Source organism: Chaetodon trifascialis, chromosome 22, assembly GCF_039877785.1.
Source record: "Chaetodon trifascialis isolate fChaTrf1 chromosome 22, fChaTrf1.hap1, whole genome shotgun sequence".
NCBI classification, from domain to species: Eukaryota; Metazoa; Chordata; class Actinopteri; order Chaetodontiformes; family Chaetodontidae; genus Chaetodon; species Chaetodon trifascialis.
This window is the reverse complement of record NC_092077.1, coordinates 8,233,187-8,521,544: the sequence shown is the minus strand read 5'-3', so window position 1 is coordinate 8,521,544 and position 288,358 is coordinate 8,233,187. Positions and strand designations below refer to the sequence as shown.

The 288,358-nt window shown below is 42.6% G+C and overlaps 2 protein-coding genes across 3 annotated transcripts; one reads left to right on the top strand and one right to left on the bottom strand.

Moving 5' to 3' along the window:
- Positions 1 to 106,918: 106,918 nt before the first annotated feature.
- On the bottom strand, positions 106,919 to 215,953 carry tbc1d22a (TBC1 domain family, member 22a). Of its 2 annotated transcripts, none has more exons than XM_070992450.1 (14): positions 215,742 to 215,953; positions 215,203 to 215,259; positions 213,144 to 213,327; positions 212,655 to 212,904; positions 208,898 to 209,080; positions 195,459 to 195,529; positions 187,780 to 187,908; positions 185,154 to 185,216; positions 180,390 to 180,504; positions 161,625 to 161,731; positions 148,200 to 148,275; positions 140,376 to 140,503; positions 129,103 to 129,198; positions 106,919 to 110,473 (listed from the first exon to the last, which is right to left on the bottom strand). In XM_070992450.1, exons 1-14 carry the CDS (start codon positions 215,801 to 215,803, stop codon positions 110,345 to 110,347), a joined length of 1,650 nt encoding a protein of 549 aa, XP_070848551.1. In that variant the 5' UTR covers positions 215,804 to 215,953; the 3' UTR covers positions 106,919 to 110,344. The 2 variants fall into 2 exon arrangements, with proteins under 2 accessions (XP_070848551.1, XP_070848550.1); XM_070992449.1 differs by lacking the exon at positions 185,154 to 185,216 and adding an exon at positions 184,616 to 184,681.
- A 2,433-nt stretch (positions 215,954 to 218,386) lies between these two features.
- On the top strand, positions 218,387 to 248,761 carry cerk (ceramide kinase). Its single transcript, XM_070992451.1, has 13 exons — positions 218,387 to 218,534; positions 228,784 to 228,921; positions 230,177 to 230,299; positions 233,150 to 233,275; positions 233,929 to 233,995; positions 234,820 to 234,965; positions 238,711 to 238,785; positions 238,990 to 239,142; positions 239,856 to 239,961; positions 240,483 to 240,565; positions 243,222 to 243,427; positions 246,100 to 246,314; positions 248,647 to 248,761. The coding sequence occupies exons 1-13, from the start codon at positions 218,387 to 218,389 to the stop codon at positions 248,759 to 248,761; spliced, it is 1,701 nt and encodes a 566-aa protein (XP_070848552.1).
- Positions 248,762 to 288,358: the final 39,597 nt, after the last annotated feature.

Genomic DNA, 288,358 nt, shown 5'->3' with positions numbered 1-288,358 from the left:
CCCGGCATAAATTTAAAAGGAGCACATGCTTTGAAATGAGTTTGAAGAAACCAGCGAAGCTGTTGTTCAGGATGGATTACACTTTAAGATCATCAGCTTTACTGATGTGCATGAGTGGTCTTCTACTATGTGTGCCTGTGACTTAGTTTGTATGCTAGGATTTGTCTATGCCTAGCATGGAAGCAGCTGCATCTGTGCCCTATGGCTTTCCAGGAAAACTAACCTACAAGGTGCATGTACAAGCACACAAACGCACACATATACACACCCACCTCTGTCAGTAATCCTTCCTACTGTTCAGTGCTTTTTCCTCCCACTATCCGACTGCCTTTTCTTGTCTTCCCTTAGGGATCCTCACATTCTTAATTCATGCCGTATGAAACATTTAGCAGCACAACTGCTCGGTGCAGTTTCCATCCTTAATCGATGGGAGGAAGTAAAGCAAACAAAGCACGTTTCATGAATCACTTCCTCCACCCATTCGGCCTATCATATCGGGAGACAGAGCCACGGTCATGACAACACTACTAATATGGAATAATGTGGAACTCCCTTGAAGCTAAGTAGCAGCTTTGCAGGTGTTTATTGAGATGAGAAATCAGCTTTCATACTTCTAATGCCTTCCAACCACTTTAAAATTGGAATGAGTAATAAGGCTGCTACATTTTATGATCGTATTCTCTTTTTTTTTTCTTTTTCTTTTTTAATTATAGATGCAATAAACAAAGGCTGGTGACAGATCTTGTGCGGGGTAATTTCTTATTATTGGGCTTTGAAGAAGGGCCGATGAATATCCAGTGTTTTCCAGCCACAGTATGGATGGCAGTGTCGATGTGTTTGACAGTCAGTCGGCCCACAACTTTGATTCAGACTGAAATATATCAACAACTACTGGATGGATTTATATGAAGTTCTTTACAGATATTCATTGTTCCCAAAGGATCACTGACTTTTGTGATATCTCAACATCTACTTAGTGGACTGCTTCAGGATAGATTGTAATCGCTTTGGTGACATCTTAAAGGGGAGCTCTGTCGTTTTTTCGCATCAGAGTCACCAGTCTTGGGGAGTGACTCCAGAGGGAGTTGCACAAAATCTGATAAATCATTTGAGTCAACATCTGATGGGCCGAAAGACTAAATCTGAAGAAGAAAAAAATCTGAAAAGAAGTGACCACTATAACCGCTGCTCATCTCTGCATGAGGCTAGCGGCTCGAGCTAACAGTCTCTACTAGCATGACACACTGTATCCTTTGTACGCTCAACCAAACTGTTGTTTTAAAAAGTCAATCAACTGCACTGTGAAAACGATGGAGTAGTCTTTAGACTTTGCATTTAGCACCATTATCAGATCAAAATTGTCCACTACTTATGACTAAATACCTGCGAAGCTAACGACATTCCCAGCAGCCTCTACACTTTGACTCAGGCTCTGGCAGCTATATGTCACATTCAGTGCTAATACATGCTAACACGTTAAACTAATGGTGATCATGCTAAACATTATACCTACCTGCTTAACATTAACATCAATCAATTGTGAGCATTTTGGCATGCTGACATTAGCATTTAGCATAAAGCACTGTTGTCCTAAAGTACAGCCTCACAGAGCCACAACCATGGCCGTAGAACCATAATGTTTCACTGTGTATAAGTGACACAAAGATGGAGGCAGCACCTGAACTAATCATTGTTATGTTTGAGTGAACTCGTGTTTAATTTAGTGGTAACAAATGAAACAAACAGCTCATACTATTATCACGCACGATGACAAAACTTTACAATATAATGCCAGTTTCTGACAGTCAGACATAATTGTACTTGCTCTGTTCTGGTTCTTATGATGATTTGCATTTCTAATGGTGCAGGCAGTTAAAAGCAAAGTGGTCATGCATTGTTATCAATTTTGAAAACATAAAACAATAAAACGCACGTAGGTATTGGCTGCATGATTGCAGATGCAAGGTAAAAATATTTGTGTTTACTCTATTCAACTACAATGTGTATGCTGGTGGTGTTCTTCTGTTTGACAATTTGATGACTGCAGTTATCTTAAATGGTCATATTTGGCTGATTCATGTGCATATAAAGTAAAGAGGAGCCACATTGGAGATGGAAAAGTGAAGGAATTTAGTTGATGCTGTCCCCCAGGATTCCTATCATAGCAGGTTGGTGTGATTGGTTCCAGCCCAGTGCTGCCTGGGCCCATTCAGATAATAAAATGGCCCGCAGTCTAGGGACTCATACATACAGATGCAAATGCAGTGTATGCACACATGCACACACGAATAGACACATGCAGATAGGAAGAAGGACAATATTTTCACATGCTCATGTGCACAGACACTGAAACACAGCCCAACAGGCATAAACCTGCCTCATCTGAACTCTACGGCTTGATGTGAAGAGATTGCACTGGAGGAAGGAAGGTACCGCCAGCTCCCTCTATCCAGCTTTAAAACTGCTACACATGGTGAATGCACTCTTCAGTAAGGTCTTTCTCAAGATTGACTTGCCATGCAATCAGGCCACTTCTTCAGCTTTGCAATAGTTTGGTGTTTGAAGAGTTTAGATATTTTTCTCTCTCTTCTTCTGCTGGGGAGGTGGGGGTAGAGGTATTCTCTGTAGGAGGGTGAAGAGCATCACGGTGGATTCATGAATCATATTTAATCTTGTTAGAAGCTGTATAGGATGACCTTTCTTGGTGCGTGTGTGTTTACCTGCCAGGCGCTAGGCCTATTGTGCAGTTTATAGGGCATGTGGCTCCTACACACTGTTAGTCGAGACTAAGGTCAGATTGAGTCATTTTCTGAACCACTGGGTGTGTGACTGGCCTCATGTGTGCACACATACTGTACAGCAGCATGAAGTCATGCTCACATACACCTAGTCGGTAAAGATGCAGGAGACTGGCTGGGGTTGCTGCACCAGTGTTTGTGCAGAGGCCCTTGCTGGGTGAAAACTGCAAACCCTGAGCAATAATCAGAAAGGGATAAAAATGAAAAAAAAAAAAAAAACAAAACATGAAACTGCATTAGAGCAGTTTCTCATGCAATGTTGAATTGCAGTTTGCAGTTTAAACAGTTCAGTGCACGATTTTCACAAATTGTAACAGTTAAAGTCATGAAAAATGTCCCTTTATGCTTCATAATCTGATCTTATGTTCTCCTATGTTTACAAGTCACGCTGCACACAGGTAGCTCGAGGGATGGGAATGTCAGTCTATGGTCTGACAGTCAATCCAGACTGAAATATGTCAACAACTATCAAGTGGGTGATCATGAAATTTTATACAGATTCTTGGTGCCCGGAGGATGGATCTTACTGACTTCTCCTCTGGCATCACAATAAGTTTTGTTTCTACAGAAATGTTGCCACAGCTATTAGTATCACAGCTTGTAAAGGCTTTTTGTAGTCTTTCAATTCTTTTTTGGGGAATTTTGGCTCATTCTTCCTGCAAAAGGCTTTGAGTTCTGTGAGATTCTTGGTTCGTCTTGCATGCACTGTTCTTTTAAGGTCTATCTGCAGATTTTCAATAAAGTTTAGGTCGGGGGACTGTGAGGGCCATGGCAGAACCTTCAGCTTGGTCTACTTGAGGAAATCCATTGTGGATGCTGGGGCAACCCAGTTGTAGAGGCCATCCTCTTTACACTGTCATCTTTTTTACAGCATCAATTTCTATCTGTTTTTTAAAAAATGGTCCAACAATGTTACAGGATTGAAATGCTAAATCAATCAGTCAAGCTAAACCCAGAGCTTTATCAGTTAGCTAAATTAAAATAAAGAGAGAAGGAAAAACAAAAGAGACCGGATGGGGAGGACAGAAAAGACTGAAGTGTGGTGAGTTCTGAAATCAGTCACAAATGCCATCAGGTGAAAATTGGTTTTGTGTGCTGCCTGAACACACCTTTAGTTTATTTACTTGTATATACACATTAACATTTGGTAATCCTAGTACATTTCTCTATATCTCAGTTGGCTATTGATGCTTTTATCCCAATAGTTGGCGTGCAGTTTTTGACACAGTAGGTCAACTGAACTGTGTAGAAACTCAAAGCAGCTTCAGAACTGAGTACAGGTTGACATTCAGAAAAAAACAGACCCGCAGGTAAACACACGACACCACCACTTGTTCAGATAACCACATATGTACATGCCCTCGAACGAAGAAAGCTGCATGTCAATTATATAGAGATCTGACATTTCGGTGCTGTCTACATGTTCCATGGCATTTTGTTAAAAGCCTCTATTTGTGTCCAGAAAAACTCAGTGTAAGTATGTTGTAATCAAACCACTTTAAGACAGCCCCTGCTCCTGAAAATGTGAGTAATCACTGGAACAAGGTGTTCTTCAAAGATTTAAGAATAGGCAATCATCTTGCTGTGTGGAGTTGGCTGTGAGGTGTGATTCTATAAATTTTATTGGACAATTTTAGTTAAATTGCCACATGTTTATTTTTAGTGTGGGTACCTGGAGTTATAATCAAACTACTCAGCCTGGCATTTGCGGCACAATTTTCCAGCCATTTGGCACCAAAGGATCTCTTGTTACCATCTTGACAGACAGTTTGAAGCATCTGTGACAAAGGCAACTGCTTGTGGTTGTTACGCAAGTGTTCTGAAGGCAAGCTGTCTCTCTTTTATCAACCTATAGCAGCATTTTTATTTATTTATTTATTTATTTTGGCGTGGGCCCAATGGAATTAACTGCGCACGCTGCACTTAATCCTCCTGAGACACATGAAACACATTTCTCCATCACACACACTTACAGAGTAACATTCATCCATGTACTTTACAGATGTCATAAATCCCATTACATCTACCTTAATTGCTCTTAATTTCTGCCTTGCAATTATACTAATTGACATGCAATGTCTTCAGATCCATGTCTAAACTAATGTCAATTGCCTCTGACCCATGCAAAGGTCCATATCCAGCCCCCACACTAAGGGTTGAGCCTTGCACATCTCATATAGTGAGATGTCAGCTCCAGATGCCTATTCACATCCTGAGAGCTATTCTACTGAATGCACAATAAAACAAGCTTTGGTTCAAACCAAGACATGACCCAGTTAATCCTGCAGCAGAGTTATCTTGTCTAAGACTATTATACCTCCTGCTGCCAAATATTCCCATTTGACCTTCTATACAAATGTTTTGTTTTCCATTTGGAAAAGCTGAGTTTCAGTCCATGAATATGTACAAGAAACCACATAACAGCCATCTCTTTGGAGACACCAGTATTACTGTTCATATGTTATGTTCACTGAATACTGTTAAGATTTAAAAATGTTGTAAGTTGTTAAGCTTCAAAGGCATTTAAAGGTACTATTTTTATGGAAAGAATTCAATCTGACCCATTGATTAAGTGATGGTATAGAGGGATATAATAGGTTTTGTCCACTGAATCTGATCTGAATCATTTGGCAATTTGGAAACATGTTTAAACTCTGAGAAAAGTACTCGGCTATTTAAGTTTTCAAGGGCTGATCAGTGTTTGCCTTTGGTTTGGTGCTGGAGGTAGCAGATGTAGGCGCTTAGAGCAGCCACCAGTCTGATGGATGCAACTGGGCCTGGTTCATGATTCAATACATCATACAGAGAGCAGCCATCTGTCCCACCTTGCTGTCAAATATAGATCTTGTCTATAGTAAAACAAAATCAAAGCCACAAAACAGCTACAGCTAGATGCTGGTAGCTTATCTGACAATTTCCTTGCCAAAAAAAGATTCAGTGGTGTTTTTTTGTTCATATTCATTCACATAACATTTCTGTGTTTGATGTGTTCATATATAACAACTAACCAATAACTGGGCAAACCCTAATTAATCAACATATATGTTCCTTTTCATGTCGTTTCAGACACCAGCAGTTCAATAAAACTGCCGAAAGTCATTGTCCGTGTCAATGATTTATACATGAGCCTGAATTCTGATCAAAGTAGATCAAAAATGTCTAGTATATGGCACCATGTGAGATTCTGAAACTGTTTCTGAAACACAGGTTTAAGCACTAAAACGACTTATTTAGGTTGAGGGAAGATCACGGTTTGGGTAGAAATAACTACTTCTACTCCACTACATTTCAGAGGGTAATGTACTTTTTACTCCACTCCACGACAAGTTACAGAACAGGGTTCAGCAGCCTGCAAGTGACACATGGTCAAACCAGGACTGACAGAGGCCCGTTTGACAACAGGAAACACAGTACAGATGTGATTTACAGCAGCTCCATCAGGACTACGGGGTGACAAAAACACTTGGCTGGCGGGAAACACAGGAGAGGTGTGATGCAAGAGAGGAGTGAGAGGAAGGTCAGACATCACCAGCGCACAGAGACAGAATATTTTCATATCAAATTCAGTGAAATAAGGGTTTGTTTCAACCTAACCAAAGTTAATGATTGTTGGATCGCTAAAAAGAGAAACCAAAATGGCTTTGGTTCACTCTGCCATACAATACATCAGAACAGTTTCTGTTGATAATTTTAGTCACTTTTTGAACTACATAATAAATACTGCACCTTTAGGGTTTTGAATGCTGGACTTGAACAACAGATTTTTGCTACTTTTGCCTCAGTGAAACATCTGGAGATCGGAAGTGTCTGCGAGACATGACAGAGAAATTACAAGGATTCGATTCGTAGAAACCCGAAGAAAAAATGCAAAGAGAAAGGAAGAAATCTGCGACACCTCCAGGCAGTTCTAAACCAAAGGAAAAGAAAAACACAAAAAAAGGGAACATAGTATGAATGAAAGACCTTTAGCTTAATGTACACAAGATGACATGAAATGACTGGCATTTCATCAGAAGGCCAGCTGATGTCTGATACAGCCAAGTGAAAGCATTTCAAACATGAGCTCTAAATGTATTCATTTCATATTACATTACAGCCGACAGTTTACTGCCCTTCATTTAGCCTTTCAAGAAGCTAAAAAAAAAAAAAAAAAAAAAAAACTCAAAGCAAAGACATGGATAAATTAAACAAATATTCAAGTCTTTGTGGAATCAATGCCTTGCTAAAAGCAACTGCACTGGAATTCGGTGAAAAAAAGAAGTGTTACTTATTTACTTTCCTTGCGCAGTTTTAACCAGTGAGGCATCTGGGAAATAAACTGAGCTGTTTTCCAGCCACACGCCTGCTGCTCTGAAGGCGACGACTGCTGACCGCAAAATTGTCCCCAAGTATACAACAATAACTGTGCACTTGAATTCACATAGCATGCTTTAAGTCAACATACACAGGCTAGATCATAAAAAGAATAAATGGCAAAAGCACTAGAACGGGGACACTTTGTCTTTCTGATTTTTTGAACTTTGCATTATGTGCAACTATGTATGATAAGAATGGTGTTCAACGCAAAAACATTCATTACCACAGCATGGAGCTCATCCGCAGCTGGATGTCATTAAATGGGTCAAAGATGTTGCACTAATAAATCATAAATGAGGACATAAATATAATCTTTTCTCAACAAAACTCTGACCTTTCCACTGTTTATTGTGCTAAATAACCGTGAGTTGGATGTGCCTTAAGGTGACGACTTCTGGTGCTCATTAAGTCTTACACTAGTGGAATTCATTATCATTAGCCATGTAGGCGCTGACACTGGTTGTTTAATTAGCTGATCAAGATAACATTGTACTCTAGGTGCTTACAGAATTGTGTGTGTTCCTGTGTGTGCTATGTTATGTGAATTTTACATGATCCATCAAGCCTAATGAAGACACTAGAAATGGAAATGAGCAATCACTAAGAGATATGAGCACATCATTAGCAGAACTGTTTATGATTTTATGGCGTTATTAAACACTGTTTTGCTTTTAAGCTGAAATTCCTCCTTCCTGTTTGTGTTGATGCTTTTTGGTAAATGAGCAATAACTCTGTTGACACGTATTTAGGATTATGTGTTGATTGTAGGGAAAAGAATATCCCATTAATGTTTTTGTCTATAAGCAGTCATCCATATTATACTAATCATCTGATTGTGTCAGATGCAATCTTCCCACCAGGTTAAGCCACATCAATCATTTCCCTGCCGTCATAAACTGCAGTCATATTGGTCCCATGGCTTTCTCCTGCTGTCATTTAACTTCCACATGTGCACCAAGCTACAGGACAAACATAAAATACAGCTAGAAGAAGCATTTTGAAAGTTCACCTAAAGGAACATATATATTACTGCTAATTATGTCAACATGCCTGCACGTACATACAACGTTTCTAACTTTATCAGCAGGCAAGAATGTCCATACTGGCTGATTCTCCAGACTGTAATAAACTCAGTTTTCTCAAAAGTATATAGCAAAGCCAAACTCTGCATCTCACTACATAAAGATCATATTACTTCCTGCACTATAACTAAGACTTTGGCACTGGATGTACAGTGTTTCTGTGCATCGAACATCCTACCTGTCGCCTGTGGATCTCGGCTTTTAGTGCTGGTCCTTGCTGGTGCTTCACAGCTATGTAGTGAAACTCTCACAAAGAAATCAAAGCGTGTGTTGCAACCATACTTCAATGATGATATATATTCCAGATTGCATATTCTCTCCCACCATCATTTAGCAAATTCTTAAAATGGACTTCAGGATTCCTTTTTTCCAGAGGTGAGGAAGGGGAGGTCTGTTGTATAAACCTGTGGCTGATTGACTTCTTTGGTCACATCTGTGCATCTTATGCAAATAAAATGACTGAACTAAACTGAATTAGAAATTGCCAATGCATGGTACAACTGTAGATGGGATAAGCTCCCATCCACCACTGCAAAGACATGGGATGCATTGCATTGTACATTCCAGTGAACACAGTTGGCCATGTTCACTAAACCCACAGGAGCTGTGATGGGCTGTGAGGCGATTTGGCCATAAAGACCACAATCTGTTTTGCAGGATCACATGACACTAGCCCAAAACATACTTTTCCCACTGCACAATCATTACAAAATGAGTAGTAAAACAATGAATAAATGTTCCTGAACATCAGCAATACCCTGAAATTTGCATTATCAGTTTTGATGCGTTAGGTCCATCCATATTAAATATTTCCATGCCTTTAACACAGGCCAGGATCCAGGAGGAAGTCAGCAGACTTAGCCAGAGAAAGTCTCAATTGCCTGAATTTTTTTCACCATAGTGAGCAACTTCATTTGAAATGACTTTGCGGTTTTCTCAATGCATTCATGTTGTTCGCACATGGGAAGTCAGACAAGGGTTCTTGTTGCTGCAGAAGCGACTTAAACGGGGGGATAAAATGAATCTTCACAGATTAACACTCTTGTGGTGAATCTCATCTCTTGCAGGTGAAGAGAAGCAGCTGGCCACACCATTCGTAGGTAGCTTATGTCATTCTACAGGCTTCCCCTGGGCAGCTCTGAACTCATGAATGTCAAAGACTAAGAGGCATAGGTAACTGGGCATTCCAAACAGAAGAAGAAGAAGAAAGTTTATTGAAATGTATGCTATGCAGCATTGTGGCTCAGTCTCCGTTAGAGCTGCTGGCCAGCAGAAACATGCATAAATATCACCAGTGGAGTCTACCTGTTGGCTCCTATCAGCTCTCTTTATTGTCCAGCTAGCTGCTCTGCCAGTGTCAGATGACCAGCAGCCAGGCAGCAGCACTATCAGCAGCAGCCCGAGATTCTAAAATAGGAGGTTATTCATAAAGTCCCTGTGGGAAGTTTTTTGAATTGAAACTCAAATTGCAAACTGAGCCATAGTGACACTGCCAGGCATGCAGAAAGGAAAAACAAAACGAATCTCAGCCAAAATCACCCATGAATGACTGAATACATCAGTGGAAGGTAGATGCAACAGCAGCTGGAAAGATTCAGGGAACATTGGTAAGCATTAGAAATTTCAATCATCAGTAGTGATCACAAGTGTTAAAAATTATAATCAGTCTGAAAACTGGCTCTGAAGAGTGCTTATTTAATGCCAACATTATTCATGTTACTGTTCTGTTTCACCATTGTGGATAAACAATCTTTAATCTGATTGTTTTTCTCTGGAGATGAGCAAAGCGCTATTACGTTTTATCAAACTTTAACTTGAGGTAATATAATTTTGGAAAACACAGCACTCGAATAAAGTAATATCACAGCAGTTATGTTTTTATACAAGTGCACAAGTTAAACTTTTAGAAATATTTGCTACAAAATTTATCCTTAAAGCAGAAAAGTGCATATAATTACAGCTATTTTTAAAATGTGGTATTTACATAGAGAGTAGCGACTGGCTCTCTTGTCATGCCACTGCAATATCCTCCATCGTTTCCTGTGAAACTGTCATGCATAATGATTAGTTTCAACCATGCATGAAACTACATTGAGGGGGACTGGGACAGTGGTCACGCTTGTCAGTGGTAGACAAAGGATGGGTCCCATTAAAGAGATGAACTTTTACACACATGCACACACATGTTCACTCAGTCATGGAGTCACGCAAATGCAATTTTTAAAAAGGAGACACACAAAGAAGCTGCACTGCATACACGGTGATGGCCAAAAAAATCTGCCATGTTCCAGAAAACCGGTCAGAAAAAATGTAATTTCTGCTGTTTCATGAAAAGGTTGTGTTTTTTTTTTGTTTTTTTTTTGCATGAGGGCATTTGTTTGCACACACAATACAACCCTGTCTTCTTAAAAATGGCAGGCACACAGAACAAAATCTCTGTGGCCCAACTGGTCCCCCCCCCCCCGCTCTTTATATTAAAACTTTTTGATAGCTATTGTTAAACAGCACAATGGTGATTTTTTTCCTACCAAATTCTGTGTCCTTGCCAGAGCATCCTTGGTTCAAACCCAGAGCCCTTTGCTGCATGTCATCCCCTCCCTCTCCACCCTTTCCTGTCCCTCTTCAGCTGCACTATCAAACACAAGCAAAAGAAAAAAAAAAAAAAAATCTTTAAAAATGACTTAGCCCTTTGAGGAATGAAGGGTCAGAGTAACCTTGGACAAAATCCTGTAAAAGGACTGTTTGTTTGGAGATGTGCTTTGAAGTGCAAGGCAAGAGGAAAAGCTGTGGAGTCAAGGTCCATACCCATCTGTTGATTTTAATGGTGCTCTCCCAGCCTGTGTGTCGGCACCAAGGCCATGTGCTAAACATATTGCAACAATGGAGGTAAAAATGCACTTTTTTTCTTTTTCTAGCTGGAAAGGTGATGCAAGGTGAAGTTCAAGTGAAAAAAATAAGCAGTATCTATGGTACTGAGGGAAGATTTCCATTACATATGTCGAAATCTGATGCAGATTTTGAATTAAAGTCACAGGTTATACAATCAAAATGTGTACTTTATATTTGTATTTAAATGGGATTATAAGGGTTTGTCTTTGATGCAGAGTAACTCCTCTTCAGAGAATAAATTTTAACTTAGCAGGAAAAGTAAACCTGTATTCTGAATAACATTGATTGCCTTCTCTTTCTGTAGCTGCTGTAAACAGCTTCAGAAGGAGAAAACCATCAGTCATGAAAAGTATCATCACTTCTACCCAGGAGAAGCCATCCCGTGCCTGCATTAGCTCACCAAGATTCACAAAGAAGGAGCCTCCCTCTCCCACTTAGTCAGCAACACTCTTCACCATATTCAAAACTCCATGCACTTTGGAAACAAGGTCAAAGATTGAAACTGGAACCACATGACACCATGGTGTCCTATGATGTGACCTTATCGCTTACGTGTATCCCAACTATGAAAGCCTTGGAAACTGTAAGGAAACAGCGAATACTTGATAACACCCTCATCAATAGAACCAACCTCAGAGCAGTCCAAACTGCTGCTGCTGCAAACTGCTGGACCTCTATCTGAACACCACCTATTTCCAGTACAATGAGGGGCTTTACAGACACAAGTATGGTGATGCTATGGGCTCACCAGTATCTTTCATTGTGGCCAACCTCTACATGGAAAAAGTAGAAGTCAGAGCTTTGAACTCCTTCCTGCAGGGAACTGCAAGCCATCACAGAAGACATTAACTCAGTGGAAAGTAACATCACGTTCACATGAGAGGACGCCACAAACAACAGCTTGGCCTTCTTGGACTGTGCTGTACAAATTGAATAGGACAGGAGCACACAAGAAACCCACACACCAAGACCAGTACTTACTCTTTGATTCTCACCATCCACCGGAGCAAAAGTCAATAATCATCGGAACCCTGCAACAACAAGCACCTGATAGTGTACCAATATGTACCCAAGTCCAAGAGTAGGAGCACAAACATCTGAAAGATATACTGAAAGCTGCTTATATCCTAACTGGACCTTTGTGCAAACAGCCATGAGATCCAGGAAAGAATACTAACACTGCAGGTGGTGAAGAAAAGAAGAATAACAAAACCACATTGTTATTCCATACATGTCTGGAGTATCTGAGAAACTCAGGAGGCTTTTCAATGAACACTGTATCTCCATGTTTTTCAAACCCAGCAACACAGTAAGACAGAAACTGTTCCACCCGAAAGACCGCATACCCAAACACAAGAAAAACTATCTAGTGTATGCAGTCCGATGCAGAGAGGAATGCACAGACTTGTATATCAGGGAATTTAAACAACCATTAAACAAACACATAGCTCAACGCAGCAGGACCAAACTCCTCAGGTCAAGACTCAGCAGTTTACCTCCACCTGAAAGATGAGGGACACTCATTCAAGGACAACAACATGTTTTGGAAAGGAAGGACAGATGGTTTGAAAAAGGAGTAAAGGAGGCTATTTGCATAAAAATAGAGAAACCATACCTCAACTGAGGAGGAGGTCTATGACACCACTTATTCCTCACCTACAACATTGTCCTTTCATCCCTTCCCAGGAGATTTAACAACAGTTCACATTTGACCTCATGTGATGACTTCAACAGCCATCATTCATACTTGGCCTCAAGTGACTCCAAGGACTGTACTGACAGCCGTGACACAGCCAGGAGCACTACGAACCAGGAGGTCTCAATGACTTTGATCACAACCCCACAGAGGTTTAATAGCTGGGACCCCCCTCACCAGCCAGTTAGAACTGAAGAAGCCCCTAAGATGAGAGGGAAAATGTTTGAAGTGCTTACAACCATGTCCAGCTGCCCCAGATTTAACCCTCCATGAGTATAACATTAGAGGGAAAGCTTGACATTTTTGGGAAATATGCATATTCACTATGTTGCTGAGAGTTACGTAAGAAAATCAATATTCCTTTCATTATCTGTGCACTAACCATGGAGCTGTAGCTAGCAGTCATTTAGCTTTAGCATAAAAACTGGAACTGGGGGAACCAGCTCCTGCAACTCTGTCCAAACTTCAGTTTATTAACGAAGTTTTAAAGCTGCCAATAGGCTGAATTTTTTAGCTTTGGGCCACACCTAGCTAGCTGTTTCCCTCTTGCAGTGTTTATGTGATTTCCAGCTACTTCACGTGTATATAAGAGTGGTACAGTATAGATCTATTCTTCTTCTAGAAAGCAAATGCATGTATTTCCCACAATGTTTTTTTTTTTTTTTTTTCATGTATTCTTGTGCAGTTTTGGGTACTTTTGTCTGCATTTCTGCAGTACAGACAATATGAATCTCTTTCTCAAGATATATTTTTATGCAACAGTTGCTACATATATTTGCTGTAGCTTGTACTCACCCTCACTTTCACAGAAGACAATCCATTCAATAACTACTGGCACATCAGATACAGGAATGGTTAATGCGAATGATGGATCAACTCATGCGAGCGCAACAACAGGCTTTTGAGAAGTTCAATAAGATGAAAGAAGAATATTTATTGATGAGTAAAACGAAAGAATAAACTCTAAAAGCACAGGTAGCAGGTAACTCCATATGGAGTGCCGTAAGGGTAAATTGTACAGTGTTTCATAATCCAATGACCAGCCTACCCATCATATTATTCCCAGAGGTGTGTTTTGTTCCCATATTCACCCTCCTCTTGCAACCCTAATTCTCATTTACATTAGACAACATATCTTGTAAATTAACAAGCAGAAGGTTGCAATCAAAGACATTATGCGGCATCTGTCCCTTAAGCTCCTAAAGCAGAAATGATTGGAATTTGGGCCAGTGTGCCAAGTGTTTTCTTCCAGGCTGCCTCCCATTTGAAGTTGCAACTTTGTAAATGGTGACAGGTGTTATGCTGATACTCTGTGTTCAAATTAAATGGCAGCTGGTGAATTGTGGTGGAACTATGCTGCTTTTTTTTTTTTTTTTTTTTACAAAGAAAGCAACTGGGTTACTTTTCCGGGGGAGTTTGGTAATACTTGAAGAGTTCACCAAGAGAAGTAGAACAGCAAAATCGTGTGTGTATATTTGCGAGTATGTCTGTGCGAGAGAGAGCAAGTGAGCAGGAGATCAGCTGTGTGGGAGAAAGAGTGAAGAAGAGAGAGAGAAGTACTGCAGATTGAGATGAAAAGAGAGTCAGAGTCAAAGAGGAGAGCAGGTGAACGTTTATTTAAGAGCGATAAATTGCAAAATCAAGCCTTTCTTTCCCCACTTGCATACAATGAGGATAAATCAGTGCAGTAGGTAAACATTTTAAAGCTGTAATAGCTAGCAAAACGAGCAAGAAATTACAATTATCTAAGCAATCACTTGCTAAGTTACTGACGTATTACATGTCTGCACTCCTAATGAGCATTGTTGTGCCGTGGAGGAAATGGCCTTCTTAATTTATATAAAGTTCATTTTTGGGTCCAAATGACAATGTTGGTACAGCTAATTTAATTGGTGTGATATCTTTGTGGGTGGGCATTGTTAAAAATTTGGCTCAGGCTTGTAACAACATGGGGAGATCGCACACACAAACACACACACACATAAGGAAAAGCTAGATTAGTTTATATAACTACGAAGAAAATATGATGAGTGTGAAGATAAGGATGGAGGTAGTAGTGTGAGGCATTTATGCATGAATGAATGTGTGTCTGAGAGTGTTTTAACAGATGCAGCCCTTTTGTACATTTGGCCCCTCTCTTCCACTCAGGTGCAAGCAGCTGCTCTGACGACCCAGCCAAGCTCCCACAAGAAGAAAATAGAGCAGAGCAGGAGGCCAGACAGGTGGGCCGTCACAACATTTAAAATAGTTTCTTATATCACAATTACAGTTAACCTGGAGGCGACCCAGCTCCTTCACACAGATCTTGTATGGGTAGAAAACAAACTCGGACTAGCTTAAGAATGCAGAATCTGTGCATACTGCATATGCATATAGTGCATGTTATCTCTCACAGAAGCTCTTTCAAAGACCCCACTCCAATCAGGCATGACCGTCCCCCAGTATCTGCATGCAAATTCCAGTTTTTATTCTGTCACAGTTTTTTTTCTTTGGGCTTAACTGGTACAGTATGAATAGCAGAATGACAGTATGGGTCAGTGGATTGCCCTCCTGGTGCCCCCATTTTTAAAGAAAAATGGCAAATGTGCTCCCCTTGTTGCCCCTACGGTGGTTCAATGTGTAAGAAAATATAATCAAGTGCCCTCTAGAGTGTCCTTCCACTGGAGAAAACATGATGCAGGGCCCTTTAGTGTGTCCTTCCAGTGGAGAAAACATGATGCAGGGCCCTCTACAGTGCTCTTCCAGTAGAGAAATTGTGATGCTGTGCTAAAAAATTGCAATGCATTGCCATATTTCTACATGCTGGTGCCCCACCACATGCAGCTGCTGCCCTCTTTATTTTTTTTGCCCTGCCCCTCAGACAGCCTGAGTCAGCCGCTGCGTATTAGGGTATAATGAGGACAGTAATGCATCTTGCCTGCCCCACAGAATGTCTGCATGCACAGTATATGACATTTGGATCAAGGTCTTCTGTTTAATATAACGTTTAATATCCTTGTTCATTAAATTTGGGAACCTTGGGAGCTAAAAGTTATGGTAATAAAAGGCAGAGCTATTTGCTGCGTCCCCACCACCTGGGGAAAAAAGTTACATTTACTTTGATCGTGATGTTGCCTAAAGTGTGAATTTATTGATAAAATTTGTCTCTCGTAAGCTGTCTCAATGTCCACAGGAAGAGCTAAAGTAAAAACAGTATTGCTTGAGTTTTAGTGCACATTTCTGGAGAAGTGCAGCATCATTTTCATTGTTTCATCGTTATTGTGTTGCTTTCACAAAGAGCTGTTTTTCTTTATTTCTGGATGTGTGCCATGCATATTCACAAAGAAACTACAAATAAAATCATTTTAACAACATCACAGCAAGAGCAAATGTGTATTGAAGTGGATGGAATCATTTTAACGAAGCTGAATTTGATCAAACTATTATGGTTGGCCATTCAGTACATTTTTATGGGCACTGCAGGTCTTGAAGCATTTTTATCAGTAGTTTTATTCTATGTTTGAACATGAAAGTAACATTTAGGGCAGTGAAACAGTCCTTAAACAAAGAATACAAGCTGTTTTAGATCCTCTAATAACCAAACAGTTTAAAGGTTTAAGATAATATAAACGACGCCGACTCTTTGAACACATCATACCACTGGACCTCCTCCTCTCTACACATGACAGAGAGCTATCAAACCAACAGGTCAAGAAGAACCTTGCAGACAAGATGCCAGTGACAACCACACCCTCTTTCATTAGATACAATGGTTTTCATTACATGATGTGTGTGTGTGTAAAAGGAGGACAAACAAAAGATGGCGAATGTTGTGGCTGTCTTAAGGGCTGTAAGTGGAGAGATATTCACCCTCAGTTCTAATAATCAAAGACAGGTTATAAAATTGCCATCACCTGTAGTTCGTTTCTGTGAATGGATCATTGACAAAAGAATACGTGCTCTCGGATTTTTAACCTGCAAACTGAATAGCAGCTGGAATTTGTTTTGTGCTCTTTTGCCCACAGTGTACTCCCACATTAAACAACCTGAAACGCAATCAATCATCAGCATGATACAGATCAAAACCAAGCTTAACGTAAAAAGTGTGGAAAATGTGTGTTTGTGTGTGTGTGCTTGTACTTGTTAGGACTGTGTGAAAGACTTGGTTTTATGCCACAGTTTTTATCAATCACTAACAATAATTGGAAAAGCAACAACAAAATGGGATCCAAGTAGAATTTTAGTGAAATAAAGGTCAGTTGTTTATTTCCCTACATAAATCATATTCATCACTCCATATGTTTCCTCGTCCGTGCCGCTCTTCCAGTGGCTCGATGCCACTATGGTGTAGGCCACTGGAGGGGAGTCAGTGATCGTTAAGGACGAGCTACAGTTGGTCAGAAAATAAATGCTACAGCTCCTCAAGAGCCAAGCATGGCTGAGAGTTGTGTTTACCAGCAGCTGAGTTTAGCGCTAGGGATTAGCTCTGAAGCTAGCTCCAGCTTGTCCTTGGCGCTCTAAAGCAGCCTCCCCTGTGCTCCTCTGGAGGAGGAGGCAGATCGTTTCAGACGCAGCAGTCTGTTATACAAGCTTGTAAAATAATGTCACCGTAATGCTCAAATACTGGAAGGCCATAAAACATCTGGCAGATGGAATAAGCTGGTAGAAGCCCATTTTACTTAGATTTTCTATTGGCGCTATTTGGCGTTTTATGTTCTCGAGGCGACTGCCAGAATCCTGCAGACCTGTGAGGCCTTCAGAAAATCACACTGGGAGTCAAGTAATTTAAGGAATAGGAAGAGATTTCTTCAAATGATACGAGGCCTTGACTGATATCTTTATTCCGCTCCACAGAGACTGAAGAGATACTTGTAAAAGTAGCCAGTGAAATATTTATGCAGTGCAGCTGAGATAAGCTTTACATCGCTCCATATCTTAACTGGAATATTGATGCGCTAATTATTTACATGACTGCATATTGAAGGCTGAAACGTTGGTGGTAGAATTTCTTTTTTCCCCCCCATCACCATTTCAGCCTCCAGATGCTCAGTCCTGTTTAGTATGCACTGTAGTAAGTTGCGTATGTGTTAAAGAGTAGTAGTAATTTAGGGGCACTGCTTGATTACCATTCCTCTGCAGCACAAAATTAACAGCCTCTATTAAACTGAACGTTTTAACTGCAGTAAAGGGTTAAAGTTGATGACACGAGCACTTTGACTGAAAAAGGATTCTTCCTTTGTTCCAATAGAGTCTTTGCTTGTAATTGGCGACCTGTCGCCGTTCCATTGTTAAATCTGACTTGCTGATGCAGCACTAAACTTGGCCAAATGGCAGTTAAATTTGATATATGGGCCTGACAGGGGTGTGAATGGGATACATGGAAGACCTGCTGTGAGGAGATGTTCTCTGAGGGAAGGCAGGTTTGTTGGTTTGTTGTCTGGAGAACTCATCGGGTAACAACACCATTTGAATTATTGTTTTTTTTTTCCATTGCCCCCGCTCGGAAATGGGAACCAAAAACATGATTCATCACCTTTCCAACCTCCTTTGGTAATGCAGAAAAATCATGCCAGAACGAGCCCTTCATAAACAGCGTAAATGAAAGGCTCCAGCTCTTCATTCCACATCAGTCCATCAATCTAACAGCATGACATACCACATAATAAACATGGTCCATTTGTTGAGTCGCAATGTGAAATTGTTCACAGAGCAATGCTTAGACTTCATTTTTAAAAAAAAAAAAATCAATTCAAATGAGTGCTGCTCTATTTATTTACTTGTGTTAATATACATCAGAAACTTGTTGCAGGGCCCAGTGTTAGCCCAAATGAACTCAAACAGCAGTGAAAAGAAAATGGTGTGAATTTCATTTTAAAATGTGCTGTGGCCATTTTATTCATTAACCTGCATTAATAATACATTTTAAGAATAAATAATGTATTTCCCCATTCTTCTATAGCACAAATTTGAGTTTAATTGAGATTTTTCTTTTGCTGTTGTATCATTTAGAAACCATCAAAGGACTCATTAGAGCTCCTTGACCTCACTGATCAGTATCTTTTTAGACATACTCATCTCTGATACAGGAAATATTGATCGCTGTATTTTAGTGCTTTGAAACTAAATGTGCATGTACGCTGTCAATGCCTGAGGCGCAAAGACATTTCCTGCCCTTTCTCATGATGCAGTGTCACATATTGTAGCTCTTTGATTGAGGGAATCTTGGTACAAATCGTCTATTTAGCAGCATGGATAATGAGATGGGGGCATGATGGGATGTTCTGTGTAGTGTATGAAGGCTTTTGATCACAGGTTGATTTTTCTGCAGGGTTAGACAAGGCATGCCTGTGAGAGATTCAGTTATCAGCTGCAGCTGGAAAATGTGTCAACCTGATTTCATGATATTTCATGTTACCCTGATGAACCTTTAGAATCAAAGGTAACATTGACATTAGGGCTGCTAATCACAAATATGTGTCAGTGACCTGCAAATAATAATTTAGATCAAGTTATTATTTAGTAGATAAATTGTTCTTCAAAATATTCAGTGTACAATGATATAAAACAGGAAAACAGCCAACCTGTACAATAGAGGAACAAGGGAATGTTTGCCATTTTAACTTAAAAATTTTAATCCATTTCCAAAATTACTGTGAAACAAACATCTGACAATTGGAAACAGCCAATTAAATGCTTGCACGCTAATTTAAATATTTACTCACTGTCTGTTAGGCTACATGAATCTATTATCATTGAATAAAGTTAGATAAAAACTGTTGTGGCTCCAGAGGGAGCATAGGATAAATTGCCTTGAGTGATGTCACTTGAGTCAGCGTGGATTGGACCGGTTGCATTATGAGTTTGGATTTTGATAGTTTTGACGGAAGTGCAACAATGTTATTAGGAGCACGATGCTAAATCAGTGGATTTACAATAATAAGATAAACTGTAACCTTTTAAAGCAATTGTTTCGCTGCAGATTTGCTACACACAATATCCTACACATACTTTATATGTTTAGTCATGTTTGTTTTTTCCTGTCAGAAATGATGACCATGCTATTGACAGCTTTTGGGAGAGGAATGAAGAGAATCAACTACAATGACCAAGAAATCACCCACTAAACGTATGGCTATGCCATATTGTGTTACGATAGACTTGAAAAACACTGAGCTCATCCTTTAAGGCATTCCAGTAGTAATGGTATGTGGGAGAGTTTTTTTGAGGAAGGTAATTAAGCTCTAATTGAGAAACATTATTTCTACATTAGTTGTGTTAGACTGACTTGTTTAAGAATTACAGTACTTTGTGATGGTTGTTAGATGCAGTTTAAAGTGGTTGGGCTTGTTCAAACTATAAATATTGAGACATAATGCGGCTGGAAGCCAAATAAGCAGCTACATATTCAATCACTAACAGACCATATGTATCATGAACAGTATATGTACACATGTATGCAGTAGGTGTATTACCACTAATATACACAGCGATGGTGCTGTGTTTCTATTAGCAGTAGAAACATGCTTCCACAGTCCAGAACCAAAGGATCAAACACTGGACATCAGTCTCATCACATCACTGTCACACTTGTGCACAGTCTCTCTCTCTCTCTCTCTCTCTCTCTCTCTCTCTCTCTCTCTCTCTCTCTCTCTCTCTCTCTCTCTCTCTCTCTCTCTCTCTCTCTCTCTCTCTCTCTCTCTCACACACACACACACACACACACACACACACACACACTGCCCTCTGTGCTCACTTCCCCTCTCTTGACTGAATGCTTAGTCTAGCTGTCTCCATGGGGACTGTTTCCTAGCTACACACACACACACACACACACACACACACACACACACACACATACACACACACACACACTTGTCCCATCCCATTTCTCCTCTGGCCGATCAAAAGCAAAGCACTGTCAATCATACGCACGCCCCTCCAATCTGGACTTTGTCCTTGGTTATAGAAAGCAGTCATCCTCTGTCTCTCTATTTCTTTTTGGTTCCCTCCATCCTTTCCTTCTTTCTCCCTCCTGTCTGTCTCAGCCTCCCCAGCCCTCTCATATCAAAGCCAGTGAGGACAGCTGTCGGGCTGTGGATCTAAACAGCGGGCGGCCGTCATGGCAGGAGGTGAATTAATCCGCCCTGGCATTTTAAACCCCCAGGTCCCTTCCAAACAGTTACATCTGTGTGGCCCCCTGTATCTTCACCAGTTAATGCATGCCAGGCACTGATGTGGACAATGACACAGTTAAAGTAATCTGTCATCGCTCCACAATTAATGATGGATGGTGACAATTTCAGCTTGCTCACTGCTGCTTGTTCCTGGTTATTTTTATGATTTAAAGGGCGAACAGAACGGTGAGTGCAAGAGAGGGATATTCACTGCGGTCTCTCTTTTTTTGGTGTTGGTGTGTATCGCTGCTATGGCTTAAGATTCTTGAGTGTACAAGACACATCGGACTATTAATTAGTTGAGTTTCAGTTAATTTTGCCTGACAAAAAAGCAACTGAGGAGTGAGAAGAGACGTTTAATAAAGTAAGTCTGCAGCAAATGATTAAAATTAAACAGACAGGAAAAGAAACTGCTCATTATAATTTCCTAGAGCTTAGATGAATGTCTTGTGATTGCAGAAGTTTTGTCTGGCCAACCGTACAAACTCCAAATATATTCAGTTTATTATCAAGAAAATCATCCAAAACTAATATTTGAGAGAGTGGAAAAAATGTGAATAATTTTTAGAACAAGATAATTAAAAATAGTGCCAATTAATTTTCTGATCATTGACTGATCAATTAATCTTCTAACTGTTCCAACTGTAGTACACACTTGTCTCATCCTTCGGATTTCCGTCCTGGATCCTTTGGTGAAACCTGTTGGTGGTTTTAAAACTACAGCAAACACTCCTTGACAAACAAACAGAAGGGTTTAACTTCATGAAAATCTTTAACTTTGGACAGTCAGTCGTGGGCAGACGCCTGTAAATGCATCAGAACTTTTTCAAACGTTCTCTCGTGTGAGAATTTGCGGAGTCTTTGTAATCAAGCCAGTTTGCAGCATCTAAACTGACACACTGACTGAAAACCCTCACAGCAGGTTGACTACATCGCAGTTAGAGCTGGTGTTTTCTGCCAGTCATGGAGCTTTGTTGTGACTGCCTATGAGGAGCTGGCTTCAAAGTCAGTTGAATTGAACTAATTTACTTGAACTAAATCAGATTTTTGCTGAACACTGCTGAGACCGTTGTCGCTCCGAGGCTAAACAGATTATTTTTATTTGAAACTGAATTTTATTGGATGTAAAACTTAAACCAGTCAAATAAATTGCATATGAATAATGTCTTCATAAAGAGAGTTTCTACACAAGAGCCTCTATTTACATGTGTTTGAGATATTGGTGAATTCATTTTTTGGAGTAATAAAATGTCTGAGTGAAAACGATCCGCACATTCATTTTAGCTTTTGCTTGGTTTTACATTTACATTTTAAACTTCAACAAACTCAGAGCTCGTTTGTGGGGGGGGTCATTAGATAATTATGGCCATATCAGTCCTGACAATAGTCCCTTAAAAGCTGGACTTAATAATAGAGATGCCTTGTGAGAGTGTTTCCTGCGAGTGGTGGCTGCAGAAAGATACACATTTTCCTTCTGGCTGCAGCTCAGTGACTGAGCAAACTGAGGTGTCTCATTTGGCTGGTCAGATAGATCCCTACACTGTGTTTCTGGCCAATCTTATCTGCATGGAGCTGTAGAGGACCATTATTCAAAGTCAGTTCCCTGGAGCAGCATCCCTGATTGTAGGCATGTTGCTCAGGACACTGACAGAACAGATTATGCTCCAAATGAATAGATTATATAGTCCAACAAGTGAGAAGCATGAAAATGTATATTCATATTTAAAGAACATTTCTTTTCCAGAAAGGAAATATCCAAACCAAATTAAAAGAGCTGTGCTTGTATTGCTCAGAGTATATTTAATTCAAAATATTCCAGCAGCACATCATCAGATCATGATGCCCTTTTCTATCAAACTTTCACATGCGGTAACTCAGTGTTTTGTTCACTCGGTGTTCCTGAAAGCAGCAACATTTCATTCGTTAGACAGAATAAATGGTCCATCGTGACTGGAAAGTCATTTATCATGTGTTGTACAAATAGAAGTGGTTTGTATCTGACAGGTTTTTCTGCTGTTTTGGGTCAAGTTATCTGACTCATGATCTAACTTTGCCGAGGTTATCTTAGTCGGCTTCAGACGCTCTGTGTATAGACACATCAATGAGGATTTGCAGGCCAAAATCTATAGGAGCAAGTGAAGGAGAGTGAATGGAAAGACAGATAAATCTTCCCAAGTGTGACTGCAGTTTCATGGAGAATCAAGCCATTAGCACTTTCATCGTGAGCCACTGCGTTTTCATGGCCGAGGCCTGATCGGACCTTACAGAGTTTCACTTCAAAGCATCACATTAAAATGGAAAATGACAGCTTAGTCTGCTGCTCTTTTGGTTTCATGCAATCTTTTGTAGCTCTGCCATGCATCAAGAACTTAATGTGCATATGGCTCGTTGCTGTTTTGGCACAGGGAGACAAGTGTGACTTTTTCTGGCTGAAATTGTTCAGCGGATAGAGAGCCCTATGGCTTTCTGGCTGGGGACGGTGATTGAGAAAGGCCAGCTGGCTTACTCCAGGTCTGGACATGAAGTGACAGGAGAAATATGGTCTTGGGGACTGCCAGAGGAGAAAGGGGTATGGGAGAAATATCTATTGGCCAAGGTTGGCCAACAACACTCAACCATTCATGGCTTAAATCTAGGGAAGGGTGAAAGCACCCAGCTACAGTTGGACTGTGTTTGACACAGCAGATGCCCAAAATAAATGACAAAGTCATAAAATATTCTGATGATACCTGTGCCCAGTTCTTAAATTTTATGTCATAATAAAGCAGACTTGAAGCTACTTGATTAAACTGAACAGTAACACTTTTATTTGCAGGTAGGAGCACCACAGCAGCACTACAAATCTCCGCCACTTTCTCCTCCAAGTGAGGAAATATTTGCAGTTCACATGAAATTGAAATTCATATATACTTTTTAAGTGCTTCAAGATCCTATAACATGTTGTTGTTGCCTAAACCTAATCACAGTCTGGATGCAAACCCTGGATTCTGGTGTCACAGTCCTGCACTTTGTATGCTGTCCACCCCGACCACCTCCATGTGACTACAGCATGTTACTTAAAATTTAGTGTTTCATTCACTTAAAGGAGCACTGACTCTGAACATCCAGGCAGCGTTAACGTTTGTCACCACAACATAATTATGAATTCAAATTAGTCGTATACAAACAGAATTTCAAAGAGACAGAGTTGACATTTAACGTGCGCTGATTGATTAACAACCGCAACTCGTGCATTGATTAATATGCAAGAAAACATTTCACCTTACAAACGGCCAGGAGCTGCCGGCAGCTTTCAGCATCATAGTGAGCTGAATTATTGATTCTTGAGTTTATAGCTAGCTAATTTAAACTCGTAAATATTTCATTTCAATTTATTTATCATTCACCGTTTCTCTATTTGTGATGCATTTGCAAGAAACATAACTGTTAAATCCGACCAGCCTGTGCTGCATCCACAATGCCTGCAGGAAATGAAAGCCTAAAATAGAAATAATAAATAAATAAATAAATAAATAAATAAATAAATAAATAAATAAATAATAAAAATAGATAGATAGATAGATAGATAGATAGATAGATAGATAGATAGATAGATAGATAGATAGATAGATAGATAGATAGATAGATAAAAACAATTATTTCAATGGAACTGTACATATTTGCTGTTTGATGTGGAACCAGCTGAAACATCTGACAACCTACATGTCCTCATTGAGCTGCATAGCAACAACCTACTACTTACTTTACAAAACTGACTTTTGCAAAACCTCAATTCTGTTCAAGACTGACTGAACCAAAACTGGAAAAACAGCTGCAAGTATCATGACTACCAACTGACATCAGACGCCTCGTCGAGGTTCGTCAGTCAATGCAAATGTTAGTGTGACACATCTGTTCAATAATTTAATCTGGCCACGGGCATATACATACACACCTTCTCGGGTGCTGCCCAATCACCTGTGACTTGACTATGGGAGTGATGAGTCACGACACATTAGGTGCAAAGATGAACTGTAACTATATTAAAGTATATGCAGCTAAAGCAACACATTTCTACATGTACCTTAGCAAAGGAGGAAACTTCATTAAAACATATTTTACACATCATAACCAATAGTGTGCATATGGATTACAGTACACTGTTCGTGACAATACACAGTAGCTGCTTTAGTGCTGCAATATTTGTTTGTTTCTGATTTCCCTGAGAGGCAATCTGTTGACGCATTGCACCACTCTTAGTCCTGTAATATTACGAATGTATATACAGGGAAACTGTCATATCTGCTCATGCTCAGGAAGCTAAAACCACAGAGGACTGGTACATTTTAAAGGGAAACATCAGTGAGTCGAGTACATTAGGTTCCGTCACACTGCAGGTGAATGGGCAGCTATTAAAACACATTTTGCAGCAGTGTCCGCTTTCCCAAATATAACTGCCATGATTGGCTGCACTCATGTTAAATTAAGGGCAACTAAGGATGATGAATTGGTTTTCCTTGATTAAAAAATAATGCTCCATCACTGCGCTCATCATTTGGGATGCACAAGTGGTTCTGACAAATGTGGTTGCCCAACATGTCTGCTACAGAGTTAGTCCATTTAGCACCATTTCAGACACATTTTAAATAAATGACTCTTCTTGCAGTGGTGATTCCAGACGGTCTGCAACACTGTACACAGTTACGCACACAGTATGATAATATGCACCATTGGGTTCTTAAGGAGAAGTAGATGCTGTCTTTAATCAAGTGGGGTGAAAATGTTCTATCAGCCAGAGGAGGCATGCAATATTGCTCAGCATCATACCATGTATAAAAAAAAACTACAAATAAAAAAAGAAGTAATGTCTTAACCCCCTGAGGCAACCTGATGAGCAGCACAAGCCTCAAAATGTGCCTTCATTCTAGATCCGAACCCTTGAGAAGCCATTGACTCGGTTTTAATTTCACTCAATATTTTAATTATTCATTTATTCAGTCCTCTTGCTGTAAATCAGGCTTGTTCACAAGCGGCCAATTTTCAGGTTAATTGCGATTTATAAGATGATAAGGACTCACACCTGCCACAATAGTAACTCCCTCTCACAACCTGAAGCAGAGAACTGCATCAAACGCCATGTAAACACTCAATGTTTTAGCAAAAGGCAGAAGATGTCGAGTCTTTTTTTTTTTTTTTTTGTCTCATTCTGTGTCAATGGCATGCTCAGATGCTAGATTGAAGGACAGGTTCACATGTCTGTCTTAGCACAATATTTCCATGCCCATATGTACGGTGAGACAGTTCTTGGATGGCGTTATTGTTCCTCCTGTCCACACTAAGGAGATACTGTGATTGCCATTGTAGAGCCATGGGGCGAAAAAAAAAAAAAAAAAAACAGCCTTCACTGGATGAAAAGAGAATTCATCTGATGCTAATATAAAGCCTCAGTATTGTGAATCAGACAAATCAGTCAGTATCTACCAAAGTTACCATCTTCTTGCTACATTTCCTCTTTGTGCTGCTATCCCTCCGTCGCAGCTCAGCCCGGAAACACTGTCTATGGAAACACAAAGAGAGGATTTTCTATTGAAAAGACTAACTCTGGAAGATATCCACTTGTCTGATGTAGATGGCTAAAGCCTCATATTAGCTTCAACTGAACTTTCAAAAGCATTTTTGCTCATAATGACGATTCTGGATTTTACACTGGAATCACATGAGGATGAATCGTTTCATTGAACATATTGGCTTGAAAATGTTGCAAGCATTAGCAGCTAACGCTACTTCAAAAGTATACCAGGGCAGGGATTAACTTAACTTGAATTAACTTTGTTTTTGATTGTTTTTGATCACTTGAGGGCAGCGGAAACAAGTTGTAAACACAGCACATCGTCACCTCACCTACAAAAGGGATAGACACAAACTCCTATCAAATACTTTCAAACTCAGCTGTAATGAGATTTTTTTTTTTTTTTAGCTTAATCTTCTTGTATGTGAGATGTTATTGCATCCTTTATGAATATGCACAGGGTCAATTTCTTGGCAGATGTGGAGCTTATAGAAAGAGATGTACATAATTTATAGAAATAGCATACCACAGTTTTCTACTTTGCTCTTCTGATCCTTGTTATTCACATCAGTAGCTGCCAAGATGTGTTATGTTTAGAGCCAACAAGCGCACACATCATTTCTTTGCCATAGTTTATATAATTCATATTTCACCCCTGATTTCCTGACAACTTGAGTGCTTGTCGGCCAGAATGATTTATTGATGGGAGGTTTGTGGGAATAGTTCACCTGTTGTGACCTCAATGCTAACTGGCAGTGGAAGCTATGCAAATTAAACGGTCCATACAGTGCACTTCAAAGGCGAGAGAATGTGATAATCAATATTTAAATATCAATCACACTGTGGCTACACTTGGCAGTGAATGGACTTTAATTTACATCCAATCTCATGCAGAGTGTTCAGAGCTCTGCATTGCTGTACAGACACTGCAATCAATGAATTTTTTACTCATTACAATACTGTACGTAGTCCTTTGATGTGGAATAATGTTCTCGCAGTGAAATTTACAGAGCAATGATCAAATGGAGCCACTTCAAGAATCTGTCTTTGTAAAACACACAAATGGTTGGCTGATCAGCATCCTTCAACCAGCCACGTTTTATGGTACAATAATTCACAGACTCATTGCCATGGATAAGAGGGTTTTACATAACGCCGCTTGCTATTCATTCCAAGAACAAAGTGGAGCCCCTCCTCATGTCTCACTCCCAAATCTGCGGGTGAGCTCGTGATTAATGTGTAATTGACTTGATGAATGGGTTTCCCATTCCGTGAATCCATCAAAATACTGCTTGATTAAGCGTCCTCTGCGCCTCTGATTAAAAACCAGCAAGATCAGCTTCATTTAAACACAAGCACAGACCCATCATGTTTCAAAATCTGGTCACGCCCACTGATTATCCTTTTGCAATGTGGGGTAATCAATGCACGGAGAGGCTGGGTATCAGGGGGTGACATAGCTGCGGTTGTAAGGGATGCTTTGCAGGCGGCGTGGCGGAGAATCGGCCCAGTTTCAGCAATCAGTCATGCCAACAGAAGTAGAATAGGATGGATGGGGGGGCGGTGGAGGAGATGGATAGTGGAGGGTAAGAGTTTGAGAGGTGAGAATGAGATGGAATGGGATTCAGACAGGGACGGAGAGATGGATACAGAAAGTAAGACAGTGTAGTGAAGAAAGTTTGATGTGAAGAGGAGGGAGTGAGAGACGGAGGGGGAGCAGAGATGAGGGGGTGCTGACAGAGGGGCTGATGAGCAGAATCATGGAGATATGTTATGAGGTATTATGAACAGCAGAGACTGCATATAACACTCCCCTCTTCACATCGTCCTTATGTCGGGATCTATAGCTCCCGATCCTCCATCTTTGTTCAAAGTGTCCAAATATAATTACACAATGATGATGACCTCACAGCTACCTGTGAAGAAAGATATAGACAGCCTTTACAATATATCACCTGTCTCTGGCTTCTGTGTGACATTCTGCAGCTCCTGAGATAAGATATCAGTCGAATGGAAAATTTCACCAAGCGACTGCAGCAAATGATCACGCATTTGTTTTCATTGTATGTGTATTATTCTGAATGAAACTTCGCAGACCATAGATCAGCCATATGGCAAGTGTATAAAGGCCTCGATTCACTGGCGGGCTCTGTACTGTGACTGTGTGTGCTTATGATGTGATGCCAAGACAGCACTGCCATACCCACAAGTATTCTAAATTACAACCTCCAGGGGTGTTTTTATACAACAGTATAATGGGAATATGATCCATTCTGTGTCATTACTGTCACTATACTGGCTGATAACAATCCTCCACCAAAAAGTTTAAAAACATATTTGGAGACCGGCATGGGATTGAGATTTGAATTTTTAATATTTTTTTTTTGTTTGTTTGTTTTTTGCTTTTGATTCATATTATCTCATCTCACATCATCAGTTTCTGTAATGGGAAAACTCAAATCAATTTTTAAAAGTTCCTCATAATGAGACAGATGTCCTGCTGGTTGACTCCACAGGAAGTGAAGCAGCTGCAGAACCAATGTTTCAAAGGTTATTTCTGTCAGTAACTTTAATGAAAACTTTAGCCAAAATATGAGACCTTTGTGTCCTGATATGTTTGTACTGAACCAAACTCAAAAGACTTTTCTTTGTTCAATCTGATCATCTCCCAGCCTTCACTGGGTTTGTTCCTGACATTTATTCGGCTGTATCTCTGCTGTGGAACCAGATGATTGAAGCAAGTGACATCTGCAGTTAAATGATAAAAATCCAAGTGGTAATCACATTGGAAAATAGTACAGTAAAAGCTACCAGGTAGAGTACCAGACAGATTTGCAAAATTTTGCAGCCTGCCCACACTGGCATCCCTTGATCTTCTGTGGACAATGGGTGCACTCCAAAACCTGACTGGCAGAATGCCGGTTCCAGGCAGGCGGGCATGGTTTTTACTTTCATTTCTATTTGGGATACAAATAAGCACATACCACTTATGCTGAATTGATTCCATGTCTCTGTCGACCTGTTTGTGTGACCCACACGGGATGTAATCACATTTTTTGTGCATCTATTTTATTTTGATTTTGAACTAACTTTATTTTTGGGATTAGCATTCTGTTTGTCTATTTCAAATGCATCAGCGGTGGATGCTGGCCAGGCCAGTTGGGGGCAGTAATGGAGCATTTGTAACTCAGACCACATTTAACCACAAATTGTTCGCCATTCTACAGAGGTTGGCATGTACTAACACTTATGTTACTTCATTTTTCCTGTTAAACAGGTTAATTTGCTGCACTGAATGTAATCAATATAGCTCGTTATGTTACGCAAATATTTTAAAGCCTAATTGATGTGCCTAGTTTTTGTGCTTATAAAAGGCTGTCCACTGTTGACTGGGGTTAGCATGTAGCATAACTGGTGACGAATAGGTATGCGCTGTTAGGCTATGAAGAGAAACTCCTGTTTTTGCTGCTATGTAAGTTGCAGAAGCCAAAATTTTTCCATTTGTCAATTAATTTTCATCTTACAGGACAATACCATGGAATATACTGTCAGGCAGTATTTAAATTTGTCCATTTTTTGACATTGTACCATACATGGCAACCAACGTTTTGACATTTCTGGGTTTATATGGCATTGTGGGCAATATTGTAAATCAATGACCACAACTTTTTATAGAAATATTCAAATTGTAAATGACTTTTACATCAATTTGATGAAGTACAGGTGCATTATTTACTGTAACAGCCAAAAACACACATTCTTGAACGGTCATTTAATCCATCAACTAATTGTCAATTACAGGTGCAAGAATCATTTTGGTAGGTGATTGTATATCAATACCATGTTATGATATCACATTTTCCATGATAGACGAGTTCATTATCACATAACCCGATGGCCATGTTTAAGTTAGTATGACAAGACTGTAAGTAAGTCTCATCTAAGAAATCAAATCTTTGATGAGGAAAATGTCCTTGTCTGGTCTGTCATTACCCAAAAGTGGTAATGATGGCCTCTATCCACACGAAGCTTATCTCTTGTCCACAATGAAATGAGACTATCACAGATCCTCTATCGCTCATTCCCTTTGTGGTCCACTCACCAAGTTTTGTTTCCAGAGTTTGTGAGATAATGAGACTTTAGTTTGTGTCTGCATACAAGAGTATTCATTAACAATGATGAGTGTTAGCAAGAGAAAAGCATTTCCCTCCTCTCTTCTCAAACCCCCTTCAGTTAGAGGTCTTATTTTTGCAGCAGCCATTACTCAAGCTCCTCCACTCATCTCAAAATGTTGATCTCCTTGTTTTCATCAACTGTTCAACCTTTAATCTTACAAACTTTTGCCGTGTTTCACCTTTTCTTTTCTCTTTCATTCAAGACCAGTCTCTTCTCTCTCTTTCTGCATACCCCAACTCTTTTACTCTCCCCCATTCTCCCCTCCCTGCCACCCACCATCAATCCCTCCTACTTCCACTGAACATCAAGCAGAATCCATTTCCCCTGGAGAGCAGGACCAGCCCCTGTGAGCGGCTCTTGATCTCTGTCCGAGCATCTCTGTTTGACAGCTTACAAATGAGCCTGAACTCCTTGTATACAGGACAGTCACACACTCAGACACACACAGATGCACACACAGATTCCCAATGCAACCACAAGTGTAGTGCGGTTGTAACCTCTGTCACAAGCCAAGACCTCTGCTGGCCTCTTTGCTTCCAGGGACATCGACACATTGCGCTGCCCTGCACACTGATGTCTGTCTGACTGCCTGACCTCTTACCCTGAATCGTGAAGTAGCAAAGAGGGGAGTCCATAAAACATGCACAAATTCTACAAACTGTTCTGTACACACACACACAAACACTTAACCATAGCAGCACATGTAGGTATTAGTTCAAGAGAGCATTCACCGCCTTCACTCTAACTCTACAATGTAGCCTTCTATGGAATTCAATCCTCCGACATGCATCTCTGGCCATAGCATTGCAGTATTAGTGGCCTATCAAGGAAGTTGTACTGACATTGTGACATCAGCCCACTGTCCCTCCTGACAGTGCACCATCTTTTGTGCACCTCCTTAGGTGCACAAAAGATGCCTGAAGAGCTCCCAACATACTTGTGCAGTTTTGCCTCGGATGAAAAATTCATAGCAAATATACCATGGCAAAAATCCAGCTGCAGCTTTATCCCATAAATATTTATCTGTCCGTTAATGATTGTGTTTGCCTCAGAGGAGGACAAGAGCACTAGAGGGGAAAAGAGGCCGCAACCCCCGTCAAATATGTCATATGTTTCTGTGTTATTTGTACAAGTGAAAGATTATACAGTGATCATCCACAATATTAAAACCAGCTGCCTGACACTGTGCAGGTCCTAATTGTGCCACCACAACAGATCTGACCCTTTGACATATGGACAAAAGCCCCACAAAGGCTTCCTGTGGTATCTGGAACATCAGCAGCAACCTCTAAGTCCTGCAAGCTGTGAAGGGGGGCCTCCAAGGATCAGACTTTGTCATGTTCCTCAAACCATTCCTGGACACTGCCATCAGGGAATACTGTTGCATTAATGGGTTGGTAACTTGGTCTGAAACAATGTTTAGGTGGGTGTACATGTCAAAATAACATCCACATGGACGCCAAGACCCAAGGTTTCCCAGCAGGACATGGTGATCAATGTACAAATTAAAGCTGAGGCCGAAAGGAATGTCATTGATTTTGCAGATTTTCAGTCAAAAAGCACAGTATTGGACAAAATCAATTTTGATCTGATGATGGCGCTAGATTAAGAAACAATGAATAAAGAATGTGTGTGTGTACTAAATTCCATGGTAATCCATCCAATAGTTGTTGAGACATTTTACTCAAAAGCACACATGTGAATGTAATGGTGGCGCTCAAGGAAACATCAAAGGAATCACCAAAAATATTAGGATACATCTGGAGAACACGAACATCTGTACAAAGTTTGTGCCAATCCATCTTGAGATATTTCACTAGGAACCAAGGGGTTCACCAAAGTCCATCCATCCATCCATTTTCTATACCGCGTATCCCTTTCAGGGTTGCGGGGGGTGCTGGAGTCTATCCCAGCCGTCAACGGGCGAGTGGCGGGGTACACCCTGGACCGGTCGCCAGTCAATCGCAGGGCATTCACCAAAGTCAGTTGGACTCATTCTGTGGAAACAATGAATGTCTGTACCAAATTTCATGGCAATTTAATCTTATAGATGTCGAGATATTTCTGGAACAAAGTGGAGGACAGACCAACATTCAACATGTCTATACAAGGTCCCACAGATCAAAAGCTGTCTTCTTACTTCCTCCAACTTCCTGCTTTATCAAGTAGAGTAATCAGGTGTGAAGGACCTCAGTCAGGAAGATGACCAAGGACCCAAAGCAGCAGGCCAAATGTTTGAAGAAAGAAATCATGTTAAAGCTCCAAGAGCATGACACAAAATATGTGGTCTGATGAAACAAAAATTGACCTTCAGCCTCTGTTACGTCTGACAGAACCCCGGCACGGCACAGCTCATCATTCATCTTACGCCATCCTACTGTGATGCATGCAGGTGGAAGAATCAGGCTGAGGTGGGGGGGGTTTTCAGTGGCAGGGACTCTGAGACAATTGAGGGAAGAAGAAACCGCGACAGAGACAGGCACATTCATAAAGCGAAGTAGATTATAGATTGTAAAGGAGATTTTGGTTCAGACGAGACACTATGTAAGCACACAACAAAATAAACAGTGGATGCTTTCAGAACAAGAATGTAAAGGTTCATAAGTTTTTCCGCCAAAACCCCAGACTTTAATTTTGTTGGGAGTCTGTGCAATGCATTAAAATAGCTGCTCTCAGATGCTCCCTAAATCTGTGAGGAATCATCAGGAAATATATGACAGAATGCTGATCTGCTTGGCGGATATACAGTTTGTTATCCCCTTGCCATCTTACGTTTTTGGATATCATTTTCAACAAGTCATTTGCAGCTTTTAGTGCTGATTGATGACACGAATCTCAAGTATGGTTGGGCAGTATCACGCTATTTACCATGAATGGATAGGGGTTTGGCAACCAGCAGAGTGCTGTATCATTTACATTGAAGAGCCTATTTCTGTAATATATCTGGCTTTAGTGGGCCATTGAAGGCAATTTTTCAAATCAATGAGCAGGTCTGCATTATAGCAATAACAGAATCACAAGAGGCATTGATTTGGTGAATTAGGTTGATTTTTCAGGTGTTGAATTCACTGGACTGGCCAAAACCAAACCGTTATATTATCTATGAATAGTTTAACAGGTCAGTTTTCAGTCAGGTCATGATGACACACTGTCTATGCCTAATGTGATGTGAAGTTGCATATGCTTTGGCTCAGACTGAAATATCTCAGAAACTATTGGATGGATTGCCATGAAATTTAGCACAAACATTCATGGTCCTGAGAGGATGAAGATTACTGACTTTGGTGATCCCCCTGAGTATTCCTCCGAGCACCACCATCAGGTTGACATTTGTGGTTTTCAGAGACTTGTCTGAAAAGCTACTGGATGGATTGCTATGAAATTTATGTCCCCTGTATGTATTGAATTGTAGTGTTTCTCTTCATCTAGTGGCAGCATAGATCATAATTTCACTTGGTATCAGCATTTTGTCATTGTCACTGTGAGCGTGTTAGCACGCTGATGTTAGTATTACACTCGACGCACAACTGTGCTTAAGTACAGCCTCACAGATTCGCAAGTATGGCTGTAAACTAGTCTCGTTAACACCCCATTTCTGTCAAGCTTGCAGTCTCACCTCATTATCTGATGTCATTTTGAAAGCACTTCAGTTTTTTTTTACCAGCACTTGGATTGTGCACATGTTGTGACTTTCATAGCATCGCTCTGAGAACACAGGAGAATTAATTACAGAAACTTTAAGTTCAATCAGCAGAAGTACTGACAACAGCAGTTACAAGAATTCCCCCCAGCAGCAGCTGTTGATCGGATCTGGTAGATACAAGGAATCTGTTTGCAGTCACCAACACACCAGTCTGTGGCATGGAGTTGATTTTAGGGCTTCATGCAGATAATGAATGGTGTTATTTACTGAAGGGAGGCCACTGTGGTGCAGCGAGAGAGAGGAGATGGCTGGGAGGCAGGCAGATGTGCGTGTGTGTGTGTCCGTGTGTGTGTGTTTAGCTCAGTGGCCCTGAGCTAATCTAGCCCGTCCACACACACACACACACACACACACACACACACACACACACACACACACAGAGTACTACTTGACACAACACCTTCCAGGCGCATACAATTGTATGCATGTGCACACACGCACACACACACACGCACGCACACGCACGCACACACAAAGAGAATCACACTCCTACGCAGCATCTGTCCTCTGCTGGCTGAAGCAGCCCATGAGGTGGTGTAGCGATGAGCAACTCCAGCAGCGATTTGGCTAAAATGACAGCAGCAACAAAGCAAAGTGATTATGTATGTGCATCACTATGAGTGTATATGTGTGCATTAAGTTTGCTGCTATGCATCAGCTGAGGAAGCGTCTTGAGATGCGGTGCACCAGTGTGGGTGTGTATGACCTGCACATATGGTTTTTGCACGTTTCCGTTACAAGTCTGTGTGTGTTGACATTACTGTTATGCATGTGAGTGTTTGCATTTGCATATGCTTGTGTGTGCATATCTACATATGCGTGTTGCAGCAGTCATTCATGTGTGTGTGTGTTCCAGCAGTTTGCTGGCTTAGAGCTGACAGTAGTGAAGAAGTGGAGCCCCTGAGCAGGTGTCGTCTAATATTACGACAGGAACGGAGCACAAGGAGCTGAACGGGAGTGCAGTTTAGCTCTGTTTACTGCTCTGCTCAAGCTGACAGATAGTAGACTGCCAGCTTGTCCATATGCACTCGAACACGCAGCATAGCAACAATAGTACAGCACCCTCACTCTCTCTTTTGATTCACTGGTTTGACTGGACGTGCAGGTTCATGTAATTGGAGACAGGGCACGTTGGGTTGTGCATGCAGGTTGCTGTAAACATGTGTGGGTGAGTACAGGGTCTTATTTGTAATAATAATAAAAAAAAAAAGTACCATGTCTGTGTGCCTTTTATTGCTCTCCTGCGAATGACAACATGATCCTTTATCTATTGAGTGGATGTCACGTACATCCTTGAATCAGTGACAGTGACCATTTAAAGGACATTTTTGTGAAAATGCACTAAATGCTTTCAGGGAGACATTTTTAACTACTGCACAGCACAGTGAAAATGATGACTAGATGTCTGAAAGGTTATCTTGCTTAGTATTTATATTTTGGTTAACTAGCAGCTGTTAATAACATTTAGTATAATTTCGTTTATTCACATTCAAGTTTTACTGAGAGGTAGAACACACTGATCACATTCACACCTGGAAGCTGCCTGCTCACACGAGATTTGCACTGGGTCACGTTTTGTTAATCATCTGGTTAAATGATTTCCCTGTTTGGCCATGATGAGCCACCATACCCTTTATGTGTGTCTACATGAACGCTGAAGAACACGTTCAGGTCTAATTAACAGTCATGTAAGAGGACTTAATAAATCAGCGGTTATTACAAGACAGCACGACCACTGACTCACACATAAAGGAAGTTATTTCTACAATTTTTATCCCATGGAAAGCCGTCAGATTATTTTTGGACTGCCCGCAGCAAAGTTTAAACCGAAACAGGATTTCGCTGGGTACAACAAGATCCCGATCCCAACGCAGTCTTTTACTGCCCAGTACAACCACAGTCTGATCTGCTGGTCACTGAGCAGCTCCACTGGAGCTGTTGGGGTTAGGGCCTTGCTCAAGGGCACCTCAGTGGTGGCAATGAAGGAGGAGCAAGCGCTACTCTCCCCACCCAGATTTTTCCTGCAGGCTTGACCTTATAGCAACAAGCTTGCTTCTCTAACCTCTCGGCCACACTGCCCGAAGGCAGTTTGTGCTATGACTTTTTATTTCTTTACATCATTTTTGTTTTGATGGTTAGAGCAAGTGGGGCAAAAGTGCACTTGATGATATTTTTTTATTATTTTTAAGTCACTGAAAAACACGTCAACATTCTGTAAAGGAGTAGGCTGACATTTTTGAGAATGCAGTGTGTCTACTTGCTTTGCTAGCTTAGCATTGTAACAAAATAACATTATGTTACATTTGGAGAGAGCTATGCTAAGCTAAGATAACTTCTGGCAGTAGCTTCATATTTAGCAGACGGACATAAGAGTGATATTAATCTTTTCATCTAACCTCTGGCAAGAAAGCAGATAATTGTATTTGCCAAAATGTCCTTAAATCTCAATTCAATCTTTTACTTAATGTCCATTTGATGACCTCCTGCTTCTGCAAAACAGCCGAGCTCCTTTACAGCACCAGATTCCTAATGCTTAAAAATCTTCTGCTCCCTCCTGGCTGGCTTTGTCCTTTACCTCCCATCTTAAATAATGTGTTTTAGAGTGCCGTCACAGCAGTATCACATTTAATGTATAAGTAGATTATGGGTAAGAGAACAGTGCGACTCTTGCCTGCTCATTCCCTCATTTTTGGTAACCTTGAGGTCTTTATGCGAAAGTGTCAAACAGGTACCACTCTACCACTGACCTTGTGATCTGTTCACGATAATTGTCATGTCTGTAGCAGTCGCTGATGTCAGACAGGCATAATGACTGTTCTCTGTCTCAGTCAAAAAATAGGAGGAAGTAATGACGAATGATATTTCTGACCAAGCACCCTGGATGTGAACAGCTCCCATGTAATGGCAGTGTGGACACATCAGGTACTCAGGTATTTTTAGAACCCTCATATGCCTCCCTTCGCTGGCAGGACCTGTCTGATTGCTGTAAAGCTGCCAATTTTCCTCTCAAAATTTCACTCTGTCCAAATTATCCATGATTTTTTTCTTTTTTTTTTTTTTTTTACCTCTGTCTTCTTCTTCTTCTTCTTCTGCTGTGGCTGTCTGTCCATTTGTATCTGACTTTTTCTGTCATTGTCATTCCCCACGTTTTCGTCTCCCTTTCCCTCTGTCATTTTTGCTTGAAATCATCACCTATGCCGTCCCTCCCTCCTGTATTTTTTTTTTTTTAAATCTCCCCTGGTGTACCCCTCCCTACCTGCTTCATCTCCCAAAGTCATCCTAATTAGTGTTTAAAGCTCCAGCTCCCCCACGGCGAGGTCGTCTGTGCCCGTAAGCCACCACAGCCTTGTCTTTGCCGTGCCAACTCTAATGAAAGAGCCCTATCTGCCGCCATCGATGCTTGTGTGTGTGTGTGTGTGTGTGTGTGTGTGTGTGTGTGTGTGTGTGTGTGTGTGTGTGTGTGTGTGTAAGAGAGAAAAGAGAGACCGCTCGCACATCATTAACAGCATTACCTCAATTACACAGCCTGACAATGAGAACTAGCTGAGAGAGATGGGGAGTGAGTGAAGGGAGGGAGGGATGGGGGGGGGGTGAGGTGAAGCAGTCCCATTCAGCAGAAATGAGGAAACTCAGCGGCAAAATTGTGACCGTTTTATTTACCTGTCAGGAAAATGTAAAACAGCGACTGTACACAAAACCAATTTCTTGACTGCTCTGAATTCAATCCTCCATTTCTGTTTAAAAAACACATTCATTCATATTCAACACATATCCAGGTTTGATTGAATCCACGCTGACACCTCACTATGACAGAGAGATAGCAGCGCATGGAAGTGGGTATTTCTGCAAGGGGCCCTGATGCAATCATAGCAACCTAATATTTTTTTTCTGTCGTCCTCCATCTCTTTGCATGACAGTGCTTTCCCCTGCCTCCGCAACAAAGGTAACTAGATTTGACTCTTGTCATGATTTTCCACCCCTCGTTCCTCCTCCACGGCTGCTTTCTTTCTTGAAAAAAAAAAGAGAGAGAGAGAAACAAAAAGAAGGACCGATGCCTGTCTTTTATTTATCACTGCATTTCCCCTGGGAACAAGAAACAAAACAACAAAGGTCGGACAAAAAAAAAAAGAAGGAGAGGCGAAAGGAGACATGATGGAGGTGGAGAAGACGCTGGCCGAGGGAGAAATGGTTCAAATCAATATCATGAATCTACAGGGATTTGAAATGGTGCCCAGGGACAGTTTAGGAGCAGCATATCCGCTGCCGATTGTGTGTCTCACCCAAGGGGCAAGGCGAGTCAGGGCTGCTCGACCACAGCGCTCAACAAAATCGATAGTCCTGCATTTCTTGTGTGTGTGTGTGTGTGTGTGTGTGTGTGTGTGTGTGTGTGTGTGTGTGTGTGTGTGTGTGTGTGTGTGCCCAGCATCCATTGACAGAGAGGGCCAGGTGAAGTGTTGGGTGAGAAAATTGTGCAAACAAGGAGGTTCTTATGGGTGGAGGTGGTCGCTGATTTACAGGGTGAGATTTTTTGGTATTTTCTCTTCATCCTGAAAAGCTGCTTTGTAATACGGTAATTCAGCAAAATCCAGTACATTAAAGCGGAAGCAGACGCCTTTTCCAACCACCCCTAGTGTTTCCAAGTGGTATTACTGCTGGCGCCACTGCAGCAAAGACAGCCTCAGAGCCCAACAACGCAGGATACATTGCATCTGTTTCCAAATGTCCATGAAGACATGATCAACACCACTTTGGAACTAAAAGAAAGAAGCACATTCACTAAAGAGGTGGACATATTTGAGGAAGAACCATGTCTCTGCAAAATTATCTTCAACATCTCATTAAAATACTGCCATTTCTTGTTCCAATCAGCTGCCATGTACGCAATAACTACATATCAGCAGGAAGCCAACAGTGGCCAATATCAGTCCAGTCAATTTATCAGTCCAGCCCTAAAAATAACCTGTTTCAATTTCATCCATTTGTTTTTTATTTCAAAGAAAATTAAGCAGATCGAAATCCCTCATTCTTCACTGTGCTCTGCTGTGGTTTGGCCACATCGGCCTGTTATTGTTGTAGTGCTGCTCTCCTTCCTGACAAGCCGGCCTCCAGGGTGCAAGCACTTAGCTCCATACGCGAGTGAAAATTAGAGTGTGTGAATGTGAAAAATGTTCAGGTTGCACCGGCGATCGGCTCGGTCCTGACACCGGGGCAGGCAAAACACACGGATTCGCTTACTCCGACAGTAACAAATGCCTTTTGTCCTCTTTTGTTAGCAAGGAGCAGTGCACCAGACGTGGGCTAGCAGCTTCCCATTGTTCCTAGCGCTGACTGTCACTTTTACAGAGTAAAATGACAAACGTTGGCAGTGGTAGGTCACATCAGATGTCACTAATTGACGTTAATGCCATAATTATGCGCATGATAACAGGCCAAAATGACTGGTTGAGGCTCCCTCTGCAAGCCACTGTCTGCACTGAGCCAAAAATTAGTTAGGAAGTAAAAGAAGCATCACTCTGTCAACACCACAGTCCAACCATGAGTGGACTGAGTCATTCCCGCAGTCTTCTCTCCAGCTGGTTGCATCGCTAACATTCTTGGTATAATTATTGCATGTGCTGCATGGTGAAACAAATGTGAATTAACAAGTGATTTTAAGAGATATCAAATACACTTAGTGCATAATATGTGAACTTAAATGGATATTATCCACTGTTCTGCGGAAAAAGAAAAGATCAAGAGCATGTTTGATTTTGCCTACCGTACTTCTGAACTTCTGTACATTTGGCGCAGAGCTGAAACTACAGAAGAGTTAAAGCATCAAAAGGAATAAAACATAAACTCTATATCTTAAGATGCACAGATTGCAATTCAGAGGGATGGGATCACCATCCTTCTGGGAAAAGGCGATGGAATATAAGCACGATTCAGTTGTGTTAAGGTTGAGACGTTTTGAGTCAACGCAGGTGTACTTTTGATGCCATAGTGTGTGACATAATTGTACTGGATAGGATTCTATTGTAAAGTTTTCATGTTATGGGCTCAGTGTCTTATTAATATTCAATATTACATTTTTGAGGCGAGCCACAAGGGAGCATGCAGCTTGACAAAGTCCTGTAACTGCTGCTTGTCAAAGACATGCTGCAGATTGTGAGGTGCTGGCATCAGAGAAGTGAAGTTACCGTATCTTAATGGTGGTTACACCAACAGTATCTGCACACAGTACAGATTTTGACATTTGCTGGTTGGTAGTTTGGATTTTAAGGAATCCAAACTGGTGCAGTATACACCTGCATACCAGTAATAATTGAAATTAACAAGTTGTTCAAACGAAATATGCAAGATGGCATAAAAAGACTACACTGCTAATGGACACAAGACCCAAGGAGATGTAGCAAGAATGATCATTTCAGCCTGGCTTTAAGTGATATCTACATGCACATTTTTGTACACGCTCCACGCTCCACACTCCGTCTTACAGACTGAGGCAATACTGTATGCTCTTATGCATATCTGTTTTCTCAAAACTCTGGTAATTAGCATACTGTACTGCAGGCAACAGCTGGCGCTCCATACTTGAGCGCATTATCTGCAAGCTAGGGAACAAACACGTGTACTCTGCTGTTGTTTCTCAAGTCAGAATCATTATTACTGCAATGCTAAAAAGGAACACAAAAGTCAGGCAAGACAGCCGAGGGTGCAACGAGAGGAACCGTTTGCATGTGCAGTTATTTCCATCAAGATTTTTCTATTATTCTATTATGTGAATTAGGAAGAATTCATCAGTTTCAACAATCAACAGTGTGGCAGAGGTCATTTTGTAAAGTGGGTAATTATACTGTTCTCGTTGTGTATGTCAGCAGATGATGAGCTTCTGTATGTGTGCAGGTGTTCATTGACTTCAATTGTAATGATCGCTATTTACTATGTATGTGCAATTCTATATTTCCCTTTCCTGTTTCGCTGGGTTGAGATAAACTAGGAGCGATGAGCACCTTGACTGGCACACTGCATGGTTATGGCACATATGGTTTCTTTCTCTTAATAAGTCCACTAGGGACTGTTTTATGAAGTGAGATTATCAATTAAATAGACCTACAGTACTTCAGCAAACCAGATTTCCTTTCAGAAAATTCAGTTTCATAAATGAGTCGTTTTCAGTGCACGCCAAATTTGTGGCATTTAGATGCTTAACAGTAATACCTGAGCTCATATCTGTGTCAGTCTTTATCTGCACAGCACATCAGTCAAAATATGTGCTTTTAAATGCACTGTAATTAGAATAAAGCTGATAACTTAAAGACAGACTCCCAGAAATCTATTCAAAGACAAGAGGGACGGACAGCTAACCTGAAGGTATTTAAATTGTATTTTTTCCGCATGGAGGCTGGTGTGTCACGTTTCCAAAATGGCAAATCCAACTGATACCTTTTGTTTCCAGAAAATAACGCTTTTACAACTTCAGTAATTTCCAGCATGAAGGATAAACAGACAAGTCACATTACTCACATGATTTTGTTTGGTTTAAGGTTAAAATCAGATTAATAATTAAAAACTTAATTATTAAATGATTAAGCCAACTCGTCATTATGTCATTATTTGCATTTCACAGGTCATGAGAACTTGTTTGTATGACGATAATTTAATCCTTTTTGAAAACTGTATCTTTTGTCACCCATAGAGCAATCACAGACAGATTTACAATGCAGTGACTGACATAAATTGCTGTAAGGTAGCCATAAAGTGCTCCGTTCAGCTGCTAGTTGGCTGAAGCAGTGGGAAAGAGGCACTTGCCTTGCCTGTTGAATTTCCCCTTTGGTTCATTTAGCTGAGTAGTACAAAATGGCTTCAGGCAAATTTGATGAGTCATCCATTCAAAATGATTTTTTGATGCTCGCACTCCCTCTTCCACTTAAAGATGTATCCTCTGTGATATTGACCTAAAACACTCACTTTCAGAGACAACTCCATCTGAATTTAATCTACATAATAAGTAATGTGGTGCAGTACACGAGAGCAAGTTGATCTAATTTATCTACACGAAGGCGTTACATCTTTGAACAGACTGTGACTTTTAGCAAAGCCCGGCTCCATTTATTTTTCTTCAGAGGGATATTACATAAGTGAAAACACAATTAAGCAATTTTAATGGCGGGGCCTCTCTTGTTTTTTTGCAGATGTCTGCACCTGGGGGAGGACACAAATTACTGACAATGAAGCTGATTTTGCTGCACCCAAACAGGCACAGAATAAAGCTGTGTCTCTCAATCTGCCTGTGTGCCATTACATTTTCACAGAGAGGTGGGATAATAGAGCTTTTACCTAACTTTAGACCTCCATTTCTGTCTGTTCTGCAATATGCATCAATTTATTTGTGTAGGTCTACCTCAGTCAGTCTTGCTTCTACCACTGCCTGGCACTTTGCTCTGCTGCCATCATGTATTAAGATATACATATACCAAATATATACACTATTTTATTATTAGTCATATTTCTATTTCTATATATTTCTCTCTCTCTCTCACCCCTCCCCACCGCTCGTTCTAAAAGAAACTGCTTCCTTTCTGCTGTCGCCAACTGCTTGCTCATAGGGGAATTGTTGGGTCTCTGTAAATTGAAGGGTATGGTCCACACCTGCACTATATGATTAGTGCCATCAGGTAACTCTTGTTGTTAACTCTTGAAGTCAAAGAAAAGCTCAGTCGCAAAGAAACAAGACTATGAGTGTACAGCCATGCATGCAGATCTGTCGGTTAAGACTGTGTACTTTGTCAAAGCGCCGTTTCAAACTAAACTCTGACTTCAGCTGCTAATATGTTCACAGGGATGATTCTAACATGAAGTACAGCTACCCAAGTTATTACGATTAATCCTGTGGAAGACATGGATGTTTGTACCGAATCTAATTGCAATCCATCCAATAGTTGGTGAAACGTTTCTCTCAAAATGTCAACTGTGATCCTCAGTCAAGTGTTCAGAAGCAGTGCCTCCAGGTGCAAATGGTCTACTTCCTAAAGCTGTTCTTAATGCCTTCTGGATCCATCTAAAACAATCAGGTGTTGGAAATCCAGTTAGTGTTTTCAAGACGGATATTACTTGGCTTGTTTTGTCTCTGTGGGGTTTGAGGCATGTTCTGCCTCTGGAGGGTCAGTATTGTGTCTGACATCATGCTTGTGGCGCTAGGCTTCAAACTTATATCTGGTAGTGTCCCTCTGTAATGAAACTACAAGACGTAGTTCAGCAGAACACAGGCTACTGTGGGCCTGTGTTACAGTGTGACCTCCGCATTAGCATCTCACTTCGGCTGTAGCTGATAGAATAACACATGCTGTCCACACTAACTCAAACAAATCACTGCCATAAGCAGCTGAGATGACTGCCGAGCTTCACAGGCTGCGAGCATTTAGCACATTCACTGACATCCTGGAAAACTCACTCACTTCATTTTTTACCTTAGCTGTAAAAAACACAATGCCACTACAACATAACAGTTAATACCAGCATGTCACCCAGCCCGTTAGAGTGGTTTCATAAAGACACTGAGGACAAAATCCACTCATCCTTTTCTCGTATCTCGTTCAACGATGCGCCTAAGAGGTCCATTTCCTTTTACTGTCGGTCAATGAGCAGCATCATTGGAATAGTGAGGAGGTTATATGTCTTGCTCAAGGGCAACTGAAATGTTGCAGAAACTCTTAAGCCCTGCTATTGGAAAAAAAGCAGGATTTTCTATTGATAACAGTTGACTGTGTTTTGTGTAAATTAGATGAAACCTCAGGGAAAACACTCAAGCCTGTGGGTTAAACAGACTGTCAGTCGCTGCTGTCTCTGACCATGTAATAGAAAAAGGAGCATGCGGAGACAGGTGTCCATGCCTGCATGAAACATCAACCCCAGCCCCTCCATGTACCTCCATATAATTACATTCTATGGGTCACCTGTGTCTGTAAATGCAGGAAATAACCCATAACTGCCATGATAATCACTCAATGTGCAATAACAGAATAGGGTCACTAAAAATGATGAGGATCATGGTGAAGGAATCACACACACACAGACAGAGAGAGAGAGCATTGTCACTGCTCTGGAGGCGATTAGTGACGAAGCAGCGAGGTCTTGACCTTTTCACCACACACTGATGCTTCAATTACTAGACCATAAGGCCTTAGGGTACACGTTCAGAGACGGTGTTTTTAACCCTGATTCATTCCCTTAATTCACAGCTCTATAGTGATGATCCGGGGTCAAATTAAGATGAAGGGTCAAACACAGTGCCCTGTAAGGAGAAGAGATAGCATGGAATAACTTACATGAAAGAAGGCAGAGAAGAGATAGCTGTGTCAAATCTACTGCCAAATCTTGTGTGCTGCGCGACGTCAAAGATAAGCTGTTTTACTGTTAAAATGTTCCATCTTAATCAGAGCCCTTTATGCTGTATTGTCAACCAATTTTGGGTATGCTTCGATGCTGGAGTTGATATAAGTCCTGACTGTATAAGCACATTCTTAGCCACACTGGATGTGTGGTTCTGGGGATGACAGTGTCATTCAGTTAGCTGCTCAATCCATCACTTTTGTCTAGACTGGAATTATCTCAACATATATATAATGGATTGTTTGCACAGACACACATGGTCCCCAGAGGATGAGTCATAACATCACTTGAAGTGGGCATTTTCACTTTGAGTAAAATATCTCAAAGCTACAGGATAGATTGCCATGAATTTTTGTAAAGATATTTTTGGTTCCCAGACGACAGATCTTAATAACTTAACCCCCTGATTTTTCCTCCTGCACCACCAGCAGGTCAAAGTTTTTTCTGATGGATTGGTGCAGACTTTCACGGTTCCCAGATGATGAATCCTAATGACTTTGAAATCCCATGACTTTTCCTTTAGGGCCACAAGCAGGTTGACAACACTTGGTGCAGATCATCGCAAACAATGGCAATCATTATACCTGCTAAATATCAACATATTAGCATTGAATTTGTGAGCATGCTAATGTTAACGTCTTGCTCAAAGCACCACTTTATCCAAGTGCAGCCTCACTGCGTCACAAGCTTGCCCGTAGACCCTCACTGGACTGGTTTTACATAAGGGGATATACTGAGTAGCTCATGTCACACATTGATACAGTAGCAACACCACAGTGCTACATGGACATACAGTTTCTTATGCAGCCATATCATGCTTTAAATTTGTAGACACAATAATGATTTATATTCTTTCAGTTACATTGTGATTCAAATGATGGTTTCTCATTACTAAAGAAGACACTGTTGGATCCAATCACTGCATTTACATTATTTCATTCACCAAGACAGATAGCGGTGATCATAGCAAGCCAAGGATTTGCAGTGCAGATGGCTCTGTTTTTGTTCTCCATTAAAGGAATTTCATTTATTCTCCGTCTTACTGTTTGTGAACTATGGCTGAAGTTGAAGTTGAAAAGGATTCAAAGCTCAGATCAAGAGAAGTAATCCCAGTTATCTCTGAAAGGAATGTTACATTACAATAAGTTTTTAATTTTCCATTGACGTTCTGTAACAGTAATTTCAGCCACCGTCACACAGAGATACAGCTATTACACACCGTTTTCTTTCACTTGAGCTCTTTTGTGTTTCTCTTTGAACTAAATTACCTGCTTTTAGAGAAGAACCCACACAATAATGGGCAGAGAGGGCCATAAAGGAGGCAAAGGATAACCAGGTAAAGCTGCATTCAATAGTGCTTAATCGTTTTTGGCATAATCTTGATGAAAATACACTTTTTAACATTGTTATTTCCTTTGTGTTGCTTTGTGTTCCTTTGAAATTCAAACCGCTTTGACAAATTATTGCTGAGTGAGGGAAATGCTTTGGCAGCCACGCATAGATAAACACAGTAGGTGGAAATACCTCAGCAGGAGTTTAAAATCTTAACAACGCAAGGAGAAATGTCAATCTCAAAAATGGCTCAGACTTGGAACAATGTATGAAGGAAAGTTGTGTGATGAGCGTGTAGGGAATACAGTCAGACTATTTGGTGTTTGAAGTGCATTCTTATGAAAGAATTGGTTTATTGCACTTGATATGTGCTGTTTACAGAGCAGGATTGGGGAAAACAAGGCAACATCCCACTGAATTGAGCCAAGAATGGCAAGCGTTTCAAGCAAAAGGTTCAAGGATACCGAGTGATGCTGGGTAACGGGTGTTTTGATGCGTGTGTGCGTGGCTGAAAGACAGGGGGTGGGGCTTCTGTACTGAAATTGAAATCCACTTGGAAAGTTTGACTGTTTGCCTTACCCTGCCTCACTTGCCAGATGGCCATGGTTTGAGGTCTGGGACTGCTGCGGCTCAGTCCATAAGGCAGCCGTCTCTCAAACCCATGTAAGAATCCCCGTGTGTGGAGTTGTTTTTTGTCTTCTGCAAATTCTCATTGTCTGTAACAGGCTCTGCTGTCTCACTGCCTGAATTATATATAAGAAGCATAATGAGGGCAGGATGCTTGTGGTGTGGTTGGGGTGATTCATTCTATTAATGAAGTTAATATTAGATGTTTACATCACTGCAGGGCAGCCAGGTGGAGGGGTGAGACAAACAAGGTCATTCGTGTAAAGTTTATATGTTGAACTGACTGTCCCTGAGCCCCTCAGTCTCTTTGCCTCAATAATCTAATCACAGCTGAGCAAGAAATCCCATCACTTTGAACAACCTTCATGGATTACGTACAAGCGCAGTGGCTCATGTGGCCACACCTGTGTGACAAACTTGATAAGATAAGTCAAAGATAAGATAAAGTCATTAAAGATGTGCATCTGATGGACAGTAGAACTCAATTTCAGCAGCATGACTTCAGTTCAAGCTAGCATGTTCTGTTAAATTGGTAAATATTTGTAGTTTCTAGGTAATATTTAAGTGAAATGCCAAACCAACCTCTTACCGACAGCAGGCAGTACCCACAAGCTGAATACTGAGCTTGTTGTTTTAAATTTGAGACAAGAAACATATAATCTACTTGCTGATTTATGCTTAATTAATACATATACAGCCCCTACTAACAGTGAGAGTCAGCAAGATAACGCCATGAGGGGGCCAGTGTGAGCGATTCACAAAACACCTGTTGAACAAGCATAATAGATTTTTCCATTTGTTTTACAGTCATCTGGAGCTCACCAGGCTAATAGTGAATTTTTTATGAACAGACTAAAAACAAACGCTGGATTGTAAACAACTGTTGCCTAATTAGCAACAAATCTCACTATATGGCAGATTCTTACAGATTTGCAGGATGAGACCAACCAGCCCCTCTTCCCTCCAGCATTACCTGCTAAGCAGTGAACCATTAACATTTATGTTAATTATGTTCTTTTTTTCTTCTTCTAATTAAAAGGAACTAATAAGCAGTATTGATGAAGTACCAGATCATTAAGCAGGATCAATAAGAGTAGTTGTATTGATAAAGGCCTCATGATACCAGAGAGGGAGAGCTTTATGCAAATTTTATTTTGCAAAACAGAAAAAAAGCCAAAGGTCAGCAACTTTAGAGAAAAAGAATGAAATAATTAAGCTGCAAAATGTTTCTAGAATAAGTATAATCAATATTGGTACAGTTCTGCAGTATTTCAGTGTGTCGCTGACTGATCCAGCTTCACTTGCAGGTTCATACATTCAGATCTTAATGATGGACAATTGCATTTAAAACCTTTGATAGACCACTGTTTTGGGAAAGGCTCTTTTTTCCCTTAGTCAATGTCTTAGAGATAAAATCAATCACCACTGAACTTTCATGCCAAAATAAAATTTTAAAAAATCACATCTGATTATTTATACTCTGCATCAGTTGTATGGAAAGTTGTGAGAAGCAGACCACCACCGCATGGAGCAGGGAAATAATTGTTATTGACTTCCTGGTTAGTCCTAGCTGCTGCTCATTTTACCTCTTCTACTCGGCTCTTTCCCTTTATTCATCTGTATTTACCTCCATTTTGTACTTTATGTTGACCCGTACCTTACTATTTATTTTTCATTTTCTCCCGTCTGTCTTTCCACATGGCTTTCTCCCCACCTACGACCATCCATCTCCTCCGCTGCCACATCCTCCCAGCCTCCCTCTACCCATCCATCCCTCCCTCGCTCCCAGTTGGACAGGCCACTCTGACCTGTATCTTTCTGGCATGGATGAGTCCCAGGTTTGGTTTAAATGCCCCAATTATTCTCCTGAATTATGATGTTCTGTTCTGGGCTACGTAGCTCTGTCTCTATGGCTCTCTTATGAGAGCTGGCACGGCGAACAGAACCATTTACAGAGGCCAGAGTAAGGGCACGTTCACATGAGCAGTTCTCCCCATGCACCAGGCCGTGGAGAGCTGACGGTTGGTGTTGAAAGCTAACCACATGGACTCACTCTGACTCTGGCTCTGATCTTGTCGGCTGTACCTCTTGCCTTCTATAACACTGTTTCTGTGGATATCAAAGTGAGAATTAACTCATCCATTTTGGCACAAATTGGGATGCAGTGAACAATGTCTCAACACGGAGAATTAATATGGAATGAAAACATGTTGTTCGGTGTGTTTGAAGATCTGGATCAGACACTGTGTAACATAATTAGGTTAAATGATTACAGGGAAAATGAAACACTACTATTTTCTATGTGCTCTAGCATTTGCTGTTTCAAAAGTGTGATATGCATCACTAAAAAACATTAAAAATATGATGGCATGCAGTGTGAACGGCGGGTAATTGTTAGTTTTAGCTCAAGCAACAACACTTAAGAGCTGCCAACTGTACCTTTAAGGGTTGTCAGTACAATTTCAAAACATCATCAGACATGACTTAACATTCATTTGTTATTATGAACAAATACGCAGTGATCAGTACCCAAAGGAACACATTAATGTCTGGTACATTTTCAGGACTTCAATCTGAAATCTGTGTGAAGACAGTTATGATAATGGGATTAACAATATAACTGAGGATATTTTAACCTTGGATATTTTGGGAAATTAACACTTTCTTCTGTGTTTTTGGCTTCGTAATCACATGCAAACTGCGCAACATGGTTTAAAACACCTGCTAAAGAAAAAAAAGGTATATACAGGCTTAACATTTGATTGCCACGTCCTTTGTGGTGTTTTATTCAGCCTGTTATGGATGATCGTGTTTCAGACACTGGACAATTGTATTTATCTCCTCACAAGATGGAGAAAGGAAAGAAAGAAATTTTCAGTTATTTTGTGCACCACTAACTTGCTATGACCAGGTATGTTGAGCAGCTTCTCTAAAATTTTTATCTGAGGTGACGGCACACAGTCATGTCAGGATAGGTGGGTAGGAAAACATCTATGTTTATCCTTCAAAATTAGCATTTCTTCCACAACAGAACAAGTCATCCACAAGCACTTAAACAGAAACTGTTTTTAAAATCTCTTTTTTAATCGATTATTGAAGGTGAAACAGTTCCACTGTGTTTCACTGGCCAGAAGGGCTGCAGCACCCCCCTATACCCACACTACTGGTCAAGATTATGTAACATCATATTATATGTGGGCTAAATTGATCCCATTTTCTACAGAAAGCTAGTGAGGCTTAGTTGGACGTTGGCTTTTCTCCGACTGACTGGCTTGAACCCTGAACTAATTCATCAGTTTCACTTCATGCAGAAGCAAGTTTGTGATGATCTTTAGTACAAACTTGTCCTGTTAAATAAAATGTAGCCCACAAACACAGCCTGTAGTTGAATGTATCTGTTGGTTTGGGCTATTCCCACCCACTCTGTTCAGTCGTATCCATCTAACAGAGGCCCCTCTTTGTCAGTCAATTGTATGCCCAAAGGAAATTTGTAGTTTAATGTAAAATATTTGGTATTGGAATAAAAAAGCAAGGCAGGACCACACTCCACACTGAAGGGAACCTGATACAATACCTTCGGCGTGCTCACATGCGGTGCACCCATACTGCTCTCCCTACTGGAAAGTAGGGAACACATTCAGCTCACACTTGGATGAGCCCAATATAGCCTAACCCTCCCATCTTTTCAAAGTAACTGTGTAATGCAGCCTCCATGGTTATATTCCTCATTTTTACCACCAGTTGTAATCCTATATTACAACTGAACCCACTAAACCTCCAGTGACATATGTTCCACACTCTGAAAGGTAATCATCCAGCTCTTTTTCTTCACCATATAATTGATCATATTGCATGTGGCCTTGATTAAACACCCACTCACACTTCAGAATTAATCATGCATTGCATGAACTTAGCATTAATCACGGTATAACCCCCGCTCCATCTCCATTCCTCAGTCGGACTGTAATGGGATATTCATCTCTTCAACAATTAATAACATCGGCATGGGGGCTCCTGCACACTAGCCCCATTCTCTCTGTTCCCACAGTGTTATTTTAAGCTGGTCGCGGGCGATGATTGAGGGGTCGCAACGAGAGCTTAAATGGGATTTATTAGCGTATATGCCAGAGGTGAAGAGAGAAGAAGAAGTGAAGAAGCAGTGCAGAGACTGTGAGATTGGAAGAAGTGGAAATAGACAGCTGGGAGAGCAAGACAGAGAGAGGACCTAAAGGTGATAGAGTCATTGGCATGTTTTCACACGTGCCCGGTGGAGAGGCATCAATCTTCTTTATCTCTTTTAGATTTTTTTTTATATCCCTGTGTTTTTCTCTCTGTAATAACCCCGTGCCACCTACCAGGTGATTCATCTGAAACACTCAGCGGCAGAGCTCCTCTGGGGTTCATAGAATACCTGCCACTACGTTCCTCAACCCTTCAGATTGAAACACGCGCACAAAGGAATAAGAGAGCTGGAAAATAGATTATTATGCTCTTCTCAAAGATTCACTTGACCGTAACAAAATGAGAGGAGCCTATCACACAGTTTCGTTATCAAACAGCTGTCGAGCAAAAAAAGCACCAAAGAAATGACGAACACAGCCGCCGCCATCCAAAACTCATTCTTCACTGAGGTCACATGCATCTAATGAGGTAATCGATCACTCTTTAACTTTTTACCTTTGTCTTTTCACAGACTCAAATGAAATATTCATGTACTCATCCTATGGCAAGAAGACATGTCTGGTCATGCAAATGAACACAACAGAAGCAATAAAGTGACCATAACTGGCCAGAAAAGACCACTGTTTGTTCCAGAAAAAAGTCCCTTTTTAAAGTAAATTAAACAGATTGTGGGACATTTTGGGAAAAATAGCCTATCTAGTTTTTGTTGTTGTTGTTGTTGTTTTGTTTTTGCAGATGGTTAAAGGAGATTGATAACATTCATTCCTGTATGGAAAGACTGGAAACAGTCAACCCTGGTTTTACCAGGGTTATGTTCTGGACGATTTCTTGACTGGGCTGAAGTGACAATGACACTCCAGGAAGTAACTACACCCAGTCAGGAAACAGTCCAGCATAACCCCAAGTAAAACCACAAGTTCCATACTGAGGTACTAAGTATACTTCTTACACTAAGGTGGCTTTGCCCTGCTGCTTCAAGTCTGCATGCTAAGCTAAGCTAGCCAGCTGTTAGCTGGTTGGCTGTAGCTTCATATTTACTGCACATATGTACTCTGAGCAAGAACAACCAAAAGTATATTTCCCAAAATGTTGAGTTACATCTTTAAGTTTTAAGTGTCACCTTTGAACCATGACATGGACCATTCTCAAATCAATGAAAAGTTCCTCCTCAGTTCAGCTCTGCTGCTGCAGTTTCACATGGTCAACAAGTGGCTAATGTAAGCTAATGCTACCTAGATAATGCTGTGTATGGGATGTTACTGACACAGTTCACTGCTGAGGAGTCTGCTTGTGGTACTATTGTTCTACAATTTAACATGCCAGCAATTAATAGTTCAACAGTCTTTGGACAATAATTCAAGCCATGAGCGCACTGTACCTTGTTGGAAGACATGTTGTTTCCTGTTGCAGCCATAGTCATCAGGTGTTCTTCCTCCTGTTTCTCCAGCATTAAGGTGTCTCTGCAGGACTTCCAATATCAGAGATTTCCATTTTCCAGCCCAGTTTCTCTAAAATTACCAAAGAAATAGCTCCCTGACTCAAAATTACACACATTTCAATTTCCAGTCTCTTTTAGGCTATGCTTCCTGAATTTTCATCAGGTCACCTGATGATGACATCTTTAAAGGGACCATGTGGTGAGAATCTTGGGAAATGTAGGAAAATCCAATTTGCCTGTAATTACCACTTGTGGTCACAGTGGCCACTGTTCAAAAACTGCACCAGACAGAGCTGAAAGTATACAACTTTCATCTGCAAAACATGAATATTACCATCAGAATGAAGTGGACACACTAGTTTATAACTAGAGAATATAATGAATATGAGAAATTCATTACTCCAAGAATTTTCCAGTCAAGCAGCATTAATGCTGGTTCCTTCAACCATTTTTCAAGCTTGTATTGTATCTGCAGACAGCAGGGGCCAAATTCCTATTTAAAATGTGTCACGCAGTGTGACTCATTTTCCTGTGGGCTTTACATCCATTTACATTTTTGAGGCAAGTTTGTATTCATTTCCCAAATATCATTAATCTAAACACACACATCCATCAGTAAACATATTTCCATGAAATAATTCTGGGATGATGTGAGACAAATCTACAACCAAGGCATTCATCAGCTGAAACCACTCCAAATGCAACTAGGTCAGTCTCTCACATTTCAACTAGCCCAGTTTTCAAATGGAAGTGTTTCAAAGAAATACTTTTTACAAAGGACAGTTTGTTGAAATAAAATTAAGAGTGTCGAAAGTGGGGGACTGTCTCACCTTACTTTTACACTAACATCTGTAGTCAGAAATGTGAACACATTTAATACTGTCAAGTAACAAGGACAATGGCATCCTCCTCTCGCTTTTGGGACCACCTCTCACATGTCCCCAGCTGTGAAAGCAATGTCTTGGCGATTCTGCTGTGACCAACCTGATGCCAAAAACAGAATGTTTCCTGGCGGGCACAGACAATATGATAAAGCATCAAAGGATGCCAGGTTCTTTGAAGCTTCTTGGCACTGGTCAACCACTCCAGATGCGTTGCACAGTGCCCCCAGTGGACATTTGAGACTGTGGGGACAGGCGTTTTGCCTCCTGCTACGGTGTAAGGGTATAATCTAAAAGCTAGAAGACAAGGTTTTAGTTAGATATTCTTATTAGTATTATTATTATTACTGGAAAAGACAATGGCTAGCAACCTACTGAACTGAATTCATACAAATCATGCCATGATAATATTTCTCTTCTCTTTTATTGATCCCTGTAATTCACAGAAAACAGCACTCTTGTAACTAGTGAGGACTCAGCATTTTACTCAAGGCTGGCTCAGTAAGGTGAATACTTGCTGAATACATATTGAACTCGGGCCATTCTCTTGACTCTGTTTGTCTCCTGTGCTTCACTCCCTACAATAACGATAGATTGCACACGTGAGCTTTGAACTGTCCCAGTTGTTACAAAACGAATCCACCATGACACACACTGCAGTACAAAAGCTACAATTCTGAACCAGACAAAGCCGAACCTAACAGAGGCAGAAATACACACTTAAATAATTACAGACTTGGGAAGAGATGTTGCAAAACTACATTATTGTACACTTGAGAATGAGGCAGAAGGAAAGTGAGAAGTTGTACACAGTAAATTGAACAAATCTACAATGTCTGCCCACCAGGTGAGAGCATTGTGAGAAACATTTTTCTGGTCCTTGTAGTTGAAAGCATTAAGAATTTCTTTAAAGTTTGTTCCAGTCAATACCGCTTCACATTATTCCTGCATACAGTCATTTTCTGCTATTCGTCTTTTTAGAAAATGAAAAACAACTTGTTTGCTTAGAGGTTGTTGGAGCTTAATAACAGATGACATTAAATATAAATCCATAATTTGTCAGTATTAGAGTTTGTTGTATTGTGGTTTAATTTGGCTTGTGTTTACTGCTTTTATGTCATTCATGGCTTACTGTCAGTAGTCTCCCAGGAAGACTTCTTCTTGCCCACAAGGACTTTAAACTTTAAAGTATGGTAAAATATTGTCCAACACCTGTGTAAGTATGACTGTTTGTCACTCTCTCTATCGCAGTGTCCCAATTCAGGGGACAATATTCAGTGTAAGCTTTAATTTATAGACTTTGGATGGCATACAAGGTTGAAAAGGCTGTTTCATTTTATAACAGCCAGGAAATTTAATCTGTTTTATCCAAGATTTGAGATATGTCAGGTGCCAAGGACATGGTACATGCACGAGTACATGCATACTGTTTGTGAGGGTGGACAGATGGACTTAACACTGGACTCTCACACAGGAGACCAGCATTTGTTTTCTGTGTGAAACAAAGTTATTCTAGCTCAAACCATGATTTCTTTCTCTTTGCCGCCATTCTTAAATATCCCACAGTTGTCAAAGGAAACGGACAGACGAATCTACTGCGTGTACATTGCAATCCTTTGCATACTAATGTTGTAGAGTTAGCATGTTCTGGCACTGGCCACAACCATAGATCCCAGGTTTGGAGGACACGCCATGTGCATCCTTTGAAGCCATCTGTGTTCCATAATCCATTGTGCACTTGTTGATGACCACTTGAATGCAAAAACCTTGAAAATCCATCCATCCATTATCTTCCGCTTATCCGGGGCCGGGTTGCGGGGGTAGCAGTCTGAGCAGGGACGCCCAGACTTCCCTCTCCCCGGACACTTCCTCCAACTCTTCCGGGGGGATCCCGAGGCGTTCCCAGGCCAGCCGAGTGACGTAGTCACCCCAGCGTGTCCTGGGTCTTCCCCGGGCCTCCTCCCGGTGGGACATGCCTGGAACACCTCCCTAGGGAGGCGTCCAGGGGGCATCCGATAGAGATGCCCGAGCCACCTCAGCTGACTCCTCTCGATGCGGAGGAGCAGCGACTCTACTCTGAGCTCCTCCCGGGTGACAGAGCTCCTCACCCTATCTCTAAGGGAGCGCTCCGCCACCCTGCGGAGGAAACTCATTTCAGCCGCTTGTATTCGGGACCTCGTTCTTTCGGTCATGACCCAAAGTTCATGACCATAGGTGAGGGTAGGAACGTAGATTGACCGGTAAATCGAGAGCTTCGCCTTTCGGCTCAGCTCCTTCTTTACCACGACAGACCGATACAGCGACCGCATTACTGCAGCCGCTGCACCGATCCGCCTGTCAATCTCACGTTCCATCCTTCCCTCACTCGTGAACAGGATCCCAAGATACTTAAACTCCTCCACTTGAGGCAGGAACCCTCCTCCAACCTGAAGGGAGCAAGCCACCTTTTTCCGGTCGAGAACCATGGCCTCGGACTTGGAGGTGCTAACTCTCATCCCAGCTGCTTCACACTCGGCTGCGAACCGCCCCAGCGCATGCTGAAGGTCCTGGCTCGAGGAAGCCAACAAGACAACATCATCCGCGAAAAGCAGAGACGAAATCTGCCGGCCCCCGAACCGAACCCCCTCCGGCCCCTGGCTGCGCCTAGAAATCCTGTCCATAAAAATGATGAACAGAACCGGTGACATAGGGCAGCCCTGCCGGAGTCCAACATGCACTGGGAACAGGTCCGACTTACTGCCAGCAATGCGGACCAAGCTCCTGCTCCGGTTGTACAGGGACTGTACAGCCCTCAACAGAGGGCCTCCAACCCCATACTCCTGGAGCACCTCCCACAGAATGACGCGAGGGACACGGTCGAATGCCTTCTCCAAGTCCACGAAGCACATGTGGACTGTTTGGGCAAACTCCCATGAACCCTCAAGCACCCTGTGGAGGGTATAGAGCTGGTCCAGTGTTCCACGGCCAGGACGAAAACCGCATTGTTCCTCTTGAATCCGGGGTTCGACTATCGGCCGGATTCTCCTCTCCAGTACCCTGGAATAGACTTTACCAGGGAGGCTGAGGAGTGTGATCCCCCGATAGTTGGAACACACCCTCCGGTCCCCCTTTTTAAAAAGAGGGACCACCACCCCAGTCTGCCAGTCCAGAGGCACTGTCCCCGTCTGCCACGCGATGCTGCAGAGGCGTGTCAACCAAGACAGTCCTACAACATCCAGAGACTTGAGGTACTCAGGGCGGATCTCATCCACCCCTGGCGCTTTGCCACCGAGGAGCTTGCGAACTGCCTCAGTGACTTCAGCCACGGTGATGAATGAATCGACCTCCAAGTCCCCAGTCTCTGCTTCCTCTACGGAAGACATGACAGAGGGATTGAGGAGATCCTCGAAGTATTCCTTCCACCGCCCGACAATATCCCCAGTCGAGGTCAACAGCTCCCCACCTCCACTGTAAACAGTGTTGACAGAAAGCTGCTTCCCCCTCCTGAGGCACCGAACGGTTTGCCAGAATTTCCTCGAGGCCAACCGGTAGTCCTCCTCCATGGCCTCCCCGAACTCCTCCCAGACCCGAGTTTTTGCTTCTACAACCGCCCGAGCTGCCGCACGCTTGGTCTGCCGGTACCCATCAGCTGCCTCAGGAGTCCTATGAGCCAACCAGGCCCGATAGGACTCCTTCTTCAGCTTGACGGCATCCCTTACTTCCGGTGTCCACCACCGGGTTCGGGGGTTGCCGCCACGACAGGCACCGCCGACTTTACAGCCACAGCTATGGACGGCTGCATCAACAATGGAAGTGGAGAACATGGTCCATTCGGACTCAATGTCTCCAACCTCCCTCGGGATCTGGTTGAAGCTCTCCCGGAGGTGGGAGTTGAAAACTTCCCTGACAGCGGGTTCCGCCAGACGTTCCCAACAGACCCTCACGGTACGTTTGGGTCTGCCAAGTCTGTCCCGCTTCTTCCCCAGCCAGCGAATCCAACTCACCACCAGGTGGTGATCAGTTGACAGCTCAGCCCCTCTCCTTACCCGAGTGTCCAAGACATACCGCCGAAGGTCAGATGATACGACTACAAAGTCGATCATTGACCTCCGGCCTAGGGTGTCCTGGTGCCACGTGCACTGATGGACACCCTTATGTTTGAACATGGTGTTCGTTATGGACAAACTGTGACTAGCACAGAAATCCAATAACAGAACACCACTCGGGTTCAGATCGGGGAGGCCGTTCCTCCCAATCACTCCCCTCCAGGTGTCACTGTCGCTGCCCACGTGAGCATTGAAGTCTCCCAGCAGAACAATGGAGTCCCCGGTTGGAGCACTTTCCAGTACCCCTCCCAGGGACTCCAAGAAGGCCGGGTACTCTACGCTACTGTTCGGCCCGTAGGCCGAAACAATAGTGAGAGACCTATCCCCAACCCGAAGGCGCAGGGAAGTGACCCTCTCGCTCAGCGGGGAGAACTCCAACACATGGCGGCTGAGCTGGGGGGCTATAAGCAAGCCCACACCAGCTCGCCGCCTCTCACCGCGGGCAACTCCAGAGTAGAAGAGAGTCCAGCTTCTCTCAAGGAGTTGGGTTCCCGAGCCCAGACTGTGCGTGGAGGTGAGCCCGACTATCTCTAGCCGGTACCGCTCAACCTCCCGCACTAGCTCAGGCTCTTTCCCCCACAGTGAGGTGACATTCCATGTCCCCATAGCCAGAGTCGTTGTCCAGGATTTGGGTCGTCGGGGCCCCCGCCCACGACTGCTACCCATTCCACATAGCACCGGCCCCTTCTGATCCTTCCTGCGGGTGGTGGGCCTACGGGAAGGCGGGCCCACGTCGCTCCTTCGGGCTGTGCCCGGCCGGGTCCCGTGGGCAAAGACCCGGCCACCAGGCGCTCGCCTGCGAGCCCCAACCCCAGGCCTGGCTCCAGGGCGGGGCCCCGGTGACGCCAATCCGGGCGACGTACGCTTCCTTGCTTTAATTTCTTTCATAGGGGCTTCTTGAACTGCTCTTAGTCTGACCCGTCACCTAGAACCTGTTTGCCTTGGGAGACCCTACCAGGGGCATTAAGCCCCGGACAACATAGCCTCTAGGATCATTCGGGTACTCAAACTCCTCCACCACGATAAGGTGGCAGTTCAAGGAGGAGAACCTTGAAAATATGTGTAATAATAGTTTTGCATTTACACTTTGTTGAGGGCACCGCTTGGATGGTCTCCAGTCAACAACATGCTGAAGCCGAACAGAAAATGAATTGAATGCTACCTGAACACACAATGGAGACTTTATTAAATAATTCACTGCGGGGTCAGTGGCACAGCAACAATCACCAGCATTCAGTGCAAGTTTGTTTTTTTTGCTATATGCATTATATATGATCCACCGAGGCCTTCCTTTGACAGCGCTTCTTGCGCCGCTTCTTGGGTCTCCATGAGTGGGAAATGAGACAGGAAAAACAGGTGAGTCACAGCCAGGTATGATAAACCCACAAGTGCCTTCAGTGTTCTCTGTTGGAGGTTTGGTTGAGTCTGAGACAAAAACTCCATTGCTGAACAGCAGCCTCCAGTGATAGCACTCTGCACTCCTTTTCATGCTAGCGCCTGTGCCACAGGGGGAAAAGACATTCGGTTTCCACTGTATTCAATTCAGCAGTGAATTAAACGGCTTGAGGTATTCCAGTTTAACTACTATGCCTGAAAAAAAAATCAATGCGGCAGCCGGCTTTCTCTGTGCCGTGAATCCACACTGCTTTTGACTATGATAGCAGCCTTTTAGCATATCTACTGAGCAGGCATTCCTGAGCTTCTGAATTCTTTGAGTGTCAGTATTATACCACTTGACAATAGAGTATTATAGCAATAATAGAAGACAAGATGTACTTTGCTTTGATTATAGGCCCAGCAGTGATATAGCAGCGTGGTGTACTGTATACGTCCTTGTGCAGAGAGCTGATTAAATAAGGAACAGTCATGAGAGCGCTGTAGAGGTCTTATACTTATGGCGGCTTAAAAGACTCTAATGTCAGGAGAGCACCAATTACATAGTTCACTTTCTTCTACAGTGCACATCATGATCATACTGTTTTCTTGCTGATTAAACAACCAGTCCATTACTGATTTATGGGTCTAAATTATTGAAGTTTTCAGGATTCATCTGTACTTTGAACAATATCTCTAACCTACATGAGAGCTTACTGTTACTTTTCTTTTCAGACATTACATCTGTTGCACATACCGTCTTTCTCAGCAAAACCTTTTTTAACATACATGCATTTTGACTGGAGGTGTGTACCTACAGTATAGCCTCCCCTCAAGTAATTCAGCATCCATGCAACCCATGAAGAGATTAAAACATGCTCAGGAGAATACAATACACTGCAATTCAACACGTGATTTGGGGCAACTGACTAACCCTCATTAAAGGCCACATAAAATCTCAACTGACCATTAGCTTGAGGGTTGTAGCAGCTGATAATAGGTTATTTTTTTACATGGCCACGTTTCACACATTTGAATATGGACGCTGCCCAGTTGCTGACCTCCAAGCAGTTCTACTGTAGCAGTAGCTGGGTTAAGTGGCATGTTCAAAGGTAACATAATTTTTGGTTATCAGATCACACATACTGTTATGAGATTGCAGCAATGTTTTATTCCCTCTACCCTTCAAATTACTGGCCGTGTTCCCCATCAGTTCTGGCTGTAGTGCCGCTCCCGGTGTCAGCTCTGTTGTCAGCCAGCTCTCTCAGTAAGTAGGTCTGATAATGTCTGCTGCAGATAACAATGAAGGGATTCCCTGAGCTTGTGTCTCTCATGCCTTCCCAGTCCATTAGCCAGCCATGCTGGCTGTGTGGCTGACAAATGACAGGATTAGATCTGAGTGTCATTCGATGTGGGAAAATATCTTTTCTCTCTCCTTGTAGATTCTTGACACATGCTCTCTTCCTCTGTTGTGTCTGAGTTACACTCTTTCCTTGAGATGCTTCTCTGTCTGTGAAAACTACTTCTTTCTTACATCATTGCCTCTCTCGCCATTTCTCATCCGAGCCTGTCCTCATTTCACGACACCGGACCAGTCCACTTTCCTTCTCTCTGTGTGATTGCATCTCCAATTACTCTAATTTTGCTTCAGTACAAACTTGTTTTTAGTGTGATGTTGGGCTCATGGTGAAAGATCTCCATGTTGAATTTTTAAGAATCAGTAATTTTCCTTTTCTTATCCTAGAGACATTAGCTGCTGATGCCAAAGCTAGTTCTATTGATTATTATCACATGAGGTTCAGCATTTTAAAGTCTCATAAGTTGCTAACTACTGTACATTTGCATATTTTTTTATTGAATGTAGAAGCTGCAAATTCATTTTCATCAAGTAATTTTATTAAGCAAACCACACTCAGTGACTGTTTCCATGCCATGCATCAACACAACACAGGGGAGGCTATAATTACAGTTCTGACACTAGAAGAACCCAAACACAACTGCACATTCAGCAGAAAGAGTTTGCCATGCTATGCAGCAATTTATGCAAAAAAGGGAAAATTTGCTGATTTTGGATGTCCGGACTAACTATGGCACTACTGTAGCCCATCTGTGACCTCAGCACTGTGTATGTCACTCTGATCCGTGCACATTGCATTTACTATGCTAACACTAGTGTTGGATCATGAAATTAGTCATTGAAGATGCTGTCCACTCCTGGCTAACTAGTACAAAATAACTATGGAGTTTGCTAAGAGAATGCGTGCTGGGGTCACAAATGGGCTCTAGCTCTGCACTAACATGATGAAGTACATTTCTGGTGGCACGGTGGGACAGGTGGTAACACTGGTTACACTGTCGCCTCACAGCTGGAAGGTCCCGGGTTCGATTCTCGCTGTGGGCTTCGGTGCCAGCTGCTCGAGGAAAGGGGCCTTTCTGTGTGGAGGTGGCATGTTCTCCCTGTGTTCACCTGGGGTATCCTCCATAAAATATACCCCCACTAAAAGCATGCAAGAAGATCACCACCTGACCAGTGGTGACGAAGAGAGTTGGGCCCCCGGGCGCCGCTGTCGGCTGGCAGCCCACTGCTCCTGCTCTGCTGCGCTGCGGAGAAAGGACTGACCAAGGATGGGTTTAACGCAGAGAGAATAACTTCACGGGAAGCATGGCGTGTGCATGTAGTGTGCAACCAACTGTGTGATGTGATAATAAAAGTACATTTCTACATATCGCAGTTTGCTCGCCATTTCAGCCATGTTTACTTTTATCATTACAATATTTCTCAGGCTTGCACACGTGTCAGGGGCCTGCTTCCAATTCTACGCATCAAACATTTAAGATATTGTGACAAACATTTTCAGCACACAGTTTTGTGGAGGTTTTAACCACACCTTGCAGGATTCATTGGCAGATGCAGTTTACATTTCAGTCATCTGGAGGAGATCAATAAAAACATTCAAGCCCTCTACAAGAAGGGTCAGAGCTGTCTGTACTTTTGAAGGAGGCAGAGGTCCCTCAGTATCTGACGGACAAAGCTGAGGAAGTTTTCTGAATACATGGTGGCCTGGGCTATTGTGTTTGCTGCTGTGTCCTGGGGCAGCGGAACCCACAAATTAATCCGCAAGGCCTGTGACGTTGTGGGGGTGGAGCTGGACTCTCTGGCGGCAGTGTCAGAGAGGACAATGCCGTCCAAGTTACATATCTTCTTGGACAGTGTCTACCACCCACTCCATGACGTGCTGGTCAGTACATTCAGTGCAAGACTGACTCCGATGGGATGCACCGCAGAGCGCCAGAGGAAGTCGTTCCTGCCTGTGGCCATCAAACTTTCCAATGTTTCCCTTACAGTGTCAAAAACTGGACTGGCCCTTGGACTTATTCCACCCCGCTCAACAGCTATAAGCACATCACTTGTTTCTACTTCTTCAACATCTTCAAATGTGCAATACTGACTGAACAGTACAACAATGTTGTGAAATTATTTAACTGTTCAATACTCTGGATTAATACTGTACATTTTCATTAATATTTCTTACTTATTTAGACTATTCTTGCATTTGAACTCATTTTCAGATCCCATTCCTCAGCATTAGTATTTACACACTATATATTGTTAATCTCTATTTTATTTCACATATACTGTATATATTTCTCTTTTAGAATGAGAGCAGCTATAATGCGGCTTCATTTCCCCCAGGGATCAATGAGGTATTTCTGATTCTGATTCCACTGAGCAAACTCCATCTGCTGATGAAGGCCAACAGATGTGGCTGGAAAAAATCCCGATGCTGTGAGTGACCTTGTGCTAACAACGTATTGTCGAGCTGCTTTTTCCAAGGTTAATAATGAACCTTCGAGCTCAATGTTAAAACTGATACGAGCGATTGCCTCAACAGACTCATCCAGCATCGGATCGGTCATCACACCCAGCTCTGTCATGTGGTCCGGGCTTCAGGTGCTCCTCTTTTAATACAGACGAAGGTATTCACAAAGCCACCTCTGCTGTCTAAACTCTTACTGCTGCCACTCTGTATATCCCAAACTTTTAATTATATTTGATGAGCTGCCATAAAAATCCAATTTCCCTCAGTGTCTGCAGGCCCTTTCTTATTGCTCTGTTACAGCAGACCTTGCATCGCATGTCAACTACAAAGTTCCACCTGGCAGAGCAGTATGGACTCACTCAGCTCTTTCTTCCAAGTCCTTTTTCCTCTTGTACCTCTCTTCACCTCTTTGATACACTGTTTTTTAAACTTTCTCCCAGTCCTTGCATTCCCTCTCACTCCTCTATCAAGCGCTCTTATCTTCTGCATTTCCGCACGCCTCTCTTTCTCCGTCCTTTGCACCGGTCTCTCACTCTCTCGCTGGCCCAGAAGCAAATATGGTTTGTTACATTTTTAATGTTGTTTGTAATTGCTTGGCACTCTCAACATGTCAAGAGCAAATCATGTTTCAGAGCGTCGGTTTACATTTGGTGTGCAGGGATTTCAATCAGCCCTCTGCAAGTGGGACTAAACATCATTTGAGTGGAAGGGGCTCTTAATGTAAGATGTTTGATTACATCAAGAGATTTCTGTTCTGTGGAAAATAATACAGAAACTGCATTCTATTTGTGGATCCATTTCATATCATTGAAATATGCTATATGTGTTGTGCGTTATGCTTTGTGTATAGTTGAGGCATGCATAGAACATTTTATGCTCTAGGCTTTATTTATAAGCATTCAGTGAGTGACACTATAGCTGTTTTATTCTTGCCTACAGTTTTCATCACATCTCTATTGATTTCTTCTTCCTCTGCCCCCACAGCTCATCAGGGTCAGTATTACACTGTATATTATCTCAATATGACTTTGCCTCACAGACATGGCTTGTTAACAGACACATGAAGGGGAAATGAAAGTTTGGTAGATTTGTGCACATGTGTGTGTGTGTGTTTATGATCAGCGAGCGATTTTATTCTATACACTGCATTAAATTTGCAAAGATGGATAATATTGGAAAATACAGCTTGGTGAAATCTAGTTATGCTTCACTTGTCATTTGCGAACTCTCATATTTGAAAAATGAGTTCATTTGCCCAGCTTTATGTCTTAGATCTTCACTCCAGATATATTTCTTTGACACCACTGTCATGTCTGGACAGTAAATAATAAGCTACACCCATGGGAGACAGTTAGCTTAGCTTAGCTTAGCTTAGCTTAGCATAAAATCTGCAAAAAGGGGAAAGGAGCTAGCCAGGCTCTGTGAAAAGCAACACGCCTACCTGACCAACATTTCTATAACTAATTGACATGTTAAATCAAATTTGTACAATCTGTAGAAAGTGTTTTTTAAAAAAGACTCTGGGGGTTACACTCTGAACTATTTCTTGGGTGGCCACAAGGGAGAGACCAGGAAATGACTGCACCCAACATAACATGCTAACTGTTTCCCTGGGTTTTCAGTCTTTATGCTAAGCTAACGGTCTCATGAAGCTAACTGACAGATACTGTATGAGTGTTACTGATCTTCATATATAACTGTCAGCAAGAAAGCAAGTAACACCATTCTCACAATGTCAAACTATTCCTCTAATAAGGCCTGACAACAGTGATTTTTTTTCTGCTGATAATCTGAAACTCAAACAGTAGATATTTTAAACTTTTTAAAAAGGGGCAGTACTCCCCTCCATTGCCATTGTGAAAGAAATGCAATGAATAGTTATATTTTCAATATTAGCTTTCAGAAAAAGGCTGAGTCCAAAAGATCCCTGCATGAAACTGATGTCAAAACAAAACAAACTGTTCCCCGTGTCTCTCCTATCTAGCGGCCTGCCCAGGCTGAGCGCCTCAGTAAAGCACAGCTCCTCCTACCTGTCAAAACACAAAGCTGCTCAGTAAGCCCACAAGATTTCATACAGGAGCAGGGCTCATGCTGCTTTGTAGTGGGCAAAATCTGCCTTTCTTCTCACTTCAACAAGCACTTTGAAACACCCAGCCCCAAACAAACAGATGAGATAGAGACAGAGGAGGAAGAAAACTGGAACACAAAGGAGGAAGTAAGGAGGAAAAACGGTAGAAGACAAATACAAAAAAAAAAAAAATTATAAACATGAAATAGAAATAGAACAGAGTGAAATTTAAGTCAAAAGCGGTGAGTTGGACTGGACATTAAACAGACTTTACCCTGCCAGCTATCATTCTATCAGTATGGCTTGCTTATTTTCTGCTTTTATGGCCCTTTCTTTCATTTATAATGTGGATATTGTACATCCAAATACATGCAGTATCAACACAGCACAAACAGTCGTGTGGCTGGCATGAAATTCAGAAGAGGCAGGGTGAATTCGGGTAATCTGGGACATTGGGTAATGTGGGACACCTAAGCTCCAGTGTGTTTATTTCCTGTTCAAACAAAATCTGGTCAACAGGGCTTTCAGGGCTCCTCTTGTTTCTCTATTTTGTTCCTTCTTGGGCTCCGCTCTCGTCCGTCCTCCTGTCTGCGTCCTGGAAATCAATCTCAGTGCGCCATCTTGAAGGATGTCGCAATTCCTAAAATTCACCTGGAGGAGAGAGGAGCGAGGAGAGACAAGGCTTGCCAGAGGAGCTATGAGCGAGGATGCACAGTTGTATCCATGATGTACGTCTAGGGCCGCACGGTGGAGCAGCAGGTAGTGCGTGTGCTTCACATCAAGAAGGTCGCCGGTTCGATCCCTGGGATCCCTTTCTGTGTGAAGTTTGCATGTTCTTCCTGTGCACAGACCAAAAACATGCTCATTAGGTTAATTGGTGACTCTAAATTGTCCTTAGGTGTGAGGGTGAGCGTGATTGGTTGTACTGTATGTCTGTATATGTTGCCCTGAGATCAACTGGCGACCGGTTCAGGGTGTACCCCGCCTCTCTAAAAGAGGCGTGACAAAGCTAGAATATACACAACATGGCAGGAGAAGGCCTGTACACATGTTAGTTTTCCTGAAATTTCACCCTAAATGTTTTTATCATTCTATCTACATGCCACATTCAATTCAATTGCTATAATCATGACATTAAACACTAATTTGCTGTATTTCATGTTGTGATGTAGAAGCCACTTGTGCATTATGTCATCTGACTGACAATGAAACACTCACCCACATTACAAAGATGTCCTGGATTACCAGAATTAGCTCAATATGTTTAAAACCCCAATTGCAAGAAAGTTGGGACGCTGTGTATTTTGCTAATTAAATACAATATATTAAATATTTTACCACATCAACTGCATTGATTTTTATAAATATATGCTTATTCTGAATTTCACAGCTAAACAAGGTTCATTGGTAACAGGTGATAGTATCATGATTGGGTATGAAAGGCTCACAAGCAAGGATGGAGTGAGGTTCACCACTTTGTGAACACATGATTGTGTAAAGGACATTATGACATGAGGAACTCCCTTGGAATCAGGGTGGTCCAAAAATCAATGAAGGTGATGAGGTAACAGTAAATATATTGCCTTTCTGGTGTTTTCAATTAAGTATATGCCATGAAGAATTAGCAAACTACCTCATTCTGTGTTATTTATGTTTTGCATAGCATCCCAACTTTACTGGAATCGCAGTGGTGTGAGAAAAGAGCTTCTGTGACTCTCCACCCACGCACACCTATATGCATCAACACAATGTTGATACAAATGTCCCCACTCAAGATGTAAAACTCTAATTGGTCCTCCCAAAGACAGAAATACAAGTTCACACACACCTTGCCTGTGCAGCCACTGAATTATGTAAAAGCTTGCCAATTAAATATTGAAATGAACACGCAGGGATGAGGGGAATCATGAAGAGGGAAGACACAAAGAAAGGGGAAAGATAGATAAAAAAGAACGACAAGATGAGAAACACCATCAAGTGGGTGTGTTGAACTGCAAATGATTTTCAGTTTTTGTGTGTGTTGCAATTACATGAGCAGTTTTTTTTTCCCCCACATATCCCCTCCATACATATTTAATGTGCCAACACAGAGTCAAAACTGATCTTTTTTCCCTCTGAATGGGACATTTTTGCATTGATAACTGTCAGCAACCCTGGAGTAAACATCTTCTATCCCACAAATGCAGCCCTGCTTCTCTTAGTGACGGTAACATCTCTATTGACATAAGTCTTCAAACCTCACAAAGGCAGCCAAGTCTTTGCTTTCACTCACTTAGGTCTGGAAAGTCTCAGTAGACTTGGGACAGACATCATTTCAAGACGCCGGCTCAATAGATGATTGACAAGTGATATGAGACATCTGACTGAGACATCAACATGAACTCTTCATACTTCTGGATAAATGTGGCACCCACATGGCTTTCTTTAGTGCACTCCCACAGAAATGATCCTCCAAAATCTATTATACCTACAGCACTCGACATTTTGGAGAATACATCAAAACATTTTCTTGAGAGTTAGATGAAGTTTGTTATCGCTCATGTCTGTGAATATGAAGCTGCAGGCAGTAGTTGGTTAGCTTAGCTTAGCATTAAGACCATAAATGGGGGAAACAGCTAGCCTGGCTCTGTCTAAAGTAACTAAATCCCACCTATAAGCACCATGCTAACTGCTTCCCCTGTTTTCCAGTCTATATGCTAAGCTAAGATAACCCCAAACTCAATATATAATGTATTATATCTTGAGTGTTTAATCTGTACAAAAACTAGTGTACGTCCTGGAGCCTTGTTGTCAGTGTTTTCCCGTGTTTGCAGGCTTTATTGAGCTAAACTAACCATCTCTTAGCCTTCTATTGAGCAGATATGCGATTGATCTTCTCATCTAACTCTTGACTAGAAAGCAAATAATCGTACTACCCAAATTGTCGAATGATTCCTTTAATTTTAACAGTGGTTCATGAGGTCTGGGGGTGTTTAAGAAGTTTCATTTCTTCATCTAAACCACCCCCATAGTCCTCCAGGTTTCTTTCTGCTGGACACAGCACAAAACTCTTGGTGTTATAAGGTGAGTGGTCACTCGAACCTGGGGGTCTTCTTTCCAAGACTAAACCATTCCACATACAAATCCTAACTGCCCACATGCAGTGCCCACACACAGGCCCACACACACACCAGAAAAGCCAGAAGAAAGTAACCTTGCCTGGTTTTATTGGCATTATTAGGGACATGCGAACCTTGTGCAGATGTTCACCTGACAGTGCAGCAGCTGACGTACCAAACGCTTCATCCAGATCTTGTGAAATTGGCACTCACTCGAATTAAATTAATATCAAGTTTTTTGACTGATGCGGACATGAAGTGGAGCATGAAGTGATGCTTTGACAATAAATCAAGCACAACAATGACTATAACCGTACCCTCACATTAGCCAAAACAATTTAACGCAACATTAATTTCAAAAAAACAAAGCTGAAGTAAGTGGATTTTCTGTACCACCAAGACAAAAATACAAATAAGTATGACAAATACCGCCATCACTTTTCACCTTCGATGATCTGAAAAACCAGGATTCTCAGCAGTTACTGTACATACAAACTGGAGTTATGCCTAAAAGAATATGCAGAGGCTAGAAATCTTGCTGCAGGACTTACCCATTCAATTAAAAGTGGCCACATCAGATAAAAAATACATTCAAATGTACCTGGCCTCTTCCAAACCCTCCTTATCTCAAGTGTACGAGCATAGGTCATGTCCCTTCCGCTGCGTTACACATGCACACGTCCTCAGCATGACACGGTAACAGACGGCCCAGTGGGAGTGTGGACACTAGTGCAGGGAATAATCTGGATGAATCGTCTAGCACAGAGCTTATGTCCATGCAAAATGAGGTTAATGGTTCGGCAGAAGAGTTTTACATTATGTTTCGGGTTATTTCCAGTTTTGCTCACCCTTGAACTGGGAAAAACCTGATCATATATATAATATAACATTTATTTTTCCCATATGCTATGTGCTTTCTTGTTCGGGCACAATGCAGTAATATTGCACAGTCCCGCAAGTGTGTTTCTGTCTGTCAATCACTTTGACGAGGTATGACAGCTTTTGACCCAGTCTACCATTGAAGCTCATATAGCAAGCTTACTAACAGGGAGATAATAACAGTGAGGCACAAAGTCTATCTTCTATGTGTTAGTGTGCCTCAATGTCTGAGTGACTCAGTGACTAAGAGGCAGAGAAAGAAGGGTGAGATTGGAGGGTGGGGTCACAAGGCCCCAAATATCCACTTAAGACTCGTGAAAATGAGGATTGTTCAAAGCACTCAAAGAAAGCACCTCATGCATCCTTCATTGTTCTGAGTTTCAGCGCTGGCAGTGACTCAGACCTGGATTGCCTGTCTTTTTTTTTTCTCCTCCTCAGCCGAATAGAATTCCAGACTTCAGAGGCAGTCGCTTGATGATCACTGACATTGAGAGAGCTCTGCTCAGTGACCCCTGCGACCCAGAGCCTTAAATCTCCAAACGAGAAACAGGGAAAAAAAAAAAAAAAAAAAAAAAAGAGAGAGGAGGAGCAGTTTATGATATCGCACTTCAGTGAGCACCGGAGAAGAGAAAAATAAGTATCAATTTTACGAGGGGCTCTAAATCAGGATGGGTTTGCAGAGACGACTTTATCGTTCAATCTGGCCGCCTGCTCTGGAGGTGTTAGCGAGGTTAGACAAGCGAGCGACGAGCACGCCCGCCTCGCCGTAACAATAATCATCTAGCTAAGCCTGCAGCTCACGACCTGCAAATTGATTAAGGAGAGGATGGTGACGGAGAGATTCTCCGCGAGGTTCTACGAGGCCCCGCGCAATGAATTTGCAGGCCTTCATTAGGTGGACTGTCTGTCCGAGTGGGCTGAATCCAGAGTGGAGATGATGAGAGGGTGTGAGGGGGTAATGGGAAAACTCCAAACTCATTGGCGGTGTTTATACGAGCTGTCTACCATGAAGAAAAGGGCCACGGCCTGCTTTGCCCTGAGATGAATAAAAAAATCATCTTCTCTGTCTGTTTCATTACGGAGAATCATTTCTCCTAAATCAGAGCAGATAAATCATTTAGAGAGAAACGAGCGAGGGAGGGTGTGTGTGTGTGTGTGTGTGTGTGTGTGTGTGTGTGTGTGTGTGTGTGTGTGGCGCCACAAGGCCTGTGTGTACGTCTGCCTTTGTGTCTGTCCACCCATGTGCGCGTTTTTGTGTGTAGGTGTGTTACAACAACCATGTTTGTGCATGTGTCTGTTTGTGTGACTGTCAACTTGAGAGTCAACAGAAGGAATGAGGAAGCGGATGGTTATTTCGGTATCGGGGGGTCTTGCCCGAGGAAGCATGATTAAGACGCTGAATCAGACTCCCTGTTCAAACATCACAGCAGAATCATGCAACTTTAACTTCTTCCGACCCGTTGACACAAACAAGTTAGACATGACTCTATCCAACATTAATCAGCCCCTCCAGGAAACTCCAAGATGCCACAGAGGACTGGTTTATGCAAGATTAGCAGTTTCCTTGCTAATGCTGCGAAGTCTGCAAGGTGCAATTTTTGCATCCTTTGCAGCATCAGTTCAAGAATGACTGCAAATAATGAATGATTTCTAAAAATGCCACAGGTACCTATTTTTAGAAACATACAGCTACAAAACAAGAAAGATGCTAATTTTGGCTAAAAACACAGAAGCCATGAAATCACCTTGTATGAGGCCTTGTTCACACTTCCAGTCCATATCTGTTTTTTGGCATATCCAGATTGATTCTGGAAAATCTGGACAGCAAAAGCCACATGAAATCAGATCCAAGCCACCTTTGCAGGCGGTCTGAAAAGTGATTCCGATCAAATTTTTACAGTCTCAGTATGGACAGTCTGACTGTCTTTTGCATCATTTGAAATACAATGCACAACAACATCGTATGCACACTGACGGAAGTGCATTAGAGCGGCTGAGCGTAATCTATGCTGCAGCTGCTAGAAGAGCCGAAGAGAACAACAGTCTTCTGCGTGACAACATGACAGCATGATTGTTTGAGATGCTAGATCTCCTTTTCTCTAGGGGACGTTTTTGATGCTATCAAGAAAGTGGCATACAGGACAGTAGCCAATCACTTGTCAGTGTTCCGATGCTAACCTCATCTGCACCTGTGCACACTGCGTCATCAGCCAGACCATTACATCCACACACATGATTTTATTCAATCTGGCTACATTTGTGAGCGAAGATGCTAAGATCCCCTCATATCCGCTGTACTCATGTTCCACTGTATTAACAATTCTCTTTTCATTCCATACATATTAACCTACTCTCCATCAACACGTAACCCTTTCAAAGCTGTGTTAACGGAGGCCATGGATGACATTTTAGAAAACAAAAGCCGTGGCATTTTTTAAGAATATCTCCAGAGGCTTCTATACCCTCAGGCAGGAAACTGAAAATCCCTAATTTAATCTTTTACCTACAGCCATGTTTTCTTTGATTCGTTGTCCTCCCTGCACACCACACAAAAAGAAAAAGAAACAACAGGCATGGCTCCGTTTCTACAGGTTTTTCTTTTTTTTAATATCCCTGGGGATGTCGTGTTGCACTGCTACAGTTGATTCCTAGTGACACCGAGCCACAGGAGCAGAAGAAGCGAGGAGGGTGGCTGAAGAGGAGCGTGATACCATGTTTCATGAGGAATAATTCACTCCAAATTCAAGCATATATCTAGACCAATATCAGGGGAATTTCCAAGAAAATGTATAATACTATCATCAAACATAGCAACTTAACCCCTGCAGTCTCACATCAGCCTCCTCCAATATTAAAATTTAGTTTTTACAAACATCAAGCTAGGCCCACAGCCCACACATTTTAGCCAAAAAACATTAAAATGTACGTCACATTTCAGGTTGAGCAGCACAATCCCACTGCTCCAAACCCACACAGCAGCAGTTTTACTTATTAAACTCTCCAAGTTGGTTTGAAAAATTAGCATTTGACATTTAATACTGTGAAAAAGAGGTCCCTGATAACTTCATTAGTTTGGGAAATGCCTGCGATGAAACTACAGGGAATCCCTCACACGTTGGTGATCTTACAACTCGGATTTCAGTGCAGATATCAATGACAGCAGGCTACAAGCTGTATAAATCAGTGGTGGTTAACAAGATCCTTTAATTCAGTAAAAGCAGCAACGTCAAATTAAGTGCAGCAATGGAATATATTTTAAGTAAATGTCTGACATTCCTAATTTTATCTGAGCAGAAGTACGAAAGTATTAGCATAAGTATACAAAGCAAACATACTATGCAGCCCCTTCGCTCCTGCATTTTAAAGTTTTAGCTGTCAAGGTGGAGCTAATTTTAGGTTTAGGCAACAAAAGCACTCTGGTTAAGATTAGGGAAAGATCGTGGTTTCAGTTAAACATTGATAAAGAGTTTGGGTGTCCAACAAGCAGCTTTAACAAGACCACATTCTGACAGAAACAGACAAGTTTTGTGGTTAGCATGCTAATAGCTGAGAAGCTGAAACTTCATTCAGAAGGAGAATTTGTGAAGGATTGTCTTGTTGCTGTTGTGGAGCAAAGTAAGACTGTTCCACACTGTTTGTTTGGAATAATTCACAGATATGACAGAAAACCTGCCATGGAAACTCAGTGATAGCAAGTGTGTGTGTGCGTGATTTGGCCTTAATGGTGGACTTTACCAAGTAACTGAAATCAAGCCTCAAGACTGACTGACCTCAACCTGAAAACCACCTGTGAGTAGCATCATCTCCATCACTACCATGTGACATCACACGCCTCGCCAAAGAGAGGCAGTTCCAGCCATCACAGAGGTTAGAGTGATCTATGTGCTCAATGATTTAGCATGGCCTGGGGCACTGCCAAAGGGGGCCTGGGGGGGCAAGGCCAGCCTCAGATCTGCCTGACCACATCTGGAGGTAGCCTGGCTTGCACTGTGTTTCAGTCTTAGGTAGGTGTAAGCACAATCTGTGTATGACATCCCGATACAAATCCTATTTTAATAGCAGTTGTAAATATGGTGTATGTGTCAGCGAGCAGCACGTAAAAAAATCTAGAAACCCAATAACGCCAAAATACCACCTTTTTTTTTTTTTTTAACACGCATGACTTGGAGAAGTGAGCAGGGATGTGGCACATGTCAATATGCGATTGAAGTGCATTGATAAAGGGCACTTTAATCACATGTTCCAGGTCTGAATCTCTGATTAAGTGATTGATGAATAGGAGCATGCAAGGTCAATCCAGTATTTTCTGCGGTAGTAAAATTCAATATATTCTTCTCCAAATCGTCTCCCTTCATCTCATTATACTCACAAATTCCCACATCCATTTCTTTTGCGCTTTATTTTTATTTAATTTTCTTAACTTCCCACTCGTTGCCACCCCTATTCTTCCTTACCGAGCTTAGAATCTGTTATCCAATTAAGCTGCACTGTTGCTTGTTATCTGTTTTTCTACTTTCTTCCTTTGAGGTGTGCTCCTTTTTCAATCTCACCTACACAGTTAGAACTCCTCTTTTCATGCTTCATTATTTTTAGATGTGGAAATGGAAAACTGCCCCCTGCAAGCACACACACACACAAATATATCAGATGCTGCCACACAGCATAAATGCACAGACATACAAACAAGCACAAGGAGGCATGAATAAAACTGGGCCTGCACATGCCCCTCTTTACACCTTTCACACCACAAGGACCTATGGAAAGCAAAGAAATCCAGAGCAGCTGGGCATCTCCTCCACTTAAGGACTGTATTAACCTTTCCACAGATGTCAGTATATAATAGGTGGTACTGTGTGCCGCACACTGGCATTTGTCTTGGATAAGGTGCAGAGGTCCTCCTGCTAAATGCCACCAGTAATGAAGCAGCTCTGTCTGTGCCTGTGCTTTCTCTAATCTGCAGTTAATGTCCCTCTAGAGTATATGTATGAAAATGCGTGCGGCTGCCTGTACCGTGTGTGTGTCCCCACAACAGCGTGTGAATTTTGTGTCTATGCAGAAGGAAAGAGGATGCATGCTTTAATGTGAGTCCTCCAATGCAACTGCTGAGTGGATTTCAGTAAAATCTGGTGCAGTTAACATTAGTGTGCAGAGGAAGACTCCTACTGACTTTGGTGATCCCCACTAGCACCACCAGCAGGTAAACATTTTCCCTTATCTCAACATCTACTGGATGGATTGGTACAAAATATTGTCCAAACATTTGTAGTCCCAAATAAATATATTCCAGTGACTCTAGTGATCCCCTGACCTTTCCTCTAGCACCACCAACACGGTGGTTTCGAGCGAAATACCTCCACAACTATTAAGCGCATTGCCATGGAATTTGGAGCAGATATTCACAGTCCCTTCGAGATGAAAGGTAGTAGCTTTGGTGATCCTCTGACTTGTGTGCACAACTACTTTGAGGTCTGTTTAATTTAGCTTCCCCGTCTGCCATATCAACAGACTTTGGAAGGAGGTGAATCGATTTGGTTCTCAGCCCTCGCCTCTCATCACTGGAAATCACTGGATCATTATTGATTCTTCAGAGCTCTGAATAAAGAATGTATAGTCTCTGGTCATGTGCTCAAACACTTCTGAAACTGGTTTGCTTCAGCTGGCTGAGTGGGTGGTTGATTGGGAATGGTCTGACAGGGGATCAAGTATAGACTCCAGAAAAAACATGGTGATTTTTAAAAAAGCATGTAAGACGCACATTCAAAAAAGCGGACCATGACTTCTTGTAGAACAAGAAAGACAAGAATAATTGATTCTTTGCACAGACTTTAGTACCACAGAGTTTTCTCAGAGCCATCATTTAGTGGCCATTAGATGAAGTGCATCTTGAGGCATTCACTCCTGCATTGCCATCACCACTCAGCCATGGTAGTAGCCGCTCAGGATGAACATACACTGCATGCATTTTTTATGATTCCAGCTGTGTCAAACATGCAGAACAACCCGGGCGGTTGGAGGGTTTCAGCACAAAATCAAAGGCATGCGATTCTGGGGTAATTCTGAAATGGTAATCGCAGATGTTTTTACATGATATGAAACAGAAAAGAAATACTGATTAGAACTTTTACAAGTCAAGCTTCATTTGACTTCTAACATGGAAGATAACATATGTATCTGACATTATATGGATAATCTAACATGCACTCTAGAGACCCACAAAAGAACAGTGAGAATATCTGCTGAAGGTCTTTTCATTATAAACCACTCTCTCCTCTAGCTGTCCCTGGTGGAGTTCCATCGACCAGCCAAAGTGGAGGAAAGGACTCTGTGGGCCTGACCATGCACCGCGTAGACACTAAATAGGCCAATACTGCTTGATACAGGGAAGATCTGCCCCAGAAATACTCCATGAAAGCAAAACAGGTTGTTCATATTTACAGTATGGTGTCATAAGATCTCAAAAAGGCTTCAAAAGGCATGACACAAGCTGGAAATGTAGCAGTGGTGTCATGAAGAACCTTAATCGGCAAACAACAGACAATGAGTTATCCACAAGAGACCATCAATAGAAAAAAAGATTTAAAAGTGCAGTACATTATAAAGATAGTGAACATGCTCATCAGAATTGAACAGACATCAGTGCCACCCCTTTATGATAATATCACTTTGAATAAGATACACAGCATCTTCAATGGCCAAGCTCACAAGAAATGAGATGTTTGCCGCAGGGCCTGAACACTGCAACGTAACATCAAAACTACAAGACTCAAGTAATACTGCCTTTCTGCTGCAAGCACAGCAACTGCAGCCATCTGTTCAGCCTCCAACAGCAACATTTCACTGAAAACCACAAACGTCAGCCTGCTGGTGGCACTAGCTGAAAAGTTAGAGGATCCGCAAAGTCATTAGGATGCATCATTTGAGAACCGCGAGTGCCTGAGAGAAATTTCATGCCATTGCATCGAGTAGATGTTGAGACATGTCACGAAAACCCTGAAAGTGATAACGTCAGGATGGGGATATGTGCTGGTGACCTGAGATGAAAGGTCAGAGAATCTTTAAAGTCTGTCTGATTCATCCTCTGGCCACCATGAATATCAGCACTAAATTGAATAGCAGTTGTCAAGATACGTCATTAAAAGGCCAAAAATGACAACCTCATGATGACACTCGAGGACAAGTGATGGGCTTACCAAAGCCATTAGGACTCATCCTTTGACCGCCGTGAATGTCTGAACAGAATTTCATAGTAATCCATCCAATTCATGTTGAGATATTACACTCTGAACCAAAGTGGTGGGCTGACCGTTAAACCAAGATCGTCATCTCCAGAGCTAATTAGAATAGCCAGATAACTTAATAAAAGAACTTTGGAATCCATTTAATAGAACAGCAGTATTTTTGTTACGATTAAGGCAGCTGTCAAGACGTAAAATTGAAGGTGTAAAAGTGGCATATGACACACGAAACAAGACAACACAGTCTCCTGTTCGATTTTCCAATTGGGCAAGCAACAAGAGGAGTCCAGAACGGAACAGCACTGTGCAATTAGCGATTGCACCTCCAACATCTCCTGCTCCTCTCAATATGCAATGCCGTGAGAAAGAAGAGGCCGAGAAATAATGAGACACATTGAGATGAGCAAGAGAGAACATCCTCCTTCAGTGTCAAATATACAATTAAAGACTGCAGGATCATGTTATATTACAGGACAGTGAGAGTATGTAAGTAGAGAAATGTGGCAGATGCATGAGTTCACTGGCGGGGCAGCAGAAACTGTCAGTTCAGGAGCACAAGAAGCATGAGGAGGCCGCAGTCTGGCGCACATGGACTCAAGTGTTTTCCTCCTGGCTTCTCCAAGGTTAAAGTTTCTCAGTTCAGTTGGTCAGAGCTGCATACTCAGTCCTCATCGCCTTTTGTTTGCAGGAACAGTTTTATTTTTCACTACATAGTGCACTTCACGTGATACCAAAACATCGCTTTCTTATTCACCGGGCTCTCTGTTGTGATATTTTTCATTTTCAAATACGTCCCCCCAGCGACTGTTCCATGGTCACGCTGGTAATGATGTGGTTAAATCAATCCATCGAGGAATTAATTAAATAAAAACAGAATTTCAAATGACAACACATTTTGAAGTTCGATGAATTACAACCCTGATTCCAAAAAAGTGTCAAAAACACCGTACATCATCAGCTGATGCACTAAAATCTTGACTCGGTTGTGTCTCAGTGTCATGACATTTTCTGTAAATTGATAATAATAAATACATTTTGAGTGATAGTCTCATTTGTCAGGTGTTAGTCTTACAGTCGAGTATCACCGACTCGCTCTAGCTTCATATTGAACATAAAGTGCACGGTTTCAAACAAAGCTTTGATGTTAATGGTATATTAATAGAACATTTCATTGATAGTCTTGTGAAGAGTATGCCTATGTGACATGACATGCAAATATTCCACATTTATTCTTGTGCACATGAATGAAAATAGAAAGCAGCCTTTATAATTAGACTCCAACTGCGGAAACAGATATCATTTGCCTGTCCAATTAATTTCCTCAAGTGCCTGCATGTGGACAAGAAACTGCTGAGAGCTATCAGACTTTAATGGTATTGAATGATCTCTCGGGCCATGAGGCAACGCCGGCCAACCAACAAGCTTGCCCTTTGGTGCACGGCGTGGGGAACAGCCCGAGAGGAAAAGACCCGGCAGCTTGAATGCAGTGAGATCTTGACAGGCCAAGACATGAACAGCATCCTCTTTCCAGTCTCTCAGCAGCTTCTATCAAGGTGAGAAAGGCAACAAACTCCCTCAGCAGCATCAGCAGAACGGCACTCTGGCCAGCAGCACTACACTGCTGCCGCATGGGGCAGCTCGCGGCCGTGAGTGCGTGTAACAGCATTTAGCATGGTGCTGCTGAAAAAGAGAAATTGTGCTCAAACAAACCAATATTAGGGGGGTGAAAAGCACAAGAAAGAGTAGTTGATTTTCTCCCAACTGCCAGGCTGTCCATTATTCCTGTCCTGTGGCAATGGAGGGGAAGCCAGCTGGCTAGAGGCCTCAACAATAAACAAACACAACATTGTCTGGCTTCAACAAACAACCTGCAGTTTCCCCAGAGCCAACCTTTCCTCCCCAGCGATGATGAATATTCTGTCTCCCGCACGCAGTCATATTTTTCTGTTGGCTGTGGTGGGTTTTTTTTGGCTGCGGGGCCGGATATTGATAAAGCTGGAACAGGATTTTCTGCACTGTATAATGTGGCTATCGCTCAGTGGTGTGTGAGGAATGCTCTGCGCTGCTGTGGATATAGATATCCAACCTCCGGCTTTGACACACAGGGTGACTGGGGTTTATGTGTAAACAGTCAAGCAAGGGGACTGTCTGTGTGTGTGTGTGTGTGTGTGTCACTGTAATCACCAATCTCATGCTGTCTCTGACCTCTTAGTCGTCGTGTAAAGACACATGCCACAAGTGCATGCCGTTCACTTTCACACACAAACACTAGCTCACACGGTTTCATTTGAGCTATTTAGCCATTTAATCCCAATGTGTGTGCTGAGCTCCATTTCAACCGGCTGTAATGAGCTGTAGCTGGAGCCCGCTGTGTGTGTGTGTGTGTGTGTGTGTGCGCGCACGTCTAAATGCATCCTGCAATGAGGTCTATACCGCAAACCGTGTCGAGTCACCCAGCACAGCTCAGCATAGTGGCGCCTAACTGCGGTGTGTGTTTGTGTAAGAAGAGGTCCACTTTTTAGCACTCCTCCTGAGCCTCACAGAGTCTGTAAGAAATCACATGCACAACTACACCAATGCACACACACACATACACTGCCTGTACATGCACACAATGTTCCGCCTGTATTTGAGGAACACGGCGTAACCCCTACCGCGGAAAGAACATCCCTTTCACTGCTGGAGGTTATGTAGCAGCAAATAAGTATAATTACTGTATAAAGCAACATTTTCACCCATAGCACAAGGACTATAAGTACCACAGAGCTAATGTTCTGTATTAGTGCTTCCCTTCTTGTTAAGTTTCTAACTATAAATGCTGCAGGCAACAGGTGTCAAAATAAAACATGATGCAAAACAGGCACACACTTACAAAAGTAATATACAAAAAAACAACTATTCAAAATTCACTATGCATGAGTGTTAAGCTTCGGAGGAATGCTCTTCATAGATTTGAGTTGGGATGTATAATACGTAGAGCTAAAAGTGAATGGAAAATCATGCAAAGAGGGCCGGACAGCCGGTAAGACAGAGGGAACGTGCAGCAGTAACAGAGCACGTTTTAGTGCTTTGACGCACATATTGTTTAATTCTGACAGCCGTTAGTGAACAGCATGGGATTGCACCTCAGTGCTGCAGTTGTTAAATGTTGAAGGCATGGCCGGCGCAGCAAACTTTATCAATACATTGCTCTGAAATGCCAGCAGTAAGCTGCCAACTTCTACAAAGTCCTATGGGGGTAATTGGTTTGCAGGGAAACTTGTTCAGAAGCTAACATTAATCCGTTATCAGAAAATAATGAGTGTGGTGGCAGAAAGTCTGTGTGGACCAGGCAGAAAAAGACAGCCTCGATAATGGTTCCACAAAATACATGAAGACAGGAAAACACATTGTGAATCTCCTGAGCTCTTTCAAGAGCAGAAGCGGGATGAAACTGGGCTCACCTGGGACTGTTAGCACTCCAAAACAGGAGCATGCACACTCTTAACATCCATCACTCATCCAGCTCGTACACCTCAACACGTTTACAATCCACTGTTTGAACCAGGACAGCTGACACCTCGTTTATACAAGTAAACCATAACTCACACACCCTACGTTTACACGTAGCGGGGTATTTTGGAAAACGGATATTTTAGCCCTTCCGTTTTCAAAAATAACATCGTGCACACAACATCGTTTTCAAAAATGTTGTCGTTTACATGAACCCGGATAACTTCGGCGTCTAGCGCATCATAACTATGCCAAACCTATGGGCGCGAGTGTAAACATAGGTCGCTCACATGACGTTAAGTATTCAGTTGCATGTTGTGACGTTTCGAAACCTAAAACGCCATTTAACCCAGTTTACACGCCGACAAATAGTCGACGTTTTCAGAAATCTCCACTTTGGCCGGAGTTTTTAAAAATGACCGTTTTCAGTGAAAAAAAACTCTGTTTCCGTGTAAATGAGAGGCCAAACCGCATGAAAACATATGCGTTTTCCCTGAGTGTAAACATGGTCACAGTCCAAACGACTGAAGGAAAAGGCATCCACACGAGGCCTGCCGGCTTCTGTATTCAGACACAGGTGAGCTGGCTTCCTGCACAGATTCAGGGGCTCCACCCACACAGGAAGCAGGCCAGACAGGTAGAGGACGGTTTGTGTGAAAGGACGAGGATGATAAACATCCCTTTGTTTCAGCCAGTAGCAACCAGTTTCATGTCACAGTTTGGCTAAATCAGTGTCTCTCAATTCCGGTCCTCGGGCCCCACTGCCCTGCATGTTTTAGATGTTTCCCTCCTCCACCACACCTGATTCAAAAGATCAGCTCTCATCAAGCTCTGCAGTGGCCTGATAACGAGCCACTCATTTGAATCAGGTGTGTTGGAGCAGGAAACATCTAAAACATGTAGGGCAGTGGGGCCCGAGGACCGGAATTGAGAAACACTGGGCTAAATCATGACATGAATGTTGATACAGCAAATAAAATCAATACAAAGAGTCCGGAGACATGCTAGCTGCTCTGTGAACGGCATGCTAATGCTAAGCAGACATTCACCATTTCAGTTCAGCATTTTAGCAAGTTAACCCATGCTAGTTAGCACTGAACACAAAATGCAGCTGATGCTGAGGGAAAATTAGTTGCAGGTATTTGGCCACAAAACAAGTTCATATAATTCATCCTAAATTTGGAGGCACGGGGAGACCAAAGTCAAGAGGATTCATCCTGAGGGAAGGATGAATGTCTGAATGAAATTCATGACAATCCACAACAAGCAGATAAGAAGTTTAAATCTGGAGTGGCTACAAAACTGTAGCATCTAACATGCAATAACAAGAGAAATCAGAGTAGAAACTAGCATAGATATATGCTAGACCTGAGGGTCAGCACTTTGTACTCACTCACTTCACCAGTCGTCGCCTCATCAGTCATCTTCCAGGATCACTGTTGTCAGGGTTTGTGCGTAAACCAGCAGCTGTTTGGGCTTCAGATGCCCGTTCTAACCTCCACTCTGACGTGCCCTTTGTGCTTCACAGTCATAATACAGCTGATGTCCTCTAATGACGAACATGTAGATCTAATGTAGCACAGCAGTGGCCTTGGACCAAATAAATATTTAATAACATATTACACTTAATGGCTGACTGGCTGCTCACTGATGAGCCACTGGAACGCGTGGCATAACGAGCTATTAGCCGAGATCTCCCCGCTCACTTCTTCTCTGCTCTGATCACCCCGACTAAAACCATTACATTATGCATGAAAGGGTGCGATGAGAAGCTGCAAATTGCTCCAAAACAGACATGTTGCTTTACTAATGGTTGGATTTATGACGCTTAATGGTGTCCACTCTTTGAATGGGTAATCCCGTATGTAAAAATAGAATTGTAGACATAATGAAAAATGTAGAGTAACACAAAAATATCTCAATTTTAGTTTTGTGTGTAAAATAGCCCTTCTGGAAAAAGACTCATCTGGAACTTTGATTCTACCGTTTGACAATTGGGTTGAGGAGCTGACTGGTGGAAGCAAGTGCAGACACAGGAATGATGTTTAAGGGCGAATGGGATGGGAATAAGAGCCCAGCAGGTTCACAGCAGAATCTGGAGAGTTGGGCTGAGCTGTGGTCCGATGCAGAGGAGCAGGGCAGAGGAGACGAATGGATGGGAGACAGGGCCAGAACAGACAGAACTGCAGGGGGAGAAGAAATAGGATTAGGCTAAAGATAACAGGCTCCAACAGGTTAACTAGATATATATATCTACTGGCAAATATGGCTCGAAGCGCAGACTGACTGGTGCAGAAGCTACGATCTGGCGAGCTGGATGTGGCAGAGCTGAGTGGGAGGCTTGATCAGAGGATGAGATGCAGCTGGTGGTGCTCCACTCTGGCTTCAGAACACCTGTCTGCATTCAGACAATCACACAGGCAGAGAGGGAGGAAGAGAGAGACAGACAGGAGACACATGGAGGGGGAAAACATCAGGAAACAGGAGACAAGGACAAAACTGGGACACGGCTGTAGCCTGGATAAATTGTCTCAGATAAGCAGCTAAACCCTAAATGAATGAATGTTTTTATTCAAACTGATAACATTTCGAGGACGATTCCTTTAAAAAATATGCAGCTATGAACATTAATGACTAAAAATGGTCTTCATTACTTTAGATTTTTGTCTTATGCTTTGCACACATTAGGAGATATCTGCCACTTTTTCCCACACAAATAAACCATATAATACAGATGAGCAGCATTAAGCTTCATTTTTCAAGTAAATAGTTGGACCACAGCTGGTTTTAACATCTTGGTTTGGTTTGGTTTGTTTGTTGGCTTAATTTGAGTCACACGCCTCGATACTGTTCCACAGAATGGTAACTAATTGGTTTCAGAGTGTTGTTGAGGAGAGCAAGCTGCAGAAGTTAGAGGAAACAGAAGAAGACACTGCCTCCTGTCTCGTGTTTGTTCTTGCAATGATGTGAGATGCATTTAAAGGTCCAGTTTGTGAGATTTAGGGGGATCTATAGGCAGAAATGGAATATGATACAAACTCAAGGCCCTCACAAAGCTGCTCACGTCTACACGCCACTTTTGACCAGGTTGAAATGTCCACTGTAATATGTTGTCGGTGTTCACCAAGACATGAGCTTGGAGTCACTCCAGCAGCTCTGCAGCACTGATTGAAGCAGAAATCGTGACGACTGGATCAAGGCCAGGAGCATCACACGGGCAACAGTACTCTTACTCATAGAGCAGGGAAACAGACATCCTGCTTCTGATCGCCATAGTGAGCTAAACCTCCCAGAGGAGCAACGACCAGCTGTCGAGCTCGTGCTGAGTGGCCTTGAGTGCACAGGCCTCTTTCTGTGGCGTTCACTCCTGTTGGATTCTTCCGGTTACATACGTTACTCACTCAGCAGAAATGATTCCCGCTTGAAATTAAGGAGTTGACAAAACAACATTTCTGGTCCAGTAAAGGATAAATAAATAAAAACCAAGAAGCATTCGAGGTGGCTTAAAATCCGGTTGCTCAAAATACCTCAGGAGGTGGTCGTCTCTTCACCACGCGCATGTAATCTTTGCTCCTCCCAAGTGGAGCTTTGTCAGTGAGCTGCTGGTGAAACAGGCTGCTCTGGGACTGTCCTGTGATTACGTCTCTGTAATTACATTTAAATCAGGCACCTCCTCCCTGCAAAGTGAGAGAAAAGCAGCTAATCCAGAGATTCAACACATGCGGTCTTACAGTACCGTGGTTGTCAGGGGTGGGACAGGCCTACTGGTGGAAGGGGGCCCTCATCCCCAGTCACTGAGTAATATAATCAATAAATGTTGTCCATTGGAAAGACATTGTTCAGTCCTGTGTACTTTAACTCAAAATATGATATTGTCCCAAACCTACAAAGTAGCATAACAAGTCAACACTGACGTTTCACACAGGAAACTCCGCTCTCCGAGTGGAAGTCCTGTACTTGTCCCATTCATCCACCACAGCCTGCTGCTTATGTTAGCTTCATCCCTCTTTATACAACATCACCTGACTTCCTTCCTGACAGACAGCCCTGAAGGCAAACTTCAAATGGGCTTACATGGTCGACAATCAGTGTCCATGTGCATCGGTGTGAGAACAAGTATTCACATTATTAATAAAGTGTGCACTCTGAGCTTGGGCTGAGAGGGTCTTGGACCTCGTCCTGCAAAAACCACGCCTATCTGGATGAAATACTAAATATCTGGTATTTATTGTAGCTAAACCCTGCACATATTTCTTCATCTGGCGTTTTTGGCTTTTACCAACTACCTTCAGGTGCTTTACCACCACACTCCGGACTGGATTAGGGCCAACCCTGATTAGTATGTAAGCCGGGTAAACAAAGCCAGATGCAATCAGATTTGTTGCCTGGCTAATGTACTGTATGCTGATAAGTGAAAATGAAAGTGTATTCAATCTGGAGTTTATCCACATATGAGCCACTTGGAATAACAAGTGTAAACGGGGCCTTTCAAGGATAATTAAGTGAAGAATTACATATTGGGAGAGTAGACCTTCATATTCCTCTTCTTGCATCATCGTTCCCAGTCGAGTCCAGTCGAAAATACACTTATAAAACGCTCCTGACCCAAGTCGAAGGAATACCAGAGAGGCTGTAAAAAAGCTCCCTGCTAGCAGTGAACAAACATCAACGACCGTAAGGGGCTTAACTCAATCCTTGAATGTTGCACGTAGGATCTGCAGGTTAAAACTGAAGCCGTACGTGAAGTTCTTGCCCTCCATGCGCTCGCACTGAAGGTGGGGCAGAGGCACTATCACCGACGAACAGGAGATTACGACTGGCTCACCCGTAAAGCAGCCTGAGCTACAAAGCAGCGAGCATCAAAGTTTCACCCGCTGACTGATACTGCGCTCTGTCGTAGACGTGGAGAGAGGGAGTCTCCATGGTTACTGTGGCTGCTGTCATCTTCAATCCTGTGACCTTTTACACACTGCAGATCAATAATAGCGAGGTATAGTCTCCCAGGTAAACAAGGGAATAGGAAGACGGCTGACAGGAATAATTGCTGACATTTCTCAGGCAGATTTCTTAGGCAGTCGGTAAAGCTCTTTGCTTCACAATACAGCAGAGACTTGTTCAGGAAAGTTGGAGCACATCTTTTTTTTTCTCTCTGTCTGCTCTGAAATCTCACACCGGACCAGTCAGCAAACTCTTTTTTTCCTTTTTTGCTCATTTGTGGTGCAGTACAAATTGAACGAAGGTGTAATAAAGTGACAAAACTTTAATCTGCTGTCAGTCGTGGCGCACCAGCTCAGAATTAGCTGTATTTTTCATGAAACTAAGTGCACTGTGTCTGAGAAGGCGATGAATCCATAGCCGAATGAAAAGGAGATTAGAAATGTAGCTATACTATCCTTCTTTATTACGCCAAAGACTTCAGATGGAGCTCCTGCTTATTAAAACTCCTCTCACGGGCTGTCTTAGAGCGAGCGAGGCAAACCCTTGGCAGAAGAGCAGGGGTTGCCTTGGTGAGGCTCCGTTTGAAGTTGTGAACTCCTAATTTGTTTTCCGTCCTAGGCTGCCAAGCCAAGCCTTTTCAAGATGCCTTTTCAAGTTCTCCGTGGATGAAGTCGGTTTGGTGCAGATGCTCGCTGGGAAAGAGGACAAAGCCGAGAGAGAGGCGGAAGGTGAGAGGCGGGGACAGAGGCGGTCTTAAAGGTGAGACGACCTCCATCCAGATGAGAGGATGTTCTTTGTTTTCTTCTAGAAAAGGGTCATGTGAGAATGAATCAGGGAAGGACACGTCCTGACTGATAAAACCCAATCAGGAAGCAGACAGGGGTGCCTGCATCATCGTTTTCAAAAATGTCCACGCAGACAGAGCTCTTCGTTGCTGAGAACTGATGCCAGCCTGCAGAGCTGAGAGCATCTGGTTTCCTGAACAGTGCTGAGACATGACCTCTCCTCTCTTCAGCTGTTTGGTATTATTTGGTCAGAGAGAGAAAAACTCCTGTAGGATGCTACATTTCAAGGTCTTAATGAGAACATAGATTTCCTCCATGTATGTGATCATTTTTTCCCACTCTGCTATCGATCATATTTTCATTTAACATGCGAATTTGGTTTCATTAAAATGACCCCACGCCGGCGTATGAATCGATTTTGCGGACGAGTTACAGGAAGAAAAATTTAAAAAAGTTGAACAAGAACGAAATCTGAAAACAAACAGACGCGCACGCAGGCCCGTGGCTTGTTCCTGTCCAGCTCGCACACTGTTGCTGCACGCACACGCCGGCAGAGGTTTAGTATTTCTTGACAGAACCTGCGTCCAGCTCACAGCAGACCTCTGACAGCAACAAAGCTTCAGCAAACAGCAAACCAACAGGAATCCATGACACCTTCTTTTTCTCAGGCCTGACACATCCACTTCTGTCTAACACTACATTACCGCCAATCTCCCAATCTCTATTATAATGGATTCAAAAAGTAAGAGCCAGCATGACTCTATTGCCATGGCAACTGGTATTACATCTTTGAGCTGCCTTCATTTCTTCAAATATCTTTTTTTTTTTCCCAGTGCTTTCACCATAAGCATCTTTTTCTTTGGCAATTTGCCTTAAATTGTTGTGCGCACACACTGACACACACACAAGCCGCTAGCACACCGTGAGTCCTCCCAGCCAGGAGCACAACAGAAAGAAAAGAGACTGAGAGCATGAAAGGTGGGTTTATTTTAGTAAGTGGAGTCCGTGGCCGGAATAGAGTTTAATGCCTAATTTCAATTTCAGCGGTGAGACGGGGACTCGGCGGGGAGCTGGAAACCTGGCGGAAAAAGAGGCCAATGGAGAAGCAGAGCGGCACGCTGAAGACAGAGGGTCAAGCTGCTGTTATGTTCGACTGGTGAGCCCTTCTCAGCGAGGGGGGAGAGCGGCGGCAGTCGCTCCGAAGGCCGACCAAAGAAAGGCTCACACAATTAGTGCTGGAGTTTAGAGAAAGGTCAAGTGACTGAAGGGCTGCTTTGATGAAAATAATTCCAGCTAAAGTAAATGTCATACTTCTTAACTAAGTATTCTGCAGGATAGGACAATGGCTCGAAAACCTTTGTTGGTACTGTAATTGATTGTTAGAGCTTAATTTACCTTTTACGACCCTGAAAGTAGCTTACAAGAAGCAAAGGTTTCCCACGTAAACACACATCTTTCTGCCAAAGCTACACCGGTTTTTGTTGTTTGTCGTGAGTGTGTGCTCTTCTCACTGGTGTAAAGTGGATGGGACTCCGCTGGCAAAGGGGGATGTTGTGTTTTTCAGTCCACCAGCCAGGATTTAGCAGTATTTGAGTAAGAATCTGATGGCAGTTGTGTGGGTATTTGGGAACGTTACGGGGCCGCTGTCTCTGAAATGTGATCAAACCACAGCCACGGTCCCGATGAAACGAATAAACCATAACTAAGAAAGCTTTTCTTTCAATCTAAAATTGAATTGCTGTATATTCTGTAATTAACATTGAATGGTGTAGAATAGTACTTACAGGTCAACACTGCCATAAGCAAATATGTGTGCTTTTTGAATTAAATTAACATTTATTATGTACTTTGCAACTGCAGGTGTATTTTTTTTTATTCGTTTTAAAGTGTAATACTAAACTTGTTTTGGCTTTAAACCACTTGACAGTTACTGCGTGGATTAAATGTTAGACCAAGGAAGGGAGATGAGGGGCTGCAACCTCTCCCATAGACACTACTAAATCCGACACCCTGGTCCTTTAAGGTACCTGACATTTTATCATTATAAAGAAGTATTTCCCAGTCTGGGGACCAATAAATCTAAGAGTTTGCAAGATGTTCAATGATATGGAAGACAACATGACAGCTTCAGCTGTTCATCTGTAATATTTGCTCTTCTTTTTTCTTATGCAGGGTCTGAAATGAAGTTTTTGTCCTCCCACCTTTGAAATCCATGCAGAAGGCTTTCGAGTTGGAAGCACTGAGAACCAGGGACGTAAGTATCATCGGTACCTGACAGTAAAAATCTGGGATAAATCGTGTCACCTTAAGAATTGCTCTTCAAAAATAATATTTATGAGAATAAGACAAACCTCCATGGTGGCAGGTGGCTTGGTTTTTTCTGATGTTGAGCCTGTATTTGGCAGGTGACAGGTGCTAATTTCATTCCTTGTTCTTGTGAATTCCAGAAATAATTTCATCTCTAAATCATACAGGTCTGAGAAAAAATAATCACTGACCTGTTCATTACCCTCTAACCACCAGATACAAATCTTACCTGAAGAGGATATATAATTAAAATTTGAAATATCCATTTCACATCTAGTTTCAATCTGAGTGTACTCCCTGGTCTGAATCATCCTCAGTACTACGATTAACTCCATGCAAATAAAAACACAAAGAGCATTTTCAGTCACTGCTTAACATCCATATACTGCAATCGTCCTCTCATGACTGGCCAAACATTTTTTGGCCCTTCTCTTACCCCTGCTTGCTCCCCCCTCCCGGAAAAAATCGAGCTCGGTGTGTTATTTGCTATGCCCTGTGAAGTGAAGTCAAGCGTACCTGGCTCATGTTTTTAATGCGGTGTATGTAAGCTCCATATAAACATGCCTCCAACACAGACTTACTGGATCGCCTCACTCAAAAGTGATCCTGGAGGGAAGCCTGCCCTCCTCAACACCCTCACACAATGGATGTAAAATTGAGAGGGAAACAGGGTTAAGACTGAAAACGGCTGCCTTATCTCTCAATTTAAGAAATAAAATGTTCATTTTTGAGGACGTGCTGGTGGACGGAGCCAGAGCTTTAATATGTGGAAATGGAGCCCAACAGGGCTCCTGAACCAATCGGGCCTCTGAAGTGTGGAAATCCACAGTACAAATGAATAGTGTTAATCTGGTGGGTTGAGTGCGGCACACTTGCGGAGACGACGCACTGTGAAATCTTGTTTGTTACCGTTTGCTCTCTCTGACTCCTGAACCAGCTCCCTCTTAACACCCCTCCTCCATGCATCTTGTTCTCCACTCCTTCCTTCCCCTCCCCATCACCCCTCTTCTTTCTCCCTCTCTCACTTCATCTGTCCCCTTTCTCTCCTCTCTCTGCTCGTTGCTCTCCAGCTCAAGTGCTCACAGCCTGAAACGAAACAGGCAGCGTCTCGGCAGGAGGCCGCCGGTAGCGTTGAATTCGGCCCAGCTTCCTCCCACGGTCTCCTCTCTGCTCCCACCTTCTCCTCCCTGCAGTCATCCACAATTTACACAGCATGCTGAAATGATAATCCTACGACATGATTCTGCATGCAACTTTCATGGGACCCCCTACCAGGAAAAAACGAGCCAGAGTTCGCTTTCACACGGCTTCAAGGTATACATTCAACTGTACTGTTGGATGTTAGATGCACTGGAGCAGATTGACTCCTTCTAATAACAATGCATGTCCATGTGTTCAGCCAGGTGGCCTCATTTGTAGTGATTTATATTACATGAGGTCTGCTTGCCTTACAAACAAACATCATGATCATTGCAGTTGTTTCAAATTTACAAGCAGACTCTTCTTTCATGCTTTTACCTTCTGTTTTATGAAGCCAAAGGTGGTGTAGATACAGTAGATGGATGGATCGATGGATGATCGACTACACACACTACGTCAAACGAGCTCCAGGTTCGATACTCAGCTACTCTCCGGTCACGGCGGTCCTGCAAGAGGTGCTGAAATGCTGTCATGTTCTTAAAGGAAACAGAAAGAAATGCGAGAGAATGTTTAGCTTTAGTGTTTTATGCTCAGTTGCAACGGGGTAGAGAATGTATGGCGTATAATGGTAAAATAAACTCCAATGCCTCAGAGTCAAGCTCTAAACTATCAAGAGAGGATGAGAGTAAAGGTTGTTTATTGTTCGTTCAAGTACTCTGGGAGAAAAACATCTATTCAGTTCCAACACTACAAACAGGAACGTTAACACAAGCTCTAAACCTGCTGTAGACTAACAATACGCTGACAGACTTTGTTGAGTATAAATGCAGTACAGTCAGTTATGGATTGAGTTAAGGGACTGCATGAGTGGGAAGGAAGGTTTCATTTTATTTTAAAAAGGAAAAATAAAAAGAGTATTAGCTAATGAGCTAAGATGAAAAGGTGCAATTACAAATCCGTCTGCTCATTCAGCACCATGGACAGCGCCGTGGATTTACCAACACACAGCACAGTTAGACTGCTGGTCCTTCACAGCCGCAGCCGGGGTCATAGACTCTAACCTGTACAAACCGCAGTCAGAAGGATCAATGAGTCAGGCAGACGAGACTAACATATTCAACTAAACTACTCCTCTGCCCCTGCGCTCTCATGCAGGGGGATGGCAGGTTAACAAGGGGGACGGTATCCCCCCCCCCAATCACCTACTGTCTTCACGATATTAATGATATAATTCCGTATGTGTGTGTGTCCACTGCCCCGCTCCCTGCTCATTGGATGCTGCTCTTTTCTACTAATAAGACCCAGACCCAGCTACAAGTGCATCCACTTTCTGGCTTCGAGAAAATCAAGCACGTTTGAAAGCTGCGGCAGCGTCTGGGACAGCTCGGGATGACACGTCTCTGAAGTGCCCGAACCAGAGGAGCCGTCCTGATGGGCCGGCGACTGGAGGGTTTTTTTGTGTCAGATCAAAGAAATGTCGGGGCAAAAGTCTTGTAATCTGCACTTGCCCTTAGTTTTTCCTACTGAGCTGCCAGATCATGAGGCTCTGATCCACTGAGCAGCCTGAATCAAACCTCCTGCATAAACCACTGGACATCCCTGTCACCTTTGTTTTGGTCGTTGAATATTTTTCTCGACCGGCAAAACCTGTGAACAAACCACTCCTGCAGCACATTTTGACGCTGATGTAACTTGTCATATGAACCCTCAATAGGCAAATCTGAAGCGTAGTCTCATGGCCTTTAAAAGATGGACATATCTTTTAAAGCACGGCGTATCCTCCTCTGCACTTGTCCATTCCTGTCCCGTTCTTACCTCCCCGCCTCACCAAGTGTCCTGACATGAAGAATCCCCTCTGTGCATTCCACCAGCAGGTCTCATCAAAGCCACACAGCCAGACTGCTGAGTCGCAATGCTTAGATAAAGAAATAAAAAAAGAAACACACTCATTCAAGAGCACAGGGTTTCATTAGTGCACCATATTTGCTGACATTTCTGAAGGAGAGATGAGGCGAGTAAGTGCAATTAAAGCAGGGACCACATAACGGACTTGGAAAGAAATTACGGGAATATAATTGTCCTTGTGCTCTGAAGACATTTGTGATATATTTTTTAAATTCTTTTAAATAGTCATGTGCTCAATGTCAGCGGGAGATGCTCTCCATTTGCACACCTTGGTCCTTGGCAGAGGTGGTTGCAGGGCTTTACTTAGTCTCCATAGACACCTTCAATCATGATCATTACTCCATCTTTCATAGGTTAAAAGCAATAAATGGCCTTGATTATTGGTAATGTTAGGTATTCAAGGCAGGTGGACTCATGCTGCATTAATGTCCCGAGTAAAAGCCACCGTTTGATTCATTGATAGCGTTTATGGAAAAATGTTTTTAACACTTCTTCGGAGACTTTAAGAAAAAATGCTGCATTTCTACGCCATCTTCATGCATGAATAGTAAGAAGTGCCTGAGTAGTAAGACGTGTACGTGACATAATGGCTGAAAGAACCTCATGGACATAAATCCCAGATTTTTTTCTTGAAGGCAAGTAATCCTAAACTTCTAACATCAGAGTTCATTGAAAAATTGCTACACTTTATTTGGTTGCATTTCAGTCACTGAGCTGTTGACAGAAGCAGCCTCTGTGCGGCTAAAAAAATCTAATTTTTATGTAACAGCAGTCTGAATGCATTTGAACAGGAATACAACAAAAGTAAAGAAGGTACTGCTTCCACCAGGTTTGAAGAAAATCCCATCAAAGTGCCCTCTTGGATGCATCTATGGCAGATAAAACATGATGAGGTGCCCTCGACAAACAGCGACTCAATCCACCTCCACAACAATTTCACTTTCATTACATGGCAGTTATGTGAGTGATGTGATGCATGTTTGTGTGAAGGAGCACAGTATATACCACATGGACAGACCAGCACATGCAGGCATCATGTGTTCCTGCATGTGCGTGTGTCTGGCCCTCGAATGTGCCTTGATTCCACCCGTCTCTATTATCAGACGTTCTTCGCAGGTTAATCTTATGTAACTCTAACAGCTGCTGCCCAGCATCTCCACCGACAGCCAGGTGGGAGCAAGATATAACCTCTCAAACTCCATTTTGTTTCCACTTAGAAGTGATGTGCCAAGCAGAGAAGCTTCAGGAGAAAGATGAAAAACACATTAGTCCTCTCTAATTAGCCAGACCTGACAGTATTCAAGCGCAAGGCTTTTACACTTCAGAAACGAATCAATTCAGTCTATAAACCCCTCATTCCATTTCATTTACAAAACAGCATACATCATTATTGAAACATAAAAGCACATATTTGAATTAGTGCTCCTTTGTCACAGCTAACTAAGCTCTTTATTTCTAAACAATACATGCACATTTGGCTGCTAACTTAAGCAGCTGCTTGTCAATTGTCGACCACAAGCTGGAAGAAGAGTGAATGTGTGAGAACAGAGGTCTTTTCAGGGCCACCAGTCCTCCTGATGGAGCATATCTGGTGTGTCCAAAGGTAAAGAGAAGGAGGAGAGCTGTGAAAGGCGAAAGAGCAAACATCAGAGAACAAGAGAAGAGCTGAGAAACAAGATCTTTCACTGAAGGAAAGTATCAATAGCACAGTGTAGAAATACTCTTACAAGTCCCGCATTTGGAGTACAACAATAATACAAGTTGCAGCAGGTGGAGTTAATTCCAATTGTTTTATATATTGCTGGGTAGCTTGTAAATTTCCCCCCAGGATCAATAGTTTTACCTATAATGCTTCATCATAATGTATTTGTTGATAAAATTTTGTATTATTAATCTGAATCTGCAAACTAACTCGTAACTGAAGTTATCAACTAAAAGTAGTGGAGTGAGAACAATGACTGTCTCAGCTGTATTGGAGTGGTATGAAGTAGTGCAAAATGGAAATTCTCAAGTAATCCACCACGTGACACGTCTGCAGCAGCGAGCCTGCAGCAGATTGTGTCCATTATAATCAATAAAAATGCTACGCTGCACATGAAAGCATTCACACCTGCACAGGCAACGTGCTGCTCGTCTCTATTTTTACATGGCTGATCTGTTTTTTTTTTCTTCATGCGCAGTTATGAAGCCCCCCAACAGGAGAAAAGTACATATGACTGCGTAAAAAAAAGCAGAATCTGTTTAAAATCAGAGCCAGCAGCAGAGCCACCTTGGGGGTGTTTTTCATTGCACAGCAAAATAAATCAATCAAATCAATGTGTATCCATGATCCTGTAGTTAAAATGATCTAGTTCATTAAGTCGGTACCTCTTAATATGGCCTACGCTTCAAAATCCTGCTTAACCAACTGCTTTACTGTCATTTGTCACGTCCGCTGAACAGGCTGATGACACAATGGTGCATTGAAAAATCACTTAATCAACAAAGTGATTGCAATTTACCAAATTTCACGGTACTCCAGGTATCACTGGAGCAACCTGAGAGCGCAAAGACAAGTGAGGATTAAAACACACTCACAATAATGTTTTCAAACGTAAACTATTTCAAAGCCCCAGCACGGCTGTCAGATGGCGAGATTAGCATTAGAAATAAATGCAATCTGTTGAGGAATCAAGTGTCAAGGCAAACGCATCGCTTCAATTAGCTCAAATCATTGCACAACGCGGCAGTCGAGAAGCTGCCGTGCACTCAGACAAATCTTCAGCTTCTCCTCTGCAGCCAGATTTCGTAATTTTGTAATAAAGCGGAAGAGACGCACTGTACCAAGGTATCACAAAGGATTTATTTTGACATTGCAGCCTCCTTCACAATCAAAATTAATGTGGCTGTATTTTGAAATGAATGCACTCCCCTCCACTCTATTTTATATGTGCAGTGATATATCTGTCAGTGCTTTGGAGGACAGATTTCCTTTTGCTTCTGGGTTTAATCCAAACTTGACAAGAGAGGGTTTAAAAAAAACAACACAGATTTTCATATCTTCATCAGAGCATGGAGGAAAATGGGAGGTTTTTCAGATATAAATTTGGGCTTAAGCGATTCAGATCTTTTAAAAGTCGAAGCATGGTTGCCTGTAATAGATTGAATTTACTTATATCTGAAGCATTTTGAGTTCTTCCAGAGGTGGTTTTCGATACATTCAGACAGAATTTGTTGTGTTGCTTGTAGCAAACAAGCAAATATTACACCATTGCCATCATTGTGCGGCTCCTCCCGACCATAGACATTTTTCCCGCCATTTTTCGGTCAGTTTTTTGCATTTTTCACCCTTCGGAACAAAAACTTTTGGTACTCGATAAAAGCTCCTTGTGTTTTCTCGGTTTGGTCAATCTGAGCAAGCATAAATAACACAAAACATCTGCATTTTGAGTGTGTGCTATAGTGCTCCCTATGCAGAAAATCACTTCCGGTCCTCCATTTGTAGAAACTTCATCGGGGGGTTGGCTCTCGGGGTCTCTTTGAGAGAGTGACGCTGCTTTCTGAAGTGAGTCTCACTCCGTTATTGAAATGGACAGTATAATTTTGTCAGTTTCAGTTTATGTGAGGCAGTGTCACAGAGCATTCCTGTATAGGCTACTATACAAATAACCGAGGTGGAACAAATTCAGCAAATCCAGCCGATTTTGAGAAATTTGGGGGAAAATTTGGCAAAAATTTGGCTTCAGTGTGCTGAACGCAGGGACAGACGGATTTCACTGGCACCTCCATCCTAAACCAAGCGGTCCATTAATCTTTTTAATTTGCTGAATTGATTGTCGTAGTTGATTGTGAGTTGACTTAACGCACGCCCTGACTTTGATGGAAGTGCGAGCTTTGCAGCCATTTTGCTGCAAACAGCTGAAGGGTTCCTCTTTTCACCAAAGGGAAGATACTGGAGCTGTCACTTTTGATCCCACTTTGAAGCTAATTTCTTCCCTCAATAGTCAGTGTTAAACTGAGCCCACAACACAACTGCTGCTCCCTAAGCTGTATCCTCTACACTGTGCTCCATCACTCGCTCTACAAAGATTTGCAATCACACATTATGTAGAAATCAGTGTGTTACTGCTGGTGTTGTCTTTTTAAAACTGGGTCTGTGGTTGATGTGTCACTGTACACCCACCAGGTTAACATTATCGGCTTTGGTTATTTACGTTATTAATGTTTAATACAATCAAAACAGGGACACCAGTATACTTGTCTGTGTCCATCTATAAATGAATGTGATATCTTACCTGTTGTCTGCTGATTCATACTGTATGAACCTTTAGTTCATTAAAACCCTGCAGCTGTCTGAAGGCAGCAGGGCAGCGGCCTCTGATTGGAGAAATACTGTGCAGTGCCATTACGCATAGACATCCACTGGGTTTACCTTCATTAAAACACATGCAAGCAACCCAGCTGGAGGAATGAAACGTTACTTTGAATTTGTTTACACTTTCATTTCTTAAAAACATGAAAGTGACACCAGATTTTTGCTAAAAATCCTGTGATGATTGGCTCCCCTCCTCTACCTTTTTCCTCCTGACGATCATCATGATGCACGTCATGATGCCTAACCCCTACATGCATGTTGCGTTCACCCTGATCGTGACCCAGACAGGGAACACCTGGAACTATGTATTGGTCTATTATTTTCTTTTATTGCAGAAAACAAGGGATTTGTATTTATGATTTGCCAGATGGCTGGATTAACAGTCTGAAGGCAAGACGGAGAGACAGAGAGAGAGAGAGAGAGAGAGAGAGAGAGAGAGAGAGAGAGAGAGAGAGAGAGAGAGAGAGAGAGAGAGCACAATAAGCTTGTTGGCTAACATTTGTTAATGATAACATGAAAGCTATATAGCAGCTATGGTCTTGATTGCCTTGAGTTTAAACTGACCTACAGCCTTTCTGTTTGCTACATGTCAAACAGGGCTACTGTCCCTTTTCCCTCTGCCTCTTTAGATGCCCAGTGGTCAAAAACGGTAAATGGCAATCAAATCAAATCACAACAGACTTCTAACATTAAACCCATGCTAATTTAATCATACTAAAAATCAGGCTTCACTCCCTATGTGTTCGACCAGAGAAACTGGAGCTCAAAGCCTTCAAATGAAAAGATGAATGTCAGCTGAATGGCTCTGTGGTTTGCAGCGAGGCTGCTCCACTTTGGCAAGCTCTGCAATTTCCAAACTTTTCAGGGAAGAGGAAAAATCTGAAACATGAAAGATTGGCCCTTTTTTTTTTTTGAGAGGACAATCCTCCTTGTTGTTAGCCTCTTAGAAGTACCTCAAGGTGAGCCTTCTTTTTATTTGTATTTTAATTTTTGACGGTCAGTGACCTTGGGCTTTAAACAAAGTTCAGTGTGTTGTCCACTGGACAAGAAGAGGAAGGACACACTTTAAATAGCTGACTCCGGCACAAGGACAAACACTCCATGAACCTGGGCCACTGGGCTAATATGTTCTGAGACACACTGATCATTTAGCTTCTTCTACTCGAGTCTGTTCTTGTCACATCTGGCCACTAAACTGAATTTAAGTCTTATCTAGTCAAGGCTATTTATTATCAGCATATTGGCAATCATTTAGATATCCCTTTTTTCTGTTGCGAACTATGATGGAACACTTTTGTCTATTGATAATCAACATACTCCAATACATATATATTATTTAGCCAGCAGCTGAGATTCAAATCACGATTAATCAGATCCATGAACAAGTCAGCTTGAGAAAGAAGCTCTCAGAAGGCTGTCTGATTCACAGGTCTACGACGGAGAGAGAGGAGGCAGGGGAAGAGAAGGGAGGTGAGAAGAGCATAAATAGATGGAGCAGAGATGCTGGCAGTACGCTTCGCAGCAAAACCGTTGAAACTGTAACGTCAAAGTGTTCTATCACAGGCAGAGCAGACGGTCTCACTGAGCCAGGCAGCAACACAAGAGCTACAGACTCAGAACAGCAACTCGCATTAGCTTTCCGGCTAAAGTCTCCTTCTTATTGAGCTTATAAACAGGTGGTAATCTAAAGAAAGGGATGACTAAGTGTGATTTAGGTGGAACTTTAGGTTCTGATGCCATGTCTGTACATGGCATTACAGCATTTTCTTTTACTCTCTAAAAATATTTTGTTATTTCCCATGGCCAAAGCCTGCCCTTCACCCAGTGCCTGTATCTTTGCCCTTTACTGCATTTGCCATCAGCTGGCACTGAACCTCATTTGATTGAGCAAACAGGGAAGGACGGGTCTGGAATCTATCTAGTGAGTTAGTTCTGGTACTGAATTGGGTTTTTCAAAATGGGATCAGTGCAGGACTCAGTTTAAGTGTGGATAGATTAAGCTACAGCAGCTCAACGGGACTTGTTTGAATGCATGGACTGGCACATGAAAGGAAAGGCGATGGCTCTATCCAAAGCCTAAAAAGCTGATAAGGTAGCAGACAATGCTGCCAGAGCGAGACTGAAAGCTTGCGCCACAGAGCCATCAGCGGAGACTGGAGAGAGACCTCAGCACCAACAAAACCAAAGATCTGTGGCAAGCGATCCACACCATCAAAGGCTCCAAAAGCAGGAGCGCCTCCATCATGTGGGAGGCCCCATTGCCAGATAAGCTGAACACACTCCATGCTCTCTTTGATCTCCTCAACAAGGAGGCAGCTGTGAAATCTACTCTGCCTCCAGAAGATGGGCTGCTGTCAGTATCTGCAGAAAAATCCTGCTGAGTCACAGTGAATTTTCCCATCTGCTTCCACACACACCTAACTGTTGTCCCTGCACCTAGAAAGTCTTCAGTGTCTCGTCTTAAGGACCAACCCCATGTGGCACTCACCCCCATACTAGAAGAAAATACCCACCCCACCTGATACAGACGTATTCGTTGCTGTACCACCAGACCACAGAGCAGCTTCTTTCCTCCAGCTGTGAGACTCCTCAGTTCAACAGTTTATTTCCATGACATATTATTTATTCCTCCATTTAGAGAATTTTTGTTTTGTGAGCGGCATAAAGGTCTACAACCAGCATTGTGTCACACAATCCTGTGTAGACTGATAAATAAACCTTGTACCTTGTAAGAGACCCAGACATACTGTTCTCCTGTGCTCCCATGAACCAAAACTCATGTAGTTATGAAACATGTCCTTACCTCACAATTAAGCCATAGACTAGAGAATCAGTGTCTCCAGTTTGTATTGGCTCTGCTGTCTGAAGGACTGGAGAAAGGTTACACTGTTTCGTAACTGTCGTATTACCCTGATTTCTGTCCAACTTCATCCAAGCACTTTCCTCTTCTGCCATTGTTACAGTTCATCAAACTGCTCATTTTAAGCCATATACTCTATATATGGCTGCTCGCGCACTTGCTTATCCCACTCACATTTCCTTCATGAAACCAGTTGAGGTGCACGCAACAGAGCTGTCTGGTGCTTCAGTCAGAGTAAATCCAGCCAGCAAGTCCTCCAAGAGTACCCAAATAACACTTGGCTCAGTCTTTTGAGGGCTGCTGTAGATTAGTGCTCTTTACTTCATCTTTTCTTCATAGCGGTCCAGAGGGAGTGGAAAATGTGAGGGGGGTGAAGGAAGCAGCTCGCTGCCCTCTAATAGCTCTACCAGGCCGGCAGAAAAGCAAACTGGCTGGTAAAACATCCAGAGTAAAATGCAAATACAGAGATCCGCAGTCAAACATCAGTTTGTGTATGTTTGTTTTCGACAGTTGTTGGATTTGTATTTCAGCTCGCCTGTTTGTCTCCGCGCACACGTTCCTGCTCTGCACAGGCCGCTCGAACCCCTGCGATGCATCCCCCCCTGTGGGAAAACTGAAGCAGCCAACCATCTAACGCAGTTCAGATCAAATAAGCACAGCACTAACCTCCTCACCTGCTGGCTGCTTTGGGCTGCTGTGGCCTGACTCGTCGGCAAAGTTTCAGCGCTGGCTGGAAGAGGCAGTCGGACCAGGTGAGGGGAAAAAATGCCATTAACTGACGATGCTTCTGAATATGCTGCAAATAGGAAGATGCTAATAGAAGCTCATTTAACTACTGCTTGTCTGTTTCACGCTTGCTCTGCAGCAACAGCAGGATTACCACACACTTTGAACTAAAAGGGATCAGAATAATAAACATTTTTAAAAGTGAAAAATGGTGTAACGTAGCACCCAACATGTACATTAACACACAAACACACATATTCTACACAAAAATACATCACAGGACAGCAAGCCTGAAGCTAAACCCCCTCCCCCTTTGTCTTTCTCTTTGCTTTTAACAAACACACACACATACACACACACACACACACACACACACACACACACACACACACAACAGCAACTTGCCAGGTGGCACATTGTCACAGCGTGAGGTTTTGTGGTGCTAAAGGCGATGCAGCATGGCACTCTGTAAACTGTTATTTGGCAGCAGAAATGTCAGGACAGGATCAAACCAAGGATGATCTTGCCCTCCCTCAAAAACACACACACACACACACACACACACACACACACACACACACACACACACACACACACACACACACACAGGCACGCATGCGTTTAGTCAAACACTCACATTTGAGCACATGCAGACACCAACATAAATAAGTACACAGATGCACATGCAGTGCATGGATGCATACAAATGCGTCTTAAGCCCTGGTTATCTTGGGTGCAGGAGCACAGTCATGAGGCTGAAAGAAATAATTCATCAGTTTAACCTGAAACTAATTCAACAAAGACCATTAAGAGTATTTCCCATTAGTGTGTGTGAATGAATCTGCTGTCCAGCTGGCAGGATTGAATTGGTTAAGCTGCCAAATGAAAAGCAGAAGTAACAGTAGCGCACACGCGCACACACACACACAGACACACCAGTTAATTACATATCCTGAGTGTGTCATTGCTAACCACTCTGTCTTTATCGCCACAGAGTCACTTAGGCTTAGGCCGGCGAGGTCGGCTGCTATTTTAGCTAACACAGCAGCTCGGTGGCCTAACTCTGATAGAGGGGGTGCACGCATCCACATAGACACACACGCGTACACCCCGATGTATGAGGGTTAAGACATTCGTATTGCAGTTTTTAAATTGATGTAGGCCCCAAATGCTACACTTTCCTGCTTGAAGCCGCTCTTACCCAATCACCTCGAAAAACCGCCACCGCAGCATCGAAGGGATGAGAGCAAGTGTTACTGTAGGTGCTGTAAATCTCAGTAGCTTATCTAGCTGAAGCGCTTCATTGCAAAAAAGCGGAGTCTATTTTGGGACGATTGCAAACTTGTGTTCATTTCTCACTAAAAGCAGGTAATTACACTCTAAAATACTGGTTCCTGACCATTTTGCCAGATGCGCCCCTGCAGCCTGAACTCAAAAGCTTTTTCAATTGGTTGTTATTTCACTCTGTAAATGACTTCAAAGCGGATATTGTTACATCAGTGTCAGTTTTTCGCATTTCTGCGACCACATGGAGTGTCGGGAGCTCCACATTCCAACTACCTGCAACTATCTCTACTTTTAGCTCTCAAATCTTACTTTTCGTGCCTCGCCATGGTTCCCATTTTTCAGATTCAGTGCTTTATTTTTATGACACATGTATTCTGCGAAGGCCCCGCCTCCACCGCCTCTGATTGGCTCGATATTTTTTTCAAACCCTAACCATCTAAGCAACCACGTGAGCCTGACTGACAACGAGCACGAGCCAATGGGACAATGGGCTGCTGTTTTCGGACATCTTTTGGACTATTCGGGTTTTGGAACAATGGGCTGTTGAAACGACTTTTATTGTCTATTTTAACCATTTATACAGTACTTTTAGCTTACAATTTCAACTATTTGTCCTTTATTTTTAGCTAAGTACGTCAACCACTGATTTGTAATATTATGCTGAGTATCTCAACTGTTTGTCCCTTTTAGCTAATTTACCATCTGTCCATTACTTTTAGCTATTTGAACTGTTAATTCATTATTTTTGCCAAAGTAACTGTTTATATTTCACTTTGCTTGCTAACTGATGTTAGTTTTCATGCTCTCTCAGCGGGAATCTGTACTGCTCAGGTGTTACACCTGGCTTCATATATATATGTGTGTATTTTTTTCTTACCACTTGAGCTACTCTACAGTCTTTTCACGTATCCCTCAAGACTATTCTGCTGTGGTACAAGTATGACTGTCTCTGCTAAAACACTGACACTGAAAAGACAACGGTGACGCAGCAGCTAATGACCAGTATTTAACAAATGAGACATGATGTTCAGTTTTGTCACAGTTCAGCCTCTCAGTCTTCTTCGCTGTCAGTCTACTCTGTGAAATACATGTGCAGCCTGTAAAATGCACATTAGCCAGAAACAGATTGTGAGACATGATGTGGCACGGTTCTGCATGTTGCAGTATGAGTTCCACTCATCTCTTAGCAACTTCCAGAGGTGTCAAGGTCTGACTCATCATCAGCCGGCTTACTGCTTGCTGAGTTTTCAGGAAGAAACTGAACATAACCATCGACCTGCAGCTGCTCAGAATACAGCTCTGGCTACGTCACCGCTGCACCACATAAATAATCCACAGAGGTGCTTGTGAACATGTGTAATTGTGTGAAACAGCAACAGCCTGTCACACTCTGTCATCTCTTGGATGGCACTCATGACCAACACTTGAGCAGGAGGTCTTCTTTTATTAAAAATAAAGTGTGCGTGCAGTGGACACAACCATGGCAAGAGGAAGTCCAGTGATATAAAGAAGACAAAGAAGAGTGGAATTAACTCAATTGTCCCTCTGAGTTCCTTTACACTCAAGGTGGCTGAGAAGTTGGAAAAAATGAAAATAAAAAAAGGATTTATTCATCTGGTGTTGTGTAACTTTGGTTGGATCATAGCTTATCGGGCATGAAATTAACCTGCAGATGCTCCAGTTGAAGATGAGACCAGACTTTTCCATAAAATATATTTTCCAATGATTGCGAATCACCACAACCATGGGAGGTCCTTGAGCATACAGTCATAAATGTGCACAGAAATGGAAATTAGCTACAGACACACACATGCGTGTACGCACACACGACCTGACATATGCAGTCAGAGTGATTCGGGGGGCAAATTAAGGTGACCTCTTACCATTTATATGAGTAAATCTTGAACAGGAGAAAAATAAGATGTTTGCAAATGCACCAGCTCTGTGCTGACTGAAAACACAACTGCATTAAAGAAGAGAAGAAGAAGAAAAAGGGCTGTGTTGGTGGAGGCGTCTAGCTTCAGGTAATGATGAGAAAATGAATAACAACACAGGCCGGTCAGAGTATTAGATCCGTGTGTGAAGGCACAAAACACTGGCCAGCTGGAGTTTTGGGGGAAATAAGTAATAATCTTTATAATAATAATAATCTTCCAAAATTCTTGTACATTGTTAATGCTGATATTTTGGCAGAGACACTGACACAGAGCAGCATCCAGACACTCTACAGCCTGCACACACGACAGTTACTTAACTTTAATTAAAGCATGCGTTTGACTGCATTCTGGACAGGCAAAGAGAGCAAACTAAAGCCAACTTTTAGGTATTTTTAAGGGACCAAAGACATGCATTTCCACTACAGCCTCACAGCAGGGGGTAGCTGCACTGCTGTGGCCCTGCTTGGTAGCAAGACCAACCACAGCCAGTCTGACAACTCCACCCTCTAACTGTGTTGTGGGCAGCTTAAGTGTCTTCAGTCCTGTGAAAAAGTTTCTTAAAGTTTAGCTTCAGTCCCAGTCTGCACTTACAGACATCAGGCTATTTGAACAGTGCTGCTGATGCAAACTGAACATTTCCTGTTTTTCATGAGCCAGAAGTTATCTGAGACGCAATGTGTTTGCCGATAAGCTAGCTGAGCTTCATTAGCGGTGCTATCCTTTGATAAAAACAGATTTAATCGAGCAGATATGCATGTATTCTGCTCTAATTGGTCAGCGTAGCTGTTTGAAATACTGCAGGGAGGAATAGCAGAACCCTGCTGTGCAGATACCTTGCTCTCATTGAAATGAACGAGGGGGCCGAGTTTTTCCAGGCAGCGCTAATGTCTGTCTGAACGCGGCCGAACCGCGGGGATGGATTCAGAGTGACACGCGTATAAAGTCTTGTCGATCTCGGTCACCATGACGCTGTCAGCGGCGATGAGAAGACGTACAGTAGATCTGATGGAAGCTCAGTCCTGCTGAAGTTTGGCTTGACGTGATGAGTAAGCAGTCACAGTTAATTTGGGGTGTTCAGCGCTCCCGTCTAAGAAATACATTCCTCACAAGTCTCCTGAGTGTCGAGTCATGCTGATTGTGTGAAGTCAAGTATAAATATTCCCTTCCTGTGTAAACCCTGGGTACTGACAGAGAGAAGCTCTCACCTGCCAAAGGTAAAATAGATGGCATGTCAAAGTTCATCGCTGCTCAGCTCCGTAACTGTCTGCACAAAGTTCTCCATTCAAGTCGTCAGACACCAAATATGACCGAGGAAATTAAAGGACAGATCAGTGCTTTGTTGCAAGAGTTCAGATGAAGTGCATTCTTTAAATAGCCCTTGAATTTAATCTCTGAAGAACACACTGCTCCACATCTTAGGAGCAGGGGAGTGAACTTTTTCAGTTGCTAAGTGTCAGCAGCTGATAAATCCCAGTGTTGCTAAGCTACTTTTCCTATTTCACCAACTGACGAAAATAAAACATGTTTCTTAAAGTATTAAAATGTTGTAAATCCAGTTATTATAGGTCTTATGTTCCACACTGCAATGACCGGTTGTGGTGCAGAACAGCAGCTCAGTGTCTCAAAGAACTTTCAGAAGTAAAAGCATCAATTCATCCCAATGGGCCCTGTTACTAACATGGAAACAGTGCTTGAATGTTACAGCTGGTTGAGGTGGAGCTAATCTAGTTTAATCTGTAACACAGCATCACATTTTAAGAACTGACCGCATATCTTTTTAGTGCTTGTTCCAAGTTTTGTAAAATCTTAAACTGTCAGATAAACATAGCGGAGCGCAAAGTACAATATTTGCCTACTCCGAGCAGACATCGGCGACGCTCTCAGCCTCAAAACAGACATTATGATGATGTGCTGCAGTTTTCTGTCAGATGTGGTTTGAATTATTAAGCAGCAGCCTGCAATAAAAAGCTCCAGCTTTATATGTGGACTTTGTGTGCATCAGTAAATATTTGAAGTGACCATCTAGGTTTTATATGCACAAATATGGCTCCCGAACTTAAAATCTCATATTTGGAAATAAGCCATTTGGCAGTATTGTGTGGCTAATATTCAGGCGGAAAACAAAAAGTTCTATTTCAGTGTTTCATTTCTGACAGTGAGTCTGACTGCTGGGGATAAAACTTCAGAGTGTTACATTTCAAAAGAGACCAAAACCATGCACGTCCTCCACATGGTTCAGGAAGAGCTATCGATTGACTTTCATTATGTCTCATTTTTACTGGAATGGTAAGTCAACAAAAACTCCACTATTAGTGATTTTACACAAGCAAATAAACAAATAAATAAGTGAAGGAATCCATGTTTTATCTGCTGAGCTGTGTAACGAATCAAAGTTTGATTTATTTCTACCAAAACCGACGTGCACCACAGTTGCCAGCGCCTCCAAAATCAAACATCCTCAATCTGCATGTGATCCGTCGCTGTGACAACGCCGTTGCTGCGCAGCTCCTCTCTAAAATAAATATAAATAAATAAATAAAGACCGGGGAAATTGATTTCAGACACAGGCTTAAAATCCCATGAAAGTGACGTGAAGTCTGCCTCGACGTTTCTGCATTTGTGATCGCAGAATGTGGCAACATTTGCCAGTGTGAGCCGGTGATGAAAAGGACTCACGCTGGCGACTGGTGGTTTATAGGCCTGTGAATTTGGGGGAGTTAGGAGGACGTGGGGAGGTAAACAGCAAAGGCTGAGGTTATGATAGCAATGTACTGTACAAATAGATAGCAAACATGAAATATGCAGGGAGGAAAAAGGCCTCTAGGAAAAAAATCTAAAAGCAAAAGTTGAAATTGTTTGCACTTTTTTTGACTTCACAATGTGCTGCTTCTTTGTTGGCACCTCTCACATCTTTCATCACACATTAGAGTAGATGCGTGTGTGTGTGTGTGTGCACAAACGTGCAGGCACCTTCCTGCGACCATTGTTGCTTTTAATGTATTTTTAATTTCCCATGAAGTGACTGGAGTCCTCAGTGACCGCCACTCCATAATTGGCTGCCTGTGTGAACATCAGTCAGCCTAACGAGAGCAAGGGAGCTTCTACTGCAGGCTGCTGCTGCATGTTATACACACACACACACACACACACACACACACACACACACACACACACACACACACACACACACACACACACACACACACACACACACACACACACACACAGGTATGTACAAGGGAATGCAACCTGGCTCCCGTTTCTGTCTTCTGTCTCCTCCTTTCCTTCCAATCCTCTGACACACACGCACACACACGTGTGTACACACACACACACACATACACACACACACACACACACACACACACACACACACACACACACACACACACACACACACACACACACACACACACACACACACACACACACACACACAACACAGAGGGAAAAAGTCTCATTAACCAAGCTTGTGCTGCCATTTCCTCCAGAGGGATCAGACAAGAAGTGTCTACCTGTTAGACTGTGTGTATGGGAACGGTGTGTGAATACAACCGATACAATTAGCTACAAGCTTCACATCAGCACAGCTGTTAGCCATGGCCGACTCATTACAACGGCTAATGCATGTGTAGGATACACATACATTCATTACACACACACACACACACACACACACACACACACACACACACACACACACACACACACACACACACACACACACACACACACACACACACACACAAGATGTTGTGAAATAGATCAGATATATAGTTTGACTTTGACTGCAATTGAACATCGAATATTTAGGGATTCAGCAATTTCTCTCTGCTCACACACACACAGAGCAGTACTCTGCACACTCTAAGAAAAGACACACACACACACAACATGACGCCTTGTTCAAAGCAAGTTTGTCATATATAGGATTTATTTACACTTTCTATTTACAGATTTTTGTTTCAAAATCTTCTCTGTACACATTTTTTAAATTCAAGAACCACTACTCCTGTCACCCATACACTCTAGTATTATTAGATTTTTCTGAGTACTCAAGAGGCAAAGGACATAGGGGAGGATTTTTTTTTTTTTTTTTTTTTCCAGTTTGGTTTTCATAAATATATTTTCATGTCTGGAGAAGTAGAGCAAGAAAAAAAAAAAAAAAAAAGAAAAAGAAAAGAAATGAAAGCAGCTGAAAATGTTTCTTAAGGATACCCTCGGCAAAATGTTTGAAGTGTGCCTGTGCGTGTGTGTGCGTGTGTGTGCGCTAATAGAAAAAGGGCTCCAGCCAGATACCACCTTGGCCTTCATCACCATGGAGACGTGTATGTGTATGTGTATGTGTTTGCTGAGGGACAGTGTGTTACAGGCAGGCTAACTTGATACTGGTAGCAAATGTGTGTTTTTTTATGAAACCAGTTCTGTCCAGTCTGAGGTTGCAGCTACTTCATGTTAAAGGGAAATGACTGCATATGGCGTCACAGCAAGGAGGAGGAGGAGGAGGAGGAGGAGGAGGAGGAGGAGGAGGAGGAGGAAAAGGGGGGTCAAGCCTACTCTGTTTGCCCATGACTCTTTCTCTCTCACACACACACATGCACGCGCGCGCACACACACACACACACACACACACACACACACACACACACACACACACACACACACACACACACACACACACACACACACACACACACAGAGAATACACTGTCAACCTCCAACATTATTTGTTGCCCCAGGCATCCCTGGTCGCCAGTGGCATCACTCCCCCCCCAGTGTTCAATATAAATGTGTGCAATAAGGCAACAGAACTTCTTGAAAAGTAGGGCTTTGGATAATAAATGGGGCAATAAATGACCATTCATGAATCCCCGCCTCCCTTTGGGTGCGGTTGCTACACCTGTCGAGCTTTCCATTCTGAGCAGTTCGCAATGACAGTGGGGCAGATTTCTCACTTTCAATCCTTAGTCATTTTTTACGCAGTGGGTGACTGATTTCAGACAAATGTAGACAAAAGCAGCTTCTCATTTCTAAACGATGACCCGTGAACTTGCTGTTGGTGGCAGATTTAACGTATAAGACGTGTAAGATATATAAGATCTAGCTAACGTTAGTCCAGGAATTGATTCAAAAGCAAACTTTTTGATGTTTCCAGCTGACTCTTAAATATGCATGTGATGGCTACGTAAATGAAACTGCGCTAAAAGATGGAGTTCAAAGTTAAATGTCACAAGCAAAAAGTTAGCATCCTCACCAGCTGATGATCCACGTAGCAGACTAGCTAGTTACTAGCTGGATACTGTTATCAGTATGCTAAAAAAAAAAAAAAAAAAACGCAAAATGAGGAAAGTGTTGCTGAGTAGTTTATGGAGATAACTGTTTGTATTTCTGAATATTATTTTTTTTTTTTAGAACTAAAAAAAAAAAGGAATTTTGAATGAGGACTAACAAATAAATGGAAACATGGCTAAGGCCAACATTAGCCTCGACTCTGATACATCCAGTACTGGCGCATAGTGAGGAGATTATAAACACTGGCACTAGATATATTAGTTCCGAATTTTTTTTTTTTTTTTTTTTTCACGTAATCTATAACCGCACAACCTAATGTGAGCTAATGCTCTGCTCTTTGGCCTTGAAAGTAACCCTAGGTTATAACTGTAGGTAGCCAATTATAACAGCTAACAAATGCAGCAAACATCAAGTTTAATCTGTTCTTTACACTTAAACTCTTGGGTTTTTTTGGGTTTTTGGTGGGCTACAAAAACAACACCACCCTCTAAACACTTCAGTATCACCCTTGTGGACAGCCCCATGTGCACTGCTTCAACATGTGGAGAAATCAAAAACTCGACAGGTCGCTGTGTCAAGTAAAGGTTGCTAAACCTTGACTGGACAATTGTTGTTTGAGGGAGTGGTATGGCGAATGATCAGATTGCCAAGCTTGAACTATTAAATGCTATTAACTGAATTATCAATGAGTATTTTGAAACAGCTCATGTTGGTGGCGAACACACCCAAAAGCTAGACGTGCACAGATATTTTGTCTTTTCACAGCAAATCCAAAATATCATACTATTGCTTGCAGAAATCTGAAACCTTTTCAAGTTCATTTGAGGTCAAAAACATAACTAGGCTGTTGTCTCATGTCTCCAGAGTCAGGCACAACTTAATAGGCTTGTCATGTAAACAGCTTTAAAAAAAAATAAAACCCAGAAAGAAAAAGACAAATCTTTAAAATGCTGATTGAAAGAATATATCTCATACAAGAACGAGAGAGAGAGAGAGAGAGAGAGAGAGAGAGAGAGAGAGAGAGAGAGAGAGAGAGAGAGAGGAATAAGAGGAAAAAAAGGCTGCAGACTTTCAAATTAAGTGCAGTTTTTCCTTGTCAGAGAGCATGGGAGATGAGGGGCCTGTGAAACTGGTGCAGATTGCGTTAAAAAAAAAAAGAAAAAAAAGAACAATTTCAACGCGTGATCAAAGACTGACAGCTCTCACAGAAAAAGCGTCGAAACTTCCAAAGAAACACAACCCCGTCCCTCTCTCCTTCCATCTCCCCTTCACACACCTACGCACACCATCTTTGCAGGCTGGGGTGACAATAATGGATCCTGGCGGAGTCGCGACAGGAGGCTCCAAACGCTAACAGCTTTGTGTTATGTCATGAATGTCTGATTACCCTCCATCCTACCCACATTACACCAATATGGTGCTACTGACTTTGCATGTGCTCTACCTGAACAGAGCAATGTATGCAACAAAGATGGGGGGCGACCAGTGTTAAGCAGGGGGTCATGTGCACAAGAATAATACAGTTGTGTCTAAATGCACCTGCTCTTCTGTGCAGCTCGTATTTAAGTGTCAGTTTAATAACTGTCATCTGTTCAGCCTGTCATTTTTCCGTCACATTAGAGGAGTTCACACCAGTCGCAGAATGATGCTTCTCTTCCTATTCCATCGTGTTTTTATTTACAGCAAAGGGTCTGTCCCAGTTAGAAGAAAAGGGGCGATGGTGCACGCAGCTTCACCCTGGTTATCTATTGTTTTTTTATGACAATGTGGAGGATATGGAGATTGACAGATCCCGAAGCTGAGCGAGGAGAGCGCTTTGTATTGTCAGTTTGTCTAATGCATCTCCAGGATGTCACAGTCTCCGATATCTCTGATGATCTGCGCTGGATAAACTGGCAATCTGTGCAGCATACAAAGTTAGAACAGAAAACTTTGAGGTGCACGCTAGCGTAGAAGTTATTCTGTTAATCTCGCAGCAGCCTGGTGCCGGTTACACATGATCCAATGAAGAGAATCAGGATCAAATGTGTAATTGCTTTTTAAAGCCGCAAGACTTCCTTTAAGGTAGAGGCTGTTTTCATGTTTACAGGCAATAAAATTAACTGTCAGGGAAGGCCTTGTTGATAACGTATTGATAGGAATCACTCAAAGGAATGCACAGAGTACGGAGACTGCTGCTACTGGTGCTTTTGCCAAGCATGTCACACTTTTCATTTGTGGATGTCAAGTTATTTTGCACCCAGGAGAGGAAGGGGTGTGAGAAAACAAAGAAAGAATCAAAGAACAGATGTTAATTAAGGCAAAACTGTTCATTTGGATGTTTACTTCAAACACAACCGCGTGAAGAAGCATGTTTACTCTGAAATTTAGCTTCTGTGATAGACTTATTTTGACCCCATGCTGATGTGCATCTTTGTAGGTGTGTTTTTTTTCTCACTCACTAGCAAATGTGTGTGTTAGCATAATCTGTTAGCATGCCTTATTGAGCGGATTTTTAGCTCTCACCACTCATGCGTTAACATGTGTTCTGATCTGAGGTAGTCCTGGGTTCAAAGGGGAGGAGGAGTGGTTAATAGATAAGACGAGTCCCTTCATAAGCGGGTCGAAGGTCAGCGTAACAAGCTTACTCCTAATGGCGCACAACCTTCTGCGATGTCGATCTGACTCCTGAACTACTGCCTCTTACCACTGTTTGCTTGACACTTGAACACGGCGATGTGTCGGTGCGAGTGGGAGGATGGGGAGGTTGAATTGGTGTGTGTGGTTTAAGGAAGGAGGGAGACATGCTTCCGTGCACAGACTGACAGTCTCTCTCCCTCTCCCTCTCTGCAAAATCCCAGTGTGTCTGACGGGAAACAAACTGTGTCTCTGCTGGCACACAGCAGGAGAGGAAAGACAAGCAGGAGATGTGGCGTTCCTTTAGGTTGAGTTGTGACCAGGAGAGAGGGGGCTCAGATATGTCAACCATCCCGCGCCGTGCCCTTCTGCCATCTTTCTTTTTGCAAATGTGTAAAAAAACAAAAACAAAAAAAAGGTCACATTTTTGCTTCCAGGAACAAAAAAGCAGTATATTGCCATGATATTGGAAAAAAACAATTAGGAGAAAAGAACATTTTTCTCAGCCAGACTGAGCCCCCCCACCCCCCCAGCGGTGCTGAGCAACAGCTCATGGCCCTGCATCAGCCTGAGGTCGTACTCTGAGGCGCTGGCTTGAGCGAATCCAACTCCAACAAAAAGTCTGAGCTGATCAGAGAAAAATAAGAATTAAAAAAAAGGCTCCACATCAACATGTTAGAATGCTACACGGCACATCCTCTCAGTCATTGGTTGATTCAAATCTCTTAATAGCTGAAAGGCCCATTGGGCGATATGGGAGAGGGGGGTTAAGAAAAGGGGAGGTCCTTCCACGGAGGAATAGAGGCCTCTAAGTTCAGTCAACGAATGCAGGGCAGGAAAGGAGGAATAAGAGCAGGAGGAGCAGGAGGAGGACGAGGAGGAGGAGGGAGGCGGCTACACAGAGCCACGCTTATCATCTCTTGTAGTGGTTGGGCGCGTCCGCAAAGGCAAACTTCAACCTGTAGGCTTCAGCCAGCAGTACGCTCACTTCCTCGTTGCCCCAGTGCATTGTGGGAAGGTTTTGCAGGAGGATCATCAAACCCTGTTGGGGGGAAAAAAGAAAGAACAGACGTTTTAGATAAAAGCACATGAGGGCTGGAGAATTTGTTCAAATGGCAAAATGTATCCAGAGAGAGAAAGCATGTTCATATCAGGTATGAATGGTAGTTTAAAAAAAAAAACAAAAAAAAAACAACTACATAACCCAGAGCTCTGCAAACATATCCAGATGCAAAATATTAACAAAAGCTGTCGTTGAGTTTGGGATCCCACAAAGTACAGCCTTCGGTGCCTGGTACGTACAAGTGTAATGCTAGCGTAGCGGACAGGCAAAGTTCCACTTGTTTTCTTCCTCTTCCTGTGTGTTTGAGCGTGACACAGATGTTATTAACTCAGTCAAAGTAGTTTAATGACAGCTGTGAGGGGGGAGGAGGAGGGAAAAAAAAAGATAAAGGAGGCGAGTGTGGGAGGGAGAAAAAAGAAAATCAGGAAGGAAAGAAAGAAGAAAGTGGGACTCAAGCCTCTCCCCAGATTCCTGTTCTGTACATTACTATGTAAGTAAGGAGACAAGCAGCAACACACACCCTCACACACACATACATGGGTTCAATCTCACAGACTAATGCCTCTCTCTCAAAGGAGAATGAGACTGGTTAGCAGTGAGACAGACTCTGTGTGTGTGTGTGTGTGTGTGTGTGTGTACATGCACACTATGGATCAGCGTCCCGGGAGCTTTCATCATCGAGGCTGAAATCATTGCCGTGACAACAGGGTTTACAACCAATCACGGTGTTGATAATCACATCGGAGGACAAATCACGTCGGGTCTTCTGGTGTCTACACTCATCTGACTCCAGAGCAGTTTGCCGCCGTCTGAGAGGATGTGACCGTGTTACAAAAAGTATTTTAACGCCGCTTTAAGTATTTGAATGTAATTGTGATGAACCGCGTGTCAGAGTGCTTCCCCATTTTTATGCACATCACACCGAAGCTTTCTACAAGTGCTGAGAAAGTCAAACTACACAAAAACTTTAAGTGGCTATACTCACAACAGCGGGCACTTTGTATTATTTTACCCTCCTACGTATTAAATTTAAGGTGTTTGGCTCCATTAATTTTTTTTTTTTCCCTTCCACGTTTTTAATGAGCCGGTGAGACGACCCTGATGACTTTTCAACAAAAAGCATTTGTATTCTGAGGGAGGGTGGAAAAGTACAAGTTTTCTTCAACTAATTAAGCTGGAAGCTGCCATCTTAGCCAGATTTCACCTCACCTCAGCCTTCTGAGTAACTTAAAGGTGAAAAAGTGCATTAACATAGTGCTTTTTTTAAAATCTTACCGACCACTTAAAGCGCTTTACAACACGAGCTGCAGTCACCTAATCACAGGCACACATTCATATCCTGGTGGCAGAGGCGACCGTGCAAGGTGCCACCTGCTCATCCGCAGCAATAACACTCACGCACCGATGGCGCAGCGTCCGTAAAAACAGCTGAATCTCCACTTGGACATATTTCTCATTTGTTGTTTCTCTTAGCTTAAATATAAGAGTAGACGGTGATTATTTTGTTGACTGACTTTCGTGAGCCTCGGGCTGCCGAAATGTGTCAAAAACCCTGCCGGCGTATTTCAAAAATTCACAGGCAGGGAGCGAGCAAAGCTAAAAATGCTAACAGATTTGGTCTCCAGTGTCATCAAACATAAAAACAGGAGTGCGTTCAAGAGCCTCCGAAATGCTGCTCCACATCACTCTCATCAAAATCTTACTTGTTAATTCAACCTTTTTTTTTTTTTTTTTTTTTTTTTTTACCCCCCTAGAAAAGATGCTCCTTTGACAAGAAGACCTGGACCTGGACTTTGAAAGGTTGACCTAATGACAACCCCCTTGCTTCAGAAAGACGCGCTTCTCTGAAGAATTTTCAGTCTGAGGGACGGAGAGCGGAAGAAAGAGCGGTGGCAGCCTGATCAGGATTCAGCATGCCTTTCTCTCATCTGTATTCGAAGAAGCACCGCTATCAGCTCTCCCCTCTCATCACTCACCCTCTCTCCCGTTCACATGCGCGTTCGCAATCCGACAATGTTGCTCACAGCTAAAGGACTGCATGCGAGCACGAGTGGGTTCGTGTGTTGCAAATGTGGGTTTACGTCGCATCTGCTCACGTGAAAACATGGAGATGGTGGGAAAAAAGAAGCGGGTTGTGTTTATGCGAATGTGTGTATATCGTAAGTATTCTGTGCATCACCGTCGAGCATCGAGTTCCTGGATGCCTGGGGCTAGACACCATGTACCTCCCTTACTGTACTTCACTGCCCCAGGCTCTTCAGGAGAGAGGAAAGCTTCTCTATGGAATAACAACACTGTATCCCGGCTACACATGACTTGCAGTGTTTTTTTAATGAATTTTGGATGCTTGACATCAGTGGATAGATTTGTTAATCGAAGCAGATGACTCAGAGGCTGCTGCTTGTTTTAAGTCAAGTTTTAGTTGACAAGAAATCTTAATATCTTAATCTTAATTAAATTGACTATTTCAGTCTAGTTTTAGTCAATGAACTGTTGACATTTTAGTCTTTTTAAGACATCAGATCATATTGAACATCTACATCATTTTTGCCATTTTCTCAAACTTATTTCAAGATCTTATATTATCCCTATCTGATGAAAAACAAAGGTTGACTGAGCGCAGCCTACATTATATAATACCGCCTCACTAGTTTGCTTAATAAAGTTTAAAAAAATAATAATACGACTCAAACTATCATGTCAGCAACCTGCCTCAGTATCTTTCTGGTGAAGCTCAATGTATCTCTTGCTTATTTGGAAACAGCTTAAATAACACAAGCTTCCATCCAGACTTCATATATATTATGTCCACTTTGTAGCATATTTTGGCCTCCACAGAGCTGGAGATGGATAAGTGGTAGGAGTGAAATTTACCATGTGCAACCGTATCTTTATAAATCAACAACAGGCACTAATTGCTATGCTACAGGAGAAGGACCAACCACCGTCTAATCAAGTGCTGCCTCGAGTGTTACAGCCGTTAGGCAACACACCCAAACAAACGACGTACACAGGAGCGCGCTCACGCATGCTCTGCCTTGCAAGTACACACACACACACACGCACAATGACTGAGGAGCTTCATTAAGAGCATATTTCTGTGTGGTAACCATCTGCTGGCTATCACTTCTGTTGGGCTAATGACTTTAATACGGTTTAATTGCATACATCTCGCTGTCAGGGTGGAACGCTGCACTCACTCCACTCCACACAGGTGGCAACACTCCACACTGAGAGGCCACAAGTGTCTGCGTGAATGAGTGTGTGTGTTTGCATGAGAAAGGGAAAAAAAAGGAATCTGTGCAATCCATGAAAATCAATGTATGTTTATGACGCGTTTGGGCGATGTGAGGCTGTGTATGCAATTAGGAAAGAGCATGAGGTGTAATTAAAGACTATGTGAGGTGGTGTATGCAGATGTATGCGTGTTTGTCACAGTGTGTCTCTCTGTTATGGCAGGAAATCAGCGAAAGAGATGATACAGTACATTGAAGGTACGGGCAAGACAGAAAAGGGAGACGAAGATGTGTGTTTGTGTGTGTATGGTATTTATGTAGCTAGCCTAGTTGCATGTGTGTGTTTGGGGGGGGGGGGTTTGCTTGTGGTTATTCAGGCATGAGTATCCATTTATCCCACAACACTAACAAACACATTGATCCACCATTACTATATACAGTACGCTCAAAAAAAAAAAAAAGGCATTTAGCTCTCCATCTCCTATGCTTGGCAAGGCTTAAAGTGGTTAATGGCTACTGATACTGAGGGGAAAGCAGATTGTCAATAGAGTCAGTGCAAAGGCTCTTTCTTCAAAGAGCGAATGGGATAACAAAGTGGCTACACACACACGGCCAACGCCGTAGAGCGGAATTTACTTGCATACAGTTATTGTTTTAACCTGCATCTGGCTGAGTTCAGCCGATTGAGCTGGATGACACCGCGTTATGCAAGCATGCGCGTTACGGATGGCTATTAGAAGAGCTGAAGCCTCAAATGGCATCAGAGAGGAACACCACTTCAGATGCTATTAACACAGTGACTGGAGCTATCTGCAATAATGGTGGCTTCTGCTGAACTCGTATACTTTTGCTAGCGCACAGACATAGATAAAACACACAATTAAAACCCTTCCTGTGACCTAAATAGTCTATTTGCTTGCAGAATGAGATGGTGGTAAGTGAAGGGAGTGCAATGAGTGTCCAAAGTCCTGCAAGGTGCCTTGCTGTCTTCCCTCCGGTGACAACTACAGCTCCCTGCAGCAAGCAGCGAAAGCCCTGGAGAAATTAACGGGGGAGGGATGACAGGTGTTGATGCACACAAACATGCCAACAGGCACGCGTTTGTGGCTAAATATGGCAATCATCTGTCGTAAGTGTTGTGTTTCTTTGACACGTATCATTCCAACTGCAGACTCCTTCAACGCGTCTTCATGAACTCACACATAAAGATGAGGTAGCGCGCACACACACAGTCACTGGCATGCACAAACACTCCAGGTTGCTGGTTGTGGTAATGGTGTTTTGCAGCACCCTGAGGTGCAATGGGCCTAGGCACTGCTCTGTCAGGGCCATTAGCTTTCTGTAGTTCGTATAATTATACAAAATGGGCACTCTGGCAAACAGTGGGTGCTAATGTAGGAGTGCGGCACCGTAGCATGTGAAGGTAAGAGCTGACATAGGATGGCACAGCCAAGCTGTCTTGTAAAAGGGTTAGCGCGTAAAAAAGCTCAGATTAAGACAGTGGCAGCACTTAAAAAAGCCCTGCAGTCGAGGATAACACACCTTTGCTGCAGCTGCACAGCATGTGTTACAGTGTAATGGCAGTAGGGGGTGCTCAGGTTACCCACAGCTTTATGCAGGTAAACCGGTGGGGTTGTAGCCTGTAGGGCTTGGGGTATGCGTCACGCTGTAACACTGCATTCTGGTTGTTCGGGACAGAATTCGCTGTGGTCATGGTTTGGCTTGGTTATATGCTTTGACATCACCAATCACTGCAGGTTTGGACGGACTTTATAAAGTGGCGTACATGTTCAGAAGCCTACAGCTTTAGCACCTGCATTACAAATACAAGTCTGGCTGTAACATGTACACTGTATGCTCCAGGAAAAAATGAAGAGTCATTCAAATTAAACCTACTGTATTTGTTCATTCATGAGAGAGATTAACAGCTGCCTGTAGGGAAAGTCTGAGGGGTCTGAGGAATGCAGAGCCTTCTGCATTTTCACAGCAGCTTTCCTTTCTGATTTAATCATTAATTCTATCGCTCCGAAATCATCTCATGCCAGTCAACATAAATAAAGGTTAATCACAACAGCTGTGCTGTGTCATCAGCTGTTTTCACTAATAGCGACTGTTCTCAGGCAGCTGGATTTATGATTTTGTTCTTATCATTTTATGTTTGTTTGTTGTCAGGCAGTGGATCAAGTATGAAAAAGACATGTAAATGTGGCTTAAAACTACCTAATGACAAGTAGTCATTTCCAAGCTGCTGCAATGTGAAAGAACAAAAAGGATCGGGTCACCGTCGCTGTCCAAGGTGCTGAACCTGGCATGAAGAGCTGCTGTGCTACTGTGAAGTCATTTCTGCCTTGGTTCAGCACCTTGGATAGAGACTCCAAAAGTGGGAATCTGCAACCCCAAGTTGGGGCTTCATGTATGGGACTCCATGGATGTAGGTGAGCTTCTTAAGTACTGCACTGTATTGTTTACACATTCATACATACTTCATCCAGCGGAGATGTATTCCATTGTTCTATGAGTGGGCCTTTGGTGCAATGTTCTCACATTTGGCCGGGAAGCTCAGCTATCACACGTCAGCTGTGCCCTGCTATGAATGACTGATCAGCATTTTGCAAAATATTCTGTCGAACTTTGCACAATTTTCATGGAAATAATGTTGGTTTACAGCCTAGCATGAACAAAAGAGTAAAAAAAAAAAAAATTCAAGTAACAGTGGCAGTGTAGAGATATGGGTCACCTGCAAAATGTTGCTGAAATAAAGAGTGTCTCAGCTCACACGGTGCACTCGCAGAGGGGAGGAGGAAGCATAGTTAGCGCTGAAATACGATGACACGTGCAATAAAAGACATGGTTTTAGGAAAATTAATATTTGAAGCTGGCAGTCTGTGCTTGCCTTCAGCATGTATTAATCCCCACTCTGCCATGTAAAACAGATCTATCGGTACAGTAGGAAACAATAATTCCAGCCTGTGCTTACAGTAACAGATTATGAGTACAAACAGTATAGAGTGCTTCCCCCGTAGGATATGAAATACAGGAAGAAATTCAGAATTGATGCTGTTTTGGGACTCCTCACTACATACACATCTAGTCACAAGTCATCATATTTGCCAATGAACAAAGAGGGAAACAGCTAGCTGGTTCTGTGCAAAGTTAATACAATGAAGGTACCTAAGCTAAGCTACCTAGCTGCTAGCTGTAGCTTCATATCTTGCATAGAGACATGAGCGTGGTGGTGATCCTCTCATCCAACTCTCTATAACTCTGTCCATAATGTAGTACCACTCCTTTACAAAATGCAAATCAAGCCAATTCAATAGTTTTTGCTGTCTGGATTTTTCATGCAGCCCTGAAAAGCACACAAAAAAAGAATGTCTAAATAAATCTGGTCAATTTTCTCAATTGACATTCATGTATTTCAAATGTGCTTAATGTGCAGCAGATCAGCGTCAGTCCAAGACTGCGTCAACCAAACAAATTCAGAGTCCTGCAACATCCTGTTATAAAAGGGAAATGATAAGGAGACATGTGGGATGTGGGCACAACCTTCGGTGATTTAAATACTGTGGAAGTGTGAATAAGATTAAAGCCTGGGAGAATAATGACAGACTGGTTGAGAGCTTTGAGTGTGCATGAAACCACAAGTGTGGGTGTTAGTGTTGAGGTTAACATTTGGATACTCCAACCCTGACTGACACCTCACAGAAATAAGTATTTGATTCCGAAACTAAGACATAAAAAGGGTAAATAGATATTCTGTGAGAAAAAACTTGGATTTCTTTGCTCACCACAGTTTGACGCTCACAGTCTGTGGACATTCGCTGGCACCCATTCTGTAGCAGCCAACGCCTGCTCAATGACAAGTTCATAACCTCGGGAAAAATGCAGCCAGAAGCAATCTAAGTACTAAAACAGTTGTCTGTGCTTCCTGTGTGCACCGAAGCATTTACAGTGAAATTTCACTCTGCATGAGTAGTTTCACTTTGCAGCACGTACTGTACAACTTCAAAGTTCAAGAGCGGTCGATACTCAACCATTCCTGCTTTGACCATTGCCGCCCAAAATCTGCCAAATGTTCTCGTTTTCACACTGTTTCAAACAAGTAAAAGTACTTAAGGAATGCATGAGCCAATCTACTGCAATGAATTTCTGTTGTCTATCCACGGTTGTTGAAAATCATGCAAAGTGCTCCTCAAAATTGCCAATATGAACAGTTCAATGGGCAGTTCACTACGAATGGGCTCTATGAACTCTAACATGCTAAATACTACAAAGGAAAATAGTGCCTTAGCAGTTAAGTCCAGCCGTCACCCACTGCCAAGTTCAGAAAGGTTAATGCCACCCTCATCAACAGTTCACGATCCCTGAAAAAACCCCAAAAAACCCCGGAGCAGAAATGCCTCAGTTCTCGCTATGACTACATATAAGAGCATTTAAATTTAAAATTCAATATTTATGTCTCAGTTCATGACCCAGCCCGCTCCAAAAAAATCTCCTTTCTTCTCTTTTTCAGAAAAATCTATTTCTCCCTCTCCTCCTTGCGCTGCTGTAGTCTGTTTATTCCTTACAAGCGGGTCGATATTGCTGTTTATTTGGCATTTCTGTGTCTTAACTGAGTTGGGGGGGGGGGCGGCCTTATGCGCTGACAGAGCAACTCCTGCTATTTCGTTATCTCAGGGCAAAAAAGCCCTAAAACCCTGACTCTTCCTATTTTTTTTTCTCTTTATTGTGGATAAACTTCAGCCAATGATTATGTGGGTAATGACACTCAGACAGCGAGCTAATCATCCCGCACGCGATTGTTTTAAGCTGATGAATGCTTTTCGAAGACTCCTAAACTGATCAACAGAGCAACAACAGCTAATATGCAAACACATACAGTGCTGTGAAAAAGTATTTGCCCCCTTCCAGAATTCTTATTTTTTTGCATATTTGTGTCCGATCATCACACAAATTTTAATATTAGACAAAAATAACCTGAGTAAATACAAAATGCAGTTTTTAAACCATAATTGTATTTATTAAAGAAAAAAGCTATCCAAACCTACATGACCCTATGTGAAAAAGTAATTGCCCCCTGAACCTAATAATCTCAATAATATCAAGCGTTTGCGATAACTGGCAATGAGTCTTTCACATTGCTGTGGAGGAATTTTGGCCCACTCCTCTTCACAGAATTGTTTTAACTCAGCCACATTGGAGGGTTTTCGGGCATGAACTGCCCATTTAAGGTCACACCACAGCATTTCAACTGTCTGAACTCCGCCATTCCAAAACCTTTATTTTACTTTTTTAAGCCATTCAGAGGTGGACTTGCTGGTGTGTTTCGGGTCATTGTCCTGCTGCATAACCCAAGTGTGCTTGAGCTTGAGGTCACGAACTGATGGCCGAACGTTCTCCTTCAAGACTTTCTGGTAGACAGCAGAATTCATGGTTCCATCAATCACAGCAAGTCGTCCAGGTCCTGAAGCATCAAACCAGCCCCAGACCATCACACTACCACCACCATGTTTGACTGTTGGTATGATGCTCTTTTTATCAAATGTTGTGTTCTTTTTACACCAGATGTAACAGGACGCACACCTTCTAAAAAGTTCAGCTTTTGTCTCGTCAGTCCACAGAATATTTTTCCAAAAGTCTTGGGGATCATCAAGATGTTTCTTGGCAAATGTGAGACGAGCCTTTGTGTTCTTTTCGGTCAGCAGTGGTTTTCGCCTTGGAACTCTCCCATGGATGCCATTTTTGCCCAGTCTCTTTCTTATTATTGAATCATGAACACTGACCTTAACAGAGGCAAGTGAGGCCTGCAGCTCTTTAGATGTTGTTCTGGGTTCTTTTGTGACCTCCTGGATGAGTCATCATTGCACTCTTGGAGTAATTTTGGTAGGCTGACCACTCCTGGGAAGGTTCACCACTGTTCCCAGTTTTCTCCATTTGTGGATAATGGCTCTGACCGTGGTTCGCTGGAGTCCAGAGGCCTTAGAAATGGCTTTGTAACAATTTCCAGACTGATAGTTCTCAATTACTTTGTATCTCATTTGTTCTTGAATTTCTTTAGATCACGGCATGATGTGTTTCTGTTCGAGATCTCGCATCCTACTTCACTTTCTCAGACAGGTTATATTTAAGTGATTTTTTACTTGAACAGGTCTGGCAGTAATCAGGCCTGGGTGTGGTCAGTGAAAATGAACTTAGCTTTCCAAAAAATGTGGTTAATCACAGTTGACTCGTGATTTAACAAGGGGGGCAATTACTTTTTCACATAGGGTCATATAGGTTTGGATAGCTTTTCTCCACAATAAATGAAATCATTAATTAAAAACTGCATTTTGTATTCATGTTTGTCTAATATTAAAATTTGTGTGATGATCTGAAACATTTAAGTGTAACAAATATGCAAAATAGTAAGAAATCAGGAAGGGGGCAAATACGTTTTCACAGCACTGTATTTCTATGCATCTACTCAATGGCGTGTCATGACTGATCACTACAGCCTTTACAAGCAGCTTTGGTCATCAAAATCATGCACCACAATAATTCAGCACACATGCAAGTTAGCTTGAAAGCAAACTTTAGCTGTCAGTGATGGAGAGCATGTGGGTGGAAGGAGAGCAGTGAAAGACGGATGTCACAGGAAAAGAGGCAGAATGGGGTGGAGGGCTCCATAATTACTTCCACCATATCAAGTCCGCTGCTTTCCTCTCATTTTTTTCTCCTCTCCTATTGTTTTTGCACAAATAGATTCATATGCCACATTGGGCACAGCACTCAATCAACGGGGTGATTATTAAAAGTTGTTTACCGGGGGGTGGCCTTGTCTCACTTTCTAAACTATTGACTACGGTGCCATCCATCAGAGAAGCTGCAAGCCCCTAAGAGGGTCTGCTCGATACACGCCAAGTTTGGGAGGAAAGTTAGAGGGGAGAAAATGAGGAGGTCTTGTCATGATAAATGGGTGAAAACGATAGAATTAATCAGAGGAGGGATCCAGCTCCTTTGTGGAAATTGCAAGGCAGTGATCTTAATGGGGACTTACTATTGCTCATGCACACATATGCAGTGAAGACTCTTATCGGGGCCTCAACATACCAGAACAAACATGCACATGATGGTAGACACACAAGCTCAAATTAGCAGCAATGAAACAATATTCAGAATGTTCAGATTTCATTGGTGAATACCTGAACACTAAAAGGCTTTTCCAAAGCATTGTTGGCTAGACTCTCTGCGGCGATTCATGTCTTTCAACATACAAAAGGACAGAAAGACAAATCTGAATGTAGAACGGATTGGAGTACAAACCAAAGTGTTTTTTCCAGTAGAGGGCCCTATGGACTACATGATTTACAATACTGTGCAGCATTTGTGTTGGCAGAATAAAACATTGAGAGTGACCAGATGTCCCGATTAAATCGTGAGAGTTCCAATTTTCAAGCATTTGTCCTGGCGTCCTGACAGAGGCACACTTTGTACTGATAATTAGACTGCATGAATTTTGTTTTTCCCTAAACAAACTTTTAAAAGACATCTTTGTGAAATGTGTCACAAGCAAAAACAATGACTTTATTAGGAGAATGGTTGAGGGAAAGTCGAAAACACAAAAACTAATCTCTCTCTTTTGTTAACATACAGAACAGCAGCAGGGAAAGCAGAAAGATGAGGCTGTGCCAAAGCCACAAACTAGTTAAATCACTGTTTTAGAAAAAGAAAGATAGAAAGAAACTCTTCATAGAGCTCATGAAGAAAGCTGGCAGTGGTTTGCAGCTACAGCCTCCCAAAGAACATAAAGATTTATCCATAGGCAGATGGGTAGAGTTCAGACCCTGACACGCAATTAAAAGGACCCTTACTCCACCATATGTGCATAACATGAGGATATTTTTCTATTAACATTATGTTGGAAAATAAGTTAACAGTGTGCAGTTGTTCCCCGTTATGTCTCGACAGAAAACAGATGGGCAAAACACAGCAGGGCAATTCACTGTATGTATTTTATGTTTGCATTGGTAGTTTGGTTTTATTCTCTAATAGCGCTTTCAGTTTTACAAATCTTTGTCGTTGCGCATGCAGATGCTGCAGTAACTAACTGATTTCCTCACACACACACACACACACACACACACACACACACACACACACACACACACACACACACACACAAGCAAAGTGTGTGCTTGTGTGTATTATTCCTGCGGCTTCATATAAAATATACATAATCACTGTCCCACCACTCAAGAAAAATATAACCACAAGAACAGAACAAAAACAAAATAGCCCTTTAATCAAACTCAGGCTAACTGGCAAACATTTGCCAGAAAGTAGAACTGAGAACTTTTCAAGCCAGAATTTGCGGTTTCCATCTTCCCTACAACATGAAAATGAATCCTAAACAAAGTTGTGCTCCCAGTCACGGTGATTGAAATAGTGCTGACATTTCCAGAACATGCTGGTTCCTCTGGAGTGCCCTCCTCTCCTTTATTGCCGAGGCAGCCTAACCCAAGGCGTTCTCCACACATAACTGATCTGAGGACAGACGCTGACATTTCCAAAGGTCCACAGTTTTTCACACACCATTAATTAAAGTGAAAACAAACCTTTGTCTCCCTCTTTCACTCTTCCACCTCTCACTTTCCTTCCTCACTACAGCTCTCATGCATGTCTTAGACAAAACTGTAGTGACAGTGAGATTCCATTTACACACAACTAATAGCTTTGTATTCACATAAACGCTTGGCCTCACTTTAACGATTACGATGGGGACTATTCACTTACTAATGAAATCTCAGGGATGTGCTACTAGATGGCCCGGATCAAGAGGTTCCACTGATTGCTGTGAAAACAACACTCCTGGTTTTGTTTGCGAGTGGACACACATGTGGGCATGCCCTTGCGAGTCTGCTGATTAACCTCAGTGCTGCTTGAGCTGAGACGTAACAAATAAAAAAAAAAACATAGAAAATATAATCCAATACCCATGAACATGCTCAACACATAGACATCTTACATGTTAGACTCACTGTTCCCAACTATCTGTAACTCTTTTTGGACATTTTATGTGAAAATGACCAATTTATTGAGAAAACAGTGTGCATGGGCAGGTGGAATGTTAGGTGTTACAGGTGAAAACAAACAGATTAATTATTGACATTTGTAGGGGAGATATCTAAGTGAGCACCCAGCTGTGTGAATCAACTTGTATTAAGGGGAGGAACTAATATACACAATCTGCATCTTAATTGTTATGATGCAAGAGCAGGCAACATGCACTATATGAAAATAGACTATGAAGCATGAGATGTGTGGTGAGCATAAAATATGTCAGTGCAGAGGGGGTCTTTCCTACGTAAGGGTCCTCCTCTGATAAAACATGGTGACATGGAGAGAATATGGCCTGTGCACAGCATATATGGGCCTTTCAAAGCTCTGCATGGATGTACTGACTGTCAAGAGAAACAGCATTTCTGCTGCACGCGCACAAACACTGCCGACGTCAAGGCATGAGAGCTGAAATGCATCATATACACTGAATAATATGTGAAAATTGTACAGGCCTTATTTGAACAAAATGAAATTCAAAGGCTAGTTTCAGGCAAAGACACAACTCTGCTCAAGCATGAGGACATATTGTAATTGTTACACATGAGTAAAATGAACTTAAGCTGTCATAACTGTCCATTCTCAGATTTCCAGGCTGAGGTACAGCTCCAGAATCAAGCAGCTCCACATATGCAGGCTTACAGACCAGAGTGCAGAGTGGCAGTTCTGCTTTGGCCCTGTTGGCTTCTGCATGTAGCACAGACTAATGGGAAATGGCGCTGACTGTGCTGGCCCTCCGAAAAACAGCACATACCCGCATAGTATCTCTCCGCTTGGCCATTACCGTGCGTTGTGGATGAGTGTCCAAAATAAATGTGTGACAGGCGAATATGAATGTGTGGATATTGTTTGTGTGCATGTTCAGGTTGTTGTTTCTCTGAGCATATGGCTTTGAGTGGCAGAGAAAATGCGTGAAAATGTGTGTGTATGTGTGTGTGTGTTGGTGCATATGCTAACTTATCCATGCAGTCCAGGCTTGCAGTTAGCAGTAGTGTGCTAGCTGAGGTGGAACGGTGGAAGGCAGATTGCTTGGGGAGTGCCACACTCCTCCTGCTTTTCATTTAGCAGCTTAACCAATCCAATCCCACAACCAGAAGAGGAGATTCACAGTTACTCTCCTTACTAGGTCTGATAACAATGCATGAATTATCCTTTTTAAATTACTTTCTGCATGCAATTTTTAATTAAAACTATTAAAGTGAATCAATCATTCGTGTTCCCTCTTTGGACCCAAAGCATGTATCTTGCCAGCAGTCTGTCATACATGGCTGCTCCTCGCATTCTACATTTTACATCAAAGACAATTAGCTCACACTTTTATACTGTGAGTGAAGACACTGCAGTCAAACTTAGAGAGTTATGTATGTCAAGTAAAGCAACCTTGTTTTTAAACATCGACACAGCTTTGAGAAGTGGTGAAATCTGTCACAATGTGTTATGGACAGAAGAAACAAATGCAGCAACAGCAAAGCAAAAAAAAAATCAATCAAAACAGTCATTTCCAGAAAACAATAAGCTGTTAATGTTATATTGTGGCTAACTAGCTGCTACAACTCTAGTTAGCCTCCAGGCCTGAGGAAATTGAACTAGCAATTCAGTGTAATAATGAGTAGATTGATGAGAACAGGTTGGGAACCTTTATTATACTGCTGGAAGCGTGTGTTGTTTGAGTGCATGCAAATTCGAGGCCGGACCGATTTCACATTTCGGATCGTGTTGCGAGCATGTAAAAATGTTTTCCTTTTCACTTTCAAATTTGATGTTTAGCAGACTATGTTTAGCATGTTTGCCATCTTACTAAAGCATGTTAGTATGTTAACATAACACACACTCCAAGTGCAGCTGAGGCTGGTGGACAAATTAAAGTGGACTAAATGACTGGGCTTGATGGAAAGTCAGGGCATCCCCAGCGGGTTTTAATTCATCCTGAGGGAACCATGAATGTCTGTACAACCTTTCCTGCCAATCCATTCAGATATCTCACTAAAAAACACTTCCTCATGGTGGGGAAACTTAGGATAACTATAGTTAGTAGGCTTCATTCTCTGGGGATCATGAATATTTGTAAGACATTTTAGAGCAATCCATCTCATGGTTGTTGAGATATTTCACTAAATGTCAACTTCCTGGTGGTGGTAGAGGACAAGTCAGGGGATCACCATGATCTTCATCTGTGAACCACGAATATCTGAGCAAATGTTGGGATATCAAACAGTGAGATCTGCAGACACCAAAGAAGTGAACCAAGTGACACACAGCTTGGAGAAGAAAGGGAGGAAGAAAGGGAAAGAAAGCGCAAGAAAAAGTGACAAAGAGATGAAAAGAAAGAGAGAAAAACAGTGAAATAAAACAAAAGATGAAACAGCAACAGAAATGTAGGGGTGGCTGAAAATCAGCGAGAGAGAGAAAGAAAGCGACCCGGCAATGCAGAGAAAGAATTTAGGAGAAAGAAAGGAAGGCATGAGAGGAAAGGGATGCCGTGAGGGTTGCTGGGTAAAGCATGTGGAGATAAGAGCTGTTCAACAGGCCCTTAAGAACCTGGCAGGCCTACGTTTGAACTCTGAGGCTCAGTGGATCAGAGGCAGAAATCTCTTGGAATTAAACCACTAAAGCTGAGAAGAAGAAATCTTTACTTTTTTCTCTTTCCTCACTGACACTAATCTGTTTCAAAGAAAGTACTTAGTAAATTGTATTATATTAGGTTGATCAATTTGTGAAAATGAACATTTTTCCTCTCGAAAGCACAAAACCGACAACACCAGCAAAATGTGCAAGAACATGCACATTCATTAAGAACTGCAGGCAAGTATGGGTTTTCTAAATTTAAATTCAGAGCAAAATGTACAACATTTGAACATAATTCCACATTTTTTACTAAAAATACATGAATATGAATCCAGTCTGCGACACTAACTGAGCCAGACATCATGCACACGCACACACAGTTGTTGTTCCATAATTTCTGGGAACACTAGACTTACATTAATTTCCTGGAGACTTACCCAAACCATAACCATAACCACTACTTGTCTACCCTAACCCTGACACTAACCTTAACCTAACCTGAACTCCTGGGTCTTGTGTTTTGTCCCCGTAAGGAAGGCGAGTCCCGATAATGTGACTGATATACAGTATGTCCCCACAACATGAGTAATACATGGCCCCACACACACACACACACACACACACACACACACACACACACACACACACACACACACACACACACACACACACAGAGGACATCTGTGTTCCATTAAACACAGACAACAGACTTGAGAAGACATAAACAAATAGGCGATGAGCTCATTTGCTGTATACTAGGCAGGGGAAAATGCCAGGATGACATTTGGCTGTGTCTGTTTATGTGTTGGTATGTGTTTTTGAGTGTGTGTGTGTGTGTGTGTGTGAGTGTGTGAGTGAGCGAATTAAAGGGTTTTTGGGGGGGCATGGAAGAGAATGCTCCAGAGGGTGAAAAAAGAAACTGCGGCATGACTGTTGTATTGATGGAATTAATGCCATTATCCTAAATTTATCAAGACAACAGGTAGAAGTCATTTCAACAGAGATGAAGTCTGGAGTTTAGGAAATCTCCTGCATTCTGTGAGAAGTATATACTATTCCTACTGTGTAAAATACTTCTTTATTTAAGAGTCTGGAGCCCTGCACAAAAGCTCGGACTGTCTGTGGGGTGTGTGTCTGAGTACATGTTGGAGAGAGCCACAGAGGACCTGGGTTCAATCTTTTGAACTTAGTCCAACAGTGAAGAAACATACCAAAACAAGACCAAAAGTCTTCAGCCATGCCGGTACGCTCACAGTGACAGTGTTCACATGCTGATGCTAAGCACGTAAAGTTCACCATATTAGTTTTACATGTTAGCGTGCATCCATTTGCTAATTGGCACTACAGTCGTTAATATTCATCAACTGGGGACCATGAATGTCTGAACAAAATAGATATTTTGAGATTCATTTTGCCTTGTGTATTCTTTTTTGTATATCTTTGTATGTTTTCACTCCGTTCTGTTTGTTACTGTGCTGTTATTTTGTTCCGACCTGCCGAGGGACTGCATGTGCGAATTAGCTTGACATAATAATCTGGTATGGTGCATAAAGTGATGTTTCTTTTCAGCTGTACGCGGCTCTTTTAAATAAATGAATAAATACATTTTAGTCTGGACTCGCAGATAGACTGACATTGCCAACTCAAGAACAGGCAGAGAGGAGGAAATTATACCTGCATAGATTAGAAGTGTTTCGCTTTGTTTTTCCAAATGATGAATATTTCCATTTTTTAACACGAAACACATTTTAGTGAGGCTGTTTTCAAACCATCTTAAGGTTCTTCTGACAGGGAATCCAACAGAAAGTGGCAATCTTGTTTGAGCACGAACTTGAGTGTGAGAAAAGGGGAAAGTGGAGAGAGGGTAAGAAGAGTATGAAGGAAGATGACTCAGTTGATGTCTCATCTTCAAACTCCAACAGCCCCCAGTGTCTCACTCGGTGTGTGAATCAGCTTTAATCAACTGGCCTCCATCTGAAGCACAGGTTCTTTAGAACTGGAACCCTCTGACTGCTAACGCTTCTGAAGACGTCTCCTGATTTATTGCATGGTGGGAGAGGCATAAAGATGGAGTGGCCCCCCTTGTATTAGGTGTAATTGTATTGGTTTTGTCCCTCTTTTCTTCAATGTAAGCACCAGAGGGGAGCATCAGCGAAGCTCAGATGTGCAGGACCTCTGAAGTGCGAAGAGCTATTTCTCATTAAAGTAAGGAATAATATAACTCGACTCGGCAGCGATTTTAATAAATAAAAACTAGCACAATGGCAAAAGTGACAAGGCTCGCTACTGTGATCCGAGGTGTCATTCAGAGCAATTGGGAAACTGCAATTTTGAGATTTATCGTGACATGTTTTGAGAATCTTATTAATTCTTACTAATCTCTCATTTTGAAAAAGCATTGTTAACAAATGGCAGTGGAAGGAAACCCAACTACATTTTCACTCGATACATTAAACACACTGTCAAGAAATCCTCACTGATCTGTGCCTCTGGGCATTTCTTATTGTTGTGTCCATTTCAAAGGGTAGTTTTGCCTTTCAGCCTCAAGCGAGTGCAAACTGCAGCCCAGTGCACACTCTGCTTTAATTAATCATCTGTAACATTGTTCAAAATAAAACTCTGTCTTCGGAATAATGACACAGGGGTATAATATTAAATAAAAGTGCGCCACAACATAAATGTTCTCTCAATAAAACAACTTTTTTTCCTTCCGTTGCTCTTAAATTTAATCTGTTCTTACTTCTTCTACCTCTCATCCTACTGTCTCATTACCTCCCTCTACGCCTCCTCTTTTCCTCAAATGTTCATGAGGATGGATACTTTGCCCTTGGCGCATAACTTGGTAGTCTGTACGGCAAGTCAGGAGAGAGTAAAACTATATGGAGCTGGGAGAAATGTGTGCTTGCATTCGTGTAAGGTAACAAGGATAATACAAACGGCCACGCAGTGCATGTTTTACACATTATGGTCGGTGTTGGTTAACTGAACTCAGTACAGCAGGTCTGTTTGGACAAATGACTAAAATCAGGTATTTTCCTTTCTTCTTCTATTTAAGCTTTTCTTTAAAAAAAAAATGTTCCTATTAGAGAGCAATGAAATGAAGAGAGACGTGAAAAAGAGCAGAGGAAACTGCACATGAGATGCAAAGTGAACCACCGATGAAGAAACTTAAGAAATAATACGGATAAAAGAGCAGAGGAAGAGGAAGAAATGTGAAACAACAAGAAAAGACAGACTTGAAAAGTGCAGAAAAAAAGTTGAATAAAGAAAGAGGAGCCAAAAAGCAGAGATGGTGTTTGCATGGGATGATATTAGCCTATGTTGCTACTGTTAAGAAGCCAGGTCCCCCAGTGAGCTGGCAACCAAAGTCACCTTCTGGCAGCTGTCTACTGTCATCTACTAATGCACTCACAACAACTTTTGAACCTCACAGCTAATGACCAGGGAGGTAATGGAGAGGGATGTAGGCCATGAACAGCTCTACACCAGCAGTCTGGTGGACTCTTTAGATGTTTTTTGCAAGCGGCCGGGACCATCTGAGCTAATTTACCTCGATATTAAGCAATGTACAGTCTATCATCCTCAGCGTCACCAGCTGGGTATGAAAACAGGGAGTGTGTATGTCTTTATGTATGCGTGCATGCCGGTCTGTGTGTCTTAGCAGAAAGTAGGAAGCTTTATGGCGCCCCCTGTGTCCTGCGAGCGCATTACCTGAAAATCCCTCTCCTCTAGAATTTCTTTCCTCCACCTCACCAGGAAGGCGGCACACACGTAGAGGTGGAAATGGGAGAAGCCCTCTGGTTCAGCCTGGTGAGAGAGAGATGACAGACGTTTAACATTTCACACTCATAAAACAAATGATCAGCTGTGGTATATTGTCGAAGGAGAAGCTTAAAGATGCAAGGCAAGCACGTCAGTACACCTAAAATAGCTCATAGCTTCATTTTAAGAAAGATTTAGAAGCGTGTTTACTTGATGCCGCATACACAAAAACAGGGAGAGGATGTAGGAAAGAGAAGAATATGCCACAATCCAGAAATTTACATTTGCAGGGCGACAGATGAAGAGAGCTACAAATCCCCTCTTTTTCTGTTTCAGCCCCTTGTTACGTTTGGCAGCTGACTTTTTTATGACTCTGCAATGAGCAGGGGAATTAAAGAAAGACAAAGGACGAGATGTTCCTTTTTCTATTCACGTTTTTTTTCCTCCAGAGGCCCATCACTGAAAGGATAATTACCAGGGCCTTTAAATGTGAGAGAAATGGGAGCATGCGCCATCACAAAGATAGGGTACAGTATCCAGAGTGCATGTCAGGGGGTTTACTTACCCACACACTTTACTTATCTTAAAATTCACAAATAACAAAGTGTGGAATTGCACTCCTGAATCAGTTCCTCTACCGTATGAGCACTCCCCAAAATGCAGATGTACTTGAGTGGAAGACACACATCTACACGCTCACATCTCTTAGTAAGAGCAGGAATTCATGAATAATTCTGTAAGTGTGCTCTCTGATGTGTCTACAGTGATAGTATGTGGTGGTAAAGAAGCAATGCGACGTTAATTGCACTACCCAGGCACTATTTGCAGTTTTGGGAAACTGACTCACACACAGCCTCTTTATTCTATATTGTGCTGGAAGTCTCTTTGGCACAGGTGAGTTCATAAAGAGTCCACAGCGACACACACGTTCCAGTCATTCAGCCATGCTTATTCCATTTTACCACTCATTTACAGGATTTCAATTAGATCGAGGGTGCAGCATTACTCATTTCCACTTTGTCTGAGTAACCGCTGCGAGTGTTGCTCTTTAACCACCATCCTCATTTGTGTACAGCGGTGAGCCATAACTCTGCAGGAATGAACAGCAATTGCCTTTTCTGCTGTGACAATTGAATTTCCCTCCAGGAAAGCAGGAAGGAATGAACAGATGAATGCCGGATGGACAGATTTGAGCAGAAACACAGTGTGTGTGATGCAAAGAAGGTCAAAAAACATACTCCTTTACTGCATTGTTGCTTGCTCTTTCTAAACAGATTGGTCCTCCCTTTGCCGTTTTCTATGTCTTCTGTTTGGGTTTCCTCTTACTTTACCTCCCACTTAGTTAAACCAATGTTCAGAGCTCTCACCTGAGTGTGTGTATGTTTGTGTATGACTGAGAGAGGAAAAATAGAGAAAGAGAGAGTATAGGGAGGAGTGTTTGTGAACAGCGAAGCATAGCGTGATGTGAGTTGTAAACTGGCAGGTGATTGGCTTGTTGGCCTCACCTTGCAGCTCCAATCCAAACAATTGAAGCAAGCAAACACCCACTCTGGCTCTCTCACACACGCACAAACACAGATGATGAGGGAGCGTACGAGCGGCACACGGGAGCACAATGTTTATCAGTCCCCAAAGATTCGCACGGTTTTAATTTTGTGTGTGTGAGAGTGTGTGTGAGTTCACTGAATGAACTCTTAGGGGCTGTGAAACTCTGAAATCATCAATCACCCCTCCATCTATCCTCAGCTCACCTCCTTCAGTCAGTCACCCACTCTTCTCTCTCTGTCGTTAATATGACTGCGAGGAATACTTAACAACTATATCAAAAACAGCTTCTGTTAACAAGGAATCTTGACATTTTGATTTGTCACCAATCACTCAATCGTCAGTTCATTGCCTCCATCGGCTACAGCACGAATGGCAGGACGGGAATGCATTTTTCCCCTTTTGAAATACACAAGATCATCAAAAAAAAGCAACCCAACAGATAAAGCTATAGCAGATACACCCCGATTTATTATGTCACACTGAATTACAGACACAAAAATTGACTTGCACAAAGGCAAAGCGTTCACATGCCCTCGAGGAACACTGCTGCCAGAAAATCAGCCTGAATTATTTCAAAGAACAGTTCTACATTTTCCTTGCAGAGAGTTAGATGAGCAAATCGATACCACTCTCACGTCTTCGAGTTATGCATGACCCTAGAGCCAGGAAACGGTTAGCTTAGCATAGCAAGCTCTAAATACTAATTGTGTATTTATGGATAATTAAACAAACGAGATACAACGTGTGAACTTGTGATCTTTAAAGGCTCCGGGAAGGTGTATTTTTTTTATCATTGTAGTAAGTCAGGCTAAGGGTGTCCTCCTCACTGCAGTGTTTATGCTAAACTTAGCTAATCGATTCCTCACTCTAGCACCATATTTAACAGTCAGACATGAGAGTATACAAAAGAAAACTTGAGGCACTTGTGTAAGAAAAATAGTTAATAGATTATGGTGATAGCAACAACTGTAATTGACAAAAAATAAATAAAATAAATGCTCCAACATGAAGCTCTTGTTCTCCATTTGTACCTCCCGTCTCTCTCCCAGACGCTCGATCCCCCCCCCCCTCCCGCCCGATCCAACCACCGCTGCTGCTTCAGCTCAAGGCTTTCTCATCATTATGATTTGTAAAATAAAGTTTGTCATGGAAGCCAAGGTGACTCCGTCAAACTTGTCTCTACCTCTTCTCCTCCTCCATTGTTATGCTTGGTCCTCCACCCCCCTTGTGTCAGGGCAGCCATATTGGCTGAGACAGGCGAGACTCTGACTGACAAGCACTGCTGATCAAAGAAGGGAGAAAGTGGGGGGTGGAAGGGAGCGGTGAAGGAGAAAGGGTGATAGGGGGTACGGGGAGAGGAGTCAACAGGAAGGGGGAGGGGGAACATGCATGAGAGATGGAGAGGCTGGGAGGCTAAAGGTAAACAGAGGAGGAACAGGGAACGTGGAAAACAGAGTGAGAGTGAGGAGCAGAACTGCAATGTCACAGTGTCTTTAAAGTGCTGCGCTGGCTGTCTGACTAGTCTCATCCCTCCAAAACAAACTGGCCTGACGTGGGACTAACTCGATACCCTGATGAACACACTCCTGACAAGGTGAAAAGGTGACGGCGCCGGGGAGTGATGCAAGATGATAAACAAGCAGATTTAAAGCGGCGTAACAATTACACAAACAGAATATAATGAGCTGCCGCTTTTCCTGTGGTGGTTTCAAAAGGCGTTTCATGTTATATGTGTATGAACATGACTGTGGGAGGGATTGGTGATCGTTGACATAGCTGCTACAAGTATTCCTTTGGGTAATTCATCACTAAGAGCGGGGATAATGTGCATGGTGGAGCGTGTGTGACTAGCAGGATACATTAGGCACCAGAAGACTGAAGACGGGGATGACAAGAGTCAGGTCATGATGAATCCATTAAAAAAAGGAAGACGGGAGGCTTGTGGAGAGGGGGAAATAACCAAGTTTACATTTTAAATTAACCTAAGCATAGTTTCTGTCCATGTGTGTGATTCTCCAATGTGATGTCTTGCTTTAGGCTACTTTTTAAATTGCCAAGCATTAAGGTTAATCAGAGGGTGGGAAAAAAAACAAACAAACAAATTCATACACTGGCGATTCCCACTTTGCCATGGATTTAATCAACCATCTACATTTAGCTGAGTGCTGAATGAAAAAAGGCACTCACAGGTGTCTGTAACGCATGGGTGAGTGCATACAGACGGTACATGAGGACAAGAATGGAAAAAAAAAAAAACAACAACTTTGTATTTCCTATCATTCATCTCTGGCATTAACACGGGAAAGAGTAATGGACCTTTTCGTAGATACTCAAGGCCACGCAGCATTTTAAGTTTACAATTCATGTGCATGTGATACTTGCAGGGTTTTCAAATATGTGAGAGAAGAGGCACCCGGGAGGACCACTTCACATTGCAAGAAGGATCACTTGCAGGTAGCCGGTGCGGTCAGGTTGACGGAAAATCTCTTAGAAACAGGCATGAAAATTCTGCTGCGGTACAAAGTCAGCTATGAATGTACAAAAAGCTGTCCTGCCAGGGACATTTATTCTTTTCTCAATATCCTAAAAAATAGGTATATTTTGATCTAATTTCACATTTCCTCCATTTCCTTTCACTTTATTGAAGCCACGCAGTTCACATTAAAAATATGAAAGCGCTGGAGTCTCTATGTACAGGTGTGAAAGATATGAAGGCAAACACAGCATACAAAAAAAAATGTGCTTCCTTAAGAAAACTGATCCCTCAGACAAGGTGAAGTTTAATGAAAGGAAAGTGACAGTTCTAAAAAAATAAACTGAGGCCAGATGAGAGCATATATTGAGATCAGCTGTGGCAAAAATGCTCAGGTGCTTTACTAGTGCAAAAGTATGGATGCATTACCAGCAAAATGTATTTTAAGTGTCAAGTGACTGACGGTCAAGTGCTATTCCAAGAGGTCACAAGCTTAAAAGATTGGTTTAATCTGAAAAAAGGCATTATATTCAATATGCCTATCATTTGTGTTTCAGTCTATTTTTCACTTAACAGGTCAAATTTGGCACCTCTGCTTGAAAAAAGATTATAAACAAGCTCATTTTCCATTGATTAACTCATTGCTCACTCATTTTAACTATGAAGGGTGCAACATTTGACAGTGAAATGTGAAATGCATGAAGCTAGAAGTTCAAAGCAGCACAAAATGGAAATACCTTAAAACTGTATAACACCTGAGTTAATGCACTTAGTTCCTTCCCACCACTGACTGAGACCATCGAGGCAACACAGCAGAGCCATGAAGCACACCATGTGTATTGATTCATTTCGTGTGTGCTCTTTAATCTCCATTTTAGCTAATCTTCTGACCCTTGTTGCAGCAAATTACCACACTTTTCCACCAGGATTTGACACATTTGATCACATCTTACACAGGGGTTTTAAACATGGCCACTAACAACACTAAACAGCTCCCTGCTTGGTAAATTCAACCTTCCATATAGAAAACGACCATATTTCACAGCCCGAAAATGTCACGGTATCCCTTTAACAGCCATGCTAATGCTGCCACACTGAGCTACTTGCTAATTTCATGCTCCACGCAACAGGGATAATTTGGTCCCTGTCTGTCTGTTCGTCTGCCTGCCTGTCTGCCTGGCGGGGAGGAGAGGTGTGTGTGTTTCACTCTATATCACTGCTCTTTGTGTCTTTCCCTTTGTTTCTCTCTCTCTTCCTCTTTTTAAGATCAATAGTGACAAATCGAGAAAAAAGTGAAAAAGAGAAAATAGGCAGAACTAGACTGGGGGCAAAACAGACCAAAAAAAGGGGGGGACAGAACAAAAGAAAGAGAAAAACAAAAGACAAATATCGGAAAGAGACTCCAGATAGAAAGGCAGAAAGAGAGGATGACAGAAATAGAGAGGAAGACAGAGCAAGTGCTGTCTTGTGCTGGCTCAGGCTACTGAACAGATGGCCACACCGCAGAGAGAAGACCACAGTGGAGACATTACAACACTCAGGTTAAAATCTCCCCTGGAACACACTTACACACACACTCACACACTCTCTCTCACACACGCACACACACACAAAGGCTTAGTGACAAAGGGCAAGGTCTTTCTGTTTATTATCGCCATTTGTGAGAGAGCTATACGCTAGGTCTTTTTGTCCAAACGAGGCCAACGTCTTTGGATTTTGTGGTGAATCATGGATGGGCTACAATACAGCCCACTGCCTCATTTTCTGGTCCTGCTGTCATTGAGACGTATGGTGTCCATAACCTACATGTCCCAGATTCATCCCGATTATGTTACCCTCACACTCACAGCCAAATCCATAGTAGACGGGACATGCTTTTTATTTTTATTTTTTTACCAAAAGCAGTGTAATCAAGGACAATTTCTGAATCATTTTCATCCTTGAGCACTGAGAAAGCTTCTGTGATTCAGAAGCACGGTCCCTTGAGCTTATGTTTGGAAAAACATCGACGTCTTCACAAGAACTCTGTGGAAAACATATGGTGGGAAATATTTTGTGGAGTATACCCAATGGATTTAAGAGCTCCAAATCACCACTTGGTTGTATGCTGTGGACTGTCTTTGCGGTGGAGAGGTTGGGGCGCAGAGGTAAAGGACAGCTAAGTGGGGAAATTTGGAAGAAGTTTAGAGGAAATATGATGAATTGAGAGGACTGCTGAAGAAAAAGTTTAAAAAAGGACAATAAAAGAGAGCAGATGACAACAGCACGGTGCTCGCTGTCAGCTCTACTGAAAGTTTCATGAGTGGAAATGGTCTAATATCCCTACCAGGGCAGGACTGGAGGTGAGGGACTGTGACAGAGCCTGCCAGAAAAGGTGTATGTGCGTGTCTGTGTGTTGTCTGAGAGGGTGTGTGGGGGCTGCCATGCAAACGACATTGTAAAACATCAAATATTTAGAGGATGGATTACAAGTACAATGTGTACTTGCGTCGCTGTCAAGTCACAGCAAAGCAACAACACCGTTAAATCATTCATTCCTTGTTTCTGTTTTTAGACTTGAAGTGGACGCCGCACGTTTGAGCGCTGTCTGTGTTGTGTGCTTGCAGGTATTTTGTCGAATAAAGAATTAAGGTAATCATGGACAATGCATCCTTTCATGGTGTAATGCTCAGCTAAGTTGCGATGAATCCAGCCCATTTCCTTCGAATCCTGCAGCACATGATAGCTCGTGACGGCAGCAGGCAAAGCAAGGTAGCTTAAACATCCTTCTGCCCAGCTATGTATTCCAGCTCATAATAGGGTTATCGTGTGGCGCATCCCAGATCGCGAGGTGTGAACACAGCCACCATGCAAAGGGAAGTCATTCTGGCCGCCTGTATCCATGACCTCATTCTGTCCGTCATTACCCAAAGTTCATTATCATAGGTGAGGGCTGGAATGAAGAACGACTGATGAATCCAGATGCCTGCCTTCAGGCTCAGCTCCATCTGCACCATGGCAGTCCTGTACAGCGTAGGTGGACCAATCCGACGGTGGATCTCATGCTCCATCCGACATGAACAAGGCCCAACAATCCTTGAACTCTTTCACTTGGGACAGTAACTTACTCCAAGCCCACTGCACCTCAGCTGCAGTGCTCTTCAAGAAACTGTGACAAGGCACAATCCTGTTGTTGCCTCACACCTGCTGAGAGCACATTTGACTTGTTGCAGAGAATATGGACACAACTCTTACTGTGGTGGTAACAGAGCCTAATGGCTCATATTAATGACCCCTGTAGCCTTTCCTCTTTTAGTGCCCCCACAAGATAATACTGGGAAGAAGGTTATAAGTCTTCTCAGAGCCATCAAGCCCAGCGTAATGAAAGGTACTGAGAGGGAACAGTGGATGTGTGTCACAGGTTTGTCTCTGACGGTTTGTGTCCTGTCTCGTAGCAATACAGGCTTTTTAAAAATCATTCAAGTGATTTTTCCTGAACCTTAATAAATGCTTTATTTGCATTATCATGTTTTATTTGCCTTAACTACATGGCCCCAGTCTGAACCAAGTATGTTCAGTTGTCAGTGGCCATTCTGTAGCTGCAAAGCATGGACGCTGCAGTACCTATACTTCAGTGATTCATTTGTCCTTTTGGCACTATTCATAGAGTAATACATGGGCATTGTGTCAGAGCTGGTCTGAAATACTTAATATATTAACATTTGAACCAATAAATATAATCCTTGATTCATAATTTAAATAGTTAAGCTCTCACTGTACAAGGATTTTGTACACTGGTTTTGCAACAGCATACAATATGTCCATGTTTCTCATCGGATCTCTTGTTTTAATTACAGATTTCAAGTGAAACCACCAGGCAATCAACCACAAGGCAGCCTACTATTACCGCCATCCTTTAACTGACCCAAAAGTAACACAAAGATGGCATGAGGATTTCTGATCCATTAGGTATTGAGTATGAAATCAGCATCATTTCAGTCTCAGGTATTGCTCAGGTATTGAGAATTATTATGCTAAACTTGGTATCAAAGTAAACATTTTGGTATTTGGTATTTTGGCTTTTTTAGGTACCTGTTGACGCAATCACAATGAACGCAATGCAAACTGAGGCTGTGGCTTTAACCCGTCTGCCTGCTGTTCTGACGTCAAGGTACGAATTATGTTCAGGAAATGAGACGTGAATTGTAACTAAATGTCAGGACAAGGTATTTTTTTCCGTGATGGTGCAAATCCATTCTGAAAGCAGCACTTTCTGTTTCCTTTATGTTTTCCTTCTTTCAGTGGGATGATGATTTGACACTGAGCTCTGAAGAGAAAATGCATGATGAAAAACAACTGCTTGTTACTATGGAGATCACGCAGACATCACATACAATAGAGATGATTATATAGTAGAGCTGGGTCAGGTGTCGAGGCTTGCATGTCTTAACAACCAAATGATTGTGCTCAATTATGCGTTCATTTGCTTTTCCAGGAAAATCAAGAGGACTGTAGGTCACCCAAAGGTTCCTATGCAATTCGCTTCCTTAATGTCCAGGCTTATATAAGAAAACATAAGGTAAAACTTCATTTTCTAAACAACTTTAAGTGATGTCAGACAACCAGCTCGTGTGTTAAGAGGCCCTGCTATCCGCCATTCCACTTTCTGAAATGTAAACACACCTGCAAGAGTTTTCCATCAAGCTCTGCACCAGCTGCCAGATGGCTGCAGTTCAGTCAAAATGCACGAGAAAAAAACCTCCTAAACAGGAGAGCACTGGAGTTTGTTCGCTAGAATAAAATGCAGAGGCTATCAGTAGTTATAAAGGATGGCTGACCAGGAAGAGGGTTCATGAAAACATAGCGCCGCTGTTGGGTCAACCGTGCTGTTTTTTCTGAGAAAAATGGGTTGCTTTGGCTTCCTAATCACCGCTCGCCACATAAGTCATTCAAGTAGAGAGACTGTACTTAAACAGGAGGACTTGGGAGTGTTCAGGACTCGTTTTTTATTTTTTCCCAGGAGTACTGCACTGTAGCTGACCCAGCAGTTCTATGGCAACGAGAACAAAGAAAGCGGAGAGAATCTTTGCTGGCAGGGATCAATTACTGTGGTAGGATTATAGTAATATCAATCCTTGGAATGAACTCATGTGCTCATGTAATAGTTTACAAATTTAGCAATTCATGTAAAAATAACATCACAAAGGTTCCACGTTTTATAAGATGATAAGAAAAATGGTATTTTGTCCATTATATTACAGCAGTATTCATTCCATGCTGCAAACCCTGCCACACCTTCAGCTTTCACTAAAGCAAAACACTATTTCTAATTAGTGGAATGTATTTTTTACAAGCCAGCAATGGACCTCTATCAGTGATCAAGGTTTCGGTAGACAAACTTAACCTGACACACAAAAAAAACATGGCCCTGGTGTTTTAATTGAAGTAACGCAGGAAAGGAAGATCACCATCCTTGCTGTCACCTGGCTTTTACCTCTCAGCTGCTCAGAGTTCAGTCCATTCATAAAGATTTAGACAAGATTCATTTGGTATTTATTCATCCCAGCCATGGTTTGGTGAAGGCTGTTGACGAAGCACTTTAGCTATAAACTGCAATGTGTCTTTTATTACAATTTATTAGCTGTTTATGTCCTTCCAGTTTTCTGTTTTCTTGCTCTTGCCTATTTTTACTTGACACGGTCACATCTTTCACTCTCTATCCCCTCGCATCCTTTTTTTCAACACTTTCCCCTTTGCAACCAATAGTCACATACTGTATAGGTACTGTTAACTGACGAAACCTCACTTGATTTTCACTTGGCTGAATTCATGTAATAAGACATTACATTATACCTTTCACATAATGACTTCCGAGTTGCTGCAATGACAGACTTTTGAGCTCAGCCAACATAAGCAACAACAAGCCAACAGGTAAATTTGACAAGGAACATCTACATTTCATGCAGTCCCATTTTAACAAGACATAAAGAGAATACTTAGAGTTTAAAATGAGACATAGACGCTGACTGATGCAGAATAGGCAGAGAACAACGGGGGCAGCCGCTGTCGCTGGGATGACGGCAGAATAGATACATAAATAGATAAAATAGTATGTTTGTGAGACCAACGACCACAGCTGGAAGCGCCATCGATGAACTCTCCATCTTCATGCTCCTCCTCTCCACTTTCCTCATCTAATCAAACACTGCAATCCCATGTATTACACTCTTAACCTCTGCATCAACTGGAAAATCCATTAAATGTACTCAGCTCAAGCCCTGGACTATCCACACATGTTCTGGCAAATACACACACACCTCACTGATTCAATAGCAGACATAAGGTGATATTGACAACTCCAACTGAGGTTAACAATCTGGAGTAACTGTAGGTGCCGCCTATTAAGCTGTGTGTAAAAGTGAAACGGCAGCAGTATGAACAGGTTCAGATGTGTTTGAATGGGATTAAGATCCTGCTCGCTCTCTCTCTCTCTCACATTTACACACCCGGGTCAACACAGTAATAGGCTTTACTTTTACACTCACACACAAAAGAGCAGAGCAGCCATTAAATTAAAATTAAACCATAAGTTAAATGGCAAAAAACTTTTGTTTCATGTGTGAATTGCCGACTGACATCTTTGTTTCATTACTGAATTAACTAATCCTTTCCAATCCCTCGTCTGCAAATCTCCAGGAATGTTTTCTTCCATTCATTCATTCTTTAAACCTTCCTTGCATCCTTTTTGTCAAAACCTTGTGCCACTATTACGACCACTTATTTCATATATGTTGTGCTTACACTGAACAATCTGCTAAACTAACAATGCAAGTGTAAATTTGTCAGTTGCATGGCTGTGTGATGAGGCCATGCAGCATAGTTAGGCTGTATTATAAGCTCTGTATAATTAAGACTATCATAGAGAAAGCTGCCACGCTTAAACACCTTTGTAAAAAAAATAAATACAAAATAATAACTGTATTATGTTGCATCATGGCACTTGGGTTGGCAGGAATGGAATGGTAGGAATTACAAAAGCACCACTCTGGAGGCAATCATAGATGTCATTATCAGAGAATATCCCTGTTTGTGAGATCCCATGCAGCGCCAGATAGATAGAAATGGACAGATAACAAAAAAAACAACAGCAGTGTGTGTGTGTGTGTGTGTGTGTGTGTGTGTGTGTGTGTGTGTGCGTGTGTGTCTGTGGGTTTGTGTGTACCTGGTAGGTGTCCCACAGTCTAATCGTGCAGCGTAGTGGCAGCTCCCTCATCAGGAGGTTGTTCATCCAACGGAAGGCAAACTGCAGGTACTCCACCTCGTACTGCTGCATGTGGCGGTGCACAGACTCTGTCAAAAAAATAATAATAATATTCACATTTAATTTAAAAAAAAAAACACCTTAGAGATGTCATTTCAGCTACACACCAAACTGAGATGAGAAAAAGAGTGTATTCACTGTTAAATGAAGCTCCAAACAATTGCATGTCTGTCTGATGAGGAATGGAGTCTGCGCGCTGTAGGTCAATAGCATCCAGAGGCGAAGACAGAGGGCATGTTTATGTACATATAGGGTGTGTGTTTATGATTTCTCTGACATTATTGCTTCCAGGAGGAGCTGATTAAAACTGTATTTTTGTCCATTTCTGTCATGCAAGGTCAGTCCGTGAAAACCTCTTCAAGCTCCTGCGAGGTTGCAACGATTGTGACAATTTATCTTCTTTGTCGAGGAGATGAAGGGTGATTTTAATGTATAATATTTACAATGTGTCTCTTCAGTTTTTCTATGAGCATTCCCTGTTTGAGCTTTGAGCTCTGTGTAACAATAGTCCCACAGTTCTCTGGCAGTTACCTCAGAGGAGAACGGCAAATATTTGCTAACCCACCTCTGGAACATCAATCATGCCCCAGTGGGCCTTTACTGTAATTTTCTGTTTAGTTTATTTTGGCTGCCATCGCTGAATTTCAGGCAGAGTAGGGTTTATAAACAAGTCATATTGACTCAAAAATTGTATTGGACTGCTTCACTGGACTGAGAATTAGTAACCAGGCATCACTGTGACATTAGAGGCAGGATGAGCAGACGAGACAAATCCAGTTCCTGTGTAATTGAAACATTAGGGTTTACATTAAATTTAAATCATTACCTTCCAAAAATCCAATGAAATGAACAGAACTAACAATGTGTTCGTCCAGCTGTCAATATGATGCAACTTTCATTGTTGTACAATGATTCCTTTGCTCTCAGTGGAGTCTGGTTTCTTTGGCGAGAGCGACATAACGGCCGCTTGTGGTTAAACAAAGCAGATCTTACTCTTCAGCTAAAAGGTCGATCCCTGCGGGGGTCCTTTCCATTATGTTGTCTGACACTTAGAATAACACTCTAAGCCTGTTAGCGGACGCAGGCTTTGGCTTCAGAGTCAATACTTTCAGTTATTCATTGCAGTTTTTGGTCTTCTCATGGGGTTTTTGTTGCTAGTAAGAAAACTGCAGTTTATCACCAGACTTATTGTTGAAGGTAGATATGATGGATTCTTCTGCGCACATTAATTCAACTTTTCTGGGATCAATAACAGCTGAGAACACACCAAGAAACAGCTGAATACAATCATCAGTCAAGACAGCAGTTTCCACTCAGTTTGTTTTTCGCCTCCGCTCACCAAACACAAACATCAGCTGGCTATTAGATGTCCACATCTGTCTCCTTATACTCGGAAAATGCTTTGGTTTTCTCCTCCTATAATTGGTTCAGATTATGTTCTCACTTCCAACAAACTCCACAGAGAGGGGGAGGACCGCACGCCGCATCGGGCCGTCTCGCTGCGGTGTCAATGTGGAGTTCAAGCGTCAGCGTCGGTGTTGGTGTCATGGTATGGCAGGCTGGCATGAACACCGGCTGAGAAGAATGAATGAGAAGCAGCAATGACAGCTGGGAATTCACTTCTTATGGGGCTGTGACACAGAGAGGGGCTGCCTTTGTTCCTTTCTCTGTTCTTGATAAATGTTTGTTTTATGCTTCTTTACATAACAAAAGATGAAGAATACCACTCGGTATTCAGCGACTCCCTCTTTCATAGTCATCAAACCCATGACACTCATTCTCTCCCTCTCTCTCTCACACACACACATGCAGGAGCACACACACGTTTCATAATAGAGCTGTAATTAAAGAGCTGTCAGAGAATCTATGAGAAAAGCCAGTTAGGGAGGAACTATAGCATCCTGCTCTCTCACACTCTGTGCTCTTAATCAGAGCCGACTGACAAGCGCACACGCGCGCACACACACAAATCCAGCTTCAATAAAGCTTTAATTGGCGAAACGTTGCTTAAAATATTTCGAGCCAAGAACACATACATTATGACTCTCAAACACACACACACTTGAATGACACCTGTCTTCCAGTGCTCGCACACGCATGTGTAACAATTATACACACACTCCACCGCATGAGCAGTGCGCGAAGTAAACACAAAGCGATTATTTCACACTCCTCTCTGCAGTTTAATTATCACACGCTGCTGTAAAAGCATAAACAAGGCAAGCTCATTAACGGCGAATGCATCATGGTGACAGATCTTAGCTAGCTGCCAAACAGAGAGGGAGAGAGTGGAACAACTTTAGACAATGTTAAATTACACTAATGAACTTGCTCTGCCTAATATTAGCAACTTCACCAAACACAGACAGGAAGAGGCGCGCGATGGGGGAGCCGTGGAAGGGAGAGTCATTTTTCACGAGGAGCTTTCAGGGGTGGGAGAGGGAACGTGAAAATGAGAAAATAAAAAAAGAACGACTGGGAGAAACCGCACTGACAAAACTTATGACTTTTAACCGCGGGCTGCTGTCCAGCTGGCACACTGCTCGGCATGCTGGGTAGCGTAGTCACGGGGGCTGAGGGAGGGTGAGGATGACACCTCGCATCGACACTGATTGACGGATGAGTCTTGTCTTCCTTCCTACTGCTGGTTAAAGTTTAGGACGGAGGCCACGATGCCGGCTAGTCCGCTCTCCACAATGGGCTGTAGCACATGGCTGGTGGAGTGCAGGTGGACAGCAGGAAGGTCAGAGGTCGTACAGTGACTAGTGAGCGACTCCCAAGATTCTGCTGACGAGGCCAATTCTGCCTGACTTCATGCTCTCCTTGCTACAAAACGTAATTACAGTTACACTTGTTTTTCCCTCTTCCTCTCTCCTACTGGCTGGTTGTTGTTTTTTTTTTTCTTTCACCATTTCACTTTGACTCTGACAGAGCTGCTTTTTTATATACAGCACATATATAGCGTGTGCTCATCTCACTGTAACCTTTCATGTTTCTCTTTCATTTCAGTCTCGCTGGCTTTAGCGCAGATTTAAAGAAATACTACTGTGGATACAAAGCAAGCAAGTTGTTTGTTCACTCGTGCTTTTCTGAAAGCAATGTATTTCACACTAAGTCAGCCACCACAGTATGTACACACAATACAGGTCTCCAGTCTTTTTCTTTGCATGTAATTGGTTGCTTTCAAATCTTCGCCCCCATTAGTTACTGTTGCTATGCCTGTCAAGCTTTCTATTTTTGCTTAGCATGCATGCAGTTCTCAGGAAGGATCAAAAGAGTTGGTCCTTGACGTCAGACAGACGTCGACAAAAGCAGGCTTCTCATTTGTAGCCATCCACTGTTAATTTTGCCAGCGACTGTCAACTGCCGTGAACTGCAGCTAAAGTTGCAGGTCCTGGGTAAAAAGTAAACCGTTTGGTGGCCTCTAACCCCACAAACTAATACAGACTAGCTAGTTAAAGATATACAAACTCTTTGTGAGAAACGCCTGGTTACCAGCTGCACCGGTTACCTGCAGGTACTCAACTACTTAGCCATAAATGCTAACAATTGCAGCTTAAGCTACAGCGGATGACCATACTGTTTAATCCTTTCCTTACGATTTTACTTTTGTGTTTTTAGGTTTTGGAAGGGCTGAAAATCAGGGACACCACCCTGCAAATTAACATAATAAACACACACAACAAAAATTCCATCCTATTTGTATAAGATGTGCAGCAGCCCAATAAAAAAAGTAAGACAAACCACCACGTGCTGACAGTATGAATGAGAGCAGTATTGCAGTGACATCATTTTCAGATTTCCCTGAATATTTGGTGCAAAATATTTGAAAAAAAACAACATAATGTACAACATCTGTGAACTCTAAACAAATGCATGGAAAACTCTAGAAAACATGCAACACACAGTATGTTAGGTATGTAAACTTGCTGTGGGCAGAGAGCGCAGAGCGGATGAACATTGTAGAGGTGATGTTTGGAGGTTAAAGCAGACTGTGTGGGAAGGCAGGAGAAGCCGGCGTAATCGACCTCTGGCCAGGTTAAAAGCACCAGAGAAAACCTGTACCTGAATCTGAACAGCTTTTTTAAAAAAGGCAGGATTTCAAAAGAAAAATGCCAGAAAAGCACAACACATGCTCTTATAATGTAATATATATGCAACTGACATAAAAAAAAAATCAAGGTATTAAACAAATACAACTGTAACAGACTAAATATCATAAATAAAATGTACAGCCATGTCAAAAATTGCTGGTTCAGAAAGGCAAATTATCTTACTTCTCCCGCAAACCCATAAAAACACACTGTAGCTTTTATCTGCCTTTCATTATGCAATATAGTCTCACAATCCAGCTGCCAGCCTTTTCACACGATTCAAGCTCCGAGTGCACGCTGTCAGTACGACCGCTCATTTGCATAAATAAATTCACCTTTGGGCAATTTGCATGTTGATGTACTTGTGCTAATGCACATGCAAGCAACAAATACACAAAAAGAGATAGGGGAGGGATAAGGAGATCAGAGGAACATTACAGGCTCGGCGACAAAGTGGCTTGTCTTTTGAGGAGGTGGGCATGCTAGCAAGGCTAATGAGAGTTAGCATCACTTAATACAAGTAGGATAATTACAGAGAGGGGGAGTCTGAGGGAGGGGCAGGCAGAGAGAGAAACAAAGAAATTCCTTCGCACTCACTGTTTTGAACTAAAAGAATCAAAGTAAAAGAAATAAAAAGCTTTGATTTGTATCATTATCCTAGTTCAAGACTGAATTCACAGGACCAAATCAAACATTCAAAGAACACCTGCCGAAATGTTTGATCAGAAATCTTTTGTGCAAAAGAAAATATTTCTAGATTTGTCATAGTGGGAAGGTGGACTGAGCATGAGTGCTCATTTAAGAGGCGCCCTGCTCGACACTTGGTTACTCATTGCCACTGATGGTGGTTAATTCTACTAGATCTATCCACTGCTTTTGACCAGCAATCATTTGAATACGTGGAGGGCTTGATTCAGTGTATTAACACCTATGCAGTGATACAGCAGCTCTGATCAAAATTAAGGAAATACACTGTAAAACTGTCAAAATACATTACACATTTTCTGACTTTCCAACAACTTAATTCCTGAAATCAAAACATGCCTTTCAAATGAGTTTTCAAAAGAAGTTACAGGGTTACGGTTACAGGGACGGAAAATGGGGAGGAGCAGTAGGAGGACTGTTCTGAGACTTGCTGGCACAAACCCAGACTTTTTCTTCCCCTTTTTCTCCCCCACTGTGCTAAAAGATGCAGTAGGTAATGGATAGTGGAGATGTGGCCATAAAAACCCTGAACATTATCTTTCTTTCCCTCTCTGTGAATGCATGGATATGTGTGTTTTCCCTCTGTCTGACTGACATATACTGTGAGAAGAGTTAGATGCAATCACTTTAAAGAAGAGAAGACGACAGAATGTGGTGCAAGACACACAGATCAGCAATGTCCTGATGAAGCACTGAGCGGAGGTCAAAAACATCCCAAACTCTCTCCTTCCTTCGTCTCTCCTCTCATTGTCTTCACAAATACTCCATCATCTACTAATATCTCTGCATCGGATGCTCAACTGCTACAAGGCTGAAGCAGAATACCATACTATATCCCCATAGCAACAGCTTAAATATTTTCTATTCCTTTTTAGGATTGTTAGCAGAGCTCGCTCTGATGGAGAATAATAAATTTGTTCATTTTGCGACAGGTTTCGTCCAAAGATCTAAAATTAATGAGCCGCAAGATTAAGTACTTTCAGTGCTGGTAATATAATGGATTGGTAATCTCAAAAGAAACATTAACACGCAGAGAAAAACAATGAAGAACCAATAAAAACCCTAATAAAATATGATTCCACAACTTAGATTTTACCATCAGGAGTGAAATCTCAGCATAGAAAACAAAGGTAAATCTGTACCAGTCACCAAAGCAGGACCGCGCCCTTTATCAAACTCTACAGCACTCTGGATAACCCCGCATCTGATAAGCCCTGATAGGTAATTTTGGAAGAGATGATGAGCGGCCATTGTTCCCAAAACAGATGCTGTGTCGAGGGGCGAAAAACAATCCTGTAACACGAGATAAAAGCAATCTGTGATCTCATTAGAGGGGGTGATGTCAAGCTAGCGAGGTATAAAATGGCTCTGCCCCAACAGTGATGACAGGGCACTTATGGAATAAGATACAGTAAAAATGTCGAGTCATTTTTAACTTATCTGCTGGGGTGTGGCGCAGCAATTTTTTTTTTTTTTCAGAAAAGATACACACACACATAATTTGACTGACGCATACACTCCAATAAATACAATCTTACAAATACAGGTACACACACTTGTCCTTCGTGTTGGCAAGTTTACACCCTCGCAATCACACATGCAAACAGGCAGGCCTGCATATGCAAGCTAACTTTATCTGACATTCACACACACACAGACACACACACACACACACACACACACACACACACACACACAGACACACGTACGCGCTCTCTCTCCACACATTTGAATGCAGCGGGTGAGCCCTCCCCTCCCTCTGGCTGACAGAGCGGGTGACAGGAGAGTCGGACAGCACCAAGGTTAGCCTAGAACATGACCACTGTACAAAGGCTCGCTTTGATAAGACCTTGTTTAGCACAATGCATGGCGGGCCACGGTGAATGACGCACACCTTTTAAGAGGAAAGAGGAAGTTTGGATGGAAAAGTATTCAAATTGTATTTACACATTTACAAAATGAAAAACAGAAGGAGGGGAATACAGAGGAAATAGCAGTGCTGCTAATTAACACTAAGGTGCGAGTGTGTGTGAAATGTCACCAAGTGTTTGAGTGCACTCGCTGTGCACACATTAACTTCCAGCCCTCAGCAGGCCATTGTTTTGCGCTAATAATCACCGCTACATACACATTTCCTCGACAGCCGGTTGGAATAAAAATTAGCGAGGCACGATGGCGGTGTTGTGTAATTACAACCCGACGCAAATGTGCGAAACCAGAGATTACTTCCTGGTCTGAAAAACAAGAATTCAAACTATCAAAGAAAGTAGAAGTGTTAAGACACCTGTAAGTCAAAGGAAAGGAACAAAATCCTTAAATTTAGGCAATTTTTAAGACTTTTTTTCCCCCATTATCAGTTCTTTTATTCCTGTTGTGTCATCTGATCATCGCACCCTTTCCTCCTCTCTCCTACATGCACATATTTAGGAGCTACACATAGCCTTGCTCAGGCTCTTAGCTTATATGAATAGAAAGAATGGTTCATGTCAGCAGAGGGGAATGTGGAGTGGACTATCTATCTGGGGGCAAAGAGGTTACAATGGGCCTCACGCCTGAAATCCAACACATGCGTACATATTCCAAAATGCTCATCGGTGAGAACAACATTTAAACTGATCCGTGCAAAAGGCTTAAACAGCTTTCAAAGATTTTTGTTAATTTTTTTTCTACATTTTCGCTCCGTTTTAAGCCAAAAATTCAAGAGAAATATCTACGAATGAAGCCCATCGCCGTGCATGGCCATTGTACAGCAGGTAACCCTGCAGAAGATGGTGATTTTGAGTGTAATTGTGTGTTTGCGTGAATGTGCTGGTGATGTCAAAAAGAAAGAGAGGACAAGAAGTAGTAAAGGGAAATCAAGTCAAAACGGCAGAGCTATGAGCAGAAATGGATGGGTGGATGGATGGATGCAAGGCAGACGACTCACCATCAATCCTGCTGACCAGCTCCTCCAGGGCCTTGACTTTCCTCTGGATGCCTGGCTGAGCAAATGTGTAGTTGTCCTGCGGAGAAGAAAAATCCGACAGAGTCAATATGGGCCGAGGCTCCGTCTGCGATCATGAAGAAACTTCGAATAGTTGGTCTGTTAAAGGTCGGCTTTAATAAATATGTAAAGGAATATGGAAAATGTGAAGCATTTTGCTGACTCCCAAGGTGAGGGAGGAGAGAAATAGGCTTCAAACGCTAAGGGTAAATCATTAAAATCAACAACCAGAAGTGCGGATGACCAGCTGGTAAGCGGATCCTGTGAACCTTGAACCACATAATGAAAAGTGCAAAGAAAAGCGATAAACAGAGCAAAGGAGATCCAGCAGATACTTTTATCACAGGAATATTTGGCAGATTTCTCTGTAATCTCTTCGACAAGCTGTGAAATTGATCCCTTGTCGAGCGAACTAACATGATTTGTTTCACATTGACGTTTTGCAGCCATTTGGCCTGAGAGTCACACTCAAAGGCTTTGAGATTTCACATTTTCACTTTGAGGATTCATTTCAGAAAAGTGCTGTGGCCCCATACAGATTTGATGCGTTTGCCAGGGCCCATTTCACACCTCACACAAAGCCTTTGCCACTTTTAAAAACAGCAAATAGAGAAAATAGGCCGCCCAACTAACACTGGCATGCCAAAACATGTGCAGCTGTGGCCTCGAAGACAAAGCAGAGGGCTGGCTGTGAACGCAGCCAAGAACATAACAGGTGAGCCGTGAATGGGTCCTGGCCTCATATTTGGTGTGAAGTGGTGGAACGCTAAAATATTCCTGAGGGCCGACGGCTGAGGCTTCATTTCACAATAGTCCCCTTCAAGCAGTCACTGCTCCTCAGCTCCACCGGTTAATGGCGTCTGCTTAACGGTGCTTGCAAATTAGAGTGATGTTTAGAAGGTGTAGGTAGACGGACACCGGGCCCGTAACGTTTAAATTCAATATTAACTTGCTGCACTGCATGCAAAAAAAAAGGAAATCTGTGCTTTCAAAGAGACGACAGAACTTGTTTTTATTATCACTGTGACTCCTGTTGATTTTAAAGCACACAGCTAATGTGTTACGCTCAATTGCTGCGCAGCTTTTTTTTTTATGTTTTCTGATATGGGGTGATTTTTGTGCAATTAGCTTTTGATGAGACACAGAAAGTTCAGTTATAGGAATACTTTTTTCTTCTTTTTTTCTGCCCCTTTTCAGTCAACCAGCTGTAACGGAGCAAAGGCAGTTAGATGACTGCCGGAATAATGCAAGGTATGGCTTACCTAACGTATATCAGCCAGAGGAAAAAGTCACAGCAGTCCTGTTTGGAGACACGTAGCATAAAAAAGCACCTACGCTGGAGGACTGTGTGAAAACATGAAGGGGAGTATCCCACTTATGGTCGCCAGTTAACCCTGAACCAAAGGTTTTTCTTCTTTCTGATCCTTTTCGGAAAGATGTATAATTCATGGACTACAGTGTATATTTCGTGTGATATTACGGGTTGGAAATTCAAAGTTATGAAACCCAAAGACGAAATACATCAAGTTATTTTCACAAATGCAATAATATTAGCTGGCATTACACCAACTCCACGGCATATTTTTAGATTTTAATATATAACTGAGAATGTATAAAGACGAGGTTTGAGTTTTTTGGGATATGAAGACAATAACCTGAATATGATCACAGGAGTGGGCAGTGCTGGTTGGTTGAACTTGCAGAATACAATACAACGGAGAACGGCACATAAGCATTTTGGGTGTGTGTGTTCACCCAAACACACACACACACACACAAGCCGAGTATTACGTTTCCTTGAGGGGTCATTTCAGTGTGGCTGGAGAACAGCTGATGTGGCAAAGTATCCAACAGATGGAGAGAGACGGAGAGAGAAAATGAGAAGGAGAAAGGGAGGAGAGAGAAAGAAAAAAAAAAGGGGGGGGTGGGGGGGTGGAGGTAGAAGTCATTTAGCAATAAACAGCTCCAGTTGTCCTTCAGGCTCAGCAGAACCAAGGCGTGTGTGTCCTCCTGAGTCCCTCAGACGCTGGCAGGGGAGAGACCGCATTCTCTCCATTCCTCCACCTCCAGCGCCTCACACCTCTTTCATCCCTCCATAGCTTCTAAACGTGTCATTACTTCTTCTTCCGACTCCTTCTCATTTGACACCTTCATCTCTCACAATTAATTGGTTCGTGTTTTCTGTTTGATCCCTTTCCTTGCCGATCTGTGGGGCCCATCGCGGAGGGGGGAAAGAAAATCTAATTTGGGCACGGGATTTAATGATTTGTGCTCTCAAATAAATATTTTGAGAATACGAATCGACAGAATGTTGTTTACATCCAAGATAAGTGACACAAGTGTATAATTTACAAGTATAACAAGTACAGCTGCATTGTACAGACTGTCCTCAGCCTATGAACCTTTACTGTTTATTTTGTGCTGCAGTACAATATATACAATACATAATTGTATATGTGCACCCGACTGAGAGCAACATAAGAGTACCAGCTTTGCTGAAACAGCTTCCAATGCACTGCAGCACCACAGCTTAAAAAAACCAAGAGGACTGTGTGTATGCATTGAATTGGATAACGTACATTATTAATATGAAGGAATGGATTTAGTGTCTCAATACCAAAACACAGCTGTTAGCCTGCTGCTAAAACTTCCCATTTAACTGCCCGGAGTAGGCTCACCAACACATAACTTCAGGTCTTAATGCCACAGTAGCTTTGACATTAATTGGAGAGTGGAAATGAATAAATTGGGAGCAGGAATTAGTTTCTTTTCCCCCCTTTGCTCTTCCCCCGACACCTGCCAGGCTCGTACCCATCTCTACTCCATCACTCTGTTTTTTGCACATTCCTGCCCCAGTCATCCTTCTCGTGCTACTTTTATATATTTGTACGTTGTCCCCCATTTTCTGTCTGGAGCTGCTCTACCTCTCTGGCTCTGTTTCGTTCGACCACCCCGGTGTTAATGCGGTTAGGTGCTAAGCAAGTGCGAGGGCCAGAACAAGTAATTACATTTGCATTATTGAAGCGACTGGCTTTAATCAACTGCCTCTCCTTCTCTCTTTCTCTCACCGGCTTCTTCTTCTTTCTGTCCACTGTCTCAATATCACCTTATAGCACTTTCTGGTTCGACACCTACGTCTTGCCAGTTCCTCACTTTCTCTCTTTGTTGCTTTTCAATCAGTATTATTTTCACATTTTCTTTCCATCTTTTATAACTATGTCTCGCACCTCCTTTATCTCCAGTCTCTCGGTCTTGATCACATTTTTTGCTCATCCTCATTACTCTGTCTGTCTATACGTCTGTCACAATCCCCGCCTCTCAACTTATCCAATCATTGCTTGGAGCACGAAGGTTGTTGTTGCTGTTATGGGTATGACTCGTCACTTTTTTGGTGCTTTGGTGATTCAACATATTCTGTCTGTTTGTGGCTTTTCATCATGACTCGTTTTACATCTTTCCGGTGGAACAAAATCCCCGCCACACAGAGTGTTATAGATTTTATCTTATCTATTATTTTCGGGAAAAATCAACAGCGGCATGTTTGGACTGAATGGAATAAACAGGAGCACATAGTTAGAATGAGCAGCCAGAGCCGCCAAGGCTGAACAGAAACGGCTGAAAGAAGTCAAAAACTGTCATTCAAATTGAAACCTCTTCAGCTCAGGTGCTCCTCTATTTGTTCGCCTTTGTTTAGATCTTCATAGATATTCAAAATCTCTCGAAATGTTAAAACATGAAAACATTTGCAAATGAGATTTTTGGAATGTTTTCAAATTATATCGTTCATACCACCGTTTATCAATGGAATATTAATGTATCTATGTTCAATTTTCCTGGACTTTCTCTTATCACCTACAAATCTTGCCGTTCCTCTCTGCTTTCGTCATTCTAATCCTTCTTCATCTCTCCCTCCTCTCATTTCTCCCTTTATCAATCTCTAACCCTTCTCCTCTCCCACCTTCTGCTTCCATTTCCTTGTCTATTTTCATCATTTTGATGGTGCTAATGAGGCTAGACTTGACTAAGTGTTTTGAACATGCTATTATGTCTCCTCTGCTTTGTTTTGCTCCCTGGTGTTTCATTGCGTTCCATGCTGTACTGCATTTTAGTTTGTGACTGATTGTTGTTTAGTTAGAGTTGTTTGAATTTTCTCGAGACAAATTTGTGACGACGGTAACATACTAATAAGAATTCCCTCTTCATCCTCATTTGTCTTCTCCTTTTCTGCATCTACACTTATCCATTTTTCTCATTACTTTTCTGTCTTCCCCTCCTGTCCTCCCTCTCCCTCTCTGCTTTCATTCTGTCATCTCCTTCATTCCTTTGTCCCGTTTTCTATTTTCTTCCCTCTTACGCCTCTTCCACTCCTTCCTCCCTTTGTCAAATCCAATATGTCGGATCTTTGATCAGCTGAGGCAACAGGAGGAAATCAACTCACTTCTTCATTATTCATAAATTCTCCTCTTCTCCCGCCATCTGTCCATCCACCACATCTGACCCAGCAAGCAAGTGGAACTGCCCCCGCTCACCCACATGAACGAGCAGACACGGAGCGTACAAACGTTAAGCCTGCGTCTCTCCATCTCAACTAGGTGTCAACAACATCTCCTTCTCTCTTTCTTTCTTTGTTCATTCACTCTCTCTCTCTCTCTGTCAGTAAGCTGAATCAATTGCGTCTCTTCACCTCACAGTCCATTCTATTAGAGACAACAATGGCTCCATGCTGGACTAAGATTGCCTGCTATTGTGGCACCGGATGTCTATCAGTGAGTTGGACAGAACCAACACAGCACCACTAGGACATTATGTGTGTGTGTGTGTGTGTGTGTGTGTGTGTGTGTGTGTGTGTGTGTGTGTGTGTGTGTGTGTGTGTGTGTGTGTGTGTGTGTGTGTGAGAGAGAGAGAGAGAGAGAGAGAGAGAGAGAGAGAGAGAGAGAGAGAGAGAGAGAGAGAGAGAGAGAGAGAGAGAGAGAGAGAGAGAGAGAGACGTAAGGATGGAGGAGGGAGGGAGAGAGAGAGAGAGATGACAGGTCAAGATAAAGGGGAGACAATAAACTGAAGGACAGGGCAATGATCTATCATTCTGTGGTACATGGATGTGTGTGAGAGAGTGAGAAAGAGACAGAGACAGAGAGTCACTGAATGATAGAGATGACAGGTTGAGATAAGGTGTAGACAAAGGTGTAAGCAATTACAGTTGTTCAGAGCTCCAGGAGGATTGGCCAGATTTCATTCTGCTGCTTTCGTGTGTGTTAGTGTGAACATCTATGGCCTGGATGTCCTGGCAGCTCAAGAAGGCTGGTAGTCCACAGGTGTGAGACACAGCAGCACAACTGGTCAAACTGATGGTAAAGGACTGAAGGCGGGACAGAACTGAATAAACTCTGGAGCACACACACTTCTTCTCGAGCTGCTTATGTTCTTGAACCATGTGACATTTTAAAAGATTGGGTGATTTTGCTAAATGAAAAAAAAAACTTTTTTTTTCAGAGGTTTATATTCCTCACAGTCCTGTATTGAATAAATCCAGGCCAAACCTCAGGTACTACATCAGGAACTTTCAAATACCCAGTCTTAGTGTGCTCGCTATACTCTCCTCGACCATAATCTACTGATAACACACACCCTTATCACAGCTAAACACAGTCATTACAATTACTCCAGTTTTTAAACACAGCCTTGTTGAGATCCAGCCACCACCAGTCCAAACAAATCACTCACCCACTGTGCTGAAACTTGGGTAATTGATGGTGGGGAAATGGTGGCAATACAAACACTGTACATTTTTATTGCTTTCCCTCTCTGAGACTCTGATATGTATGGTTTTGCACGGGCAAAAACAACACTGCTTCCTCTTGCAGGAGGATTGAATGTAAACTGTCTTTTGGACAATTAAATCTGAAGTGAGCACTGGGTTGGACATCATTTTAAATATAAAGGAACACCTGCCACACCTTTAAATAGGAAGTACATGTATCTTTACATATGCAGATATTTAAAGGTGGGGTGAGGTGGGGAAAGATTACTGATAGTGCCATCCCGTCTCCTTCTCAATGCATTTACACGTTAGCGTGCCAGATTCACCGTCCCTCTCGCTCCCCCTTGTCCCGTGCTCAAAAATGGACGCCACCTGTTGCTGACTGGCTGGACTAGTGTTCTGTGGCTTGGCGCGGGCCGCTTTGCATGTTTCCCGTACAGAGCCATGGCAGTGGACGAAACAAGGGATTATTTTTCAGAGCGGACAGTGAGCAGACTGTGAGAGCTATTCGCTGACTTTCAAGTTTGGCGAATATGACCAATCTTTCTCCAGAATGACTCACCCCACCTTTAACAAGCACTTTGCGACTGTCTTGGTGTATGAAGTATATGAAGAGGCCTTGCCTTAAATGACCCTTAACTTGATCAACACCACTTGTCTCTGTCCTAACAAGGTTTTCATAACAGTGCACACTCTTTTCTTTATGCAGTTCTGATTACATAAGCGTCTCCATCCATCCTTCCTGTGCCTGATTTTCCACCCTCAGCCTTTATCCTAACCTCCTCCCCAGCAGCTGTTACTGTCTCCATCTCCACTGACCTGCATGTAAGCTATCTTAGCTAACATGACACTGCTTGAAAGAAAGAGACATGAAGAGGGGAAGAAGCATGTATGACTGAGGATTCCATTTAAAAAAACAGAGGGAGGTGGGGGCGTTAAGGTCAAAGTTGTTCTCGAACAGTGGCTACAGTTACATGCACGCCAATAAGGCTCGGAAGGTAAACGATACAAACACGCATACAAACATGCTGTCAGGCATCGCACACCAGCTGGCAGATTACTCCTCCTGTGTGTGTGCATGCGCGCGTGTGTGTGTGTGTGGGTGGTGGATTGAGTGACAGCCCAAGGTGACAGTGGGCAACCCTTGGGGAAACCAGAACAGGACATGGCGTCTGGTTTAGTCTGGCGACCGTCTGCTAGACGTCGGCCCTCGGACCCCTGTTCCCACTCGAGGTAGACCCCATCTCTAGCTGGTGCCGTGGAAACAGATGGTTGCCTTGACAATGAGCAGGCACAGTCTGATTGGCTCGTGCTCCGAGGGAGGGCCTGGAGGCGGCTCAGACACAGAGCGGCGAGAGAGAGAGCTGTTGACCATTGAACGTTTGTGAATTTTACATTTAAATTACATACATATAAATACTGTTAATTCATTTTGTTGGTGACTTAACTGCACAGGGGTTCTTGAGATAGAGGTTACTGATTTACCTCACGTCCAAATACTGATCACTGCAGCCTCCGGGGCATCGCAACTGTACGAGTACTTGACATACAGTATCTGATTCAGTACATAAAAAAGTATTGAAAAGCTGCCAAATCTTATTCTTGCTGGGTCATCCATTAAAACTCTGCAGCCAAAGACTTGCTGGAAATAACACTCTGACTAAAAAATATCCTTCATGTCGAGTGGCTATAAATAAGAATGATTGTGAAGATAAGTTAAAAGCTGCTGTGTGTCTGGTGAAAAATTCCAAATAAAAGTGCATCGTGCCACAGACTGGTGGCAATCGAGCAAAAAAAAAAAAAGGGTCACATTTTCCTGTTGGACCCCCATGTGTCAGGCTGAAATATAATAAGTTCAGATCCCAGGGCAAAAATTACATTTCTCAAAGTTAAGTCCCACACTGGAAAAATACATTTAAGAGCTCCAGCTGTAAAAGGCATATCTGCAGAATTAACATAAAAGGCAGGTTTTCATCTGCTGGCTTTAAAACTGAGAGCCCTCGGGGGTGTGCTGGCGGAATAATGGACTTTTTAAACTTTCTGACTTCATTTCCCGCTCTGGGCATGGCAGGAAAGACACAGACACACTGGCTGTGCATGGACAGCACATACAGTAGCTGCTACACAGGGAGTACAGCAGCACTGTCAGCGTCTACACCCATGAAATGTCACAAAGATTAAATTACTGAGGCTCTGACTGACAGGCTCTGTTTTTACTGCAGACATTAATAATACATTGTGGTTTTACTATTAATGGGACATGTTTAAATCAACAACACAATATTGAGCGGAGATGACAGCTCCATTTAAATTCACTCAAACGGCAGATATGGAACCGTTTTAACAAGTTAAATTAGTCAAGTTAGCCAGAGGCACTGTCAAATTTAGCACGGTACAAGACTAATTGGCTGCTGGAGCGACTGGGGGTAACACTGGGGTCAACTTAACAGAGTTGTGTCTCAAATGGAGAAATGTACTGTTGTGTTCAAATCCCATTTACTTCTCTGTCCATTTATTTTATGTTCCGCTGTTAAAATTCACCCCAGCTCGTTGAGAATTGATTGAGTTACGTATCAGTTCAAAGGGAGAGTCGTGCTTAATAGCATGTTAATGGATCACATGGCTGAATAATCCTGAAGCGGCCCATTTGAACAAAACTAACGCGGCCCTTTCCAGTCCGGTGGCGCAGGTAGTTCAGGCCCTTTTTTTTTGATCATGTCAGAACTAGATGTGGCCACCGTGTGCTGCCTGTTTGAAGTGTAAATGGGCTGTGGAGAGGCGTGTGCTGTTATCTTGTTGATGCTGTTGTAAACACACATGCGTGCACACACACACACAGTCAGACACAGACAAGCACACAACAATGCTTGTCCATTTAACTGTGCCTTAAGGTCAGGCCAGGACAAAAAATGGCTCTATCTTTCTGTCTTCACTCATTTACCGCTCAAACTCTCATTCAATGTCTGCAAAAGCAGTCGGGGGGTGGGGGCTGAGCGGTGGGGTGGGGGGTCATTCTGATGTTTTTCAACACAGACATTCGGTGTGCCTGAAATCCACTGATCTCTCAAACCTACCTTTTATCCCTGCCTGCTCCTTTTGAGGCAGACGCTGCAGCGTCGCCAATTAAAAGCAGAAACTCATTAGAGAAGCCGCTTAAGTAAATTGACACTCAAAACAGCCTGTTCACTTTTAGGTGGGAGGGAGGCATGGCAGTGAAACACTAAAAACAGAGCTAATGGCCAATTTACTGCATAAAAATATAAGGAAAAAAACTTTGAAAAGTATGTCCACTGCACAGCCAGGTAATTGCAGGAAAAGCACACCAGCTGCGGTTCCTGGATGGATGCGTGAAAGTTAATTTTTCTTCACAAAAGCTCCCAAATGTGTCGTAGTAATAGAGTTTGTTCTGCATTGTGATGCAATTAAACCGCTTTAAATATTTTACACAAATTGGTTCAAAACAAGTGGACACCAGTGTGGCACCAGTTCCAGAGAAAACACTGGATATATAAGGTGCTTAAAAGGCAGTGAGTAAATGTAATTGCATGGAGAGAAGCTCTTTCTCTCTCACCCCCAGGCCCCCACCTTCAGGCCCTCAGTTAAGTGTAATAGTATATAGAGGATGTGAGAGGGTTTGAGAAGAGGTCAGAGCAAGGATCACCAACTAATTACGGTGCTGAGGCACTCAGCCTCTGTCAGATTGTTTAGAAAGCATTAGGGGGGAAACATGGGCTTCCCTGGTGCATTGCGCGTAATTAGTTTGGAGCCAAGGTCACAAACAAACACAAGCGCGGGGGACAAACCGCAGCCATACACAGACAAAAGCATACACCAAGACACACGCTCCTTCTTCCTCTGCTCTCACGTTCTGCATTCTCTCCGTCTTGCTCTCTCAGGGGCAACAAGGCACAGCGTCTATTAATTTCCTAAATGAATAGCCGAACCAATTGATAGTTATTTATGGATGTTAACATGTTATGTACAACACATGCCCCTAACTATTAATTACCTTTAGTGTAGGACCAGGCGATATATTGACTTTGACGACATGAAGCATTTTTAATGCTTTAAACAGCATAAACTAACAGAAATTAGAAGATAGTAGGTGCTTCTTTTACACCTAAAACACTCCTTTCCATATAACAATAAGCATATTGTCTAATCAATACATTTAAAGACTAACTGCTGCGGCCATTCTCTTAAGTGTTACTTTAGATTAGGGTCATTGACCCGACTGGGCAGACTTGGCAGATGCTTCTTTAGCCGTGCCAGAAAACAATGATGAGAGTAGCTGTGCTAAAACATGCTCAAAGAGACACCAGTAACATCCAGGTTGTAAGAGTTACAACCAACAAGACTTTTGATGCTAACAGCGAGTCAAAAGGCACTAAAATGTGTTTAAAATGTTTATGTTCTACGATGAAAAGTGAAGTGTTCCACATTTGCTGACAGCACAAATAGCATCTACAAAGGTAGAAACTGCTCTATTGCAGAGTGTATGCTTTAATCCAGCATAGAGAGATATGGTAAAAGCATAGTTTAGGATGTAAGCAACAGTAGGACTGCTGAGGGGAAATCCAGCAGCAGCCCAGGCAGGCACGTTTAGAATTGACAGATGGCTCAACCATGACCGCTGCGAGCGAGGTCGATTAAGAGGGCTGGTGGGCAAAAAGGTTTGGGAAGAAATGATGAAACAAAATGAAGTTTGGTGCTGCGGTCTGTATGCAATTATCTGGTCTCCAGACGCCCGGGTTGGCTTTAGAATATGCAAGACAATCACATTTCTTAAACCCGCGCAGAGAAAGCTGTTTCATACATAACGCTCACACTGGTAGAGAGGTCCCACAGGCTTTACAACACACTGTGTCAGACCACCTAAACACTTCCACATTCAACCCCGCGCATACAACTGATTATCTGCAGTGGTGTGTCATGCACACACGCCTATCTGTATTTCTTATGAACATCAAAAACTCCTCTCAATGGAAACGCGCAGATGTTTCACACTCGATGATGATTACATTTATGGTGCAAAAGTCGTAATGATTGCCAGTAAAATGTTATTACACATTTGGCATAAGAGACTTAATCTGGTAGTTGGCACTGAGGGTTTGTTCAAATTAGGCATTAAGGCATTTCCCTTGAACTCAGTGAATCACTGACAACAGTGACTAAAAGTAACAAAACTGGGGATTTATTTACCAGCAAGGATGAGATGAGGCTCACAGCTTTGTGAAACACATGATTGAAGAAACGATATTACTGCGTGGGCTCTCTGTAAAATCTTTGTTGGTAAAGTTCGTTTGCACATGATTGCATTCTGTCTTTTTTGGAATCGGAGTTGTGATGTATCGGCTGTGACATTCATCTGCAGACTCTCCGGTTCAAGATGAGGCCAAAACGTGCAACAGACTAAGTGAGCCTTGTTTTCAGTCTAGCCGTTCGCCTGAAATGCCTTGTACTACGTTGTGAGACCAAGCTCGGCTGATATGTTTTTTTTTAAAAGGAAACAAGCCAGTTGATCAAAAAATGTCGCTTTACTTCATGAACAGCACTGTTAGACGGAGCCAAGCAGCCAAGCCCTAAAAGGATTCTGTTCTCACAACATCTCTTCAATTCTCAAGTATGATCCCTTCTTGGCACATTATGGCTGACTATGATAATCAAATGAAATCGAGATTGATTTCCTGAGATGTTAAAGAAGAGTGAGAGGAGTTCCTGTGATGTTAAATAGTGCTTCTAATACTTGTGAACCAACATCAGTGCGCAGCCGTACATAGCTTCCAGACTCACTGTTTCAGATCAACCATCTGTATGATCGGCGGATCTCACCTTAGGGTTTTCATCTGCACCATCTCGTACAAAATCGTACAGCCGATCGTGCACTTCCTGCCTATACGAACAGGTGGAGTGAAGAGAAAGACCCTGAAGTGCACGCTGACGTTGCATTTGACATGTAACTTGAATTCCAAACTAGGGCTGGGCGATAAAACGATAGCGATATGTCTCGCGATAGACACGTCATCAAAATCAATAACAAAAGTGTTCTATAAAACGTTCGATAATTTTTTTTTCTTTGTCGGAAGAAACCTGAAGTTGCGAAGCGAGTTTGGTTGCATGAACAAAGGCACTCGCTCTGAGGTAACCGAGCAACATGGGGAGTAATCGCTAATCAGTGAGAGAGACACGCTAACACGCTAATCATGTAACAGTATCAAGTTCTGTTGCGCCATCTCGTCTCGTGTTTGATGCTTCGCGAGGAGTGAGATGAGAAATAGAAAGCGATGCAGCAGCAAAGAAACTGTCGATAAAACAGGGAAAGTCAGCTCGCCAGTATGGAGTTTTTTGGATTTTATAAGTCAGACCGTAGTCAGACCAATGTGGTCTGTAACTTATGCAAGACTGTCGTCCCCACCAAGACCGGTAATACCACAAACTTGTTTAACCACCTTAGCCGCGCTCACTCTTTGGAGCGCAGCCGCATTCGCCAACGTCCAACAACATCTGCAACTGCAGCACCACCATGCAGAGGTATCTGCTTCAGTGCCTAAAAATCACCTAAAAGGCACAATGACATAACGGAGGCAGCGGCATGTCATATAGGTAAAGACATGCTTCACTGAGCACTGTGGAGAAGCCAGGTTACAAACATCTCTTACACGTACTTTTTTTTTTTTTTAAACACACTTGCAATAAAAATATAATTGAATAGTTCATGTATGTTTAGAGTAAACATAAATAAAGTTATTCATATGTCTAGGCTGGTTTTATAGTTCAGTCAGTGATACTGTGCTGTCTATCATGTTTGTCTTTTTGTATGTTACAGATGTCAAGTCCACCTCAGTTTCTGCTGTGTTTCCAAAACTCTGCACATATCTGAAAACATTTTATTCACCAGAAGGTGAATCAGCTTGTGAACTTTCTGCACTAAACCTGCAGAAAAAAAGTACTCAGGTTTCTCTCTGTTTACATTTTTACACTTTTATTTACATTTATTATTTGAGTGTTTTCCATGGTTGTGTTGACATTTCCTTTCTGCCTTGATAGCTGAGGGGATTATAATCAGAGGAAGGTTAAATTTAAAATAAAAATGTTTAAATTGAATGTATTTTTCTCCGGGTCCTTATTTTAAATAGCTCATAAAAAATATCAATAATTATCTATATTGACCGATATAAAACACTTATATCGTGATAGAGTTTTCAGCCATATCGCCCAGCCCTATTCCAAACTGCCCTGAATGTGTCAGAATAGGCGAGTGCTCGCTAACTCTAGCCATGATAACATCAGGCTTATTGCTATGAGTTTGTTATGGAGTCTATTTTCAGTCTCATAGCGGTTAATTAAGTTTTGAGTTAAGCAGCAGCGAGATGAACACTTCTATTAAGACCAGCTCAGAGAAGCCCGGATCCAAACAAAACAAGACTGGAAGACAGTGAGGGAATAAAAGAAATGTACAGGGAGGAAAGAGGCATGGACAGACTGCATCGAGAAGGGAGACAGTGTGCAGTGCGTTGATATGAAAGTAGGAAACCATATGTGGGTGTTTGATCAGACTTTGTGCTGAGACAACCTACGTCTTCTCCACACACACGTACACACATGCTTACCTGGATGCCGTCCAGCAGTTTGCTCATGCACCAGAAGCTGTCAGCCTCAATGTTCCTCAGAGCCTCTTCCTGAAGACTGGACACGTCAAAGTTTTCCACTTCCTCCTCTAGAGAAGAGAAAGGAGAACACAGAGAGAGTGAGAAATAAGCAGCGCAAGGACAGCGAGACGGGTGAAGAGGAATGGGAGTTAAATTAAGTGGAAAGACAGAGAGAAAGAAGGGAAAAAGAGATACAGACAGCAATTAAAGTTTACAGACACAGGACAAGTTCAATGGGAAGAGTGGGAGCAAGGGGAGAGGTAAGGGTGGTGGGCTATGAAAGAAATTTGGAAAGGAATGAAAACGCTGACAAATTGGAGCATAAGAACCAAGGAGGGATGAAGAGACGGAGGCGGTGTGGCAGCTGATCGTGTGGGAAGAAGATATAAAAGCGGACTAACAGAGCAGCCAAACGATGATCATCTTTTAAAAACACTGGTTCAACCTTTTTCCATGGCTGCTTTGAACGTGTACGTCACACATCTCCATGCACACTGCACACTTGTTATACCGCAGACGGACTGACTGTATTTTCGAGGAAAAAGAGAAATGATGCAACTTTTGTTCTGTCTTTGAACTTGTTAAAGTTTAATTACCACTCAGACTCGTGTCAATAAGTTTAAAAGAGCTGCCTTAACTTGTCTAATATAATCTTATACCGATTATATTTGTTCTATGAGTTCATTTCCTGCGAAGGCCACTGGCCAGACGGTGTACTCTATAAATAAATGCATCAGAATTAGGTTCAGACATATCCTGAAATGCACTGTACACAGTACTGAAAATAAATAAATAAATAAAGTAAAAAGCAGCGAGCACACTGAGTTCCCAGTCATCTCCAGTGGGTGACTTCAACGGTGGGTGTCATCAGATGTCATTAACGGCAGCAGCGTGTGACGGACTGCAGGGGCTTTGACGGGCTTCTGACAAGCCACTGACAGCCAGTGGAGAGGAGATGGGACAAGACTGATTAACAGTGATCTGGAGAGGGAGAGAAAAGGGCGGGCAGAGGGGAACAGAGAAAAGGAGTGTGTGCGCGTGTGTGTGGTCATATTTCGAAGGATCTGTTGAGTTTGGTGGATGTATTTGTGTTAGTATGTGCATTCTTAATACACACACACACGTACTGTACACAGGACCTGGCAGCTCTGCTTGGTATCCTTGGCAACCCTGGTGGAATGTTGTCAAGGTTGTATTGAGCATGCTCAGTCTGACAAGATGGACAGACAGATAGACAGAGAGCTGGCAGTGGTCCAGGACTACAAAGCCATTAACAAGTAGGCTGTCGGAGTGTAGGTGTGTGTTTGTGTGTGTGGGTGTGTGTGTGAGAGCACTTGTTGCCATGCAGGCGTTCTCATCAGTGTCTTGTCTGCTTGGAGTCAGGTCAGGATGGACAGAGAGCGGACAGATTGAGGTGTCCAGACGGCACAAAAATCTAATTTTGTCCCCACAGCTGCCAGATCTTTAATATCAGATATGGAAGTGGTCAGTGACTGGAAGGTGATGAGATGTCAGTGTAGTTCATTCTAACCTCAAGCAATGCGAAAAGCTCAATGTAATACAGCCGCAGGCCACACATGACAGCCATTATTAGTGCAAACGTACAGATGCAATCTCATAAAATCCAATTTTTGGAGTGTGATCTCAAAAAAAAAAAAAAACAAGCAGCTTGCAATGAGATGTATAAACATAGGCAGAGAGGAAGAGGTCATCCACCAACAAACATGAGTCAGAGACAGCTGATGGGATGGAAACTCATGGAAACGGTTCCTCCTCAGCTTGAATTGAGGCTGCAGGCAGAGAGTCAGCTACAGTAAACTACAGCTGAATGTGGTGCTGGAGCAGCTGTTATAACAGCGTGGAGACAAAAGGGGCCACCATCTGACCAATTTCAAGTCAGTATTTGACTTGATAGCTCGTCTTTAGTGCTGCAGAAGACAATGACAACGCATGAATATGGGCCTTTGTTTGGGACGCTGCAGCTCAGAGCATGGCATTAAATTTGAAGTTGAAAAGATTAATTGTAAACAGGCTGAGTGGCAATTGGTGTGGTGTCGTTGCTGATTAACAAGGCGGTGGGAGCGACGCCGGCAAGGAGTTCTGGGAGACCCTGAGCTTCCCGAACTCTCAAATCAGTCTTTGTCTTGGTTTGAAGTCTTTGCTGTCGAGCTCAGCTCCAAACCTGGACCTTGAGCAGATTAGAAGGGACGGCTTCAAGGAGCCTCGTGGTCGCGCTGGAGCTGAGCACAGCTCATCTCAACAAGGTTAAATAAGGGGGAGGAAGGGGCTAAGAGGAGGACAGGCCTTGTAGTGGGAGCGCCTGTCCTCAGCATGACTGCATCATGAAGCAACAGTGCCCTCTGTGATCGCAGCTGGAACTGATGCTGACACCCATGACGGGCTTCACACGGATGAATGCTTAAAAACAGTCAAAGCTCAGGTCATTAGTCATTTTCATGGCCAGGTAGGTCCAGAGAGCTCTTTCTCTGGGAAAGATCAAAGAATCAAAGCTGTGTGGTGAAAGTCAGACGATTCAACAATCCTGTAGCCCGATTTGGTTTTCATGAACCGCTTGATCCAGCTTCAAACATCAGTGTTTTGGTAAGCTGAAAAACAAAAAAAAAAGGCACCATTAGGCCATCCTGAATGCCTCAACAGTCCCTGAGTCTCAGTCGACCTGCCTTCAAAAGAAGAAATAGCTAATTACTTTCACTAGATCCATGCCTCAGTAGAAGAAACTCTCTTGGTGATTACTTTTGGAGCACTGCCTCCACACAAAGGACCAGCTGACAATACATGTCTGGGACATGATCCGTGTCTCTGCAGAAATGCTTCACAAATAAGAACCTGGGGAATTTCTGGAAGTTCAAGCTTCAGTGAGCCGAAGTCTCAGTGGCTTCAGTTCTGTGTGAGATGTATCTCCAAAATAAGATTTCTTGCCAAATTATATTCTCAGGTTCTTCAGAGGTAGAGAAAGAAGGTCTGGTGTGACGCAAACTAACCTTGATAGGAGAAGAAGAAGAAGAGTCTGATGCCGCCAACTGTCTGAGACACACAAACTCTTGCGTCTGTGCAGAAACAGAGAGGCACAGGCCTCTGAAAGACAGGCAGTTTGTAATCAAATTGGCAGAAGAGTACAGCACAAACAGAGGCCCAGCCAAGGAGGATCACATGTGTGCAAGCATAACGACGAAACGCACACACACACACCAGTCAAGCTGATTACAGAGCAGGGAATGTTTGCTTGAAAGTGACACTCATCATATAATTCATTTGAAGGAAAATGCAACCTCAAATCTTCTATCGACAGGTGGGAATATTGACTTTAAGAATCCAAATTTGTCCAATCACCCAAATTTAAGGTGAACTATTCCTTTGACTTGACGTCATTGCCGATCTCTCCTCTCTGCCTCGGCTTTTCTCTGACACTCTCCTCATCTTACTTTAGGTGCATCAATGCTTTTCCTCCCCACTCTCCCTCCACCTCTCTTTCACAGTCATTTGACATCTCTTCTCTTCTATCATCTACTTCCATCCTGCCTCTGCAAGCTGTTCTCCTCTGCCCCCCCAGTCTCCTACCCCTTCCTCACCTCTCTTCCTATTGGCCACGGAGCCAGTTTCCTGCCAGGCCCCAGGGTTTATTTCCTGTTTGTCCTGGCACAGGGGGCAACTTGTCCGGAGAGAGCAACTGCCTCGTCGCTGCCAGCTGTGAGTACTTGGCACAGCTTGGCATGCCGAGCCGGGTTACACCTCCGGAGACCGAGTGCGGGCGCCGACATACACAGACGTGCACACGCATGGGTGCACGCAACACACACACTCACAGCAGTGCTGCCATCTGCCCTCTACAACTATGGGCCACAAGGTAATGTGATGTAAGATGATAAACGAGCTAGTTTAGCCTGATGTAATCATAAAGTGTGCGTGTGTGCGTGCTGAGTGCGAGAGAGTGCACGTGTGTCTTTGCAGACAGCAATTGGCAATAAAGAACAGTCCCGTTTGACAACCCTCTGTTGCTTCAGATTAATCACAAGGAAACCTGAGTTGCAGACGGCCAGAGAGGGAACGCTGTTGGTTTTAACAAGATTTCACCCTCCAAACCTCATAAGTTCACATGAAGTGGTGCAGCCATTACTTTTAATTTACAGCGGTAGCTCAGGTTAAATCTAATGACTTACAATTTGGGTGCTGGATCCAAACATGTCACGATCCAGTTCTCACCTTCAGGACGGCACCCAAGTGACACAGCCCGAGGCTTGACACTTAAAAATAAGACATGTTAGCTGCTGGTGAGACGTGCGACACTTCCAACCCCCTCCTTCCCTCCCGCCCCACCTCTCACTCAGGCTTGTGCAACAGAGGGAAAAAAAAGGGATTTCACCAGCGTGGCACATTAGTGTGATAACACCGCTGTTAATGAGAGCTGAACATTTTCCAGAGAGGTGGTGTTCATACTGTTGGATAATTAAAAAGCAAGTCAACCTGACAAACCTGGTGTCACCAACACACACACACACTCGCACGTACACGTACAAATATCCAGGATCACAGGAGATGAGAGTACTATGACAATAGAATTATGGCTGTGTGCGAAACATGATGTGAAGTGATGAAAATAGACAGCTGGAGGTGAAGGAAGGTGGAGGTGGGAGGGAGAGTGTGTGTGAGACAGAGAGAGAGAGGACAGGTAGAAGTGATTTAAGTGGAGGTGAAAGTTGGAATAACTGCTTCTTTTCTCTCAACCACATCTTTGCTTTATCTCGAAACAAACCCTTTGATTTCCAGGAAAATCTTCAAGTTCGTGAGACTCTGAAACTTATCTCAAATCTCCCGTCCGCTTTCCAAAAAAGTATCCAGTGTCTTCATTTTATAGTTCTTAGAACCTCTAGTTCTTTCCTTAAAGCACATCACTAAACTCGCTCGGTGAAAGCGCTGAACTTCAGCCTCACCAGTGATAAGGAACGCTTCAGGCCATAAAATCTACAAAATCACTCCAACAATGTTCTCATCTCCTACTATCTGCACTCCAAGCTGTGTGTCCATACATCAAACAGCAGGCCCCACAGCTGTTGGCAAGATAAAACAAGTCCTTGACATCAAATGGAATACAGCTATTAATACTATATCTGCCTATGCGCAGACACATAATGATCCACTTGCCCTGAGGTAAGATGGTGTCTTGTATGAGGAAGCTTAAAGTGCTTAATGTTGAGTAAGGCCATTGCATCGCATTAACTGTTGCTACTGCTGCCAATAGCTCTATTCACACTCGATCCCTCCCCATCACCTTGCCTCATAACGGCCTGTGGGACGTTTGTACAGCCCAGATGTGCGTAAAAACATGTGCGCAACTGGCAATATACTCCACAATCACAGAATCATGGCCGTGCCAGATACACGCAGCAGTGCGCTGTTGGGATGAGGTGCGTCTGTGTTTTCCTGCAAGGGGATAACATGCACAAGAGGGGGACCAATAGTGTATACCATAGCTGGATCAAAAGGATGATAGATCTCATTATTTACACCCACTGCAAGGGTGCACCCATGAGGAAGGATGAAGGCAGATTTGCCAAACTATCGTGGCATGTAGAGGAAACATCAAAGCACGAGGCACCAGTTGGTCTCTTTATCCAGCCAGTAGTAGATTGTTTTGCATTTGTAAAAATGACTGGATCTTTGGTCTAGTGCCGAACTGAGCGGCATCGTCTTGCTGCACCCTCTTCTTCTGTAATGGTATAAATTGCACCTGAGTGGAGAATCAGCACCACCAACTGTGAGGGTCGAAAGAAAGACAATCAAGTTGCACTATGAGAAGTGTGAGATCCACGTTTTTTCTGTTGTGACTCACATTAATGCCTAATAAGTGTGATATCTCAGCCTCAGCCTCACGTTCTTTAATTAATCTGTTCCTCCCAATTTTCTCAAGTGCAATGCTTAATTGCAGGAAAACCAAAAAATGTCACTGATTTCAGAAGAAAAGAAGCCGTCTATCAAATGTGAGTATTTCCTGCTATTCTCCCTTTAATTATTGGAAATTGAACAGCTTCTGGTTTTGGACTGTTGGTTGGACAAAAGCAATTCAAAGACGGGTTTGAATGCATGTGACTTTACCCAAATGAGGAAGGTTTTATATTCATGTTAATGCAAATGAAGCACTTTTTTGTTGTTTTTGTGAGCCATTGGCTACACGTGACGTGGAACACTGGCTGCAACCCAAGTGCTGTTAATGGACCAGAGTGTCAGACGTTATTCTTGAATAGGTAAACAGTTGTTTGTATAAGGGACTGGAACTTAATTAGTGTTCACACAACATTTATATAACTGAGTGCCTGAGGTGAGCGTTTTGTTTAGTACTTATTTCAGATCATGCAGCATAATTTCCATCTACTCAACATTGTGTCTGCATGTGTCAAGCATACAGTATGCGAGTCCAGTCGCATCTTTCTGTGGGCTGCCTGCCTTCTACACACACATAAAAACATTTTTTAATCACGTAAGATGTCCAATCCACTCAAGGCATAGCAAATGTGCCTGCCTAATGTACAAGACGCATTTGGGAACTGAAGGAAAGTTTCCTGAGATGTAAGTGAAGGATCAGTCCATTAAGTCATTAGTGTGTGTAATCTGCGGGCTTAGTTACAGGAGAAAAAAAACCATTAGAGGAACAGTGCTAAGCAGACATCATGAACAGCAGCAGACACATTTAAACATGCAGGCAGTCCGCATGCAGAGCGCTGAGACAGACACCTGTTTGTGTGTATGCAGTGCAGTGTGTGTACGTGCACGCCAGCGGTCCAGATACCGGCTGCTATTGTTTGTGCACGTCTGAAACGTGCACACTACTGTGTGCGCACGTGCACGCAAGTCATGATGCAACCCAAAACGCCAGCGAGCGCCGGCGCGGCGGCGCGGTAAGATGACTGTTTCAATTGCCTCCAATTGCATCAGGTCAAGCGGAACGCGTCTCACTGGTGACAGAATGATAAAACAGATTTTTTTTTTTTTTCCTGCCCCCAAAATCAAACGACTGACAGAGAGAGTGAGAAATAGAGACTCTGAGATCTGAAGCTTCTCGGTGAGGAGAGCTTCAATTTATGGCTTTTTATAGTCAAGTAATTAACTTAATCTAAAAATATTCAATAACCCCTGCGATTATTCACAGAAGATAAATCATTTTTTGACAGAACTATTTCTCTGGATCAGTTCAGAGCTCTATTGCTTTTTATCAGGAGCAATGAGAGAATTTCTGGTAATACGGGGAGATAAGATCAGGCCGGATGCAGATGACAGCACAGCTATTGATTTTCAGCTTTATATATCCTGTTGTCAGGATTTCAGCGGGCACTTTCACCCCGCAGGCCAAAACATGCGAGGTTCCAAACATACAATTAACAGCAAACATGGTGCAATCCCTCTCCGAAAGGTTATCACATGGCTTGAAGAGACTTTTCCATATTACATTTTTGTTTCCTGTCTTTGCCTGCGCAACATTTCTAGTACGACTGAACACAATGAGCGCATTTGTGTCCTTGAGTCAGCTGTAAAGAGCTTAAACAATGTCAAAAAAATACTCACAAAATATACTTTAAAAACAGAAAAGAAAAAGAATGCAGTCAAACAGGGTGTTATTCAGAAAAATGGAGAAACACATAAATCTAAAATCAATATAAGTCATTTCCATGGTGGTCCTGGACTAAATCGTGATAGCAAAGGCTGCTGGGCCTCTGCTATATCACAGATTTACTGTATGTGTGACCTGTGTTGTGCCGAATCAATTATAGTTAATACTCACTCCATGTTCACCCTGAATACAGAATGTCTTAAGTTATTTTGAACAATCTGGAAGCGAGCCTGTTGTTGCTAGAAAGACCACAATAACGCGTGCTTTTCTCTGTATTTGTTTGTGATTTTTCAATTCACATTTTCTTTTGTGGATTTTCCTTATTTGCTTAAAATTTGTTTTGGATGGAAACCAGCTTTCAAAATTTCCATTTAAAACATTTCGGCAGGAATAAGAAATGAAACGTTTTTGAACCACAGAAGTAAAAGATGCATTCTTTTTTAGCAAGTGATCCACCAAAGCTTGTGGCTGGAAACTTTTAATTGAAGCTTCTCACTAGTTATTCATTTTAAGAAAATAGAGAAGAACAGCTGCTGTTAGTAGACGCACACATTAAAAGACACAAACAACCACACTGCACATATGTAATGAATGCAATCTATCTCCTCGAGAACAAGGTTTACTCTCATTATAATCCACTTGTCTCAGTAATGTATGATTTACAGTATGAAATGAGAGTGGAAACCAAGGTGCTCTCAGAATCACAACAGCAACATGTGCGTTAAGAAATGATGATACTGATTGCAGCCTTTTTGTGGAGAAAGAAGTAGCAAATAAACGTAAAGTGGCGGCCATCAAAGGTCTGAAAGAGAGGGGCAGATTTCAGGGGAATGAAAGAGAGACACTTGTGCAGAGAAAGGTGGAGATAGACAGAGACTGAGGGTCAAAACCACAAGGCTGATTCAATTTCTGCAGGGCCAAATGCTATTACTTAACCCCAGAAACATGGTGATTGCGTTAAACCAAACAGAGCAGTGGAGACGGAGGCAAAGCTCAAGCCGGGAGAGAGACAAAAAGAGGCAACGTCAAAGAAAATTGAAGAACAGAATCTCAAACTGTCTGCTGGAAAATAGTGCCGACGCCGTGTCAATAATCCCGCTGAATGATTAAAGCGGGAGAAATTAGAGAAAGCAAAAGCAGATAAGGAACAAAGTAGAAAAGACAGTGTTCCTGCTGGATGTCAGCAGCTGTGCTCGGGCAATCACTAAGCAGCTCATTAGAGCTAATAACAGCCGTTAATCAGAGGGAGACTTAGAATAGAAAGCTCGACCAACAGTGGCCAGACCATGGGGAGAGAGAAGCCGATATTAGTTAACCGCCTACTGGCTGAGATCCACTCCACAGATTGTTCAATCTATAGACGGACAAACAGGCAGACGACGGAGAGGCGAGGAGGCTGTGAATCAAGCCAAGAGGAAAAATGAAAATGCAAATAGAAACTAAGCACAGTGACTAAGACGACACTTTCACAATAAAAGTCTCCCTGCAGTTCACTAGTTTTTAAATATGAAGTAGCCATAAAAGCATAAACAGCGCATTCAAAAAGCAGCAAAGTTCATTGCTTATCTGTTCCACAATGCTGAGAGGAGCCAAACGACAGCGACTTCTGTGTTACTGACTGCAGAACTGGCACTTTCTCTCTATGACCACACATATCGAGCCAGCCATTATAATAACCGTTCTGCGCTGTAATCCCCTGATGTGAGGACGCGTTTGAAATAAAAATGAGCGCGGCACAGCGCAGTGTGACAGGGCAATGTTGTGCCACGGATAACGCTCCGTGCCAGCGGACAAACAACCGATCAGAGACGAGAGATGAGGGGAAATGAGGAGAAGAAGAAGACGCAACGTAAGGTTGAAAGGGCTGAAAATGAACGCCTAAAGTAAAGAAAACCGCTGCTTACTGCAAAATGTACTGCAGACCACAACATATAATTCAGACAGAAAAGTTTCAGAAATCTTAACACGCAGACAGAGTTTCTAATTGTCACTCAACAGCAGACATCAGATTCGGCCGGCGTGCTGCGTGCGTCGCTGTGTTAGCTCACCTCACCACTTTTTGTTTGTGCGCGTGTGTTTGTGCTCCTGCAGGCATTTCATCACAGCTGACTGACAGTATGTTTCCATCTTCCAAGCTTTGTCCTCAGGTGCTCCGCCAAGCCAGTCAATCTGCAGGGTTACAACCCATACACACACGCACGCACGCGCTCACACACACCGTCACAACGCAAGCGCTCTGTGCGGGTTTATGTACATGTACAAGTGGCCCCAGCCGCAGCTCCACTTTCACTACGACAACCAGCAGGGCCGCCTTTGTTCTGAGGCATTGTACAAAGTCTGCTTCTGTATTGTGATATAGGGTTTCCAACACCCTACTTATGGTACATTAGCAGCATTTAGGTCTGTCACAGCCACCCACCTGTCAGGCTCCAACACTAAATGGTTGCTTTCATTTTTAGCAAAGCATACCAGACGAGGGGAAGCTCATAGGTATAATGAATCATACACAGAGAGCAGCAGAGACACAAACCCTAAAACAGTGGAGGGTAGGTATACAAGCAGTGTATGCACAAGGGCAACTAATTTCAGTGTGAAAAGGACAGCAACTATAAAATAAAGCGTGCAGAGCTGAATTCTCAAAGGAAACACAAGTGAAGAAAGAACATATTTAAATTTATGCCCGCACAGTTGTGCACACACGCAGTTGCTAGTGCCAAGCAAGGGGCGCCAGTTTTAGAACGAGGCCCAACGAAAAGTCTCCCAGTCGTTTTCTTTTTTCTCCACCAGAACAATGAAGTTTAGCTTATTCATGTCATTTTCATTTAAATCTATCTGAAATGCCTTCTGATAAAATAAATGATGCTTTCCTCTGCCAAGCTGGTCATTCTCCAGTGACAGTTCTGCAGCACTATGCCATACCTGCATCTTTGTATTTGTGCATAAAAAGCAAATAAACAACCAAATAAGTGGAGCAAAATTACACATAAAAGTGGATAAATGACTGTGATACTGACAACAATGTGTAACTGCCTAATTTTGCACTTCCAACAAATTCTCTCGCCCGAGTGTGGACTGAAAAGCAGCTGAACAAAGGGACATCGAGCGTCTCTGAAAAGTGGAGGAATAGCAGTCGATTATAGTTAAAATCAAACAGCTGCGGCGACTACAGAAAGAGATATTGGCAGCGTATGAGCTGCATAACAGAGAAGTTCCCTTTCTTCAAACGCAGGCTGCTCTGCACTGTTCACCTCAACTTTTCCAATGCGTCGCCAAAGCTGCAGCGTGTGAGCGCGAAAGCGGAACACAGCGTTTTCTAAACCCGTGTTTTGCTGCCACGGGACGAAGACAAACTTTTGAAAATAACACAAAATGCCAAAGAAGGAAGGAAAAAAAATGAAAATGGGTGGCACGGAGCTCTTCCTTCCTGTGGGCGGACTAAACAACGTGTGTATAATTCAGCAGACAGCCGCCGTCCTGCATAACAAAGTGATAAAGAGCATATTGTAAAAGTAAGTGCACATTTCTCTGCATTTATAAAAGCTAAAGAAGCTTCATGGGAAAAGATGTGTCGAGGGATCTGAGCAGCCTTGATGTTCTAAAAAGGCGAAAACGCACACACAAAGACACACAGCATCTCCCACGGCACTATCAGGACCTCCATCATACATATTGCTCGTTGAGCTCCTCACCCGCTCCATCTTCCCAAAGAGCCTCAAGGACACATCTCCGAAAGCGCTCTGACCCCTGATGGCTGACGCGAGTCGAGAAAACGTCTCCGGCTCCTCTTTTCAAACCCCCCCTCAGTTAGTAATTCAAATTGCCATTTGGGGACAAGCAGCAATAAAACGCATTTAAATTTTAAAACACACTTAACCTAGAACATTTTCGGTTTGTCCTCATCCTTCCTTCCTCAAGGGTTCCTGCTCACTGAACACATTATCCGGCTTCAACAAGGACGGCGACATGTGTCAACAAAATGGTAGCAAGCGCATCATTTTTTTAAGGACTAAGAGCACTTTGGCAAAAGCTAAAAAAGACTTCTTTTCTTTTTTTCCCCTTATATGTCAAAATAAAAAGTTCTTTCTCTAGTAAGCTACATTTGTGTCATCCAGTAACGCAGCTTTAAACATGTACATTCATCACCGTCACTGTCATCATTAATACCTGCACACCGCGCACATCTTTGCCATTTGGTGCCTGGTAGGTTGTGTACCGTGCAGGTGGTTTACCTGAGTTTTTTCAAGGAGACCACATGTCTGAGCAATGAGAGTGAACCAAAACAGTAAAGCTGCAGGTCATAAAACCAAAACATTGAGCCAAAACGCACTGTCGAGCTGATAATTCTTTCATAATAGCAGCTTTAAGGTTTGATTTCATTACCTTATTTTACAATATATTTGGTTAAATTGGCATCAGAGCTCGTTTTTCATGCTCAAAAAACCCCCACAAAATTTAGACAAGCTGTTGCTATTCGAGCGACAGCACATATTTTTATATCAGCCAAACAAACTCTATACATTGGCAGCTCTGCTCTCGCACGGCGCTGAACAGCAGTCTCGGCACAGAGCTAATTGCAGAATTCTTCACGAAATCCCGGCAACAGCTTCTCTGTTGCTGGCCACTTTGTGCCTGCTATGACAAGTACAGCTTCACAGCGGAGGATGGTGATAGGTTACACGAGGCCATTCGTCTCTTGATGTGTGGAAGGACCGCCCGGCTCAGCTGCTTCCTGACAGCATGGGGGCACTTTCTAAGTCGGTCATTTTCCTCTTTTTCAAAATCTTATTTCCCTGCTCTCGTTTGTCGCTCGCCGCGCCCTCACTCTTTCTTGCCAAGAGACACTCCGGCTGCTGTTATATTCGACTGCTTTGTCCGCATCCATTCTAGCTGTGGTTCTCTTTCACTCACGGCTGTCAAGCCCTCACCTCTCTGAATGTTGTCTGCAACGCACTGTTTCATCTCTTCGCTTGTTCTCATCTTTCTTCAGAGTGGATCCATACTTAGACACTGGCACGCAGATTACATTATGGATCCACGGGCCGATCAATGGCCGCTCCACATTAAAGGAGGACTGGCCCGGCTCCTTGGCCTGTCATGGCCCATCCCGGCCTTAATTAGATGACTTCTATTGTCGGCTAATGGGAGCGGAGCTACACAGTGGAAGATAGGAGGAAGACAAAAGCAGAGTAATGCCTCACAGTTGGAGAACAAGAACGATAGACTCACCAAATCAATTCCTCCTTTGACACCAGGGAAGCCTGCTAGATTGCTTAACAGTCCAGGTGAATGCAAAACAACTTTAGCTGTATTTTCTCTTCCACGGCATCAGAAGAGTTTATCAATAATCTACCAATTGGAACTTTCCAATTTGGACTAACAGTTAGATGTCAGTGACAACCGGTGTCAGGAAGGGGGGGGGGGGGGGGGGGGGGGGGTGCTGTGAGGATGGGGTGTTTAAGAGGTCGAGCCATCACTCCACGTTGCATCATCAAAAGGTAAATGGAGTGTATGGCAGCTGAACAAGCACTGCGGTGCCAGAACAAGGCTGTTTTTGTGACTCAGAAAAAAAGGTGCCGGAGGAACAGAGCGAGAGAGCTAAAAAGAAATACAAAGAGACGCTAACAAAGTGACAGATAGGAATAATGGAACAAAAAGAAGACAAGCAAACTAACACAAGCAAAGAAACATACTCAGGGACATATTGTGGGCAGCAGGGTGTGGGTGTGATTTTGTATGTTTTTTTTTCCTCTATCCTACCCCTACCTGGCAAATATGAAAGACTACCAGGCCAAAGCCAAAAAATCTTTGGGAATAAATCAATGATGAGTCTCCCAAAAAAAAAAACAACAACTAGACACAGAAAGAGGGAGAGAGACAGGCGAGAACTGAAGTCTGAGACAGAGACAGCACACAACATGGAACAGAGAATAGGCGGAAAAGACTTGTTTAGAGGGTGGATTAAGCAGCTGCAAACATGTCAAAGTCTTAATCAGGTTCCCAATCAGTGCACTCACATACTCCTGATCCTGGCTGTCGCTCAAATCCACGAGGCTTTATGTTGTTTACACAGACACAGACACACACACAGACACACACACACACACACACACACACACACACACACACACAGACACACACACACACACACACACACACACACACACACACACACACACACACACACACACACACACACACACACACACACACACACACACACACACACACACACACACACACACACGTTCACATCTGAAAATTAAAAATGATGAACATTCTGAGGAAGAAAATTTGCTGTGCATTAGAGTGAATAAAAAGCCCAAACTAATTTGCTGTCATCTGGATTGGAACAGGGTTTGCAGGGCTGTATGCGACATGTATGTTGTATAAGCTAAAGAAATCAGTCTGTGTGTTGAATAAAATGACCACAGCAGCAGGTTTTCATGCCAAAATGCTTTGTCTTCTGTGGACAGTAGCAGTAATAGTTATCATACAATGTTTAAGATGAGCACATCCTAACTAATTAGTTTCTCAGTAGATTCTTCTTCCTTCCTGCATGTAAACTGGCTGCCGTGACATCATTTTGTTCGTAACTTTGGAAATAAATGAAATAAAAAGACAAAATTACAACAAACACTAAACTTAAAAGATTAAGCCTGGCAGGCTTGTTTTGTTGTGACATTTTGCCAATTTCTATGTTAAAGCTGCAGTAGGGAAGATGGAGAAGAGAGCAGACTTAGCCTGAAAATTTGAACCAACACAAGTTCACGTCACTCCCCCTCCCTCTCCGCTGCACTCATGCCCTGCCTCCAAGCCCCTCCTCCCTGCGGTGTCTGCGCAGATGCCGTGACAACCAGTAACGTTAGCCTTAGCAGCGGAAACAAGCTAACTCTGCCCAGCAGCTACATCACAGTTGCTAACATACCGTACGCGCTGCGGAGTGTTACTGTAACAATCACCATATTAGCTTCATGGTTATTTGTTGTCTTAGCCGTATATGCTGTTGTAGGCAGTGGCGGTATGGGCAGTTTCTCCTTTGTGGGTGGCTGTTGCTCCGCCATAGCTTTCACTAGCCTCCTGACGGCTCTCACAGAGCTGTTTGACTGAGCGGCAGCATGAGCGGAGGGAGGGGCGGTTTGCAGTGTGTGTGAGTGGTGATTGACAGATGTCTGACACTCCCTCAGATGCTCCTCTGGCTCTAATTGGTTGTTTTGTGTCAGGCGCGGTGGATTCTTGCAAATCACTGTAGGAGCAGTAGGTGGGACCAATGGCGTGTTTTTTTTTCACAGATTACATGTTTCATGTGCTGCTGTCTGGGCATAGGGACAGTTTTAGCAAACATGACAAAAAATTACTTCTATACAAGTTACCTACTGCAGCTTTAAGTCACACATTTTGTCCAAAAAAATCATCCAGTGTATCAACAGCAATGTGTAGAGCTCATGCTACAATTTTAAGGCCTGTGCTACAAAACCTTCAGCCTCTGCAGCAGGCTGATCCACGCCACTTTCTCACCTAGTGTGCTCCTCATTTTGTTTAACAGCTTTTAGGGCGACTGATTAGGCCACCGCATCATAATGTGAACTATCAAGGCCCACTCCCAACAGCAGCCAATGATGTGTCTATTAAACAAGGACATTTGCACAGGACAAAAATGAACGTTCCCTCCAGGCCAAACATACACAAAAACAAATACATGTACCTCTGTTGTCAGTGCTCAATCAGTCCACCGCCCTAATGTCAGGAACATGAACACACATCGGTGTGGTTGGTCAAATCAAATCTATTTTCCTAGCAATTCCTGAGAAGTACTACATTCCAGTATCTTTCAGTTGAGTGTTTTGGTTTTATTGTCTGCAAACTTGGTTTTTCAGTCAACTCTCAACGCTCTCATCAGCGTTTTCAGCCACAGCTGGCAGAAAAAAAGCTCTGAAAAAACAACAACGGACAGTTAGCAACAAGCTGGGCCATTTAACATCTACTCCTACTCCTGCCCTCAGGAGTGTGGAGACCAAAACACATGTAAAAGGAGAGTGAATATTGGACTTGAAGTTGACCAGAAATATGAACCTAAGTTTGCCAGTCAGCTTAAAAAGACGACTGATGTCTCAGTGTTGTGTTTGCAGCTTGTTTGAAGCGTGTCCACAGCCCCGGGTGTCAAAAAAAAAAATCTGTTAATGCAGATTTTATCAGATTTCTGAACCTCAATGAGTAGGTTTGTGATATTCAACACTATGTGTGTAGGAAGCCTGATCGTGGTCATAGTTTCAATGATAATCTTTTGGCATTGGGATTCACACTTGTATGAAATATTCCTCCTACTCTAAAATTACTAAAGTCATTTTCCCCTTGAAAATTCACTGGCAAGTTTGAGTAAGAGCAATCTAATGTCTAATGTCTGAGTCTGTGTTTCTTAAGATGTCAGTGTTCTCAACAAACAGGCTCATGTCTCTTGGGCTCAACAGATCAGACTTTGACCTCAGTCGCAGAAGATGATCAGTTCAAGTGTCTGACCTGCAAACACCTTCAGATGTTACTTCCTCCTACTTGTTTGTATAAGTAACATTCAGCCAATCTACATTGCCCATGGGGAATGGGTAATTACAAAGTGTTTGTAATGACTCTTTAAGAAAGGAATTCTGTTTTCATCAGACACTCATGAGGTCGGGTACAAAGGAGGAAGGGGAAAGAGAGGGATAAAGAAAAGTAGATGGCAAGAGAAGAAGAGAGACAGCCAGAGAGAGCAAGAGAGCACGGCAGCATGAGAGAGTGTATCTCACACTTCCTACCCCTCCACAAAGGAACAGAATCAGGCCCGTGAAAGAGCCGAACCTCACTCTGCTTTGGCTCTCTCTCTGTGTAAGAAAACAAGAGCACCTAACAACAACACAGCGCATCAACACATCATGTAAGATGCCAGCCGGGCACGTTTGAAGGTTTGTTGGCTGTGTGTGTTGTTCAAGGCTCATCAGCGCATGGAGATGCAGGGGAACAAAGCGCGGGGTGATGCCTTGAAGATCTGACAAGAGCGTGACTCGCCCACGGAGAAAGCCAAAAGACAGAGGAGAAACTGATGCAGGGAGAGGTGGGGATGAAGACAGAGAGTGGAGAATGACAGAGTGGTAGAAAAGCAAGAGGAAACAAGACACAGGAGAATAGGATGACAAAGGAAAAGAGTGGGGAAGGTTTAGGTGTGGAGAGGCTAAACGAAGAAATAACAAATCAAGAGGCTCATCTCTTACGCGTCATGCTGCAAACAACTAGTCACCAGGGTTGTAAACATTATTTCTAATGATTCTTGCACAAAATGCAATTCATTCCAAAAAGCTGAATGTCAGATTTGCACCAAAAGTTTCCTAAACTGGATGTGGAAATATATTTCATATTTGTGAATGACTGTCTTTAATCACTTGTTTTAGAAATGAAGGTCTTAATGTCATTCTGGATGTAATAAGTCATTATTTTGTGAGAGGAAACTGCTGCTTTTACATGAAATCATTTTGGAAATCATACTAATTTGCCGGTTTTTCAGGTTCACCTCGATCAACCTAATGCAGTCTAATACAGCAGCCCTGAAATAAATCCAACCTGAATGAAGGTTGAAATTGTTTTTTCAGACGTGCTGATTTAAGTTCATGGTCATTTCGAAGGCTGCGCTGTACTTTGTGCCTCTGTTGCTTTGTGCTGCGCTGCACTAAAAGAAGGAAAACAAAGTAAAAGTCTGCATCAAAGTGGAGAAAATGGCTTAAAACAAACACCCGTTCGCTCTGAGTAAAGTGATGTGCGCCAAAAGCAGCGCAGAGAGGCACAGGAGTCAGAGAGGGTGACCTATTTGCGTGCTTTCCACCACTTAACTTGTGGATCCTAATTGTATCTCTGCGACCGCACTTGGTCTGGTGTGTGCGAGGCAGTCCGCAGAGCATTGTAGTTTCCACTTAGCAGCTCTATTCGAAATGGCTTCAAAGAGAGCTGGTGGGGCCAAAACACAGCACAAAGGAACTGAACAAACACAGCGTGTACATTGGATGTATAGATATGCTGGAAAAATTGCATATTAGCAACCTCTGATGACTGAAAAGACCATCAGGCTCTGATTATACTGAAAGGCTCATTCATGAGCAATCCTGAAAAACAACCCAAAGGAGGACTGCCTGACACAAGAACATTAAAGCGCTGACTGAAGGAAGTTATGCACCACCAGTATGTGATGCTCTTCATACAAACAATAAACTGCTTAAAAAAATGAAAGCAGCTACGGGCTTTCATTAAATTGATCACATCATGTCGTTTCTATAGTGCCATGCATCTAAAAAAGAAACAGTGGCAGAAAAAAAAGTATTATTGGGGCATATTTTTTAAGCGATTTGTAAAAATCATTTTTAAATCATCCATAAAATGTGCAAAGATTTTTTCCTCTCACCTGTTTACAGACTGCGTGTGTGCTTTGTATCTGACAGAGTATGTTTATATTGTCAAATGAATTTAAGTGTGAGAAAGAAATGAAACATTCATCTGCATAAATGTGGCACAACATAAACGCACGCAGCAGGAGGGCAGGGTACACACACACACACACACACACACACACACACACACACACACACACACACACACACACACACACACACACACACACACACACACACACACACACACACACACACACACACACACACACACACACACACACACGCCTAAGGGTCGTGCTCTTGCAGTGTGATTGTACGTTTTAACCAGAATGCTTTGATCAATCGCACTCGCAAGCACATTTATACGCAAACTGAAGTGCAGATGCGAATGAAAGGAGACATACGGAAGAAAAGGGAGGGGAAAAGAGGGCTGCAGGAGGAGTTCAATGGCCAGAAAAGTTGTCAAAAGAGAGACCATCTCGATGGGTCCCGGGGTTGACTCCCTGAGACCTGTTGTGAGGACCCTCCAGAGTCTTGGGAGCGACAAAAGGTGCCGCTCTGCTCTGCAGAGAGCAGCACTTTGAGCAGATGAGCAGCAAAAAAGAGACGACTGATCCTCACATCAATAGCATATCGCACAAAACATCAGGGAGTTCTGATGTGGGAGGCAGAAAGAGAGGAAGAGAAGCCACTTACCAATGTACTCAAAGACGTAGACGACGAAGAACGGCGTGACCAGGTCGTTGATGCCTTGCACGTAGCCGCTGGCTGGGTGGCGGATGGCCCAGATAAACAAGATCCGCTCAAAAATCTTACACACAGATAAACATACACAAAGAGAGGGAGTGTCAAAGCAGGAGTTTGTAGACAAGACAATTTATAATCTATTTCTGTCAGAGAAGCTAAAATCAGCAAATGTTTCGTATAAAACAACTTTAACAAGTGACCCCAGGTCAGATTTCCGCTTGATTCGCTAATCCATTAATTGACTTATCATTTATCTCACAAATGACATCCTAATGGCGAAGCAAAACATCCACTTTAATTAGCTCTTCTCTGACGGCAAATTATGCCTCCGAAACATGAGCCCGGTCGGAATTGAGTCTAAATCATTGAAAGAGGACATTTTAGAAAAAGTGAGTGAGGTGTGGGAAGGCAAAAGTAGATGTCGGAGCAATCTGAGGCATGCCAAGCTGGGGAGGAGGAAAGCAGCTGAATCTCTAACGCGGCCTTGCTTGCTGTGGGAGTCTGGCAGGAGGATGCAGATGTCGATTTTTAAGTTGGTATTAATCTGGTTTAAACTCTGACTTTCTGGGAGCAATTATCGCAGATGAGCTGATCACAGACGTAGAATTTATGGGGTATATTCATCCATTTTTGAGGGGGATATGTTAGAGGAATAACATTAAAGGTGCCCTCGAGGTTTTTGATGACTAAGCGTCCCACAGAGCAAAGTTCCCTGTTTTGTTTGTACTGTGCAGGTGGATGCACATGGACTTTTATTCCGCTGTTGGTGGCGACAGTGTGCAAAGTAGCGTCGAAATGCGTGAACATAGACAAGCAAGAAAAAAAATCAGTTTGCAAAGGAAATGCATTCAAAACGTTTGCCAGATGCCAGAAGTGTTTGAGCGAGAAACTGAAAGCACAGATAACTTTGTTTAGAGGAAAACTCCACAGGGACGCTTTAATGGCACATGTTCTAACAGAAGCTCTTGACCTTGAGAATTTTTAATGTTGACTTTCAATAAGCATAAAAAAACACTTCAATGTGATATTACTTGAGTTAGATGTCACATAATAGTGAGTAACGTATCTCCTTTAAACCCTCAGTTAAATGTTTAATGTGTATGTTGCATGTGTGCCTGATTTCCCATCTAAAGGCATTTAAACTCATCTGTAACACCAAACGCCATGAAACCCTCCGCTGTTGTTTTCCAGCCAGGTTACGACCGTTCGGCTAATTAAAAATTTGGGGGATTTGGGGCATCAAGGAAATGGATGAGCACATTCTAAATTTGAGATGAACCATTTCTTTGCCTCTCTCTCTCTCAGCACAGAGCAACACATTCACTTCCTCTGCCGCGTTTTTTTTTTTTTTTTTTTTTTCTGAGCACAAAAAAGCTCACTTTGAACTTTGTTCTCTGCTTTGGTGTTGGTCTCCTCCCTCCTCTCTTCTTTCTTTCCTCTCACTTTGTCTCCGTCTCTTGCTCTTCCCCCTCTTGAGTCCGTCTCCTCCTCCATCTCCCCCCCTCTCTCTCTGACTCAATATTTTTTTGCAACGCAAACACTTCCATCTTCGTTATGGGTGGCTGTTTAATGCCATCAGCCCTGGTGAATTAGAGGAGGCTTGATGTTCAGCTTGTTTTCTCTGGTGTGCAAATAGATTCTCCCAGAAAAACACACGCATCATTCTCTCGCACCTTGCTGTACCACACCCACCGAGCATTTTCTTATTTTAGGGGGGGATATGTCATGTTTCTGTCACTTTCTAAATAACCTCATAGCTCATTGTTTTATGGCAAAAACATGTCATTTTTTTGGAAGCCATGCATGTAAGCCCTCTCAGTTTTATTTAAAGCAATTCAATCAATGTTAAGACAGTCAGAGAGACTGGTAAGATGCTACTCTCTCTGGCTTTCCCCAACATTTTCTCCACAAATCTCCTTTACCTGCCTCCACACATCACACCTCCTCTTCTTTTATCAAAGCCCCATCTATCAAACAGGGAGAGGTGCTGCTGCTTGCAGGGGGAGTGGGTAATGGGACTTTCTTTTCATGCAACCTCAAAAGCTGACATACATATTTCACACTGGCACCTACACACAGAACCACTTTGAGCGAACCCCGCGCACGTACACACTAACATACCCTCACCCGCCTCACTGTAGGCACCTTGGTGTGTTTTTGTACGTGGAAGGCAGAAAACAAAGACTGCAGAGAAACTGCTGCTTCTCACGCTACCCAAACAACGCCGTCTCCGGGTTTAAAGCGAGTTCACTCACTCCTCAAAAGACAGAATACTTCAGCGTTCATCAACAATCACACTAAATTGCTACCTATGCACTAATTCCTTTTGAGTTATTCACTGAAAAAGCAGCAGTTAAAGCCTTGTAATTAAAAAAAAGAGGAGATTTTCTTCAAATGTGCACAGTCACTAAAGTCTACAGTTTGAAAACTCTTTTCACACTGGGAACCTGTAATTGCAGATTATCAACATCTCCTGAACACCATATTGTTCTCCAAAACAAGAAAAACTCAAAACACTCAGATACCACTTAGGAAATCACTGCAGAATTGCTTTAATATCCCTCTCTCCCCTTGAAATGGAACAGACTGTTGCCTGCCTTCCATTTCGACTAAATCTCTCGGAGCCCCGTGGGGGAGGAGGGAGGGACAAACGAGTGAATGAAATGAAGCAGAGGTGATTTTCAGGTGGCGTCGAAGCAAGCATAACCATATACAAAAAGAGGCCATTGGAGTCTTTTGCATACCAAAATATATGAGAGCACGCTGCTTGAAAATTTCAGTGCACACTGGTGGCTTTTATTTTGCGCGCAAAAAGAGGGAGGAGGGGGGTGCGACGGGGGAAAATGCGGAACAGAGAGAAATACAGGGAATATATACAGCAGTAACAGATACTGTATGTAAGATTATAGGCTAAAAAAAAGGCAGCCTCCTTCTTGTCTGATCTTATTTCCCTCCTGACCTCCTCGGTAACTGCCCCAAGTTGTATTCCGTACAAGACGGGGGGCAACAGAAGGTGGCGTTGCCCGGGGCGCTGTGTCTGTGTGTGCTTGTGATTTCTGTGTGTGTGTTCTGCCTTGAGAGCACATGCATGCCTGATGGTGTATTTTTTCAGGAGTGTTTATGCGTGTGGTTGCTCACACCTGTGTGTAGGTGTTGACACAAAGCAGTCCACAGGCCCTGGCCACCTCATTAGCCTGCACCTCATTATAGGAGTTTTCTATCTGTTTTCAGTTCTCTGCTTCTCAGGCCAGTGCTTCTATGTATGACAGGATCTCCCAGAAGCACTGTAATAAGATAAACTTAACCCCGTATGAATGAATGGAATCAAGTTTATTTTCATCTTCTTTTGGAAAGCTGCACTCATGCCTGCTGATCCAACACCGAAGCAGAAACAGAAGTGACCTGTAGACAAAAGCTGTCTCAAAATCGGGCTAGTTTTGTGTCGTCTGATCCAGGTATTACAGCGATTTAACAGCTAAGGATTCCAGTGATGTGAGCCTTGCTGTATGTTTTCCTAATGTGTCCAAACTACCACTGATAGTTCTAATTTTATCCAGCATAATGCTTAACAGGATTTTGAGATAATTAGTTCTGATATCCCCTAAAACACAGCACCCAGCCGTGAGAAGAAATGCTTTGTTCAGTAGCGCTAACAAAGCACAACAAAGACAGTGCTAACCATGCCGGGTGGACGTTTATGTGTACTGTATCTGAACACATGCATGGCTGCAGGTATTGCCTAATATCTTCTCATTTGCGCGTTTGTGTGTGTGTGTGCACCCATGCCAGCCCATGCAGTGTACTGCAGCCAGGGTTTTCCCGTTTGAAACTCCAAGGCAGATGGAAAAAACAACACCAACGATTTGACATCAGGTCAAATGCATTTGCTTATATTGCCAATATCTTTCATGTTCCGTCACTGACTTTTATGACTATGCTAATATGACACCCGCTGATTCCATTAACACACCCCATACGATCAGCACTAACCTTTTCAAGCCAATTAACGTGATTTAAGTGATAATACGTTTATTTTTCACCATCACTTGAGTCCATGTGTGCTTTGTTTCTCAACATGAACCCACAATGTCTACCCACCCACTATCTGCCCGAAACCAAAGGGGAAAATCCTGCTGGATGAGGTGGTGTGTGTGCAGCAGGGGGGTAGGTCTCACCTCTTGGACAGAAGCTTGTTGAAAGAGAGGAATAAGAGGATTAGTTCTCGGTATGTCAATGTGAATCTGCAGAGAGGAAGAGAGAAAAAAAGACAAACACTGAAGCAACGGGCAGGTTAGCACAGATCTGGGCAATACAGACAGTGAGAGAAACGGACAGAGAGACAGAGCAACAGTTAGTGGATTGTGTTCTTGATTGAAGGCAGATGGGGGTTTTGGTGGTCTGAAATGGACAGCAGAAGTGGTCTCAAATGCGAGTATGCACACTGAGATGTCTCTCTGACACTGTGTGCTGGAGAGTACATTTGCGTGTGTTTTTGTGTAGCGTCGGACCACATTTACACCATTTCAGAGTGTCTGCCCCGCAGATGAACGATACAACAGGCAGGCAGATTCGTCAGAAGGGAGCCAGACGGATGCAGGACAGCGGCTGGAGCCAAGCCAGCTGAAACAGTCCAGACAGGACGGGCGGACTGTCTGTGAGTGTGCGGCTTTGTGCTGACTGTATTCACAGTCCTGTCTGCTCTGCCCACCTTACCTCTGTCACCTTTGGCTGCAGCACCAAAGACTCAGGACTCATCCTAGGAATGTCTATGTGGATCTGACAGTAACATGGGAGAGAGAGGTGTTAGACACACGCACACACGTTTACACTCAGGAGTGCCAATGCAGAAGTCCCCTACCCGATATTCCATATTTAAACCTGTTTTTGAACAGAAGGAAAGAAGCACTTTCAGACTTTGAGGGTAATTCTGTTGTTTTTACAGTCACATTCTCATGACTGTGGTTGTTCTGACTAAAGTAGATCCCGATGGAGTTACCTACAATTGGAATGAGGGGGATAACGTGTGTTTTCTTTTGGTAAAACAGGATGATGATGGTAATTTCTTTCACACTTCTTTGTACTATGTCTACACTTCTTTTCCTCTCTGTTTCATACCACCCGATGGTGGCTGAATCAATCAATCAACTTGTTTGATGGTGGTTCGGAGGTGTGCACGTGTGCTCAATCTCGAGCTTCTGCAACCTACGGCTCTCCTCCTCTACATTAGCCCACAAAGACATTTATGTGTATCTTCAGTGAAGAATAATTCCTGCATTACAAAGCCTTTGAAATGATTTACGTAAAATTGCGGTGTATTTGGAAAGCGTTGGGAGACTCAGGCTGCTTGCCCTGGTATAGGCTGTTTTGCTCATCTCCAAAGCAGAGGTGGCGAGTGAAAAAGGAGCATATAGTCCTTAGTTCAAATCGCCACAATTCTGAGATGTTCCATACTGAAAAACACCATCATTTTCCTTTGTCAAGTGAATGCAAATGCACTGCACTGTGCACTATTATGTACGGTACTGCTATTGAGCCAAATGACACTGAGTGGAATGATTCTGTAATGCTTGTACTGCTGATCCCACTGGCAATCGACAATCCTCTATGCAAACCCTCGACACTATGCAACTTTCAGCAGCACTGCATGCACTTGATATGGTTGAGTTCCAATTATCCCATATAGAAATAATGTAAAACTGTAGGTAGCTCCTGCCAGCTCAAAGGATCACACAAGCTAGAAGATTAGCAAACACTGGGCTTACATTCGACAGGTGGCAATGAGAAGGATTCAGATGGGTTGCCAGTATTGCCACGTTCCTGCTGAATGTGTAAGTACTTCTTGCTGAAAACTTAGCCTCAAGAACTTCATAAGCCCAGAGTATAACAAGGCTCTGCTACTGTGAGTGTGTTTCAAGAGAAATTTTAAGTATTTCTGCCCCCTAATGGTCAAACATGTTGTAATGCAGCTTTAAGAGAATAGTTGTTGAGTTGAAACCAATCAACCAAGAAGCTACCAGACCATACCTCATATCTTCTGATAGCTTAAAAAAAGAGCAAAGCCAGACTTTTTATAAACCCTTTCTCTTGGGATGGAGCAAAACTGCAGGTTTACTTCAAAAAACTTTCCGCGCAAGCTGGGACTTCTACAATGGCTGCATCCATAGGCATACACACATACACACAAGTTGTTTAGGCAAGCTACCAAAAATTTAAACAGATATATAAAAGAGACAGATGGACAGACACAAGAAGAGACAAACTATGGGGACAGATGGAGAGATTTTGACTGGCTGATGGGCTATTCCATATGAACAAAGACAGCAAAAAGATAAACATAAGACGTATAGCTAGACGTAACGTATGCAAATATATCGAGAGCCTCTTAAACATAATACACACAAAACACATACAAACCTACTGTCATGTGCAATTTGAGTGCCAAACCAACATATGTCCAAACACACATAATCACACACAGAGAAAATAAATTCACTAGAAATCACCGTTCACTCTGTCAACAGTGTTGGAACAAGGAGAATTTGGCAGAAAAAGAGGCTTCAAGACACGATCCAAACAATCATCAAAACAAAGTACGCCAGCTTTCTGGCACGGTGCAGAGGAGATCAATGGGAAATTGGACAGGATATGAGAAATGTGTGTTTTTGCTATCGACAGCCCACTTTGATGTTTCTTATCGGCCTGAAATGAATGGGATGTAGTCGAGTGTTAAAATGAAAGAATATGTGGGGGGAGAGAGGCTGGTAAACAGAGACAGAGACACAGAGAGAGAGAGAGAGAGAGAGAGAGAGAGAGAGAGAGAGAGAGAGAGAGAGAGAGTGAACGTTATTTAAAAGTCAAAGAAAAGTGTTCATTTAAGCAGCTCTCTGAAGCTTGGGGCTGGTTGTCTCTACTCTGTGAACACAGCTCAACCAAACTCCCTCCATGACAACACAGACAGACACATAACTGTCCTACGAGGACATGTGGGAGAAGGAGAAAGGGACAGAGAGGGAAAAAAAAAAAAAGCATGGAACTGGTTCCAGTAATCCTGTCTGCGGGGCCGAATCCTGTCAAAGCACACACTCTCGCTCAGACAGACGCACACAAATATAAACATTAACAGCCTTGTGTCGTAGCTTTATCCTGAGGGAATACATTTGTGACAAGAAACTGTTCCTGTAATTGGAACAGGAACCTTTTGTCATTCTTATTTCATTCTGTCCTTCAAGTGTGGGATTCATACGTGTGAAAAAAAGGCAGATGCAGAAGGAATGATAAAAAGCACAATGAGTAAGCCGGAAACATCAGTGTGCGTGAGCTTGAGTGTATGTGCATATACCTGTCTGTATGTGTCCTGATGGTGCTCATCATTGCGGGAGTCATAGTATTGCTGGATAAAGCCAAAATATTCTTGTCTCTTCCTCTGTAGGACGCTGTCTCTCCTCTCCGCATTAGCTGGTAGGTAACCCTAAGACAGGGCGAGAGAGAGACAGGAAAAAAGAAATATTTTATTCGTACATGCCATCTTTTACATCATGTTGCCTAACATGCAGTATTTATCCACTTACCACTTTCATGTCTATACACTCCGACCAGTAGCTAAGCAAGCTAAGCCAGTAGCTAACAGTCAAAAGCCTGTCAGCTCAGCTAAGCTAAAAGACTGGGAGCAAGGGGAACCAGCAGCACCTCTACAGATCACCACTTAACAAGCTATACCTCAAGCTATACAAGCTATTGTAGACTGTACTGATACAAGTGCAGGCCCATAAAATGTTAGTGACAACAGTTTCCAAACTAAAACACCTGTCTATTTGTAACACACACACTTGTCGGTTCCACATGGGACTCATTAATTCAGCTTTGTAGACTTTCAGCAAAACTTTCTTTTCACTACCTGAAACTGCGTGGGTTTCATGTTATATTCTCTCCCATATTTATTTGTCTGTCAGTACCATATACTATTTAATGAGCCTTTATTTTTAAACTCTAAAGCCTTGACTTGCTTTCAGTTCTTAGCCAAATTCAATCGCACACCTGGGATCACACAGTCTGCAAATGACACACTTCACTTTGCAAAGAAAACTTTCTGCTGCTTGACCAAATGCTTTCTTCCTCTGCGGGGGGGTACCTATGTCTCTGAATGTGAGTGTGTCTGTATACGTGTGTGTGCGCACACTTCTGGGAATGTGTTTGTCAGACAGTTTGTGTGAGTACATTTGAAAGTGTGTATCCTCCTTGTGCGGCCAGGCTTACGCAATGAGGAGAAAGTCAACTCCAAACTGAGCAGCAAATCTAAAGTCTACTAAAAGCGAGAGATGGGACCAGGGCCCCTGAAATATTCACAAACTTGAAATTTTCAAAACAGAACTTAAAGTGACTGTTAGCTGTAAATGTTTGACATCACCCAAGGGTCCAAAATCAAGGCCTCAGAGAGATTGCAGGGAGAAACAATAGGGTGACCAACCCCGCGGGGTCCAGAAGGCAGGCTGTGGGGGGGCTAACTGGAGGTGGCCGTGCCAAAAAAAGGAATGTCCAGCTTTTGAGGGACTCAAAGCTGCATGATGAAAAGTGCTGGCGCGTCGAGGTTTAAGCAAAGGTTCCTAGCACAGGTCATCAAACTACTGCTGCCTGACTTTGTTCACTTCCGCACTACGTTTCAAGGTCTGTTGAGCTGCAGGCCTGAACATCTGACCTGGAATGATAGGCCAAGTACCATACTGGGGTCACGTGATGAGAGGACCTTGATATGTAAGGACCTCTGAAATTCTCTGAATTCTATGTTTTACAATTGTATGCAGGTACCGTCATCATAAAGTGTGTAATCCTGTGGTGGATGAATAACAGTAAGAAAATATTCAATATATGCCTCTATCAGAGGACCTCTTCAACATGACTCTGTGTGTGTGTGTGTGTGTGTGTGTGTGTGTGTGTGTGTGTGTGTGTGTGTGTGTGTGTGTGTGTGTGTGTGTGTGTGTGTGTGTGCTACAGGACTGGAACAAGTTTTGGCCATGTCTGTTGGGTGGGGGAAAAAAAGCTTAAAATGACAGTGAAAACCTAGATTTTTTTTATAAATTGCAAGAACATTTCAGCAATTTTTGCAAAATTACATATTTTCCAGTTGATCCCATTTTTTTTTTCTAAATCAAATTCTGTGATTCCGTCTGTTTTCTGCCCAGCTGAAATCACAGGACCCTCGATATGTGGCTGAAAGAGCCAAAGGTAAAGACTAAACGTCTTGTTTTAGTACGAGACAGAAGCTGTCATAGACCAATGCTCTATTCATCAGTCTGTCTGTCTCTTACATTTATTTTTCATCACTTTCAATTTTTCTGAGAACGCAGTTTGGCTGCCGTTCAGTCACATCTGAGAGCAATTGTGTTTTGGACTGGCTTTAGTGGAATCGCCATCAAACTAGACTCATCTACTGCACCAACACAGACAGTCTGCACATCAAGCTTGACTGGAAAAACATAACAGGCCTTAAAAGGCTGATATGGACTGTGTGTGTGTGTGTGTGTGTGTGTGTGTGTGTGTGTGTGTGTGTGTGTGTGTGTGTGTGTGTGTGTGTGTGTGTGTGTGTGTGTGTCATCTAGGTGCATCTTTGTTACGACTCTGTTTGTTGTTTTTTGGAAACAGGCTGCCACTTTTTGGTAACACACCAGCAAGCCTTCAGAAACACACACACACACAAGTATCAATTTTGAGCAACTGTCGAGAGGAAAAATCAATAAGAGCTGCAACAGAAAGTTTCTCTTTTTGGAGAGACTAGAGGCTTATTTGTTGCACACAACGACAGCTTTGCATCCAGACACACAAACACATACATACGCTTAGTCAATGCATACAAACATATTGTGAAAAAATACACATCCTTGCTCCAAACACAGTGGTTCCACACTCATATGTGCACAGTATGACATAAAAACACACATCACATTTCACATTCCCTGTCAGTCTTTTCCACCCTCTACAGCACCTTCATACAAACTACTTCTCCATTCTCTTTATCTGCTCATTTCAGTTACTGGGACTCTTTCACAGTCGCTCTCTTGCCACGCCGCAAACGCGAACAACGCACGGGCGAGCGCGCGCACACGAACCACAACAGGCCAGCCACAAAACGGCGGGCTCCGATGTTACATGCACTCTGCCAAATGAGAGAGGGGAGAGCATGTGTGTGTTGAAGGTTAATGGATAGCTTAGCGGAGGTCAATCACTCTGCAGCTGCATAACTGCTCGATAGGACGGGACCACACACACACAAACAGGGAGTTGACTATAAAGAGGAGACAAACTGTGTCACACGCTACACTGTGATTTGATTTTATTGCTACTCTTTATTACTAATGACAGGATGTTATAGGTCTGTGGTTTCTCAGATTACGAAGGCTATAAACTGTGCAAAAATAACAGGCATTGGTTTTACACTAACGTGCATGTTTTTAAGAGTAACTAGTTAGAAGGAATGGTATGCAGCTAGCACAAAGCTGCTGTTTTGAAAATAAAGAACTGAAGTAACTCAGTACATCCTGCAGAAAAGTGCATTAAGTGCCCAGGATCTAAGTGTACTTATGCTTGAAACTGAGTGACTAATTCTCATTTCATTTGTGGTCTGCTGGTTAAAAGGGGTGAGTGAAGACAGTGGGAAGAAAAAAAAAGCTGAGAGATGTAAGACTGAGAGTGAAGAATAAATGCATGACAGCTCTCCGTGACCTGCCAGTAGTACAAAATGTGGCGGCACCGCGCCTCCTCCTGCCTGTTAATCAGTCCACACCACCCTCATCTCTGCATTCTTCCTCGCATCAATCTACGCCTCGATCCCTCCATCCCTCTAATGGATCCTCCACTTTAGTAAGCTCTCTGTGAAAAACAGGGGAAATATGCTTGGGGAATCCATTTGGGGAATTTAAATGATTTCTTTTTTTCTAGTCAGTCTTTTTGCAATCTAAATTGATTTCTACTTAGCAGGCGAACATTATCCTGGAAGCAGACTGGAAACAAACTGTCCCACTACGGGCGCAGCAAAAGTTGGGCCGACACAACTTATTTTTGCAGTGCTCTTGTCGCTACGTGTCCATTCTTACTCTTAAATCCGGTCAGCAGCGGAGTTTCTCTAAATGATTTGAGCCGATCCACATGAGAATCAATTTCATGCCGTGACTCACCGCCTCTCAACTGCAACTATTAAAACTTTGCAGAGATATAGTGAAGCATAATTTTGCAGCTGCATGACTTATTTCTTACCTCTAATTCATTCAGAATGCACTTCCATGCTGCATCTGTGGTTTTCTACACTAAGCGGGAAAAGACAGGTAAGAGACCCATTCATCCAATCAGGTGTAGAAGAGTTTGTGTTGGCACCATGGGGGACATTTTACACTCTCAATCGACCATTTTCTCTTTATCCTTTATGAAAAAATGGAATTTATTTGTTTATTTAAAACCTAAACTACTTGAAATGCTTTCTCTGGTACCTAATTCAATGCATATCATCTGTTCAAAAGTCTATGCAGTTAAAAATAAATAACAGGAAAACTTATGGATGCAAAATCCATGTTTCCCTGATCCATTTTTAATCTCTTTTGTTTTCATGTCATATTTCTTGCAGCTACAGACTTTGAATATCAACGACCTCTCCAGGTTTTGTAATTCACTACTTGTTTTAGCCGTTAAAAGCTGACCTCAGTACAAGCTCAACAGATTTGAAGATACAGGATGTATTCAAATTCACAAACTGTTAACAGTGAGTGTGTTTACATGGACACTCAGCATGCAATTTACAGAAGGTTTTGCAGTCAAAATCTTGGAGAGCTGTAGTGTAATCCAGAGGAGGAACTGTGCAGTTGGCGCTGCAGTTCTGCTTTTCACTCATCTTCACTATCAAGGATGACCTGGTGAGAGATTTCCTCACATGGTTCAAACCAAAGATTTGCAAAGAAACAGGCTGCGTCTTTCGGATCCTGGTCTCAGGTCTGTTTACAAAAAGCAATTTCAGAATCAGGTCTGAAAGTTAATATTGAGAGGTGACACCTGAACTTCTCATGAACTGCTGTCAAGGTGCACAAACTGAAAAGGAGCAGAGTGTTCAAGCTGAGGAGTGAGATGCCTCTAACCATAAACCTGCCCCGTGCATTTATATAAAAAACAGTTATTTAGTCTCAGGCAATGTAATTATGTGCACTGTTGTAAGGTAGCAGTAAAACACAATAATCTCTAAATCTGTCCCTGCTGCCACTGCTTCCTGATACATCTCATATAACCCTTTGGCCTTATCAATATTTCCACAGCCAGTTAGTTTTCTCCTCTCCCACTACTTCACATTTAACAGCCACACTCCATTAGCAAATGTACATATTGCCAAAGGCTGACATTCTTCCACAAAGCAGAAAAGTCATTTAATTTCTCCTTTCTCCTTCAGGCTCGGACACAAAGTGCTCTTTAAAAAAAAAAAATGAAATAAGATGGTATTATTTCTGAAATTATAAGAAGTTCAACCGGATGTGTTTTTGTGGCCAGGGGCAACCTGTAGAGCATCTTACTCAAATACTGAATGAAGGTAGAGGGAGCTATCCAGTAAGGATAAAAAAATCGTTCTCTCTCCATCTCAGCCTGGTTTCTTTCACTCTTTTTTTTTACTTTTTAATTTCCACACTGGCTAATAACAGCAGAGACAGTTGTGGACAATTTCTGTGATGCGGTGGTGAACGTGGGCCAATGGGGGAGCATTACTGAGCCCTAACCTCAAAAGGGAAAACTTGTTTCCCGTCTTTGTCAGGTAAAGAAGAAGGCTGCTCAAGCACGCCTGCTGGAGGGGAGAGAAAAATCAAATAAGTCGGTCCACGCTGGTGAGCAGAAGGGCACAAGGGACACCACTGGAGTGAAGTTTTATTAGGTGCCTCTGCCAAGTTTATGGAATACAGCAAGGGCTCTGTGAGTCTGAATGTGTGTGTGAGTGTGTGTGTGTGCGTTCCAGACATGAGAATAGGCTTTTTTTTTTTTTGAGTCTGATCCCTCCTATCTATTTCTCCACTGGATCATACCACAGACAGGACAGAGAAGGCAGTCAAGTGTTTGGACACTTCAGAAGATACGAGTGCTGTTGACACTCTGCCCACTTTTCGCTTTAATCCAAACCTTGGATTTAACCCTGGGATAATTCACGCCGCATGAGGCTCAGAGATCTAGAAATCTATTGGAAATCCTGCGAGGTGGGGCTGAGATAACTTCAGATATGGATCTGAAGTCTGCGCGGTCAAAACAGCCCCTATATGTTTACAACCCCGATTCCAAAAAAGACTGGAAGCTGTGTAAAACATAAATAAAACAGAATGTGATAACCTGGTACGATAATCCTTTTCTGACACATATTCAATTGAGAAAAGTACAAAGACAATATATTTGTTTAATCTTTTAGCTCATCAGCGTCATTAATTTTTGTAAATATATGCTTATTCTGAATTTGATGAGCGGTACTCCATTATACTGCATTTCAGCTTGTTCAGATCACGTCCAGTCCAGTCTTGTGTTGACCACGTTGGAGAGGAAAGCATCAGCTTGGTTTTAAACAAAACAGACTGAAAGTTGCAATTCAAATAAACAGACCATCTCCTGAACTGAAGAAACAAACTAGCGCTTTAGGAGCCTCCGGGCTTCAAGCCTTCGTGGCATTACGGCTTCAAGAAGGGCGAGGGTGCGACAGTGAAGCCGTGTACGGCTGTGTTAACAAAAAAGATGACTGAGCATCCGCTTGGACAACAGGCAAGCAGATTACTGCCGAAGAGGCTTGTGGGGCTCCTGTGATGATCTTAGCTTAGCATAGAGATTGTAAGCATGGGGAAACAGCTAGCCTAGCGTCTCCAAAGTTCCAAAATCCAACTACCAACACTTCTAAAGCTCTAAAGCTGCGTTTCCCAAAATGTCCAACTATTCCTTTACGCTAAATGCTGCAAAACAGGGGAGGAAGAACTTCGGTCTTCTCTTTCTTTTTCTCCTGATTTCTTCATCTTTTTGTTTTCTTTACCTTTATTTTTGTATCTGGTTTCGTTCCGTCATGCTCCTTGAGGTGGTTCATCCATCATTTATACAGACCACAGTAAACATGTACTGTAGGTATACACGAGCGCACACAATTGATCCCCATGCACACCTGCACATTTAATGTATATACTCTACGACAAACATCCAAAATCGAACAACCCAAACGGGAATAAACCGTTAATGGGGTGTTATCTGTGGTACATTAGCTAAAACACACACACAAACAGCTGAAGTGCTCAGGCCCCTCTCCTCCCCCGTGCCTGGCTGCCTACACTGCAGTCAATGCTTTTGCAACTTCATACGGCATTATGAGCCGTCACTTCAGCAGAGTACCAAACAAAGCAGCCGTTAATGGTTAAAGCGCCCAGTTGGTAACCTCCCACCACCAAAAAACATAAACAGGCGCACACATAAGCACGCACACACCTTTAATGACATCTTTTCTGCGGCACATTAACTATTGTGCAGTAATTAATGGGAGAGTCACGGCGCTCAAAAAGCCAGTCTTCTCTCTGCAGACTCGGAGCTGTACACCACAACAATGGCTTAATGAGTAAACACACCGCGCGTCTCATGAATTAATTATTTGTGCCTCGCAATTCATTTTCCCGATTGAAGTTTGGGGGGAGGGGGGGGCCAGGACTGTTACCAGTCTTCATAAATCAAAAAAGGGAGAGGGCTGGGAGAGAAACATGACAGCAACTTTTTGTCCGTTTGTGTGCATGTGCGCTGAAGATCCTCTGTGATGCGTATTATTTGTGTGGCTTTATCTGCGTGGGTGCGTGTCTGTGTGTGCATTTGATGAATCTGTGTTCTCACTTTTAGGTTTATGTATGAGGTTACAAAGATTTCTGTCTCTGAATGCAAGTGTTTTTATGTTTTACACAAATTAGTGTTTATTTCAATGTGTCTGCTGGTGTCTGAATACACAGTTTATGTGTAAAGCATGTGTGTGTGTGTGTGTATAATCTGCGGACTTACTGAAAGGAGTTTCCATGTGATCGGTCGGACCTGCCGTGGGATTCCAGACCAGCTGAGTTTCCGTAGCTCCTCTGTAAAACAACGACAACAACGCCAGAGGGTCATTATATGATTCACCACTGAGGCTTTTTGCACAGAGACTTTGATTTCCCTCTAGAGCCCAATTGATTAACAGCAGGATGATAATATCTGCTGATATTACATTATCAGATGTATCCATATGGGCATAAAAAAAAAACTGATTGTTGAAAAGTTTATCTTTCTGCGACAACATGGCGTCCTGTTCAATAAATATGTCAGTAACACTTCTTGTACTACAAAGTTTAAGGAATCCTTGTTGTTTATTTTGCATTTAAATTGAAAAATGAATGTTGGCCAACATGCTGTTATTAGATTATTTAAACTGAAAAAGGTAATTGCTGCACACTCTGGACCAGCGTAACTAATATTCTAACTATAATATATGACATAGAGATACTTCCTTGCAGAAAATGTTTATTTCCTCGCAGATTTTTGATTCTTCTTTCGTTGCCTGGTGCTTAACGAGCACCGGTCTGCATTATATATCTGCACAGAGAATTTGGGATTTTGATTTCAAACATCGATATTGGCATCAGCCTCAAAATCCATCATCTGTCAGGCTCCATTCCTCTCCCTTGTATTGAAGATTTCTGATCTCAGATAAAAAATGACGCAATGATCAGCCGAAGACATACTAAGAAGGAAGGGGAAAAACTTCTGTTTCTGTCTCTTCAAACAAAAATCTCTTTCTCCACCTTCCACCTTGATTCATGTGTATTTCCCAGCCTGCAGCTGTGAACATTTGCATCTGTGGCACAAATTCATCCCAATAAAAAACTGTTTTCAAACCACAATTGGATTAGCAAGTCATTCCTGGCCACCATTCAATCAATCAATCTCCCAACTAGCCAACCAACCATGTCCTTACCGTCCAAACTTCCCTTCCTGTCTCTCTTTTCCTTCACCGAAATTATCTGATGGGTTAGAAGTGGATTATTAACTACGCTCTCCTGTGGCCGGGTGGGAGCACCAGGAGGCTATAATGTAAAATAAATCTGATGGAAAGGTGCAAATTGAACTTTTAAATTGGCGGAGAGTAGTTCCCTTTGGGTCCATGAAGACCCAGAAAATCTAGCTTAATGTTAGGTGCTACACATTATTCAGGCCCATATCCCTCTCTCTCTATAACACACACACACAGATAGTAATAGAGGATGGGTGGGTGTAAGCATCACCAGTGACTCAAGAGAAAAATTGCTTATGGTATTTGGCAACCTGTGTCTTCCATTTCATCCTATTTCCGGTGAATTAAACATAATAACTGGACTACAGTAACAGGTATAAGATATAATATCCCTGCACCAAAAAGAGATCATGTTCCCAAGTAGAGATAAAGCTTTTTTCTGTTACACTTACTCACTCATGCCAAAGTATCTCCATCCAGTTCACCCACACTGAGCCATATTTTGGGTTATGAACTAATAGTCGAGCCAGATTATGTTAGATTATGTCCAGATACCCAGGACGTTGAAGCTGTTGAATTCTTTTAGGATAATCCATGACACAAAGTATTCCTCACAACATATTCTTCACTTAAATAACCGTTAAGAGAGGGAGGCGACATCACTGAGTGACCTCGTCTACCAGGATGAGGCACCTCGGGGTGTTCGAGATATGACGTGTGCGTTTTTTAGCAATGTTTCTCAAGAAGTGGGAGGTTCCTGGATGAGTTCTCGCTCACATTAACTCATCCGTTATTCACAGATAGGTCTCCCGCTGCCCGGGCCCTGCAAGTCTGCAAACCCCCCCACCACCACCACCACCACCATTAGCATTCAACAAGACGAGATGCCACAGCCGAACCGAGACAAACATAAAAATGCAATGGAAATCTCTTCACTTGTAATTGCACTGCCACTGTTTTACCTGCGTTCCAAGAGTGAAGGGAAGAGGGGGAAATTGATTTCCGTGCAAATGAAATGGCACCGCCTGAACATACTTTTCTGAGGGAAAAGGGAACAAATGTACCTCATGAACAAGCCAAAGTCTTCCTCCGCTCTTATTCAAGGCACTGGCTGAAATTGATAAGGCCTTCGTACAGAGTGAACGATATTGATTAGCGCTGCCAAATGACTCTGCCTTGCCTGTTCTTCAAGGCAAATGCAAATGTGGAGTCAGTGACAGATAGGAGAATAGGAAATAGCAATCAGCTAAACAGCAATGGGCTAAGTCCATTGGCTAAATTGAGTGAAACGCATTAGAGCTTGTTCAGCTGATGGGAGCAGCTATTTATTCACTACAGTTCTTGTGCATCTTCCACTTAAAATTTCTCCCTTACCTTGTCCCCAGTGACTTTAATTATATAGAAATTCAATGCAGTGATCTAGCACACGGCACGGCTCTGCTGGTTTCAAAAGAGTCAGAGCCTCACGGTGTGGGAAGGTTTCGATTACACCAAGGTTACCTGTGCAGTAGCAAGCCGTATCTAAAAAGATAGATAAAAAGAAACTCCCTCACACATGACACAGACCATAAAAGTTGCATCGGTGCTGCAGGTTTTTCCATGGATTTGCTGTGCGTCTTTGTTCCTTCCCTTCTCTCTCTTCAGGACTACAACAAGTGAAAGGTAATGTTTGGAAGTGTGTGCGTACTGCTATCGAGTTATAGTGTGTACAGCCATGGGAAGGCTTTCAGATATAGTTCGCACTGTGCTTGTAATGTACATGCCAATATTCACTTTGACACTAAAAGGGGAAAACCACCAAATCAGTCTGTTTACAGGTCTACAGCATATGGGAAAAAAGTTCTATAAAACCCTTTTGCATCTCCAGAGGGAGCTTTGTGAAGTCTAATGAATTGCCTCAAGTGTCGCCTCAAGAAATCTGGTGGCGTGGAGTTTGCCAGACCTCTGTAGCCTTTACATCTTTGAATCTCTGCCGGCAGTACCTGTGTGTGTTTATGCTCGTCAGTTTGAACGCATGCATTACGTTTCTCGGAATGACGTCCACCTTTTACGCATGCAGAGAGGGACCGCCACTGTGAAGTTACGCAGAAGTAGTTTTCAAGTCCAAGCCTTAAATGGTGGAATCCTTATCCTATGTGCACCTCTACATTCATTATGCTCTTAACAGCTAGTCAATGGTTTCTCTCCTCTTGCCTTGCACCCTTTGAACCTTCATTTGCACTGTCAGACAAAGAAATGAGTCCATGAATCTTGCGGACTCGGGCTTAATTAAACTATGTTATATTTCCCCCACCTGGCATTAATCTCACCATAGGGGGTTACAGAGAGGAGGGGTGAAGGGACATGCGGCACAAGTTAGCTAATGGTCTTTACATCCTGATGCTGCAGTGATCTCCAGAAAGCTGTGTCCCTTCCGGTCAAATACTTGCATTGCAGGTGAAGAAAGACTGCGTGCGCTGAAGAAGCTTCTATTGTGGTGGTTGTGTGTGGGTTGGGTATGTATAAGTGCGTGGCAAGGGCAAGGGGCAAATATTTACTTGGCACCATGTGGCCAGCAGAACAAGCAGATACATCACATGCAGAAAACCGCAGACACAGCCTCTACTCCTCGTCTCCTAAACACTCTCCAGCAGAGAGCCGGACCACTGCAGAATCCAAATCACAGTTACCCCAACGTGAGCCCAGATGACTTATAGACCCACAGCTAGACTGTCAGAGTACTGATACACTTGCACTGGCGCAGTACACAAATGGACAATGGTAAATTTGACTTTTTTCACCATATTCTTACATTTTCACCCATTTTAATTAGTGGGCTAAAATGCTGCTTTAACACGAGAGCTGCAGTCGGAAATATGTAATCCATAACTTATCTGTGATGGAAATACACTCTTGGAAATGTGTCAAAGCCCTTATTTCCTAAATACTTTCTATAGAGCCATACTCCAATTCCTGAGATATAAAACTCCATTTCCCACAATCACCAGAGACAGAGAGGACGACATGAGCATAGTTGACGTACAGGCTAAATTGCAGATGTCGTTTCATTAGTGAGCGGCTAGCTCATCTCTCAGAAAACACATCTGACTCTCTAGGGCATCTCTTGTGCATTATGAATGAGACAGCCAAGCCCCAGCTCCACTGGAATAAATTAAAGGCATTTCATGACATTTTGAAAATTAATCTGTTGTTTTTGCTCAGCAGGCACTTGTCACAATGTGGGCAAAAAAGTTTCGGCGACTGTCCCGGAGGCGACGAGGGACTAGCTGTCCCCGTCAGTTTCAGTGAACAAAGTTAACAATGCAAACAAGCCATTTTTAGCTGGGAAATGTGTCACTCTGCTCTATACATTGTGATCTGTACAAAAAAAAAAAAACACTAAATGAAATTGTGAAGACATTCCTTTCACAGGTCTTTACAAAAAAAAAATGGAAAAAATGCAGAGGAAACTCATTAAAGCGAAAACTCAATTTAGACTCAATTCACCCCACAGGCAATCATTTCAAAGTATACATTTAGAAGTGCAAGCATGGGCAAGCGAAAATAGAATTTCCCTTTTGGGACCAATAAAATACCACATTATTATATACATGCATTGGAATTAGTGTGATCAGTATTGTGGGTGTTTATCATGCTGGCAGGAACCGACCTCAGGGGGATCGGTCTGGAGAGACAGTCTTAACCCTGGAGGAAGCTGTATTCTTCGCTGGCATGAAAACACTTGTAACATTAGCAACGTGCAACTCAAGGGCAACTGCTGCTAGCTTTTCCTCTGCGTCTACTGTATTCCATTATGCATGAACTTACAGGGTTGCACTTTGTCTTGGCTGGAGTTAAGCTGGGGACCACAGGGGGCGATTAGGACACCATGTACCTTCTGTTGAACACCCACAACAGCTGCTCTGATGTGGGACCCTCGGAGGTAATGAATGCTCAATGACTCTTAAAACATTCAGAGGGCAAAATGTATCTAAATATCATGTCTGTTTTACATTAAAACTCACAAAAGGAGGGAAGGTTACGGCAAATGAACACAACGTGGAGTTTTCCGGTGCAGTCACTCATGCACCTTTGCCGACAGCAGCACTAGTGAAGCAGCTGGGGTTGGGTGCCTTGTTAAAGGCCAGCTCAACTGTACTGTAGTGTACTTGCTGAGGGAGGAGAGAATGAGTCTTATTCATCTCTCTGGCCCAGACTCTCTCAGCCTGCATGGGGATGTGAACCACTTACACGTGGTTCACAGGACTGTTTCTTTAATATTTTGGCTACACAACACATTTTCAGAAACAAATATTCAATATGTGTTTTTTGGCAGGCCTTTGCAAACACTGTTTCTCATGAGCCCACAACCACGAGTCAAGTATCCGCAGCTAGTTCAGACAAGAGAGGAGCAAACAGTGTGTGCATTTTTAGACAACAGCTAAAAAGCTGAAAAAAATGGCTTTACAGAAGAGCGTTGGGGGACACTGTGGATTGGGGCTGCAACTAATGATTCTTTTCATTCCAGATTATTTTCTCAATTAATCAATGAACTGTTTTGTCTATAAAATGGAAGAAAATAGTGGAAACTGCCTGTTATAATTTCCCAAAGTGATGTATTTGTCTTGCATGATTTAAACAATTCAAAGATAATATACTGTCATATATAACAAAGAAGGGGATCAAATCTTTGTGAGGTTGGGACCAGGAAATGCTGTAGTGAGCTGCAGTGGATGTGAATTTGTCTTCAAGTGTGAAAAATAAATTCCTAGCATGTTTCATGTATTCAGGAAAAAGGATGACAAAACTCCTGGCAGAGGAAGGAACAGAGGGTACTTGACATGACAACAGGACTTTGAGCAATGTAAGTATTCATTTATGTAATCCTGATGATACCCAGGAGTCAAGTGCCACTACTAGCATCAGGCACGCTTTCATAAAGGACTGTTTGCTTCCTGAGTGGGCTGAAACAATGGAGATTAAATGGCCAAGTGAGGACTTGTACTATAAGCTACCAAGGAATATGAGGTGCTTGTGTTTGTGTTTGTGGGGGGTGGAATCACATCAGTAAGTATGAGAGTGCATGCGTGATTGTAAGCCTGCATGTGAGAGTGTGTGTGCCTGCGCTTCTTCCATGTCTACCCGTCTACCTGTCTGTCAGTCAGTCTACCTGCCTGTGTGCATGGTTCTGTGCGAAGGCCAGTAAGAAGAATAGAAGACGGCGAGGAGCGATGAGGTGCTGTCAGTCAGTGCTGGCTGAGCAGGGAGCTGATGGGAGCAGGAGGGAAGACGCTTGGCGGGCCGGAGCCATGCACTATTCAGGCATCATTCAGACGGAGCGCAACCACTGGGGCAAAACACCACAAGGTTCTGCGCGATACACACTAACAAACGTGAATACCACACACACCTGCCAAAACTGGGGTTTGTATTCTGCAGCGGGGGCTGCCTCAGCAAATCCAGAATCGAGGCTGCAGCACTTAAGGTTTGGACCGAAGTTGCACACCAATCAGTAATTTTATCTCTTGCTTCACATCAATTTTACTGGAAAAGTACTTTCTACACTATTACAATGTAATGTTGTCCTGGCCACCTGTGTAATACCCATGAAGGTGTAATATTGCTGTGGTAAAAAGGAGGCATACCATTCCTTGTTGCAGGTATTATCCTGGTGTCATGCAACGCTATTTTGCCACTGAGGTCAGAAAAACAGTACAATGAGGACAGACACCTTTATCATACAGTGTATTAAAAAGTTAAGCTCCCCTCCTATAAACCTTGAATGCTGTGAGAGAGTCCTGAACGGTCTAACTCATCTAAAGGACAAAGTGATGGCGCCAGGGAGCAGACGGCTCGTAAACTAATGGGACTCTTGTAAAAAGATACTCCCCCCTGGATTATACCTGCTCAGGAGGCCTGATGGATGGCCCAGATGGCTGGGAGAGGACACCGAACATAGACGAGCGTTCAGGTGAGAGGATGTGTGCGTGCATTTGCGTGCTATAACAAGGGTTTGTATAGTCCATTCCCTGAAGCTCATCTTCACTTTAACTGATTTAGATGAAACAGGTTCCACAACATCTGACCTGGTGACTTTTTTTTTTTTTTTTTTATTTAACAAAGTTTTATGAGGGGATACATGGACATTTTAAATTTCAGTTCTCTTCCTCTTCCAGGTAATGGTTATATGGGAAGGAACGCTTTGCAGCTATTCTAAAAAAACAACTCGTTGATATGCCAAATTGAAATCAGTGCAGTGCAGGATAATGAGCTACCACAGTGCAACTGGTAGTGAAAATGCTAATGCTAATGGGAGGGCTGCAAGACGAGGGTCTGAAACCTGTTACCCACAATGTCGCACATTCTTGACCAAAAATGACTCCACCTCTGCCACTGAGGAATCCAAGCTTAATTTTCCAATTAAAGTTAGTAAATTACTAAATAGAGATAATGAGTCGCAGGATTAAACAGTTGGCAGTGGACACAATATATCTTGAACTATGAACTGTAACGGCTGCAGTAAGTCCAGTCAAGCTTCTCTTAGTAAAGAGAGAATGAAAAATTAACATGGAAGACCACCGTGTAACATATGAATAAACTAAGGCAGACAATCTGGGAGGCTCTCCCGACACAGGAGGCAGCTGGTGGTTGGGCCAACCTTATTAAGTCAGGTGTTTTGCCTGGGGATGTGCTAGGATGCAGGGCACACACACATGAACATGCTTGCACACATGCATATGCACCACTGACTGTTAGTATGGTTACCCTGCTCGGAAAACACAGGGGAGCACAGTTTTCAAGCAGGAAAAAAAGGAGAAATAACAAAATGCTGTGACTTCAAGATTTAGCTTTTCTCACAGTGTCTATTTTCTAAGAATAGGTCACTTGAACAGAAAACAACCTACAGTGCATTTCCTCTATTCTCTCTCTGGGTTGTGGGTTATTGAGGTCTCAAATAAAAGAGAAACCTTCCATTGAGATTCACATGGAAACATTCTCACTGTGAAGTTGCCAAGTTTCCCGGAGATTTATCCATGCAGACAGTCTAATGCTGTATTATCTCTTCTTCTGCGCTTCCCCAGCCTATGACACACACCTCTGAAATTGTCACACATGGACAGTGCTTTCAAACGAGGCATTAGGACTGAGTTAAATTGAATTACATCGCCACTTCCCACTTTGATGGCGGCTATTAACTTTGCAAACAGTGCTGATGGTAAGCCTATCATATGGTGGCTGCTGTGTAACAGGATTGTAACACTACAGAGTGCGGAGCGAGCAACTGTGGCAGAGAGCAGCAGGCCTCCTGAACGCAGTTGCTGCAGTGAGGTTGATGGCAGTTGGGGAGAAGCGCACTGGAGTGGTGGAGGTGTAACAAAGAGCTGCAGCACCCCCAACAGAGGGTAGAGACACACCGACAGGCAGCAAGGTAATGAAAGGAAGCGTGTGTGTGTGTGTGTGTGTGTGGGTGTGTATTCTTATAGGCAGTTATTTGTTGTATTTTCTCTTTTCTTATTGTTGGTTAACAGTTTCTTTGTGTTTGTATGTTCTTGTGTTACTGGTCCATAGATGTTCAGCGTGTTTGTGTGGGAGTACACTTGTGAGGTGAACTCCGCCTCTTATAATGACCAGACAAAGAACAAACAGAAAACAGGAAGAAAAAAAAAAGAAGAGAAAGACGCACAAAGAAGGAAAGGAACTGAAGAAAAAGGGGAAGTAAAGGATAGAGTAAGGATAAATTGCCAGGAAGGAGAAGAGGGGAAAAGGACCATTGCCATAGCAACAGCAGTATTTCTACCATCCAGCAATAACTGCTTGGTGTCAGATGCCAGCTCTTGGTATTAAAATCGATTAAAAAGAAAAAGATATGCAGAAAGTCTGTGAAATCTGGCATTGTGACTTACAGACCATCACAGAGCAAGTGGCTTAGGGAAAGTACACGACACTACACACAGTCTGGGGGGAAGGAAAACATTTCGACAGAGACAAACACATCTAAACACACACAGAAAATCAAGCACCTACACAAACACTACCTCATTCTGAATTTTGGAGAGAGCTGGCAGAAAAATAATAAGTTGTGTTCAGTAGCTGAAAACTATTACAGACTCCAGAAAATGTGTCAGAAAACTTGCTTCTCCTCATTGTTGACATGCAGTAAAAAAGTCATCGACTGTTATTGTTCTTTGTATTTACTGCTGTGTCACACAGCTCCCTCTCTTTCTCATTTGCTCATGTTATCAGCTCACCTGCTCTCTCTCTCTGCCTTTTTTAAATGAGTCTTGCTTCGTAACATTAATTAACAATGAGAAATGTCTACCTCATGCCCCGATATGGCTACTAGAGTACTTCCCTCCATTGTGAATGAACACAAGTTGTAGTTTCAGAGAGGTTCGAGTTTGACCAATCAGTGACAGAGGCAGTTGTGGTAACGAGAAGTGAAACTCTCAGCTGAAATAACTCCCTTCTCAATGGGCGTTGAGTGGGTGCTGTGTTCAGGCTCACTCAACAGACAGGATCGCCTCAGGACATCAGGAATAATTAGCAGAGATCAACCTGACATCAATCACCCTACTCTCACACAAGCGTGTGGGTCATCACCTTCGGCAAGACCTTACATGCTAAACAGACTGCTGTCACAACCCGTCACAAGGCTCAATGGAGAGCGAGGAAGGGAGAGATGGGGAGGATAAAGTTGCCAATGCAAAGACGATCATGAAGGAATGTTAGGCAGATTTTACGTGATGAAGACTCAGAAAAGAAGACACTGACACTCTGCTACACCCTCTGACAGGACAAACTCTGCTGTAACAAAAAGTGGAGAAAACTATAATGCTAAGTTATGGGCAAAGTCTATCATTTTGGCAAATCACACACATTCAGTTCACACACTGACCAACATAGTCAGACAGACACAAACACCTGTGGACTCCAGAGACTGGCAGCCCTGACATGTCGAGGGGCTTGGCCCAAAAACATGGCTGCCTCTGCAATTAATTACACCATTCAAGTGAGAAACCAACCCATGGATCATTCCCACCCCTCCACCACCCCGGCCCAGGCTCAAGGACAATCGGTCGAGTTTCTCTTTTACACGAGGGGGCGTCATCCCTGCTAACAGTGTCCACTGGTATGTGTGGGAATTGGTATGAGTAGAAATATGTGACAGATGGCGTGTGGGGACAATGACCTCTGCTTTGAGGACAAGGAGTTCAATCCATCTTGTCATCTTCCCCTGAACTGAAAACTGCAAAAACAAGACGCTAATGTCTGAATAATTAAAGGCTCGATGTGAAAACAATCACATCACTATTTCAGAACAGAGCAACTTTCTACACCATGTTCTAAAAATGATCAGAACTATGACTAAACATTATTATTTACTTTTGTGCCTGAAATACTTTGTTACAGTGGGCTTCAATTCCTTCCGGTGGTGGCAATTTTTTCTTTTTGTATTCTCATCTAGATCCCATTCTTTGTGGCCGCAATGACCCAATTTCCCCATGGGGATCATTAAAGTTTCATCTTATCTTATCTTATCTGCTCCTATCCCTCTCCCTTCCCCTATCACCCCTCATCACCCCCCTCCCCAAATCCTTCACTTAATTATGTCCCGTGAATGAAGTTCATCTTTCATGCTGCCAGCAGCCAGCAGCATGGCTCGCCCGTTCTGGGCTATCTAATCATGGCGCAGAGACTAAACTAAATTTAGACAGCCGGCTTGTGATGCCTGGCAGGCCCTAATGGGGGCTGACATCTCAAGACACTCTGCTGATGTACAGGATACACTCTGCCCGAGCAGGCTGCAACGACCATTGGCTAACGCTGACGCTTGTTTAGTTCAAAAAGTTTTCAAGGGGATCACACATAGAGGTGACGCACTGTGCTGACTAAGGCCATTCAAACTTAATGAAATCCAGCATTTACATTTTAGGACCTTCGCCAATGCGTCTTGTGTGTGTACCTCAAAGTAATCTACAAGTGGCAAGTTAAGCAGTGGCACAAAGGGGAGCAAACACACACATTTTTATTCGAATTGTAAACCAGCCACGTCTGTTGACAAAATATGATTTTCGGGTGCGGGTTAACACACTGGTCAAGATAATCTATCGGTGGTAATGCACATTATCATTCATCATTACTAGTATAACAAATGTACTGAGGAACATCTGAAGAAATGCTTAGACCTTCTGTTTAAATGCATATAACTGGAGGGAATTTTGACGCTGGAAATTAGAGCTTGCCCGAGCCAATATATCAGCTAATATTAGCTTATTGCAAATATATCAATTGGCTGAAGTCCCAAGAAGTAAATGTCTCAGATATGTCATTTATTAACCAGAAAGCAAGAGGTTAATATTACTATTAATATTGATATATTTCAAATGAATACGGCAATTCATAAATGACCAAACAACTTGTTTCTAATAATAGCCTGTCTCCAATTAATGCCTGATCACCTCTTCAGTTGTGGGAAATTAAGACCACAGCTATCATTTGAGAATGGTGGCTACAGTATTTGAAATGTGCCATTTCTGCTGTGAAATCTCTCAGACACACTCCTTTTGAATTTACCCTTTTTTTTTTTTTTTTCAATTTTCTCCTCCGGTCTCACTTCATGCTCCCCTTGTGTCAGGTGCACTAAGCACACACATATGCACACACATAGTGCGGTACACACACACAGAAACCACTCAAGGACAACAGATGTACATCCTGAATGTTAAACCAGAACGCATCTGAACTCAAGAGGGCTCTTAACAGAGATTTTACAAAGAGTTTGGCAGTCGGATAATCCACACAACTCCAACACTTTGAAGTTCAGTCTCTGCTTTTTCCACAACTAACTAAAGTCATGGGAATACACTTTGGAATTAACTTCAATTTAAAGCACAATTTTCTTTGGTCACACATTTTCACAGCCTGCACAAATCCTGTGTCCTCATCCAGGGGATTGATTCCAAGCAAGAGGCCTTGACTGTTACGACAGACTGCTACACATTATGATGGAGTTTGATAGTGATTATTAGTGTTGTTAATTCAAGGAACAATATATTCAATATGTTTTGCTTTTATTTTTTTACCTTGAAAAAGTCTTATTATTGTTAACTGACTGCCTAAAAACAAATGTGATGTTTGATCAGGGTTAGGGTAGGGGCCGCGATCTTGTCCTGTGCAATGGGTTGATGTGCTCCCCCCAGTGGTGGATTTCCCTTCAGATGCCGCCATGAACTGTGATATTTTTTTTAGTGCTGTCAGGCGATTAAAAAAATTAATCTAATTAATTACAGGATTTGTAATTAATTAATCTAATTAATCGCATTTTAATCTCATATCTGCTAAAGGTCCCCAGATAAAGAATTAGCAGCAACTACATGTTTAGCGTTTAAATGATAATTCAGGCTGGAGCTGCTACGGTGATAGGAAAATTCTTTTTTACGCAAGGTACAAATCACTGCGTTCTTGTTAATAGTCCCGTCTTTGTTCTTTTTTATAAATAAACTTGCCGTTCAAAGGTCCAAGTAGGCTTGCCTCGCTCTCCGGTGTCGCATCCATGTCTGTTGTCACCCTGCTTTTGACTAGTGGCGCAGGTAATATGCGACCTGCCACTGCAGCCTACGGGTCACTCAAAGGGCCAAATTTAAAATGCTTGCGCATTGACTTGCCACTCATGATTAATTGCGTTAATTTTTATAGCGCGTTAATTTGCAGCGTAATTAATTAATCTAATTAATGCGTTAAACTGACAGCCCTAATTTTTTTAGATCAAGAGTCATTGCTTTGCCATCTTTATTCCACACAGCCTTAGTTTTAAAATCTATGAACAAACTCTTCATATTCATGGCAGCTACTGCTGTTTAACAGTGAGAATAAGTGTTAAATCACATAACATTCTGTTCGTTGGTAACAGACCCGTCACTGGCTGGATGTTCACCTGAACAGGCTAAATTAGCTTTGATGTAGTAAATTGACTCGTCAAAGAGTTACCACATTGCAGTTGCAAAAAGTTAGTCTCTGAGGGCACAAAGTCAACTGTAAAGAGGGATGTCTGCAAGGATTTCCTAGCCACTGGGGTGGCAGTGGTAGCAAACAATCTCTGGGGTTGGATAAACAATAAAGGCCTGTCGTGTGGTTAGAACAAAGGCCTGTCATTTGCTTTTGTTGTTGGTGGTATTTTTTTCCCCTTGTAATCTGCATGTCCAGATGGCTGGATGACTTTCCCACTCACAGCATCGTTAAAAGCGCAGCACAGCTGGCAGACAGAGAGAGCAAACTCAGAGTGAGAGGCAAAAGTGTGCAAGGAAGTGAAAAAGTGAAAGCGCTTAGAGAACAAAAAGAAGAAATGGAGAAAAAATAAAAAAAACGACAAAAGCTGAGAAATGTAGTACAAGACAAGAGCAACAGGGAGACCAGAGGACTATCCAAGAGCGCACATCGTTACAAACACGGAGACTTTTGGATGAGTATCTCTTACCCAGATCTGTGTTGGGCCCAGCCAACAACTGTTTGAACTTATCCAGACGGGACGCTTCCCTTTCGGTCATGGCCGGGGTGCCAGATGTGTTCTGGTCAGCCATGCGAGCCACGAGTGGGATGACGGGCGGTCGGTGGGGCAGGGACCGTTGTCTGTGGAGGGCTGCATGCTCACCTGCTGCATCTGGTGGGAGGATAAAGAGTTTATTACATAAACACATACACGCAAGCACACACACAACTCAACTGACACAAAACAAACAAAGGGCTTTCAGATGATGTAGCACATAGTATACGCTGGTAAATTATCAAGCCAACCATAGAAGTGCCTCTGTTTAGAACTGCTGTTAATATCTGATTTTAAAGTTCTTCTGTAAAATCCAGTAAAACAAGAGTGAGAGTCTACAGCCATGCTAGCAGCTGTATGAGCAGCACAGTGGTGCTTTGAGCTAAATGTGAACATTCTCACAATGACAACTAACAGCCTAATGTTTAGCAAGTAGAATGCTTACCATCTTAGTTTACCATGTTAGCATGCTAATATTTGCTCATTATCACCCAAAGTACAGCTGAGGTTGAGACAAATGTAATTTGTTTCATTAACTGGACAAAAAGTATTGGACAAATTACAATTTTAACCTGATAAAGCTAGATGAGAAGGAGAATGAGAAAGACCCAACATTATTGAGCCCAGCATCTTCTGAACAGAGCATTTTTGGTATTGCTCTCTTAAACTTAAACTGGCCTCTTCCTGTGGAGGGGAAAATGTTCTCTGCCTACAGTAGGCTTTAACTTGAGCAGTGGTGAGGTGACATGATGTGAATAACAGTGATTAGTGGCTGCACAGTAACTGCTGTGCGCAGCAACTTCCCATCTTAGCTTGCTGACTAGTTAGCTAGGTCCCGAATTCAAGTGGAGGAACTGCATTTTCAGGTTAAGTGAGCAGATATTTTTAGATCTACAAGTCTTTCCTGTGTTACACAAAGAACTTAAGAGTAGGAATTTAGCAAAGACTACGAATTACATCATGCCATAAAAACCTAAATTTAGAAACACACAGGAGTACTGTCTTTAAGCATTTTTCTGTGGTTCCAAGCAAGGTGCTAATGAAAGCAGTTACTGTTAGTGGCTTGTTTTGCAATGGGCCCCAAGGATGGCAGCAGCTGTAGCTGTTGCAGATTTTGTGATTCAACTGTGAAGCCTTTATAACTTGCAGATAAATGCATTCATTCAGTCTGCTGAGGGCCACATGTTCCCCCAGATGTGCTTTTAAAAAAAAGACAGAACAGAGAAAAACAGTGGCAAACCATGCACACAAGTTATGAACAAGCTGGTGAGGTCGGGACTGCAGTGTGTAAAAGGGTGCTCCTTCTGTCACACTCAACACTAAACAAAAGTTCATAAACATCCCTGTGAACAGCACTGCCAACTTCTTCAGTGTTACAGCAAACCACGACACATATACTGCGTGTATTCACACAAACGCTTCACTGCAATTAAGAAAACTGGAATGCTGCCTATTTTAATACCCTTTTCAGTTTTTACAGGAACAAATAAAAAGCTACAAATCTGTTCTCAACTGCTTTATTTGCACTTACAAAAATTAAAAAAGATTATTAAAGCCAACAGAAGCTTCTTTGCAGTGGAACCTTTTGTGTGATTTTAACAATAAGCCATTTTGATAGTCCATTTAATAACTTTTAAAGGGCTATAAAAGACAAAGCCAAGCTCAAGGAAGTTAGTAATGTTCACTTGTCAGAGTACTGCACAGCGCACAGTATGCTGCATCAATTATTACAAATAAGGAAGGAAAATATATATATATATATATATATATATATATGAAAACATGCAAATAGATAGTGGTTCTCCAGCCTCCATTACAGAGAATGAAAAATGAAAAATCAAAAGACACAACACCAGAAGCTTCAGACAGCCTGATGACCACCAGCGTCTCTGTATGAGTGTACTTGTGAGTCCCTTTCTCTCTAAGCTGCAGGGTAAGAGAGATGGACAGTGCCAAGTATGAGTTTATAATGTATTAGTATATGGAGAGAGTCTGGGCCTCACGAATAAAAGCCATGCTGTGTGCCATTATCTAATTAGACTGGGACAAATGTGTTCATGCTATTTCTCACTGTCAGCTCGCACATTCAAAGCAAGAAGAGAAGAGAGGACGAGCAAAAGCAGAGGCGAATTAAATCTACAGTGAAATGAGACACAGCAAACCAGCAGTCAACCTAACTCAAACTGTGCATGTCAATTCCTTTGCCCACCTGCCAGGTACAGTGAGTGTGCATGGATTGAGGCTGGTACATAAGCTTCAGTGTTTTCGCAACATCCTCACTAGAGGCCCAAAAGGTGTCGTCTTACATATCCCTGTACACAACGTTGCAGCGCATGCAAGCCTGAACGTCGTCTTCTCTGAAGAGACAAGAGGAACTGCCTGAGGGAGACAGGCTTCTTATGTTATCTGTATCTAAACACAGCAACAGAGAGAATGGCAGACAATCACGCAGAAAGGCATGTGACCTGGCAGACAGGTCACAATACACCACCTCTCCTGATATTGCTGCTGATGTTAGATTCTATCAAGCGACAGTCGATCCATCTCTTCACGACATTCTTCTTCCATGTGTTTACAAGTGTTTATCACGTGGATTCTGCATTGCTATAAAGTGCTGCTGGGCCCCGTTTTAAGTAAAAAACTTGTAATACTGAAATGATATTTGGAAGAGGTCTGGAACTGTGACACAGCAATAACAGGAGTCATGGCAGAGCAGTTGTTGCACATTACAAGGTTAAACTAAGGTGCTCAGGGAGCACAGACCCAAACTGAAGTGGAGTAGAAGGGAAAGTGTTTCTTTCTGCTGTCATTTGATGTTTGTGTATAAGAGTCGAGGAAGGTACAAGGAGAGGAAGGGGCAGAAACAAATGCCTCAGGGAATACTACAGTAACCTACACTACAGTGTATTCCTTCTCTTTGTTTGTTTGCATTTTGGTTATGAGAGAGCGGGATGACAGCGTGGTCTGACATAACCCATCAGTATCTATAAATAGGTATCACTTGCAGCACTTGCTACTATCTTATAACAAAAATCTGAATGTGGTCGTTATGAAGTTTTTCATCTTTGCGTGTTCACAAACTGTGTCAGTGCTGCGCACTGTACACTGTCTAAACCACATGCAAGTCCAATCAAAGCTCAACATTGGCAGTCTATCAGTAACTCTGCTCTACAGAATGAGAACATCTGCCAAATATTTTCTCTGGTTCTGTTGATACGTGATGCTATTTAAATGTGGTGACATAAAGCTGCTGTGACACCACATTAACTTAGAAAACGCAAAGAATTATGCAGACAAACAATAATGTAAAACTGAGTTAGTTGATCTCTAAAATCCAGAATGTGTTCTACTATTTATAGCATTTCATTAAAAGTTGATATGGCAACATTTCTATATTGTTTCCCCAAAACTTAACCCTTATCACCACAGGATATACTGGCCAAACACCCTGTTTATAGTTACACTAAAATAAATGTGACAAGAACATACAGAAACACAACAGAATAATAACCAAACTTGGATGTCGAATCGGGTAAAACTTTTGCTCAGGTAAGGAACAACTGTTGAGTTTCAGTGAGTCTTTCTAAAATCTACCATGACACTGGTGCACTTAAAAGCAAAAGCAGCCTCGCTTTGACTAGGCAGGTGAGCCAGAAAACTTTTTGGACACTGAGCAATGGTGTTCACTAACCTTTCGGTGACCCAATTGGAGCTTCGCTGTGGGACTTCACTAGGCGGCCATCAGTATAAGGGCTGCTCTGGGAGGCAAACGACACCTCTGGGCTGGTCACGTCTCCTTCCTCCACCCTGTCCTCCTCCTCTTCCTCATCCTCCTCCTCGTCCTCTACCACCTCCTCCTGAGTGTCCTCTTCCCTCTGTTCCAGCTCTGTTGTGTCATCCTGCCTCTGTCTCTCCTGCTGCTTGCTATGATTCTCAATCACCTGTTCAGTGAACAGAAAAACAAGGTGAGCCATTGGAAAGTCTTCGGTTTTGCTGATAACAAACAGAACTTGTTGAACAGTATTATAAAAGTGTGTAATTTTCTGTAATATGCAAATTAAACCATCAACTTGACTTTAATGTGTATATGTACTAACAGGGCACCTGTCCTTTGACCAAGCCTCTGTGGCAGAAAAGCATGCATTGTTCCATAGAAAGTCACTGCAGCTGAGTTGTTCACCTTGTTTGCTGTCTCCATGACCACCTCGATATTGAGGTTTTGTGCAGCCATGGCCAGCAACTCATCGTCATCATCCCCAACATCCCAGGCATCACTTGTGATGCTCTCAAACTCCTGGAAGGTGGTAGCCTTCTTAGGTTTGCCTGGCGTGGCCGGAGGAGGCTTGTTACCTGCTTTAATCAGGCTGGAGGACAATGACAGGGCCAAGAAAACAGAGAAGATAAGGGAAAGAGGATAAGATTAAAGAAATTGAGAGAAAAGGAGAGGCAGGGTGGGGGTCAGGTGTTGGAAAGGAAAAAAAGCAGAAGTGGCAAACAGGCAGGAAATAAGAGAAGAAGAGATGCCGATAAAGAAGCACAGTGGCGATAAGGGAGGAAAAAGGACAGAGATTGAGGATGATGGGAAAAAAGACAGATGTGAAGTGAATCATTTTGACACAGACAGGTGGGCAAAGAAATAAAAGAACACTCGGGCTTTGAAAAAAGAGAACGGATTAACAATTAATTAATTCATTAACATTTGGCCTGGGCAAAGTCATTAAAATATCCACATTTTACAAATTGACATTGGCATTGAAAGAATTACCAGCAATAAAACAGGACGCTCACAATAAAACACATACAGTAGGTGTGTGAGTCACCACCTCTACACACACAGACTCTTCATCTTAAACACATCAGTCAAAAGCCTCTAACACCAATCAAGACTGAATCTGGCCATGTTGAAAAGACAAAATTTCACTGAGTTGCTGTCTCTGTGCTGCAAGGACACCAGCAGGAACAAGAAATGCAACAGAAAAATTCAATTAAACTCAATCTTTCCCGTTTTATCGTGCATTGGGGAAGGAGGGGGTGGAGGGAGGAAGGTGCTCTGATTTCTTACAAAGACAAAGATTACCATAATAAAGAGAGAGACTTGTCCACATGAGCTTACTCCCATCATGACTCAGAAGAAAAAAGAGAGTCTGACAAAAAACAAGCAAATTAAATTCAACTCTCTGTGGAAATCTACATGATTAAATATCAGTCAGGAGAAATAAAAGGATTATTACGGAATAATAATAGGCTGTTTCTTCTATCTGCGTGCAAGTCTGTGTGTGTCTGTACACGTTGGCAAAAAATGAGATAGGTAGAGTCCGAAAAGTCTAAACTATTTCCTGCAGAAGTAAATGACGACGATTAATTAAAAATGTTTTCCAGAAACTTTCCAATTCAAGATTCTAACTTTTTATGGTTTTTTATTGTGTGTACATAAAATAGTTACTTTAAAGTCCAGTGTTTTCTTATTAATTATAGTTTATTTAAGCATTAATTCATTCACATACTTCCACACACCCAAGACCTGTGTAGGTACAATACCCTGTGGTCCTGAAATAATGACATAACTTCCAACTTCCACTTCAATTCATATATCTTTAAATCATTTAACATAATCTGTTTGTACTGAACATATTCAAACAAGTTAAAAAAAAAAAAAAAAGAAAGTATGTCTTGTTTCTTATTTCCTGTCTACCCAGCAATGCAACTAAATTTTTTGATAGGTTCACTTACACTGACACTGCAGAACAGGACAGGCCATTTAGTGCAAAAAAAGAAAGATAAGACAATTATGGCCACATCGCAGTCAATGATGTCACAGCTGGTGTCAGCTATCACATACCAAAACAGACGCTTCCACATTCCTGGTCAGGATGTGGCTGTTTCACACTATCAGTCCATGCCACAGCAGTTTTCGTCCTTCTGTGAGTGGCTGGGTAACTTCCTTTTAAGATTTTTGCTGTTTTGTTTTTTTTAAAGTCTTCTGCCAAATAATCACTCTCTACTGGCACTTGTGGTGAAATGAGACGAAAGAAACAACAAAGGCTCCGGTGAACCAGTGATTGTAGTCCTGAACGAATGTCAACTTCAGCTTCAGTTAAGCTTTCGTGTAGTTTATCAACTGATGCAAACGGTTAGCATCAGCACAGAAACTTATATTAGCAAAAGTATAGCACTTGTCCAAACTATTCAGAAAGCATCGTAGAGCATTTACCTGCAATGACAAAGTATATAGAACTTACTTAGCATGAAGAAGCGGGTCGAAAGGTGGATGTTGTGCGCCATACACATGCTGAATGCTGAGGAAGTGAGGAAGACAGAATGCAAATGAATGAGCTAGCAATTCATAACTGGCTGTCAAGCTAGCTATGTTAGCTTCATAATACCCCAAACAATACCAGCTAACACTATTATACTGCGACTGATTGTGGTGAAAACGGCTTAAAATGGTAGTAAGAACATAGCTACTCTGTAATATGAAATCGTATCTGTATCATCAGAAACAACTTTGAGACTGCGGTGTGTCTAAATTGCTCAACTGTTAGCCGCTGTTAGCAACTTAGCTCTTAGCCAGCTAACAGCAGAAATGTGTAAACTGTGTCCGCGAGACGAATTTATCACAAACACTGGTATGTTACAAAGGGTGAAACTCGCAGACTTTGTGCAATACTTCGGGAGCGTCAGTGAAAGTGAAAGTTGCGTTTGAAGCTCAACAGTGAGGCGTCAGTTGAGTAAGGCTAGCTACGCTAAGCTAGCCGACAGGAGGGAACACGTCACTCACCTGCCAGGAACCTTCGCTGCGCTTCTTTTCCAGAACTGTTTTTTATTTCCGTCAGTCGACATTTTACCTCTACGGCCCAACCAGTCCTGAACACAAACACGCGAACGCTGTCGTTAACTGTAAAACGTGAAATTTGTGTTTATTTACACCAGGTCCCCTCCTCCAAAACTCAGAAAGCTGCCATGTTGATACTGTCTAATCGGCAACTAACCGCTTCTGTGATTGGCTGCACTGACACTTCCTCGTTGTAAGCCAATCACAAGTGAGATCCGCTGTTAGGTGAAGTGAGAAACTACTGACGTCATGGTCCGCTGTCTGGGCTATGCTGACAGAAGCTGCAAGCTGTGTGTCAATCAAGAGAGAGACCATCAGCATCAGGACCAAGGACAGGGAGAGAAAAATGCTTGCCATTTATTTCCATTTTATAGGTACAGTATAAGACGATGTATGTATAGTTTTGTAAGGTTTACTATTGTTTAGAGTCGCTTGCAAAAGGTGGTACTCATGAATTCCTATTCAGACACAAGTTTTATAGGATGAGGTGTTCATAGAATATAAAATAATCTAAAATGATACTGAGTGATGCAATGACTATTGCTTACAGCAGGATTACACCAAAATGCACCAGCAAGATATCTTATTTGCAAAGAGACTCTGACCCTAAATAAGTGTTAGGTCAGGTTCAACCATGGGCCAGTTTTTACAGGCACTGTGAAAAAACATGCCTATATGTTTAGTTTGTTCATTTCTTTTTATTCATTTAAGAGTAACATTTAGTTATAAAACAGTTTCAGCGTTGTATCTGGGGTCAGATGTTGTAATTCCAGTTAGTAAATTCAGATTAACACCAGTTTATATTAATCCTCATTTGGCAAAATGAATAGGCTGTGACTCGTAAACATGAACAGACATTCTCTGTTGCACTGGGACTATAGAGGTGTAACTGATTTAAAATCATGTAAATGTTTTAACATACACTTAAGCTTGGGTTCAGTAGTCACATATGTGCACATATTTGTCTACAACTGCAATACAGTGTTGCATTTTCCTTCATCCTCACCAATAATGTAAATTGGATAGTGAAGTTAGAGTGTCCTGTTCCAAAAGGAATAGTTTTCATTTAAAAGGAAGCCTATGGTACAACACTTTCATTACACTTTCAAGAAATTCTGTTGCCTGCACAAAATGTTATTGACCTTTGGAGGTTTGAATATGAAAGTGCTCTTTGTTCAACACTAGAAGAAAAAGGGTTTACTTTGACAACACATCCTCTGATTCCCTTCATATTATGTCTCTCACTCTCTGTCTTACAAAGAGAAAGAGAGACCGGAGAAATCTTTATTGTTACATGCATCAAACAAAAGTCAGCCCAGTCCACTCAGCAAAAAGCAGAGGTAAGGCTGTTATTATGGAGGGCAAACCCACTTAAACACAGTTTGTTCATCATTTTTGTTAATGCTGTTGTTTGCCTCATTGCTGTGGGAAGGTTATGAGGTGTTCTGGTAATTATTCAGCTCTTCAGTCTAGAACAGTATGACAGCATCTAACAGCTCTGAGTTATGAATTACGAAGTGTGTGTGTGTGTGTGTGTGTGTGTGTGTGTGTGTGTGTGTGTGTGTGTGTGTGTGTGTGTGTGTGTGTGTGTGTGTGTGTGTGTGTGTGTGTGTGTGTGCCGACGCAGCGTTTGTTCCACAGGACTGAAGCAGAGAGAATAAAAAGCATGAGCTCTCACTCTGTCACGGTTTCTAAGAACCGCAAACGCCCAACATGCCGCCAGGGTCTGTTAGTGGAAAAGGTGTATTACATCAGCAGGAGATAGCCTATAAGATAAGATAAGATAAGATGAGATAAGATAAGATAAGATTCCTTTATTAGTCCCACAGTGGGGAAATTTCCGGTATTACAGCAGCAAAGTGGATAGCAAAAAATAGAGGGCATCAGTAAAAAGACATTAAATAGCAAACAAGCAATATAAACAAGGAATATTGAAAAATATGAACAAGTTAAACAAGGGGAAATAAAGAAATAAGCAACCTAGTATGGGGAAATGTAAAATATGGGAATGGTAACAATATATAGTGTTTTCAAGTTCTGTCAAAACATAGAAATATTTTGTTTATTTATTTTATTTTCAAATAAATTCGCACATTAACCAAACTTTAGGGCTAATAACAGAATTAATATCCAATACTTTTTACAATTTGTTTTTCAATTATGGAGGGGGGGTAGCTACAAGTGTTTTTGTTTCATAAGAAGTAAAGTGACAGAATTTTGATGGAAGAACAGGGCTACAAGATTATTTACTTGGAATGAATCGTCAAAAAATAGGATAATAATTTTTAAGAAAAAAAAATCAACGGATTTTCATTTTCACTCATTCATTTCAGTGTTTTCTTCATAGTAAATGGGGATATCATTATTATTAGTCCGTTGCAGGACAGCACCGATTGGAAAATAGGCCAGTTTCAACATTACTATGGAGTGAGTCATTATGTTCAGAGACGATCTTTGTTGTAGTCCCCACACCTCCTGAGAGCTCGGGCCGACCGGATCACCGCTCAACGCACTTCAGACGCTGGACGCGTTTTGTTCAGCAGGCTGTGACAAAGTTAAAATGTAAACGATCGGACGACAACGCCGATAACATGGAAAAACAGAGCAGGTTACTTTCATCGAGGCTTTTTCAGAAGCACCGACAGGTAGAAGTTATTCTAAGCACCAGTGTTTTGGCGTGGAAGGAAACTGAGAAGAGCAAGAAACGACGCTCTGGCATCAGCAGCGTTTTTCAAACAGGTAAGTGTAACATGCAGAAATGAATGAGTTTGATGCCTTTGTTATAATGCCACCAAAACAACAACAACGACATGTCTTTAAAGTTAGGAAATAAATGTCAAACAGCCCAACTAGTCCTGTTAGAAGTAGAAGAAGAGGAAAAAATAGAAAAATAAATATTTAAACGGTCAAAACTTTTAAGGAATATGTTTTTGTTTTTTGTTTGTTTTTGTTTTTTTAAGGATTTTTCAACCAATATTCAGCTTGATATTCAGTCTTTCCCTCCAGTAAATGCTAACCATTGTCACCCATGCAGAGCAGCCGTCTTCCCAACCTGCGCTCCTTATCAGGATCATGCACATGTTGAGGGGGACACGGTCGGGTCATGTCGCTTCTGTAGCTGAGGTCTGCACACTGACAAGAGCAGGTCGCACAGGTGGCTCCTCAGTCACAGATAGCCTGATTAGAAGACTCTGTTTCTCTCAAAGCAAACACAGGGAGGGGTTGACTGTTCTTTAATATGTCCCCCAGGATGGAGTTCACTCATTCTGTGAACACTTATGAAAGGGGGTTTCTTCCCCAGTGAGCTTTTTGAAAGGCTCCGAAATGTCAGCTCTTAAGGATAAGGAACAAAAAACTAGCTGGGTTTTCAGCTCGGTCACTGTGAGAGTCTATTCAGGAGAGTTTGATAAAAAGAGGCAGACTTTTCTCAAAAAGTGCTGCACCCTCCAGCTGCCAGGTGGCGCTGTTGCTCAGCTAACTAAGCTAGCTGTCAAAACTAGCATGAAGCTAGCTTGCCCGTTCCCCTTTGGAGAGAAGAGGAAGAGAGGTTTTATGGGATATGGTCGACACGTGTCGTGACACTGGATCGGAATGCTGTTTCATAACAAGGCTTGAAAGTCCATTTCAGAATAAAATAATGGGTTAATTGAAATTACAAAACATGCTAACGTCAGGCAAGATGACTGTTACTTAGATTAGCATAGTTTTCCTTATGAATACAACAAACTGTGCACATCATTCTGTGTATGGTATATGTAAATAAAACCACTTCATACATTAATTTACAAGGGCTGTAAAAGTTATTTATGGCAGATATTCTCCAGCTTGTGGCTCTAGGTGATAGCAGCCAACTCACACAGAAGTTTACCCGGCTAAAACATTTAAGTATGAAACTACCTCGACCTATGAGTTACAAAGAATTTAGGAAGGACTCCATACACACTCTAAAGCTAGTGATGAGTTCATGAATAGATGGTTCAACCCAGTCCACAGTCACAGTGAGGTGGAATCCCAGCATGCATTGGACTAAAGGTCTGTAGCTTACTTGTAACTGTGGTTGTCAACCAGCACTTCGTTTTTTGGCCTTTTGCATCCTCTGCATCAGGCATCGTCCACTTAATCCAGGTGTCCTTATAACCTCCCGAGGCTAATGTTTGTTCATCTAGATGAGTTCTCTGGTCTGTAATTATTGTACCATATCGAGTGAAGTGATTACAGCTGGCACTGCACACTTCAAGTTGAAACCTGGCCATTGACCTTCCTCGGAGTGGTATCAGGTGTCCTAGAACAACCTGCCATAAAGACTTTCATTTATTGAGTCAATGTTCAAACTGGCCACATCAACCCCCCCACCCCCCCACCCCCAGTGATCACTGTGACAACAGCAGGTCGGTTACCCTGGAGTTTGCCATTAAACAAGGAGACTTTTGCCAGTAATAAATATCCAGCAAATTAAATATCAAACACCACTGCTAAACGGAATAGAGTCACATTCAAACAACTTAATCGTCTAGTTTATCAGTGACTATAGTTAAAATGGGGAGGAATGTTCCACAATGTCTGTAAAATGCTCAATTTGTGGACTCCACGTGTTTCACATCTGACTACATCATGGGATGTACAAGCATTCCACACTTGCCCCTCTGTGCAGCTCTGCAGCAGTGTGCCTTAGATTTGGAGCTATATACTTTTCCAGCTGCCTAATACTAATTGGTGAAATGTCCTTGAGATATTTGTTCTGGAGCTGGCAGGGTGGCGTGGTGTTTCAAGACACTGGCCCCTTACCTGCGTGGTCACAGGTTCAGTGCCTGCAACAGCAGAAATAATGCAAATGAAGTAAGTCAGGAGGAGATTTAGAAGTTAGGAAAATCAGTGACTCTGCTGCAGCACTGAGAAGACAGAAGAAGTTAATCCCAGCTGATAGCAGAAAATCATGCAGCGTGACTTCAATTTGACAGGTCTTCTTCAGCTCTTATTTGCCATTTTTTGCACAGTGTATTTTCGCAAACATCAAGCTGTCACACAAGTGCCATAAATGCCAAGAGGGATTGCTACTGTATGAGTGGTAAACATCACTGGTCTTGATTCTTTGGTTTAGACTACATTAGTGGATGTTACTGCTTGACGTTTAACTGGATTTGGTCGAATCAGAGCATTCGTCAGTTAGATGTGCTGAGCAGGGAACATGACAGCCAGGACTTTTATTTGTTTACTCACAGATTTGCTCTCACAGACACACAAACAAAATCCAATCACTGAGATGGCATGGCCTCTGAGCCTAGAGCAAATCTTATGTCCACATAATGCCTCACTCACTCCTCTGATACAATGCACAATCCCATCTTGGAGGAAAATCTAGAATAAATCATGGCATATGCTTTAGAGAGCATCTCCCCTTTCCTCCAAATCACTATGCTTAGCGAGTAGTACTTCCTCAGGCCCTCTAAGCCTGGATATCTCTCTTGGCCAGCGGGGGGTTTAGATATTTGCTTTCCCATATGGCAGAGCTGGAAACAGATCCAATGTGTTACAGTCACTTATAGCAATAGTGGAAGTATTGGACACCAGGCTGAAATAGGGTATTAGCACCACAGAATATCCTCTGTAATAAAATCCTATAGCAAAATCCACATATAACAAGTAAAGAAGCAAAACAAAGCTACATAGTTTTGTACACCAAGCACTGGCAGAACTACAGCAAAGCTCAAAAGTTTTGAGAAAAAGAATACAACCATGCTAGCAGCTCTATGAGACTTTGACTTTGAGCTCAATGCTAAGCATCAGAATGTTAACATGCTGATGTTTACCTGGTATAATATTTACTGTCACCATTTTAGTTGAGCATGTTAACATGCTAACATTTGCTAATTAGTTTTTTGGCAAATTAATCACTGCAAGTCACGAGGATTCATCGTGTGGGGACCACAACATTTTGTGCCTATCCAGCCTGTATACGTTGAGATATTTCACTGGACAGATTAGCATTTGGACCTTTTTGTGGCATTGGTTGAAAAGTGAAGAGATCAAGGCTTTGTCCTTCGGGCACCATGAATGTCTGTGCAAAAATTTTTTGTAGATTTTGAGACCTTTAATTACAAAATAAAACCACAAACCTCATGTGTCAATATAGGAAAAATCAGGCCATCAACTAAATCATTAGGAGTCATCCTCTGGGGAACATGCATGTCCCTCAATTATCATGGCAATTTACATAATATTTGGTGAGTTTGAGTGAGTTTTAGTGCTGGAGTGACACCTGAATATGAAGATTCAGAGTTCCTTACAGAGAATCAGGGTGACTAAAAAGTAATTTTACCATTCAGATCAAGCATAATGACTTGCATTGACTGCTACTTTTGGCATTGGTAGTGAACTTGCAGTGTCTATGCACCCCTAGTGACAGTTCTCCTGTTATACCTTCCACCTTTGCTGTCCTCTTCTCTCCATCTGTTTGCCTAAGCGTTGGTTTAACAAACCCATTGTGCCTGTGAGAAATCCACATGTCTTGTTTGACAGCTCACTGCCATGTGTACCCAGGCAGGTCTGTGCTTTGTAATCTAAAGCTGGTGCTCAATGCACAGCCCTGTCTGTACATTGAGAGACGGCTGCATAGGGAGGGAGGGAGATACAGAGAAATAAACACTGCCAGAAAACGACAGCTGGAGATTGGGTAAACTGCGGTTTATACAAGTCCTTTCATTACATCGATTGCATTTATTTACCTGCAGCTTGGATCAACAGGAATAAAAAGTACGACCTCCAAAAGCTAATTACACAAAGAATCAATGACAATGACAGTGAACAGATGATGACGGTGTGGTTGTGCACAACTATCTGTTCCATGGTCGGACAGGGCCAAATATGCTTAATATTAAATTGCATCACCCACCAGCGTTAAAATTTTTTTCAGTTTCACACCCTTAGTTGAATCTTATCCCCTCTCTTGCACCCATGTTGCATGTCACTTGGAATGCAATATGTAAAGGCAAAATAGGAATGACATGAAAACAACATGAATAGTGTGGAAACGCCTAAGAACACAAGCATTTCCTTAAGCTTTCGCTGGCTGGACCTCTAACGCATTGTCAGTGCCAAAGCACAGTAACAATAAAGGGATTACTCACTGATCCACTGTGTAAAGGGAGGGGTGCAGAGTATGAGCAGAATATGAATATGATGACAGCTTTTTGTCAAAGGACTAAAAGAAGGTAAGGCCAGGTGCTGTGCTGTCAGAGATAGACACAACCACAAAATCTCTTCTTCACACATCACGTCTATGATCCACTTCCTCATTGTACATGTGGGCTGATGAGATTGTCTGGAGTTGGGTCTCTTAAACAGCCACGTGCCAGACACCTAGGGTGTGATGATGAGTTCACAGATGTGATGAGGCACTATGAAGGAACCAATGTCTTCAGTGGAATCCAGTCAGGTGGGATGCCACCCAGGTTTAGGGAAGCAGGATGAGCAGGATCATGAATCCAGTAAAAACATTTTTCACAGATGTATCATAACAGGTACATGTGCTTGTTGGTCCATTGTAAAGGTGCAAAGTTGTCTCCAGAGTTTGTACTGGATTAGTCAGCCCTTGAGGTACAGTCAGTCAGTTAAGGTAGCTCATCAGTTGTCACAAGGGAAAAAGCACAGTACAGAGAAATTTTAAAGAAGCTCAGGGGGCTACTGTGGCTGACCAGCGCCATCTTGTTCTTGTCTGGATAGTGTGTTAGCTGTGAGCTCACCAGCTGCAGTGGTTTCCCAACTTCCCCATTAAGTAGATGCTTAGTCCCCAAAGCTTCTAGGACCAAATATTTCACAAGGAAGTGCAAATGAGTTTCTTGTGCCGCTCTCTGGTATGACCAGGCCTTAACACAGTGGTGAGAAGCCTGTGAGGGATCATGTGAAATTTGCCTGTCCAGAATGGCAGAAAAAGGCCAAAAATGTACAGAAAAGTTGCCTTTTCTGGGGTACAAAAATTGACTTGCAAGAAAGGATATCACTACAAGATAAGCTTTTGTACACCAAAAGGTACAATTGTGCGCTGCCTTTTCCTGAGTGTGTGTGTCTGCCAGATTGAACAAGATTGAATTACATGGTGGATAGTATTTCTAGCAAAAGACCTGAAATCAACTGACCTCCTAAGCCCCATTATTTTAACACAAAGATCCTCTTTCTTCTCTTACTGTGCAACAGTAATTGCAAAGACCTGTGACTTTCAGTCCTTTTCAAGTACCCCTGGATTTTTAACGCTGTAGGTAGTTAAAGGGCCACTTCACTGATTTTAAACTTTATGCTGAAGTTCTTCTCATAATGTGACGTACTTAAACCACTACACTAGTCTGGCATTGGCAGGCTCTTCCAAATCCTACACCAGGATGAATCAGCCATCGGCTGATTAGAGACTATGTTTGTTCATGCTTGCATTTTTAGATAGCATTTAGTTGGAATGATAGAGCATACAGATTACACACAGTATTGAGTGTTGTCCATAGCAGTGGTTTCATACCTGAGACATGGGTCCCAAGATAAATCTGATGGATCAGATGACTAACATCAGTTTTTTATGTGTGGGAACTACTGAATACTTTTACTTGTAGGCTTCTGAGAGGGAATAATCCCTCAACTAGTCACAGTATGCAGACCTATGAAACCTGTGACAAGCCTGATTTTAAGGAATCACAAGCCAAAAATGTTGAGAACCACTGGTGTGTACAATCACGTGCAATACAATCACAGATTGTGTAAAAATCTGCAAACTGGTCCTGGCCCCTGAACAGATTACAACAGTGCATCACAGGTGTTAATCCATCTCATGTGGTTAGAATGGAAACCAGCAGCTCCCTGAGTCCTGAGGACTTGGATGTTTCTGGCTCAGTGGAGAAAGGCACAAACAATGCCAGAGTTGGGGATTACATTCACACTCGGGGCAAAGCAACGCACAGACATTGCCAGACTTTGTGGTCCAGTCCCTGTCTTGCACATTTATAGAGTTTTGCATGCCACAGTTTTGGGATTCTCTGTGCCGCTTCTTGTCCTCATTCCATGTGATTGTCTCTTTGAACTTGGCCTTATTTACACTGGCACTCAACTTGTCAGGTCTCAGTTCAAGCTTGAGTTTCCCCATAATATTTGGAATAGTTTGGCATCTCTGAAATATACCTATTCACTTTCTGCTAATAGTTTAACAGGTAGCCTCATTCTGCACAAAAGGAAATTGGCATCCTAAAATCTGTAAGCTCAATAATTAACACTTTATATCTTCTTTGTCCAATCAGTGTAAGATCTGAAGTATTAAAACATCAGATTATGCTTCGATGGACTTTTATGTGCATAACTATTCCTTACTTCCTGGTTGGAGGATTTTGTTGTTTTGGACAGGACCGAACTGTTTCCTCCTGTAAATTCATATGTTCATATTCAATAGACACTGATTATTAATTTCAGAGTTACTGGGCCTCAGCAGTTGTAACTCAGGGGTTTAGATATCACCTCATTTGGGATCATGTACAGCCCACTTCTTGACTTTTGGCACGTCAGAGATAAAGTTTGAAAAAATGTTTTTTTAACAACACACACAGTTGCCAGAACTCCGATATCATTATCACCCCCTGCAGTCTCAAGCATTTACATTGGGCCCTGCTGGGAATCATGAGTCAGTAATGCAAACTCAAAGCGTCACACTGCAGGTCACACTAGTTTAATCACATACGCCTTGAATATTGTTGATGCAACAATAGTAATGTTTGTTATTTTGTGCTATTCATCTAGGCTGCCCTCTTCATGACTCATTATTTGTGGCTTGTCTCTTAGGGCTCACCCTGTGACACTTCATTGCCAAGTCTTTTATTTGGAGTAACTGATCAAGCAGTGGCTTGGTCGCCACTAATTTTGATTTTTTACAGCGTCGCAAAACAAGTAAATGATAGATTACATTACCCTAAATAACACCAGTCTTCTATTATCAGTGTTCTTGCTTATCGCCTCAGCTTTGCCGGAGCAGAACAAACATTCGAATGCTTGCTTCCAAGTGCAGAGCAAGTTCCAGACGTTTGAAAATGAACACATTCCCCCCAATTCCTGAAAAGCCGACTTTTTGCAGGTAGTGGACCTCTCCGGCTCACAGGAACTGACTGAGCCCTGTGGTATGAATAGGCAGCACACACTGGCTGAGTGCCAGTGCTAAGATTCTTTTCAAGCACAAAGAAAAGTATGTCAGAGCAGAGAGGATCTGCGTTGTATGGCCGAGGGCTTAGCATGTAGCTTAGGGACTGCACTGAGCTAAAAAGTAGGGAATTTGTGTGTGGTTATGTGTGGGATTATTGTGTACACTGGTGTGTGCATATCTGAGCGTGTGTGTGTTGATGCCTCTGTGAGTATGTGTGGCAGGGTTATTGGAGCAGTGTTAGAATGTGGGAATGTCAGCTATTGTTTCCAGTTCCTTGCCTAGCACAGTTCACTGGGATTGCTGGCTTTGTGCTTGCGTCTAGGGTTACTTTGACCAAGTTGTTCAAAGGACGGGCCTGACTAGAGAGAGAGAGAGAGACACTTCCTGTGCTGACTCAATGATGAACGTTGGCTTTTTGTTTTTTCTTTGACAGGAGTAGATTTGCCTACCAGGCTAACACGGACAAGATTTCATGCATTTTTCATATTTCTTCTCCGGAAACAGGGGAGCTTAAGATAACAAACATGCAAATGTGTTAGATACGAGATAAGATATTCTAATATATTCCACTGAGTGTTTTGGCACAACTTGGGTACAAGTTTGGTGCTTGGATACAAAATATAAACAGCAAATGCAAGAATGTTGAATTATCTTGAATCTAATACAGTTTGCTGTAATCTTGGGTTCATTCTGACTATAGTTTTCACTGTCAACATGCAACATTTTGCCAAAGCTAATCTGCTTCTGCTTATCTGTGTACGCTTGCATGAAATGATTTTTGACATGTTAGTCCATCCTCCTCAATAGACCGTGTCTATTTTGTCAGCACATCTCCGTGATAAGTCAAACTATCAGCATGACATGCTGCACAACAGAAACAACAGCGAGAGTAGATTTGAGTCTCAGCTATCTCCCCGCACATGCGCGCAGGGTGTGCTTAAATTAACATTTTAACACAGTCGAAGTGATGGTTTCTTCCCTGAGTCCGAAGACATGCAGGTGAGGTGAATTGAAACCATGGCTGGACAGGACAAGCACTTTAAAAAATGAATGGTATGTTTACTGTAAGTCACAATAACTTGAACTAATCCATTATATATTCTAATTCAACACCCGCAATCACTTTGGCAGAGCGCTGGGTGCCATTTTTCAAATAGTTGAAACTCCTCATTCTTTTTTTTTTAAATAAAGCCATTACCCACATGGCCATAACTCTTCCTATTTGTCAAAGTGTGAATATCGATGGCCATAAAGTTATTCATGCCTGCATGGCGCATCATTTTTATTTGAGAAAGAAATGAAATCCTATTCCCTCAGACTCCCAGGAGAGAAATAATATGTCATGCCTCCCTCCCATCCATTTCACCCTATCAGCTGAATAAATTTGTCGGAGAGACTGGAATGTCTGTGTGTGATGCAGTTGAAGAGGTCAGTTAAACTCATTGTGAGTAATATTGTCCTTTCCTAGTACAAAGTGCACTTTTGAATTTGTTCCGTCAGGAGCGTAGCCATCTATTGTGCTTGAATGCTCAGATTTTCTGGATTTAAATATAGAAACCGGTCACAGGGGAAGGCTGTATTACGAGATCTAGTGTAGAATATTGAGGCATCACCTGCAGAGCATTGAGTCGCACCTTTTTACAGTCCATATCGTGGGTGTTTAAGCTAGTCTTTCATGATTTCATTGCCCTTTCTGGATTTTCCCTGGTTATTCTGTTTTAGACATCCATTAAATCCTTTAAGGCAGCTGACCCACCCCATCTCTTCAACAGACCATTCAAACACTGCCAAAGTCCTTTTCATCCTAAAGTAATTTTAAACAAGCAGCCTGAATCCCGTCCATGTGGGAAACAAGAGCAAGAGGACGCAGTTTCTTCCCAAACACTCACCAGTTCTCTCGGGATATGGCTGCCATATTCCTCCCATTGATTGTGCTGTCTGTGGAATCGATGGTCGGCTGCCAGTCTAAGGTCATCTTAAGACAAGATACCTTTGTAACTGAGTGGATGAATCAGATTTCATTTCATGTCATTTTTAAGGGAAAATGTAGGGTTTTTTTGCCTCTGGGGTGAAGTGGAAACAAGCTGTAAACTCTACAGTTGTTATCACCATTGAAATCAGGCTAATTTATTAGCGAACAGTTGCCTGTTTACACATCCAGTTCAAACAGGGCATTATTAGCACTTATTTGAAGTCACGTCTCATTTGATGAATCCAATTTTCACTCTACATTTAGCTCTGTTTTGGTCTGCACCACCTGCTCAGGAAAATGTTCAGGCCATTAGCTACCAAATGTTTATAAGCTAGTCACAAACTTTGTGCGCCATGTGGTGCTGGGCAGGAAGCGTGGAGTGGCTTTATCTGAGCTTTTTCATTGAAACAGCTGCCTTTTACATCTGGAAATGAGGCAGATGAGAGCGGCGAGACTGAACCAAAACAATAAACAGTAAAGGCCGTGGGCCATAAAACCAAAACAGTTATCTGAAACAAGCTCGGAGAGCTGAGGGAACGCAGAGTCGGGTGATAAGTCTTTGTGGGTTTGTCTCTTTGATCCAACCATTTTACATTACACATGATCATGTGAGCCATTGTTATAAAAAATACTCATTATTGCAGCTTTAATGATCAACAAAAATGATGGATGCTTTTGTTAACAGTGCAGTTTTGCAATAATAGTCATTTCCACAGTTCCTTTGCTTTGTCAGTGTGTGTGTCCATGCACGTGGCAATTTACTACACAGACTGACTGTGCTGTCAAAAGAGCACCATGCTTTGTTATTGTGTAATGCAGCTAAGTAATACAATCATTTATTAATGTCTCTCCAGCACACAGCCATGCTGTCAAAGTGTGTGAAATAGTGGCCGTCCACAAGACCAAAGACGATGACCAGGACAACGCAGAGACCAGGAGGAGTCAGAACAAAGCGAAGCAGATCTCCCCGCCGTGTCCCTATGCATTCACAGGTATGAAACCACACTTAAAGGGACATTACACTGATTTTACACCTCAAAGTCAGTTTGATGTCTTCTGTGGTTATGTCAGGTCTGAGAAAATAAAGGTCTGCATTATGGCAAGTGGAGGATCCTTGACCCATATAAGGGACTAAAAGTAAGGACATCTCAGCTTTTACCGTATTGATTTTTATCCTTTTTAAAATTACCTTCCACACGTCCTCGTTCTTTATGGATGTGCATTACTTAATCACCGAATTGCTCCTTGCAGAAAGAGATGCAGCGTCTTTTGTTTTTGGGCAAGTGTGCCAAGAGCTTGTGTTCACTCCACCAATCACAAGTGATCTGACACAGGAAATAAGCCCGTAGACAGCTCCACAGTCGGAAAGTAATGCATTAACAAGAGAGCACCCTCACAGCTTAGCTGACTGGGTCTAAGATGGCAGCATGCCAGTGACTTATGGGCTAATGCTTAATTTTGAGCCATTAGATTAAATCCAAACAAGATCGGATTTACATTATTTATCGCAGAAAATGTAAAAAATTACCTTACTAATGTGAGCTTTTACTGGCATTAGAGTGTGTCGAGTCTGACTCCGCTGCATTCCCACGATCTGTGGAAACTTGGCATCAAAGACACGTTCCATCACTTACATCCTGATTATGTAACTTATTAAAGGATGATTTTACACCCACTCTGAACGTCTCCCTGCCTACCCCACTGTAAGTACGAGGTACTGTAAGCGATTTGGACTGAAGAACTTGCCTGGAAAGTTAACTTTTCTATCAGATGAAAAGAATGCTTAGTATGATAATTTCACTTTGAAATGCTTAGTGAGTGAATCTGCCGTCAAAGTGCTTAGCGAGTGAATTTCTGGTCCTCAATGTAAATATTTCAGCGATGTTCTCGAGCAGGATATTATGGGACTCCATCTCTACTTTTTGTCTGACGATCAGCAGAGGCCTGTTTTACTAAAGTGACTTCTTCTCTATTTCCCCACATGCCCCCCTTTCTTACTTACTCACACATCTGATTGACCTGGCTGGGGAGGATACAGCCTTGGGTTCATTCTCCGGCCAAGTCGCACTGTAGCAAACCAGGAAGTAGTGAATGCAAAATGTATTAGCGGACATCTCACTGAAATATTTTTTCACATTGCTATCTTTCTTCTGCTGATACTTTTCTCCCATTCTCTAAGAGCTATGAGGCATTGGTTAGTAAACGTTAGAGTGTAACATTCCTTCCCTCTGTTTTGTTTCTCTTTAGTTTCCTATGTTAGGAGGACAAGGCAGCACCAGTGGCGGTGCAGTGACGTCACCTTCCGCTGTGCCAATCAGGGACTCTGCGAGCAGTGGATCCATGTTATCAATGAGCAGCTGTCGTCACTCAGTACGTTCCGTTTAATGATGTACTCTAGCAGATGGGCTGACGAGCTTTGACCCTAACTTACAGTAAGAAGAAGCAGTTTATTGACTACATGCCATAAATGTGCCACTCGCTGAGAATCTACCTCAGTGAGTACTACAACACATACTGTATACTTAGATTACACATTCATCAAGCTGCACCACAGAGATAAAAGGAAAATGTAAGTGCAGGAAAAGTGTGTTCAGTAGCACATTGGTTGCATTACACAATAACTTCAGTGTTTGGTCTACGCCTGTGTTTCTCAATTCCGGTCCTCGGGCCCCACCGCTCTGCATGTTTTAGATGTTTCCTGCTCCAACACACCTGATTCAAATGAGCGGCTCGTTATCCGGCCACTGCAGAGCTTGATGATGAGCCGATCATTTGGATCAGGTGTGGTGGAGGAGGAAAACATCTAAAACATGCAGAACGGTGGGGCCCGAGGACCGGAATTGAGAAACACTGGTCTACGCCAACTGGACTGCAACATGCTGCACAGTATATTCTGTATGGAGGCATCAGGTGCTCTGTGAGGATCAGGATTTTTATTCCTCAAGCAGTTTTTAATAGTTAACAGCGATGTGCACACGGGATATACAATGCAATCCTTTTTCTGAGTGGTTTATAGACTGTTTCAATGGGACACCACCATACAATATGGAACATAAGATAGTGTAGCACCCGAGGAAAACCTTGACTTCTCTCTTCACTCACCATACCTGCATGACACTACCTCCAGTCACTTTAAATCATTTAAAAGATGCTTTTTTGTTAGCTGCATCAACAGCGTATGAGGCAAACCAAAGAGAAATGATAGAAGTTTGAGTAAACACTTTACAGATTAGTATCAAAGAGCAGGAAACTAGAAAGATCAGGGAATTGTCCCACGGTGCATATTCAGTATTTAAGAGCAGACACTTAGTTATAGATTGTTCTACATTAAAGGACCACTGTATAGGGTTTAGTGGTATTTAGTGATGAGGTTGCAGATCACAACCAACTGAATCCCCTCACCCCTCCCTTTTCAACCATGTAAGAGAACCTACGATGGCAGCAAAAACACACAAAAAGCTCCTCCTGGAGTCAGTGTTTGGTTTGTCCATTGTGGGCTACTGTAGGAACATGGCCGATTCCATGGAAGAGGACCTGCTCCCTCTTTAGATATAAAGAGCTCATTCTAAGATAATGAAAAGACAATTCTTATTTTCAGGTGATTATACACTAATGAATATAAACCTATGAATATTATAGCAATTTCTGCCAGTATATCCCCTTAAATCATAAACCACTGGTCCTTTGAAGTGAAATAAAAGAGTACAAATACCTCTTTCAACAAGATATCACCAACTCTGTCAAATACCTAAAAAACAAAACACTAGGGGGAAGCTGTTTTAATGTCATATTGCCGTCTTTATAAAGGAAAATTGATTCAACTCCACAAGTATAATTGAACCATTCTGACCTTCCCCCACTGCAGTCTTCTCTCCGTGTTTAACAAACTTATCATTCAAGGCGAGACCTATTGCTGAATGAGCTCCTCTGCCCCTTAACCAGACTGTAAAGAGAGTGTGTATTATTGTCTATAAAAAAACATTTCATTCTCTTCCGCAGTATGAATGTCCTCAGGAGAGCCCACAGACAAACCGACAATAGATTTCCTTCCTGCATTTCTCTTTTAGACAGTACCTCACAGGTGCAGACATAAAGAATGGAGCCAGCAACAATAGTCTGATAAAACATATAAATGGTGGTATTACAAACGTTAAAAGAGTGTAGTGTCGCATGAAAGTATCTTTGGCTGGCGTGGACGTGAAGCATGAACAGGGTCTGTGTTATGGCTCCAGCTTCCTGTCCAGATGTGCCCTAAGGAAACGGCATATCTGTCTCCTGCATGTTAAAACTATTCAATTCTGGACATAAAATGTACACAAGACTATAGACCATTAATGTTTTTAACATGTTTGGGGACACTTTAGTAGCTCACCTGTCTTTTTTTGTGTTTGTTTTACATCATCCATTTGGGAAGCAGTTATCAACCTGAACAATTTAATATGACGTCCAATGATGTATTAACGTATTACATGACCGTAAAAAATGAAATTACTCTCAGTCAAGACATCTTGAGATAAGCATTGTTTTACTTTTAGAACGTGATTGCAAATTGATTACATGATTGTGTTTCTACAGGATTTAGTGTGCATGTAGCATGTGGAAATTACAGTGTACGATGGGTTCAACCAATTTGAAACCATCTACTTAGCCCTGCAGGATGAATCAATTCAAGAAAATTAACCACATTCATTGTGAAAATGAAGCCTTGGTCTGTTCAATAGTGTTAAGCCTCCTCCACAGCACACCTTTACATCACCCATTGACAATCCATTGTAATCTAATGGAACTTTTGTCTTATTGCCAAACAATATTGCAGCCTATATTTCTTTGTGCTCATTTAACACTTGATCCCAATCCATTCATTTTCAATCCGAACAGCTGCTGTATCTCAGTTTGTTGTCCTAAACGCAGTCTTCCACAACAGCCATAAACAAGCCATTTAGTATTCTCCATCGCAGCACTTTGTTGGTTTATCACCGAATGATGCAGCACCTCTGAATTGCTTCACACTCCTCGCACGGTCAGTCGACACACCATTTATTTCTTGAGCGGCGTGTTTTGGCCACCAGTCAGGTTGACTGAGCGTTTTGTGAAAGGTCTCTGGTTAATGAAAACTTCATCAAGCTGCTGTCAGTTACACATTCGTATAAAAAAAAGGTAAACACTCAACCTTTTTAATGACTCATCTCACCCCCCCACACCCCACCCCTCACTTTGCAGCTAACCGACCGAAGAGCCTTCTGGTGTACATCAATCCCTTCGGCGGAAAGCGGCGCGGGAAGCGTATTTACGAGCAGAAGGTGGCCCCGCTTTTTCGCCACGCCTGCATCTCAGCCGACGTGATTGGTGGGTCCCTATCAGGAGCGTTTTTTAACATTTAAATAAAAAATGAGCCTCAGTGGCTGCCATATAGATCTCCACTGCCACTGTGGCCTCTCGCAGGGACTGAAGAGGCTTGCAAGGATATGATTTGGCTTATAGTGCCATTAATCACGCCAGCACCTTAATGGAAGTTGTGATAGTTGATAAGCTTGGGTATCCAAACACATCTATTATTCAATAAGTGTTTGCTACAGCTACACATAGTCTGGGGTATTGATGGTCCATCAGAGTGAAGACTATTCACTCTGGGCTTCCTACAGCTGCTATGAATTGCAGGATTGTATTTGTGTTGATATTATACGACTGGTAAACAGATTTACTGTTGAAATATTGTTTTTGTTTTTGTGGGCTCAGGGCTCATTTTGCAGGCCCATATACAAGAGCTGAATTAGGTTGTTTTGTGCCACTGTGCCGTTGCTTCTTCTGAACATTAATCTGCATGACAGGCTCCTGTGAATGTTTCAAAAGTGCAGTAATTTTCTCTGCCTTATATTTCATAATGCTAGTAATAGCGCGCTTGTTCTACTCGTCAAGCCACAAAAAGTCGAGTTATTTTGTCTGCGGCTTCTCTTTCACTGAACTTGTGTTAACGCTTGCCGTTTCATTTGTTTCCATAGTTACAGAGCGAGCCAATCATGCCAGGGACCACTTGAAAACTGAGGCCAATCTAGATAAATATGACGGGTGAGTACTCAACCCAGATACTTGCTGCTAGACTTTCTGGTTCTTCACTGTAAAACCAATAATCATTAAACCAAGATTGACAATTTAACAGATGGCATGAAAGGTCAACTGCATTAAAAGCACCGCATAACAAGTCTGTCTGTACAGTACAGTGTAGCTTTGAGCTGAATGCTAATGTCAGCATGCTAACATGTTCGAAATGAAAATGTTTACTGTGTTCACCATTTTCGTGTAGCTATTTTGCATGCTAACATTTACCAATTAGCACTTAGCACAATGTGCAGCCGAGGCTGATGGGATTTCTGAAATTCTGGCTGATTTCAAATTTTGACCTGTTGATTGTGCTTGAGAAATTTGATATAAAGGATCAGGGATGTGAGGGTAAAATTCAGCTGATAGGCGAATATAAAGGGCACCAATAACACGAAAGGTTTTTCTCCTGAGTGCTCCGCCGTCTCCAGCTCCTATTCATCAGACATTCAGTCCAGCAGAGCAAGATTAGAGTCCATTATGCTTTTGCTCTGCAGTTCATATTATGTATAGGTCCGTTTCTATAAGGATATAGGATAATATGGACTTTGAAAAAGTGTAACGCTGGGTGCTTCAGCGTGATATTGTTATGTATTGAAGGGTTTGCAGCTCAGTTGTATTATTGTCGAGGTTTTCTGGCTATGCAGTTATTTCACCTCACCACCATCTGTGCTGTATTGCAAACACATGCAGATACAGTTGGCCTGTATGACCTGAAAGTACCCTCAACAGGGTTCAAATGTATCCCAGAACTGAAGCGCACATGTTTTGATATTTGACATTTGGCTGTCCAGGGTGGTGTGTGTGGGTGGAGATGGGATGTTCAGTGAGATCTTGCAAGGATTGGTCACCAGGACCCAAATGGACAACGGCGTGGACCAGAACCAACCAGATGCTGAGTTGGTGCCATGTTCTCTACGCATAGGGATCATTCCTGCAGGTGAGTTTTGCCCACTATATCACATAAAAACATATCAAGGGTTTGGAGACAGCAGCGGATTATGAAGTAGTTGTGGTGATGAAAGGAATTTAACTGTAGTGTTATTCTAGTTTTTTTTTTTTTTTAAGGAATGCACTTATCTGCTGTTTTTGCTTCAATGAGAGGATCGATACCACACAAATGTTCTATTCGTAAAATGTAAGAAATCGCTTGTCACAAATTGAAGGTACACAGTGACAGAGGGCTGCAGTGAACGTGCAGATACTTTGATATATAGTGTTTATGTTTTTTGACAAGTGTTGCATGACGGATGTTTTCCTGAATTGTAAAAATCCCAGATGACAGGCGTCTTATTGGTTTCACTTGAGAAGAACCTCAACCCCTCTGCTGGGTTACATAAGAGAATCTCTATGGCAACAGAGTAGGGGGTCCCAACAGGGGCCTGCTGAGGGTCAATCATTCCAACAGCCACAAATGGAAACGTGCTGTGTGACATTTTGAAATCACTGTAATTTTTATGAGGATGCACATACAGCTCAAGAAGACCAGTGCGAGGCTATCCGGTGCACAGCTTGATGATAATAATGTTTAAACATCTGCCAGAACACAGTAAATGATTTTTAGGCCAATTACGACCATGATTTGGATGTGTTGACTCAAACTCTTGCCCTTTGAGAATCACAGATCAATTAAAATGCTAGTCATGAAATGTAATCTTCCTCGATCGTTTCATTCAGCTGTATGGAGGTCTACCATCTTGTCACCATGCTTCTACTCAGAAAGTTGGAACTGTAATGATCGAATAATTGTGCAGGCATCACGCTTTGAGGTTAAGGGTTATATTAAAAGGGAAATATTAAATATTTTCCTCCTTGCGCCATAGAGCTGCACTGTGCAGAAAATGTTTCAGTGGGTGACATGGTCCTGCATTATAGTTTATTTTAAGTCAATCAGCTGTACACTGTCCAGTATAAAATGTGTATTAATCCCCCAAATAGTCCCCAACAAATGCACTGTTTACTCCTGTTTGAAGAACATTTGCCAAAAAATACAGTGCCCAGCTGTTAAAGTTAGTTTGCCTTTTTTCTGAAATGAAAATGAATACTTGTAACCAGTTTTTAAAGATTTACGTCCTCAGTAGGGGCTCAAGGCAGAGAGCCACAGACAGAGTTGAGACGTCTGAAAGTGCTAAGGCACCGACCATAAAACACAACTTCCCCAGTTTCAGTCTGGGCCTGGGACCCTTGTTGTCTCTATGCCCCATCTCTCTATCGCCAAGCTCTGATATGTGGCCATAAGATGCATAGATTTGTGTTCTACGTCATTGTGAGAGACTGTGTCTTTGCCACCTGGGCTTGATTTTATCAATAAAGATCAATATTGCTGTCAAGCTTATGATAATGTCTCAGTATGGTGTCAAAGTCCTCTATGCCAAGGTTCAGATAAGAGTCATGAACTCATTTATGACCTTGTCCTCGAGCTGTCATGCTCACAAATGTTTTCTGACGTGCTCCTACTATACTGGTTTTAGCCATCATGGTCTTAAAAGGAATGTTGATGAGATTGATTTAGATAGATTATTTGGAAAAAATATCCTTTTTGGGCCAGCACTGAAAAGCATGTAGACTCCATTGTTTTCCCTGAGATAAAGATGATTTCACTGCCAAGATGATGTTCCTGGCAAAGAGGCAAAAAATGCAGATAAAAACTGGAGCTTTTCCGCTGAGGATATGCCTTGTGACAGTTTTTGCTCTCTCCTCTGAATATGCCAACAGGCTACTGCGACTGAGTAACTTAAGGGGAATAAAACATTGAACATCTGAGGACTGAACATCATTGAACATCTGTGTGCGCCACTTAAATCCATTCAAAGTCAGTTGGCTTTTACTGGGTAGCTTTTAGAAGAGTCAAATAGCATATGTCACCATTTTTACGCTCAGCAAAATAGCACAGGTAGTGCAGCGCTGTCTGGAGCAATTTGAAAGTGCTCGGATGTGATTATGAAGCTCGGAGGAGAGGAAGCAAAAGCCAGATAAGTGATATACATAGAAAGTGCGGGAGCATGTCAGAGAAAGGGAGAGAGGGAGCTCATCTTCATACTCATCTGTGTGTCCACCGCCGAATGACAAGCCTGATCTCCTCCGTCACGCGCTGTGAGCCAACTCAAAACATCACGAGTTAGATTTTACTCGCTTCTCTCCTCTCTCCCTCACTCTCTCTGTCTTTTATCAGTGGCAGGAGGTCTTCATTTCACCACTTGAAGATGATCAAAGTAGGGCAGATAGGTCTGAAATTATGCCATGTGGTGCAGAAAGAGAGATGGAGCCTTATTACCTTTCAAGTTGAAAGATTTAATATCAAACTCAACATTTCTCTCAAGGCGGGGGATGCCTCTTATCCTTCATTTGTTGGCTGAAGAGAGCTGATGATAGCCCAGGGCCTGGAGCTATCCGATTAGTTAACTTTATGACTGAAACGTCTCCTTATTTCTCCCTAATAAAATCATTGAACTGAATTCTTCTTACTTGGTTGCAGCTTTCAAAGACATGGAACTCTACCAAGGATCAAATCTTTTGTGACTGATTCCAACTATGAATAAGAGATTTACACATTTGATTTATGTCGTTGCAGCTTTACATTCCAATAGAGTCAACCTGCCTGTACAGTCTGGTCTGATTACTGTAGATAGAAACACATTAAACTGTCCATCAACTGCATACGTCCAGTAATGGAAAAAAGTCATATTACTCAGAAGGTTTGTACAATTTTCAGTGGTTGACCTAACCAAACTCCACTCTGTAATTTATAAAATTAAGCACCTGATTACTTCTTGTCCACAGCTACGGCGTAAGGAACAATAGTTTCTAAAAAAAACAGGCACGTCGGTTGACCCATCCTACTGCAGCAAACTGGGTTTGGTCAACCAGCCAGACCAGTGCTGATGCATAAAATAAAGCAAAACTAGGATCCAGTTGAGCAATCGCTTGTAGGAAATGTTTTGTAGGGAAAGTCCCTGCAAAAGGGGAGTTTTACTTACCCAGCAAAAAGTAAACACTTACTAGATGGACTGGAACAAAACGTTTGTACAGATATTCAGGGTTCCCACACAATGTGTCCTGAATACTCGCACCACCAAGACGTTCTTATCTGTGTTTTTTATTGAAATGTCTTCACAGCCATTGACTGGATAATCAACACACAGTTCATGAAATTTCATCATGAAACTTTAAATTGTCCAATTCATAACCAAACTAAGGACATTTCCATCATCCTCAGCTCTACTTTGTATTTAGTGCTAATTGGCGGATATTAGCATGCTAACACACTGTTAACATGATAGACATTATGTGCTAAACATCAGCATGTTAGCACTGCAGCTGTGGGCGTGTTTGCAGGCCGTGTGTTAGCAAGCTCAACCTCACAGAGCAGCTGGCATGGCTGTTGACTTTTCAAGTTTTTCTGGTGGCACAAGTTGTTGTTTGGAGACACAATCCAGATGAAAACTGGTGTCCTTGCGTGTGTCCCTGAGTCAGATTCAGGCCCGGCCACAACTGCTTTCTGCGCATTTAAAATTTCTTCACATATTGGTTTTGAATAGCAGAAGTTTGCTATGAAAATGTACATATCCCTACACATATTTTGTGAAAATAGGGTATGTGTGAATGAAATGATCACAGTGTCTTTAACATGCCTGTGCTGGGGCTACGATGGCTGACCATCGACCTGCGTGCCTCTTATCCAACAGGGTCCACTGATTGTATCTGCTTTGCCACAGTGGGCGCCAACGATCCAGTTACTTCTGCTTTACACATCATTGTGGGTGAGTAGAAATCATTGAAAGGCTCACGGAGAGCCTGCAGCACATGTGTCAGGGTGGCATCCCGTTTCAATTCTCTGAGGTCTTATCAGCGTTGTGTAAAGCTACAAACATACTACAGCTGGTTTTAGTTTCGTCTTCACATGCATGTTACGGTAACACAGCAGGAAGTGGCTTTTTACAACTCAACCAGGTGTTTGCTAACAGGTGATTCCCAGCCGATGGACGTGTGTTCAGTTCACCACAAAGACGCCTTCCTCAGATACTCTGTCTCGTTGCTTGGCTACGGTTTCTATGGTGATGTGCTGACAGACAGCGAGAGGAAGAGATGGCTGGGTCCTGCCAGATATGACCTGTCAGGTATGAGGGCCCTCACTTTCTAAATTTGAGTGACTCTTCAGGCTAAGCCTCCCTGCACACTTAAACCTTTTTTTTAACCCTTGGCTCACTAACGTAATGTGAGCTAACATGCAGTTCATCCCTGAGCTTGTTGGTCCTGCTCTGAGTCCAGACCTCGAAGGATTAAAGATAGAAATCGAACACAAAAGCTCAAGCTTGTGGATTCAGTGGGGCTCCAACAGGCTGACTAACACCACCAGTACCTCTGCCTGCTGGGCTACATGTGAATACTTAACACCTTATGATCTAAATTATGAAACTGGGCTAAATTAAACTGGGACCAACTGCACGAATGATAATAATTCTGAACCAAAAGAACCTGGGACCTCATTCATTGAAGTATGCACCAAACATGTGCTAAACATGTGCATAAGTTCTACAAACAGTTCAACACAACTATGGTAAAAGAGGCCTCTGGGCTGCAACACAACAAGGCTTTTAAATACAACTGCGTGTTATCTGTACTATAGTAGCATTAAGCTTGGCTTAAATTATTTTTTACATGGTTAAACCTGTGACAGCCTCCCGAGAAAAAGAATAGTGGTCCAATTAGTTCTGCGTCGCTTTCAAATTTTACTCTTAATTGTCTTGTCAGGTATAGTTAGAGCTGAATTAAACACAACAAATAAAACACATTGGCATGCATCCTGCGGCCCACACTGTTTTTGTTCCAGGGGTAAAAACCTTCCTGAGTCACAACTACTATGAAGGCACCATCTCTTTCCTCCCCGCTGAGGACAACATGGGGACCCCCAGGGACAAGCTGCAGTGTCGATCCGGGTAACAAAAGCATCCATTTCTACGGCTTTTCAGCTCTATTTTACAATGTGCTAACTTATCTGATGCAGTTCAATAGTCGCAGTGCACCTGCCAGAGCTTAAATGGGTAGTTTAGGTTGTCAGGAAGCTTATCTGATTTATGTGGACTGAGAGCTCATTCAGTCTTTTCCAAAAAGCTCTTGACTAAGTGCTTTGGTTTTTGAAATGCTGGGCACTGACATTGTTTGCATTTGTTACAGGGACTGAAAGGAGCTGAAAACCATTAATCTGTAAAATGCCATGTTTCCTGACAACTTATTTTACCATAAAAAGTGATGTGATTGTGCTACAAAAGGCTTTTCTTTCCATAGATGTCTTTTCTAACAAAAACGGCTAATAATTAAATAGCTAAACCCAGCGCAAGTCGTTTTAACCTGGACTGGGTTTATTTGCACCTAATTATCGAAACTTGTTAAAGCCTCGAATGTCACCGCAACACTGATGGTTTGATGATTGGAAAACAAGGTTATGGTGATATTTCAGGTGCTGCGTCTGTCAGCACAAGCCCCCATCAAAGGACAACAAGCAGTGGGAGATAGCAGAGGAGAAGCAGAAGTCTGATAAAGGTATGTGTTTGGGGTTTTACTCGAAATATGTCAAATTAATCAGACAGAAAAGTGTACGCCTCATTTCTCTGCCTCGTTATCGGCTTGTTTGTCTACTTTGAAATCATTTCTAGATTTCCTAGGTACTTGAGAGTAAGTATTTCTAAAGGGCGCAGATTGAGCGAAAAAGACAAAAAAAAAAAAAGACAAAACAAAGAGAGATGAGAATGAGAGGGAGACAAGGCTCTCCTTTCCCTTGAAGTCACACACACAAATCAGCGGATCTGCAGGAGTGTAAATAACAGCATCACCTTCTTCTCAAATTTCACTTTATCTCCATTTTCTGTCGGGGTTGTTTTGCTCCCGCAGCATGGCAAAATTCTTGATGAGATTCTTGATGAGTTATTGACGAGAAAATCTAAACTGATTTTAGTGACAGTGCACAACTCCCCGCCGAAGCCCTTTTTTGCGTATCGATTTCCAAATCTCCGGCACCCACCCCCGCGTCTGCTTGATGGGATTACATGTTGCCCCTGACGAGGCTGGTGTCTGTCCACTCAGCCTCGAGTAGGACAGCGTTGCCTCCTTTTCCCTCGTCTGTCTCCCCAGACCGCTGCACACACACACACGCACACACACACTTCATTATCTACAGTCCTCTCAGCCCGCAGACACGCAGCACAAACCCTCTGGAGGCAGATGAAATACTGACTCCTGTGTGTGTGTGTTCGCCAGTGCATGTTTGTGCGCGCTTACTCAGAGCTGCAGATGAGCTGTGTGTGTGTTTTTTTTCCTTCTCTAATTAGTGTCGTGATATTAAATTCAAGATTTTCTATCATGGCGATCTGGTCCTGTGGCTTCCTATGGAGTGTGTGTGCGCCTGTTTTCTGAAAGCGAGCATAACCTGTTTGTGTGTGCATATGATGTGTGACAGACTCCCACTAATCAGGAAGAAATTTGGCTCTGCCAGCTCTGACAGGGGGTTTGCCTCATGCCAGTGCTGCCGTTTGTTTTGCGTCTTTTCTTTTCTTTTTTTTTCCCTCCTCCTTCCTGGCGAGGGAAATCTCAGACAACTGCTAAATCAATGAGGCACAACACACACTCTCTCTCTCTGTAAATGAGCCTGCCTCTCCTCCAAAAGCAAATACTCATTTAGAAACATTCTCCTAATGCAGAGCCTATAGTCCACAGTTGGATTTGTTGTTTTTGATTTTGCTTTTTTTTCCTTTTAGCTTTAATCACTGCTTCCCAATTAGAATATTGTTGTCTTTATGTAGCCTCGGCGGGCTTGTTATCATTGGTTCGCGTTATCACCTCTGTAAGTTTGTTTTGCAAAATGAGGGGTAAAGGTAATGAATCGCTTTGCTTTCCAAGATCACATAATTTTCCCCTCGAGGTTTGGACGTCTGTGATCACTATTTGCAGCTGACTCCGGTGACTATCACCCCGGTGACAGGCGCTGTAGTCCCGTGGGTGATACCGCGTCTTTGATACACCATCACTTGTAAACAGTTGCTAATCTCAGAGGAGCAGAGTGGTGATTTGTGAAGTGCAACCATTGCATCTGTCATTTGAGATCTGGAAGCCGCGTGTGCACTTAAACATAACAAGCAAACTTGAGGTTAATCCAATCAATCATCTATCTATATGACCTCCTCCTATTGTTAACCTTTGCTTGGCCGAACGTTTTAAACACATAATACATCCAGCTTTTCTATGAGGGTAGCACACATTACTCTCAGCGTCGCGGTTTCTTTCTCGGCTCAATCGTCAGGGTAAAGCTGCTCTGAGAATCCATGCCAAGACATCTGGATCTTAATGGACCCTCATCAGCATCACTGCTGTTGTGTAACTAGCTGAGGACGTAACCTTTGGGACTCCTGAAGCACTTGCAGAATACATAGTATGATTTCAAAAAGCAAAATCCCGATGCTGCACAGATTATTTGTTTGAGTCTAGCATCAGCACTTCTGGAAAAAAGCTGAAGGGAATCAGAATGTTCAGCTTATAGTTCAGCTTATAGCTATATATCCTTATCTAACTTGTACAAGTAAGTAGCTTAAAGCTGGCAGAATACTCCAAATCAAATGTGGCACAGTTTTGCAAACTGCTGTTGAATGCAGCGTTATAATTAAATTACAGTACAGTGCATTCACTGCAAATCAAGGTTGGTTCATTTAAAAGTGTCAATGTCAGATGGAGATTTAACAATCCAGTATGGGGGGGCTGTAATAGAGGTTCTCCTGCACTTGATTGTGGTTGCAAACTCAACGTTTTCCCTGCCTGAACGAGCTAAATTTTAGTCTGTTTGTAGTATACTTGAATGAAAGTCAGTGCAGTTGTTTGGAGTACACTATACTGCCAGCGTGGAGCCCACACATAATTTGTTTAAAGTGTTTCAACCTTACGTTGCACAGTGGAGAACAATGCAATTCATGTCTGGAGCTAAATATAAAATACTGCAAGCTGTATCCATGTGACTCTAAATCAAAAGGCTGCTTCTATAATGGGATGCCTCCTTTTTAGTAGTCTAAAGCGTGTGTTGATTGACTGGTTATGGATGTCCAAAAGCTCCAAAGAACAATTTAGGTGATTCTTTTTTCCCCCAGAGCACCAAAGAACAACTAAATGAAATGTGTGCGTGGTCACGCTCCAGCTCTTGAACCCTCTGTTTCAGATGGCAGCAGTCGGTGGAGTGTGATCTGTGGAAAGTTTATTGCCATCAATGCAGCCAGTATGAGCTGCGCGTGCCCCCGCAGTCCGAAAGGCCTGTCGCCCTCCGCTCACCTCGCTGACGGCACCACAGACCTCATCCTCGTCAGGAAGTGCTCCCGTCTGGACTTCTTCACGCACCTTCTGCGGCACACCAACAAAGAAGACCAGGTAGTCGCCCGTGTTAAAGTACTGCATGTCATCACTTCAGAGCACTTTCTGAGGTATTATGCAATGGGAATACTACTCAGTTTACATCTAAAGTAAGTGTGCATGAACAGTGTGTGCTGTACAGAATATTTCAGAATTGAACTGAGCTGGGAAAATTGATGTGCTTTGAATCCAGCAGCTAAAGAAAAACATCCCCCTCAAAGAGTGAAGAAATCTCCGAAATGCAGCAAAACTTTTAAGACAATTTCACCCCCCCCCCCCAAAAAAAGCCTCCCGTCAATCACTTTGCAGCAGAATTCAGTCTTGTTCACTGTGTTAAGTCTTTAAACGAGCGAGCAGAAGGCAGAGTTTTCCCACTTGCTGTGCTAGCACCTCCATTTGCTGACTCGGCTCAATTTCCCAACTATGGTTCACTTTAGTTCAAATGCCTCAGCCCTTGTGCCTTCCCACGTATCATAAATAACCTTCACCCAGGTCCGGAGAGGCACTGATAATCGCTGCATCAGGGATATGCTGTATGGGAGAACAGGCTGATACCAGACAAATGCCCTCTCAGGGTAGCACAAGTATTACCAGGGGATGTCTGGTGATTAGTAATTATTACCTCAGGAAGGACCTCGGGAAGTTTATCCCATTTAGAAGGATCTTGTAAGTAATTTCATCTGCAGTAGCTGCCTTGGTAAAAGTGTTAAAAAGCAAACTTGGGTTCTGTGCTATCACTGACACCCTGAGGTGAGGTTTTAACTCTAAGATCAACATTTTGACTTCTGCAGCCAGTGTTTGGATTACAAAGACAAATACGGCTCTTGTAATAACATTTGATTGGGGTAGGATATTATGGATTTCCAGCTTTGCAAATTTATGGGATTCAGCAGTAGAAAAGGTAAATAGTTTAATGCTAAGAAGAAAGATAAAAAAGCGCACAGAAGCTGCTGCGCTGCTCTGTGTGACATGAAGCAAGTCCGTGCAATTCCACGGTCCCGATGAAGTATTTTACATCCAGATGAGTGAATGAGATTACCTGTATGTGTGGTCAAAATCTAATTCCCAGCATTCTCTGGTGATGCTAATGCACACCTCCAGGAACTAATGAAATTCCCATCTTGCTAAATGTTATGATGCTCATACCCAAACATTTGAAATAATACGCCTCAGCATCATGTTAGCTTTGACAATGTGAGCATGTTAGCCTGCTGATGTTAGCATTTAGCTCAAAGCACTGCTGTGTCAGAGTACAGCCTCACTGTTCAGCTAGGGTGGCTGTCGACTGGATGTGAACAAATCATGCAGTGTCGCCCCTGCAGCTTCTCTTCAGAGGGGGTCAACACTTGCGAGCTAGCGAGTGTTTTGCTAATTAGCAAACATGGAATAATTTTCACATTGACGCAGGCTCAGTTCCGCATTGCCAGGTCGCCCATAATGCCTTGTGAAGAGTTGCGTTGCATCTTGCCGCTTTTATGTCTTTTGCCTTTGGTCACTGAGGTGTCAGATTTCTCTAATGGAGAAAAAAAAATTGGATTTCATTAACTATTATCTTGTGCCCACAAAGCTCCGTGCCCGTAGCATGGTGTTGGCAGTGAAAAGGCGCAATGTGGTCCATCTCTAGCTTGAGGCGGTCTTTGCTGCTTTACTTGCAACACAGAGAGGTAGACAAGCGGTCGTATGAGTAGGGTGAGAGGGACTTTGCATCAGAGTTCACTTAATATCAGCATCACCGTCCAGCCAAGCAGAGAGAAACAAGGAGTGAGAAGCCGCTAAGCGTATTCATGGCCTTGTCAGAAAGCCTTTTAGGCAGAGCGTCCAGCATGAATGCAAAGCGAGTGCAGTCATAAAGTGGGCCTGATGTGAAATAAATGGCTGTCACTCCACTTTTGGGATGAGAGAGGACGAGAAAGGGAGAGAAGGAAGGGAGAGAGGGGAAAAGAAAAAAGAGGAGAGGAAAAGAGAAGAGAATAGAGAGGAAGTGGCACCCCGTGAAGTCGAAAAAAGTAGTGCGCCGGACAGAGCTGAACCTTTCTGGGACACTGAGTGAGATGAAAGGGGATTTTGACAATATAATTTCTTTTCATCTCTCTTTCCCGTCTTTTCTTCACTCCTCTGCAGTTTACATCGTTTTATGCACCTCCATTTTATCTGACCTCTCCTCTCGCTCTCTTTATTTTGCGTTTGATCTCCCGTTTGCCTTTTTCCTTTTTTTTTTTCATAAATGGAAAGGAAGGGAGAATAAACCAACGCGTAGTTTTGCTTTTCATTATGAAATCAGCAGGAGTCCATTAAAAGACAATGGAGGAGAAATTAACTTTTTACCTCACCCACAAGGAGCCTGTGAACTAAAAAAGACGTCCATGGCAAGAAATGTTTTACCACCTAATGTGTTATAGAGAGATATCCCCCTGCCCATTTTCAGTTGGTGCCATTTCTTTTCTAAATGAAGTTTTGACTGAAGGGCTATTTAATGTGGTGAAGCACAAAACAAAGATGGACTCTCATGTTGCCTCTCATCCTGCTGTACTCCTCATTTTGAAATGGAACCCTTCAAGTGATTCTGGAGAGTGGTGCTCTTAACCTCTGCACCATCTGTGGGCACATCTGTTCCTCCATCCATCCATCCGTCCGTCTCTCCGCCTCTTCTCTTTCATCTATTCCTCATCCATCTCTGCTTCCCTCCCCAGTTTGACCACTCATTTGTGGAGGTCCACCGAGTAAGGAAGTTTTGTTTCCAGCCGCGGCACCGTGAGCTGGCTTCACTAGAGGACCTGAGTGAGAGTCCAAAGAAGACAGGCTTCAGGTCCATATGCTCTGCCCAAACAACCTGCAACTACAGCACCGCCCACAGCAGCTGGAACTGCGACGGGGAGACCCTGCCTCACGCTGCCATCCGAGTCAGGTAACTAATCACAGAATCTCCCGTGAATATCCAGTACAATTCCAAACTGCAGCTTAGTCAATGCCAAAAAGTTACATGTATATACATATGGATATGCGTGTGTGTGTGTGTGTGTGTGTGTGTGGCTTTTTAATGCTGTTAAACTGAAACAATCATTTCGACTGCTGAAGACAGGCACGGTTCAATCACTTTTCCACTGCGCTGGCTTATTTTAGGTTTTATGAAGCCTATGAGGAAAATGTAACTTTTCGAGACGATGAAGACGGGCGGGATCACTCTCGGCGTAGATGAGGAATGGCAAAGGGCTTTGAATCGGCGCGAATACTATTACAGAAGCGGTATAATGGAAAAAGCATTGAAAGACTTGCAGGGCTCATGCCTATTGCATCACCATGGTTCTGGTATTCACAGTAAAGACTGTTCTTTTTCTGGGTATTACAGATATAATCTCCACTTTAAATTGCTTTAAAATGTTCCTGAGTATCAAGCCTAAGTAGAAATAGATCATGTTATGTATGCCCAGCAGCTCTAATTCACAGTGCACTGAAGTAAAACTCACACACACCATTTTTAGCCACGCTAGCAGTGTGGCTCTCTAGAAGCCAATGCTGGTTGGTCTGTCGGTACTCAGGGTGTCAGGGCTGATTAATAGATGCTAATACACTGCGTTAAAATGGTAAACATGGGTAACATTATGCCTGCTGAACGCCACCTTTGCAGCATTGTCATTGTTAACATGTTAGCATGCTAATGTTAGCTTTTAGCCACCAGTTAGCCTATAGTTTAGCCTATAGTCTTAAAGAGCTGCTAGCATGCTAGTAGCCTTGGTTTTTCTCATCGTAATCGTGGAATACATTCACAAGCCAAGACACAACACTGTGAAATTCAGTGTTATTCCCTTTTTAAAAGTATTTTTTTTATTCGTATGTACTTTGCTGTCGGTCTCCCGGAGCTGCTAGCATGGTTGTTGTGTCTTATTCATATTGGAAACAAACACAGCAACTTTTCAAAGCTTAAAGTCTGCACGCTGTGAGGGTGAATATCAAGGAAAAGTTAGTCGCCTTGATGGCTCGTAGAAACAGTTCTCCTGCTTGGCCGAACAGAAGTGAGGGCGGCAGTGCCATTTGTGCTGCTAGTGTCCAACAGTCTCCGGTTCAGGAGACTCTTTCACTGTTCCCTACAGGACGATCTTGGCACGTCGGTGGAATTAGCCCCCCTCATTATTCTGGCCCTGTCCACACTTCAGCTTCCCCCACTATCAGATCTCTATACAGCCGGTGTGGCGCTGCTTGACGCATCATTTATTTCATGCTCCATTGTACTTTGCCAATGATGCATGGCGCTGTAATGTTGCTAATTTAACGGCCCTCCCCATGTTAAAAGGCTACTCCCCTTTAATTAAAGCAGAAGTCCGTCCTTTTATTGCCTCTTCCTTTCTGCTAATCGTTCTTGGAGTGAGCCAGCCAGAGAGCTGCTCGGATAATTAATGGTAATAGCCCAGGCGAAACGGAAAGAAAGTGGGAAAGAAGGAAAGAAAGAGTGAAGAGTTTTCACTTTAAAAGTGAGAGCTACGTGTTTGGAACGAGTCAAACTCGCAGAGTCATGAGTGCAGCAAACAATTAAAACAAGCTAGGCTTTTCACGTAATTATAACCCCAGTGCTTCGTTGATTTTAGAGTTTTTATATGTATTGTACTGAATTGTATTTTTGTTGTTTGATGTATGGTTACCATTCTGAAAATAACCCTTAATGTTGGGTAGAAAATTACAAGTTATCATGTGCCTCCATTATATTAGCTACTGGTGAATCCCTCACGTAAACAACAGGTGTTTTCGGTGAAAATAAAGGTGTCATTGCGCAGACAAAGGCACAGACAACTGAGGCTGTATCAGCGTAGTCGAAAGTAATAGCACCCTGCCTGTTCACTGCCTCTTTTTCTTGCAGTATACTTATACCTTGTTACTCATCAGGATCTGTTATACGTGTGAATCAAGTGCGTCAGCCCCATCTGTACTATACCATGTCTCTTTCAACGTCTAACCCTGCTCTACGCACCACAAAGATTGTCCCACTTTCAAGTTTGCGTGTCAAGTGTGCACACAGGGGTGCCGTTCCATTGCTTTTTCATCTACCACATGGACAGTAAAGTCTCATTGAAATGAACACAGTCATTAAGTTGATGGTTTGTTATTCAGGCTAAATGATGCGTTTTGTGTGTTTGTGTGTGTGTGTGTGTGTGTGTGTGTGTGTGTGTGTGTGTGTGTGTGTGTGTGTGTGTGTGTGTGTGTGTGTGTGTGTGTGTGTGTGTGTGTGTGTGTCCTCCTCTCTGCAGTGTCCAGTGCCAGTTGATCCGGCTGTTTGCCCGCGGTATCGAGCAGCAGCAGCAGCAGCCATGTGTGTTTGAAGACCCTTGTACACTGTGGGCCCTGGAGCCAAGCACGCACTAGTCACTGGACTGAGAGCTGGACGGGACATTTAGCTGCTGGAAAAACAAAAACCGAGTTTCACTTGGCAGGATTTTCCTGGAGAAATACATGCATCACATCAGTGTGGATCACAAATGCTGGCGTTGCATCCATTCCTAGCATTACTGCTGTCTCTATGCACAAGAAGTGATGGACTGAAACTTGAGACTCCAAAAAGAAGCTGAAAAGATGCCTATCACCTGCCATTAACAGGGCAAAAACAGAAGTTACATTGCATGATTTGTTGTTAGTGAAGTCTGTGGAATTCAGTTATTTCCTCTTTGCCATTTTGGCCTGTTATGTGCAAAATTGCCTCATGCATCTTTAACTAACCTAAAATATGATATGCTACAGCTGCTGGTGCTAGCGCTGCCACATTCAAACCTAAATTTCGGGGGGGGGGGGGGGGGTTATTTGTACTTTATGGGAAATGAAGATGTGGAAGCTCAGAGGATCTCAAGTGGTCTGGGTGTTCACATAGATGAAACAGAGCTGAACTGGACTGAGCCGGACTCAGCTGCGACAGTCAGCAGAAGGTTTTCATACTGCCGTGAAGGAGAACGCTAATAGGATTTCTCCCTATGTAGCGAAGAGAAGCAGCCAAGGAGATACTGCTTTGTAAAGAGGGTGACAAAAAAAATGCCTGTGAAGTAGATGAACTGAAAAGACTTAGCCAGGGCTTCACAAAAAAAAAAGAAAAAAAACACACACAAGCAATCTGATCTTCCCTTTTTGGGGGGAAAAAACATTTCATCTGCGACCGAGGTGAAAGCAGATATGAGCCAGGGGCACTAATGAAAAGGGCTGAATACCCTGCTAATACACTAACAGGACCCCGATGGCTTCTGGGTAATAAGGCAAAGTGGTTGCTAAGTGATTTGGTGTGTCTCAGCACTGCTGCGCCACACCTGTGGCTCTGAGCTCTGCTCCTCTCTGGCTAAAAACTACCGACAGTTCAATCATCACCTGGGATTAGCCAGAATTATACATTGTTACCTTAATTAGAGATAATCTATTGTACGGCTCAGAAATTAGCCTCATTAGCTCCTTTTAGCCGTAGTTCATGGTGGACTGTTTGAGAAGAAACGTCTTTTTCTCTTGCTGCTAGCTTTTCTTTTGCTGCTTCTACATGAATAAAACTGTATTGAGCTACTTACATATTAATACATTCGGGTAACTCTGTGTGTGTGTGTGTGTGTGTGTGTGTGTGTGTGTGTGTGTGTGTGTGTGTGTGTAGGGTTAAGTGTGTTTCCCACAATCCCTTTAGGGACGGGCAATCATTGGTTTGTGTGCGTGTTAATGTGTTTGTGAAGGTGCCAATGTGATGAGTTAGCTCTATCGCAATTAGCCTCATGACTGCCATTTTGCAGATGCTCTCTCGCTGCAGCCAACACGCTGCTAACACACGCGCCTATAGATGAGCAAAAACGGGCACACACACACTTTTTTTTTTATCTATAGCGTGCTTTCTTGAGCCTCGGTGTCTTTCTGTTTTACACATCCTCCTACACACACACGCACTCCTTACCTTTTAACTCTTTTCTTTTAACTAATAAAAGCTTGCTCTTCTCTTTGAATCCTGTCCAGTTCTGTTAAAACAGACTCTGTCTGTAATGTTTCACCCTCAGCGCTCGCTTTTGTCAAATTATAGAACGCTGGGCGTTTCAAAGAATCAGATCCTTTTAAATCCTCTGTCGTACACACACACACACACACACACACACATACACACACACAAAGAAGCTGTGGACGTGAGGCCTGTTTTCAGATACGACCAAACACATTTGAAAAGCTAAAGAATTTTGCAAATTGATGATTGACAATGCAAATAAAGTCAAACTGACATTTGAATTCCCTCCATGTTTGTCTGAGGAAACATAAATTATGATGCAGCTACTGGAAGCAAGCAAGCTAGGAAAACGAGCTTCCACCTGTGACTTCCATTTGGAAAGCTAACGCTAGTTAGCTTAGCTTGCCACTGTCACTTGTTACATTCTGTTTAAGCTTCAGCTCTACTGAATTCCTACAGTTTTACATTCGCTGTTCACCAGTGATGCATATGCAGATTTCTTAGCGGGAGGGAATTTTAATTTCAGCTTGACTTTAAGTTTTTACCCACTCCTGCTGCGCTCTCTCTTGAGCAAACACATAAATAAGCTGTGACGTGAGCAGTCATTTATTTTATGAACATGCTTAATAAAGTGCATTTGAACTGTGGTTATTTTTATGTGCTTTGCTTGATCTCCACGGTGTGCATGATGCCATTGATGTGTCATTCCCTCTGCTTTCCTCACTCGCTCCCACGCGTGCACGCAAAGGTCAGCGCTCCTTTGCTCCGGCTTTCTCAATCTCACTCCTTCGCTCTTTTTCTGCCTCCCTGTATGAGTGGAATTTAATAGGGCGCTCTGATGTGAGCGAGATGTTTCATTAAAGAACATCAGACATCAAAGGTCTCTGCTGAGATGGTGTGGTATTTCACGCTGTGCTCATTCTGCACACAGTCTGGGTCTTGCTTCTTTTTTTGATGCTGTGAAGCAACTCCAAAGTGTGGAAGAGAGTTTGGTCATTTGAATCTGCGGTTAGACAATTTAAACGATTAAAGAGACACCAATTATCCCACAAATGTTAGAGTTAAGCCCGCTGCCAAAATATGCCAAAACAAACTCCCTGTTTGGTGCAAAATTGTTCATCTGCCTCCTGGTCAGCTGCAAATGACTTCTCAAAGTCAAATCAAACACCTGTTGAAATGTTCTGTCCATGTGCGAGCGATAAAAACGCAATTTCACGTGTTTGTTCTGTGGAAATAAATTGGCCACTGAACTTGCACCCCTTTCATGAGCTTTTACAGGCCATGCACTGGCAGCTAATGCTCAATTTCCAAGATATTCTGGCAAAACCACATCGAAACCCAGAGAGTAACCCCCACATACAGTAGTGTGTGTGGTAAAGTTTCACCAGTTCAACTGAAATAGGTTTGCGATGATTGAAACCATTATGTGAGTGGCAATTCAGCACCAGTTTAGCGAAATGATTTCTCTCTCTGACACAATCAGACTTCAGGCAGACTTCTGCCGACATCTCAGCGACACAAACCAAATGTGCTCAGGCACAATTACAAGAGAGAAAAGACACAGAAACAGTGACACTAAAGAGCTACTCCATCAATTTCTGATTTCCATAAAGCTGAAGGAAGAGATAGATTTTTTTAAAAAAATCATAAAAAGTGATGGTGGCTGATGTAATCTGACCTTCAGAGGAGTTTTAAAGCAGGGGACTCTACACATGATTAACTGCAGGCCTGATTTGTGGTCTTCAAGCCCAAGCAGAAATACCCACGATGGCATCAACAGAGAGATTCAACTTTTTTTTTTACAGATTTGTACCTCCTCGTAATAAGTAAACAGACCTTAATGTATTGGTGTAGTGATCCATCGCACGCAATCATCAATAAAGAACTACAGTGTGAAAGTGTTTCATTTTGTGGAGTTGGTGGAGACCAAAACAGAACTAAAAGAGAGTGAACAGAGGACTTACATTTGCTTTCTGGACAGAAAAATGACTCCAAATGAATGCTAATACTTTTTGAGCAGGTTAGTGATATCAACCTTATAAGGTGATGTGTGTGAATGCTTCCATGTTGCTTCTACTGCCCCCAAGTGGACTAAAACAATCCCTTAATGCAAGTTCTACAGTTTTACCAGATATGTTTTCTCTCTTTTTTATTGTTTTTGTACCCACTCACAAATGACATGATAAAGTTTTAGATGCATCCTAATGTAAATGAAAGGATTTTTTCATCAGTGCAGTATAGGGGTCAAAAAAAGTGACTGTACCGACTGTATTGAGCAGTCTGTCACAGAGAGACTGAGCGACCTCAACATGGCCGCACACTGCTCACACTCAACCAAATTATTTCCCCTCCCTCTTCTTGCCCCCCCCCCAACCCTTCCCTCCACCCACCCACAACCCCGTTTCCTTGCTCTGCTACTTCCTTAGTGATTTATTTTCCATCTGCTTGTCTGCAGCCCTCCGAGAGCCGCTATCTCATTCCAACATCCCACCTGAGACACAAGGTGAGACGAAACGGCAGCAAACACCCTCAAACACACACACACGCATAAACACACAAGGTGGAGGTTGTCCTCAATTCACTGCTGTCTTTGCCCAAAGAAAGGCTTCCTAACAGGAGATGACAGTGCTCTTGCGTGCCCCGGACGCTCTTGTTCACTCTGTCCCTCTCTCACCTTCACTCACACACACACTTTCACACTTGCATCCACATGTCTTTTCTTTCTCGCCCACGCACAGATTCACACTAAAAATATAACAGAAAAACACACGATCTCGTCCTTTCTATTTATTTTCTTCTTCTTCTTCTTCCCTCATGCCCACACGCACAAGCACTAGGTCTCCTGAGAGTGCGTGAGGTGTGACACGGACCTTCTTCACCACTATTCCCATTATATTGGCTTGATTTGGCCTTTTCGACCATTTCCTGCAATCAGGAGTTAAGTAGGAAAGATTTTTGCACCCTACCAAGATGTTTTTTGCGAACCTTTGTCTTGTTTCTGTTGCACACAAAGATCAGAAACGGCCATTCTATGCACACATCGGTGGTAACCAGGATAGGTAAGGTCAGGTGAAGGTGCCGCATCCGCCATGGTTGTATGGTGCCAATATTTACAGCTGCCAAATCTTTTTTTTCCCACAGCAGGTTGGCTAACAAGAGCCAAACAAAAGAACTTGCTTGAGTGAGAATCTGAGGGGAATTAGGTGGGTGGAGTGAAGACGGCGTAAGTGAGAAACAGAAGATAGAGGGACAGAGAGAGCAGATACTGCAGGGGCGGTGGTCCAAACAGCAGCAGTGATGTTGCCTACTTCTCTCTGTATTGATTGGAATGGACTCCCTGCGAGAGATTTAGATCAATGAGGCCATAACAGTCCATCTTCTCAGTCAGGAGCCACTACCGGCCTCTTATCTCTCACTCTGCGTCTCTCACCCACACTCGCACATTTCAGCTCACTAATGCACTCACACATGCTGGAGGTCAGACCTCACAGCTGAAACCTTGTGTTTTTTAATGAATATATCATTATTGTATCCATTTGTGCACTGGGGTTTTTGTGTAACACTGAAAACGGTGCATTTTGCGTTGCTGGAGGTGTTCTTTGTGCTCTGTTAGTGAGATATTTAGGTTATTGTGTCATATCTGTTTAATTAAAAATACCAGTGAGGTCACTAGAAACAAACACGCTTGCATTCAAGTCACCAAAGAGTTATCATTAGATTAGCACTATTTTCTTATAAGGCACAGTTTATAGTTATAATAGGAGCTGAAAGGATTAGCTGATCAATCAATTAGTTCAACAATAAAGAAATAATAATAATAGATTCATAATGGATTCATACTTTGAGTAACTTCACAACCAAAATGTCATCCTCTCAAATGTGAGGATGAGGGTAAACTGAGTATCTTTGAGGTTTGGACAAAATCAGCTATATAGAGAAAATAATCAGCACATTGATGAATAACGACAATAAATTATAGATAATAAAGGTTAATATATAATCTCTAGATTCCCCTTATACCAATACAAGACAAAAATCTCAACTTCTAGACCAGCATTGATCCTAAAAAGTGCTAAGAATAATATAAAGTTTGAACATATCCTCTGCCAGTGCCTCCGGGCCAACTCCATCCATTCAATCGAACACTCTGGAACAACCAAGCAAGTGGACCTTGAGTTCAGACTTTTGTCGACTGCAGTTTCCAAGGTCAAGCACAAACTCCACCTCTGAGTCTTAAAAGCGCTCATAGTACCAAAAACGTATTTTCCGTTCACCTGGGAACGCTGCTGATGAAGACCATGTGATAAAAAGGGTATGCAGAGGCAGGAAAATGGACCATTACGCAACAGCGAGCTCTGTCGAGAAGTCATGTTAAACAGGGCCGATCAGAAACCCCCTGCGCTTGGGTTTGGGCTCAGGTATTATTTCGGCGCTTATGCCTATTCTGTGTTAGCAATTTCAGCAGCAGCAGCATGTCAAAGCTAATTGTGAAGTAATTTTCCTCTATACTTTTACCGAAAACCATTTTTCCTTATTATGGTAATTTTGAGTAAAAGCTAACACTCAAAGTGAGAGGCCCTTGAATCAGCATTAATACAGTAATTAGAAAGGCCATACACCCAGCATCTTCTTAATCTAGCAAGTCGTAGTAATTGTCTCGAAGCAGCGCTGTGATATGTAATTCACTGCACAATGCGTTCATTTCTCAGGAAGTTTAATGTGCACTGGGGGTGAAAACATATCGCCTGTAGTGCTGCCATTTTGACTGAGTTTTCACTTGCGTTATTTGTGCATTAAAAGACACACATTGCTTCAGTGACATGTAGTTGCAGCAACTCTGTGCTATAAAATAGAAGAGTGCCGGCCCATCTTGACATGATACTGATGAGTGTTTCCAGTCACTGGCGGCTTGGGAGGATGTCTGGAAAGTGACCAATACAGACACATCCATGGGCCAGTGACAACATAATTGAACACCACAGTGTAACAGTGTTCAACAGTCAATACAGGTCAGAAAATAAGCTTTATCTGTGCTTGCATTTCCGCAGGAAAAGATGGTAAATTAATGGAAGATTCTATGTAAAACTGAGCGGACCATTGCACAGAATTTCTGTAATCACAGTATTTCTCCAGAAGCCGGTGATGAAATAGGGTATGCTGCGAAGAAGGTTTGGGAATAATCAGATCGATTTTAAACAGTAACTAAACTCCAAAAGCCGGTGTCACTGCTTTTGACATAAATATTTTAAAAGTGGGTTCATAATAATTAGCATTAAAGTGCTTCATCAATAGACAATGAAAAGTAGGCGATTACAAACTAATGACTAATGACTTTTCCAATCATTAGCAAACTCTCTCTTGAGTCTGACGATCCATCATTTAGCACAATGGTGCTTTGAAATAACACATGTAAATGATAAAACATGTCAATATGCCCTTATTTATAGATGACCAAATAAAAACAAGCCTGAGGCGAGGAGGGGCTTGGATAATATAATCGATACACACAATAGAAAAGTCGCAGCTGAGCCTCACAAATGACTGCTGCCGTCATTTTGGGACTTTTGAAATCAGATAAATAATCAATAAGAAAGCCCTTCAAGTCTGATTAGATATAAACCTTTCAGTGTGTCTTCAAGAGAGTCTTCCGTGTCCAGGTGTTACTACATGCAGTGTGTCCACAATGGAGTATTCTAAAACCACACAGTATGCATACTAAGGCATTCACAGCTGAAAAAAAATCAAAATTAAACTTAAACTCATACACAGATGTAGAAGTCTAATAACTCCTAGGCTCCATTTTTAAGAGATTATACACATATCTGCTGCATGAGGGTACCAAAAGTGTAATTCCGTCCACCTTTGCTGTACAGCAAGAAGGGAACTGATCTTTGTTAAACTAGGTGGACGCTCTAATTTCTTTTAAAAGCCATTTGCCCCAAGACTGGCCCAAGCACCCAGCTCAATATCCTCGCTGTGAAGTTGGGTTAGGATCCAAAATGCTGCTGGAGTTGTCCCTGCTGAATCCACAGTGGCACTTTGGCCTCTGCCAGTGGGCTACTGCAGAGTGCTTTGTAGTGACAAGCCATTACCTCAGCTGGCGCTTTGTTAGCAAACAAGGAATCTGTTGCTGGAGCAATCTACTCATTACTTGTTAATCACTTGAATAGGAGGACCTGTTTGTGCATGTGCGACCTGGTTTCTGTGTGTCTGCACAAACACATTCAGCGAGCATGCTGGACTTTGTTTTCTGCTAAGCACAGATGTTATTGTGTTCCTAATGGTGCTTGAAGTAATTACAGCCTGTAATGTTACTTGCCGTCTAGTCCTCTCCAGCAAGCCTCAGCACGGTAGCTCAGAAGTACCATACATACACACCATTCCCCCCGCAAATGACTCCATTAGCTAAAATGCATCTGCAATTACTTCTTGCTCGGGAACATGAGGCATGCTTCACCAGCAACCTAACTGGCTGCATACAGAGGCTAGTTGGTCAGTGGGTGTAAACACACAAAACAATTTATTAGTCATAAGCAATGTGTCTGAGACAGAGAGTTCGGTTCAATAAAGATTTCGTCAGACATGTTACACTTCTGTCCTTCAAATATCTGAAGTGAGTGGGAGACAAAGCACTCGAGGATTTGCGCTCTCAGCCCAAAAGAAACAGTTCTGCGCTGTGTTTGGAAGTGGAGAAGTCATCATTGGAGCAATATGCTGTGTTCTTGTGCAATAGTACAGTGCCGCTACTCTACTTTGTGAATATGCATGTCTGCTTTTTCAGAGCGCTCGACCTTAAATGGAGAGCATTTAAAAATTCTTCAATTTTAATGGTGAAAAGAAAAATGTAGTGTTTTATTAAAAAGTTGTACTTTTCATGCTTTGCAGTTGGATTAATGTAACAAAGGACGAGCTAAAAAAGATGTTGTTCTGAACCACTTTGGTCCAGATTGAAATCTTTCACCAATCATTGCATGGATCATGATCATTCAGTGATCATGTGACTTCAGCATTCCTTCATTAGGTCAAAATATTCATTTGTCCAGTTTTTGGTTTATGATCAAATAACTGTAAAACTAAAGATGTTCCCATCAGCCTCAGCTGGACTTTGTGTTTAGTGCTACTACTACATGCTAACACATTTAATTTAGTCCCAATGATGCAGATTAGCTGTAAAACTCTTTCCACACTTTGACCTTCATTATTGCCAATAGAGTTTTTAGGTAAACTGGAAGTCACGACTTTTTTTTTACTGCCTTCTGAATCACCTTCAACCTTGCCTTTAACACGGCACAATCTATTACAATCACAGTCTGTTTTGCCTTCGTGCAGCACAGGATAAAAATGCTCCTTTTCCCCAGTTTCTTGGTCTGTGTCAAGGCGAGATGCAGCACAATCCAATATTAATGCACCTCAGCCGGTGTGACTGAAATGACTGCCGCTGTAAGGCAGTTTGCCCTCCAGAAAATTCTAACTGATACCTCCTCTCTCCAGTCTCCAATCACCCTTATGACCCAAGACTCCAAAACCCCCTGAGGGATATTTGGTTTAAGTCATTTTCTCCTGTGTCTATGCCTCTCCTCCTTCCTGCCTCTTCCTTATCCATTTGATGTCACAGACTTGTTTTCTGTTTATGACTGTGGATGATTGAGGCGCGTTGCTCCGGTGTCAGCTCTGCTCCGGGGGAGATCGCAGCAGGACATGGGCAAACAGAAACTGTCACCTTCTAAGAGGGGTTCAACAGACATTGGGGGATGAGTGTGAATGTCTGAGTGTGTGTTTCTGTGTGTGTGTGTGTGTGTGTGTGTGTGCGTGCTCAGCCTTCTCCCTGGGGGTAGACATCTTATCGCAGCGACAGCGTGGAGAAAAACAGGCCAATATGTCGGTGCAAAGATGTGCTGTAGGTAAGAACGGATACGAGACCTTCTGATTTACCCACAGTGACAAGACCATAGGGCGTTCTACCTTACTGTGCAACCAGGCATCGCTGTCCAACTCTGGGAGGCATGAAGAGAAGGGAATGATGGAGGGAGACATTGGACATTGGAGAGACATTCAGTAAAACGATCATCCAGAATATTCTAGCATGTCATGGTGTTAGCATGTTTATCTGTAGTAGCGTGACAAATCGAGCTGTTGTAGCTGGACAAATGGGAAGTGTGTGCTCAAGCCCTCCCAGAGCATGCGGAGAGGCTGCGAGGACCACTCACAAGAGGTCCACTTGACACTTTTTACACTCACCAACTATTCAGCGTGAATGCTAATCACACTGGTAGGGCAACAATTCACACAAGCCTTGCAGCTCTTGCAACCTTTAGGAGCAAGAAAAGCCAAAAAAGCTTCAAAGCTACAAGAAATACTGTTTCTAACATGAACAGCTTGTCTCAACGCCCTGTCCGAGAAAATGAAGTGCTGATATCAACATCACTGCATGCTCACACTGTACAGATTCTATGAACTATCTTTGGGTCTACAAGTTTATCCATGTGCTCGGCAAGCGTTATAGTGGGCAACATCTCCTGTCGTCTAATGGTTTGCCTCCCGTGAATCTCTTCTCAAGGCACTGTGGGGGAGGAGGTGAGGTGGGATGGCCCTGAAAAGGGAGGATCAAGTGAATGGGATGAAGGGATGAAGAGATGAAGAGCGAGGGAGGGGTGCGAAGAGGGGTAATGAATGAATCAGGCAAGCTTAAATACTTGTGCAAAAGTGGGATGTGTTCAGGGCACGGTCTTCATTTTGGACCCCCCCCCCCTCAGAGGCATCCATTCGTGGTGTTGATTGTCCACTTGAAAAGTAACTGTGTGAAGACTGAAAAGAGAGCACTCGAGAGAGACGTTCAAATCAAGCTTACTTTCTCCACACCTACCCAATCAGTGCGTGAAGTGTGTGTGCTTGTCAGTTGCAAATACCCTCAGATCCCCCCTGCCCCAGTTCTGATGTCAGAAAATTGCAGGCTGAGGGGGGTTTCAAACGCTTCTACACTTCAACAAGGGCTTTGTTTAAAGCACAAAGCACAAGTCCTCAGTGAATGGAGGGATGGTGGGATGCGTTCAGTGTCTCCAGATGTGTTCCTATAACTTCAGGTAGCAGCTTCATGTTGGTGTATGGGGTGATCTGCCATAAGCCATCCTGCTAAGAGGAGGACAGTGAGCAACATATGCAGGACTTGCATGTAAGAAGCATACTCTAATGGTGGCAAAGCATCAGAACATGATCATTCTGGACAATATTCTATCTCTGTGTATCCAGCAAACATTTTTGTCACTGTCTATAGGAGCTTCTGCATCCGTTTGGTAAACATTTCCTTTGCTCATCTTGTTAAATTGCCAGTCTGTGCACAGTCAAACCCACGCTGAATGCTCAAGCAGCATGTTTTGCACAGTCTCTTATCTGCTGAGCTGTTTCTGAGCTTTGCTATATCCTCCTTGAGCATCTTTATTCATACAAACGGTCATTGCTTCTGACAGCAAAATTGTGCATCTCAAAAGGAGTGATACACACTGAACATCACTTTAGTTCCCTGAGCTGCATTCATGCCCCTCACACCACCCGAGTTCTCCATGATAGGTGTTCATAACACTGACGGCATCAAAATGCCACCATGCAGAATGTAAGAAAACTAGTGTTAGACTTAATTTGTATTTGCCATAAACTCGCTCATGCCACGGCACTCTCACAAATGGATCTTTCGTGCATGCGAGATGGAGCCCTGTCCCGCGCTTCCTTGAGCTCTCTGGGAAAAGGAAGCAATAGTAAGTCCTCCAGTGCCCCCATCAGGATCTTTCCTGCACCTCAGGTCCACCTCTCTTCATCTGCTTCATCTTCAGCATCATATGCTCGTCTCATTTGTTTCCTTCTTCTCGACCACAACAACATTTTTCTTCCTTTTCTGTCTCCCTCTCTTTGCTGTGCAACTGACGAAAGCCCGGAGTATTGCCGTTGGCGGGGAGGGAGCCATTAAGAGACGGCAAACAGACATGCTGGGTCTGCAAACACTGGTGTACCTACAGGTGGTGCAGAGCTAACAGACAGGAATCATTACACTGTTCCACTCAGATCGCTTGCTCCACTGGGATTTAGCCTCCACACGCTCCACATACTCACAGATGGGCGCATGCACACACACACAAATGCAGATTAAAATCCCATATGGTGCACAGGTACATGAAAAACAGAAATATGGCAATGTATGCACACAGGAAGTGAGTATCTGTCAATGAGGATTGTCATTGCTTTGTCTCAGCTGGAGTATTGCTCATGAAAAGAGGACAGCGAGACAGGAAGAAATGGAAAAAAAAATAGAGCTAGAGAAAAAAAAAGAAGACACACAGTGAGGAGAAAAGCAAAGATAGCAAGGCAAGAGGAAGGCAGTGACAAACCTAAATCTCCACTTGTTATTGTACCTGAGGCCAGAGAGTCGGCTCGCTCTGCAGCCTGGCTAATGGTGCGACATTTACCAGCATATTTCACCGGACACATTTACATTTGCTCCCGCTCTGACCGAGTCATAGCACATCTCTCCCTCATTTGTCCCCTACGCCTGTAAGTGTGTGTGTGTGTGTGTGTGTGTGTGTGTGTGCGCACGCAGCAAGAATAATGACTGCATTGATCAGAGACGTCCCCAATGGGTGGTCTTGTTCCGTCAAGGCTGAGAGAAAACGAGTGGGAGAGACAGAGGAGAGAAAGAGAGCAGGGCCAGAACAGGGTGCCCTCTGCTGCTACCCGCCTCATCGCATTAGCCAATCAAATATCCATCTTGGCTGTCGCCTGCCTGCTCCGTGCACACTATCAAAAACTAATCTGCTGCCATGTTTTTATCGCCTGTCATGTCTCTGTTCCCTCCTTCCTTCCTTCATCATCCCTCGCTGCCGCTCAAAAGTATCGTCTGTGGCTCTCATGATTCAGATCATGATTTACAAACCTGGGCAAAGCGCTACTGATAGGTTACAGATGAAAAGAAAAGCCTGAATAGATGAGTAGAGAAACAGGGAATGTAGATGCTTCCACGCAGGGCATGATGGGTCATTGAATGATGTGAATCATTCGCAGTGGCCTTCGGTCGCCCCATCTCAACCCAGTGGGAAATGTTAGACAGCGCTCTTCCACCACCGAATGCCACATATGGGAATATGCGCTGGCAGAATGATGTTCATGCCTTTAGTGGAGTTGCAGAGACAGAGACTCACTGAAGCTGTTCTGGAGGCTCATGGTGACCCAATACCTGACGTACTGAAGCCCCTTCCACACATGAAGTCTCTCCTTGAAATGTTCCAGAACATTTCCAGCATGGGGTCACATGCGAAGGAGAGCAGGGATATATGTCTTACTGCAGGATGAGTACTTTCTGATTTCTGATACTTGAAGTATAATTCATGAAAATACTTTAAAGGAGAGTTTTTACATTGTTGTGTTGGTACTTTTACTTGAGGAAAGATCTGAATAATTCCAAAACTGCTTCCCACAGATTAAATCCAGCACTGAACTATAAATGTAGCTAACCCCTTGCAACCTGCTTTTCATCTTTGTTTTACAAGAAAATTCTCAAAAACAACCTGATTTCTAACTGAAAAAGGTTGATTTATTTTCCTGCCCTGTCAGAATTTTTTACTCGCTTTAAAAAAAATAACATTATCAAGACTCATAGTGGAAAAATAATGAACAGAAAGAACACTGATGAGATGATTTTATGGTGTAGAGAGCTGAATAAGAGGCAGACCTAATACTCTGATAACATCTCTGCGGTGTGAAAATTAACACATTGGTGACAAGCACAAGGATCTTCAGTTCATTTGTTATAAGCGTGGATTCCTTTGCACACTCAAACTGCCTGATCAAGAACACGTCAGGCTGTCGAGGAAATGTGGAATTTATGAGAAGTGCAGGCAAAGAGCTGATGCCATTACAGTGAAGTGTTTCTTCCTTTATGACACATTGAGCACTGTGGTATGTCTCAACACACACATGCACCCACTGATGCCTGCCTTCTGATGACACTGAAAATAAAGTCATGTGTGGAGGATTTAGGCATCGCTCTCGTCGTTAGGGAAAAAAGAAAGTGCAACACTTTGAGGTCTGACAGCTCCAGAGTTCCATTAAGAATTCTTCTAAATTTACAGTGAGAGCAAACCGCCACAGCTTGCTGCCCACAGAAACAAGGCAATCACTCACCTCAGCCCCTCTACACAGCCAAACAGCATTCACACACACACACACACACACACACACACACACACACACACACACACACACACACACACACACACTAAGATTCAAAGACAAATGTTCACACACAAATTCAGACACACACACACACGGAGGAGTGCAGATGATAGTGCTGATGATTTCTTGTTGCTGACAGTTGGCTTCTCCTCTAAGTCCCGTGTGTGTGTATGTATCTGTGTGTATGCGTGTGCGTGAGCGTGTGTGTGTGTGTGTGTGTGTGGGAGGATGAGGATCCGTCATGGAAAAGGTTACGTCTGGTGCCAGCGCAAACAAGAGGTGCAGGATCCGGTCACAAAGCACCAGCCAATCTAGAATGCACTTCACCTTGGAGACACATACATATTAAGGAGAAATACACACATATGGCTTTTCCCCCTCACACACACACACATTATAACACAGTGAAAAACCCACATGCAGAAAAATTACTCCCCTGCTAGCATAACACCCCCTTTCCTGCACATCATGCATTCACAGCAGCATGTGTTGGGGTTGACATACATTTCTTTTGAGACGCTTAAAGGACTTTGCTATTTAGTGCTGATGACATTCAGAAATATCCTGCATGTTCTTTGGTTTCTGATCTGTTCCTCTGCACTCTCTGAAGGAGCGCGGGGTCATTAAAAGTCAGGGCATATGGGGGTTGAGGAGGAGGATGTGGGCTGGCGCATAATCAAAGTGGGCTGGTAATGCATCACTCTCGCTCTTGTTTTTCTATGATGGGCTGCTCAGGAGGCCAACAGGGCGACCGGGATTTCTCCCGGTGCGCCCGATGGCGGACGACGCCTACAGGAGATGTGGAAGTACTCCCATCTCATCGTCAGAGATCCATTTCTATATTTGTGACTCAGAAGCCTCAAGAAACAGGAAGGAGGAAAAACTGACTGGGAGTAAAAAAAAAAAAGATGAAGGCAAACGGAGAAAGACAATGAGAAAAGTGAGATAATTGAGATGCGAAAGACAACAGTTTGAGAATGAGATGAAACAAGTTGCAGTTTCACCAAATTCGATCGCAAACAGACACACACCAGAAAAGCACACAGAGCCAATAAATCTCCAGCTGTCTCCGCAGAGTTTGCCTGATGTCTCCCAGGCACGCATGAATATTAAATGGCTTCTTGTAAATCAAACAGTGGTGTGTTAGTGAGCACTGAAACAGAATTAGGTGGGAAAGGGCAGATAATAAATTGACTCTATTTTCACGGCCGATGCCACAAAGGTTCTCCCCACGTGAAGGAGATACAGCACGAGCACTGCAGTGTTGGAGAGGCCTAATGGCTTCGATTTTTCCTTGGTCTCTTCCTACACACATACATGCATGCACACATACAACACATAAGGTCAATAAGGGATAATAATGACAACAAGCAGAGTTACGGTGCTGGTTTGATCTCATCATTTCAACCACAGATTTCTTCTATCTAACACTGCACTCTGCTGACATGTGGTTACACACTAAAAAAAGATGGTGTGCTGACACCTCATGAGTTTGCATGTGTGTGTAAGTGTCCACAGAGAAATCCAGACAGGAAAAGGCTAAGATGTACAAAAAGTTCCATTTTTGCGTTTTTCTGCATGATTCTTCTTCCCTCAGACCCGGCCTTGGACGGCCATGCAACAAGGAGACAGAAAAGAGAAAGCAACAGACGTGGTGAGAGAGGGGTGATACAGGTGAGAGAGAAAATCAACCAGCTCTCACACTGAGACAATCAATAAGCTCTCTTCTCAGTCTATTTCCTGTGGGCTGGCCTGGATAATAGCATTGTGCCAAAGCCGCCTGCGTGCAGCCGGGGAATAGGCTCATGGTGATGTGATAGTAAAGTACGAAGCCAGCACTGCTCTGGGACTCACACTAATTGTTAATTTTGTCATAAAGAGGGCAGAGGAATCGCTGGGAGAGGTGTTGTGGAGATACAGGTGGAAGGTCAGCGGAGTTTCGGTATAGGTGGATGAGGAAAAAGGTGCGATATCACTTTGTGATATATATGTAATTCATGTATGTTCACACTGCCTGATTAGAAACAAATCTGGGTTTTTTACAGATGTAAGGACAAGAATGGTATTACGAACACCATATTGGAGAGGCCAGTCGTGTGCTTTGAAAGTGCAACCTGTATTCAAACGCAGTGTTGATGACTGATGTGGTGGTGTTGCATCGTCCACTGAGTGAACAGAATGACAGTATGTGCACAGCTCATTGCATGTCAGGTTATGGTTATGTCACACAATGTCACACAGAGCTATTCAGCTCTGTTAGTGAGATGATTTCAACCTTTGTTTACAACATGCAAGTAGTAGTTTTAGTAATCCATCAAATACATGTTTATATTAAAATATTATTATTCAAGCAGTCTTTTGTCCTTTTGCACAGCAGAGAGAGTCACAGACATGTAAAGATCATTTCTGATCAGCTCTGCGCTGCATCTGTTTCTTGACTCATGGTTATCAGAGTAAAAGTCCTCTTCATAATTTGCACACTGAAGACAAATGAGGCAATCCTGAACATGCTGTTCAGCTCTGTGTTTTGGAAAACTGCCACCCACTTCACTGCGGTGGATGCCTGCATTTCCTCCTGCCTAGCACAAAACTCTTCATTGAGTTGGTCCATGCTGTCTCATTTTGAGGGCATCCATACCACCTGCTGCAGGTCAGAGAAGGAGAGCTCCTCGAAGAGGCTGATTGTTTTCAGTGGCAGTTTCCTTTCAGTTTTGCTCCATGGCCAATTAAAGATTCCCAACGGCAAAATGTACAGAAGGCTTCTGCTGAGTCACTGCTGAAAGTCTTTGACCATGTAGCTTCTGCTTTCCAATGATTGTTGTACCTGCACAGTCTTTTTTTAAAGCACATTCATGCTATATGTACAACTGATGTGCATGAATGGGCCCGCTATTGGATAAAGCTGATGTCTCCCATGGTGTGATCAGCACATGACCTGATACCGCTGTTCTGTCAGATCCAGGTAGTCAATATACGGGACAATGGAGGTCACATAAGGGACAAACTGATTTAGCACATTATACAGGACAGTTGGCAACCCTATGAAGTTCATCTTGTGTTAGGGAGAACGATAGAGGATGCTAACAATCACATGCTAGCATGAAAAGTACAAAATTCTTAATCATTTGATATCATTTGTCTAACACTGACAATTGCTAAATTAGAGCTGCAAGTATCAATATTAGGTCAAACAGATCAAAATGATGGTGAATGTGAAAAGGTGTCATTCATTGCTGCTCTGAGAAGATGGATGTAAAGTCAAAGAACAAGTTTAATTTGCAGCTAGCACGGTATTGAGGCTTGGACTTTCCATACAGCTGTCTCTTTCTCTGCTCAGCTGTCTTTCACGGTATATAAAAAGTGTTTGAAACTTTCCCCCCTCTATCACGATTTGTTAATGCAACAGCCTCTTCTCAGCAAGGGAATGATTAAAATCTCATCTTATAGTTTCTATGCATCATGCGCCTGCCTGTCCCTCTGAATCACCACCAGGAGCAGGAAATAAAACCCAGTGTGACACATGGGGGATGACGAGGGTGGAATTTCCACTCCGGTGCAGGTGAACCCAACGATTCATTAAAAAGAACCAGCAAGTCAGCAGGAGTGCCACGGCGAGGAGGGATACTTGGGCAGGTGGGGGGGAGGAGGAGAGGACGGGTGGGAGCGAGGAGGAAAGGAGAAGGAGAGCAGAGCTGAATGTAGGTTTCCATCCATATGGTCAGCCAGTTGGTTGGCGGGCCAGTAGTCGGGTCTCAGTGATCCCGAGCTTCACCACGCATGACCGCCAAATCATCACGCACACAACCTGAATGTACACTCTCCGAAAAAGGCAGATGTGAACCTTGTAGGGTGCGTATGCGTGTGTGTGGTGTTGGACAGGTGCACCAGATGTCCACTTTCCACTCCTGTGGCCATTGTCACTAACATGCTCCGGTATCGCGGGAGGGGATGGAGGCCAAATGGCAGACACAGAAAGCAGCGTGTCTGAGGCTGGCCGTGGAGACCGAGAGGGGGCCAGCTGCATCCGCCTGGCAAGTGACCCACGTAAACACCTCACACCCCAGATACCCAGCATCCTCCAACCAGGAGTCAAACTCAGTGGCTTGCCCTATATTTGTTGTACAAATGCAATATCAGTATTTTCATCTAGTGAGAATAAAAGCAATTCCCAAGATGTGAAACTACTGCTTTAATCTCAGGGTTAGGTTGTAAAATCTGCAAAGAAGTAACAAATAGGCAAGTGATTGTAGTCTCCTGATAAATGAGGGTCACTTTTGGATTATTCAAATAAAGAGCTCTCATTGCGCTGTAACTGATTGTGTCAGAAGCCCTAATTGTCCTCTTCTGGTCCTGGAGGAATGACAGATGCTGCCATGCAATGTTGATTCCTTGAGTTAAAATTGGTCTTAAATCCTAATCACTGGATGGCTTGCAAAGGCTTAACAGAAAACGAGTAAGAAAGGGGAGAATTCTGAGTATCATCAGCATTGTTTCCTGCTCTGAAACGCACATATTCTCGCTTCCTTGATTGTGACTAATAGCATTTTGACAGAGCACCCAGCTGGTGTATAGGCAGGATGGGGTAGCGCATCTGCTATCCTTCTCAACTTCAGCCTGACCTCTCTGAGGGAAGCTGACACACAAACACGCACACAAACACGCACACACAGAGGCACATCGCAGGAGGAGGCCGCCATCCCACGCAGGGTAGCTGAGTGAGCGAGCTAACAGCCTGTGACCACACTGTAATTATGAGCCGTTTTCTAATTATGAAGCACTTCGGTGGTTCTGCCTCGACCACTGAAACTTTTAATTTTTTTTATTTTATTTTATAGCCTGCAGGACCAATGACAAAAAACCTAAGATGGAGGGGAGGGAGGGAAAAGGGCTGAGGAGGGGGGAGGGGGTTGCATGCGGATCAAGCAAAGTTAGTGAGAAAACTACTGAGAATCAGAAATGAGAGAGAGGGCAAGACAGTAAGACAGAGAAAAAGTCAGCCCTCAGCTGCAGTCTTCCCAGCAGGGTTTTCCACCGAGAAAAGAGAGAGCGAGCTGCCTGTAAAACAGAATCATTACACCATTAACCCCCTATCCATCTTCATTTGACCGTGCTGTGAGAAGCTATATCAGTGAAGAAGCCATGGAGCTTCTCAAAGTTGACTGTGGAAATGGGGTGGAGCGAGGGGCTTGGACCACTAAGCATCACCCCAACACACAAGCCAGAGTCTGGGCATGGCCGAGAGCGAAAGAAACCCCCCCCCCCCCCCCTCCTTTCTCCGTGGGTCTGTGGTTGGGTGCAGCAATGAGAGGTGACTTGTGGCCAATTGTGATTTATGTGGTGGAGGGTTCGGGTGTGCAGGACGTGGGCCGGTGGAGGGGGGAAGATGGATCCGAGGCGTGACCGAAGGAGACAATCTGATTACAGTCTTCTACCCCCTTTCATCTTCATCTTCAACACTCGCCGGTTCACTCGCTCTTTCGCCCACACCATGTCGCCATGGTAACCTGAAACCTGGTAAGAAGCCAAGTGCTCGGAGTGACCTGATGGTCAGTGTTGAGATGGCCACATGCTGAGGCTGTGTTTGTTTATGAATCCTGTCCTCAGCACAAGGAAACCTCCTTTTTAGAGACGAGAATTCGAAGATGGTGATAGAAGAAGGGACAGAGGCGGAGGAGGAAGATGTAGTCAGAGCTACAGCTGGATCTCTGTGGTGACACAGCACTTGTCTTAACCATAAACACGTCTCAGTGACTGTACAATCATCTAGCTGCCTTGTCTAAGAGCCATTAAGCATTTACAAAACTTTCATTTCTTTTAGGACTTCCACTTCAATTGACCCTTCCGGCTCATCTAACACTTACGCTTCAACTGACATTCCAGCTCCTTTCAGTGCTGTTACAGTATTTCTAACCACTCAGCACATACACTTGAATAGACACCTTTCATTTGAAATGTTTGCACTGCAAATTTTGCAACAAGCACACATAAGTTTTCTTTAGATTATTTAGCCTTTTACAGTTAAGCCTCATTTTCTGAAGGTCAAGATGAATCATTTTGACAGTAGAAACATGTAGTCTTGATTACAGTTGTTACAGTGACGTCAGGTTGATATTTAGGTCCAAATACATTTTAAAACCGCTCTTTGCTGCATTTGAAAGCTGCAGAAACCGGGAGCTGCAGCATGCACAAAGATGGATGCGTGCATGCTGACAGAGTACATGGTCGAAAATGGTTTGTGATTCCCACCTTTGTATATATGTATGAACCATCTGGAGAGAGCCACTACAATCGATTGTGAGGAGTATACATGCATGCAGGTATGTACTGCAGGTATGTACTGTGTGCACATGAGCAGCTTAAAGTGACCTGCTGTGTTCTAAGGCTGCCACCAAGTGGTAAGATGTGGTACTGGAGATGTAACTTTCCGTGTTACTGCACCAATTTTTGACTTATAAAGATGATGTTACATTAAGATATTGAAAAGGAGACTGTACACATATAGAATCATTTTCAAAATTCACAGTCCTGGTGATGAGGAGGAATGAGTGGAAGAGGATGGAGGAAAAACAGGCGAGAAAGCAGAGAGAAAATTGAAACTCAAACATGAGCATTTACTCCCTAATATCCATATTTACTTTGCCACAGACAAATGCTGACGAGCTAACACAGGCGTAACGATAAAGGTAAGGAGTTGTAAGTGAGCAGCCTGCTCTTCACTAAATCACAATACAGACATAAATATGAGGAGTTGATTGTCTACTCTGCTGCCCAGAGGGAGGCATGAAATGTTAGTCTTCTCTGTATTAGATCATTTATCACTATCATCAGTATACAGTGTGTATTACAGTGCTGCCGAGAGATGTGAAAATAGCTGACCACAGTGTGCAATCTACTCCTGACTAAGGCTTTGTAAGAGACACAAAAGAGCAAAAACCCTGCTTAAAAGGTGCTGGCTGTAGCAGTTTTAATGTCAATAAATCATTATCACTATAATTTGAGACATTATAGGCACTTTGAAAAAGAAAGTTACAAAGTGCTTCACAATCAAGGCAAGTGAAAGACTGACAAAGGTGAGAATGAAGCAGAATGAATGAGACAGAATGAGCTGTAAAGAATTTGTCAAACGGGTAAAAAAAAAAGAAGAAAAAAGCACAAACAGAGCAAATGACAAGGCGCTGAAGCACAAGCGCAAAGGCTCATCTGAAATGAAAATGCAAGCCACATAAAAGCATCACAAATTGAGATTTTTACCAATGGGGAATAAAACAGTGAGGTGGAAAAGTGTGACTAGGAAAGTTGCTCATTGTGTTGATGAAAAGTGAGGCTTGTGTCGAAGGGGCTGGTTACTTATTAGTGGCAGGCATGATAAATTTATTGAGTAGGCAGAGGTCAGGTTGAACTGACTGGAAAAACACTCGGGACTGTTCATTAGCACATCACTTACACAGACATCAAAGTGACCTTGGGTTATGCCGTGTCGTTATGTGACTCGGGGGAAGCATTTTACGCCATACAGGGGCCAGAGGCAGCTTTAACAGTCAACATTCTTGAGGGAGAAATCTGATTCAAAACTGCTAATAAATCTGATTCTCTTCCACTGTCATTGCACATAGAACCAGTCCAACCAAATACTGCAAAGTCTTCTGGAGAATGTGGGCAGTAATGTTGCTACCTCTCACAGATAAAGGAGACTTCAGAAAGTAGAGCAAGAAATTCCTGACTTGACTATCTGAAAAGCTGAAAAGTATTTTCTTCAGCGTTAGAGAACATAGACGCCACAGGGAGCAAGATTCAAGTTGGTCAGTGGTATTAAGAAAGATGGTGTGTGTGGATTATTTTACAGTCACTGTGACTGAAAGTTCCCCTCAAATGAGTTTCTTAGTAAAACTTCACTTGGCTGTATGTCCAGATTTTGAGACTAGAAGGCTTGTTTTCAGTTTCTCTTTGTTCAACTTAAATATGAGTTGAGACGTGAATGTATGAGCAGGATTGTGAAACCTGAAACCTGCAGTGCACACACAATGAGAACAGAAAGCAATATTTGTAGCCAGAGTTTGTCATGAATTTTAGAAGAATGTTTTGTTAAATTTGTTGAAATTATCTCTACATCCCTTCAGCAATCAATAAATGAAATGTCTGACAAAAAAAGGGAACAAAAAATCTGCATCTGCGGCTACAGCAGGCCTCTAATGTTGCTAAAGCTATAGCGAGCTAGTCACACAAGGATGGCACAGAAAATGCCGCCAAAATTCCCCAATGCTAACAAGCTAGCTTGACAGCCATGAGTACTAACGATAGCCATGTTTGCGTCCATTGTGAGGCGTTTACTTACATGTGAATGAGACGTGAAGTAGTTGGATATGGTTAACGATGACGATTTGCTGCCCTCCAGCACAAACCCTCCTGAGCCCACAGACTCTCATTCAGCAGCTAACCCAGCAAGGACATTCCCCCAACATTACCAACCCCATCTTTAAAGGACAGTGTTTTGAGGTGTTTTAGAAAATTAGAACCAATAGTATTATAAATTTAAGTCTTATTGGAGATTGAGCTCACGTCTGAGGCTCAGGAGAAGTGGAAGGCGTTCTTATTGATAATGAGATATGAGCTGCTGATAATAGAGATTTTAATTATCAACTGGACTGTTTTCTACTGGAGCTCTGAACAACTTCCATGTCGCACACTACATAATGTGTTGGATCTGTTTTTTTCCAAGCCATCAAAATTAATTGTTAAGATTCACAGACTTTCCAACACACCGCACATGTCCCCTCACACTGACAGACAAGTTAAACATATGGATGGATGAACTGATAAACATCCAGGCGAACACGCCACAACACTTCTGCTCATTACCCTCTGGCCTCGGCAGGGGAGCCTGTCTGTACCGTGGACTTACTTCCACCTTCCTTCCGTTGGATGTGACATGAATAGCCACATTATGATTACCTTCAGCTCCGTGAGACGGCGCAGCCCTCCCACTCAAAAGACTTTGTGTAATTAAAATCAAGACAGCAAAAAGCTTGGGAAATAACTTGGAGTGAAAGGAAATGAGAAAGGTGGGAGAAGATGGAGTGAGGCAGGGTGTGAGGAGCCTCTGTAATCTGCTTTGATTACTGTGACAGAAGAGGGGGAAAACTAAGATGGACAGAGTGGGATGGAAACTCAAACATGCACTGTGCCTTTTACCCACGATGGCAGCAAATAGCTGTAACAAATAACTTGAATTTGGCACTTGAATACTTAAAGAATCATGCAATGCAGAGGCAGAATCCTGCACAAAGCTGGCTCATTTCTACCAACTCTGTGGATGGAGACACGTTTAACAAGAGGTGGTGTCTTTCAAAGGAGGAGTTGTTTTTCTTTCAACTTTCCGTCCCTCCCAGTACCCTGAGCACGCTTCTTTCACCTGACTGAAAGGGATTTAAACGTGGAGATTCATGCCTTCTGTGCTAGTTTTGCCTTTGTGGATCTCCGCCCACGAAATGTTGCATTTCACTCACAATGTGATTCAGGACCTGCTGTGCACAGAGTAGATTTTCTGCCTGTGGCCCTACCCAGTATTGGATCAGAACTACAGCAAATAGTCAAAGGACTCAATTAGTGAGAGTGAGATGCTCTTTGTTTCAGCTTTGCTATGTAGGTGTGCATAAAGGGCCTGTGTTTCCACACAACATGCTTTATGTAATGTGAATGGGACATAATAGGGGAACACAAACAAAGAACACAATCAATCTAAGAATCCATAATAGCTTGAAATACCAAAAAACAAGTCACACAAATCAAGAAAGATTTCACAGCTCCAAAGGTGACAGCCAAAGAGAATAAACAAAAGCAAATTGCAACCCAGCAGCAAATCTCCACTGTCTCATGTCACAGACAGAAAGGAACACACCTGCCACAGGTGCTCTTTTCTAACCAGCACCTGGCTTCGTTAGTTCAGAACAGCCAATAGAAACAGAGATGCCGAATTAGCTCGTGAGAGGAAACAGGTGTGGTGCTTCTCCTGCTGTGTGTTTTCCCAAAAAGACATTTAGAAAGTGGGTAATGATAAAAAGGTCAACTTATGACATAATAGACAATTAAACAGCATGTTATCAGTGAGTTCTGTCACATCCTGCGAGGAAAAAAGAACAATAAGATCCACCAGGCCAACAGCTAAATCTAAACCAATCACAACAAAACGGTGAAGTGATATACTGGCAGGCTTCTACACTCGCTGATGACCTTTTTCAGTCGTCGCCTACACAGATGCCATACACAATTTACACTTCAATTTTGCATTTAAAGCAATAATTAATTAATACAATATTGATATATTATCACCTGGTGAAGTTGATGTTAGCAAACAGCTGACTAGTTTCAAAAACAGGATCATGGCTGGAATATTTGTGCACATATAAGTGCACTCACTAGCTGTGTTTACACTCTAACTTTCCACTGATAATCAGAATAATAGCCCAATCAGACCAACCACCTCAATCAGAAGGCACTGGCTCGATCTGGCCTGATTGGACATGTTTGCCCCACATGAGGTAGGCAGCATGCCATCGGTCCATTCTGTGCAGAAGAAGAGCCAAATGATGCACCAAATACCCCCTTTTATGGGAATCCACACAGAGCCTGATGAAGAAAACCTGAGCTCACAAACACAGTTGATAACCTCCATTGTGATACCCATTGTTAAGGATTTTGTTTAATTGTACAGACTTTAAAAAGCTTGTTATATTGAAAGATGCACAGGAGCAGCACACTGATGATGTTGGAGGGCTGTGATTGGGTCATCGCAATGTTGGTCCAGGAACACAGTGAGGGATGCTGATCCAGCAACAAGTCCCACGTGGCTAAATCAAGTTGAGTTGAGGGGAACTGCAGAAGTAACTAAGAAGAGTGCAATTTTGAGGTAGACTTAATGTACTTAACTGGAATATTTCCATTTTCTGCTATGATTGCTGCATTTCAGAGGCAAATCTTGTGCTTTATACATCACATTACTCCTTTGATTGATCTTGTTCCACCACTCAGATGATAATGCTCTGTGGGTTCCACCTTCCACATTACACAAAGTCAGATGACCCATTGTTAACATCAAAATATTCATTACTGCTTTAAATAGAGTATGTGACCGCGTGTTCTCAACATCACAGGTGGAACTGGTCATCAAGGGAAAGGGAATTCATTACAGCGACATGTGTTGACACCAGCCATCGATATCATGTCTCTCACACACACACACACACACACACACACACACACACGCCGTCCTTCTGTAGGACAGCAGAAATGAAGGTGCCATCTAACAGCAACTTTCATCAGCCTTTCCCATGTTTTTTCTGGTGACAAGCAGTGGCACATTGCATCACAAATACACACAAACGCACACACGCACGCGCGCGCGGGCACACACACACACACACACACACACACACACACACACACACACACACACACACACACACACACACACACACATTCTCTATCAGATAACCATGACCTTAGATGTAATGTGCAGACAGATGCTACTCCCTTTGCTTGTTCTCTCTACAGAGTTTGCTGCTCCTTTCATGAGACTAGAGACATGAAAGCAATCAAATTGGACTGTGAGGTTAGCACATTAGCATGCATATAGATTAAGATTAGAAACATTCACAGAGCGGTTTTTCTGCACATAGTGAAGGTATGTGTGTTTGCTTCGAAAGCTGTTGACATGGACTGAAAAATCCTGGAACTTTTCTCCTCAAAATTGGAGATTTTTGAGGAGCTATATTCAAAACATTGACCCTGATGTTTGTCAAGGCTACACTGGTTATTAGTAATGAGGACAGTCCACTCACCAAACAAGCAGCCAACCCCTTGAATTGAAACACAACTCCTTTTTTATTCATTGAACAGATTTATTCATGTCGAACAAGAAATCCAGGCTGCGCTGCTAATTATCTCCAGAGTTGGCTTTTCTTTTCGGCGCTCAGCTCACAGGAACATTAATGCGAGCTGAAGCCTGCCCTTTGATGGCCTAACAAATCTGTCGCTGTTCAAAGAGGCAAACATGCTTCAACAGTCAGTAAGACAAGAGAATAACAATTAGAACATGCCATTTAAAAACTCAAACAGCGGAGTTACAAAGCGCCGGTCGTGTTCCTTCAGTCGTCGAATGCTGGGTCGTGACACTGCTCAGTTATCTGTGGGAGTTATCTGCTTGATGCCTTCCCTTCCTCATCTTAAACATCTGCCAGTCAGTCACACACACACAAACACACACACACACACACACCCCATCCCCGGTTCACTCCTCAGACGTGTGCCAAATAAACATCATTAAAAGCAGGCGGCGGTTGCTCCCATGCGACACCCACCATGCGTGTCGGGTAAACACCACAACAGCTCATTAGCATCCAAAGTCATCAAATTAAAGTGTGTGTGTATGTAAGTGAGAGTGTGGCGACTTTTGCATGTGTGTAAGCATGTGTACCTGTACTGACAGTGCGGGTGGGGGTGTACAGTAAGAAGATTTATGGTGCTGCATAGTGTGTTTCCATGTGTGCATACGCTCACTCGACTTCACGCGTGAGCACCTGCGTGTGTGTGTGTCTTCAAGCGATGGGGGAAACAGTTCATTGTGCAATAAGCAAACTTCTGTTAAAATATTCATGAGTGGCCTCCTCAGTGGGGTGCAGCAGGTTGAGTCAGGTCGAGCTCATTTAAACAGCAGAGTGAGCTAAAATGGGAGCAGAAGCTCTGGAGAGTGGCGGTTAGATGAGGTCAGTGGTTTCAAACCTTTTGCAGCAGCAAGGCAGATGTTGAAATAACAACATTTGAAGGTTTGCTCGGTGATTGAAAAAGTTCCAAAAAGCCTCGAAAACCTTATGTGGATATGTCTGGTAGAGCGGATTTAATTTGCCAGTAAAGAGATTTTAAAATAAGGATGGAGTTATTCAATCATTTTCTTCCTCCCTTTAAAAAGACCGAATGCAATAATGCCTTCGTCCTTCTTCTGACACCCTCAAACTTCCTTACCCTGACTGTCGCACTTAGCCACCTGCGCATTTGTTCCTGTTGAAGATGTAAATCAGCTCACAAATATTCACAAATATACACTCAAACAGGAGGAAATAGTGTATTTATCAAGGACTACTTTCAGCGGCTGATTGATTCACATTTGGTGCGCTAGTTTTGGCTGCAGCACAGGGTCGTGGAGCGGAGGTCTACGGCACACAAGAATAAGCTCCATCATGGATCAGCATTGGCCAATGAGGCAGTTTTGGCACACTGGTCGCATGCATTGCAGGTCATGTGATGTGCATGGACAATCATTTGAAAAGAAGTGTCAAAAAATGCCATAATTACACATTCTGGAATCAGAATTTGGCACAAGGAAGTCAGCCGACCGACTGACCGATGGTGCTCCGAGTGTATTGAACTGAGCATTTTATTGCTTATCAATGAAACTTTTAATTTGCTAGAGGAACGAACAATAAAAAGCAGCCTGGTCCAGTCAGAAAAACTGACGTATGCACAGTAACAATGCAGCTAAAGGCCCATTTGGTGTTAACAACTGAAAAATCCAACACACTGCGAAATACGGGGAGAGCAGCAGCATAGTTAGAGTGTGTCAGGAGCCAGATGAGTGTGAAACAAGATTTACCAGACAAAAGCCAAATGGCGTTTAACATAAGAGCCGAGTAGAGCAAACAAAAAGTGCCTCATTAAAGCGAATCCGGAGACGAGTCGCAGCAAGAATTCAAAAGTGCAAACAAACAATTGCACAACTTTTTCGAATATTAGGGGTTTATTGTGGGAGACATAAGCCTGAGCTCCGCTTATTTGATCCTACACACATTTAAAGTGCATTTTGCAGCATAAACTACACTGTTAGATCAAATACTTAAAGCCACAGTGGGGCTGTGCAGGTAGCAACAGCAGAGGTAGCAGCACATCTCACAGACTTTCCCTCCTCCACTTTCACAGTCTTCATTATACAGCAAACAGCTGGAGGCCTCGGGGAAGGTCGTGAGTGTTTATGTGTGAGCGTGTGTGTGTGTGAGTCCTGAGGGAAGGTTTTAGTCCTAATTGGCACGGGCATGTCAAATGTTCCCGTGAACCAAGCTGGCACCCCTGTACGTCAAAACTCCCCGTTCCCAACAAACGGAGCAGCGCATGAATGCGAATAAGTCTGCCGACCCCTGAGTGACTTTTAGCATCCCAGTGCTGCAGGCAATGAGGACGGAGACAGGAGGACTGGAGGGATAAAAAATCTGATTATTAAAATGGACGCGCAAAAAAAAAAATACTCAGTGCACAGCCGAAAATGCCTGCTGGGAGGACGTGGAATTACAAATCCCAATAAAATGCTGATTTTGTGGTGAAGGTGAAGCCATATTTGTCTCCCTCATTGTTACACGTATTATCTATTTTTTTTCTGCCTCCTCCCGATGTGTGCCTGTTTCTTCTAGTGGAACAACAGGACATGACAAAGCTTCATCCCTGCATTACATGTTCCACAGAGTCGATGATCTGATTAGACGTTGAAACACCTCGCCGGATAAATTTAGATACTAATGAGGAGAAAAATGATTTTCTTGAAGCTGCTATAACTCCTCAATAAGTTGAGATGCAGAGCTCCCATTAATGCTGGCCATTATGTAGAGACAAGTATGCTGACGTAGAATTATTTGCTAATGAATGCGAATTAGCTTAATTAATGACCTCATTAACATAACTACTTATGTTCAATACATCACACAGATGTGGGTTCTGGACCTTAAGCAGCTCAAGTGCCTCTCATTTATTACGGTTCCACCAAATCTATATTGTATAATTTTTCATGGCGTGTTCTGCCGTCACATATAAGATATTTATTCCACATTTTCAGATGTTTTATCACACGTATTCTGCACATGTGGTTAATCTTCACAGGCTAATGTTAGTGTTTCTATTCTTAGGGACTGTATGAAAATTAGTAGGGAGGGAGGGAGGGTCAGAAAAGGGGGGGAGGGTCATGTATTTTCTCTTGTTGCTGAAGGGATGGTAGTCTAATCCTATCCCCCTTACACTTGCAGATTAATTGTTAATAATGAGTTGAAACACAGAAATTATGAAAATGATAATTACATTAACATATTAAGGTTTAATGATAAGGTTGGTGCGCCATCTTAAATTCTTTATGCTTTGCCTCTTTTAGTTATTAATGTTGAATCAAGTTGTGCCAGTGCTGTTGTATCAAGTTGAGGTACTGGGGGAGGGTAATGTCAAGTCAAGCTGGGTACAAATCAACATTCATAGCCCCGTGGAAGGCATTTTTTTTTTTTTTTTAGTGAAACAAAGGGTTCACAGCGACTCCCCACAGCGAACATTTCTGCACGGTCCTGGAGTGTTTGGCAGGATGAACAATTCCTCCAACAGGTTTTAAAAAAAGCTTTCCTGCTAATTCTAAACCACTGAAGACACTGAGGTTATTTTGGTACTTTTGCTGGGAATTTTGGGTGTGAAGCAGCATTTCGACCTTCATGTTAGGAAATGAAACACTTTATATTTACAGGTCTGCAATATCTTCATAATTTCCTTGTACGACTCCTGGGAAGAACTGAGCTAGGTTTTGAGTAAGCAGTAGTTTTCGAGGAATTGACCCAATCAATAATCAGCCACAGGAGGTCTGTCGAGCTTTGCATTTTCTTCACTTTGAAGCAGAAAAATTTGGAGTTTCTTTTAGCCTCTTTCCAAAACAAACACCAGAAGAGCAAAAGTTTAAAAAAAATGATTGAAAATTGAAAAATGGAAGTTCACTGGCTGTCTGAAATCCCATGCTAACATACTGCTAAGCATGCAAATAGTACGTGAGATTTTTTAGTATGTCTGAACTAAACAGTGCGTGAGGTACATGCTATTTCCAGTGAATATTCCAGCATGCAAACACTGGACGCTATGTCGGCACAAACATCCCACAATGCAATGCAGCTTTGAGGACAACAATGATGGCAGATGGCAGCTTCACCTCTGGTATAACGGCAATCACGCTTGTATGATTGGTGTTATTGTTATGATCACCACAAGGTAAGAGATTACTGCAACTGGGAGAGATGAGATTGAGGTGAGATGAGGTAGTTTTCATGACCTCAGGACTTCTACATTTCAGGCTACAGCCCTGAGAAAGAGCGGCTGGCTAACTTCTAATTACCCATAGTTATTGTCAATGCTTCCATCAGCCATTAACACCAGCCAGACGCTTTTATAGTTTTTCTATGGCTGGTGTGTTGTCTCTCATGCTCTCTGGTACTGCTACCCAGTTCGAAAAGCCTCATTTGGCTGCTGTAAAAACAGTGTGCAGTGTGTTCTGTGAATTAGCAGACAATGTGGCCCTGCAGACAGAAATAGCTGCCTCCTCTCAGCGTGGGCGTACCTCGACGCAGCTTTGTAGACTTCATCGCGGAACAGGCAGAAGGTTCACGGGGAGGGTACAGCCGGCACCGTATCTGCATAAAAGACACATCATCTGCAAAGACAAAGAGTTGTTGCCGCTGCTCCTTGGAGCTGTTTTGGGGGGAGAATCCAATTACAGGAGCGTTATTGAACCGTGTGCACACTAAACGTTGATTGGTGTTCTGATCCAGATCAAATTTAACAGCCAATATCTAGTGGTGTGTGAGAGGGAAAGATCAAAATTGCATTAGGAAGAGAATGCCAGGCAGCTAATATTGCTGCATATTTGGGTGGTGTATCCCATTGACCAACAGAAAATCACTTTATATTGTTTTTTCCAGGCTTCTTTGATTCATGCAGAGCTTTATTACACACATGAACTGCATGAACTTGCTTTTATTTGTATACATTTTAGAATAATCGTCTTTAACAGCGCTTTGGTAAGACAAGCAGATGTGTCATGCTAAGAAAGAGACTGTATCTGTGTGTGTGAGTCATTATGCTGGGTGCTGACAGCTGCTAGAGGGGAGAGCTATGACCAGAATGGTCTGCTATCCTTCAGGGAAAGCACCATTTCAACATTTAACTAATGACTGATGCCTGGACAGCCAAGCGCCTGTCCTCTCTCTCTCTCTCTCTCTGTCTCACACACACACACACACACACACACACACACACACACACACACACACACACACACACACACACACACACACACACACACACACACACACACACACACACACACACACACACAGTGAAAGAGAGGTCACATCAACCCACTCACAGATAGTAACTGCCCACTTCACACACATACCGCGCAGCTCTGCGTGTGTATAAATAAAGATGGGGTTTAAGCTGCTTACTTAAAGGTTGCACTTAAATTCATGCAATTCCAACTTTTTTCACTTCTTGAGATAAAGAAACTTGCGTGTCTGCCTCACCTCTCCACGGCTCAGACTCCGACAACGCACTACCCCACAGCCACAGAACACAGGTGTTTTAAAGCCTGCGGCTGATCAGATCCGCTCACGTTGAGGTCGGGTGCAGCTAAATTGGAACTTTTATACAAGGAACATAAAAGTGGAAGGTTCTTCTTTGTGCTAGAAAGTAGGAAACAGTAGAGCACACACTCCTTCACAATCCTCAGAGGATCATCAGAGGAGGGCTGAGATATAAGCTCCTGATGACCATTACTAAGACATAAAGCTGATCGGCTCGTCATCAAGCTCTGCAGTGGCCTGATAACGAGCCGCTCATTTGAATCAGGTGTGTTGGAGCAGGAAACATCTAAAACATGCCGGGCGGTGGGGACCGAGGACCGGAATTGAGAAACACTGACCTAAAGGCTTTTTCATGTACAGAATCTTGTCCTCGGACATCCATTTAAGATTAATTGAGATTTTATTGATCACAGCACATGTTACAGGAGGGAAACTGCACACACGCCATGCTCAGTGAAATTATTTCTCCGCATTTGCCCATCCTGGAAGTTCCTTCCTCTGCGGCAGACCAGGAGCGGTGGGCCAGCTTTTGTCAACCAGCTGGAGCGAGATTCAGTTTCAGGCTTTTTGTTGGTTGAAATGACCCTCTAAAGACTGTGGCACATACATCGCCAAATCCCTCATTTATTATTTACCTTCAGTAACGCTGTGATTATCTGCTGCTGGTTTATAGGAGGTTTCCAGCAACAGTTGAAAGAAAATCGGGGATGCAGCGTTTGTCCATTATGCCCCAAAGCTCTGACACACACTGCCTACAGATATCAGGGAAGCAGCTTGCTGAATATTTAAACTTTTCTCTTCACTTTAGTCTTTAACTAACAGCCTTTAACTTCCTGACGCAGGCCTGAAAATCTTCTGTGCTTTGCCTCGCACTGATGCACTGCTGCACTTCTTTTAAAATGCTGTATTTTATTTGATTTTATGCATTCTGTGTGCTCTATTTTTACCTACATTTTATTATTTTCTTCTGTGGTTTAATGCATTGTCTTTATTGTTATTTTCATCCTTATTGTCATTGTCAAGTCGGTTTTATTCTCCATCTTATTTTACTTTCATTTCTCATCTGTTTTTATGTCCATTATCCACTTTGAGCTGCATTTCCTGTATGAAAGGTGCTATCCAAATAAAGTTTATTGCTATTATTATTATTCATGCTCTTCCTAAACACAATAATACGTCCCCTCAGACAGGCTGACAGTGGCAGACAGTATTTTTATGACACTTGAATTCAAGTTTGCTTTGCTTTGCAATGTCAGAGTACATTGAAATTATTGAATTATTTATTATTATTTGATTCTGGTTGCAATTTATTTTTAGATATACTGATATTACCAAGTCCTCAGTCAGGTTAAGCAGTTTGAGCTCAGTGCCTTATTGAACAGTGTGCAGATACTATGGCAAGAAGAAAAAGAGTTTTACAACTAAGGTTTCATTTGATGCTTAAGAGTGTGTATGATGTGCACACACACGCCTCAACATGGACAAGGAGACTGAGCTGATGTGTCAAACTGTGTCACCTTTTTGTGTAAAAATGGTAAATGGTGCCATGTTTGGCGATGTCTCCTTTGGGCTGACTAAAAATAAACTGAATCCATCAAGCAAAGCAGTGGGGTAGACAGAATGAATGAACCTCCAGATGACTCTGAGGCGTCATTCAGAGTGTCTCTTCAAACTGCCTTCAACGGTATCAAAGTTTGTGACACTCCTCTTGAAACAGAGCGTTTATGAACAAAGAGATAAAGCGAGAGCGTCGGTATCTCACAGATGGAATATATTCACGTTGATGAGTCAGCACTGATCAGTGAATGGTTTGCTCTTTGGGTTCAGGAACAGGATCCGTTTGAGCGCTGACAGGCAGGAAATCTGTAAAGGGTGAAGTGTTGCCCTTCTTGTATCTAAGCCAGGAGCGGTGGTCTCAGGCTGTCTGAGGGGCAGCGGCGAACAGAATCAACAGGGCACCAGCTGCATGTGGCGTCACTGAAATCATGATGCATTTATGGCGAAACCCTGGTTTTGATTGAAATAGTGTCACTTAAAGATTGAAAGTATAGCTACAACACCTCTGTCATAAAAACACACTTTATGTGCGATCCTTAAGTGCTGCTGGCAGTGTTGCAAGATAAGGACTACAAACATGTCTGCCCACGGTGCCCTTCCTCAAGCACTGATATCAGCCAATAGCAGGCCTCCAATGAGGACGTGTCATCACAGTTTCATACACACCTTGTCATGATTAAGAACGACCAACATGATATATGCTTCAACATTATTATTATTAGACTCATTGTTCATTATTAATTATTGCAATCAATTATTAATTATTTTAAAAAACATGTTTTACTCACTTTTATGTGGACTGAAGTAGTAAATCTTAAATGAGTTGAGGAAGGCTGTAGTAACCATTTTAACTGATACCTGTGGAGCTCCTGCAAAATGTTTCTTACTGTTTGATTAATTGTTCCTGTTTTTCCACAACCTAAAAACACCAAACCAGTCAAACAATGGGAGTGAAGGCAGAAACATGTATAAAATAATGCCTATTAACAGGAATAATGACTTAAAAATGTATCATTGACATGATATTTATTGTCCATTTGCCAAAAGATTAAAAGTTCAAAGTTTCACTTAACAGAAATGTCTTTGAGACAAATGAGAGTCAAAAGTCACTAAATCATAAATTTCACATCATTTCATTTAGTTAAGACATCAAACACTGAATCTTGAACATCTTGATGTTTGAGCATCGACGCGAAGAGGCGGTGACAACTTCCTGTGTGTGTGAGTCGCGTGTGAGGAGCGTCCAAAACTCACCAGCACAGAAGACGCAGACGGTAACAACGTCCTCTGTGCTGGTCGGGCTGGGCGCTCCTCATCGTCATGGCTGGTGGCTGAAGAGGGTGGCGTCTGGGGGTCCGGGTGGAGGGTAGGCGGCGGGCTCGTCCCACCCTCTGAAACAGGAAAACACGTCAGGACACAAACAGACAACATTTGCATCGTTGGCAGCCATAAAAACAAAGGAATAACATTCAGGAAGGTTCCTAGAATAAATAAAATGCAGACATGAAGTTAACTTTATGTCACTGCTGCTGCTCTTGAAACCTGAGTGAGGGGATTTCTTACTGAGCGCACTGAATGAAAGGTGACCACCGCTCTCCAGCTGGTCCTGCAGTCCTCCATCCTTCTCATCTGGTCCAGATCCTCTCTGTCGTCATGGAAATCTCGGTCCTCCAGGTCGTCTCCTCTTGTGGGGAAGTTGATGCAGTGTGAACAAAGACAGATGCAACAGAGTCAATAAAACAATCTTTGAACGACAGCTGAGTGACGCTCAGACATGCAGAGACTTTTGTTCAAGTTGTCATTAAGTGTTGACTTACAGTCCTCTGGTTCATCTGCACCTTTAGAGAAAAACTGTCTGACACGTCATCATGAACAGTTCACTGATCTGTTACAGGTATCTCATCAAAGAACAAGAACGAGCGTGTGTGTGTGTGTGTGTGTGTGTGTGTGTGTGTGTGTGTGTGTGTGTGTGTGTGTGTGTGTGTGTGTGTGTGTGTGTGTGTGTGTGTGTGTGTGTGTGTGTGCGTGTGTGTGTGTGAAGGAGAGACTGAGCTAAGGTCTGAAGTTAGCCGACTCCTTGCGATGTTCCTTAGAGTTCCTCTTCAGCTTCTTCATACTTACCTTCTCTGTGCTGCTGTCTTCCCAGCTCCTCTTTTTGGAGGAGCTGAGGTCTGAAGTTAAGGGAGTTGACTCCTTGTGATGTTCCTTAGAGTTCCTCTTCAGCCTCATCATACTTTCCTGCTCCTCTCTGAGGAGGAGCTAAGGTCTGAAGTTAGCCGACTCCTTGTGACACTCCTCAAAGTCCTTCTTCAGCCTCTTCATACTTACCTTCTCTGTGCTGCTGTCTTTCCTCCTCCTCTTTGAGGAGGAGCTGAGGTCTGAAGTTAAGAGTGCTGACTCCTTGTGATGTTCCTCTCAGTTCCTCTTCAGCCTCTCAGTACTTTCCTGCTCCTCTTTGAGGAGATGAGGTCTGAAGTTAGGGGGGTGACTCCTTGTGATGCTCCTAAAGGTCCTTCTTCAGCCTCTTCATACTTACCTTCTCTGTGCTGCTGTCTTCCCAGCTCCTCTTTTTGGAGGAGCTGAGGTCTGAAGTTAAGGGAGCTGACTCCTTGTGATGTTCCTTAGAGTTCCTCTTCAGCCTCTTCATACTTACCTTCACTGTGCTGCTGTCTTCCCAGCTCCTCTTTGAAGAGGAGCTAAGTTCTGAAGTTAAGGGAGCTGACTCCTTGTGACACTCCTCAAGGTCCTTCTTCAGCCTCTTCATACTTACCTTCTCTGTGCTGCTGTCTTCCCTGCTCCTCTTTTTGGAGGAGCTGAGGTCTGAAGTTAAGGGAGCTGACTCCTTGTGATGTTCCTCTCAGTTCCTCTTCAGCCTCTTCGTACTTACCTCGGAGGAGCTGAGGCCTGAGGTTGAGGGAGCGCGCTCTTCGCACCTTTGGGAAACTGAGGGCTCTTCAGCAGCTGTCTGTCAGCCGCCCGCAGCATGAGGATGAGGAGGAACAGGACGAAGAGCTTCTCACCATCCCTGCCAAAAGTCATCTGGGGGGAACTCCTGATCCAGAGGGGATGGAGGCCTGATGTCATCGTCTTCATCCTGAGAGATGGAGCAATATCCAGAATCTTCACTGAAGGAGTCCAGCCAGTCCGCAGAGTCATCAGTCTCTTCATCCTCAGTGTCTTCATCCTCCTCATCCTCAGCGTCTTCATCCTCCTCATCCTCAGTGTCCTCTTCCTCCTGCTCGTCAACCTCCATCAGCTCATCCTCATCGTCAATTGGGGGAATGCCCTCGCCCTCATCCTCCATAGGAACCTCAACCACATCCTCCTCTTCCTCGTCCGAAGAGATGTAGATCGGGACATCTTCATCGTCACTGTCCACAATCCAGATGACCTCAGGGAGGTCAGCGGCCGCAGGACACTCGATGATGTAGTTCACACCACCTGAGGGGAAACACGTGAAAGCAAACTTTACGTATTTGGGGCTCAATAAGCAACAATCCAAGTAAAAGTTAGAAAAACTACAATCTGCTCATTTAATAACTACAGCTGCACGACATGTGACAGCAAGCCACCGACGAAGAGTCTCTGCTGTCAGCACATCAAACACTGCAGCTCCTCCTCTGTTATTTTAGAACATTCACATATTTGAGCCTGTTTTCCTGCTGCATTTACACACATAACTGATGGACACCAACTTCTCACAGCACCGAGACAAACAACAGACAAAGTGTATAAAACTGGATCAAAACTCATTTGGATCTGAGAATTTCTGAATAAAAATCACCACTTGAGGTATTTCTGAGTATATAATGACGTTTAAAATGAGATCAAATGCTGAAAACGCCTCTCATGAGGCCGTGAGCCGTGAGTTCAAATGATGTAATAAACAAGGTGAGGCTGTGCACATCCAGAGTTCTACAGATCTGCTGAAAACAACACGAAACGTAACAATAATCGCTACGCGCCGCGCGCTTTTACGCACGGCTCTTTCCACTTTGCTTTGGACCGAATGCAAACAACAGCAAAACTGGACAACAGAGAACAAAATAGGTAGACGAGATTAAGCCAAACTTCAGCAATCAAAACAAACGAATTGAAAACCCCACACAGAACAACGTGCCCAGGTTTAGTTACACCTGTGCGTCATGACGCCCTGACGCAGCTGAGAGTTCCATCGTCTCCACGCTGCAGGAAAACATCTTTTTAGCATTTTTTGTAATTTGGCCTAATCGACATTTTGTTGCAAATTTTGGAAATTTTGATTCCCTCAAACCAAAATAACAATGTTTTCAAACTACAGCACCAACTTTTGTCCCGGAATATTTAAGACATTCTGTCGAATAATTAATCCATGTTTCACTTTTTAGTTCAAAGTCTGTACTGACGAAGTTTTTAAGGCTTTTAAATAAACAAGTCAAATGATCAAATAAATGGAATAGTTATCCTACCGGGACGGATGTCCAGCTCGGGGTCCCAGCACCCCTGCAGCAGGTGTCCCTCGACGATCCGTGGTCTCCTCCAGGCCATGTCCAAGCTCTTCGGTTTTCCACAATAATCCAACGGTTTTCTTCAGTCTCTTCTTTTCAGCTTCAATTCTCCAGCGAAAGTCTCTTTTCACAGCTTGAGTTTGCAACAAGTCTCCTTGTGTCAAAAGTCAAGTGAAAAGGGGGCAGATTGGTCTGCGGCACCGCTGAAGTAACCTCGGTTTGGGTCAACATTCTGTTTCCATGCCGTTAAATGATGCGCGTTCGAGCGAGACATTTAAATGTTTCTCAGTGATTTATTTGCTATTTGTTTGTATGTCACGATAGTAGAACTGCTTTGTAAAAAAGTAATGGAGTATTTTCTCCATTAACTCAGCCCTCAGTGCTTCTCCTGTGGACAGACTGAACCCACAGACGTCCATTTCTCAGGTTCCAATGTTTTTCAGGCGCAGCCATGTCCTTCACCTGCACAGAAATGCCATTTGTGTTACATATCACCCTCCAATCAGGACTCTCAAGACATTTTCACAGCTTGAACTCTGTATCTGGACTTTATTTCTACTGTGGCACAAAGGGAACCTGTCAGCCACGAGCTGGAATTAGAGCAGATACTGTGCCATTTAAGCCACATGCCAGTGCTGGATGGAGACCTTTGTAAAAGGAACCTGTTTCATGTGTCCACATCAAGACCTCAAGTGCTATATATATATATATATATATATATATATATATTCGACTTCTAAATGTACATATATATATAGTTGATCATTTTCTATTTTGCATTTTTTTATTCTCTTCTTCATTCCCCTCACTGCCTGCTGTCTGAACCACCCTCATTTCCCAGTAGGGAATTAATGAAGTTATATCTTAAGAGGTGAAAATAAAACACTGAAATATACTTGAGCAGCTCCCCCTGTCAATTACAAGCAAAGGTTGATCTCTCTGCCAGCTGATTAGTCTCCATACAAGGTCTCACAGTGACCTCACGTGGAAAAGCAGAGGTACTGCAGCTTGGAGTCACAGACTCAGAGTGAAGTCGTTGTGGAGCTTAAATCGTGAACAAAAAGAAGACAGACACAAGAGCAGAATACCTTAAATTCATTTACTTAAATTAAAAAATGTACATCACATTATCCTTTACAATAGACACGTCTTTTTAAAAACCCAGTGGTTTTCTGTTTTCTTCACTGTACATGTCAATCATTTGTATACAAATTCCTCTTTGACAAAAAAAGGGAGGGGAAAAAAGAGGAAGTCATTATAGCGACTGTCACAGATGACAAATTAATTCCTTGTTGAAATGACTGCAGTGTTTCCCAGTTCCACTTGGGCTTCAATTCACTGGCTGTACCAAGTCTTAAGAGTAATGTCTCAGTCCATAAAACAGGACTGAATCCTTGAGATTTTTTTTTTTATTTTATTTTTTTTTTTAGTATTTCACTTTTTTAATTCACTTCTATCAGTCAGATTCAGGCTGTTTGCAGCCTCCAGACAATTCATTTGTCAATTGTCCAATTGAGACAGGAGCCCTGGTACAGTTTTACTCTCAGCGTGGATTGCTTGAAATGCTTTTTGGGAAACCCTTAATTAACATTTACACACAGTTAGAGGAACTACAGATTTAATACAACAGCGAGGACACCAGCTTAAATGGAGAGGACCTTGAGAGGACAACACCACTGTTTTTGACGAGGTCCCTGTCACCTGTACCAACAGCTACATCCTCCAACTGCCCTTGAGATAAACAGTATGGCAGTCATTATGTGCAACTTACCATTTGTAACATTAAAGAAATATTTCAGCATTTTGGGAAATATGATAATAATAATAATAATTATAATTGCTGCCTTGCGGAGTTACATGAGAAGATTGATACCACTTTAATAAACAATAAACAGTTGTTTGTTTTTAAGATTTCTGTTTATAGTGGCCTTTAATGTACACGATTTCCCACAAGACCTAGGCCTTCACAGGTTGAAAGTGTGGGTGTTGTCTGCTCACAAAATAATCATTATTAACTCAACTAATGTGATTTAAACATGATCATGAAGGTTTCACTTTATAAAGTGCTGCAGTCAAGACTCTTGATGTTTGTGCTTAAGTGCATTTTAATGGTGGTGAAATTACTGAATTAGCTTCAAAAAAAGTGAACGGTGACTTCAAATCTTTGAAATGAACCACAAAAGAAGATTTGAATCAGCATTGTGATTCATAATTTCCACCTCTCCAGTAAATATCGACATACAGCCAGCAGAAGATAAATATCGTAAAGACTGGAAATGGCTGGCCTGGCTCTGTCCAGAGTGAACAAAATCTGTGCTAAGCTAAGCTAAGC

Bases quoted from the DNA above. Each gene is read 5' to 3' on its own strand.
- tbc1d22a (XM_070992449.1), bottom strand. From the start codon at position 215,803: ATGTCGACTGACGGAAATAAAAAACAGTTCTGGAAAAGAAGCGCAGCG. The intron at 209,081-212,654 runs GTTAGTGAACAC...TCCTCCCACCAG, and splicing joins TCCAATTGGGTCACCGAAAG to ATGCAGCAGGTGAGCATGCA. The intron at 195,530-208,897 runs GTAAGAGATACT...GTTGTTTTACAG, and splicing joins TGGGCCCAACACAGATCTGG to AGGAGCTACGGAAACTCAGC.
- cerk (XM_070992451.1), top strand. From the start codon at position 218,387: ATGGAAAAACAGAGCAGGTTACTTTCATCGAGGCTTTTTCAGAAGCAC. The intron at 238,786-238,989 runs GTGAGTAGAAAT...GTTTGCTAACAG, and splicing joins TGCTTTACACATCATTGTGG to GTGATTCCCAGCCGATGGAC. The intron at 246,315-248,646 runs GTAACTAATCAC...TCCTCTCTGCAG, and splicing joins CACGCTGCCATCCGAGTCAG to TGTCCAGTGCCAGTTGATCC.